The 288,358-nt window shown below is 45.6% G+C and overlaps 3 protein-coding genes across 8 annotated transcripts; 1 reads left to right on the top strand and 2 right to left on the bottom strand.

Annotated features, from left to right (window-relative positions):
* Positions 1 to 22,057: 22,057 nt before the first annotated feature.
* On the bottom strand, positions 22,058 to 74,921 carry LOC143764697 (uncharacterized). Of its 3 annotated transcripts, none has more exons than XM_077250545.1 (7): positions 74,154 to 74,921; positions 72,735 to 72,883; positions 72,423 to 72,602; positions 72,216 to 72,339; positions 72,039 to 72,133; positions 71,750 to 71,840; positions 22,058 to 23,141 (listed from the first exon to the last, which is right to left on the bottom strand). In XM_077250545.1, the coding sequence occupies exons 2-7, from the start codon at positions 72,810 to 72,812 to the stop codon at positions 22,111 to 22,113; spliced, it is 1,599 nt and encodes a 532-aa protein (XP_077106660.1). In that variant the 5' UTR covers positions 72,813 to 72,883; positions 74,154 to 74,921; the 3' UTR covers positions 22,058 to 22,110. The 3 variants fall into 3 exon arrangements, with proteins under 3 accessions (XP_077106660.1, XP_077106661.1, XP_077106662.1); XM_077250546.1 differs by having other exon boundaries at positions 22,059 to 23,141; positions 74,234 to 74,921; XM_077250547.1 differs by having other exon boundaries at positions 22,070 to 23,138; positions 74,154 to 74,920.
* A 19,228-nt stretch (positions 74,922 to 94,149) lies between these two features.
* LOC143764698 (uncharacterized) lies at positions 94,150 to 198,045 on the bottom strand. 2 transcript variants are annotated; one of them, XM_077250549.1, is made up of 6 exons: positions 197,520 to 198,045; positions 102,306 to 102,469; positions 101,791 to 102,172; positions 101,614 to 101,711; positions 101,325 to 101,415; positions 94,150 to 95,782 (listed from the first exon to the last, which is right to left on the bottom strand). In XM_077250549.1, exons 3-6 carry the CDS (start codon positions 101,921 to 101,923, stop codon positions 94,590 to 94,592), a joined length of 1,515 nt encoding a protein of 504 aa, XP_077106664.1. In that variant the 5' UTR covers positions 101,924 to 102,172; positions 102,306 to 102,469; positions 197,520 to 198,045; the 3' UTR covers positions 94,150 to 94,589. The 2 variants fall into 2 exon arrangements, with proteins under 2 accessions (XP_077106664.1, XP_077106663.1); XM_077250548.1 differs by lacking the exon at positions 197,520 to 198,045 and adding an exon at positions 122,430 to 122,522.
* On the top strand, positions 144,896 to 248,488 carry LOC143764694 (uncharacterized). Of its 3 annotated transcripts, XM_077250537.1 has the most exons (8): positions 198,736 to 198,850; positions 229,088 to 229,227; positions 229,734 to 229,913; positions 229,997 to 230,120; positions 230,204 to 230,301; positions 230,500 to 230,590; positions 245,975 to 247,345; positions 248,308 to 248,488. In XM_077250537.1, the coding sequence occupies exons 2-7, from the start codon at positions 229,150 to 229,152 to the stop codon at positions 247,312 to 247,314; spliced, it is 1,911 nt and encodes a 636-aa protein (XP_077106652.1). In that variant the 5' UTR covers positions 198,736 to 198,850; positions 229,088 to 229,149; the 3' UTR covers positions 247,315 to 247,345; positions 248,308 to 248,488. The 3 variants fall into 3 exon arrangements, with proteins under 3 accessions (XP_077106653.1, XP_077106652.1, XP_077106651.1); XM_077250538.1 differs by lacking the exons at positions 198,736 to 198,850; positions 248,308 to 248,488 and adding an exon at positions 144,896 to 144,945 and having other exon boundaries at positions 245,975 to 247,501; XM_077250536.1 differs by lacking the exons at positions 198,736 to 198,850; positions 248,308 to 248,488 and adding an exon at positions 201,415 to 203,438 and having other exon boundaries at positions 245,975 to 247,501.
* Positions 248,489 to 288,358: the final 39,870 nt, after the last annotated feature.

Genomic DNA, 288,358 nt, shown 5'->3' with positions numbered 1-288,358 from the left:
TAGAAACCAAATAATATTAAAAAAAAAAAAAAAAAAAAAAAAAATAGGCTTGCTATAGCCCACTGAATGAGAGATAGCACACACAGCAGTGGCACACAAGCCCTGACTGAGGCCAATATTTTTCTCCCACTGATTGATGTAGTGTTTTTGTGTTGAGGTAGAATTTAGAACACAAATCACGGAAAAAATAAATAGGCTTTCTATGGCCCACTGAATGAAAGGGAGAGAGGTGGCACACCCAGGAGTCAAGACTGGCACACAAGCTGAAAGGGCAATATTACTCTCCCACTGTTTTTTTATGTATTTTTTGTTTTTTCAGGGAGACTTTAGAAACCCAATAATATTTAAAAAAAAAAAATAAATAGGCTTTCTATGGCCCACTGAATGAGAGGGAGAGAGGTGGCACACCCAGGAGTCAAGACTGGCACACAAGCTGAAAGGGCAATATTATTCTCCCACTGTTTTTTTAGGTTTTTTTTTTTTTTTTCAGGGAGAATTAGAAACCAAATAATATTAAAAAAAATAAATAAATAGGCTTTCTATGGCCCACTGAATGAGAGGGAGAGAGGTGGCACACCCAGGAGTCAAGACTGGCACACAAGCTGAAAGGGCAATATTACTCTCCCACTGTTTTTTTAGGTTTTTTTTTTTTTTCAGGGAGACTTTAGAAACCAAATAATATTAAAAAAAAAAAAAAAAAAAAAAAATAGGCTTGCTATAGCCCACTGAATGAGAGATAGCACACACAGCAGTGGCACACAAGCCCTGACTGAGGCCAATATTTTTCTCCCACTGATTGATGTAGTGTTTTTGTGTTGAGGTAGAATTTAGAACACAAATCACGGAAAAAATAAATAGGCTTTCTATGGCCCACTGAATGAAAGGGAGAGAGGTGGCACACCCAGGAGTCAAGACTGGCACACAAGCTGAAAGGGCAATATTACTCTCCCACTGTTTTTTTATGTATTTTTTGTTTTTTCAGGGAGACTTTAGAAACCCAATAATATTTAAAAAAAAAAATAAATAGGCTTTCTATGGCCCACTGAATGAGAGGGAGAGAGGTGGCACACCCAGGAGTCAAGACTGGCACACAAGCTGAAAGGGCAATATTATTCTCCCACTGTTTTTTTAGGTTTTTTTTTTTTTTTCAGGGAGAATTAGAAACCAAATAATATTAAAAAAAATAAATAAATAGGCTTTCTATGGCCCACTGAATGAGAGGGAGAGAGGTGGCACACCCAGGAGTCAAGACTGGCACACAAGCTGAAAGGGCAATATTACTCTCCCACTGTTTTTTTAGGTTTTTTTTTTTTTTTCAGGGAGACTTTAGAAACCAAATAATATTAAAAAAAAAAAAAAAAAATAGGCTTGCTATAGCCCACTGAATGAGAGATAGCACACACAGCAGTGGCACACAAGCCCTGACTGAGGCCAATATTTTTCTCCCACTGATTGATGTAGTGTTTTTGTGTTGAGGTAGAATTTAGAACACAAATCACGGAAAAAATAAATAGGCTTTCTATGGCCCACTGAATGAAAGGGAGAGAGGTGGCACACCCAGGAGTCAAGACTGGCACACAAGCTGAAAGGGCAATATTACTCTCCCACTGTTTTTTTATGTATTTTTTGTTTTTTTCAGGGAGACTTTAGAAACCCAATAATATTTAAAAAAATAAATAAATAGGCTTTCTATGGCCCACTGAATGAGAGGGAGAGAGGTGGCACACCCAGGAGTCAAGACTGGCACACAAGCTGAAAGGGCAATATTATTCTCCCACTGTTTTTTTAGGTTTTTTTTTTTTTTTTCAGGGAGAATTAGAAACCAAATAATATTAAAAAAAAAAAATAAATAGGCTTTCTATGGCCCACTGAATGAGAGGGAGAGAGGTGGCACACCCAGGAGTCAAGACTGGCACACAAGCTGAAAGGGCAATATTACTCTCCCACTGTTTTTTTAGGTTTTTTTTTTTTTTTTCAGGGAGACTTTAGAAACCAAATAATATTAAAAAAAAAAAAAAAAAAAAAAAAAAATAGGCTTGCTATAGCCCACTGAATGAGAGATAGCACACACAGCAGTGGCACACAAGCCCTGACTGAGGCCAATATTTTTCTCCCACTGATTGATGTAGTGTTTTTGTGTTGAGGTAGAATTTAGAACACAAATCACGGAAAAAATAAATAGGCTTTCTATGGCCCACTGAATGAAAGGGAGAGAGGTGGCACACCCAGGAGTCAAGACTGGCACACAAGCTGAAAGGGCAATATTACTCTCCCACTGTTTTTTTATGTATTTTTTGTTTTTTCAGGGAGACTTTAGAAACCCAATAATATTTAAAAAAAAAAATAAATAGGCTTTCTATGGCCCACTGAATGAGAGGGAGAGAGGTGGCACACCCAGGAGTCAAGACTGGCACACAAGCTGAAAGGGCAATATTACTCTCCCACTGTTTTTTTAGGTTTTTTTTTTTTTTCAGGGAGACTTTAGAAACCAAATAATATTAAAAAAAAAAAAAAAAAATAGGCTTGCTATAGCCCACTGAATGAGAGATAGCACACACAGCAGTGGCACACAAGCCCTGACTGAGGCCAATATTTTTCTCCCACTGATTGATGTAGTGTTTTTGTGTTGAGGTAGATTTTAGAACACAAATCACGGAAAAAATAAATAGGCTTTCTATGGCCCACTCAGTGAGAGATGGCACACACAGGGATGGCACTGTAGCAGAAATGCCAATCTTAATCTCCCACAAAAAAAAAAAAAAAAAAAAAAAAAAACTGTCCTACAATTACTATCTCCCTGCTGTAATGTAAGCCAGGTATGGCAGGCAGCAATAGGAGTGGACTGATGCACAAATTAAATAAAAAGTGTGGACAAACAAAAAAGATAGCTGTGCAGAAAGGAAGGAACAAGAGGATATGTGCTTTGAAAAAAGCAGTTGGTTTCCACAGTGGCGTACACACAGCAATACAGCTATCACGGAGCCTTCTAGGGCAGCCCAATGAGCTACAGCGCTGAGGGGAAAAAAAAAAAAAAATAGCTTCCACAGTCCCTGCACACCGAAGGTGGTGTTGGACAGTGGAAATCGCTGCAGCACAAGCGGTTTGGTGGTTAGTGGACCCTGCCTAACGCTCTCCCTGCTTCTGACGAAGCGGCAGCAACCTGTCCCTAAGCTCAGATCAGCAGCAGTAAGATGGCGGTCGGCGGGAACGCCCCTTTATAGCCCCTGTGACGCCGCAGACAGCAAGCCAATCACTGCAATGCCCTTCTCTAAGATGGTGGGGACCAGGATCTATGTCATCACGCTGCCCACACTCTGCGTTCACCTTCATTGGCTGAGAAATGGCGCTTTTCGCGTCATTGAAACGCGACTTTGGCGCGAAAGTCGCGTACCGCATGGCCGACAAGCACAGGGGTCGGATCGGGTTTCATGAGACGCCGACTTAGCCAAAAGTCGGCGACTTTTGAAAATGATCGACCCGTTTCGCTCAACCCTAGTGATGCCTTTTGGTCTTTCTAATGCTCCGTCAGTTTTCCAGTCCTTTATGCATGATATTTTTCGCGATTATTTGGATAAATTTATGATTGTGTATCTGGATGATATTCTGATTTTTTCGGATGACTGGGACTCTCATGTCCAGCAAGTCAGGAGGGTTTTTCAGGTTTTGCGGTCTAATTCTTTGTGTGTGAAGGGTTCTAAGTGTGTTTTTGGGGTACAGAGGATTTCCTTTTTGGGATATATTTTTTCCCCCTCTTCCATTGAAATGGATCCTGTCAAGGTTCAAGCTATTTGTGATTGGACGCAGCCCTCTTCTCTTAAGAGTCTTCAGAAATTTTTGGGCTTTGCTAACTTTTATCGTCGATTTATTGCTGGTTTTTCGGATATTGCTAAGCCATTGACCGATTTGACTAAGAAGGGTGCTGATGTTGCTGATTGGTCCCCTGATGCTGTGGAGGCCTTTCGGGAGCTTAAGCGCCGTTTTTCCTCTGCCCCTGTGTTGCGTCAGCCTGATGTTGCTCTACCTTTTCAGGTTGAGGTCGACGCTTCTGAGATCGGAGCTGGGGCAGTGTTGTCGCAGAAAAGTTCTGACTGCTCCGTTATGAGGCCTTGCGCCTTCTTTTCCCGTAAATTTTCGCCCGCTGAGCGGAATTATGATGTTGGGAATCGGGAGCTTTTGGCCGTGAAGTGGGCTTTTGAGGAGTGGCGCCATTGGCTTGAGGGGGCCAGACATCAGGTGGTGGTATTGACTGACCACAAAAATTTGATTTATCTTGAGACCGCCAGGCGCCTGAATCCTAGACAGGCGCGCTGGTCATTATTTTTCTCTCGGTTTAATTTTGTGGTGTCATACCTACCGGGTTCTAAGAATGTTAAGGCGGATGCCCTTTCTAGGAGTTTTGAGCCTGACTCACCTGGTAACTCTGAGCCCACAGGTATCCTTAAGGATGGAGTGGTATTGTCAGCCGTTTCTCCAGACCTGCGGCGGGCCTTGCAGGAGTTTCAGGCGGATAGACCTGATCGTTGCCCACCTGATAAACTGTTTGTTCCTGATGATTGGACCAGTAGAGTCATCTCTGAGGTTCATTCTTCTGCGTTGGCAGGTCATCCTGGCATTTTTGGTACCAGGGATTTGGTGGCAAGGTCCTTCTGGTGGCCTTCCCTGTCACGAGATGTGCGAGGCTTTGTGCAGTCTTGTGACGTTTGTGCTCGGGCCAAGCCTTGTTGTTCTCGGGCTAGTGGATTGTTGTTGCCCTTGCCTATTCCTAAGAGGCCTTGGACGCACATCTCGATGGATTTTATTTCAGATCTGCCTGTTTCTCAGAAGATGTCTGTCATCTGGGTGGTGTGTGACCGTTTCTCTAAGATGGTCCATTTGGTTCCTCTGCCCAAGTTGCCTTCTTCTTCCGAGTTGGTTCCTCTGTTTTTTCAAAATGTTGTTCGTTTGCATGGTATTCCTGAGAATATCGTTTCTGACAGAGGGACCCAATTCGTGTCTAGATTTTGGCGGGCATTCTGTGCTAGGATGGGCATAGATTTATCTTTTTCGTCCGCTTTCCATCCTCAGACGAATGGCCAGACCGAGCGGATTAATCAGACCCTGGAGACATATCTGAGGTGTTTTGTGTCTGCTGACCAGGATGATTGGGTTGCTTTTTTGCCATTGGCGGAGTTCGCTCTCAATAATCGGGCCAGCTCTGCCAGTTTGGTGTCCCCGTTTTTCTGTAATTCGGGGTTTCATCCTCGATTTTCCTCTGGTCAGGTGGAATCTTCGGATTGTCCTGGAGTGGATGCTGTGGTGGAGAGATTGCATCAGATCTGGGGGCAGGTGGTGGACAATTTGAGGTTGTCCCAGGAGAAGACTCAGCTTTTTGCCAACCGCCACCGTCGTGTTGGTCCTCGGCTTTGTGTTGGAGATTTGGTGTGGTTGTCTTCTCGTTTTGTCCCTATGAGGGTCTCTTCTCCTAAGTTTAAGCCTCGGTTCATTGGCCCGTATAAGATATTGGAGATTCTTAACCCTGTTTCCTTCCGTTTGGACCTCCCTGCATCCTTTTCTATTCATAACGTTTTTCATCGGTCATTATTGCGCAGGTATGAGGTACCGGTTGTGCCTTCCGTTGAGCCTCCTGCTCCGGTGTTGGTTGAGGGTGAGTTGGAGTACGTTGTGGAGAAAATCTTAGACTCTCGTGTTTCCAGACGGAGACTCCAGTATCTGGTCAAGTGGAAGGGATACGGCCAGGAGGATAATTCTTGGGTGAATGCATCTGATGTTCATGCCTCTGATCTGGTTCGTGCCTTTCATAGGGCCCATCCTGATCGCCCTGGTGGTTCTGGTGAGGGTTCGGTGCCCCCTCCTTGAGGGGGGGGTACTGTTGTGAATTTGGATTCTGGGCTCCCCCGGTGGCTACTGGTGGAATTGAACTGGTGTCTTCATCTTCTCTGTTCACCTGTTCCCATCAAGATGTGGGAGTCGCTATATAACCTTGCTGCTCTGTTAGTTGCTTGCCGGTCAACAATGTTATCAGAAGCCTCTCTGTGCTTGTTCCTGCTCCTAGACAACTACTAGATAAGTTGGACTCTTGTCCATGTTTGTTTTTGCATTTTGGTTCCAGTTCACAGCTGTAGTTTCGTTACTGTGTCTGGAAAGCTCTTGTGAACAGGAATTGCCACTCTGGTGTTATGAGTTAATGCCAGAGTTTTAAAGTAATTTCTGGATGGTGTTTTGATTAGGGTTTTTAGCTGACCATGAAAGTGTCCTTTCTGTCTTCTGCTATGTAGTAAGTGGACCTCAAATTTGCTAAACCTATTTTCATACTACGTTTGTTATTTCATCTTATTCACCGCCAATACATGTGGGGGGCCTCTGTCTCCTTTTGGGGTATTTCTCTAGAGGTGAGCTAGGACTAATATTTTCCTCTGCTAGCATTATTTAGTCCTCCGGCTGGTGCTGGGCATCTAGAATCAACGTAGGCATGCTACCCGGCCACTGCTAGTTGTGTGTTAGGTTTAGTTCATGGTCAGCTCAGTTCCCATCTTCCAAGAGCTAGTTTCTATATATGCTTATGCTATGATCTCTTGCCATTGAGATCATGACAGCGCTATGATCTCTTGCCTTTGAGATCATGACAGGTATGGGAGAAAAGGCGGGCATTCTCGGCAAACCACCCATGAGCACAGGCTCTGAATGCAGGCATTGCCAAACTTCTGTCACTGGAAATGCTCTCATTCAGGCTGGTGGAGACTGACAGCTTCCGTAACTTGGCATTGGCAGTCCCACAATACAATGTGCTCAGCCGCTTTTATTTCAGCAGGCAAGCCGTCCCTGCCCTGCAAAAGCATGTGGAGGCAAACATCAAACATGCGCTACTAAAATGCCATTAGTAGCAAGGTCCACCTCACCACCGATGCGTGGACCAGTCACCATGGACAGGGACGATACCTTTCCCTCACTGCCCATTGGGTCAATGTTGTGGAGCCAGGTACAGACATGGCGAGTGGCGCTGTACGTGTACTGCCAATGTCAAGGATTGCAGGAATTCAGTCTGTGCACATTGACTCCGCCTCATACTCCAGTTCCTCAGAATCATCGCTGCAGGAGCCGTCACGGTCTACCTCCACCTTGACCCGTGAACGCTTACCTGTTACAACCGATATGAGCATAGCTGTGGCCAAACGTCAACAGGCCGTACTTAAATTAATTTCTTTGGGGAATCGAAGCCACACAGTGCAGGAGCTCTGGAATGCCATCAATTCTGAGAGCGACAAGTGGTTTGCGCCAGCGAATCTCCAGGCAGGCATGGTAGTGTGTGACAATGGCCGAAATCTGGTGGCAGCTCTGGCCCTTGGCAACCTCACTCACATCCCATGTCTGGCACATGTGCTCAATTTGGTTGTGCAGAGTTTTCTGAGGGACTATCCGGATCTTGATGCACTGCTGCACAAGGTCCGCCTTGAGTGTGCTCACTTGCGGCGTTCGAGCATGGCCAGATCGCACATTGCAAACCTGCAGCGCCGATTCCGTCTTCCGGAACATCGCATCATATGTGACCTCCCCACCAGGTGGAATTCCACGTTATATATGTTGGAGCGGTTGTGTGAGCAGCAGCCAGCAGTAATGGAGTACCAGCTGCATCAGGCGCAAAAAAAGTCGCAGTGCGCGCCGTTCAGACTTCACAACCACTGAGTGGGCCACTATGAAGGACATCTGCCAGGTTTTGCCGGCCTTTGATGAATCCACGCGGTAGCGAGTGCAGATGATGCACTAGTCAGCATGACTGTCCCCCTTATCTGCCTGCTTGAAAGAACCCTGCAAGCGCTAAGGGATGAGGTGGTAGAAGAGGTTGAGGATGAGGAGTCAGAAATGCCATCGGCTTCTGAACAGTCTGCGCGACGTGGTTCCTCACAAAGGAATAGGCAGGGGACCTTTTGTGAGGAGGATGAGGAGGAGTCAATGGAGGAGGAAGACACCTTTCCACAGGAGGGAGTTACACAAATCTCCAGTAGTCAGTATGTAGAGCGAGGGTGGGGTGATGCAGAGCAGGCAGACATCACGCCTCAAGCAGGGGGCAGCGTTTCTTGGCCAGTTGGCAGTCTGCAGCACATGGTTGAGTTCATGCTGCAGTGCCTGAGAAACGACCGCCGCATCGCCCACATTCTTACCACGGCTGATTATTGGGTGTACACCCTCCTCGACCCACGCTAGAGGGACAATTTGCAAACCCTCATACCACCGTTGCAGCGGGAGCATAAAATGCGGCTGTACCAAGACACACTGGTGCAGTCCATCATCTTCTCCAGTCCAATCGAGAGAAGTGCTGCGCCTGCTACTGCTAGTGCTTTGCAAAGCAGCTCTGTGCGTAGAGGCAGTAGAGGAATCTCTGCACAAAGAGGTAGCAGAAGCAGTGGCCCAGCACAAGCCAAGACCAGTCTGATCCAACAGTGGCAAAGTTTTGTGTGCCCGCTGTTGTGAATTCTGTTCTCGAACTCCCTCCTGTGGTTATGAATGGTACTTTGGCGAGTTCTGTCCATGGACTCCCTCTGGTGGCTGTGAGTGGAGCTGCTGGTTCTGAGGTTCCTTTTCCAGCTGATCTCGGTTAGGCCTTGGCTGGCTGCTCTATTTAACTCCAGTCAGATCATTACCTGATGTCAGCTGTCAATGTCCTAGTACTGGTTCAGTTTTCTTGGATCTTTCAGATGACCTGCTAGCTTATTTGTTACCATTGTGTTTTTGTCCAGCTTGCTATTATGATTTTGTCTTGTTAGCTGGAAGCTCTGGGATGCAGAGTGGCACCACCGTGCCGTGAGTCGGTGCGGTGCTCTCTTTTGCACACTCTGCGTGGTTTTTTGTTAGTTTTTTATGCTGACCGCAAAGATACCTTTTCTATCCTCAGTCTATTTAGTTAAGTCTGGCCTCGTTTGCTGAAACCTATTTCATTCCTGTGTTTGTGACTTCCATCTTAACTCACAGTCAATATATGTGGGGGGCTGCCTATTTCTTTGGGGAATTTCTCTGAGGCAAGTTAGGCTGTATTTTCTATCTTTAGGGGTAGTTAGCTCTTAGGCTGTGAAGAGGCGTCTAGGCAGAGTCAGGAACGCTCCACGGCTATTTCTAGTTGTTGTGATAGGATTAGGGGTTGCGGTCAGCAGAGCTCCCACTTCCCAGAGCTCATCCTGTATTACTAGTTTGCTCATCTGGTCATTTCTAGTGCTCCTAACCACCAGTTCAATCATAACAGCCCGCCACAAATGTCTACACCATCACTGACGGTGACGGATCCAGTCAGCAGGAGGCCACGTTTCCGTCAGATGGTGACAGACTACATGTCTTGCACTCTCAGCGTACTCCCAGACGGCTCTTCCCCCTTCAAGTTTTGGGTCTCTAAGCTGGATACATGGCCAGAGCTTAGCCAGTATGCATTGGAGGTGCTGGCTTGCCCTGCTGCCAGTGAACGCGTCTTTAGTGCTGCAGGTGGTGTACTAACAGACCGTCGCATGCGACTATCATCCGATAACGTTGACCCGCTTACTTTTTTGAAAATGAACAAGGCCTGGATCTCTCAGGAATTTGCCACTTCTCTTACCGATTAAATAATTGGTTGCCAACAGTATCCAGGTCTCCAGCTGTGTTCATGTTTCAACCACCTGAACTTTAATCCCTGGGCTCCAACACCGCCAGTTGCTGCCCAGAAGTGCCAGCTGCACAGACAACACATGACCCAGTGTTATTGGGTTTCAGTAACGTCCGCTGATCCCCTGCTGTGTATCCGGCAACGTGTCCAGCGACCGCCATGCTGGCACTACAACAGCAATTAAAGGGAACCTGTCCCCCCCACAGGCGTCTGTAACTGAAAGAGCCACCTTGTGTAGCACAAATGCTGCACAAGGAACAGGTGGCTCCTTTGGTTCTGCTTCTTGCACACGCTGCACTTAACACTTATAAAATATGTGTCCCCTCATACCGTGAAACCGTCCCGTAGGTGGGACTTTCCTTTGCTATGAGACGTAGCACAGCCAGCATTCATACCCCCATGGTGCCGAGCGCCACCTCCTCAGCATTGTTTGCATCTGTCCCGGAGCCTGAGCTGTTATGTTTAACCTTGGGCATGCACAGTTAGCACAGCCCATCTTCTGACATCATTTGATGTCATGCTGACTGTGCCTGTGCAGGCGCGCTGCCAGAGGTCACGCCCCACAGTGTCTTCTGATTTTGTCACACTGTGGGGCTGGGATTCCTGGGCATGCACAGTGCATATCTTCGCCTCTCCCTCTTCTCCCTCCGCCTTCTACAGAGTGTGGCGTCAGCTGAACCCAATTCACATGCCACGGCCGTGACACCGCACACTCTGAAGAAGGCGGATGGAGAGTAGTGAGAGGCGAAGATATGCACTGCGCATGCCTAGGAATCCCAGCCCTGCAGTGGGACTAAATCAGAAGACACTGCAAGGCGGTTTCTCGGGCGTTGCGGCCGCACAGTTACTATGACACCAAATGATGTTAGAAGACGGGCAGCGCTAACTGCGCATGGCCAAGGTTTAACATAACAGCGCGGGCTCCGTGACAGATTCAAGCAACGCTGATGAGGCGGCGCCCGGCGTCATGGGGGTGTGAATGCCGGCTGTGCTGCGTCTCATCACGACGGAAAGTAACACCTGTGGGATGGTATCACGGTATCAGGGGACACATTTTGTAAGTGTTTAGTTCACCGTGTGCAAGGAGCATAATTAAAAGAACCACCTAGTCCTTGTGCACCATTAGTGCTGCACAAGTTGGCTCTTTCAGTTGCTAAAGCATGGGGGGGGTTAAAGGTTCACTTTCAACTTGATCCAATTAGGCCTCGGCCTACACTCAGCTCCTCTTGCTGTCCCTGGGCTCTAACACTGCTAGTTAGTGCCTGGAAGTGCTGGCTGCACAGTTAACACTTGCTACCGTGTTATTGGGTTTCAGTAACGTCAGCTGACTCCCAGCTGTGTATCTGGCAAAACCTATCTGCTATTCCTGCTGTCCGTGGGATCTAACACCGCTAGTTAGTGCCTGGAAGTGCTGGCTGCACAGTTAACACTTGCTGCCGTGTTATTGGGTTTCAGTAACGTCAGCTGATTCCCAGCTGTGTATCTGGCAAAACCTATCTGCTCCTCCTGCTGTCCCTGTGCTCTAACACCGTCAGTTGGTGCCTGGAAGTGCTGTCCGCACAGTCAACAGTCGCTCCTCTGTTATTGGGGTTCAGTAACATCAGCTGTTCCCCAGCTGTGTGTGTGGCAATACCTCAAATCTGCTCCTCCTGCTGTCCCAGGGCTCTAACACCGCTAGTTGGTGTCTGGAAGTGCTGGCTGCACAGTTAACACTTGCTGCCATGTTATTGGGTTTCATGTTATGATCCGGTGACCTTGAAGCCACATGAGAGACTTTCTCAGGAGTAGGTGGTACCTGTACTGACCGCAAACCTAAACTAACACCGCAAATAGAAGTAGCCGTTGGGATGTAACTAATACGTCCTAGACACCTCGACACAGCCGGAGGACTAAATACCCCTAGAGATGGAAATGGGAATTCTATCTTGCCTCAGAGCAGAACCCCAAAGGATAGGCAGCCCCCCACAAATATTGACTGTGAGTATAAGAGGAAAGACAAACGCAGGCAGATAATACAGGATTTAGCAAAAGAGGCACTTCTAGCTAAATAGAAAGGATAGGACAGAATTCTAAGCGGTCAGTATTAAAATCCTAAAAATATCCACAGCAGATGATACAAATATTCTACATCTACCTAAAGACATAGAAGGTATATCAGCATCTCCTGAGAATCCAGCATGACTGAAAAATCCAAACAAAGTCTAAGCTGGACAAAAACACAATGAATTGCACTGAACTGCAAAAGCACACAGCATATGTGCACAGAGACAAAAAACAGACACTTATCTTAGATGAATCGTCAGCAGGGCATAAGGATCCAGAGAGAGATGCAATCCCTCCAAGAACAATGGACAACTGGCCAGGAGTAAAGGATCCTGCACACCCAAATACCTAGCAGAGCTGCAATCAGCAGAAACACCTGCCTGGATTACAACCCCAAGACAACTGCACTACCACCAACAACCACCGGAGGGAGCCCAAGAGCAGAATTCACAACAGTTTCAGTAACGTCAGCTGATTCCCAGCTGTGTATCTGGCAAAACCTATATGCTCCTCCTGCTGTCCCTGGACTCTAACACTGTCAGTTGGTGCCTGGAAGTGCTGTCCGCACAGTCAACAGTCGCTCCTCTGTTATTGGGGTACAGTAACGTCAGCTGTTCTCCTGCTGTGTAGCCGGCAACGTGTCCAGCAAAAGCCACGCTGGCACACTAACAGACATTCAAATGCCTCCAGTGCAGGCTTCGGCCTACACACTGCTCCTCCTGCTGTCCCTGGGCTCCAACACCGCTGGTTGCTGCCCGGAAGTGCTGTTTGCACAGAGCCAAACACCTCGCCAATGTGATAGTGGGGTTCCGTAACGCCTGCTGCTCCCCTGCTGTGTATCCGGCAACATGTCATGCGACCGCCACGCTGGCACACTAACAGAGATTCAAATGCCTCCAGTGCAGGCTTCGGCCTACACTCTGCTCCTCCTGCTGTCCCTGGGCTCCAACACCGCTGGTTGCTGCCCGGAAGTGCTGTTTGCACAGAGCCAAACACCTCGCCAATGTGTTAGTGGGGTTCAGTAACGCCTGCTGCTCCCCTGCTGTGTATCCGGCAACGTGTCATACGACCACCACGCTGGCACAACTACTGAAATTTAAGGGAACCTGTCCCCTCCCAGGCGTTTGTTACTGAAAGAGCCACCTTGTGCAGCAGTAATGCTGCACAAGGAAAAGGTGCCTCTTTTTGTTGTGCTCCTTGCACACGCTGAACCTAACACTTATGAAATGTGTCCCCTCACACCGTTAAACCGTCCCCTAGGTGGTACTTTCCTTTGTAATGTGACGCAGCACAGCCGTCATACCTACCCCCTTTGCGCCGTGCGCCGCCTCCTCAGTGTTGTTTGATTCTGTCATGGAGCCTGCGCTGTTATGTTATCCCTTGGCCATGCGCAGTTAGCGCTGCCCGTCTTCTGACATCATTTGGTGTCAGGCTGGCTGCCCTGTGCGGCCGCGCTGCCCGAGATCACGCCTCGCAGTGTCGTCTAATGTAATCCCACTGCGGGCCTGGGATCCATGGGCATGCGCAGTGCATATCCTCGCCTCTCACTCCCCTCCCTCCGGCTTCTTCAGACTGTGCGGCATCAGCTGATCCCTAATAGAATGCCACAGCCGTGACGCCTTAGTGCTGTACAAGATGGCTTTCAGCAACAAACACCTGGGGGGGGTTAAAGGTTCCCTTTCAACTTGCTCCAGTGCAGTCTTCGGCCTATACTCTGCTCCTCCTGCTGACCCTGGGCTCTAACACCGCCAGTTGGTGCCCGGAAGTGCTGGCTGCACAGAGAAAAACACCCGTCAATGTGTCAGTGGGGTTCAGTAACGCCAGCTGTTCCCCTGCTGTGTAGCTGGCAATGTGTCCTGCAAACGCCGCGCACACACAAAGCTGCCTCCAGTGCAGGCTTCGGCCTACACTCTGCTCCTCTGCTCCTCCTGCTGTCTCTGGGCTCTAACACCGCCAGTTGGTGCCCGGAAGTGCTGGCTGCACAGAGAAAAACACCCGTCAAATGTGTCAGTGGGGTTCAGTAACGCCAGCTGTTCCCCTGCTGTGTAGCCGGCAACGTGTCCTGCAAACGCCACACAGACACAAAGCTGCCTCCAGTGCAGGCTTCGGCCTACACTCTGCTCCTCCTGCTGTCCCTGGGCTTCAATACCACCAGTTGGTGCCTGGAAGTGCTGGCTGCACAGAGAAATACACCCGTCAATGTGGCAGTGGGGTTCAGTAACGCCAGCTGTTCCCCTGCTGTGTAGCCGGCAACGTGTCCTGCAAACGCCACACAGACACAAAGCTGCCTCCAGTGCAGGCTTCGGCCTACACTCTGCTCCTCTGCGCCTCCTGCTGTCCCTGGGCTTCAACACCGCCAGTTGGTGCCCGGGAGTGCTGGCTGCACAGAGAAAAACACCCGCCAATGTGTCAGTGGGGTTCAGTAACGCCAGCTGTGCCCCTGCTGTGTAGCTGGCAACGTGTCCTGCAAACGCCACGCAGACACTACAACTAATATTTAAGGGAACCTGCCCCCCAGGTGTTTGTAACTAAAAGAGCCACCGTGTGCAGCACTAATGCTGCATTTGGACAAGGTGGCTTTTAGTTTTACTCCTTGCACATGCTGAACTAAACACTTATAATATGTTTCCCCTGATACCGTTCAACCGTCCCGGAGATGTGACTTTCCTTCATAATGACACGCAGCAACCCCCTTGCCGCCGTGCGCCACCTCCTTAGCGTTGTTTGAATCTGTCCCGGAGCCTGCGCTGTAATGTTATCCCTTGGCCATCCGCAGTTAGCGCTGCCCGTCTTCTGACATCATTTGTAGTCAGGCTGGCTGCGCCTGTGCGGACACGCTGCCCAAGATCACACGCCTCAGTGTCTTCTTTATTCTCACTGCGGGGCTGGGATTCATGGGAATGCGCTGTGCATATCTTCGCCTCTCACTCATCTCCTTCCGCCTTCTTCAGACTGTGCGGCTTCACGGCCGTGGCATGCGATAAGGGATGAGCTGACGCCGCACAGTCTGAAGCAGGAGTAAGGACATGAGTGACAGGCGCCGATATTTACTGTGCAAGGCCATGAATCCCAGCCCTGCAGTGTAAATAAATCAGAAGACACTGCGGGGCTGGGATTCATGACCTTGCGCAATAACAGCACATGGCCAAGGGATAACACAACAGCGCAGACTCCGGAACACAAAAAAGCAACTCAGGAGGCATCGCCCAGCACCAAGGAGGTATGTTTGACAGCTGTGCTTCGTCTCATTAAGAAGGAAAGTCCCGCCGCCGAGACGCTTTCACGGTATGAGGGGAAAAAATTTATAAGTGTTTCATTCAGCGTGTGCAAGGAACATAACTAAAAGAGCCACCTTTTCCTTGTGCAGCATTACTGCTGCACAAAATGGCCCTTCCAGTTACTAACGCCTGGGGGGTTCAAGGGTTCCCTTTCAACTTGCTCCAGTGCTGTCTTCGGCCTACACGCTGCTCCTCCTGCTGTCCCTGGGCTCTAACACCGCCAGTTGGTGCCCGGAAGTGCTGGCTGCACAGAGAAAAACACCCGTCAATGTGGCAGTGGGGTTCAGTAACGCCAGCTGTTCCCCTGCTGTGTAGCCGGCATCGTGTCCTGCAAACGCCACGCAGACAAAAAGCTGCCTCCAGTGCAGGCTTCGGCCTACACTCTGCTCCTCTGCGCCTCCTGCTGTCCCTGAGCTTCAGCACCGCCAGTTGGTGCCCGGAAGTGCTAGCTGCACAGAGAAAAACACCAATGTGTCAGTGGGGTTCAGTAACTCCAGCTGTTCTCCTGCTGTGTAGCCAGCAACGTGTCCTGCAAACGCCACGCAGACACAACAGACACTAAGCTGCCTCCCGTGCAGGCTTCGGCCTACACTCTGCTCCCCCTGCTGACCGTTTGCTCCAACACCGCTAGTTGGGGCTCTAGGATGACAATCTTGAATAGGTCCCCATCCTGGTTCCAGTACCGTCAGCTGGTTCCGGGCAGAGCCTTTGGATTAAGTGTCTCCTTCTGGGTATCCAAATTCCACCAACGTCAGGTGGTCCTTGGTAGTGCTTTCAGGCACGGGTACCTCCTGCTTAGTAACCGGGTTCCAATAACGTCAGCTGGTCCTCGGTAGTTCCATTGGCTCTTGTACCTTCGGCTACCCGTCTGGGTTCCAGTTCCATCAGCTGGTTCTCGGCAGTGTCTTTTACTCTTGTACCTTCTGCTCCCCATCCTGGTTCCAGTACCATCAGCTGGTTCCGGGCAGAGCCTTTGGCTTAGGTACCTCCTTCTGGGTATCCGAGTTCCACTGTCAGGTGGTCGTTGGTAGTGCTTTCTGGCACGGGTGCCTCCTGCTTAGTAACCGGGTTCCAGTAATGTCAGCTGGTCCTCGGTAGTTCCATTGGCTCTTGTACCTTCGGCTACCCATCCGGGTTCCAGTTCCGTCAGCTGGTTCTCGGCAGTGTCTTTTGCTCTTGTACCTTCTGCTCCCCATCCTGGTTCCAGTACCATCAGCTGGTTCCAGGCAGAGCCTTTGGCTTAGGTGCCTCCTTCTGGGTATCCGAGTTCCACCAACGTCAGGTGGTCCTTGGTAGTGCTTTCTGGCATGGGTACCTCCTGCTTAGTAACCGGGTTCCAGTAACGTCAGCTGGTCCTCGGTAGTTCCATTGGCTCTTGGACCTTCGGGTAGCCATCCGAGTTCCAGTTCCATCAGCTGGTTCTCGGCATTTTCTCAGCCTTCTTGTACCTTCTGCTACATTTCCAAGTTCAAGACCCTAAAGACAACGAACCTGAAGACCAGCCCTAAGATGATGACGACACCAGAGGCGACAACCCCTGAGACGACGACCCTGGAGAAGACAACCATGAAGACAACCCCGATGACGACGACGACCCTGGAGTCGATGACCCTGGAGACGACGACCCGGAAGACCGAGAAGCAGAAGAACAAGAAGCTGCAGAACAAAGAGCAGAAGAACATTAAGCATGAGACTAAAAATCTGAGCAAAAGATATTATCTAAATTATAAGCAGAAGAAGACTAAGCAGTGTATGGGGGTGAGTCCGTTCCTCCTCGTGGTGCCCCTGGATAAAGCCTGCTGCTGCAGGCCAAACTGAACACGGACAAATCCTGTTGTAACTCTTTTGTGACAGGCAGAACGGAAGGTGTAGTCTTCATACTTATATAGATAGCAACTACAGGAATGCCTGTCACAAATAAGAATATGATGAAGTAGAATATGAAGAAGAAGAATATTTTAATAAAAAGAATATGAAGAATGTAACAAAAAAAATAATAGGTAGAAGATGAAGATGAATAAGGTGAAGAAGTTGATGTCAAAGATGCTGCTGCTGAGGATGATGAAGAAGAAAGTGTGAGAGAAGTAAAATAGAAGGTGAAGGGCATTGAAGTAGTGAAACATCAATATCTGACAAAATAAAAAAAAATCTTAACATAGTCAATATCTTTGTAACTCCGAACGTCTTAAAAAAATAATTAAATATTGGATTGGGCTAAACCTCTATGCCTTTAATGTCTCCGCCACCTCCCCCAATACATCCTACATCTTAGTTGTTTTCCTTCATGTAGAATGAACCTACAAGGAAATAAAGGGTTTATTTTAATTCCGATATTTTGCTCCCATTGACTTGCATTGGTATCGGCGAGATCCGATATTTTGCCGATATCGGCCGATCCAATCCGATACCGATACTTTCGAATATCGGAAGGTATCGCTCAACACTAGTTGAGAACAATAAAACCTAAAAATGATCAACGTAAATCACAACTAAAATCCCACGGAGGCCTGGAGTTGGAATGATGTTCAATATCAAAGTGGAAAATTAAGTTTCAGGCTGATCCCACTTAAGTGGAAATGCTTCAAGACAAGGAAATGATGCTCAGTAGTGTGTGGCCTCCACGTGCCTGTATGATCTCCCTACAACACCTGGGCATGCTCCTGATGAGGCTGCAGATGGTCTCCTGAGGGATCTCCTCCCAGACCTGGACTAAAGCATTCGCCAACTCCTGGACAGTCTGTGGTGCCACGTGACAATGGTGGATGGTGCAAGACATGATGTCCCAGATGTGTTCAATCGGATTCAGGTCTTGGGGAGAGGGCGGCCAGTCCATAGCTTGAATGCCTTCATCTTGCAGGAATTGCTGACACACTCCAGCCACACTCCTGCATTAGGAGTAACCCAGAGCCAACCGCACCAGCATATGGTCTCACAAGGGGTCTGAGGATCTCATCTCGGCACCTGATGGCAGTCAGGCTACCTCTGGCGAGCACATGGAGGGCTGTGCGACCCTCCAAAGAAATGCCACCCCACACCATTACTGATCCACTGCTAAACCAGTCATGCTGAAGCATGTTGCAGGCAGCACTCTCCACAGCGTCTCCAGACTGTCAAATGTGTTCAGTGTAAACCTGCTATCATCTGTGAAGAGCACATGGCACCAGTGGTGAATTTGCCAATCCTGGTGTTCTATGGAAAATGCCAAGCATCCTGCACGGTGTTGGGCTGTGAGCACAACCCCCATCTTTGGACATCGGGCATGCAGACCATCCTCATAGAGTCGGTTTCTAACTGTGAAGACACACATACATTTGTGGCCTGCTGGAGGTCATTTTGCAGGGCTCTGACAGTGCACGTCCTGTTCCTTCTTGCACAAAGGCTAAGACTAGGTTCACATTGCGTTAGGGCAATCCATTTAGCGCATACGCTAGCGGATTGCGCTAACGCAATGTCCCAAAAGGGATCGAGTTTGGCGATCCCGCTAGCGCAGATGCCCGATCTGCGCTAGCGAGGAACGGACCTCGGAAGCTGCAAGCAGCGTTCGAGGTCCGTTCGAAAATAACGGGACATCGCTAGTGCATGCCAAAAATGGCATGCGTCAGCGATGCGTTAGCGACCCGTTAGCACATTGCGGTCAATGGGTGCGCTAAGGGACCCATTACATAGCGTTAATTGCGACAATTGCGCCATGTAACGGAGTCCGCTAGCGGACACCCATTAACGCAATGTGAACCTAGCCTTAGGTAGCTGTCCTGATGCTGGTTTGTTGCCCTCGTACGGCCCCCTCCATGTCTCCTGGTTTACTGACCTGTCTCCTGGTAGCACCTCCAGCCTCTGGACACTACGCTGACAGACACAGCAAACCTTCTTGCCACAGCTCGCATTGATGTGCCATCCTGGATGAGCTGCACTACCTGAGCCACTTGTGTGGGTTGTAGAGTCTGTCTCATGCTACCACGAGTGTGAAAGCACAACCAAAATTCAAAAGTGACCAAAACATCAGCCAGAAAGCATTGGTACCGAGATGTGGTCTGTGGTCCCCACCTGCAGAACCACTCCTTTATTGAGTGTATCTTGATGATTGCCAGTAATTTCCATCTGTTGTCTATTCCATTTGCACAACAGCATGTGAAATTGATAGTCAAACAGTGTTGCTTCCTAAGTGGACAGTTTGATTTCACAGACGTTTGATTTACTTGGAGTTATATTCTGTTGTTTAAGTGTTCCCTTTATTTTTTTTGAGCAGTGTGTATATATACACTGCTCAAAAAAGAAAGGAAACACTCAAATAACACATCCTAGATCTGAATGAATTAAATATTCTCATTGAATACTTTGTTGCCTCCAAAGTAGAATGTGCTGACAACAAAATCACACAAAAATCATCAATGGAAAACAAATTTATTTACCAATTGAGGCCTGGATTTGGAGTCACACAAAATTAAAGTGGAAAGTAATGTCCTTAAAACAAGTCAAAATGATGCTCAGTATTGTGTGGCCTCCACAGGCCTGTGTGACCTCCCTTCAATTCCTGGGCATGCGCCAGATGAGGCAGCGGATTCTCTGCTGTGGGATCTTCTCCCAGACCTGGACTAAAGCATCCACCAACTCCTGGACAGTCTATGGTGCCACGTGACATTGGTGGATGGTGCGAGACATGATGTCCCAGATGTGTTCAATCGGATTCAGGTCTGGGGAACGGGAGGCCAGTCCATAGCTTCAATGCCTTCATCTTGCAGGAACTGCTGACATACTCCAGCCACGAGTTCAGGCATTGTCCTGCATTAGGAGGAACCCAGGGACAACCGCACCAGCATATGGTCTCGCAAGGGGTCTGAGGATCTCATCTCGGTACCTAATGGCAGTCAGGCTACCTCTGGCAAGCACATGGAGGGCTGTGCGGCCCTCCAAAGAAATGCCACCCCACACCATTACTGACCCATTGCCAAACCAGTCATGCAGGAGGATGTTGCAGGCAGATCACTCTCCACGGCGTCTCCAGACTCTGTCACATGTGCTCAGTGTGAACCTGCTTCCATCTATGAAGAGCACAGGGTGCCAGTGGCGAATTTGCCAATCCTGGTGTTCTGTGGCAAATGCCAAGCATCCTGCATGGTGTTGGGCTGTGAGCACAACCTCCATCTGTGGACATCAGGCACTCAGACCATCCTCATGGAGTCGGTTTCTGTTTGTGCAGACACATGCACATTTGTGTCCTGCTGGAGGTAATTTTGCAGGGCTCTGGCAGTGCTCCTTCTGTTCCTCCTTGCACAAAGGCTGAGGTACCGGTTCTGCTGCTGGGTTGGTACCCTCTTTCGGCCACCTCCACGTCTCCTGGTGTACTGGCTTGTCTCCTGGTAGTACCTCCAGCCTTTGGAGACTATGCTGGCAGACACAGCAAACCTTCTTTCCACAGCTCGCATTGATGTGCCATCTTGGATGAACTGAACTACCTGAGCCACTTGTGTGGGTAGTAACAACACATGGAGCTGCACTCTCCGCTCCGTTGTGCCAGCGCCAGAGCTTGGTTTTCACATGCGAGACACGGACGTATTTCTCGCAAATGGAAAAGAGACCTTATGCTACCATGAGTGTGAAAGCACAACCAACATTCAAAAGTGACCAAAACATCAGCCAGAAAGCATTAGTACTGAGATGTAGTCTGTGGTCCCCACCTGCAGAACCACTCCTTTATTGAGTGTGTCTTGATAATTGCCAATAATTTCCATCTGTTGTCTATTCCATTTGCACAACAGCATGTGAAATTGATTGTCAAACAGTGTTGCTTCCTATGTGGACAGTTTGATTTCACAGAAGTTTGATTTACTTGGAGTTATATTTTGTTGTTTAAGTGTTACCTTTATTTTTTGAGCAGTGCATATACACCCCGTAATTAGTCCTTAGAAGGTGTTAGGGGTCGAGTTCCCGCCTCTGCACAGGGGGAGTCACGAACCATCTCCGCTGCGGTCTCCCATTCTTCTCCAGCCGCAGTGGAGACATTGGTCTCAGCATCTGGCTTAGCCTGATACTGTGTGGATGGTTACTATTGCCTTTCCAGGATCAGCCATTGTAGCCAGTACTGGTCAGCGGCGAGCAGACGTTTCTGGGACTAAGTCCTGCTTTTCCCCTTCTGAGCATGCCCAAGGTAAGACCTCTCATTGGAGGTCAGGGGTCACATGCTCAGGTACTGCAGCAGCTCCCATTGGTACTCTAGGAAGGTCCTGAAGTTGCTGCAGCTACAAAAGGTTTGCATGGCCGCACGGCCATGCGCTAGGATCAGCTTATGTCATGAGCTTTTGCTATTCAGTGGTCTTGTCTGCTTGTCGTCATGGTCTGGCTGAAATAAGTCACTAGAATACCGGCACCTCCGGTGAGCAGTTTTGTGTGGTGAATTCAGGGCTGGCGTAAAGCCATTAGAATTCCGGCTCCACTGGAGAGGAGGTGTTTGTGTGCTTGCTTCTCCCTGACCTCTGATTGCTTTTGCTCTGTTAGGCTGCTGTGTTCCCCTGTGACGCTACCAGGGCCCAGCGTTTTCCCTTCTGTGCGACTCTGTGAAGTAACAGTTCGCTTATACCGCCATATTGTTCCGCCATTTGCTAGCAGCAGGTTCGTCTCCTGCACGGTGGACCCCGGGCTGCGAACGCACTAATAATTATATCTAAATATAATCGGAGCCCTAACAAGAAGGACTGTTGGTTTAGCTGGATATGTGGATTCAACAATGGTATACACACACTAATAAATGACAAATCTCTCCCTATCTCAGCAGAAACTCTCCATACACTGCCTGAGTCTGGAGCTGACTGTGCCGAGCAGGGTAGCGCCAGGTCTGATAAAAACCTGATGACGCTGTGCGGCCAGCCAATCACTGTAATGCCACAACCAACATGGCTGCGGCATTACGGTGTGTGGCAGACAATCCCTGCATGTTGATTGGCGCTCAAGAGTGCCAATACATGCAGGATGGTGATCCGAACTCCCGCAGAACAATCCCAGAAATGCTCAGTGCTTGCTAAGCAGCTTGAGCCCTGAGCATTACCGAGCATGCTCGCTCATCACTAGTAAAAACATTTCCAACATTCTGTGCATGATAAAAGCCTCTTCCCCTGTGTGAATTCTCTGCTGTTTATTTAAAGTTAATTTCTGTGTAAAACATTTCCTACATTAAGAACATGAAAAAGGCTTCTTCCTTGTGTGAATTCTCTGGTGCTTAACAAAATCTGATTTCTGGTTAAAACATTTCCCACATTCTAAACATGAAAATGGCTTCTCTCCTGTATGAGTTCTCTGGTGCATAACAAAAGATGATTTACGGTTAAAACATTTTCCACAGTCTGAACATGAAAAAGGCTTCTCCCCTGTGTGAATTCTTTGGTGCATAACAAGATTACATTTCTGGCTAAAACATTTCTCACATTCTGAACATAAAAAAGGCTTCTCCCCTGTGTGAGTTCGCAGATGTGTAACAAGAGTGGATTTCTCTGAAAAACATTTCCCACATTCTGAACAGGAAAATGGCTTCTCCTTCTCCCCTGTGTGAGATTTTTGGTGTTTAACAAGATCCCATTTATGTTTAAAATATTTTCTACATTCTGAACATGAAAACGGATTCTCCCCTGTGTGAGTTCTATGGTGTCTAACAAAATCTGATTTCTGTGTAAAACATTTCCCACATTCTGAACAGGAAAAAGGTTTCTCCCCTGTGTGAGTTCTCTGGTGTCTAGCAAAATCTGATTTCTCTGTAAAACATTTCCCACATTCTGAACAGGAAAAAGGCTTCTCCCCTGTGTGAATTCTCTGGTGCCTAACAAAATTTGATTTATGGTTAAAGCATTTTCCACATTCTGAACACGAAAATCTATTCTCTGCTGTGTGAAATTTTTTATGTTTAAGAAAAGACATATTGAGGGGAAAACTATTTTTGTATTCTAAACATGAACATGTCTTCTTTGCTTTAGGAGCAGTTTGTTTTTTAATGCTTATTTTGTGTCCTTGATTTTCCTTAGTAGTCGGTAATGAATCAGAAGACAGGAACTGCTTCAAAGGTTCAGATGACAGATCTTTTCTGTGAAGGAATGATGGTATATCTGGAGTAATGGCATTCACTTCAATTATATCCTGTGGGATCTCAAGATCATCTGATTTAAAAATTGAAGATGTCAGCTGTCCCTCTGATCTCCTGGTACAGTAATCTGCTAAGAATAAAACCAATTATTATTTTTGAAGAAAATATCCTTGAATTTTATATTTTTGAACATTTCTACATAAACTGTCCTTAAAAATGTCAAGTTATGTAAAAATATTGAATTATTAACCAAGACAGTGACACTTAACAGTCTAATTGAAAACTTCATTTGATGAAACAGTAGAGCTGGCGTTAAACTACTTGTTTATTCTGCCTCTCAAATATGGAATAAAAAGCCATCAAATGATGTTATGTAGGTGAAAATAATACCAATAAATACTTCTACTCATCTCACAAAAAACAAGTCCCCATTCAGGTCCATCATCCGTAAGTGGAAAAACAGATTTTTCCACATTATTAAAGGCTCAAACACTCTTGAAATGCATTATGGCTTCCATAAAACAATCCATCAATATCCGTCTCCCAAATTCAAACCTCCAACTCGCTTCTGAGCCTTGTGCAATTTTCACTCTCCAACATCCACTGAGTTCTATTTTGCTGAAAGTGGCTCTGGAGTCAAAATAGCCACTACTCCTACATATTAACCCCTTTACCCCCAAGGGTGGTTTGCAGGTTAATGACCTTGCGCAGGCGTGTACTATGGAGGACAGAATGAACTTCAATCCAATATTGAAGCCAGCATGCAGCCAGCGGGTAAGGAAAGGGTGAATCAAACACCCGAAAACCCCGCCTCTATGGCTGAAAATTGTTCCCTCCAAATTCAGGTGACAGAGTCCCTTTAACAAAAAAGTGTGAAACAATTGAAATTATGTGTTATATTCTAGGTTCTTCAAAGTAACCACCTTTTGCTTTGATTACTGCTTTGCACACTCTTGGCATTCTCTTGATGAGCTTCAAGAGGTAGTCACCGGAAATGGTTTTCACTTCACATGTGTGCCCTGTCAGGTTTATTAAGTGGAATTTCTTGCCTTATAAATGGGGTTGGGACCATCAGTTGTGTTGTGCAGAAGTCTGTTGAATACACAGCTGATAGTCCTACTGAATAGACTGTAAGAATTTGTATTATGGCTAGAAAAAAGCAGCTAAGTGAAGAAAAACGAGTGGCCATCAATACTTTAAGAAATGAAGGTCAGTCAGTCTGAAAAATAGGGCAAGCATGGAAAGTGTCCCCAAGTGCAGTGGCAAAAACCATCAAGTGCTACAAAGAAACTGGCTCACATGAGGACCACACCAGGAAAGGAAGACCAAGAGTCATCTCTGCTTCTGAGGATAGGTTTATCTGAGTCTCCGGCCTCAGAAATCACAGGTTAAAGCAGCTCAGATTAGAGAACAGGTCAATGCCACAGAGTTCTAGCAGCAGACACATCTCTACAACAACTGTTAAGAGGAGACTTTGTCTATAGAAAAAACAGCCGCACACTCAAGACTTGCAGGTTTTTACGTGAAAGTTGTATTTTTTATTTTTAGTACAGGCATCACCAAATGCTTATTAGTGTTCAGAGAAAATGACGGATACATTAAGTTACGGTTAACGTTTCGACCAAGGCTGGTCTTTGTCAAAACCACACTTCTAATGGAGGGTAGAAAAGGTACAGAGGCAGTCCGGAGTGGGCGGAGTCTGCAAGGGTCCTGTAGCACTGAGTCCGTCACCTTGGTGATGCATCACCAAGGTGACGGACTCAGTGCTACAGGACCCTTGCAGACTCCGCCCACTCCGGACTGCCTCTGTACATTTTCTACCCTCCATTAGAAGTGTGGTTTTGACAAAGACCAGCCTTGGTCGAAACGTTAACCGTAACTTAAAGTATCCGTCATTTTCTCTGAACACTAATAAGCATTTGGTGATGCCTGTACTAAAAATAAAAAATACAACTTTCACGTAAAAACCTGCAAGTCTTGAGTGTGCGGCTGTTTTTTCTATAGACATTGTGACTTTGTGTTCAGCCTGCACCTTTTTTTTCCATGCGGAGTGCACCACATCTCTTGTACTAAGAGGAGACTTTGTGCAGCAGGCCTTCATGGTAAACTGGCTGCTAGGAAACCATTGCTAAGGACAGGCAACAAGCAGAAAAGACTTGTTTGGGCTAAAGAACACAAAGAATGGACATTAGACCAGTGGAAATCTGTGCTTTGGGCTGATGAGTCCAAATTTGAGATCTTTGGTTCCAACCACCGTGTCCTTGTGCGACGCAGAAAAGGTGAACGGATGGACTCTACATGCCTGGTTCCCACCGTGAAGCATGGAGGAGGAGGTGTGATGGTGTGGGGGTGCTTTGCTGCTGACACTGTTGTGGATTTATTCAAAATTGAAGGCATACTGAACCAGCATGGCTACCACAGCATCTTGCAGCGGCATGCTATTCCATCCAGTTTGCGTTTAGTTGGACCATCATTTATTTTTCAACAGGACAATGACCCCAAACACACCTCCAGCCTGTGTAAGGGCTATTTGACCAAGAAGGAGAGTGATGGATTCAGTCACCAGACCTGAACCCAATCGAGATGGTTTGGGGTGAGCTGGACCGCAGAGTGAAGGCAAAAGGGCCAACAAGTGCTAACCATCTCTGGGAACTCCTTCAAGATTGTTGGAAGACCATTCCCGGTGACTACCTCTTGAAGCTCATCAAGAGAATGCCTAAAGTATGCAAAGCAGTCATCAAAGCAAAAAGTGGCTACTTTGAAGAACCTAGAATATAAGACATAATTTCAGTTGTTTCACACTTTTTTGTTAAGTATATAATTCCTCAGGTGTTAATTCATAGTTTTGATGCCTTCAGTGTGAATGTACAATTTTTATAGTCATGAAAATACAGAAAAATCTTTAAATGAGAAGGTATGTCCAAACTTTTGGTCTGTACTGTATGTCACGAAAAAATACTTAATAAGTAACATTTGCGACATGTCTACTTTACATCAGCACAATTTTGGAACCAAATTTTTTTTTGTTAGGCAGTTATAAGGGTTAAAAGTTGACCAGAAATTTCTCATTTTTACAGCACCATTTTTTTTTAGGGACCACATCACATTTGAAGTCATTTTGAGGGGTCTATATGATAGAAAATACCCAAGTGTGACACCATTCTAAAAACTGCACCCCTCAAGGTGCTCAAAACCACATTCAAGAAGTTTATTAACCGTTCAGGTGTTTCACAGGAATTTTTGGAATGTTTAAATAAAAATGAACATTTAACTTTTTTTCACACAAAATTTATTTCAGCTCCAATTTGTTTTATTTTACCAAGGGTAACAGGAGAAAATGGACCCCAAAAGTTGTTGTACAATTTGTCCTGAGTACGCTGATACCCCATATGTGGGGGTAAACAACTGTTTGGGCGCATGGCAGAGCTTGGAAGGAAAGGAGCGCCATTTTACTTTTCAATGCAAAATTGACTGAAATTGAGATGGGATGCCATGTTGCGTTTGGAGAGCCCCTGATGTGCCTAAACATTGAAACCCCCACAAGTGACACCATTTTGGAAAGTAGACCCCCTAAGGAACTTATCTAGATGTGTGGTGAGCACTTTGACCCACCAAGTGCTTCACAGAAGTTTCTAATGCAGAGCCGTAAAAATAAAAAATCATATTTTTTCACAAAAATGATCTTTTCGCCCCCAATTTTTTATTTTCCAAGGGTAAGAAGAAATTGGACCCCAAAAATTGTTGTACAATTTGTCCTGAGTACGCTGATACCCCATGTGTGGGTGTAAAGCACTGTTTGGGCGCATGGCAGAGCTTGGAAAAAAAGGAGCGCCATTTGAATTTTCAATGCAAAATTGACTGGAATTGAGATGGGATGCCATGTGGCGTTTGGAGAGCCCCTGATGTGCGTAAACATTGAAACCCCCCACAAGTGACACCATTTTGGAAAGTAGACCCCTTAAGGAACTTATCTGATGTGTGGTGAGCACTTTGACCCAACAAGTGCTTCACAGAAGTTTATAATGCGGAGCCGTAAAAATAAAAAATCATATTTTATCACAAAAATGATCTTTTCGCCCCCAATTTTTTATTTTCCCAAGGGTAAGAGAAGAAATTGGACCCCAAAAATTGTTGTGCAATTTGTCCTGAGTACGCTGATACCCAATATGTGGGGGTAAACGACTGTTTGGGCGCATGGCAGAGCTCGGAAGGGAAGGAGCTCCGTTTGACTTTTCAATGTAAAATTGACTGGAATTGAGATGGGACACCATGTTGCGTTTGGAGAGCCCCTGATGTGCCTAAACATTAAAACCCCCACAAGTGACACCATTTTGGAAAGTAGACCCCCTAAGGAACTTATCTAGATGTGTTTTGAGAGCTTTGAACCCCCAAGTGTTTCACTACAGTTTATAACGCAGAGCCGTGAAAATAAATTTTTTTTTTCACAAAAATGATTTTTTAGCCCCCAGTTTTGTATTTTCACAAGGGTAACAGGATAAATTGGACCCCAATAGTTGTTGTCCAATTTGTCCTGAGTATGCTGATACCCCATATGTGGGGGGGAACCACTGTTTGGGCGCATGGAAGAGCTCGGAAGGGAAGGAGCGCCATTTGGAATGCAGACTTAGATGGATTGGTCTGCAGGCGTCACGTTGCATTTGCAGAGCCCCTGATGTACCCAAACAGTAGAAACCCCCCACAAGTGACCCCATATTGGAAACTAGATCTCACAAGGAACTTATCTAGATGTGTTGTGAAAACTTTGAACCCCCAAGTGTTTCACTACAGTTTACAACGCAGAGCCGTGAAAATAAAAAATCCTTTTTTTCCCACAAAAATGATTTTTAGCCCCCCAAATTTTTATTTTCCCAAGGATAACAAGAGAACTTGGACCCCAAAAGTTGTTGTTCAATTTGTCCTGAGTACGCTGATACCCCATATGTTGGGGTAAACCCCTGTGTGGGCGCACAGGAAAGCTCGGAAGGGAAGGAGCACTGTTTTACTTTTTCAACGCAGAATTGGCTGGAATTGAGATCGGACACCATGCCGCGTTTGGAGAGCCCCTGATTTGCCTGAACAGTGGAAACTCCCCAATTCTACCTGAAACCCTAATCCCAACCGTAACCCTAACCACACCCCTAACCCTGACACACCCCTAACTCTAATCCCAGCCCTAATCCCAACTGTAAATGTAATCAAAACCCTAACCCTAACTTTAGCTCCAACCCTAACTTTAGCCCCAACCCTAACTTTAGCCCCAACCCTAACCCTAATTTTAGCCCCAACCCTAACCCTAACTTTAGCTCCAACCCTAGCCCTAACCCTAATGGGAAAATGGAAATAAATACATTTTTTAAATTTTATTATTTTTGATTTACTTTTATAGCGTTTTTCATAGCGGATTTTTGTGATTGGCAGCTGTCACACACTAAAAGACGCTTTTTATAGCAAAAAAAGTTTTTGCATCTCCACATTTTGAGACCTATAATTTTTCCAGATTTTCGTCCACAGAGTCATGTGAGGTCTTGTTTTTTGCGTGACGAGTTGATGTTTTTATTGGTAACATTTTCGGGCACGTGACATTTTTTGATCGCTTTTTATTCCGATTTTTGTGAGGCAGAATGACCAAAAACCAGCTATTCATGAATTTCTTTTGGGGGGGGGGGTGTTGTGAATTTGCTTTTTGCTCCCTCTAGTGGTTACTAGTTTTTTGACTCTGGTTTTTCTGTCATTCCTTTTATCCGCACCTGGGTCGTTAGTTAGGGGTGTTGCTATATAAGCTCCCTGGACCTTCAGTTCTATGCCTGGCAACGTAGTTATCAGAGCTAGTCTGCTGTGCTCTTGTCTACTGATCCTGGTTCCAGTTATATCAGCTAAGTCTGCCTTTTGCTTTTTGCTATTTGTTTTGGTTTTGCATTTTTGTCCAGCTTGTTCCTAATCTATATCCTGACCTTTGCTGGAAGCTCTAGGGGGGCTGGTGTTCTCCCCCCGGACCGTTAGACGGTTCGGGGGTTCTTGAATTTCCAGTGTGGATTTTGATAGGGTTTTTGTTGACCATATAAGTTACCTTTCTTTATTCTGCTATCAGAAAGCGGGCCTCTCTGTGCTAAACCTGATTCATTTCTGTGTTTGTCATTTCCTCTTACCTCACCGTCATTATTTGTGGGGGGCTTCTATCCAGCTTTGGGGTCCCCTTCTCTGGAGGCAAGAAAGGTCTTTGTTTTCCTCTACTAGGGGTAGCTAGATTCTCCGGCTGGCGCGTGTCATCTAGAATCAACGTAGGAATGATCCCCGGCTACTTCTAGTGTTGGCGTTAGGAGTAGATATATGGTCAACCCAGTTACCACTGCCCTATGAGCTGGTTTTTTGTATTCTGCAGACTTCCACGTTCCTCTGAGACCCTCGCCATTGGGGTCATAACAGTTTGCCAGGCCAGTATTAAATGTTTAATGCATTGCAGAAGAGGGATTATAAGAAAGAAGATTCTGAGTTTTTTTTTTTTTTTTTTTTTCTTCTTCCCCTTTACCTCAGAGTGGCTATGCTTGCTGCAGACATGAATGTCCAGACCTTGATTACAAGTGTGGACCAGCTGGCTACTCGTGTGCAGGGCATACAAGACTATGTTATCAGAAATCCTAGGTCAGAACCTAAAATACCGATTCCTGAACTGTTTTCCGGAGACAGGTTTAAGTTTAGGAATTTCGTGAATAATTGTAAATTGTTTTTGTCCCTGAGACCCTGTTCATCTGGAGATTCTGCTCAGCAAGTAAAAATTGTTATTTCGTTCTTACGGGGCGACCCTCAGGATTGGGCTTTTTCGCTGGCGCCAGGAGATCCGGCATTGGCTGATCTTGATGCGTTTTTTCTGGCGCTCGGTTTACTTTATGAGGAACCCAATCTTGAGATTCAGGCAGAAAAGGCCTTGCTGGCTATGTCTCGGGCAGGACGAGGCTGAAGTGTATTGCCAAAAATTTCGGAAATGGTCCGTGCTGACACATTGGAACGAGTGTGCACTGGCCGCTAATTTTAGAAATGGCCTTTCTGAAGCCATTAAGAATGTTATGGTGGGTTTTCCCATTCCCACAGGTCTGAATGATACTATGGCACTGGCTATTCAAATTGACCGGCGGTTGCGGGAGCGCAAAACCGCAAATTCCCTCATGGTGTTGTCTGAACAGACACCTAATTCGGTGCAATGTGATAGAAAAACCGCAAATTCCCTCATGGTGTTGTCTGAACAGACACCTGATTTAATGCAATGTGATAGAATCCTGACTAGAAATGAGCGGAAGATTCATAGACGCCGGAATGGCTTGTGCTACTACTGTGGTGATTCTACACATGTTATCTCAGCATGCTCTAAACGTATAGCTAAGGTTGTTAGTCCTGTCACCGTTGGTAATTTGCAACCTAAATTTATTCTGTCTGTAACTTTGATTTGCTCACTGTCATCTTATCCTGTCATGGCGTTTGTAGATTCAGGTGCTGCCCTGAGTCTCATGGATCTCTCATTTGCTAAGCGCTGTGGTTTTACTCTTGAACCATTAGAAAATCCTATTCCTCTTAGGGGTATTGATGCTACACCATTGGCAGCAAATAAACCGCAGTATTGGACACAGGTTACCATGTGCATGACTCCTGAACACCGCGAGGTGATACGTTTCCTGGTTTTACATAAAATGCATGATTTGGTTGTTTTAGGGCTGCCATGGTTACAGACCCATAATCCAGTCCTGGACTGGAAGGCTATGTCAGTCTCAAGTTGGGGCTGTCGTGGTATTCATGGGGATTCCCTGCCTGTGTCTATTGCTTCTTCTACGCCTTCGGAAGTTCCGGAGTATTTGTCTGATTATCAGGATGTCTTCAGTGAGTCTGAGTCCAGTGCACTGCCTCCTCATAGGGACTGTGACTGTGCTATAGATTTGATCCCAGGCAGTAAGTTTCCTAAGGGAAGACTGTTTAATCTGTCGGTACCTGAACATACCGCTATGCGTTCATATATCAAGGAGTCTCTGGAGAAAGGACATATTCGTCCGTCTTCTTCCCCTCTTGGTGCGGGATTCTTTTTTGTGGCAAAAAAGGACGGATCTTTGAGACCTTGTATTGATTATCGGCTTTTAAATAAGATCACTGTCAAATTTCAGTATCCTTTACCGCTGTTGTCTGACTTGTTTGCCCGGATTAAGGGTGCCAAGTGGTTCACCAAGATAGACCTTCGTGGTGCGTACAACCTTGTGCGCATTAAGCAAGGTGATGAATGGAAAACCGCATTCAATACGCCCGAAGGTCATTTTGAGTACTTGGTGATGCCTTTTGGGCTCTCCAATGCGCCTTCAGTTTTTCAGTCCTTTATGCATGACATTTTCCGGAAGTATCTGGATACATTTTTGATTGTTTATCTGGATGATATTTTGGTTTTTTCTGATAATTGGGATTCGCATGTGGAGCAGGTCAGGTTGGTCTTTAAAATTTTGCGTGAAAATTCTTTGTTTGTCAAGGGCTCAAAGTGTCTCTTTGGTGTACAGAAGGTTCCCTTTTTGGGGTTCATTTTTTCCCCTTCTGCTGTGGAGACGGACCCAGTCAAGGTCCGAGCTATTCTTGATTGGACTCAGCCCTCGTCAGTTAAGAGTCTTCAGAAGTTCTTGGGCTTCGCTAACTTCTACCGTCGTTTTATTGCTAATTTTTCTAGCATTGTGAAACCTTTGACAGATATGACCAAGAAGGGCTCCGATGTAGCTAACTGGGCTCCTGCTGCCATGGAGGCTTTCCAGGAGTTGAAACGCCGGTTTACTTCGGCGCCTGTTTTGTGCCAGCCTGACGTCTCACTTCCCTTTCAGGTTGAGGTGGATGCTTCGGAGATTGGGGCAGGGGCCGTTTTGTCGCAGAGAGGCCCTGGTTGCTCTGTTATGAAACCTTGTGCCTTTTTCTCTAGGAAGTTTTCGCCTGCCGAGCGAAATTATGATGTGGGCAATCGGGAGTTGTTGGCCATGAAATGGGCATTTGAGGAGTGGCGTCATTGGCTCGAGGGTGCTAAGCATCGTGTGGTGGTCTTGACTGATCACAAAAATCTGATGTATCTCGAGTCTGCTAAACGCCTTAATCCGAGACAGGCCCGCTGGTCATTGTTTTTCTCCCGCTTTGATTTTGTTGTCTCGTATTTACCAGGTTCAAAGAATGTGAAGGCCGATGCTCTTTCTAGGAGCTTTGTGCCTGATGCTCCTGGAGTCGCTGATCCTGTTGGTATTCTTAAAGATGGAGTTATCTTGTCAGCTATTTCTCCGGATCTGCGACGTGTGTTGCAGAGATTTCAGGCTGATAGGCCTGAGTCTTGTCCACCTGACAGACTGTTTGTCCCGGATAAGTGGACCAGCAGAGTCATTTCCGAGGTTCATTCCTCGGTGTTGGCAGGTCACCCGGGAATTTTTGGCACCAGAGATCTGGTGGCCAGGTCCTTTTGGTGGCCTTCCTTGTCAAGGGATGTGCGGTCATTTGTGCAGTCCTGTGGGACTTGTGCTCGAGCTAAGCCTTGCTGTTCTCGTGCCAGCGGTTTGCTCTTGCCCTTGCCTGTCCCGAAGAGACCTTGGACACATATCTCCATGGATTTCATTTCTGATCTTCCGCTATCTCAGGGCATGTCCGTTATCTGGGTGATATGTGATCGCTTCTCCAAGATGGTCCATTTGGTTCCTTTGCCTAAGCTGCCTTCCTCTTCTGATCTGGTTCCTGTGTTTTTCCAGAACGTGGTTCGTTTGCACGGCATCCCTGAGAATATTGTGTCAGACAGAGGATCCCAGTTCGTTTCCAGGTTCTGGCGATCCTTTTGTAGTAGGATGGGCATTGATTTGTCGTTTTCGTCTGCTTTCCATCCTCAGACTAATGGACAGACGGAGCGAACCAATCAGACTTTGGAGGCTTATTTGAGGTGTTTTGTCTCTGCTGATCAGGACGATTGGGTGACATTCTTGCCGTTGGCTGAGTTTGCCCTTAATAATCGGGCTAGTTCCGCCACCTTGGTTTCGCCTTTTTTCTGCAACTCTGGTTTCCATCCTCGCTTTTCTTCGGGTCATGTGGAGCCTTCTGACTGTCCTGGGGTGGATTCTGTGGTGGATAGGTTGCAGCAGATCTGGAATCATGTGGTGGACAACTTGAAGTTGTCACAGGAGAAGGCTCAGCGCTTTGCCAACCGCCGCCGCGGTGTGGGTCCCCGACTACGCGTTGGGGATTTGGTATGGCTTTCTTCCCGCTTTGTTCCTATGAAGGTCTCCTCTCCCAAATTTAAACCTCGTTTTATTGGGCCTTACAAGATATTGGAAATCCTTAATCCTGTATCTTTTCGTCTGGATCTTCCTGTGTCGTTTGCTATTCACAATGTATTTCATAGGTCCTTGTTGCGGCGGTACATTGTGCCTGTAGTTCCTTCTGCTGAGCCTCCTGCTCCGGTGTTGGTTGAGGGCGAGTTGGAGTACGTGGTGGAGAAGATCTTGGATTCTCGCCTCTCCAGGCGGAGGCTTCAGTACCTGGTCAAGTGGAAGGGCTATGGTCAGGAGGATAATTCCTGGGTGGTCGCCTCTGATGTTCATGCGGCCGATTTAGTTCGTGCCTTTCATGCCGCTCATCCTGATCGCCCTGGTGGTCGTGGTGAGGGTTCGGTGACCCCTCACTAAGGGGGGGGTACTGTTGTGAATTTGCTTTTTGCTCCCTCTAGTGGTTACTAGTTTTTTGACTCTGGTTTTTCTGTCATTCCTTTTATCCGCACCTGGGTCGTTAGTTAGGGGTGTTGCTATATAAGCTCCCTGGACCTTCAGTTCTATGCCTGGCAACGTAGTTATCAGAGCTAGTCTGCTGTGCTCTTGTCTACTGATCCTGGTTCCAGTTATATCAGCTAAGTCTGCCTTTTGCTTTTTGCTATTTGTTTTGGTTTTGCATTTTTGTCCAGCTTGTTCCTAATCTATATCCTGACCTTTGCTGGAAGCTCTAGGGGGGCTGGTGTTCTCCCCCCGGACCGTTAGACGGTTCGGGGGTTCTTGAATTTCCAGTGTGGATTTTGATAGGGTTTTTGTTGACCATATAAGTTACCTTTCTTTATTCTGCTATCAGAAAGCGGGCCTCTCTGTGCTAAACCTGATTCATTTCTGTGTTTGTCATTTCCTCTTACCTCACCGTCATTATTTGTGGGGGGCTTCTATCCAGCTTTGGGGTCCCCTTCTCTGGAGGCAAGAAAGGTCTTTGTTTTCCTCTACTAGGGGTAGCTAGATTCTCCGGCTGGCGCGTGTCATCTAGAATCAACGTAGGAATGATCCCCGGCTACTTCTAGTGTTGGCGTTAGGAGTAGATATATGGTCAACCCAGTTACCACTGCCCTATGAGCTGTTTTTTTGTATTCTGCAGACTTCCACGTTCCTCTGAGACCCTCGCCATTGGGGTCATAACAGGGGGGGCATTTATACCGTTCCGCGTTTGGTAAAATGGATAAAGCAGTTTTATTCTTCGGGTCAGTACGATTACAGCGATATCTCATTTATATCATTTTTTTATGTTTTGGCGCTTTTATACGATAAAAGCTATTTTATAGAAAAAATAATTATTTTGGCATCACTTTATTCTGAGGACTATAACTTTTTTATTTTTTTGCTTATGATGCTGTATGGCGGCTTGTTTTTTGCGGGACAAGATGACATTTTCAGCGGTACCATGGTTATTTATATCCGTCTTTTTGATCGCGTGTTATTCCACTTTTTGTTAGGCAGTATGATAATAAAGCGTTGTTTTTTTGCCTCGTTTTTTTTTTTTTTCTTACGGTGTTCACTGAAGGGTTTAACTAGTGGGACAGTTTTATAGGTTGGGTCGTTATGGACGCAGCAATACTAAATACGTGTACTTTTATTGACCAACAAAGAATTGTCACACTGGCGCTAGTGACAAATTGGAAGAAGCTGCTGATACCAGACAGGTGCCTGTTGTGAATTTGCTTTTTGCTCCCTCTAGTGGTTACTAGTTTTTTGACTCTGGTGTTTCTGTCATTCCTTTTATCCGCACCTGGGTCGTTAGTTAGGGGTGTTGCTATATAAGCTCCCTGGACCTTCAGTTCAATGCCTGGCAACGTAGTTATCAGAGCTAGTCTGCTGTGCTCTTGTCTACTGATCCTGGTTCCAGTTATATCAGCTAAGTCTGCCTTTTGCTTTTGCTATTTGTTTTGGTTTTGTATTTTTGTCCAGCTTGTTCCAAATCTATATCCTGACCTTTGCTGGAAGCTCTAGGGGGCTGGTGTTCTCCCCCCGGACCGTTAGACGGTTCGGGGGTTCTTGAATTTCCAGTGTGGATTTTGATAGGGTTTTTGTTGACCATATAAGTTACCTTTCTTTATTCTGCTATCAGTAAGCGGGCCTCTCTGTGCTAAACCTGGTTCATTTCTGTGTTTGTCATTTCCTCTTACCTCACCGTCATTATTTGTGGGGGGCTTCTATCCAGCTTTGGGGTCCCCTTCTCTGGAGGCAAGAAAGGTCTTTGTTTTCCTCTACTAGGGGTAGCTAGATTCTCCGGCTGGCGCGTGTCATCTAGAATCAACGTAGGAATGATCCCCGGCTACTTCTAGTGTTGGCGTTAGGAGTAGATGTATGGTCAACCCAGTTACCACTGCCCTATGAGCTGGATTTTTGTATTTTGCAGACTTCCACGTTCCTCTGAGACCCTCGCCATTGGGGTCATAACAGTTTGCCAGGCCCATATTAAATGTTTAATGCATTGCAGAAGAGGGATTATAAGAAAGAAGATTCTGAGTTTTTTTTTTTTTTTTTTTCTTCTTCCCCTTTACCTCAGAGTGGCTATGCTTGCTGCAGACATGAATGTCCAGACCTTGATTACAAGTGTGGACCAGCTGGCTACTCGTGTGCAGGGCATACAAGACTATGTTATCAGAAATCCTAGGTCAGAACCTAAAATACCGATTCCTGAACTGTTTTCCGGAGACAGGTTTAAGTTTAGGAATTTCGTGAATAATTGTAAATTGTTTTTGTCCCTGAGACCCTGTTCATCTGGAGATTCTGCTCAGCAAGTAAAAATTGTTATTTCGTTCTTACGGGGCGACCCTCAGGATTGGGCTTTTTCGCTGGCGCCAGGAGATCCGGCATTGGCTGATCTTGATGCGTTTTTTCTGGCGCTCGGTTTACTTTATGAGGAACCCAATCTTGAGATTCAGGCAGAAAAGGCCTTGCTGGCTATGTCTCAGGGGCAGGACGAGGCTGAAGTGTATTGCCAAAAATTTCGGAAATGGTCCGTGCTGACACATTGGAACGAGTGTGCACTGGCCGCTAATTTTAGAAATGGCCTTTCTGAAGCCATTAAGAATGTTATGGTGGGTTTTCCCATTCCCACAGGTCTGAATGATACTATGGCACTGGCTATTCAAATTGACCGGCGGCTGCGGGAGCGCAAAACCGCAAATTCCCTAATGGTGTTGTCTGAACAGACACCTGATTTAATGCAATGTGATAGAATCCTGACTAGAAATGAGCGGAAAATTCATAGACGCCGGAATGGCTTGTGCTACTACTGTGGTGATTCTACACATGTTATCTCAGCATGCTCTGTTATGACCCCAATGGCGAGGGTCTCAGAGGAACGTGGAAGTCTGCAGAATACAAAAATCCAGCTCATAGGGTAGTGGTAACTGGGTTGACCATATATCTACTCCTAACGCCAACACTAGAAGTAGCCGGGGATCATTCCTACGTTGATTCTAGATGACACGCGCCAGCCGGAGAATCTAGCTACCCCTAGTAGAGGAAAACAAAGACCTTTCTTGCCTCCAGAGAAGGGGACCCCAAAGCTGGATAGAAGCCCCCCACAAATAATGACGGTTAGGTAAGAGGAAATGACAAACACAGAAATGAACCAGGTTTAGCACAGAGAGGCCCGCTTACTGATAGCAGAATAAAGAAAGGTAACTTATATGGTCAACAAAAACCCTATCAAAATCCACACTGGAAATTCAAGAACCCCCGATCCGTCTAACGGTCCGGGGGGAGAACACCAGCCCCCCTAGAGCTTCCAGCAAAGGTCAGGATATAGATTTGGAACAAGCTGGACAAAAATACAAAACCAAAACAAATGGCAAAAAGCAAAAGGCAGACTTAGCTGATATAACTGGAACCAGGATCAGTAGACAAGAGCACAGCAGACTAGCTCTGATAACTACGTTGCCAGGCATAGAACTGAAGGTCCAGGGAGCTTATATAGCAACACCCCTAACTAACGACCCAGGTGCGGATAAAAGGAATGACAGAAAAACCAGAGTCAAAAAACTAGTAACCACTAGAGGGAGCAAAAAGCAAATTCACAACAGTACCCCCCCCTTAGTGAGGGGTCACCGAACCCTCACCACGACCACCAGGGCGATCAGGATGAGCGGCATGAAAGGCACGAACTAAATCGGCCGCATGAACATCAGAGGCGACCACCCAGGAATTATCCTCCTGACCATAGCCCTTCCACTTGACCAGGTACTGAAGCCTCCGCCTGGAGAGGCGAGAATCCAAGATCTTCTCCACCACGTACTCCAACTCGCCCTCAACCAACACCGGAGCAGGAGGCTCAGCAGAAGGAACTACAGGCACAATGTACCGCCGCAACAAGGACCTATGAAATACATTGTGAATAGCAAACGACACAGGAAGATCCAGACGAAAAGATACAGGATTAAGGATTTCCAATATCTTGTAAGGCCCAATAAAACGAGGTTTAAATTTGGGAGAGGAGACCTTCATAGGAACAAAGCGGGAAGAAAGCCATACCAAATCCCCAACGCGTAGTCGGAGACCCACACCGCGGCGGCGGTTGGCAAAGCGCTGAGCCTTCTCCTGTGACAACTTCAAGTTGTCCACCACATGATTCCAGATCTGCTGCAACCTATCCACCACAGAATCCACCCCAGGACAGTCAGAAGGCTCCACATGACCCGAAGAAAAGCGAGGATGGAAACCAGAGTTGCAGAAAAAAGGCGAAACCAAGGTGGCGGAACTAGCCCGATTATTAAGGGCAAACTCAGCCAACGGCAAGAATGTCACCCAATCGTCCTGATCAGCAGAGACAAAACACCTCAAATAAGCCTCCAAAGTCTGATTGGTTCGCTCCGTCTGTCCATTAGTCTGAGGATGGAAAGCAGACGAAAACGACAAATCAATGCCCATCCTACTACAAAAGGATCGCCAGAACCTGGAAACGAACTGGGATCCTCTGTCTGACACAATATTCTCAGGGATGCCGTGCAAACGAACCACGTTCTGGAAAAACACAGGAACCAGATCGGAAGAGGAAGGCAGCTTAGGCAAAGGAACCAAATGGACCATCTTGGAGAAGCGATCACATATCACCCAGATAACGGACATGCCCTGAGATAGCGGAAGATCAGAAATGAAATCCATGGAGATATGTGTCCAAGGTCTCTTCGGGACAGGCAAGGGCAAGAGGAAACCGCTGGCACGAGAACAGCAAGGCTTAGCTCGAGCACAAGTCCCACAGGACTGCACAAATGACCGCACATCCCTTGACAAGGAAGGCCACCAAAAGGACCTGGCCACCAGATCTCTGGTGCCAAAAATTCCCGGGTGACCTGCCAACACCGAGGAATGAACCTCGGAAATGACTCTGCTGGTCCACTTATCCGGGACAAACAGTCTGTCAGGTGGACAAGACTCAGGCCTATCAGCCTGAAATCTCTGCAACACACGTCGCAGATCCGGAGAAATAGCTGACAAGATAACTCCATCTTTAAGAATACCAACAGGATCAGCGACTCCAGGAGCATCAGGCACAAAGCTCCTAGAAAGAGCATCGGCCTTCACATTCTTTGAACCTGGTAAATACGAGACAACAAAATCAAAGCGGGAGAAAAACAATGACCAGCGGGCCTGTCTCGGATTAAGGCGTTTAGCAGACTCGAGATACATCAGATTTTTGTGATCAGTCAAGACCACCACACGATGCTTAGCACCCTCGAGCCAATGACGCCACTCCTCAAATGCCCATTTCATGGCCAACAACTCCCGATTGCCCACATCATAATTTCGCTCGGCAGGCGAAAACTTCCTAGAGAAAAAGGCACAAGGCTTCATAACAGAGCAACCAGGGCCTCTCTGCGACAAAACGGCCCCTGCCCCAATCTCCGAAGCATCCACCTCAACCTGAAAGGGAAGTGAGACGTCAGGCTGGCACAAAACAGGCGCCGAAGTAAACCGGCGTTTCAACTCCTGGAAAGCCTCCACGGCAGCAGGAGCCCAGTTTGCTACATCGGAGCCCTTCTTGGTCATATCCGTCAAAGGTTTCACAATGCTAGAAAAGTTAGCGATAAAACGACGGTAGAAGTTAGCGAAGCCCAAGAACTTCTGAAGACTCTTAACTGACGAGGGCTGAGTCCAATCAAGAATAGCTCGGACCTTGACTGGGTCCATCTCCACAGCAGAAGGGGAAAAAATGAATCCCAAAAAGGGAACCTTCTGTACACCAAAGAGACACTTTGAGCCCTTGACAAACAAAGAATTTTCACGCAAAATTTTAAAGACCAACCTGACCTGCTCCACATGCGAATCCCAATTATCAGAAAAAACCAAAATATCATCCAGATAAACAATCAAAAATTTATCCAGATACTTCCGGAAAATGTCATGCATAAAGGACTGAAAAACTGAAGGCGCATTGGAGAGCCCAAAAGGCATCACCAAGTACTCAAAATGACCTTCGGGCGTATTGAATGCGGTTTTCCATTCATCACCCTGCTTAATGCGCACAAGGTTGTACGCACCACGAAGGTCTATCTTGGTGAACCACTTGGCACCCTTAATCCGGGCAAACAAGTCAGACAACAGCGGTAAAGGATACTGAAATTTGACAGTGATCTTATTTAAAAGCCGATAATCAATACAAGGTCTCAAAGATCCGTCCTTTTTTGCCACAAAAAAGAATCCCGCACCAAGAGGGGAAGAAGACGGACGAATATGTCCTTTCTCCAGAGACTCCTTGATATATGAACGCATAGCGGTATGTTCAGGTACCGACAGATTAAACAGTCTTCCCTTAGGAAATTTACTGCCTGGGATCAAATCTATAGCACAGTCACAGTCCCTATGAGGAGGCAGTGCACTGGACTCAGACTCACTGAAGACATCCTGATAATCAGACAAATACTCCGGAACTTCCGAAGGCATAGAAGAAGCAATAGACACAGGCAGGGAATCCCCATGAATACCACGACAGCCCCAACTTGAGACTGACATAGCCTTCCAGTCCAGGACTGGATTATGGGTCTGTAACCATGGCAGCCCTAAAACAACCAAATCATGCACTTTATGTAAAACCAGGAAACGTATCACCTCGCGGTGTTCAGGAGTCATGCACATGGTAACCTGTGTCCAATACTGCGGTTTATTTGCTGCCAATGGTGTAGCATCAATACCCCTAAGAGGAATAGGATTTTCTAATGGTTCAAGAGTAAAACCACAGCGCTTAGCAAATGAGAGATCCATGAGACTCAGGGCAGCACCTGAATCTACAAACGCCATGACAGGATAAGATGACAGTGAGCAAATCAAAGTTACAGACAGAATAAATTTAGGTTGCAAATTACCAACGGTGACAGGACTAACAACCTTAGCTATACGTTTAGAGCATGCTGAGATAACATGTGTAGAATCACCACAGTAGTAGCACAAGCCATTCCGGCGTCTATGAATTTTCCGCTCATTTCTAGTCAGGATTCTATCACATTGCATTAAATCAGGTGTCTGTTCAGACAACACCATGAGGGAATTTGCGGTTTTTCTATCACATTGCACCGAATTAGGTGTCTGTTCAGACAACACCATGAGGGAATTTGCGGTTTTGCGCTCCCGCAACCGCCGGTCAATTTGAATAGCCAGTGCCATAGTATCATTCAGACCTGTGGGAATGGGAAAACCCACCATAACATTCTTAATGGCTTCAGAAAGGCCATTTCTAAAATTAGCGGCCAGTGCACACTCGTTCCAATGTGTCAGCACGGACCATTTCCGAAATTTTTGGCAATACACTTCAGCCTCGTCCTGCCCCTGAGACATAGCCAGCAAGGCCTTTTCTGCCTGAATCTCAAGATTGGGTTCCTCATAAAGTAAACCGAGCGCCAGAAAAAACGCATCAAGATCAGCCAATGCCGGATCTCCTGGCGCCAGCGAAAAAGCCCAATCCTGAGGGTCGCCCCGTAAGAACGAAATAACAATTTTTACTTGCTGAGCAGAATCTCCAGATGAACAGGGTCTCAGGGACAAAAACAATTTACAATTATTCACGAAATTCCTAAACTTAAACTTGTCTCCGGAAAACAGTTCAGGAATCGGTATTTTAGGTTCTGACCTAGGATTTCTGATAACATAGTCTTGTATGCCCTGCACACGAGTAGCCAGCTGGTCCACACTTGTAATCAAGGTCTGGACATTCATGTCTGCAGCAAGCATAGCCACTCTGAGGTAAAGGGGAAAAAGAAAAAAAAAAACTCAGAATCTTCTTTCTTATAATCCCTCTTCTGCAATGCATTAAACATTTAATATTGGCCTGGCAAACTGTTATGACCCCAATGGCGAGGGTCTCAGTGGAACGTGGAAGTCTGCAGAATACAAAAATCCAGCTCATAGGGTAGTGGTAACTGGGTTGACCATATATCTACTCCTAACGCCAACACTAGAAGTAGCCGGGGATCATTCCTACGTTGATTCTAGATGACACGCGCCAGCCGGAGAATCTAGCTACCCCTAGTAGAGGAAAACAAAGACCTTTCTTGCCTCCAGAGAAGGGGACCCCAAAGCTGGATAGAAGCCCCCCACAAATAATGACGGTTAGGTAAGAGGAAATGACAAACACAGAAATGAACCAGGTTTAGCACAGAGAGGCCCGCTTACTGATAGCAGAATAAAGAAAGGTAACTTATATGGTCAACAAAAACCCTATCAAAATCCACACTGGAAATTCAAGAACCCCCGAACCGTCTAACGGTCCGGGGGGAGAACATTAGCCCCCCTAGAGCTTCCAGCAAAGGTCAGGATATAGATTTGGAACAAGCTGGACAAAAATACAAAACCAAAACAAATAGCAAAAAGCAAAAGGCAGACTTAGCTGATATAACTGGAACCAGGATCAGTAGACAAGAGCACAGCAGACTAGCTCTGATAACTACGTTGCCAGGCATAGAACTGAAGGTCCAGGGAGCTTATATAGCAACACCCCTAACTAACGACCCAGGTGCGGATAAAAGGAATGACAGAAAAACCAGAGTCAAAAAACTAGTAACCACTAGAGGGAGCAAAAAGCAAATTCACAACAATGCTCTAAACGTATAGCTAAGGTTGTTAGTCCTGTCACCGTTGGTAATTTGCAACCTAAATTTATTCTGTCTGTAACTTTGATTTGCTCACTGTCATCTTATCCTGTCATGGCGTTTGTAGATTCAGGTGCTGCCCTGAGTCTCATGGATCTCTCATTTGCTAAGCGCTGTGGTTTTACTCTTGAACCATTAGAAAATCCTATTCCTCTTAGGGGTATTGATGCTACACCATTGGCAGCAAATAAACCGCAGTATTGGACACAGGTTACCATGTGCATGACTCCTGAACACCGCGAGGTGATACGTTTCCTGGTTTTACATAAAATGCATGATTTGGTTGTTTTAGGGCTGCCATGGTTACAGACCCATAATCCAGTCCTGGACTGGAAGGCTATGTCAGTCTCTAGTTGGGGCTGTCGTGGTATTCATGGGGATTCCCTGCCTGTGTCTATTGCTTCTTCTACGCCTTCGGAAGTTCCGGAGTATTTGTCTGATTATCAGGATGTCTTCAGTGAGTCTGAGTCCAGTGCACTGCCTCCTCATAGGGACTGTGACTGTGCTATAGATTTGATCCCAGGCAGTAAATTTCCTAAGGGAAGACTGTTTAATCTGTCGGTACCTGAACATACCGCTATGCGTTCATATATCAAGGAGTCTCTGGAGAAAGGACATATTCGTCCGTCTTCTTCCCCTCTTGGTGCGGGATTCTTTTTTGTGGCAAAAAAGGACGGATCTTTGAGACCTTGTATTGATTATCGGCTTTTAAATAAGATCACTGTCAAATTTCAGTATCCTTTACCGCTGTTGTCTGACTTGTTTGCCCGGATTAAGGGTGCCAAGTGGTTCACCAAGATAGACCTTCGTGGTGCGTACAACCTTGTGCGCATTAAGCAAGGTGATGAATGGAAAACCGCATTCAATACGCCCGAAGGTCATTTTGAGTACTTGGTGATGCCTTTTGGGCTCTCCAATGCGCCTTCAGTTTTTCAGTCCTTTATGCATGACATTTTCCGGAAGTATCTGGATAAATTTTTGATTGTTTATCTGGATGATATTTTGGTTTTTTCTGATGATTGGGATTCGCATGTGGAGCAGGTCAGGTTGGTCTTTAAAATTTTGCGTGAAAATTCTTTGTTTGTCAAGGGCTCAAAGTGTCTCTTTGGTGTACAGAAGGTTCCCTTTTTGGGGTTCATTTTTTCCCCTTCTGCTGTGGAGATGGACCCAGTCAAGGTCCGAGCTATTCTTGATTGGACTCAGCCCTCGTCAGTTAAGAGTCTTCAGAAGTTCTTGGGCTTCGCTAACTTCTACCGTCGTTTTATCGCTAATTTTTCTAGCATTGTGAAACCTTTGACGGATATGACCAAGAAGGGTTCCGATGTAGCTAACTGGGCTCCTGCTGCCGTGGAGGCTTTCCAGGAGTTGAAACGCCGGTTTACTTTGGCGCCTGTTTTGTGCCACCCTGACGTCTCACTTCCCTTTCAGGTTGAGGTGGATGCTTCGGAGATTGGGGCAGGGGCCGTTTTGTCGCAGAGAGGCCCTGGTTGCTCTGTTATGAAACCTTGTGCCTTTTTCTCTAGGAAGTTTTCGCCTGCCGAGCGAAATTATGATGTGGGCAATCGGGAGTTGTTGGCCATGAAATGGGCATTTGAGGAGTGGCGTCATTGGCTCGAGGGTGCTAAGCATCGTGTGGTGGTCTTGACTGATCACAAAAATCTGATGTATCTCGAGTCTGCTAAACGCCTTAATCCGAGACAGGCCCGCTGGTCATTGTTTTTCTCCCGCTTTGATTTTGTTGTCTCGTATTTACCAGGTTCAAAGAATGTGAAGGCCGATGCTCTTTCTAGGAGCTTTGTGCCTGATGCTCCTGGAGTCGCGGATCCTGTTGGTATTCTTAAAGATGGAGTTATCTTGTCAGCTATTTCTCCGGATCTGCGACGTGTGTTGCAGAGATTTCAGGCTGATAGGCCTGAGTCTTGTCCACCTGACAGACTGTTTGTCCCGGATAAGTGGACCAGCAGAGTCATTTCCGAGGTTCATTCCTCGGTGTTGGCAGGTCACCCGGGAATTTTTGGCACCAGAGATCTGGTGGCCAGGTCCTTTTGGTGGCCTTCCTTGTCAAGGGATGTGCGGTCATTTGTGCAGTCCTGTGGGACTTGTGCTCGAGCTAAGCCTTGCTGTTCTCGTGCCAGCGGTTTGCTCTTGCCCTTGCCTGTCCCGAAGAGACCCTGGACACATATCTCCATGGATTTCATTTCTGATCTTCCGCTATCTCAGGGCATGTCCGTTATCTGGGTGATATGTGATCGCTTCTCCAAGATGGTCCATTTGGTTCCTTTGCCTAAGCTGCCTTCCTCTTCCGATCTGGTTCCTGTGTTTTTCCAGAACGTGGTTCGTTTGCACGGCATCCCTGAGAATATTGTGTCAGACAGAGGATCCCAGTTCGTTTCCAGGTTCTGGCGATCCTTTTGTAGTAGGATGGGCATTGATTTGTCGTTTTCGTCTGCTTTCCATCCTCAGACTAATGGACAGATGGAGCGAACCAATCAGACTTTGGAGGCTTATTTGAGGTGTTTTGTCTCTGCTGATCAGGACGATTGGGTGACATTCTTGCCGTTGGCTGAGTTTGCCCTTAATAATCGGGCTAGTTCCGCCACCTTGGTTTCGCCTTTTTTCTGCAACTCTGGTTTCCATCCTCGCTTTTCTTCGGGTCATGTGGAGCCTTCTGACTGTCCTGGGGTGGATTCTGTGGTGGATAGGTTGCAACAGATCTGGAATCATGTGGTGGACAACTTGAAGTTGTCACAGGAGAAGGCTCAGCGCTTTGCCAACCGCCGCCGCGGTGTGGGTCCCCGACTACGCGTTGGGGATTTGGTATGGCTTTCTTCCCGCTTTGTTCCTATGAAGGTCTCCTCTCCCAAATTTAAACCTCGTTTTATTGGGCCTTACAAGATATTGGAAATCCTTAATCCTGTATCTTTTCGTCTGGATCTTCCTGTGTCGTTTGCTATTCACAATGTATTTCATAGGTCCTTGTTGCGGCGGTACATTGTGCCTGTAGTTCCTTCTGCTGAGCCTCCTGCTCCGGTGTTGGTTGAGGGCGAGTTGGAGTACGTGGTGGAGAAGATCTTGGATTCTCGCCTCTCCAGGCGGAGGCTTCAGTACCTGGTCAAGTGGAAGGGCTATGGTCAGGAGGATAATTCCTGGGTGGTCGCCTCTGATGTTCATGCGGCCGATTTAGTTAGTGCCTTTCATGCCGCTCATCCTGATCGCCCTGGTGGTCGTGGTGAGGGTTCGGTGACCCCTCACTAAGGGGGGGGTACTGTTGTGAATTTGCTTTTTGCTCCCTCTAGTGGTTACTAGTTTTTTGACTCTGGTGTTTCTGTCATTCCTTTTATCCGCACCTGGGTCGTTAGTTAGGGGTGTTGCTATATAAGCTCCCTGGACCTTCAGTTCAATGCCTGGCAACGTAGTTATCAGAGCTAGTCTGCTGTGCTCTTGTCTACTGATCCTGGTTCCAGTTATATCAGCTAAGTCTGCCTTTTGCTTTTGCTATTTGTTTTGGTTTTGTATTTTTGTCCAGCTTGTTCCAAATCTATATCCTGACCTTTGCTGGAAGCTCTAGGGGGCTGGTGTTCTCCCCCCGGACCGTTAGACGGTTCGGGGGTTCTTGAATTTCCAGTGTGGATTTTGATAGGGTTTTTGTTGACCATATAAGTTACCTTTCTTTATTCTGCTATCAGTAAGCGGGCCTCTCTGTGCTAAACCTGGTTCATTTCTGTGTTTGTCATTTCCTCTTACCTCACCGTCATTATTTGTGGGGGGCTTCTATCCAGCTTTGGGGTCCCCTTCTCTGGAGGCAAGAAAGGTCTTTGTTTTCCTCTACTAGGGGTAGCTAGATTCTCCGGCTGGCGCGTGTCATCTAGAATCAACGTAGGAATGATCCCCGGCTACTTCTAGTGTTGGCGTTAGGAGTAGATATATGGTCAACCCAGTTACCACTGCCCTATGAGCTGGATTTTTGTATTCTGCAGACTTCCACGTTCCTCTGAGACCCTCGCCATTGGGGTCATAACAGGTGCCGTGCCTCCCCTGTCACACCTACAGGTGAACCAAAAAAATCAAAAGAAGTGAGGTATTGCGCTAAAACCACTAGAAACAACTTCTACTACGAGTTGTGTGACACCCTATTGTACCCACAGATAACCGCTGATAAGGCTGCCAGAATTGGTGACAAGCACATATAGAGATGAAAATAGAAATAGACACTTAGGGTACTGTCACACAGTCACACTTTTGTCGCTACGACCATACGATCCGTGACATTCCAGCGATATCCATACGATATCGCTGTGTCTGACACGCAGCAGCGATCAGGGATCCTGCTGAGAATCGTACGTCGTAGCAGATCGTATGGAACTTTCTTTCGTCGCTTGATCACCCGCTGACATCGCTGGATCGTTGTGTGTAACAGCGATCCAGCGATGTGTTCGCTTGTAACCAGGGTAAACATCGGGTAACTAAGCGCAGGGCCGCGCTTAGTAACCCGATGTTTACCGTGGTTACCAGCGTAAACGTAAAAAAAACAAACAGTACATACTCACATTCCGGTGTCTGTCCTCCGGCGTCTCAGCTTCTCTGAGCGGCCCTGCGCTTAGTAACCCGATGTTTACCCTGGTTACCCGGGGACTTCGGCATCGCTCCAGCGCCGTGATTGCAAGGTGTGACCGCAGTCTACGACGCTGGAGCGATAATCATACGATCGCTGTGACGTCACGGATCGTGCCGTCGTAGCGATCAAAATGGCACTGTGTGACAGTACCCTTACTGGATCATGGAGAATAGTGCCGCTAGGTGTTATGATCTGCGGATGTGGATGCTGAGGGTTTCGAGCAATCAGATGACAGGAGACCTGTTTTTCTGTGTAGAAAGCCCGCAGAGCCAGAAGCACCCCGGCCGGTGGTGATCCTGGATGCGCGGCTGAAAAAAATGGCCGACGCTGCTCTGCTGTGCAGCGTGTGACGTCACAAAGCTACGGAGCTAGAAAGGGGCCAAAACTAACCAACGCGTTTTGAGGGACTACGTCCCTCTTCGTCAGGGTTGACGAAGAAACGATTAACGAGTATATTCGCTCATCACTAGTAATAGTCCCATCAGCCGCCGCCTGCTGTCTCTTTTATCACTTAAATATAACTCTCATCATTCTCCCCTGGTCGCGCCGATCACCAGCAGAGCATGGGACAATGATTAGAGCCAAGTTCAGCACCCAGCGCCGGGGAACAGCGCTTACTGTAACGCTTCTTCTCTGGCGTCCGTCCGTGTGGTAATAATTCGGCACACAGTTGCCACACATGTGCCACATGTATTGCAAACATGGACACTGATATTTCCGGTATTAAAAATATCAGGATGTGTGAAAGAGACCTTATAGCTGGTTTTTATGTTTGGCTGCTGTCACACACACTAAAAGACGCTTTTTTTTTGCAAAAAAATAGTTTTTGCGTCTCACTCTCCACTTTTTGAGAGCTATAATTTTTCCATATTTTGGCCCACAGAGTAATGTGAGGTCTTGTTTTTTGCGGGACGAGTTGACATTTTATTGGTACCATTTTCGGGCACATGACATTTTTTGATTTTTTTTTGATCAATTCCGATTTTTGGGAGGCAGAATGAACAAAAACCAGCAATTCATGAATTCATGGGGGGAGGGGGTGGGGGGGGGTTCATGCCGTTCTGTGTGTGGTAAAATTGATAAGGCAGTTTTATTCTTCGGGTCAGTACGATTACAGCGATACCTCATTTAGGGTACGTTCACACAGGACTTTTTTGCTGCTTTTTTTTGCTGATTTTTTTTATGCTAATTTTCAGCTGCTTTTTACAGTACCAGTAAAGCCTATGAGATTTCAGAAATCTCATGCACACACGTTGGTTTTTTGTTTGATCAGTATTTTCTGCTTTGCTGCTTTTTTTGGACATAGGGCATGTCACTTTTCAGCGTTTTTGCTGCGTTTTTGCAGCGTTTTTTCACCCATTGACTTGAATGGGTGATGAAAAAAACGCTGCAAAAACGCTGAAAAAAAACGCATGTAGCATTATTTGCTGCGTTTTTTGTGCAGAAAATCATGGCCAGCAGGAAGTGATCTCACAGCCAAGAGCTTAGGGGTGTGGTTAGTGAGGTGTGAAGAGCCATTCTGAGCCATTGTGAGGTGTGAAGAGCCATTGTGAGGTGTGAAGAGCCATTGTGAGGTGTCCTAGCAGCTGAAAATTGGCATAAAAAAAGCAGCAAAAATCTGCAGCAAAAATCTGCAGCAAAAAAGTCCTGTGTGAACGTACCCAAAAAACGCACCAAAAACGCACCAAAATAACGCACCTAAATTAGCATTAAAAAAAGCAGCAAAAAAAAGCAGCAAAAAAGTCCTGTGTGAACGTACCCTTATATAGTTTTTTTAGGTTTTAACGCTTTTATACTATAAAAACTATTTTATAGAAAAAATAATTATTTTTGCATCACTTTAATCTGAGAACTATAACTTTTTTATTTTTCCGCTGATGGAGCTGTATGGCGGCTTGTTTTCCTGGACAAGATTAACTTTTCAGCAGTACCATGTTTATTTACATTTGTCTTTTTGATTGCATGTTACTCAACTGTTTGTTTGACGGTATGATGATAAAGCATTGTTTTTTGCCTTGCTTTTTTATGTTGCTCACTAACTAGTATGACAGTTTTATAGGTCGGGTTGTTGCGGACGCAGCTATACCAAATATGTGTACTTTTATTGTTTTATTTTTTTTTTTTTCATTAAAATATTTATTTAGAGATAGAATATATATTGATTTTTTTAATTATTATTTTTGATTTTTTTTTTAAATATTTTTACAATTATTTAAAAAAAAAATGTTTTACTTTTTCTAACTTTTGTACTTTATCCCACTATGGGACAATCATTTTTAGGCAGGCTGATGCCTTTTTATAGCATGCAGATGAAGCAACATCTGCATGCTATAGAAACTGTCAGCGCTGCACTGGCAGAGAGACTTGCTAATCATGCACTGTGCATGATCACCAAGTCTCCTAGCTTTGGTGACCCGGATGTCATCATGACAACATCAGGTCACCATGGCAACTATCTGGACCCTGCGTCACGCCGCGGGGTCTCCGATCCAAAGGCTGAGGGACTGTCAGCCCTCTGTCAGCATCCTGAATGCTGCGATCGTGTTTGATCGTAGTTTGGGGGTTAAAGTGCCAGGAGCAGTCTGTGACTGTTCCTGGCACCTAGTGCTAGGAGTCGGCTGTCAGAATCAGCTGACACCCGGTGGCGATCGCCCGCGCATCCCCCGTGAGCATGGGCATTGAAGAAATATTCCATCCACGGTCAGAGATGGCCCAGGTCATGTGGACGGAATATTACATCCAATGTCAGAAAGGGGTTAATTCACTGATGGTTATAATTTCCAATATGCAGCCACTTTTCGGGGATTTCTACTGTTCTGGTCTTATGCCATTTTGTCATATTATGGCTTCTGCAAATAGTGTGTCCCATCTCCTCTGGGATCTGCTCCTGTGACGTCTGCTTCTTAGCAGGAGTTGCCTTGTTCATTCTGCAATTGGCGCTGACAATGAAGGAGACATCAGAACCATAAGCTCTGGGTGCCGCAGGCTCTGTCCAGCCACTGTGATTAGGGTGCCTGGGACCTGTAGTACCATCCAGTCTGGCAGTATGGATGTGTGTTCTGTCCAGCTGAAGTAATCAGCTCCCTACTTCAGCCAAATGGAAAGCATCATAACCTACTAAAGCTTGAAGCATATTTCTGGAAGCTTCCAGATACAGCCTTGTTCTCCTCTGGTTCAGTCCTGTGTGCTCAATGTATTTGTTTACTGTTCTGATCCTGGCCCGTTTACGGACTACTCTTTCGTCATCTGATTTTTAATTTTCTCTGCCCTCCTGGTTCTGACCCGGCTGTCTGACTATTCTTCTTCCCATCTCACACCACAGAAAAGCAGGTAACACAATTGTCCAACCCTAGGGATCTCTGTTTAAGTCCAGATCCATGTAAGGGCTGACCCACACGTCCAGATAATTCCGGTACCGGAATAAATCGGTACCGGAGTTATCCGTGTCCGTGTGCCTGGGAACTCACGGAGGCCATACCTGCGGCACACGTGTGCCGCCCGTATGGCGAGTGGGTACCACACGGAGCGTGTGGTACCCACTCTGCATGGTGCTGAAGCTGCGATTCATATCATCCCTGCAGCAACGTTTGCTGCAGGGAAAATATGAAGAATAGTGTTTAAAATAAAGATCCATGTGTCCGCCGCCCCCCCACCCCCTGTGCGCCCCCCCCGCTGGTCAGAAAATACTCACCCGGATCCCCCGTCGGCAGTCGCTCCTTCCTGGTCTGGCCGCGGCTTACTGTATGCGGTCACGTGGGGCCGCTCATTTACACTCATGAATAGGCGGCTCCGCCCCTATTGGAGGTGGAGCCACATATTCATGAGTGTAATCGGCCGCATACAGTAGAGAAGCCGCGGCCAGACCAGGAAGGAGCGACTGCCGACGGGGGATCCGGGTGAGTATTTTCTGACCAGCGGGGGGGGCGCACAGGGGGTGGGGGGGCGGCGGACACATGGATCTTTATTTTAAACACTATCATTCATATTTTCTCTGTAGCAAACGCTGCTACAGGGAACATATGAATGGCGGCTTCAGCACCATGTGGGGGGGGACAGCGCTTACTGTAGCGCTGTCTCCGGCACGCCACACGGACCCCAGACGGAGAATGTCCGTGTGAGGTCCGTGTTTTACACGGACCCATTGACTCTATTGGGTCCGTGTAATCCGTGCGCTCCCACGAACACTGACATGTCTCCGTGTTTGGCACACGGAGACACGGTCCGCACACGGTCCGCACAAAATCAATGACATCTGAACAGATGCATTGATTTTTATGGGTCTACGTGTGTCAGTGTCTCCGGTACGGGAGGAAACTGTCACCTCACGTACCGGAGCCACTGACGTGTGAAACCGGCCTAAAGGGTTTACAGGGTGATGAGCAAGGTAATCCCTACGATGTGGAAAACGGGGTAGATAGCGCTAAGCCTGTTCATGGTAGTCCTCTTTTGAGCTGACAGGTGACCATGAACAGTGACCCCAATACATTGCAGATCTTGCTGGAATAGTTTGCAGACACAATCAAATAGCAAAATGGTGCTCCTTCTCTTCTGAACCCTGCCATGTACCCAACTGTATGCAGTATATTGTCAGATTCAAGAGAAGTTTGAAAATAATTTGTAAGGTCCCTCTGTTTCCTATTATCATATGTGAAGAATTCCAAAGTTATCGCCACATAAAGTGACACAGGTCAGATTTGAAGAATGAGCCCTGATTAGGAACACAGAAAGTGGTTATCAGAGTATTTTGGGAACTACTGTAGTCTAAAACTGTGAGTATAGATAATAACACCTACTGAAATGATCAAACTCAACAGTAAAAAAAACTTCAGTAAAGTAAACTTCAGTAAAAAAATGAGTAACTACTGATGAAACCTCTCTGGGGTAATTAGAGTATGGGGCACGGTGGCTCTTAGCAATCTAAACTGTCGTAAGGGCCAATATTTTCTGTCAGAGGAATTTCAAGAAGATATATAATATACATTTAAAGTGAACATTTTATAGTAGTGCAGAGCTGAGGTGTCTTAAGTTTAGAACTCATGCATTTGTTAGAGGTAATGGAGACCTTTTTTTGTTTTACAGACTGGCATAAGTGAGGAAGGACAATCCCACCACAAACAAACTATATACAGAATGAATTCTTAAAAAAAGACACATAATAAAGAAATATGTTACATCCTCAACACCAACGTATGTAAATTGCTTCTCACTTAGTCTACGTTCACATTTGCGGTCTGCGCCACAGCGTCGGGCGCCGCAGCGTCGCCGCATGCGTCATGCGCCCCTATATTTAACATGGGGGCGCATGGACATGCGTCGCACTTGCGTTTTGCGCCGCATGCGTCCCTGCGGCGCCCGCGTCCGGGCGCAGAGGACGCAGCAAGTTGCATTTTTGCTGCATCCAAAATCAATGAAAAAAAGGACGCATGCGGCGCAAAACGCAGCGTTGTGCATGCGTTTTGCTGCGTTTTTGTTTGCGTTGTGGCGCCGACGCTGCGGCGCACAACGCAAATGTGAACGTAGCCTTATATTACAATATCAAAAAGTTCATTTAAGTTCTTCAATACAAAAAGTGAAACTCATATATTATATGAAGTCATTACAATCAGAGTGATCTATTTCAACTGTTTATTTCTGCTAATGTTGATGATTATAGCTTACAGCCAATGACAACCCAAATGTCATTATCTCACTAAATTAGAATTAACAAAAAGAACCTGCAAAGGCTTACTAAGGCCTCTTTCACACTAGCGTCGTGCACTGCACGTCGCTATGCGTCGTTTTGCAGAAAAAACGCATCCTGCAAAAGTGCTTGCAGGATGCGTTTTTTCTCCATAGACTTTTATTAGCGACGCAGTGCGACGCATTGCCACACGTCGCAACCGTCATGCGACGGTAGCGTCGTGTTGCGCCGGACCGTCGCCACCAAAAAACATTGCTTGTAACGTTTTTTGGTGCGTCGTCTGCACCTCACAATGGGGCAGCGGATGCGTTGGAAAACTGCATCCGCTGCCCCCGTTGTGCGACGCTTTCATAGCTAGCTTCAATGCGCAGCAACGTCGCATAGCGACGTGCAGTGCACAACGCTAGTGTGAAAGTAGCCTAAGCTTTTTAAAAGGTCCTTTAGTCTGTTTCAGCAGTCTCCACAATCATGGGGAAGACTGCTGAGTTGACAGATGTTCAGAAGGCAGTCATTGACACACTCTACAAGGAGGGTAAGCCACAAAAGGTCATTGCTAAAGAATCTGGCTGTTCACAGAGTGCTGGATCCAAGCATATTAATGGAAAGTTGAGCAGAAACAAAAAGTGTGGTGGAAAAAGGTGGAAAAGCAACCGGGATAACCGCAGCCTTGAAAGGATTAAGAAAAGGCCATTTAAAAATTTGGGAGGGATTCACAAGGAGTGGACTGCTGCTGGAGTCATTGCTTCACGAGCCACCACACACAGACGTATCCAGGACATGGGCTACAAGTGTCGCTTTCCTTGTGTCAAGCCATTCATGACCAAAAGACAATGCCAGAAGTGTCTTATCTGGGCCAATGAGAAAAAGACCTGGACTGTTGCTCAGTGATCCAAGGTGTTGTTTTCAGATGAAAGTAAATTGTGCATTTCATTTGGAAATCAAGGTCCCTGAATCTGAAGCAAGAGTGGAGAGGCACACAATCCAAGCTGCTTGTGGAAACTTCACACTAGACCTCAATCAGTGATGGTTTTGGTATCTATGTCATCTGCTGGTCTATATAGATCCACTGTGTTTTATCAAGACAAAAGTCAGAGCAGCCGTCTACCAGGAAATTTTAGAGCAAGTAAAAAAGTATTTTTCAGCTCACCTGTCCACTCTGTGCATGGCTGCCATCCCAGGAAAATCCAATAAGTAGTAAAAAATCCAGCAGCAAGAGGTTGCACTCCCATAAGCTTTATTCCAAAATCTTCATATAAAAGCATAGACAACCAACAATAGAAAAAATGGCACAAATAGTAGGGGTCCCAGACACCGGTTTACGCGTTTCAGGGCCAAATATGCCTCTTAGGCATAACCATGACTTCTATATGAAGATTTTGGAATAAAGCTTATTGGAGTGCAACCTCTTGGTGCTGGATATTTTACTACTTGTTAAATTTTAGAGTACTTATTGCTTCCCTCTGCCAACATGCTTTATGGAGATGGCAATTTACATCTCCGGCAAGACTTGGCACCTGTCCACGCTGCCAAAAGTACCAATACTTCATTTATAAACAACAGTTTCACTGTGCTTGATTGGCCAGCAAACTCACCTGACCTTAACCTCATAGAGAATATATTGGGTATTGTCAAGAGGAAGATGAGAGACACCAGACCCAACAATGCAGATGAGCTGAAGGCTGCTATCAAAGCAACCTGTGCTTCCATAACACCTCAGCAGTGCCACATGCAGTAATTGATGCAAAAGGAGCCCCGACCAAGTATTGAGTGCATTTATTGAACATACATTTCAGTAGGCCAACATTTCGGATTTAAAAATAATTTTTCAAGACGGTGTTATAAAGTATTCTAATTTACTGAGATAATGACTTTTGGGTTTTCACTGTCTGTAAGCCATAATCATAAACATTAACAGAAATAAACACTTGAAATAGATCACTATTTGTAATGACTCTATATAATGAGTTTCACTTTTTTGTATTGAAGAACTGAACTATATTAACTTTTTGATGATATTCTAATTTAGTGAGAAGCATCTGTATGAGGGGAGAACGCTAAACCAGAGTTGCACTCATTTATGGTGGATCATTGGAGCTACTATGAGTTCTGACCACAAGAGTAGAGAAAGTACAACACCTGGCAAAAATTATGGAATCACCGGCCTTGGAGGATGTTCATTCAGTTGTTTAATTTAGTCGGAAAAAAAAGCAGATCACAAACATGGCACAAAATTAAAGTCATTTCAAATGGAAACTTTCTGGCTTTAAAAAACACTAAAAGAAATCATGAACAAAAAATGTGGTAGTCAGTAATGGTTACTTTTTATAACCAAGCAGAGGGGAAAAATTATGGAATCACTCAATTCTGAGGAAAAAATTATGGAATCATGAAAAACAAACAAACAAAAAAACACTCTAAAACATCTCTAGGATTTTGTTGCACCACCTCTGGCTTTTATAACAGCTTGCAGTCTCTGAGGCATGGACTTAATGAGTGTCAAACAGTACTCTTCATCAATCTGGCTCCAACTTTCTCTGATTGCTATTGCCAGATCAGCTTTGCAGGTTGGAGCCTTGTCATGGACCATTTTCTTCAACTTCCACCAAAGATTTTCAATTGGATTGAGATCCGGACTATTTGCAGGCCATGACATTGACCTTATGTGTCTTTATTCAAGGAATGTCTTCACAGTTTTTGGTCTATGGCAGGATGCATTATCATCTTGAAAAATGATTTCATTATCCCCAACCATCCTTTCAATTGATGGGATAAGAAAAGTGTCCAAAATATCAACATAAACTTGTGCATTTATTGAAGATGTAATGACAGCCATCTCCCCAGTGCCTTTACCTGACATGCAGTCCCATATCATCAATGACTGTGGAAATTTGCATGTTCTCTTCAGGCAGTCATCTTTATAAATCTCATTGGAAGGGCACCAAACAAAAGTTCCAGCATCACCACCTTGCCCAATGCAGATTCGTGATTCATCACTGAATATGACTTTCATCCAGTCTTCCACAGTCCACGATTGCTTTTCCTTAGCCCATTGTAACCTTGTTTTTTTCTGTTTAGGTGTTAATGATGGCTTCCGTTTAGCTTTTCTGTATGTAAATCCCATTTCCTTTAGGCGGTTTCTTACTGTTCGGTCACAGACGTTGACTCCAGTTTCCACTCATTCATTCCTCATTTGTTTTGTTGTGTATTACCAGTTTGGGAAACATATTGCTTTAAGTTTCTGGTCTTGACGCTTTGATGTCTTCCTTGGTCTACCAGTATGTTTGCCTTTAACAACCTTTCCATGTTGTTTGTATTTGGTCCAGATTTTAGACACAGCTGACTGTGAACAACCAACATCTTTTGCAAAATTGCGTGATGATTTACCCTCTTTTAAGAGATTGATAATCCTCTCCTTTATTTCAATTGACATCTCTCGTGTTGGAGCCAAGATTCATGTCAGTCCACTTGGTGCAACAGCTCTCCAAGGTGTGATCACTCCTTTTTAGATGCAGACTAATGAGCAGATCTAATTTGATGCAAGTATTATTTTTGGGTATGAAAATTTACAGGGTGATTACATAATTTTTTCCTCAGAATTGAGTGATTCCATAATTTTTCCCCTACGCTTGGTTAAAAAAAGTAACCATTACTGACTACCACATATTTTGTTCTTGATTTCTTTTAGTGTTTCTTAAAGCCAGAAAGTTGCCATTTGAAATGACTTTAGTTTTGTGCCATGTCATTGATCTGCTTTTTTTACAAAATTTAACAACTGAATGAACATTCTCCAAGGCCGGTGATTCCATAATTTTTGCCTGGAGTTGTATTAGTGCTTCCCATTTCAGGAGAGATTGTGCAGTAATCTGAATTCCTTATGATACAAAACATGTTGTAATTTAGGACATGAAGAGAATAAATTAAACCCGGGCTCGAGGCATACCAACACATCTCCTGCAGGAGTGAATAAATGTATATTACAGCCATTCGTAGCTTAGAAATATATCATGGCACAGGTGCAATGTGTTTTATGTGTTTATCACAATCCTTCTTGAAGTTAACGAGTTTTACAAGAAATTGAAACGTAAGGATAAAGGGAAACCCTGTTATTGTACAGAAATTCAATCTTGGCCCTCACTGTACATTTAATGTTGTCAATGATAAATGTGATGTTTGGTCAAAAAGACTGGACCTGGTCTTGTAGGGACCATATGAACACATTCAGCATCACATAAGGGAGATAAGGTAGATTAATCCAATAAGACATCAGGGTTATAGCATGCCAACAGCATCATTACCCTCCGCTTTCTCTTACAGGCCCATCATAATATTTTTCTTCAAGTGATTTTCTAACTTGTCAGTACATTCTATGTACACTGTTATTCGGCTTTCTAATGTACAGATCTGGGCAGGTAAGGATTAGTATCTTCTAATCCCAGGGAGTAGTGTGTAAGCCAAAAACCGTCATATGGACACTCAAGAATAGAAAAACCACAATGAAAAAATATATAAGCCTTTATTGTTTATTATATTTATGGCATAAATGGCACAATAGGTAATAAATAAGAAAAAAATATAATAATATAAAAATATAATAACAATATATAAGGGGATAGACAGGATATAATACAATAAAAATCAAATTTAGTATATATATAATCTCACAAAAAAATTCATAATTGTGTGCATTTCATAAAAAATATGTGTGCTAATATATGTTTCAAATGGCAAACAGAATGTGTACTAAAACTATATATATATACATATAATATATAGCTCAATATGATTTAACCCCGTCCCGACATCTGACGGTATAGTACGTCACATGTCGGGACCCCCGCTTTGATGTGCGCTCCGGCGGTGAGCGCACATCAAAGCCGGGACATGTCAGCTGTTTTGAACAGCTGACATGTGCCCGCAATAGGCGCGAGCAGAATCGCGATCTGCACGCGCCTATTAACTAGTTAAATGCCGCTGTCAAACGCAGACAGCGGCATTTAACTACCGCATCCGGCCGTGCGGCCGGATATGAGCGCATCGCCGACCCCCGTCACATGATCGGGGGTCGGCGATGCTCCTCCATTGTAACCATAGAGGTCCTTGAGACCTCTATGGTTACTGATTGCCGGTGGCTGTGAGCGCCCCCCTGTGGTCGGCGCTCACAGCACACCTGCAAATCTGCTGTGTAGCAGCGATCTTATGATCACTGCTGCATAGCAGAGCCGATCGGGCTGTGCCTGCTTCTAGCCTCCCATGGAGGCTATAGAAGCATGGCAAAAGTTAAAAAAAAAAGTTTTTAAAAATGTGAAAAAAATAAAAAAAATATAAAAGTTTAAATCACCCCCCTTTCGCCCCAATCAAAATAAATCAATTAAAAAAAACCCCAACCTACACATATTTGGTATCGCCGCGTTCAGAATCGCCCGATCTTTCAATTAAAAAAAAGCATTAACCTGATCGCTAAATGGCGTAATGAGAAAAAAATTTGAAACGCCAGATTTACGTTTTTTTGGTCGCCACGACATTGCATTAAAATGCAATAACGGGCGATCAAAAGAAAGTATCTGCACCAAAATGCTATCATTAAAAACGCCAGCTCGGCACGCAAAAAATAAGCCCTCACCTGACCCCAGATCACGAAAAATGGAGACGCTACGAGTATCGGAAAATGGCGCAATTTTGTTTTGTTTTTTGCAAAGTTTGGAATTTTTTTTCACCACTTAGGTGAAAAATAACCTAGTCATGTTAGGTGTCTATGAACTCGTAGTGACCTGGAGAATCATAATGGCAGGTCAGTTTTAGCATTTAGTGAACCTAGCAAAATAGGCAAGCAAAAAACAAGTGTGGGATTGCACTTTTTTTACAATTTCACTGCACTTGGAATTTTTTTCCCGTTTTCTAGTACACGACATGCTAAAACCAATGATGTCGTTCAAAAGTACAACTCGTCCCGCAAAAAATAAGCCCTCACATGGCCAAATTGATGGAAAAATAAAAAAGTTATGGCTCTGGGAAGGAGGGGAGCGAAAAACGAAAACGGAAAAACGGAAAAAGCTCCGGGGGTGAAGGGGTTAAAAAAAATGCGTATGCAAACATATTCATGATATTAAAAAATAAACAATGTGTCACAAAAATTGATGTGCTAAAATATAAAGTAATATATGCAGCAATGTGCAAAGAACTATAACAAATAAAAAAGGAACCAAATCACTATATAGGATATAATACAATAAAAATCAAATTTAGTATATATATAATCTCACAAAAAATTCATAATTGTGTGCATTTCATAAAAAATATATATATGTGTGCTAATATATGTTTCAAATGGCAAACAGAATGTGTACTAAAACTATATATATACATATAATATATAGCTCAATATGATTTAAAAAAAATGCGCATGCAAACATATTCATGATATTAAAAAATAAATAAACAATGTGTCACAAAAATTGATGTGCTAAAATATAAAGTAATATATGCAGCAATGTGCAAAGAACTATAACAAATAAAAAAGGAACCAAATCACTATATATAGGTTCACTTTATGCATAAACAGAAATGATTATAATGCTTATAAAAATGTGCCACAAATAAATAATTGCAAGTGCATGTGCAAAATAAATATGCTGCAAGAATTAATGAAGGTGCATGTGCTGAATTGCAAGATAAACTGTGCTCAAAAAACACGCCAATATACAAAGCCACATATATAATATAGGATGGTATCGTCCCGAAGGAATAACTGAAACGCGCGTCGGGGTGCTCTGTACTTGGGCCCACAGGACGGACAGGTATATATATAAATATCTCCAAATATCTTTCTCTTCACTTCCTAGTGTGCATATACCATCCTATATTATGTATGTGGCTTTGTATATTGGCGTGTTTTTTGAGCACAGTTTATCTTGCAATTCAGCACATGCACCTTCATTAATTCTTGCAGCATATTTATTTTGCACATGCACTTGCAATTATTTATTTGTGGCACATTTTTATATGAATTATAATCATTTTCTGTTTATGCATAAAGTGAACCTATATATAGTGATTTGGTTCCTTTTTTATTTGTTATAGTTCTTTGCACATTGCTGCATATATTACTTTATATTTTAGCACATCAATTTTTGTGACACATTGTTTATTTATTTTTTAATATCATGAATATGTTTGCATACGCATTTTTTTAAAATCATATTGAGCTATATATTATATGTATATATATGGTTTTAGTACACATTCTGTTTGCCATTTGAAACATATATTAGCACACATATATATATTTTTTATGAAATGCACACAATTATGAATTTTTTGTGAGATTATATATATATACTAAATTTGATTTTTATTGTATTATATCCTGTCTATCCCTGTCACGGGGAGACTAGGTGGGCAAGAGCTAATAACCCGGGCCCCTGCAATTTCCCTCAGACTAGGGAAATCCTGACTGACCCTCTACCTGGAGTTTACACTGATGGTGTGCATATCCAGGCCTCGAACCTCACCCTGTCTCCTGTTTCAACCCTAGGCTGAAACCTCCGCCCACCACCCAGTGAAGAGGTGATACACCAATACCCACAGTTAGCACAGACAAGGATAACGGAAAATATACACCACGCCGCAGTCACTCAGGAATACACTATAAATGTGCAGGGCAAAATAAATACAAATATAGGAAGGAGTAAATAAGACAAAGGAAAATACACCACCAGCAACGAATCTCCAACTACCAGCTCTCCACTCCAGACCGAGATAACAACGCACAAGACAGAAGCTATAATCGGCGACGCCCAATGTTCAGGAGAACTATTTAGAGGCAATGGGCATGGCCCAGCTTGCAATCCGAGCATCAGGTAAATTAACCCCGGAACAGCTAGATAAAATCTAGCCGACGCCAATGAGCACATAGTGGTCAAAAGCGGAATTACCGCTGTCTGTCGAACGACCTGGTCTGAACAGCGTCCGACATGACAGTACCCCGCCTTCTACGAGGGACCCCAGGGCCCTCACGGCTTATAGGACCCGGCTTGTCTGGATGGCGACAATGAAAAAACCTGACCAGCCGATCCGCATGAATGTCCGAGGCTGGTACCCAGGACCTCTCCTCAGGCTCATAACCACGCCAGTGTACCAAGTACTGTAAAGTGCGGCGCACTACACGAGAGTCAACCACCTTGGAGACTTCAAATTCCAAATTACCATCCACCAAGACTGCAGGTGGCATAGGCGCCGCGTCCACAGAACCCACCACCTTCTTTAGAAGAGACCTGTGGAACACGTTGTGTATCTTATACACCGTAGGGAGCTCCAATCGGTACGCTACTGGGTTAATGACGGCGGTGACCCTAAATGGACCAATAAACCGTGGACCCAATTTAAGGGACGGTATTTTGAGTCTTATGTTTTTTGTGGATAACCACACCCAGTCATCCACACTCAGGTCCGGACCTGGCACACGCCTACTGTCAGCCACACGTTTGTACCTAGCACCCACACTCAACAGGCGCTGTTTCACTCTCCTCCAGACTGATGACAATTGTGCTCCTAACTGATCTTCCTCCGGAACGCCGGAAGAGCTCCTCTGACTCAAAGTACAAAATTGAGGATGTAGCCCGTAAACACAAAAAAACGGAGACTCCCCAGACGACTCCTGGCGGTGATTATTGATGGCAAACTCAGCCAAAGGAAGAAAGATAGACCACTCCTCCTGGTTATCAGAGACAAAGCAGTGTAGGTACTGTTCCAAATTTTGGTTCATACGCTCAGTCTGACCATTTGACTGAGGATGAAACGCCGAAGAATTAGACAACTTGATCCCCAGCCGTGAGCAAAATGCTTTCCAAAATTTTGCCACAAACTGAGTACCCCTATCAGACACGATGTCAGACGGAACCCCATGAAGTCTGACCACCTCCTGCACAAATACCTGAGCCAGAGTCTTAGCGTTAGGCAACGAAGGCAAAGACACAAAGTGCGACATTTTTGAAAACCGATCAACAATCACCAAGATGACCGTGTTCCCAGCTGATGAGGGCAAATCAGTGATGAAATCCATGGAGATTTCTGTCCATGGCTTACTAGGTACCTCAAGAGGAAGTAGTGTTCCAACAGGACGGGAGCAGGGCGTCTTAGCCCTAGCGCACGTGGTACAAGCTGACACGTATGAGACCACGTCCTGTCGGATCTTGGGCCACCAAAACCGACGTGACAACAACTCCAAGGTACCTCTAACCCCTGGGTGGCCAGCCAGGACAGAATCATGATGCTCCGCCAAAACCTTTAAGCGGAGATGAAGCGGTACAAAAGATTTGTTGATGGGAAGCTCAGATGGTATCTCCTCCTGAGCCTCGGCAATCTCAGCCTCAACCTCGGTAGTGAGAGCCGAAACCACAACACCCTTTTGGAGGATGGGTACTGGATCCTCCCGAGGTTCTCCCCCCGGAAAACACCTGGACAGAGCATCCGCCTTAGTGTTTTTAGACCCCGGTCTGTAAGTGACAACAAAATTGAACCGCGTGAAAAACAATGCTCAGCGAGCCTGCATGGGGGACAGACGCTTGGCTGACTCCGAATACAGCAGATTCGTATGATCGGTAATAACAGTAACCTGATGTACCGACCCCTCCAAGAAGTGTCGCCATTCCTCAAAGGCCAACTTAATTGCCAACAACTCCCTGTTGCCGATATCGTAGTTACGTTCGGCGGACGACAGTTCCTTGGAGAAATATGCGCACGGACGCAAACCACTCAAAGATGAGCCTTGAGATAGTACCGCCCCCACACCAACCTCAGACGCATCGACTTCCACAACAAAAGGTTTTGATACGTCTGGCTGCACAAGAATGGGGGCTGAAACAAAACTGTTCTTAAGAAATTCAAATGCGCGCACAGCAGCCTCAGGCCAAACGGAGAAATTGGTACCCTTTTTAGTCATGTCAGTTAGGGGTTTAGCAATGATGGAAAAATCCTTGATAAATTTCCTATAGTAGTTAGAAAACCCAAGGAACCGCTGAAGTGCTTTCAGGTTATCAGGACGTTCCCAATGCAGCACCGCTTGCACCTTAGCGGTGTCCATTTTAAAACCAGAAGCAGACACAATATAACCCAAGAAAGGCAACTCTTGAACAGAAAATACACATTTCTCAAGTTTAGCATACAGCTTATTCTCTCTGAGAAGCTGTAACACCTGCCTGACATGATCTAAATGAGCATCACGGTCGCAAGAATATATGAGAATGTCATCTAGGTACACGATAACGAATTTCCCCAAAACATGCGAGAACACATCATTAATGAAATGTTGGAACACTGCAGGTGCCTTAGTCAACCCAAATGGCATCACCAAATTTTCAAAATGACCCTCAGGGGTATTGAAAGCCGTCTTCCACTCATCACCTTGACGGACTCTTATGAGGTTGTACGCCCCCCTGAGGTCAAGCTTGGTAAACCACTTAGCACCTGCCACCTGGTTGAACAAATCTGGTATCAGTGGCATAGGGTATGGATCACGAACTGTAATCTGGTTCAACTCCCTGAAATCCAAACACGGGCGTAATCCGCCATCTTTCTTCTTCACGAAGAAGAACCCTGCTGCCACAAGCGAGGATGACGGCCTGATGTGCCCTTTGCTCAAACTTTCAGCAATGTAATCTTTTAATGCTTGTCTCTCCGGACCGGAGATGTTAAACATCCTTGCTTTAGGCAATTTGGCCCCTGTGTTGTGAAATTGGATTTTGGGCTCCCCTGGTGGCCACTGGTGGAATTGAACTGGTGTGCATCATCCTCTCTGTTCACCTGTTTCCATCAGGATGTGGGAGTCGCTATTTAGCCTTGCTCCTCTGTCACTTGCATGCCGGTCAACATTGTAATCAGAAGCCTTTCTGTGCATGTTCCTGCTGCTAGACAACTCCCAGCTAAGTTGGACTTTAGTCCTTGTTTGTTTTTGCATTTTGTTCCAGTTCACAGCTGTAGTTTCGTTTCTGTGTCTGGAAAGCTCTTGTGATCTGAAATTGCCACTCTGATGTTATGAGTTAATACTAGAGTCTTAAAGTAATTTCAGGATGGCGTTTTGATAGTGTTTTCAGCTGACCATGAAAGTGCCCTTTCTGTCTTCCTGCTATCTAGTAAGCGGACCTCAATTTTGCTAAACCTATTTTCATACTACGTTTGTCATTTCATCTAAAATCACCGCCAATATTTGTGGGGGCCTCTGTCTGCCTATCGGGGAAATTTCTCTAGAGGTGAGCCAGGACTATATTTTCCTCTGCCAGGATTAGTTAGTCCTCCGGCCGGCGCTGGGCGTCTAGGGATAAAACGCAGGCTACGCTACCCGGCTACTGTTAGTTGTGCGGCAGGTTTAGTTCATGGTCAGTTTAGTTTCCATCCTTCCAAGAGCTAGTTCTTATGTTTGCTGGGCTATGTTCTCTTGCCATTGAGAACCATAACAGTTTGACCGGCCACAAAGGGTTAAATTAATTGACAGAGAAAAGAGAAGTCTGCTGAAGATTTTTTTTTTTTTTTCCTTCAGTTCTGAGTGTGCTTGTAATTGAATCTCTTGCAAGTCTGCCTATATTGCAGCCTTTCTCTCTCTCTCTCCTTCTAATCCTGGAATGGCTCTGTGTTCACCTGTTTAAAATGGATATTCAGAGTTTAGCTGCAGGTTTGAATAATCTCACCACGAAAGTTCAAAATTTACAAGATTTTGTTGTTCATGTTCCTATATCTGAACCTAGAATTCCTTTGCCTGAATTTTTCTCGGGGAATAGATCTTGCTTTCAAAATTTCAAAAATAATTGCAAGTTGTTTTTGTCCCTGAAATCTCGCTCTGCTGGAGATCCTGCTCAGCAGGTCAGGATTGTGATTTCCTTGCTCCGTGGCGACCCTCAGGATTGGGCTTTTGCATTGGCTCCAGGGGATCCTGCGTTGCTCAATGTGGATGCGTTTTTTCTGGCCTTGGGGTTGCTTTATGAGGAACCTCAGTTAGAACTTCAGGCGGAAAAGGCCTTGATGTCCCTATCTCAGGGGCAAGACGAAGCTGAAATATACTGCCAGAAATTCCGTAAATGGGCTGTGCTTACTCAGTGGAATGAGTGCGCCCTGGCGGCGAATTTCAGAGAGGGTCTCTCTGATGCCATTAAGGATGTTATGGTGGGGTTCCCTGTGCCTGCGGGTCTGAATGAGTCCATGACAATGGCTATCCAGATCGATAGGCGTCTGCGGGAGCGCAAACCTGTGCACCATTTGGCGGTGTCTACTGAGAAGACGCCAGAGAATATGCAATGTGATAGAATTCTGTCCAGAAGTGAACGGCAGAATTTTAGACGAAAAAATGGGTTGTGCTTCTATTGCGGTGATTCAACTCATGTTATATCAGCATGCTCTAAGCGTACTAAGAAGCTTGATAAGTCTGTTTCAATTGGCACTTTACAGTCTAAGTTTATTCTATCTGTGACCCTGATTTGTTCTTTATCATCTATTACCGCGGATGCCTATGTCGACTCTGGCGCCGCTTTGAGTCTTATGGATTGGTCCTTTGCCAAACGCTGTGGGTATGATTTGGAGCCTCTTGAAACTCCTATACCCCTGAAGGGGATTGACTCCACCCCATTGGCTAGCAATAAACCACAATACTGGACACAAGTAACTATGCGGATTAATCCGGATCACCAGGAGATTATTCGCTTTCTTGTGCTGTATAACCTACATGATGTGCTGGTGCTTGGATTGCCATGGCTGCAATCTCATAACCCAGTCCTTGACTGGAAAGCTATGTCTGTGTTAAGCTGGGGATGTAAGGGGACGCATGGGGACGTACCTGTGGTTTCCATTTCATCATCTATTCCCTCTGAGATTCCTGATTTCTTGACTGAATATCGTGACGTTTTTGAAGAACCTAAGCTTGGTTCATTACCTCCGCACCGGGAGTGCGATTGTGCCATAGATTTGATTCCGGGTAGTAAATACCCTAAGGGTCGTTTATTTAATCTGTCTGTGCCTGAACATGCTGCTATGCGAGAATATATAAAGGAGTCCTTGGAAAAGGGACATATTCGTCCTTCGTCATCTCCCTTAGGAGCCGGTTTTTTCTTTGTGGCTAAGAAAGATGGCTCTTTGAGGCCGTGCATTGATTATCGGCTTTTGAATAAGATCACGGTTAAATATCAATATCCGTTGCCACTGCTGACTGATTTGTTTGCTCGCATAAAGGGGGCCAAGTGGTTCTCTAAGATAGATCTCCGTGGGGCGTATAATTTGGTGCGAATTAAGCAGGGGGATGAGTGGAAAACCGCATTTAATACGCCCGAGGGCCACTTTGAGTATTTGGTGATGCCTTTTGGTCTTTCAAATGCCCCTTCAGTCTTTCAGTCCTTTATGCATGACATTTTCCGTGATTATTTGGATAAATTTATGATTGTGTATCTGGATGATATTTTGATTTTTTCGGATGACTGGGACTCTCATGTCCAGCAGGTCAGGAGGGTTTTTCAGGTTTTGCGGTCTAATTCCTTGTGTGTGAAGGGTTCTAAGTGCGTTTTTGGGGTTCAAAAGATTTCCTTTTTGGGATATATTTTTTCCCCCTCTTCCATCGAGATGGATCCTGTCAAGGTTCAGGCTATTTGTGATTGGACGCAACCCTCTTCTCTTAAGAGTCTTCAGAAATTTTTGGGCTTTGCTAACTTTTATTGTCGATTTATTGCTGGTTTTTCTGATGTTGTTAAACCATTGACTGATTTGACTAAGAAGGGTGCTGATGTTGCTGATTGGTCCCCTGCTGCTGTGGAGGCCTTTCGGGAGCTTAAGCGCCGCTTTTCTTCCGCCCCTGTGCAGCCTGATGTTGCTCTTCCTTTTCAGGTTGAGGTCGACGCTTCTGAAATCGGAGCTGGGGCGGTTTTGTCGCAGAGAAGTTCCGATTGCTCCGTGATGAGACCTTGTGCTTTTTTCTCACGTAAATTTTCGCCCGCCGAGCGGAATTATGATGTTGGGAATCGGGAGCTTTTGGCCATGAAGTGGGCTTTTGAGGAGTGGCGTCATTGGCTTGAGGGGGCTAGACATCAGGTGGTGGTATTGACTGACCACAAAAATCTAATTTATCTTGAGTCCGCCAGACGCCTGAATCCTAGACAGGCGCGCTGGTCGTTGTTTTTCTCTCGGTTTAATTTTGTGGTGTCCTACCTGCCGGGTTCTAAGAATGTTAAGGCGGATGCCCTTTCTAGGAGTTTTGAGCCTGACTCCCCTGGTAATTCTGAACCTACAGGTATCCTTAAGGATGGAGTGATATTGTCTGCCGTTTCTCCAGACCTGCGGCGGGCCTTGCAGGAGTTTCAGGCGGATAGACCTGATCGTTGCCCACCTGGTAGACTGTTTGTTCCTGATGATTGGACCAGTAAAGTCATTTCTGAGGTTCATTCTTCTGCGTTGGCAGGTCATCCTGGAATCTTTGGTACCAGGGATTTGGTGGCAAGGTCCTTCTGGTGGCCTTCCCTGTCTCGAGATGTGCGAGGCTTCGTGCAGTCTTGTGACGTTTGTGCTCGGGCCAAGCCTTGTTGTTCTCGGGCTAGTGGATTGTTGTTGCCCTTGCCTATCCCGAAGAGGCCCTGGACGCACATCTCGATGGATTTTATTTCGGATCTTCCTGTTTCTCAGAAGATGTCTGTCATCTGGGTGGTGTGTGATCGTTTCTCTAAGATGGTCCATTTGGTTCCCCTGCCTAAGTTGCCTTCTTCTTCCAAGTTGGTTCCTCTGTTTTTTCAAAATGTGGTCCGTTTGCATGGTATTCCGGAGAATATCGTTTCTGACAGAGGTACCCAATTCGTGTCTAGATTTTGGCGAGCATTCTGTGCTAGGATGGGCATAGATTTGTCTTTCTCGTCTGCTTTCCATCCTCAGACTAATGGCCAGACCGAGCGGACGAATCAGACCTTGGAGACATATTTGAGGTGTTTTGTGTCTGCAGATCAGGATGATTGGGTTGCTTTTTTGCCTTTAGCGGAGTTTGCCCTCAATAATCGGGCCAGCTCTGCCACCTTGGTGTCTCCCTTTTTCTGTAATTCGGGGTTTCATCCTCGATTTTCTTCTGGTCAGGTGGAATCTTCGGATTGTCCTGGAGTGGATGCTGTGGTGGAGAGGTTGCATCAGATTTGGGGGCAGGTAGTGGACAATTTGAAGTTGTCCCAGGAGAGGACTCAGCTTTTTGCCAACCGCCGGCGTCGGGTTGGTCCTCGGCTTTGTGTTGGGGACTTGGTGTGGTTGTCTTCTCGTTTTGTCCCTATGAGGGTTTCTTCTCCCAAGTTTAAGCCTCGGTTCATCGGCCCGTACAAGATATTGGAGATTCTTAACCCTGTGTCCTTCCGTTTGGACCTCCCTGCATCTTTTTCTATTCATAATGTTTTTCATCGGTCATTATTGCGCAGGTATGAGGTACCGGTTGTGCCTTCCGTTGAGCCTCCTGCTCCGGTGTTGGTTGAGGGCGAGTTGGAGTACGTTGTGGAAAAAATCTTGGACTCCCGTGTTTCCAGACGGAAACTCCAGTATCTGGTCAAATGGAAGGGATACGGTCAGGAGGATAATTCTTGGGTGACTGCCTCTGATGTTCATGCCTCCGATTTGGTCCGTGCCTTTCATAGGGCTCATCCTGATCGCCCTGGTGGTTCTGGTGAGGGTTCGGTGCCCCCTCCTTGAGGGGGGGGGTACTGTTGTGAAATTGGATTTTGGGCTCCCCTGGTGGCCACTGGTGGAATTGAACTGGTGTGCATCATCCTCTCTGTTCACCTGTTTCCATCAGGATGTGGGAGTCGCTATTTAGCCTTGCTCCTCTGTCACTTCCATGCCGGTCAACATTGTAATCAGAAGCCTTTCTGTGCATGTTCCTGCTGCTAGACAACTCCCAGCTAAGTTGGACTTTAGTCCTTGTTTGTTTTTGCATTTTGTTCCAGTTCACAGCTGTAGTTTCGTTTCTGTGTCTGGAAAGCTCTTGTGATCTGAAATTGCCACTCTGATGTTATGAGTTAATACTAGAGTCTTAAAGTAATTTCAGGATGGCGTTTTGATAGTGTTTTCAGCTGACCATGAAAGTGCCCTTTCTGTCTTCCTGCTATCTAGTAAGCGGACCTCAATTTTGCTAAACCTATTTTCATACTACGTTTGTCATTTCATCTAAAATCACCGCCAATATTTGTGGGGGCCTCTGTCTGCCTTTCGGGGAAATTTCTCTAGAGGTGAGCCAGGACTATATTTTCCTCTGCCAGGATTAGTTAGTCCTCCGGCCGGCGCTGGGCGTCTAGGGATAAAACGCAGGCTACGCTACCCGGCTACTGTTAGTTGTGCGGCAGGTTTAGTTCATGGTCAGTTTAGTTTCCATCCTTCCAAGAGCTAGTTCTTATGTTTGCTGGGCTATGTTCTCTTGCCATTGAGAACCATAACACCCCTGGTTTAAACCTGATAGAACAGTCATAGGGACGATGTGGCGGCAACTCTGAACAACCCTCCTCAGGGAACACATCCACAAAATCCAGAAGTGACTCCGGAACGCTTGAAGTCACAGCAGCCACACATGTGGCCAGGCAATTCTCCTGGCAGAACTCGCTCCATTGAATTATGTCCTGAGTTTTCCAGTCAATTACCGGGTTGTGCATAGACAACCAAGGAAAACCCAAAACCACCTGAGCAGGAAGATTCCTGAGCACCTTACATGTAACCCGCTTGGAATGTAGAACCCCAATGTGGAGTTCCACCTCAGCCACAAATTCAGTAATCTCCCCCTGAGAGAGAGGAGCAGCATTGATGGTGACGACGCGGATAGGATGAGGCAGTTTTTCAATCCTAAAACCTGCTGTGCGCGCAAACTCTTCATCAATGAGATTTGTGGCTGAACCACTATCCACAAAAACAGTAATTGGCAGCTCACTGCCAGCGATAAAAACCTTAGCAGGGAGCATGCATTGAGAAACCACCATGGAGGATATACATAAGCTCAGATTGGTCTCCTCCACACCCTCTGAGCTTAGAAGTTTTCCGCCGTTGCGTTTTTCTTAGACAGCAGAGGACAGATGTTAATAAAATGACCAGTTTTACCGCAGTAAAAACAGGCTCCCTGCTTCCTGAGCTCAGGGGCTTGACGCTCCACATGTGATACCCCTCCGATTTGCATAGGCTCCGTGGGCTCGCCTGCAGCAACCTCACGTGAACCTAAACCCCCTCCCATAGGCGGTGTCTCATGCTCCCCCTGACGCAAACGGCGAATGCGGACAACCAGACTCATAGCTGAATCTAGAGAAGCAGGAGTCTCGTACATCAGAAGGGCTTTTTTAACCGTTCCAGAAATCCCATGTATAAACGGACTCCGCAATGCTGGATCATTCCATTGTGTATCGATCGCCCAGCGATGAAATTCAGAACAGTAATCCTCTGCAATTCGCTCCCCCTGGCGAATAGAGCGTATCTTAGATTCTGCTAGAGCCATTCTGTCAGGTTCATCGTAAATTTTTCCAAGAGAGGAAAAAAAACTCTCCACAGAGTCAAATGCAGCAGAATCAGATGGCAAAGAAAACGCCCATGCTTGGGGATCCCCGCTTAACAATGACAACACCAGGCCCACACGCTGAGCCTCATTACCCGAGGAGATCAGGCGCATACGGAAATATAGTTTGCAAGCTTCACGAAAAGAAACAAATTTACTGCGTTCCCCAGCAAATTTTTCAGGCAAAGGAAATTTAGGCTCAGCAACTCTACCTGTTGCTCCAGCTTGCACATTAGATACTGCTAGTCCCTGTTGCTGTACTGCCCCCCTCAACTCAGTGACCTGTAGGGACAGCGCCTCCAACTGGCGGGTTATGGAAGTCATGGGATCCATGACAAAACAAAAAAAAAAGAATCCCTTTTTTTTTTTTTTTGTTGGGCCGATTATAATGTCACGGGGAGATTAGGTGAGCAAGAGCTAATAACCCGGGCCCCTGCAATTTCCCTCAGACTAGGGAAATCCTGACTGACCCTCTACCTGGAGTTTACACTGATGGTGTGCATGTCCAGGCCTCGAACCTCACCCTGTCTCCTGTTTCAACCCTAGGCTGAAACCTCCGCCCACCACCCAGTGAAGAGGTGATACACCAATACCCACAGTTAGCACAGACAAGGATAACAGAAAATATACACCACGCCGCAGTCACTCAGGAATACACTATAAATGTGCAGGGCAAAATAAATACAAATATAGGAAGGAGTAAATAAGACAAAGGAAAATACACCACCAGCAACGAATCTCCAACTACCAGCTCTCCACTCCAGACCGAGATAACAACGCACAAGACAGAAGCTATAATCGGCGACGCCCAATGTTCAGGAGAACTATTTAAAGGCAATGGGCATGGCCCAGCTTCCAATCCGAGCATCAGGTAAATTAACCCCGGAACAGCTAGATAAAATCTAGCCAACGCCAATGAGCACATAGTGGTCAAAAGCAGAATTACCGCTGTCTGTCGAACGACCTGGTCTGAACAGCGTCCGACATGACAATCCCCTTATATATTGTTATTATCATTTTTTCTTATTTTTTACCTATTAATTCCCAAGTACTTGCACTATTGTGCCATTTATGCCATAAATATAATAAACAATAAAGGCTTATATATTTTTTCATTGTGGTTTTTTTATTCATGAGTGTCCATATGACGGTTTTTGGCTTACACACTAGTTCCGAGTGGTCTGCCACTTTCTTTCTCTTTTAGCAACAGGTTTTATTTGTTATTGTATATAATATCCCGATATATATATATATATATATATATATATATATATATATATATATATAATAGTTGCTTCTACATATCTTTCCCAGGGTGTAGGTGGATCCTCCAGATTGGGCATTGAATGCCCTTTCCTATAGAATTTACAAAGTAATTTGAACAATTTTGGGTGGTAGAGAGTGTTGTGGTCTAGAGGTAAAATTGTGATCACACGATTGTGATACGGCTGGATTACACTGATAAAGCAGCCACAGCCGGTGACTGAGAAGAATCTGTGACGTCTCTGTATTTAATGGTTACTACTTACCGTGGTAGTCATATGAAGGAATCTCCTCTTTACACCGCTCATCACCCCTCACATATTTCTCTGTAGTATTAATATGGGTCAGATCTTCACTCTGAAACAAATATTGTTAAAGTCACAGACAGATGGAGAAGTCACATCTATGATCAGCTCTAATCCTGCCATCTCCAACATTCTCATTACACAAGTATAAAACATAAAATACTGGTAGATAAAACAAGACTGAGCACAAGACCTTCACAGCCATCTACAGATCATAGGAGAGATCTCATGACACCTTCTCTCCATCTACCTGATGATCCTGAGGAATATTGGGATCTTCTTGTTTACAATCCTGAGGAAGAGGATGGAGACATCTCTCTGGTGTTGTCCTCTTACTGGATAGAACTGGAGGAAACACATACAGGACTGAATTCATTATTTACATACAGATAATAATAGGCCGTGTGTATTTAGTCCTGTCTATTACCTGGAGATGTGAGGGGCTGAGGAACATCCATCATGATGTCCTTGTATACATCTTTGTGTCCTTCTAAATACTCCCACTCCTCCATGGAGTAATAGACAGCGACATCCTGACATCTTATAGGAACCTAAGAAATACAATGATACAGTCATCCCTCTGATCCCTTCATAGCGTTACTGTATAATGTCCCATCATTCCCAGCAGTGTCACCTCTCCAGTCAGCAGCTCAATCATCTTGTAGGTGAGTTCTAGGATCTTCTGATCATTGATGTCCTCATGTTTCTTGGGAAGAAGTGGAGGTCTCGTGATTGGGGTTAGGGGTTTTCCCCATCCCTCAGACACAGGGTCCTGACAGTGCTCACTAGAGGTCTTCTTCACTACTATGTAATCCTGGTTATGGAGAGACACATTAATAAATCTCACTACATGACATTTCTAGTCCTCACCTCTCCAGTTCAGTCCAACTGTTACTTATTGCCATTGATAAGAATGATGTAATGTGACATCATCAGAATCTCTCACCTCTCCAGTAAGCCGGAAGAGGATCTCTAGGGTGAGGTGCAATATCCTCTCCACCATCTTGTCTCTGTCCATATCCATAGTTGATTGGTAAATCAGGAAACTTTTCTTATATATAGATCTTCACTGACAGAATCAGATATTGTAGATACCTGAATGAGAAGAAGATTACCCGATGTAACATCATAAAAATCCTGTGTAATAATACAATTAATGGAGATAATGAGGGGAAATATTTCAGGAGATAGAAATCACTGGCTATGTTACTCACTGCTTCAGCCAATGATTGGCTGAAGGAATCACAAGTTTGTTGGGACTGATGAGGAAATACAGAGACTGGCGGGGACCCAAATAGCAGTGGTTTTTGTACTATTTTACAACTTTCTGCTTTTTTACTATTATACTGTATAGTGTTTGGGGACCAAGAAAGGGGCACTGCACTATGAGAGCAACACATGTTTATTTAGTTCCCGTCTTTCATAGTTCGGTCATTTGTATCTATCAGCGGAAAAGGAACAAAACCATTGTGATTCTTATTAAGGCGGCAACACAAAAACTCCCCAAATATAACATTATTATAACATCCCCACAATTTGTGAGTCTTCAGGGTGAATCGCTATCTAACCATTTAATTAGAGCTGATACTATTAAAGGGAACCTGTCACCCCCAAAATCGAAGATGAGCTAAGCCCACCGTTATCAGGGGCTTATCTACAGCATTCTGTAATGCTATAGATAAGCCCCCCGATGTATCCTGAAAGATGAGAAAAAGAGGTTAGGTTATACTCACCTGGGCGGGCAGTCCAATCCGATGGGCGTCACAGTCTGGTCCGGGGCCTCCCATCTTCTTACGATGATGTCCTCTTCTTGTCTTCACGCTGTGGCTCCGGCACAGGCGTACTTTGTCTGCCCTGTTGAGGGCAGAGCAAAGTACTGCAGTGCGCAGGCGTCGGGAAAGGTCAGAGAGGCCCGGCACCTGTGCACTGCAGTACTTTGCTCTGCCCTCAACAGGACAGACAAAATAAGCCTGCGCCGGAGCTGCAGCCTGAAGACAAGAAGAGGACGTCATCATAAGAAGATGGGAGGCCCCGGACCGGACCGTGACACCCATCGGACCAGAACAGAACCGGGACCGCCCCTGGGTAAGTATAATCTAACTTCTTTTTCTCATCTTTCAGGATACATCGGGGGCTTATCTACAGAATTACAGAATGCTGTAGAAAAGCCTCTGATGCCGGTGGGCTTAGCTCATCTTCGATTTTGGGGGTGACAGGTTCCCTTTAAGCTTAAGTGACTAAACAGACTTTCTGTCTCATATATAAAGGGGCACTTTTCCGTGTTTGTCAGAACTGTCCGAGGATTATTAGAGGTGAGAGTTTCCCCCCAATTAGAAGGGACACCTGTGGATATTGGGGTCTTTACCTGCTACAGTTCTGGTGGGATTTACTCGGTAAAGTGCCTTGTGGTAAAGTGGGCGTTGGACAAATGTCACCATTATTTACCATCAGGCTGAAGGAACATCGCTCCTCTATTCGGCTCTATGGATCTAGGATGAAATTTACTGTGACCCCTGCAAGAAAAGAATAAGAAAGAGCAGAACTTTGGCGAGACCACCATGGCCAGACATTTCTCTGAGATGGTGATAAAAGTTCTGATCTTCGATGGTCGGTGTCAGAAGAGGCGACTGCAGTGGATTCACAATCACAACACAGGAAACGGAGACGAGTTCTGGATATATTCCTTGAAATCACTTTCTCCCAAAGGGTTAACCGCCGTCTGTAACTTCAGTGTCTTTCTATGAAGCTTCTTCTCTGAACTTTCTTCCTGTTTTCTGCCGTATTTCTATTACTCTCCGGAATCAGGAATGTATTAAGTCCTATAGAAACTGCGGAGAAAGAATCATTTCTAATTCTGTGTTTCCAGGATTCTTCTTGTGGGAATTGGCTGCGATATCCCCTGTGCAATATATTACTAGTATTAATGCGCCAGTAATGGGGAATCTCCACATCCCTCCACCTGCAGAGCCGCACACCACATATACGGCTGTTCTGTGCGCACAGGACCTGTGATGAGGTCACAGGAGGGAGGAGTCAGGGGTCACATGATCAGCGGCTCAGTGAATGATATCCGTAGTGGAAACTTCCTTCTCCTCAGTCAGTGACATTTCCGGCATTATTCCCTCCTCACTACTGGCACAATTACGCCGCCTTTTCTACACAGTTTTATGTGTGGAATGTAACGTGTGATTTCTCTGCCTGGAGACAAATAGACCCCACACATGAGGGAATTATCACCAGTTACCGGATGGCTACTATATGGCAGCATACGATTGTGCTATCGCATCTATTGCAGGAGCTAAAATGCCGAAATGTCGTTGGTTTAACCCCTTCCAAGGAGGGCGGCCTTCACAGACTATATTCAGAGTCCGGCTAAGGGCGCGATCACATCAGCGTATGATAAATCGCTCCGATGTTCATCCCGGAGAGTTGGACGAGTGTCGTGTGAGTGTGTGATGTTTTCTCTCCTACCATCCATATAAAATGTGTTTCTATGTAACGTAAAGCTGTTTACAGAACTAAGAAAGCAATCTTATACACTGCATGCAGAATTATTAGGCAAGTTGTATCTTAGAGGATTATTTTTATTATTGATCAACAACTATGTTCTCAATCAACCCAAAAGACTCATAAATATCAAAGCTTAATATTTTTGGAAGTTGGAGTGGGTTTTCTTTTAGATTTGGCTATCTGAGGAGGATATCTGTTTGTGCAGGTAACTATTACTGTGCAGAATTATTAGGCAATGTTACGGAACCCCCCAGCACCCAGAATATGTTGTGCAGTCATATGTATGTATAATAGGTTCCATGTGAAATGCATCAGTCCACAGGTTGCGCCCCTGGGCAGAGGGGACAAGATATTCTCCTTCTGACCTCCCCCCACCTTTGTAATTCCCTGCCGCTTTTCAATTGGCCTGCCCTCTGTATCTGTGTGATATATATTCTGTGTCCTGTGAGTAAAGTGTTTTCACGTAACCAAAGGAATTCCAGCCAGCGTCCTTCATTCAGACTCCAGCCAAAGCAGAGTGGACCTGCTGACCCACGGGGTGGTACTGAAAGAGGTACTCTAACACGGTAGACCCCGTTACACTGGTGGCAGACAGCGGGATGTGATACCCCATCTACAGGAGGAAAGGAATGAATGGAAAACAACTACCAGAAGTTAAAGAGGACAACATTAAAAGATCTGGTGGAAGCCCGGGGGTTAATCGCCAGCAACAAAACAAAAGCGGATTTGATAGCAGCCATCATGGAACACGACAGTGCAAAGAGGGAGGTAAAGAACCGACTGGCATTCTATGGCCCAAACCCCGCAGTAGAGATCATACGAGAGGTGATGGCTGATGTGCCTACTGATCTGAAGGAAAAGATGGCCGAGTGGACCAGGATAGAGCTAGCCAAGATAGAGATAGCAGAGCGGACCAAAGTGGAGCTGGCCAAGATGGAGATGACAGAGCAGAGAGAGGAGAGTCAGCGAGCAGGGGGAGCTCTGACCTCCGCCCAGGTACCTTCAACAGTAAGCCACAAAAAGATCCAGTATAATGCCTTCCGACAGTTGGGGGAGGCAGAGGAAGACATTGATGGCTTTCTGCAGGACTTTGAGCGGCAGTGTGCCCTTCATCAAGTGAAGCCGGAGGAATGGGTTCAGAATCTGGCCAGCAAGCTGACAGGCTGGGCAGCGGACGCCTATCGCACGGTACCTGATGAGGACTGTATGGACTATGAGCGGATCAAAGAAGTGATCTTGGCCCGGTATGCGCTGACACCAGAGGCATACCGCCAAAAGTTCCACGGACTTATAAAACGCGTAACTGATACCCACGCTGAATGGGCCTGTAAATTACGGCGGTCACTGCTACAGTGGGTACAAGGGAGCCAAGCAACCACTAAGGAGGACGTCCTCCAGCTTTTCTTGTTAGAACGATTCTTTAATGGACTAACCCCCGAGACACAGGAATGGCTTTGGGACAGGCGGCCAACGACTCTTGAGGAGGCCGCTCGTCTGGCCGATGAACATCATGATGCCAGGAGGCCTCAGTTGTCCGGATCAAAGATGGTTACTAGGGGTCCGCCCATAGACCTGGAGGGCCCCAAACCACAGAAGATTGTAGGGGGACCAGCTAAAAACCCAGCCTACCACAGTCACCCTGGGGCGCGATGCCACACCTGCCATCAGCTGGGCCACCTGCAGAGACAATGTCTGTTGTGAATTCGCTTTTTGCTCCCTCTAGTGGTTACTAGTTTTTTGGACTCTGGATTTTCTGTCATTCCTTTTATCCGCACCTGGGTCGTTAGTTAGGGGTGTTGCTATTTAAGCTCCCTGGACCTTCAGTTCTATGCCTGGCAACGTAGTTATCAGAGCTAGTCTGCTGTGCTCTTGTCTACTGATCCTGGTTCCAGTAATTTCAGCTAAGTCTGCTTTTTGCTTTTTGCTATTTGTTTTGGTTTTGTATTTTTGTCCAGCTTGTTCCAAATCTATATCCTGACCTTTGCTGGAAGCTCTAGGGGGCTGGTGTTCTCCCCCCGGACCGTTAGACGGTTCGGGGGTTCTTGAATTTCCAGTGTGGATTTTGATAGGGTTTTTGTTGACCATATAAGTTACCTTTCTTTATTCTGCTATCAGTAAGCGGGCCTCTCTGTGCTAAACCTGGTTCATTTCTGTGTTTGTCATTTCCTCTTACCTCACCGTTATTATTTGTGGGGGGCTTCTATCCAGCTTTGGGGTCCCCTTCTCTGGAGGCAAGAAAGGTCTTTTGTTTCTCTACTAGGGGTAGCTAGATTCTCCGGCTGGAGCGTGTCATCTAGAATCAACGTAGGAATGATCCCCGGCTACTTCTAGTGTTGGCGTTAGGAGTAGATATATGGTCAACCCAGTTACCACTGCCCTATGAGCTGGATTTTTGTATTCTGCAGACTTCCACGTTCCTCTGAGACCCTCGCCATTGGGGTCATAACAGTTTGCCAGGCCAGTATTAAATGTTTAATGCATTGCAGAAGAGGGATTATAAGAAAGAAGATTCTGAGTTTTTTTTTTTTTTTCTTCTTCCCCTTTACCTCAGAGTGGCTATGCTTGCTGCAGACATGAATGTCCAGACCTTGATTACAAGTGTGGACCAGCTGGCTACTCGTGTGCAGGGCATACAAGACTATGTTATCAGAAATCCTAGGTCAGAACCTAAAATACCGATTCCTGAACTGTTTTCCGGAGACAGGTTTAAGTTTAGGAATTTCGTGAATAATTGTAAATTGTTTTTGTCCCTGAGACCCTGTTCATCTGGAGACTCTGCTCAGCAAGTAAAAATTGTTATTTCGTTCTTACGGGGCGACCCTCAGGATTGGGCTTTTTCGCTGGCGCCAGGAGATCCGGCATTGGCTGATATTGATGCGTTTTTTCTGGCGCTCGGTTTACTTTATGAGGAACCCAATCTTGAGATTCAGGCAGAAAAGGCCTTGCTGGCTATGTCTCAGGGGCAGGACGAGGCTGAAGTGTATTGCCAAAAATTTCGGAAATGGTCCGTGCTGACACATTGGAACGAGTGTGCACTGGCCGCTAATTTTAGAAATGGCCTTTCTGAAGCCATTAAAAATGTTATGGTGGGTTTTCCCATTCCCACAGGTCTGAATGATACTATGGCACTGGCTATTCAAATTGACCGGCGGTTGCGGGAGCGCAAAACCGCAAATTCCCTCATGGTGTTGTCTGAACAGACACCTAATTCGGTGCAATGTGATAGAAAAACCGCAAATTCCCTCATGGTGTTGTCTGAACAGACACCTGATTTAATGCAATGTGATAGAATCCTGACTAGAAATGAGCGGAAAATTCATAGACGCCGGAATGGCTTGTGCTACTACTGTGGTGATTCTACACATGTTATCTCAGCATGCTCTAAACGTATAGCTAAGGTTGTTAGTCCTGTCACCGTTGGTAATTTGCAACCTAAATTTATTCTGTCTGTAACTTTGATTTGCTCACTGTCATCTTATCCTGTCATGGCGTTTGTAGATTCAGGTGCTGCCCTGAGTCTTATGGATCTCTCATTTGCTAAGCGCTGTGGTTTTACTCTTGAACCATTAGAAAATCCTATTCCTCTTAGAGGTATTGATGCTACGCCATTGGCAGCAAATAAACCGCAGTATTGGACACAGGTTACCATGTGCATGACTCCTGAACACCGCGAGGTGATACGTTTCCTGGTTTTACATAAAATGCATGATTTGGTTGTTTTAGGGCTGCCATGGTTACAGACCCATAATCCAGTCCTAGACTGGAAGGCTATGTCAGTCTCAAGTTGGGGCTGTCGTGGTATTCATGGGGATTCCCTGCCTGTGTCTATTGCTTCTTCTACGCCTTCGGAAGTTCCGGAGTATTTGTCTGATTATCAGGATGTCTTCAGTGAGTCTGAGTCCAGTGCACTGCCTCCTCATAGGGACTGTGACTGTGCTATAGATTTGATCCCAGGCAGTAAATTTCCAAAGGGAAGACTGTTTAATCTGTCGGTACCTGAGCATACCGCTATGCGTTCATATATCAAGGAGTCTCTGGAGAAAGGACATATTCGTCCGTCTTCTTCCCCTCTTGGTGCGGGATTCTTTTTTGTGGCAAAAAAGGACGGATCTTTGAGACCTTGTATTGATTATCGGCTTTTAAATAAGATCACTGTCAAATTTCAGTATCCTTTACCGCTGTTGTCTGACTTGTTTGCCCGGATTAAAGGTGCCAAGTGGTTCACCAAGATAGACCTTCGTGGTGCGTACAACCTTGTGCGCATTAAACAAGGTGATGAATGGAAAACCGCATTCAATACGCCCGAAGGTCATTTTGAGTACTTGGTGATGCCTTTTGGGCTCTCCAATGCGCCTTCAGTTTTTCAGTCCTTTATGCATGACATTTTCCGGAAGTATCTGGATAAATTTTTGATTGTTTATCTGGATGATATTTTGGTTTTTTCTGATAATTGGGATTCGCATGTGGAGCAGGTCAGGTTGGTCTTTAAAATTTTGCGTGAAAATTCTTTGTTTGTCAAGGGCTCAAAGTGTCTCTTTGGTGTACAGAAGGTTCCCTTTTTGGGGTTCATTTTTTCCCCTTCTGCTGTGGAGATGGACCCAGTCAAGGTCCGAGCTATTCTTGATTGGACTCAGCCCTCGTCAGTTAAGAGTCTTCAGAAGTTCTTGGGCTTCGCTAACTTCTACCGTCGTTTTATCGCTAATTTTTCTAGCATTGTGAAACCTTTGACGGATATGACCAAGAAGGGCTCCGATGTAGCTAACTGGGCTCCTGCTGCCGTGGAGGCTTTCCAGGAGTTGAAACGCCGGTTTACTTCGGCGCCTGTTTTGTGCCAGCCCGATGTCTCACTTCCCTTTCAGGTTGAGGTGGATGCTTCAGAGATTGGAGCAGGGGCCGTTTTGTCGCAGAGAGGCCCTGGTTGCTCTGTTATGAAACCTTGTGCCTTTTTCTCTAGGAAGTTTTCGCCTGCCGAGCGAAATTATGATGTGGGCAATCGGGAGTTGTTGGCCATGAAATGGGCATTTGAGGAGTGGCGTCATTGGCTCGAGGGTGCTAAGCATCGTGTGGTGGTCCTGACTGATCACAAAAATCTGATGTATCTCGAGTCTGCTAAACGCCTTAATCCGAGACAGGCCCGCTGGTCATTGTTTTTCTCCCGCTTTGATTTTGTTGTCTCGTATTTACCAGGTTCAAAGAATGTGAAGGCCGATGCTCTTTCTAGGAGCTTTGTGCCTGATGCTCCTGGAGTCGCTGATCCTGTTGGTATTCTTAAAGATGGAGTTATCTTGTCAGCTATTTCTCCGGATCTGCGACGTGTGTTGCAGAGATTTCAGGCTGATAGGCCTGAGTCTTGTCCACCTGACAGACTGTTTGTCCCAGATAAGTGGACCAGCAGAGTCATTTCCGAGGTTCATTCCTCGGTGTTGGCAGGTCACCCGGGAATTTTTGGCACCAGAGATCTGGTGGCCAGGTCCTTTTGGTGGCCTTCCTTGTCAAGGGATGTGCGGTCATTTGTGCAGTCCTGTGGGACTTGTGCTCGAGCTAAGCCTTGCTGTTCTCGTGCCAGCGGTTTGCTCTTGCCCTTGCCTGTCCCGAAGAGACCTTGGACACATATCTCCATGGATTTCATTTCTGATCTTCCGCTATCTCAGGGCATGTCCGTTATCTGGGTGATATGTGATCGCTTCTCCAAGATGGTCCATTTGGTTCCTTTGCCTAAGCTGCCTTCCTCTTCCGATCTGGTTCCTGTGTTTTTCCAGAACGTGGTTCGTTTGCACGGCATCCCTGAGAATATTGTGTCAGACAGAGGATCCCAGTTCGTTTCCAGGTTCTGGCGATCCTTTTGTAGTAGGATGGGCATTGATTTGTCGTTTTCGTCTGCTTTCCATCCTCAGACTAATGGACAGACGGAGCGAACCAATCAGACTTTGGAGGCTTATTTGAGGTGTTTTGTCTCTGCTGATCAGGACGATTGGGTGACATTTTTGCCGTTGGCTGAGTTTGCCCTTAATAATCGGGCTAGTTCCGCCACCTTGGTTTCGCCTTTCTTCTGCAACTCTGGTTTCCATCCTCGCTTTTCTTCGGGTCATGTGGAGCCTTCTGACTGTCCTGGGGTGGATTCCGTGGTGGATAGGTTGCAGCGGATCTGGAATCATGTGGTGGACAACTTGAAGTTGTCACAGGAGAAGGCTCAGCGCTTTGCCAACCGCCGCCGCGGTGTGGGTCCCCGACTACGCGTTGGGGATTTGGTATGGCTTTCTTCCCGCTTTGTTCCTATGAAGGTCTCCTCTCCCAAATTTAAACCTCGTTTTATTGGGCCTTACAAGATATTGGAAATCCTTAATCCTGTATCTTTTCGTCTGGATCTTCCTGTGTCGTTTGCTATTCACAATGTATTTCATAGGTCCTTGTTGCGGCGGTACATTGTGCCTGTAGTTCCTTCTGCTGAGCCTCCTGCTCTGGTGTTGGTTGAGGGCGAGTTGGAGTACGTGGTGGAGAAGATCTTGGATTCTCGCCTCTCCAGGCGGAGGCTTCAGTACCTGGTCAAGTGGAAGGGCTATGGTCAGGAGGATAATTCCTGGGTGGTCGCCTCTGATGTTCATGCGGCCGATTTAGTTCGTGCCTTTCATGCCGCTCATCCTGATCGCCCTGGTGGTCGTGGTGAGGGTTCGGTGACCCCTCACTAAGGGGGGGGTACTGTTGTGAATTCGCTTTTTGCTCCCTCTAGTGGTTACTAGTTTTTTGGACTCTGGATTTTCTGTCATTCCTTTTATCCGCACCTGGGTCGTTAGTTAGGGGTGTTGCTATTTAAGCTCCCTGGACCTTCAGTTCTATGCCTGGCAACGTAGTTATCAGAGCTAGTCTGCTGTGCTCTTGTCTACTGATCCTGGTTCCAGTAATTTCAGCTAAGTCTGCTTTTTGCTTTTTGCTATTTGTTTTGGTTTTGTATTTTTGTCCAGCTTGTTCCAAATCTATATCCTGACCTTTGCTGGAAGCTCTAGGGGGCTGGTGTTCTCCCCCCGGACCGTTAGACGGTTCGGGGGTTCTTGAATTTCCAGTGTGGATTTTGATAGGGTTTTTGTTGACCATATAAGTTACCTTTCTTTATTCTGCTATCAGTAAGCGGGCCTCTCTGTGCTAAACCTGGTTCATTTCTGTGTTTGTCATTTCCTCTTACCTCACCGTTATTATTTGTGGGGGGCTTCTATCCAGCTTTGGGGTCCCCTTCTCTGGAGGCAAGAAAGGTCTTTTGTTTTCCTCTACTAGGGGTAGCTAGATTCTCCGGCTGGAGCGTGTCATCTAGAATCAACGTAGGAATGATCCCCGGCTACTTCTAGTGTTGGCGTTAGGAGTAGATATATGGTCAACCCAGTTACCACTGCCCTATGAGCTGGATTTTTGTATTCTGCAGACTTCCACGTTCCTCTGAGACCCTCGCCATTGGGGTCATAACAAATGTCCCAACCGGACTCAGCATACCCAGTGGCCAAAGGCGGGAACAGCTACCTTCAGCCGGGCCGCTGTACACTGCTACCAAGGCGAAGCTGACCCGGCATTGGGGGCTACGACTAACCAGGGGGTGGAAGAGATGGAGGAAGTGCTACATGAAATAGACCCCTTGCAGGCAGCCCGGGCAGATAATCGACAACAGCATCGACAGGTCGTGTGGGTTAATGGGAAACGTATGCAGGGACTAAGAGATTCTGGGGCAACTTTGACCCTTGTGAAGCCTCATCTCGTCCGGGACCAAGAGAAGATGGACCGGACAGTGGCCATCCGTGTAGCAGGGGGAGCCATACATAGACTGCCCACTGCCAGGATTCCCCTGAACTGGGGAATCGGGGATGGCCTTGTTGAGGTTGGCTTGATGGAGGATTTGCCTGCAGACGTCTTGCTGGGAAATGACTTGGGGCCCATGTTGTCTGCCTTCTCGGTTGCCCCTCTGGCTGAGACATATCCTGTGATCACCCGGAGACAAGCTTGAGCTGCGGAGGCGGAATCACACTCAGAGGAGGCCCAGGTAAGACATCCCAGCCCTACACGTATTCCCATAGCCAGACACATTTCTTGGGCCACCCCAGCTGAATTTAAGAGGGAGTTACTTGAGGATCCTTCATTGGAGGGATGTTGTGGGAAGACACAGGAGGGGAGAGGGGTACTGGAAGGGGAACAGTTTGTATGGAAACAGGGACTCCTCTACCGGATCACGGAGCAGCACCACACAGGGACAAGCCCCACTATAAAACGACAGCTGGTAGTTCCCAAGAAGTATAGGCAGGAGTTACTGCGAATCTCTCATGACATACCCTTGGCCGGGCACTTCGGCGTTAGTCGCACCAGGCATCGTCTGACCTAAAACTTCTTTTGGCCGGGGGTAACCTATGATGTTCGTCAGTACTGCCAGACCTGTGACAGTTGCCAGCGCATTGGCAAGAGGGGAGATCGATGCAAGGCCAATTTACGCCCCCTCCCCATTGTGGAGGAACCGTTTAGCCGAGTAGCGGTCGATCTGATAGGGCCGTTAGCCAAACCCAGTCCATCAGGGAAAAGGTATGTATTAACAGGGGTAGATTATGCCACACGGTATCCAGAGGCGGTTGCTTTACCTAACACTGGCAGAGACGGTGGCGGCTGCCCTGCACCAGGTTTTCTCATGGGTTGGATTTCCGCGGGAGATTATCTCGAACCAGGGTACCCAGTTTACAGCAGAGGTGACCAACCATCTGTGGGAGCTGTGCGGCGTAAAGTCCATTAGAAGCGCCCCGTACCACCCGCAAACCAATGAGTTGTGTGAACGCTTTAACGGGACGTTAAAACAACTCATTGCGACTTTTACCAGGACCTACAGGGACTGGGAGAAATTCTTGCCACACCTCCTGTTTGCCTATCGGGAGGTGCCCCAAGAATCCACGCGGTTCTCCCCATTTGAACTGGTATACGGGAGGCGGGTAAGGGGACCCCTAGACTTAGTGCTAGAACACTGGTAAGGGGAGGGCATCATAGAAGGGGTACCTATTGTACCCTATGTGCTGGAATTCTGGGACCACCTACAGGAGCTGACCCAGGCTGTACGTGGGAACATGCAGGTGGCTCAGCAGCACCAGCGTGTATGGTACGATCGGAGGGCCAGAGAACGCACCTTGGAAATAGGACAGAAGGTCCTGGTGTTAGAGCTCACTAGGCAGAACAAGTTCCAAGCTGCATGGCAGGGGCCCTACCAGGTAGTGGGGAAAATAGCCGACACCACCTATAATGTCGCCGATTGTGTCAACCCCAGGGTTATCCGCATGTTCCATGTGAATATGCTGAAGCCCTACCGGGAGTGCCCTGAAGAGGTAGTGGCCATCTGTGCACCTGAAGCAGAGGATTTAGCCGGACTTCCCTTGCCTGATGTCTTAGGGGAAAGGACTCAGTCCAAAACATGGGACCAGGTACACTTGGGTGAAGACCTAGGTCCCCGGGAGAGACAGCAGGCGGAGGCGTCGTTGAGGCAGCGACAGAGCATGTTTTTGGGGAGACCAGGGTACACTCGCCTGGCACAACACAAGGTTGAGACCCAGGATCAGACCCCCATGCGACAGCCCTCCTTCCGCGTCCCGGAGTCTGTACGAGAAGGGATGCGACAAGAGATGTTGCGTTTAGGGGTCATTGAAGAGTCAGATAGTCCCTAGGCATCCCCCGTAGTGTTAGTGCCCAAGAAGGATGGGACTACACGGTTTTGTGTAGACTATCGTAAGCTCAATGAAAAAACTGTGACGGATGCGTATCCCATGCCGCGTGTGGATGAGTTAGACCGGCTGGCGGGGGCAAAGTATTTGACCACCATCGATCTATGCAAAGACTACTGGCAGATTCCCCTTAGTCCTGACGCTATTCCCAAGTCGGCATTTGTCACCCCGTTCGGCTTATTCCAGTTTCGAGTTATGCCATTCGGGATGAAGAATGCCCCGGCAACCTTCCAGAGGCTGGCTGACCGGCTTCTGGATGGTCTCCAGGACTATGCTTGTGCCTACCTGGACGACATCGCCATCTACAGCGCGACATGGGAAGAGCATCTAAATCACATAGAGACAGTATTGGACAGGATCCACAAGGCCGGAATCACCCTTAACCCAAACAAGTGTCACGTGGGCAAAGCAGAGGTTCAGTATTTAGGGCATTGGGTGGGAAGTGGGAAACAGAGACCAGAACCAGCCAAGATTGAGGCCATAGCCAAATGGCCCACCCCACGCACTAAAACCCAGGTCATGGTGTTTCTAGGGACAGCAGGGTATTACAGGAAATTCGTTCCCAATTACAGCAGCGTAGCCAAGCCCCTCACTGATCTGACCCGTAAGAACCAGCCCCGCTAGGTAACCTGGACCTCAGAGTGTGAGGAAGCCTTCTGCCAGCTAAAGGACGCCCTCACTAATACCCCTGTATTGGCTGCACCCAATCCAACTAAACGTTTCCTTGTTCACACAGACGCTTCTATGTTTGGATTGGGGGCAGTACTGAGCCAAGTCGGGCCAGACGGCCAAGAACACCCAGTAGCTTACTTGAGTCGGAAACTACTGCCCCGTGAAGTAAGCTATGCGGCCATTGAGAAGGAGTGCCTGGCGGTAGTATGGGCACTCAAAAAGTTCCAACCATATTTGTATGGATGACAGTTTTCCCTCCTAACGGACCATAATCCCCTAGTCTGGCTTAATCGGGTCTCCGGAGACAACGCCAGATTACTGTGGTGGAGTTTATCCCTACAACCTCTGGACTTCACCATCCACTACAGACCTGGCAAACAAAACGGTAACGCCGATGGACTAAGTCGACAAACGGAACTTGTACCAACCCCATAAACTTCGGTCATCCCCAAACCGATCCGTTAAGGATCAGACTGTGTATGCCGATCGCGTCGCTGAAAAGGGGAGCCGTGCTACGGAACCACCCAGCACCCAGAATATGTTGTGCAGTCATATGTATGTATAATAGGTTCCATGTGAAATGCATCAGTCCACAGGTTGCGCCCCTGGGCAGAGGGGACAAGATATTCTCCTTCTGACCTCCCCCACCTTTGTAATTCCCACAGTAAATATCGGCAGGCTCCGGCCACCTGCGGCTATTGCAATGTATGTCTGGCCTGCCGCTTTTCAATTGGCCTGTCCTCTGTATCTGTGTGATATATATTCTGTGTCCTGTGAGTAAAGTGTTGTCACACTGGAAATACGTGGAGAAGCAGTGATCTTTTATATGCGCCCACGTAACCAAAGGAATTCCAGCCAGCGTCCTTCATTCAGACTCCAGCCAAAGCAGAGTGGACCTCCTAAACCACGGGGTGGTACTGAAAGAGGTACCCCAGCAATGTAGTCGTCATTACAGGCAACTTAATAAAAACCAAATATATTCCCATCTCACTTGTTTATTTTCACCAGGTAAACCAATATAACTGCACAAAATTTAGAAATAAACATTTCTGACATGCAAAAACAAAACCCCAAAAAATGAGTGACCAATATAGCCACCTTTCTTTATGATGACACTCAACAGCCTTCCATCCATAGATTCTGTCAGCTGCTTGATCTGTTTACGACCAACATTGCATGCAGCAGCCACCACAGCCTCCCAGACACTGTTCCGAGAGGTGGACTGTTTTCCCTCCTGTAGATCTCACATTTTATGAGGGACCACAGGTTCTCTATGGGGTTCAGATCAGGTGAACAAGGGGGCCATGTCATTATTTTTCTTCTTTGGGACCTTTACTGACCAGCCACGCTGTGGAGTAGTTGGAGGCATGTGATGCAGCATTGTCCTGCATGAAAATCATGTTTTCTTGAATGATACCAACTTCTTCCTGTACCACTGCTTGAAGAAGTTGTCTTCCAGAAACTGGCAGTAGGACTGGGAGTTGAGCTTCACTCCATCCTCAACCCGAAAAGGTCACACACGATCATCTTTGATGATACCAGCCCATACCAGAAACCCACCTCCACCTTGCAGGCGTCTGAGTCGGAGTGGAGCTCTCTGCCCTTTACTGATCCAGCCTCTGGCCCATCCATCTGGCCCTTTAAGAGTCACTCATTTCATCAGTCCATAAAACCTTTTGAAAAGTCAGTCTTAAAGTATTTCTTGGCCCAGTCTTGACATTTTATCTTATGGTTCTTGTTCAAAGGTGGTCATTTTTTAGCCTTCCTTACCTTGGCCATGTCCCTGAGTATCGCACACCTTGTGCTTTTTGTTACTCCAGTAATGTTGCAGCTCAGAAATATGGCAAAACTGGTGGCAAATGGCATCTTGGCAGCTTCACGCTTGATTTTCCTCAATTCATGGGCAGTTATTTTGCGCCTTTTTTGCCCAACACGCTTCTTGTGACCCTGTTGGCTATTTGCCATGAAACGCTTGATTGTTCGGTGATCACGCTTCAAAAGTTTGGAAATTTCAAGATTGCTGCATCCATCTGCAAGATATCTCACAATTGTGGACTTTTCAGAGCCCGTCAAATCTCTCTTCTGACCCATTTTGCCAAAGGAAAGGAAGTTTCCTAATAATTAAGCACACCTTATATAGGGTTTTGATGTAATTAGACAACACCCCTCCTCATTACAGAGATGCACATCACCTGATTTACTTAATTGGTAGTTGGCTCTCAAGCCTTAACAGCTTGGAGTAGGACAACATGTATAAAAAGTATCATGTGATCAAAATACAACTTGCCTAATACTAATAATTCTGCACGCAGTGTATACAGGGAGAGATGATGGAAAGATATTACATATATAATTCATAGATAATAGAATAGACAGATGTTCTACAGATATATAATGTCACGCTCCCCTACATACTATAAATTTTCACCCTTTGGTCTTTCATGTGGCATTAAAGGGTGTTTATCCTTCTTTAACCCCTTCATACCGCAGCCGTCTTTTCGGCTCTTTCGTTTCTGTTTTTCGCTCCGCTCCTTCCCAGAGCCATAACATTTTATTTTTCTGTTAATACGGCCATATGAATGAGGGCTTGTTTTTTGCCAGACAAGTTGTACTTTTGAATAACACCATTGGTTTTACCATGTGGTGTAGTTGAAAATGGGAAAAAACTTCCAAGTGCGGTGAAAGTGAATGAATTCCACAACTGTGTTTTAGATTTTTTTTTTTTACTATGTTCACAAAATGCTAAAACGGACCTGGCATTATGATTTTCCAGGTCATTACAAGTTCGGAAATATGAAACATGTATAGGTTGTTTTTTATTTAAAATGGTGAAAAAAATTCCAAAGTTTGTTAAAAAAAAAATTGTGTCATTCTCCAAGACCCAGAGCACCTCCATTTTTCATGACCTGGGATTGGGTGAGGGCTTTTTTTTTGTGTGCCAAGCTGATGTTTTTAATGATTCCATTTTGGTGTGGATATGATCTTTTGATAGCCCGGCAACCCAAAAAAAATTTATTTTGGTGTTCTGCTCTTTTGTCTCGTTATGACGTTTAACCATCGGATTAATTCTTTTTGTAGCTTTATAGATTGTACTAGTACGCTGCATGTCATGAAGGGGTTAATCTGATATATAAATTATTCAAAAATGGTGTGCAAATTGCCTCTTCTGAGAAAAAGAGGACTTAACTCTATAGCGCCACCTGTTGGAAGTAGCGATCCTACAAGTCACAATCAACCCTTTAACGAGTCGTGCAATATGACTTAGGATAAAAGCCAAATCAGTATCTCAATTCGCAGACACGGTGTTTCGGGCTGTTGGCCCTCGTCAGTGCAAAGCATGAGAACTGATTTGGCTAGGGTTGGGTTGATTGTGACTTGTAGGATCGCTACTTCCAACAGGTGGTGCTATAGAGTTAAGTCCTCTTTTTCTCAGAAGAGGCAATTTGCATAATATATTTCCCAGAGGAGCATTGCACGGCGAATAAGCCTCCTTACCTTGACAAGCCAGAGATGGTATGTCACTCTCCATAAGGAGAAACGATACCCCTTAGACCCCAGTCCAGAGCCTCTCACCTAGCCAAATCAGTTCTCATCCTTCGCACTGATGAGGGCCAACAGCCCGAAACACCGTGTCTGCGAATTGAGATAGTGATTTGGCTTTTATCCTAGGTCATATTGCACGACTCGTTAAAGGGTTGATTGTGACTTGTAGGATCGCTACTTCCAACAGGTGGCGCTATAGAGTTAAGTCCTCTTTTTCTCAGAAGAGGCAATTTGCATAATATATTTCCCAGAGGAGCATTGCACGGCGAATAAGCCTCCTTACCTTGACAAGCCAGAGATGGTATGTCACTCTCCATAAGGAGAAACGATACCCCTTAGACCCCAGTCCAGAGCCTCTCACCTAGCCAAATCAGTTCTCATCCTTCGCACTGATGAGGGCCAACAGCCCGAAACACCGTGTCTGCGAATTGAGATAGTGATTTGGCTTTTATCCTAGGTCATATTGCACGACTCGTTAAAGGGTTGATTGTGACTTGTAGGATCGCTACTTCCAACAGGTGGCGCTATAGAGTTAAGTCCTCTTTTTCTCAGAAGAGGCAATTTGCATATTATATTTCCCAGAGGAGCATTGCACGGCGAATAAGCCTCCTTACCTTGACAAGCCAGAGATGGTATGTCACTCTCCATAAGGAGAAACGATACCTCAAAAATGGTGCAAATCCGAATTGGGAGGAAAAAATTAAATGCCATCAAGGTATACAACAATAAACCGTCAAAAACAATCATAAAAGATATTGTTCATACAATTTTTAAATATAACCGATGCACTAGTTAACCCAAAACGCATGATGAGATTTTCAAATAGCCCTCAGATGTTAAAACACCATCTTCCATTGATCTACCTCCCGCATGCACATCACATTATAAGCCCCTGTAAGATCCAGTTTAGAAAACCACTGTCTCCATAAGCTAATTATATAGGCCAGGGATGAGTGGAAGTTGGTAGGTATTTTTAACCGTAATTTTGTTTAATTCACATAAATGGAGGTAAGGACACAGGACACTGTGGAGGCACGAGGGTCAATGGATGCTCTCATCCACTGGTCTAGCTGTCTTTAGATAGACCGATCGGGCCGTGGCTCATCCCACTGAACGCATGTACTCCTTCCTCATGTGCAGAACACTACTCAGACATCACAGTGAGAGGGTACCACACATCGGTAAGAATTTATTGGATCGCCAACAGTTAAAAATATATATTACATTTCCAGCAAGTACACAAGATGATGCACATGACTGAGTCTCACTCTTCCGCTGGCTTGCCGAGGAATAGAATATACGTGACTTCGGGGCATCAAGGACCAAATACCCCTACCAGTAGCACCCCACTTTTGGTGGGCACCCACAGAGAAGTGATAACAGCAGACTTGGAAAGCTGACCGAGCACAGCAAGATATGTGACCAGGTGACCTGATTTTCCCAACTAAGGTTCACTAAATGACTGTGGGTTCAGTGATGGGCAGTGGAGCAGATTTGTGTTCTACCAGCTGGTACTGTGGTTCCAGGGCTGACGTCACACCAGTGACAGGGACAAGCCCCTTTGACATCCCACAGGATTGGTGGAGGTAATCCCTCATTGCTCGATTGTTTAATTAGACTGCATATACAAGTGCTTCTCACTAAATTAGAATACCATAAAAAGTTTATTTATTTCAGTTCTTCAATACAAAAAGTGAAACTCATATTATATAGAGTCATTCCACAAAAGGTCATTGCTAAAGCAGCTGTTTGTTCAGATAGTGCTGTATCCATGCATATTAACGGAAAGTTGAGTGGAAGGCAAAAGAGTGTGCACAAGCAACCGGGATAACCGCAGTCTTGAAAGGATTGTTAAGAAAGGGCCATTCAAAATATGGGAGACTCACAAGGAATGGACTGCTGCTGGAGTCATTGCTTCAAGGGCCACCACACACAGATGCAACTCATGACCAATAGACAGCGCCAGAAGCGTCTTACCTGGGCCAAGGAGAAAAAGAACTGGACTGTTGCTCTGTGGTCCAAGGTGTTGTTTTCAAACGAAAGTAAATTTTGCATTTCATTTGGAAATCAAGGTCCCAGAGTCAAGCTGCTTGGCTTACCCTCCTTGTGGAGTGTGTCAATGACTGCCTTATGGACAGCTGTCAAGTCAGCAGTCTTCCCCATAATTGCGGAGCCTACTGATACAGACTAAGGGACCTTTTTAAGCGCTTAGGAAGCCTTTGCGGGTGTTTTTTGTTAACTATTCTAATTTACTGAGATAATGACTTTGGTGTTTTCATTGGCTGTACTCATAATTATCAACATAAACAGAAATAAACACTTAGATCAGTTTGTAATGACTCTATATAATATGAGTTTCACTTTTTGTATTGAAGAACTGAAATAAATGAACTTTTTGATGATATTCTAATTTAGTGAGAAACACTTGTACGTCCTCCAAGTTGTGCTGACTGGTACACTGCAGGGGGTTGATGCAATAAGTAATCAGCCGGCATTCCACAAATTAACATACAACAAGGGTCAACGGACATTATCACATGAAAAGATGTCTCATGTCCCTTGACCTTGACCTACTGAACAAAGGAACAGTATGTCTGCCATAATTAAGAATAATTCACCCCCGCACCAGTGGCCAGTTTGAGACAGTGTCGTCACAGCCACCATCTTTCTTTTTAACAAAAATAAAAATCCAAAAGCTACTGGCGAGGAGGAAGAACGGATATGACTCTTCCGTAAACTTTCATGTACATATTCTATCATGGCAGTACATTCAGGTCTCGATAAATTATAAAGACATACTTTAGGTAATTTGGCATTAGGGACAAGATCGATAGCACAATCATAAGGAAGATAAGGAGGTAAAATCTATGCCTCTTTTTCTGAGAACACACCTCTGAAGTCCTTCAGATACCCCAGCAGACCTTCCAGACCAGCAGAGCAAATTTTTACAGAACTGAAATATTTCTTATGACAATTGAGGCTCCACTTAACAATATCCTTACAACACCAAACAATAACAGGATTGTGAATACACAGCCATGGAAGCCTCAATTCCAACCCAGTGTCACCGTTTCATATCTGAATGCGGCCTAGGGACACCTTGAGTGACAACTCTGCTGCCCTGTGGGATTTGAAGTGTGCTGGACTATGTTTTGTGACAGTCCAGCCATCTAATCTGATACTATGGCTTGCTGTGTTGTCAGCATTGTGATTGACAGCCCAGTTGCTCAATCTCATCTAGCCTGTGAGCATGTCCGTAGGTGTCTACTGTCTTTCATTATTTTCTATTTACCTGAGTAGCTTCCTGAATTCAGTGCAAGTTGTAGCTTTGCTTAAGTTGGGTGTGCGCTTGCTGTGTCTGATAGCTTGATCTTTTTGATTACCTTGCATTTGTTGTGACTATTCGTGTGGATTATCCCTTCTACTTTTGACACTTTCTGATTTCACGCATCTGTCTGACCCCTTGGACTTGGCCTCCAACTATCCATTGTTGGTCTTGACATGCCCTCCTGGCATTTTACCTCACCTTTGTCTTACTCCTCTGTACTATGAGATCTCTAATCTAACTACCCTGTGTCATGGCTTACCCATGAGTAGTCACTCAGCATCACACCCAGCAGGTTAATTGTCCAACACATAGCAAGAAATGAACTCAGACTGAGGTATTCCCACTCTAAGTGTGAATTTCACTGTTACCTGGTGGACAAGATTCTGGAGTAACGAAGCCTTGTCAATATCAAAAGTTTGAATGGGTCCATCCAATCTAACTGTCCCTAACCCTAATTTCAGAACCAGTCCAGAATCAATGTCATTCACGGCAGACTCATAGCCAATGACGGCTAACGCAGATAACCAAAGTAGTTCCACTTTTAGCAGTATTTTGTCTGAGGAGTAAAATGGTACCTGGGAATCTTGGTGACCTCCTCAATAATCACCAAGACTTAGACATTTCCCGATGGCTTTCTCGCTTGAGGACGTGCCAAGCAGTCCTTAAGGAAATGTCAAAGTGACCACAATAAAGGCAGAGTCTGAGGTCGTGCCAACACCTCTTCTCAGCGATCTGAGTGCTGGCAGCTCTAACCTCCATTGGTTCTACCTCAAGTACATGGATGGACTGATGAATGACCAAAATACAGTCACTCATCACGTCTCTCCTACATTCTTTTATCCATTCAAAAGGCCTGAGTCATAGCCTCCTCCAAGGAACAAGGTAGAGTATGCAGAGCCAGAGCATTCTTGACAGTATCCAAGAGGCCTCCGTGGAACTGGCACATGAGAGCTGCATCATTCCACAATGCTTCAGTGGACCACTGCCGGAACTCAGAACTATAATCCTCAGCAGTGCAGACCCCCTGTGTCAGGTCCAAGATTCTTGCCTCCACTACCTAGATTCTGTGTGTTTTGTCATAGATCATCACTAAGGGGTCAAAAAAATCCGTTAACAGAAGACCGTTCTGGGGCTAGAGGGAACAAAGAAAATGCCCATGTTTGAGGGCCCTTCACAGTAGGGACATGATTATTCCCACCCACTGGATCTCATTCCCAAAAGATCGGGATCTTAAGGTAGAAAATGGTCTACAGCTCTCCCTGAATACCCTAAACTGGTCTTTCTGCCAAGAAGGTTTATCAGGTATTGCCACTACTGGTTTGGAGAGACTAGCTACACACTAGAAGAGCATCAAAGTTAAAGCTACAGTTGGTAGTGGAGAACTTTGGGAAGCACCCATAATACTAGAAAACTGACCCTGCAGCTGGAACTGTGAAGATTCTAGCTTCTGATACTCCATGGCCAGATCCTGGACCATCTCAGTCAAATTTACCAGATGATCACAAAATGTACAAACTGGACCCATTGGTGGGGGAAAAAAGTATATGCCAGATGTAATGTAATGCTAGTGACTACTCATGGACAGGCCATGATGCAGAGTACTCAAACGTTCCAGAGTCAGATACCAAGAGAGCATGTAGTAAACTAAAGAGAAAATACTAAGGTGAAGTTAGGTCACAATCTGATGTCAGAACTCCAGGAAGACAGCGGATCAGAGCAAAGGGGCTAGGCAAAAAGATTGTCAGAACGAGGTCCAAGGTCAGGCAGCAAAACATCAACAAACAGAGCACAGAAATGCAAGACAAACTACTGAGCAGATACTACGTCTGGCAAAGGCGTGGGACTGACAGCTCAGCTATGTAAGTGTGAAATCACCTGTAACATGGAACACCTTAAAGAAGCTCAGCACCAGATTGGATGACTGTGCTGTCTGTCACCGCATTTAAGACACACTGAGTGGAGGAATCGTGACACTTTGATGTTTATTAAAAGTTGATTTCCATAGAAAACATTTCCCACATTAAGAATATGAAAAATGCTTCTTCCCTGTGTGGGTTCTCTGGTGAATATCAAGATGCACTTTCTGGTTAAAACATTTCCCACATTCTGAACATGAAAAAGGTTTCTCCCCTGTGTGATTTCTGTGGTGCTTATCTAAATATGATTTCTGGTTAAAACATTTCCCACATTCTGAACAGGAAAAAGGCTTCTCTCCTGTGTGAATTCGCTGGTGCCTAAGAAAATTTGATTTCTCTGTAAAAAATTTCCCACATTCTGAACAGGCAAAAGGCTTCTCCCCTGTGTGGATTCTCTGGTGCTTATCCAAATATGATTTCTGGCTAAAACATTTCCCACATTCTGAACAGGCAAAAGGCTTCACCCCTGTGTGAGTTCTCTGGTGGCCATCAAGATGCGCTTTCCGGTTAAAATATTTCCCACATTCTGAACAGAAAAAAGGCTTCTCCCCTGTGTGAATTCGCTGATGAGTAACAAGAGTTGATTTCTCTGTAAAATATTTCCCACATTCTGAACAGCAAAAAGACTTCTCCCCTGTGTGAGTTCTACAGTGCTTAACAAAATGTGATTTCTGTGTAAAACATTTCCCACATTCTGAACAGGAAAAAGGCTTCTCCCCTGTGTGAGTTATCTGGTGCTTAATAAAATCAGATTTCGTTGCAAAACATTTCCCACATTCTGAACAGGAAAAAGGCTTCTCTCCTGTGTGAGTTCTCTGGTGACTAACAAGATTTGATTTCTGCGTAAAATATTTCCCACATTCTGAACATGAAAATGGCTTCTCTCCTGTGTGAGTTCTCTGGTGACTAACAAGATTTGATTTCTGGTTAAAACATTTCCCACACTTGGAACAAGAAAATATATTCTCAGCTGTGTGAATAATTTCTTGATGTTTAAGAAAAGACATATCGAGGGGAAAACTGTTTCCATATTCTGAACGTTGAAATAACTTTTTTGCTTTAGGAGTAGTTTGTTTTTTAATTCTTATTTTGTGACTTAGATTTTCTTTAGTAGTCTGCAATGAATCAGAGGTTAGGCCTTGTTTCAAAGGATCAGATGACAGGTCTTTGCTGTGAAGGGATGATGGTATATCTGGAGTAGTGGCATTCACGTCAATTGTATCCTGTGGGATCTCAAGATCATTCGATTTAAAAATTAAAGATGTCAGCTGTCCTGCTAATCTCCTGGTACAGTCATCTGCCAAGAATAAAACAAAATTTTTTTTTTTATAAAATATCCTTGAATATTATATTTTTGAACATTGCTACTTAAACTGTAAGTAAAAATGGCAAGTTATGTAAAATATTTTATTATTCACCAAGACACTGACAGTTCAGTCTAATAGAAAAAAAATCATAGGATGACCGTGTTGTTCAACTGCTTGTTCATACTACCTCACAAATATAAAATAAAAAAACACCAAAAAATGTTATGTAGGCAAAAGGGTTCTGAGCCTTGCAGTGCAACCAAACCACATTTCGTTTCAAAGCATTTGGCATTACTATAATGAGAAGAACTCACTTAATTTACGGTAAGTGTGTCTGCTGGAGCACAATGTGAGTGCTACATGTTGGACAATATAATGGCACATTTGAAATTTTCACTCTCCAACATCCACTGCATGCTCATTTACATATAGATTAATTTAATAAGGCTAATACTTTCCAAAATGGAGCCACTTTATGGGAATTTCTACTGTTCTGATTTTCTGACATTTTGTTATATTAGGGCTTCTGCAAATGGTGTGTCTTTTTCCTCTGGAATCCGCTCCTTCGAAGTCTGCTTCTGTCACCAGGTGCCGCCTTATGCGTTTTGCAGGCAGCGCTAGTGATGAATGAGACGTTAGAACCATAAACTATGTGCGGTGCAGGCTCTGTCAAGCCAGTACGGTGAAGGTGCGTGGGATCACTAGAACTATCCAGTCTGGCATTATAGGCTCCTTCTCACTTGCGTAAAATACGTCCGAGTCTTGTAGGTTAAAACCCTGCTCTGCCGCCGGCACTCCAGTGTGGAGAGTGCGGCCGCACAGCAATACATGGAGCTGCACGAGTGTGTTCTGTGCAGCTCAAGTATTCTGCTCCCTGTCTGATCCTACTAAAGCTCAAAAGCATATTGCCAAAAGCTGCTAGATACAGCCTTGTTCTCTTCCGGGCTCAGCTCCAGGCTCAAGCATTTGTTGACTGTTGTGACCCTGACTCATTTACGGACTACTCGTGTCTTCTGATTTTGTATTTTCTTTGCACTTCTGGTTCTGACCTAACTGACTATTCTTCTTGTCATCTCGCACCACAGAACAGCAGGTAACACCATGGGCCAAGCCTAGGGGTCTCTGTGCCAGATCCATGTAGAGGGGTTCAAGGATGAAGGATAAGGCAATCCCTGAGATTTGGAAAGCAGAGTTGATAGCGCCAAGCTTGTTCATGGTAGCCATCTTTTGAGCTGTCAGGGCTCCCATTAAATTGTGCCTGCAAACTATTCCAAAGAAATCTGCATATAAAGTTATCACCACAAAAAGTGATACATATCAGATTTGAAAAATAGGTCCTGATTAGGAACAAAAAAACAGGCGTTGGGAGGTGGTTATATTAGGGTATTTTGGGAACTAACAACTGTATTCAAAAACTGAGTGTAAAGAATATTGGAGATATAATTTCATGCTAATCGTTTGTATTTATAAAATCCCCTTCAGAGTGCAGCTAGCTCAGCAGGGGGAAGTCAAGCCTCAAAGGGCTATGAGTGACTAATCTCACAACTTGAGTAAACTCAAAGCAGAACAAGAGGCTTGCTACCATGTGGTCTAAACTGCATTGTTGAGTCAGCTATGATTACATAAGGAGTTATGGAGATCTTATACATCCTAGCCGTACATTGTGTATATTTCCAAGATCCCCAGAACATGGTGAGCGCCCGGCTGGGTCTCAATCCATTCTAGCACCCTTAACGTGTAGTAGGGGCCCGGTTGGAACAGATAGTGCCAGAACCGCCGCTCTAGGACCGTCCAGAAAGGAGTTATGATCTTTCATAATTTTGGGCGTTTGAAGCTGCAGAAACAAGGGGAGGGGATTTAGGTTCAGTCCAGAGGGCAGGAAGGGAGTGACCCAAAGGGGATAAAGGCTAGTGTATGGTCATGTGGTCTTACTCTGTGATGCATGTGGTCCACTTAGGAAGTGGGGGGCGCGTCAAGTAACTTGCTGAGAAGGGAACAAGGAGACAGCTGGCAGCCCATGCCCTCTTTGGCTCAGCACATCCATGATCTAACATCACCCGGTAATTGATATATATTCTGCCAATATATCTTTTTATCCTACTACTATTTGTATTTGCATATCTGACCATTGTATATGGGCAATCATCGTGTATATAATGTATAGCCTAGTGTGCTCTTAAGGCAAATTAAATATATTAATAAACTTTGGGCTGCTCTTTTATCTTCATCCATGAATCCACAAGTCTGTTCCTCGGTTTCACTTCCCATGCTACTGGGGCTGGTTTCTGTCACAATATAATACCGTTAACAGACCGGGCTTATATCTAACTAGATGGTGGCCCGATTCTAACGCATCGGGTATTCTAGAATATGCATGTCCACGTAGTATATTGCACAGCCCACGTAGTATATTGCCCAGCCACATAGCATATTGCCCAGCCACATAGCATATTGCCCAGCCACATAGCATATTGCCCAGCCATGTAGTATATTGCCCAGCCACGTAGTATATTGCCCAGCCACGTAGTATATTGCCCATCCACATAGTATATTGCACAGAGCCACGTAGTATACAGCACAGAGCCACGTAGTATACAGCACAGAGCCACGTAGTATACAGCACAGACACGTAGTATACTGCCCAGTCACATAGTATATTGGCCAGTCACGTAGTATGCACCATATCCCTGTTAAAAAAAAGAATTGAAATAAAAAATAGTTACATACTCACCCTCCGTTGGCCCCCGGATCGAAGCGGCCGGTTACCGATGCTCCTCGTGCGCTCCGGTCTGAAGAGTGCATTGCAGTCTCGCGAGATGATGACGTAGCGGTCTCGCTTCAGACCGGAGCACGTGAGGAGCGTCGGTAACCGGCCGCTTCGATCCGGGGGCCAACGGAAGGCGAGTATGTGACTATTTTTTATTTTTTTTATTATTTTTAACATTAGATCTTTTTACTATTCATGCTGCATAGGTAGCATGAATAGTAAAAATTTGGTCACACAGGGTTAATAGCAGCGTTAGCCGAGTGCGTTACACCGCAGTCAACGCTGCCATTAACCCTGTGTGAGCGCTGACTGGAGGGGAGGAAGGAGCCGCCATTTTTCCGCCGGACTGTGCGTGTCGCTGATTGGTCGTGGCTGATCAGCGACTTGGATTTCCATGACAGACAGAGGCCGCAACCAATGAATATACGTGACAGACAGAAAGGCAGACAGAAAGACAGACAGACAGAAGTGACCCTTAGACAATTATATAGTAGATGAGGAGCTGGTGGCAATCCCATTGGGCTGGCAGGGCTCTGGTTCATTGGTGCTAGTGAAAGGAGCCTCTCAGCCTGTCAGGGTTGTGAGCGAGTGTAGTGACACATCAGTGACTGGGTGGGCCACATCCTCACACTGTGTGTATAAAACTGAGCCAAGCGGACCTTATTTGTCCCCAGGGGGTGCAGAACGTCACATTAGTGCCTCTGACTGAGTGCCTCCGGAAAGTGAAAGCAGATCACAGCGGTGACGTCACCGCTGTGCTCTGTACTGCCTTACGGCCGGGAGTCAGTCAGAGCGGGAAGCAGACTGCAAGGGACCTGAAGGACACCGGAATGTGAGTATGTACGGTTTGTTTGTTTTTTACGCTGGTAACCAGGGTAAACATCGGGTTACTAAGCGCGGCCTTGTTTACCCTGGTTACAAGCGAACGCATCGCTGGATCGCTGTCACACACAACGATCCAGTGATGACAGCGGGAGATCCAGCGACGAAAGAAAGTTCCAAACGATCTGCTACGACGTACGATTCTCAGCAGGGTCCCTGATCGCTGCTGCGTGTCAGACACAGCGATATCGTATGGATATCGCTGGAACGTCACAGATCGTACCGTCGTAGCGATCAAAGTGCCACTGTGTGACAGTACCCTTAGTCAATTTTTAAAAAAATTGAAAAGTCAAGATAAAGGGAAACTCTGTCATTGTACAAAAATTGACACTTGACTCTCACTGCACATTTAATGTTGTTGATCATAAAAGTGAGGTTTGGCCAGAAAGACTGGACACTGTCTTGTAGGGACCATATGAACACATTCAGCAGCACAGAATGGAGAGAAGGTAGATTCATCCAATAAAATGTCAGGGTTCTAGGAAGCCAACAGCATCATTACCCTCTGCTTTCTCTCATTATAAAATTTCTAAATTGTCAGCATATTCTAAGTATGCTGTCATTTGGCTTTGTAATTTACAGATCTGGGCAAGTAAGGGTCAATGTCTCCTAATCTCAGGGGGAGTAGATGGGTCTTCCAGATTAAAAGTTCTAGAGAAAAGGGCTTTCACAATTTCAAAAACTAATTTCAACAGTTTGAAGGAGAATGTTGTGGTCGACAGGCAAAATGGTGATTACACGATTTTGATACGGCCGGACTACACCTCTGATAAAGCAGCCACAACTGGTGACTGAGAAGAATCTATGTCTGCTCTGTATTTAGTGAAATATTTAGAATTGAGAGTTCTCAGTGGTTGATACCTTTTAATGGCTAACTGAAAATTACACGCAAATTCTAACCTTTACTACAAAAAGATGCTCGCTTACAATCCATTTTTTCCAGACCCCGCACTACTGTGTTTTAGGCAGCCCTCAAATCTAAGACTCATCATTGTCAGCCAAAAGCTCCCTTTACTCTCCAACAGCTGCAGGAACCTTTCCCTGCAACCAGATAAAAAAGGAAAACCTGTCCATTTATAATGACCACGGACAAGATAAAGATCCCCAATTCACATCAGGACTACAAGATCCCAGATACTTTCAGCTGCATCACATCTAATGTAGTGTACCTAATCATATTGTACTAAATGTCCAACTGAGAGTCTGAATGTAGGGGAGACAGGGCAAAAGCTTAGAACAATGATGAATTCTCACCGCCACACAATAAGAGAAATAAGAATGGATCTACCTGTGGCAAAACATTTTTTGTATCCCAGATCACAGCACCATGGACATGAGATTACTTATATTAAAGGGTAACTTCAAATCTCAGAGAGACAGAAGGGTCTGGGAGTATAAACTCATGACAACCTTTGACAATCCCAGTGCAGGAATGAATGTGTCACATGGATTTATGTCTTTTTACATCAATTAAGGAATTTGCTCCTCAGACCTTGTGGGGGCATCACAACACAGAACCAGACCCCAATCAGAGGACAATAAAACATTCCCACTCTTATCTATGAACTGTTCCAATATTTATGAACACAACTGTTTATCACTCTCCCATAATGGTAGTTCTGCTTCACGTCACCTGTCTTATCTATGGCATTATTTTTATGCTGTGTTGTGCATAAATATGTGATTCTAGAGATTTTGTATCAGTCTATGCCTGATGAAGATACCTGAATAGTCTTGAAAGCTTGCAATTTGTTACCATCTTTTCAGTTAGCCATTAAAAGGTATCAACCACTGAGGACTCTCAATTCTAAATATTTTTCTATCTACTGCCTAACATGGTACAAAGATATATATCTTTCCTGTATTTAGTGGTCACTACTCACCTGGGCAGTTATCTGTAGTAATCTCCTCTTTACAACACTCATCACAACTCACAAATGTCTCTGTACTTTTAATATTGGTCAGATCTTCATTCTGAAAGAGATATTGTAAAAGTCACAGACAGATGGAGACATGACATCTATGATCAGCTCTAATTTTGCCATCTCCACCGTTCTCATTCCACAAGTATGAAACTTATAATACTGGTGGATAATAGACAAGTGATCCCAAGACCTTCACAGCCGTCTACACATCACAAAGGAGATCACACAACACCTTCTGTCCACCTACCTGATGAACCTGAGGAACATTGGGATCTTCTTGTTTACAGTCCTGAGGAAGAAGAGGATAGGGACATTTCTCTGGCGTTGATCTCTTACTGGATAGAACTGGAAGAAACAAATACAGTAACTGAATTTATTCTTTACAGATAATTATAGGCTGTGTGTATTTGGTTCTGTCTATTACCTCGTGATGTGAGCGGCTGGGGAACCCCCATCATGATGTCCTTGTACACATCTTTGTGTCCTTCCAAATACTCCCACTCCTCCATGGAGAAATAGACAGTGACGTCCTGACATCTTATAGGAACCTGACACATACAATGATACAGTCATCCGTCCGATCCCTACATACTGTTCCTGTATAATGTCCAAGCATTCCCAGTCACCTCTCCAGTCAGCAGCTCAATCATCTTGAAGGCGAGTTCTAGGATCTTCTGGTCATTGATGTCCTCATGTATCAGGGGGTGAGATGGACACTCCGTGTTTGGGCTCAGGGGTCTTCCCCATCCCTCAGACACAGTGTCCTGACAAAGTTCTCTAGAGGTCTTCTTCACTACTGTGTAATCCTGGTTATGGAGATTCACATTAATAAATCTTACTTACATACTTCCAGAGTCCTCACCTCCCCAGTTCTGTTCATTTGTTACTCCCATAGATAAGAATAATGTAATGTAATGTGATGTCATCATAATCTCTCACCTCTCCAGTAAGACGGAAGAGGATCTCTAGGGTAAGGTGTAATATCGTCTCCGTTATCTTGTTTCTGTCCATATCCATCATTGATGGACGATTCTGAAAATATATCTTAATATAGAAGATAACAGCTGAGAGGTTCCGATATTGTAGAGACCCGAATGAGAATTCTGTGTAATCATACAATTACTGGAGTCAATAAGGGAAACACATCAAGAGAAAGACTGTGTATATGTTGTATTTTCTAGTTTTGCATGGACTGGAACATAAGTTGAATTGCTGATGAAGACATCTCCTCCGTGTTCCCAGCCGCTGGCTAAGTAGGCCACTGCTTTGGCAACTGACTATCTGTATGAATCAAAAGTTCATTGTTACTGACTAGGAAATACAGAGACTGGCGGGGGACCCAAGCAGCAATGGTATTTTTTTAATTATTTTAGAACATTCTATTTTCTTCCCTGACATCTACTAATAAAACCTATAGATTTTAGGCCACAGACAACAAGCAGTTTCTTCCTCGGAGTCAGTAGCTTAATACATTTTCTCATAGACTCATCTTCCAGAACGCTAATTCTCATCTCATTTACAGACACTGGAACCGACATTAGCAATACTGCAGGAGATATTCATTGCACGTGACATGAGAAATAACTACATCATGAGGATGACAACTTCATCTTCTACTACGGCTCAAGAGACATATTTGGCCAGAGTCCGTCACTGACTCTAACACCACCGCCTGCCTAAGGCCGGCGTCACACTCAGCGTATGTAAATACGGTCCGTTTTTTATGGCCGTAATACGCAGAAAAGTCCCCAAAATAGTGATCCGTATGTCATCCGTAGGCAGGGTGTGTCAGCGTATTTTGCACATGGCATCCTGCGTATGTAATCCGTATGGCATCCGTACTGCGATATTTTCTCGCAGGCTTGCAAAACTGACATCTAATGGATTTATGTGCTCAAATGTTCAGTAAAACATATATACAGTCATGGCCAAAAGTATTGACACCCCTGCAATTCTGTCAGATAATACTCAGTTTCTTCCTGAAAATGATTGCAAACACAAATTCTTTGGTATTATTATCTTCATTTAATTTGTCTTAAATGAAAAAACACAAAAAGAATTGTCCTAAAGCCAAATTGGATATAATTCCACACCAAACATAAATAAGGGGGTGGACAAAAGTATTGGCACTGTTCGAAAAATCATGTGATGCTTCTCTAATTTGTGTAATTAACAGCACCTGTAACTTACCTGTGGCACCTAACAGGTGTTGGCAATAACTAAATCACACTTGCAGCCAGTTAACATGGATTAAAGTTGACTCAACCTCTGTCCTGTGTCCTTGTGTGTACCACATTGAGCATGGAGAAAAGAAAGAAGACCAAAGAACTGTCTGAGGACTTGAGAAACCAAATTGTGAGGAAGCATGAGCAATCTCAAGGCTACAAGTCCATCTCCAAAGACCTGAATGTTCCTGTGTCTACCGTACGCAGTGTCATCAAGAAGTTTAAAGCCCATGGCACTGTGGCTAACCTCCCTAGATGTGGACCGAAAAGAAAAATTGACAAGAGATTTCAACGCAAGATTGTGCGGATGTTGGATAAAGAACCTCGACTAACATCCAAACAAGTTCAAGCTGCCTGCAGTCCGAGGGTACAACAGTGTCAACCCGTACTATCTGTCAGCGTCTGAATGAAAAGGACTGTATGGTAGGAGACCCAAGAAGACCCCACTTCTTACCCTGAGACATAAGAAGCCAGGCTGGAGTTTGCCAAAACTTACCTGAAAAAGCCTAAAACGTTTTGGAAGAATGTTCCCTGGTCAGATGAGACAAAAGTCGAGCTTTTTGGGCAAAGGCATCAACATAGAGTTTACATGAGAAAAAAGAGGCATTCAAAGAAAAGAACACGGTCCCTACAGTCAAACATGGCGGAGGTTCCCTGATGTTTTGGGGTTGCTTTGCTGCCTCTGGCACTGGAATGCTTGACCGTGTGCATGGCATTATGAAGTCTGAAGACTACCAACAAATTTTGCAGCATAATGTAGGGCCCAGTGTGAAAAAGCTGCATCTCCCTCAGAGGTAATGGGTCTTCCAGCAGGACAATGACCCAAAACACACTTCAAAAAGCACTAGAAAATGGTTTGAGAGAAAGCACTGGAGACTTCTAAGGTGACCAGCAATGAGTCCAGACCTGAATCCCATAGAACACCTGTGGAGAGATCTAAAAATGGCAGTTTGGAGAAGGCACCCTTCAAATATCAGGGACCTGGAGCAGTGTGCCAAAGAAGAATGGTCCAAAATTCCAGCAGAGCATTGAAGAAACTCATTGATGGTTACCGGAAGTGGTTGGTCGCAGTTATTTTGGCTAAAGGTTGTGCAACCATGTATTAGGCTGAGGCTGCCAATATTTTTGTCTGGCCCATTTTTGGAGTTTTGTGTGAAATGATCAATGTTTTGCTTTTTGCTTCATTCTCTTTTGTGTTTTTTCATTTAAGACAAATTAAGTGAAGATAATAATAACAAAGAATTTGTGTTTGCAATCATTTTCAGGAAGAATCTGAGTATTATCTGACAGAATTGCAGGGGTGTCAATACTTTTGGCCATGACTGTACAGTATATATATATATATATATATATATATATATATATATATATATATATATGTCATTGAGACACACATATATATATATATATTCTGTATTTATATTTAATTCAGCGCGATATATGTGAAAAGCCGGTAATTCAATTGCCGGCTTTTCATTTCTCCTTCACAAACCCGACAGGATATGAGACATAGTTTACATACAGTAAACCATCTCATATCCCTTTTTTTTGCATATTCCACACTACTAATGTTAGTAGTGTGTATGTGCAAAATTTTGGCGCTGTAGCTGCTAAAATAAAGGGTTAAATGGCGGAAAAAATTGGCGTGGGCTCCCGCGCAATTTTCTCCGCCAGAGTGGTAAAGCCAGTGACTGAGGGCAGATATTAATAGGCTAGAGAGGGTCCATGGTTACTGGCCCCCCCTGGCTACAAACATCTGCCCCCAGCCACCCCAGAAAAGGCACATCTGGAAGATGCGCCTATTCTGGCCCTTGGCCTCTCTCTTCCCACTCCCGTGTAGCGGTGGGATATGTGTTGTGAATTTGGTTTTTGGGCTCCCCCGGTGGTCACTGGTGGTACTGGACTTGTGTGCTTCACTTTCTCTGTTCACCTGTTTCCATCAGGATATGGGTGTATCCTATTTAGCCTTGCTGCTCAGTTATTCTAGTGCCGGCCATCAATGTAACCAGAGCCTTTCTGTTGCATGTTCCTGCTTCTAGACTACTATCAGCTAAGTTGGACTCTTAGTCCTGAGTTTGTTTTGCATTTTTGTTCCAGTTCACAGTTATGTTATTTTTCTGTAGCTGGAAGCTCTTGTGGGCCGAAATTGCCACTCCGGTGTCATGAGTTGACACATGAGTCTTAAAGTAATTTCGGGATGGTATTTTAATAGGGTTTTCAGCTGACCGTGAAGTTCCCTATTGTATCTTCTTGCTATCTAGTAAGCGGACCTCGCTTTGCTGAACCTACCTTCATACTGCGTATGTCTTTTCCTCTGAACTCACCGTCAATATATGTGGGGGGCTTCTGTCTCCTTTTTGGGGGAATTTCCCTAGAGGTAAGCCAGGTCTGTCTTTTCCTCTATTAGGGTTAGTTAGTCCTCCGGCTGGCGCTAGGCGTCTAGGGATAAAACGTAGGTACGCCACCCGGCCACTGTTAGTTGTGTGGTAGGTTTAGCTCACGGTCAGCTCGAGATTCCATCACCCAAGAGCTAGTCTGTTGTTTAAGTTCTCTGACGTTCCCTTGCCATTGGGAACCATGACAGATATGGGGTAATGAAGGGTTAATGTCACCTTGCTATTGTAAGGTGACATTAAGCCAGGTTAATAATGGAGAGGCGTCAATTATGACACCTATCCATTATTAATCCAATAGTACAAATGGTTAATAAAACACGCACATTATTACAAAGTACTTTAATGAAATAAAGACACATGTTGTTGTAATATTTTATCATTCTCTTAATCCAGCTGAAGACCCTCGTTCTGTAACAAAGTAAAAATAACAAATCAACAATATCTCATACCTTCCGATGATCAGTCACGTCCCACGAAGTAAATCCATCTGAAGGGGTTAAATCATTTTACAGCCAGGAGCTGTGCTAAATCACTGCTCGTGGTTGTAAAACCCCGGGAATGAATGGAGTGCAGGGTGACCTGTAGTTACCTTGAGTTGCGGTGAGGCGCCCTCTGCTGGATGTCCTCATATGAACTCGAGCGTGGAAACTTTTCCAAAGCTCCAGTTCATGAGGACATCCAGCAGAGGGCGCATCACCGCAACTAAAGGTAACTACAGATCACCCAGCTTTCCATTCAGTACCCGGGGTTTTACAGGGACGAGCGAGTGCATTAGCACAGCTCCTGGCTGTAAAATGATTTAACCCCTTCAGATGGATTTACATCGTGGGACATAACGACGGAAGGTATGGAATATTGTTGTTTGTTTTTTTAACTTTGTTTCAGGACGATGGTCTTCAGGTGGATTAAGAGTCTAATAAAATATTACAACAACATGTGTCTTTATTTTATTACAATACTTTGTAATCATGTGTGTGTGTGTTTTATTAACCATTTAGTACTATTGGATTAATAATGGATAGGTGTCATAATTGACGCCTCTCCATTATTAACCTGGCTTAATGTCACCTTACAATAGCAAGGTGACATTAACCCTTCATTACCCCATATCCCACCGCTACACGGGAGTGGGAAGAGAGTGGCCAAGTGCCAGAATAGGTGCATCTTCCAGATGTGCCTTTTATGGGGTGGCTGGGGGCAGATGTTTGTAGCCAGGGGGGGCCAATAACCATGGACCCTCTCTAGGCTATTAATATCTGCTCTCAGTCACTGGCTTTACCATTCTGGTGGAGAAAATTGCGCGGGAGCCCACGCCAATTTTTTCCGCTATTTAACCCTTTATTTTACAAGCTACAGAGCCCAAATTTTGCACATACAAACTAATAACATTAGTAGTGTGGAATATGCAAAAAAAAAGGGATATGAGATGGTTTACTGTGTGTAAACCATGTCTCATATCCTGTCGGGTTTGTGAAGGAGAGAGGAAAAGCCGGCAATTGAATTACCGGCTTTTCACTAACACCGCTGCGTATTTCTCGCAAGTCACACTGCTGGTCCGTGTGGAATCCGTATTTGTCTCGCCCCCATAGACTTTCATTGGTGATTTTTTTGCGCAATACGGTGACAAACGCAGCATGCTGCGATTTTCTACAGCCGTACAAGACCGTATATTACGGATGCGTAATATACGGCAGATAGGAGCTGGGCCATAGAGATTCATTGGGCCGTGTGTAATGCGTATTTTACGGACGTAGTTTATGCGCTCATACGTCCGTAAAACTCACTAGTGTTACGCCGGCCTAACATTCACATGTTTCCTGTGTTCCCCGCACTGTGATATTGTATCACGTTAGATCTCATGTCTGATTTACCTAAAGAAGTTTGAACGATTTGTAAAAGCTTGCTTGTAAGAACACACAGACATGAGTTATTTGACGCTAATATCTCCATGTACAGTGAGCTTTTTTTCTCTGGAAATGATTTTTTGCAGCATTTTCCTATAGACTTCCATATATTACACGAAAAACACACAAAAAAATGAGACGTTAAAACATTACAAAATATGATTGAGGAAGGAGGTTCTGTGGGAACTTTACACTGTGTATTGGGGGTGGTAGTACTGTGGGAATGTTATACTGTAGGTTGGGGAATGGTGGGACTGTGGGAACATTATACTGTGGGTGGGGGATGATAGTACTGTGGGAACATTATACTGTGGGTGGGGGATGATAGTACTGTTGGAACGTTATACTGTATGTGGGGAGATGGGACTGAAAACATTATACTGTATGTTGGGGGATGGTGGGACTGTGGGAATATTACACTGTGTGTGGGGGGGATGGCAGTACTGTGGGAATGTTATACTCTATGGGGGGGTGGGTCTGTGCGAACATTATACTGTGGGTGGGGGATGACGGTACTGTGGGAATATTATACTGTGTGTGGGGGGATGACGGTACTGTGGGAACATTATACTGTGTGTGGGGTATGGTGATAATGTGGGAACATTATACTGTGTGTGGTGGGATGGCGGTACTGTGGGAACGTTATACTATATGTGGGGGGATGGTGGGTATGTGGGAACATTATACTGTGTGTGGGAGGGTGGCGGCGGTACTGTGGGAACATTAAAATGTGAGTGGGGGATGGCAGTACTGTGGGGACATTATACAGTGTGCAGGTTTGTGGCGATACTATGGGAACATTATACTGTGTGTGAGGAGATGGCGGTACTGTGGGAAAATTATATTGTATGTTGGCGGATGGTAGTACTGTGCGTACATATAAACCTTAAAATTCAGATTTATTAATTTAAATTAAAAACAAAAATGCCTAGAAAAAACCCTTATTGCACAACAATACTACAGATACACAGGTCTGGGATGTCAGACCAACTTATCAGAGGTCTGACCATACCAATCAGTAGATCCATTAAACGGCCACCTAATATATCTCCTCTTTTGCATGATTCATTATATATAAAAATAATAACAGTCAATTAATTACAATGCCAAGAAGGACATGTGGAATGAATTAGGTTATACCACATGTGGCTTATGAAGCCCCGAGATGTCTGGTATATATTCCCTGCCTAGCAGCGGAGGTTGGCACCCTAGATAATGAGGTTTTGGAGTCCCATCACTTTGCCTATATGGGCTTGACACAGCAAATGATACTAAGGAAACCTAAACTAGACAGTCATCAACTATCTTCTGATTGGAGTTATATAAAACATGATATCATATAAAGCATGAATAACTTATCATTTTGATGCTTATCAATAGGAATTGCTTCTATGCCTCTGCCTCAATGCGTTTTTACTTTGATGGTTCATCAGGAGGCCAACATTTTTTTGTTCATGAGAGGTACAGATGCTAAGCAGTGATCAAGAGCCCATTGTGGCATACCTGGGCTGAGCATGCTGTGCATTTTAGTATGAGTGTACAACTACGTTCACACCCAATGTGAAGCCTGATAGTTTCTCCATCAAAGTCTCCAATATCCACAGTCATAGTCCAGGTATGGAGAGAGTGAGCTTAAGGTATCATCCCGGTGTATCATAGGGTGGCCCAACCCTTCACACCTTTTTCCTTCCCAACACCATTCCCACCTGACAAGTCTGAAGTTGGTTTACTATTTGGCAATTTTTTCTTTTCTGTTTTTTATAGGTTTAACAACAAAAATAAGTATCACAATAATAAAACACAATGCATCGAGGCGCCCTGATGTGAATACACTGTGTTCCAAATTATTATGCACAAAGAGTTTATGAGTGATAAGGTTAGAATTTTTTGTTTGTCATTTAAACTCATTGATGGTGATGTGTGTCAGGGCTCCTTATATCACTGAAAGCAATTGCAGATACCTGTGCAAATTAGTTTGGCAGGTGTGTCCAAAGAAAGGCAAGACTACTTAAGAAGGCTGTTCCACATTATTAAGCAGCCTACATTTTTTGCCAAAATGGGAAAGAAAAAGGATGTGTCGGCTGCTGAGAAGCAACAAATTGTGGAGTATTTAGGTCAAGGCATGACTATAATCAACATTGCCAAGACACTTCATCGCGATCATCGCACAATCAAGATGTATGTAGCTGATTCCCAGCAAACACGTGTGCGTGCTGATAAGGAAAATTTGAAGACTCTTTCCAACAGGCAATTGCGTAAGGTTAAAAGAGCAGCTGCAAAAATGCCTTGTCATAGCAGCAGACAAGTTTTTGAAGCTGCTGGTGCCTCCAACGTCCCCAGAACAACAAGATGCAGGGTCCTTCAGAGGTTTGCAGCTGTGCGTAAGCCATCCTGTCGACCACCTCTATCCACTGCACACAAGCAGAAACGGCTCCAGTGGGCCAAACGATACATGAAGACTGACTTCCAAACTGTTTTGTTCACCGATGAGTGCTGTGCAACGCTCGATGGTCCAGATGGATGGAGTGGAGGATAGCTGGTTGATGGACACCCCATGAAAACACGGCTAAGGCATCAACAAGGAGGAGGTGGAGTAATGTTTTGGGCTGGAATCATGGGGAGAGAGATTGTCGGCCCCTTTATGATCCCTGAAGGGGTAAAGATGAACTCCATAATCTATGTTTCTAAAACAACACTTCCTGCCATGGTTCAAGAGGAAGAACCGTGCTTTCCGCAGCAAGATCATTTTCATGCATGATAATGCACCGTCTCATGCTGCAAAAAACACATCTGCATCTCTGGCTGCTATGGGCATAAAAGAGGACAAACTTATGGTGTGGCCACCATCTTCCCCTGACCTCAACCCCATTGAGAACCTCTGGAGCATCATCAAAAGGAGTGTCTATGATGGCAGGAGGCAGTTCACATCTAAGCATCAGCTCTTGGAGGGTATTCTGTCCACATGCAAAACAATTGAAGCAGACACCATCCAAAAACTGACAAATTCAATGGACGAGAGAGTTCAGAAGCTTCTTTCGAACAAGGGGTCCTATGTGTAAGTGTAACATCACCTAGAATAAAGTTTTCACTTGAAAACTGTTTGATTTCATTTTGTAATAAGCTGATAATGCTTATAACTTCACAATTGACCATTTTTTTGTTCAAAATAAAAAAAAAAAAGGTTGAAAACTCTGCTGTGCATAATAATTTGGAACATGCATTTTGAGTGGGGAAGCACGGTGGCGCAGTGGTTAGCACAGCAGCCTTACAGCACTGGAGCTCTGGGCTCTAATCCCACCTTGGACAACATCTGCAAAGAGTTTGTATTTTCTCTCCGTGTTTGCGTGGGTTTCCTCCGGGCACTCCGGCTTCCTCCCACATTCCAAAGACATACTGATAGTGAATTTAGATTGTGAGCCCCATCGGGGACAGCGATGATAATGTGTGCAAACTGTAAAACCCTGCGTAATATGTTAGCGCTATATAAAAATAAAGATTATTATTATTGAGTGTTTATTTTTTTTTAAAAGATACTGTTTTCATAGGCAGTTTGTTCCAAAACATTGCAATTATACTAGAATAGTAGATGACTGGAAAATAACAATGACTGCAATTCAGATAGGAAATTTAGAGAAAATATGAGGAAATATTATTTACATAATAATTTGGAACACAGTGTACACTTAAAAACAGATACAAAAACAATAAAACTGGCACAAAAATGGGCATCAAAGTGGACACCAAAGAGCGTTGAAGAAAGGGTTAAATGACTTTGGGCCACTGATCTCACACTGCAGAACAGGGCGCCCCACATCAAAACCAGTTATCTCCAGCCTGGCCCAAATGGGTTATAGGTATCAGAACTGGCATCAAAGTGGGCAGATAGTCAACTTTGGAAATTTGAATAAGAAACTGGTGTTTTTAAGGGGTTAAATGACTTTGGACCACTGATCTGACACTCAAAATACACAGATAGTGATGTCTTGCATCAAACCCAGGTCCCTCCAGCCTGGTCCAAATGGGTTCTGGGCTCCAGAATTGGCATCAAAGTGGACAAACAGCCCATTATCACATATTTGAATAAGTGATGTTTTTAAGGGGATAAATTAATAACGGGTCCGGAGCCCACCCAAATTAATAGAATCTTAAACATGCGCCATTTCTGGGGCGGCTGAGAGCTGATGGATTTTGACCCCCTTTGGCTACATACATGGCCCCTTCATAGGCTATGAATATCAGCCCGCAGCTGCCTGCATAGCCTTTTCTGGATATTAATTATAAGGGTACCCCACGTCATTTTTTGGGGGCCACCCTATTTTAATAGCCAGTAAATGCTAAATATACAGCTGCGGGCTCATATTCACAGTCTAGGGAGATCCATGTGTATTAACCCCTTCCTAGGCTTTAAACATCGGCCCCAGGTCGCTGGTTTCCCTCTCTGGATTGGAAAATTACATGGGAGCCCACAACATTTTTTCCCCCAAAAATAATCTTTTATTTTATTAATCTTTTATTACATACATTTCCCCTAATTTTCACACACACTATACTAATTGTATTGATCACCGACACATACATATCTAACCATTCTGCATCTATTTAGTGTATGTAAACCATGTCTTCTATCCTGTCGGCTCCTGCAGTGATTTTACAGAAGCCGACAAATGAATTACCGGCTATTCTTCTATCTCTCTCTGCAATAAAAAGATATATACACACATGTGTGCCACTGATTATATATATATATATATTGTAGCATGGCTAAAGGGTGTATAATCGACAGGAGGTATGTGCCACATAAGTGCCTTGTTGCTGTAATGTAGCTCGGAGTATTTCTTTGTTGTATATAAACATGTATATATATGTCTTACAGGACCTGTGGTGATGTCCACCTAGGGGTGGAAAAAACGCAGGAACGGGTTGTGCAGAGGTTCTATTGGCCTGGGTGTCACCGGGAAATAGTGAACTATTGCAGGTCCTGCCCTACATGTCAGCTAACTGCTCCCACTCCTCATTTCCGGAACCCCCTTGTGCCACTGCCCATTATTGAGGTGCCATTCGAGAGAATTGCCATGGACTTGGTCGGTCCCTTAGTTAAATCAGCCCGGGGCCATCAGTATATATTAGTCATCCTGGACTATGCCACACGCTATCCTGAGGCAATTCCTCTGAGAAATTCTTCCTCGAAGAATATAGTCCGCGAGTTGGTCCATGTCTTTTCCCGGACAGGTCTGCCGAAAGAGATCCTGACTGACCAGGGGACACCTTTCATGAGCAAGGTGATGAGGGAGTTATGCAAAGCCCTGAAAATCTCCCAGTTGAGGACCTCGGTGTACCATCCCCAGTCAGATGGCCTTGTTGAGAGATTTAACAAGACACTGAAGAGCATGCTGAGAAAAGCTATAGAGAAAGACGGAAGAGACTGGGATTGTCTCTTACCCTATCTGATGTTTTCCATTCGTGAAGTTCCACAGGCCTCCACAGGGTTCTCACCGTTTGAGCTTCTATATGGCCGACATCCGCGAGGACTCCTGGATATAGCCAAGGAAACCTGGGAAGCCGAAGTCACGCCCCACAGAAGCATCATTGAGCATGTGGCCCAGATGCAGCAGAGGATTGCAAAGGTGATGCCTATTGTGAAAGAACACCTCCTCCAGGCACAAGAAGCTCAGGCCAGAGTCTACAACCGGTCTGCAAGAGTGAGGCAGTTCAATCCGGGAGACCGAGTTCTTGTGTTAGTTCCGACGGTGGAGAGCAAGTTCCTGGCCAAATGGCAAGGGCCATATGAGGTTGTCGAGAAGCTTGGGGAAGTAAATTATAAAATTCACCAACCAGGAAGAAGGAAACCATTCCAAGTATACCATGTCAACCTCATCAAGCCGTGGCAAGATAGAGTGCCGACAGTAACTCCATCGTTGTTAAGCAACCCAGAAGGTGAGGTTGGAGCGGTTACTATAGCGGAGACGCTATCAAAGACCCAGAAATAGCAGTGCCGGGAGTTACTCCAGAAAAACAGGGACCTGTTTTCAGAGTTGCCAGGACACATGAAGGTCATAGAGCACGAGGTCCTAACAGAGCCACATGTGCGGGTGAACGTGAAGCCCTATCGTATTCCTGAGGCTCGTCGAGAAGTTATCTCCAAGGAAGTGGAGCGTATGTTGAAGCTTGGAGTTATTGAGGAATCCAAGAGCGGTTGGTCGAGCCCAATTGTCCTGGTCCCAAAGCCTGATGGAGAGTGGAGGTTTTGCAACGACTATCGGAAGTTGAATGAGGTCTCCAAGTTTGACGCTTATCCCATGCCCCGCGTTGATGAGCTCATCGAAAGGCTTGGGCACGCCAGATATATATCCACCTTGGATTTGACAAAGGGGTATTGGCAGATCCCCATGGCACAGGAAGCCAAGGAGAAGACGGCCTTTTCGACACCTGATGGATGCTTCCAGTATGTCCGGATGCCATTTGGCCTACAGGGAGCTCCGGCGACCTTCCAGAGGGCTATGGATAGAGTCCTTGCACCCCATAAGGCCTACGCTGCTGCATACCTAGATGATATCGTCATTTTTAGCCCGGACTGGGAGAGTCATCTGGAGAAAGTCCAAGCAGTGTTTGATGCTCTAAGAAAGGCGGGGTTTACAATAAACCTGAAGAAGTGTGCCTTGGGTAAGGAAGAAGCTAAATACGTATGCTATATAGTGGGTCGTGGCGAAATAAAGCCCCAAATCAGGAAAGTGGAGGCAATCCAAACATGGCCGAAACCACTCTCCAAAAAGCAAGTTAAAGCCTTTCTGGGAATTGTGGGATTTACAGGAGGTTCATCCCGAACTTCGCCACAGTGGCTGCGCCTCTGACTGATCTGCTAAAGGGGACAAAATCGGTGATGGTTAAATGGTCCGAAGAGACAGAGTCAGCCTTTCAAGAGTTGAAAGGGGCTCTATGTAAGCAGCCCGTTCTGATGGCCCCAGACTTCAATAAAGAATTTATTCTTCAGACAGATGCCTCAGATGTTGGGGTAGGAGCAGTCCTTTCCCAAGAGCTACATGGGGAGGAGCATCCTGTTCTCTATCTGAGTAGAAAGCTGTCCTCATCTGAGAAGAACTACTCAGTCGTGGAAAAAGAGTGTTTGGCCATAAAGTGGGCGGTGGACACGTTACGGTACTATCTGCTGGGGCGTAAATTCAGACTAATATCTGACCATGCCCCACTTAGATGGATGAGGGAAACAAAGGGTAGAAATGCTAGGGTCACCCGTTGGTTCTTAGCCCTGCAGGACTTCAGTTTCCATGTGGAACATAGGGCCGGAAAGCTGCACGGTAATGCAGATGCCCTATCAAGAATCCCTTGTTTAGTGGGGGAAAGTGCCAAGCCCCACGGCTTTAGGCAGAGGGGGGAGGTATGTAGCATGGCTAAAGGGTGTATAATCGACGGGAGGTATGTGCCACATAAGTGCCTTGTTGCTGTAATGTAGCTCGGAGTATTTCTTTGTTGTATATAAACATGTATATATATGTCTTACAGGACCTGTGGTGATGTCAGACCACATGGCTAATCATGTGATGGGTTGCTGGGTGTGGTTAGCTTTATATAAGACAGGCTAATGCTCAACACAGGTTAGATGTGTGGAGCTGCTAGCCTCCAGTGGATGTTCTTAGAAGCAGACAGGGCAGTTGTCTGCAGAGCTCTCTGTGCGGAGCAGCACAGAGGCTGAGGGAGCCTGAAGGACTGGACACTTTGTTTTTCTTTCCCTGAACTAAAGGCTATTTATTTGCTGTTATCTTTCCATGTGGTTTATGAGGTAATAAACCCTGAGAACTTTTAAAGAAACGTGCCTCCTGAGTGTCAGCCATCGCACCTGAGTGAGTGAAATCCTTACAATATATATATATACATACACACACACACACACACACACACACACACACACACACACTGCTCAAAAAAAAAAAAGGAACACATTTAACAGCAAAATATAACTCCGAGTAAATCAACTTCTGTGAAATCAAACTGTCCACTTAGGAAGCAACACTGTTTGACAATCAATTTCACATGCTGTTGTGCAAATGGAATAGACAACAGATGGAAATTGTTGGCAATTATCAAGACACACTCAATAAAGGAGTGGTTATGCAGGTGGGGATCACAGACCGCATCTCAGTACCAATGCTTTCTGGCTGATGTTGTGGTCACTTTTGAATGTTGGTTGTGCTTTCACACTCATGGTAGCATGAGATGGACTCTACAACCCACACAAGTGGCTTAGGTAGTGCAGCTCATCCAGGATGGCACATCAATGCGAGCTGTGGCAAGAAGGTTTCCTGTGTAGTAGTAGCGTAGTGTCCAGAGTCTGGAGGCGCTACCAGGAGACAGGCCAGTACACCAGGAGACATGGAGGGGGCCATAGGAGGGCAACAACCCAGCAGCAGGACCGCTACCTCACCCTTTGTGCAAGGAAGAACAGGAGGAGCACTGCCAGAGGCCTGCAAAATTACCTCCAGCAGGCAACAAATGTGCAGGTGTCTGCACAAACGGTTAGAAACCTACTCTATGAGGATGGTCTGATTGCCCAACGTCCACAGATGGGGGGTGTGCTCATAGCCCAACACTGTGCAGGACGATAGGCATTTGCCACAGAACACCAGGATTGGCAAATTCGCCACTGGCGCCCTGTGCTCTACACAGATGAAAGCAGGTTCACACTGAGTACATGTGACAGAGTCTGGAGACGCCATGGAGAGCGATCTGCTGCCTGCAACATCCTTAAGCATGACCGGTTTGGCAGTGGGTCAGTATTGGTGTGGGGTGGCATTTCTTTTGACGGCCGCACAGCCCTCCATGTGCTCGCCAGAGGTAGCCTGACGGTCAATAGGCACAGAGATAAGATCCTCAGACCCCTTGTGAGACCATATGCTGGTGCGGTTGGCCCTGGGTTACTCCTAATGCAGGACAATGACAGACCTCATGTGGCTGGAGTGTATCAGCAGTTCCTGCAAGATGAAGACATTGAAGTTATTGACTGGCCTGCCCATTGCCCAGACCTGAATCTGATTGAACACATCTGGGACATCATGTCTTGCACCATCCACCAACGTCACATTGCACAACAGACTGTCCAGGAGTTGGCGGATACTTTAGTCCAGGTCTGGGAGGAGATCCCTCAGGAGACCATCCGCCGCTTCATAAGGAGCATGCCCAGGCATTGTAGGGAGGTCATACAGGCACGTGGTGGCCACACACACTACTGAGCATCATTCTTTTGAGGCATTTCCACTGAAGTTGGATCTGCCTGTAATTTGATTTTCCACTTTGATTTTGATTATCATTACAAATCCAGACCTCCATGGGATATTCATTTTGATTTACATTGATCATTTTTATGTTTTATTATTCTCAACACATTCCACTATGTAATGAATAAAGACTTGCCTCTCTGACTTTTCCCGGCGCCTGCGCACTGCAGTACTTTGCTCTGCCCTCAACAGGGCAGACAAAGTACGCCTGCGCCAGAGCTGCAGCGTGAAGACAAGAAGAGGACGTCATCGTAAGAAGATGGGAGGCTCCGGGCCGGACCGCAGAATGCTGTAGATAAGTCCCTGATGCCGGTGGGCTTAGCTCACCTTCGATTTTGGGGGTGACAGGTTCCCTTTAAAAGCCATTAAGGGTGTGGGGCTCCCCTGAATATTGTGGCAGCCAGGCCGCTCCTGGTATATAGTGCATGGATAGCGGCACAATAGGAGCTGTTACTGTGGCTGGGTCTGGCCTATTTCCAGGAGCTGCAGGCACTGCGGGGCCTGGTGGCATTATGGGACCTGCGGCTGCGTCCACCGCTGGGCCTGGGGGCATCATGGGACCTGCGGCTGCGACAACCAATGGGCCTGGGGGCATCATGGGACTTGCGGCTGCGACCGCCGCTAGTTCTCCTCCCAGGTCCGACATTTCCATTCCCCCGTGCTAACCTTCAGTTTGGCTGGCGTCTCTCCTCCAGAGTCTGTAGCGATTTCTCCTGTGCACGGTTAGTCACTCTTTCCAGTCCCCCATCCAGGTCTTTGCAGCGTCTTCACTTGCGGTTCTCCTGCACGGCGTCCTCCGTTGCGGCTCTCACTTCAGGCTCAGCACACAATGGCACACCCCTCTTTTCCTGCGATCCTCACGGCGCTCTTTCTGGTGGCTGTTTTTTGGCAGTTATTTTGAAAACAAAGTGCGCGCACCGTGTGGCGCAGTATGGAGATGTTTTGATGGCAATGTTTTAAAAGCTCATTAGAAGTCTCTCTAGTTTCTCAATAAATCACAGTCTCTTAGGCGTACAAGACCCGTTTGCTGGATCAGTCCATCCTGTTCGTGATGCCAAAATGTAACGCCCGCCAGGGCCGTGGGATACTTAGTACCGGGTCCGGTACTTAAAGGGATGTGTCACGGCAGCGGCGACCCGGTCCGTGGCCCTGGGTGCCTATGTTAAAGGGAAAGTCTTTGTAAAGGGGTTTTTGAAATAAAGAAAGTTCATGACGCCACCTGTGTTACTCGGTCAGAGGTGACCAACGCTGTTAAAAGGGGTCCTCTGGGGTGATGTTATGGCAGCCAGATGGTATAACTTCCCACAGGTGAAGTAGGTCCCCATGGTTCCCGGTGAATAGATGGAGGATGGTGAGTGGTGCAGTAAAGAACGAAGGACGCAGTTGTGTAGTCTTTTTACCTGGCTTACTGATGGTTGCAGGCAGCCACAGTCCAGGGCACCAGATCACAGGTACAGGCAGGGTCCGGCCGGCTTGGAAGCGACTTCAGAGTTCAGCTTTACCAGGTGGAGTTAAAAGCCTTCCTTCTAGCGCTGTGGTGTAGTTCCTTACTGCCTATGGCTTCCTAGCAAGGTCCTCTCAGTTATCTCTGTCCTTTAGTGAAGTGGGACACAAACCTGTATGACAGGTGACTTGAGCCTTTTTACAGGGTCTCTATCATGACCTGGGCTCTATGTGTCACTGTGTCTCCTGGGCATTAGGGCGGACATGTTATGTGTTGTCTAGCTGTCCTACCGGTTTCTGCTGTGCCTCCTAGAGTATGACACAACCTCGGTCTTCTGGTTACCGGTATCCGCGCTCAATCAGGGAGGTAGCCCTCTCGCAGCTATTCTCCCTTGTTGTCACTCTCCTGTGCTTCACTCTCTGGCACGTTCACTAAAAGCTGTTCTTCCTTCTGTATATCGCTATTCAGGGGCTACAGCACTTCAGGCTGTACAGCCCCTTACTCGTCCTTCTGCCTCAGACTGCTCCAGTTTGCTATCTGGCACCAACTGTCTAACTCTTCCTAACTCCTCCTCCTGACCAGAGACAGCAGCTCCCCTGAAGTTGAGTGTAGAGCTCCCCCTTCAGGCCTGGAGTCAGAACGGTGTTGTATGTGCTAATTACCTGTTAAGAGGAATCTTACATCACTCTCCCCGTGAGGAAAGCAATGCCACTGTGACAACCAGGACCCTGGGGCGTCACACATGCGTTTGATATTTCCAGGAGGGCATGTCTCAATGGGCATGTCTAAATCAGTTCCTGGACATGCGCAGTCTGAAGTACGCAAGCGTATCGAACACATGCGTACGCAAAGACATACGTACGCATGCGTTCCCATAGACAATAATGCGTTTTTTTTAATGCACTCATCCGCATGCTCATGCCTGCGCATATTTGATGGAAATTTGACGCCTCAAAAATTCCAACATGGTGCGTTAGCCGTGCCCAGCTGCACACTGCGAAAAAACGCATGCGTAAGCAAATGCGGGCGAACGCATTCACCTGCGTCTACAATGTTAAAGATAGGAAATCAAGATGCATGCGGATGTATGGGTCAGAAACGCTGCGGACATAACCGCAAATGTGAAACCAGCCTTACTTATTCAAATCATCAAAATCGATGCCAACTTTGATGCCAATTCTCATGGCCACAACCCATTTGGGAAAAGCTAAAGTGACATGAATTTCATGTCAAAATGCATGTAACAATGGTGTCAGGTCAGTGGCCCAAAGGCATTTAACCCCTTAAAAAGATCACTTATTCAAATCTGTGAAAATCAATCGTCTGTTTGCCCACTTTGATGCCAGTTCTGATGCCCAGAACTCATTTGGGCCAGGCTAAAGGGACCTGGGTTTGATGCGGGCCATCACTATCTGTGTATTCTTAGTGTGAAATCAGTGGCCCTAAGTCCTTTAACCCCTTAAAAACATAAGTTACTTATTCAAATATGTGAAAATGGGCTGTATGCCCACTGTGATGCCAATTCTGGTGTCCAGAACACATTTGGGCCAGGCTGAAGAGACATGGTTTTGATGTGGGGCTCCATGTTCTATATGTATGCACTGTGGTATCAGTGGCCCAAAGGCATTTAACCCCTTAAACATCAGTTACTTATTCAAATCTGTGACAATGGGCTGTTTGCCAAAATTTTATGCCAATTCTGGTGCCCAGAACCCATTTGGGCCAGGCTGGAGGGACCTGGGTTTGATGCAGGGCATCACTATCTGTGTATTTTAAGTGTCAGATTGGTGGCCCAAAGTCATTTAACCCCTTAAAAACATCAGTTACTTATTCAAATCTGTGAAAATGGGCTGTTTGCCCACTTTGATGCCAATTCTGGTGCCCAGAACCCATTTGGGCCAGGCTGGAGTGACCTGAGTTTGATGCAGGTCATCACTATCTGTGTATTTTAAGTGTCAGATCAGTGGCCTAAGTTATTTAACCCTTAAAAACACCAGTTACTTATTCAAATGGCCAAAACTGATTGTCTGCCCACTTTGAGGCTAGTTCTGATGCCCAGAACTCATTTGGGCCAGGCTGGAGTGACCCGAGTTTGTTGCAGGGCATCACTATCTGTGTATTTTAAGTGTCAGATCAGTGGCCCAAATTCATTTACCCCCTTAAAAACATCAGTTACTTATTCAAATCTGTGAAAATGGGCTGTTTGCCCACTTTGATGCCAATTCTGGTGCCCAGAACCCATTTGGGCCAGGCTGGAGTGACCTGAGTTTGATGCAGGTCATCACTATCTGTGTATTTTAAGTGTCAGATCAGTGGCCTAAGTTATTTAACCCTTAAAAACACCAGTTACTTATTCAAATGGCCAAAACTGATTGTCTGCCCACTTTGAGGCTAGTTCTGATGCCCAGAACTCATTTGGGCCAGGCTGGAGTGACCCGAGTTTGTTGCAGGGCATCACTATCTGTGTATTTTAAGTGTCAGATCAGTGGCCCAAATTCATTTACCCCCTTAAAAACATCAGTTACTTATTCAAATCTGTGAAAATGGGCTGTTAGTCCACTTTGATGCAAGTTCTGATGCCCAGAACCCATTCGGGCCAGGCTGAAGAAACCTGGTTTTGATGTGGGCTCCCTGTTCTATATGTATGCACTGTGATATCAATGGCCCAAAGGCATTTAACACTTTCTTCAACGCTCTTTGGTTCCCACTTTGATACCCATTTTTGTGCCAGTTTTATTGTTTTTGTAGCTGTTTAAGTGTATTCACACCAGGGAGCCTCGCTGCATTGTGTTTTATTATTTTGATGCTTTTTTTTGTTGTTAAACCTATAAACAGAAAAGATAAAATTGCTGAATAAGAAACCAACTTCAGCTCCGAATAAGAAACCAACTTCAGCCTCATTCCAACCTGCCAGTAGGAATGCTGTTTAGCATTGTGTGTTCAACAGTGGAACACTTCCGCCCTGGTTATGCAGGAGCGGTAAAATACCAATGCCGGAAACCGAAAGTGCCAGCGCCCCACGCTGAAATGCACACATGCCCAATGCGCAGGCGTGTCATGAGGATGCCAGAACCCAGTGTTGCTTGTGGAATTATGTCCCTCGGCTTCACTAAGGGCAACCAAACTGGACATTATTCTGCTGATGTTCAGGGTCCCACATGGGATACACAGACTGGATGGAGGTACTGTGGGAACATTGTACTGTGTGTGGGGGGATGGCAGTACTGTGGGAACTTTATACTGTGTGGGAAAATGGAGGTACTGTAAGAACATTATACTGTGTGGAGGGTGGCAGTACTATGGGGTTATACCTTATGTGGGGGTGATGGCTATACTATGAGAACATTATACTGTATGTGGTGGATGGAGGCACTGTGGGAGAATTATACTTGGGGGCTTAACAATCGTTTCAACAGCCCAGCAAGAGAGGGGCCTGGCAACGTCAGCCCCTACTTCAGCTGGATGTGCATTTTTGGACTAACATTCACCTGAAGTGTATTGCAGTGCAAAGACCCATCAGGTCAGTGCGCTGCAATACACACTGCCGGCAAATCAGTGGCCAGCAGCTGACGTCTGCTTGCATGTGACTAGGGGTGCATGGAAGTGACATCATGCGCCCCTATTGTTTACATCATGCTGAAGTCCGCTGCCAGCTCCAGAAGAAGATGCCGTGCGGCGAAAGGGGAGGGAAGGTGAATACAATGATTTTTTTTACCACTGAGTACACAGAGTCCATGGCCATATTACTACATGTATGGCTGTGGGCTGTGCATCATACTACATGTATGACTGTGGGCTGTGCTTTTTTACCTGCTACATAAAAGATCTGATCTTCGATGGTCGGTGTTAGAAGAGGCGACCGCAGCGGATTCACAATCACAACACAGGAAACAGAGAAGAGTTGTTATAAACTTAGTGCTAAGTGCAGTGGAGATCAGTATCATAGGTCAGAAAAGAGGCCGAGAGACAACAGGTTAAGAGTTAAAGAATATTAATGATGGTATGCAGGTAAACAGCTATGACACAGCAGGTAAGTAGCAGACAGAGCTGGATAAGCAGTAAGCACATGTACAGACCGTGGAAGTCTAGGTATGTCAGGTCCAGAGACCTGGAGACCAGGCCAGGCCTCCTAGCAGGGAACAGTCCAGCAGCAGAGACGAGTGCAGAGCAGATCCAGGGAAACAAGTCTTATGATGAAGAGACGTAGATCCGGAGACAGGTGGGGTATCCCAAGGTAATGAAGAAACCAGCAAGGTAGCAGTTCTTCCAGCTTGATCACAAGTCCAGGAACAAGATACTCAAGCAATGAGAAATATACAGAGCTCCCTTATATACACCACAGACAGGAACAGGGAAAGTCTGACAGGAAACAAGATGGCCCCTGTGAGGCCAGTGACTCCATCTTAGGTAAGGGCAAAAGTAACCGAACTGAGGGCAACGGCAGACAGAAAGATGTACAGTCCAAATAATTACATTACTCCCTTCTTAAAAGACGTCCTCTGGACGATCTTAAGTCTGGCTTATTGGGGTATCTGCTGTGAAACAGTCTGATCAGATGGGGAGCATGGATGTTTTCCAGAGGTTCCCAGGAATTTTCTTCAACCGAGTATCCCTGCCATTTCACCAGATACTGAAGACATATCCTATGAATCCGTGAATCCAAGATTTTCTCCACAACGAATTCCTCTTGCCCGTCAATGAGGACTGAATCAGGAGGAGCAGAGGTGCGTCCGGGAAAAGAATTAGGCACTGCTGGTTTAAGCAGGGAAACATGGAAAACAGGATGAATTTTTAAAGAGTTAGGCAACTTGAGTCGACAGGCTACTGGATTCACAATACCGCTGATCTTATATGGGCCAACATATTTTTGCCCCAGCTTGGAAGTCGGAATTCTGAGTTTTAAGTTTTTTGTTGAGAGCCAGACCATGTCTCCTACCTTGTATGTTGGTGCTGGCTTACGGAATCTGTCTGCTGCCTTCTTGAATCTTTCCTGTGCTGAAACTAAGGTGTTTTTTAGAACATCCAAATTTTGCTGTAAAGATGCAATGCGGTCAGCAACCGCAGGCACAGACATGTCTATGGGGAGTCGAGGGAGAATACTGGGATGATATCCCTTGTTAGCAAAGAACGGAGATAATTTGGTGGAAGCATTCTGAGAGTTGTTATACGTGAACTTGGCCAACGGAAGTAGACTCACCCAATCGTCTTGTAGATGACACACATAGCAACGCAGATACTGCTCCAAGGTTTGATTGGTCCGCTCTATCTGGCCGTTAGACTGTGGATGAAAGGCAGATGATAATTTTACTTTGATGTCCAGAGCAGCACAGAAGCTTTGCCAGAACCGTGAGGTGAATTGAACTCCAGGATCAGATATTACTTCATCCGGAGCTCCGTGTAAACGAAAAACATTTTGCACAACAAGATCCGCTGTTTGCTTAGCTGTTGGGACACCAGCACAGGGAATAAAATGAGCAGCTTTAGTCAACCGGACAACTACTACAAGAATCGTGGTTTTTCCCTGTGACAAAGGCAACTCCACAATAAAATCCATTGAAATAGACCCCCAGGGACGAGATGGAATAGGCAGAGGTTGCAACAGTCCTGTAGGTGAAGAACGAGGGACTTTTGAAATGGCACATACCTCACACGATGACACGTACCGAAGAACATCTTTCCGAAAAGTCGGCCACCAGAAAAAACGAGACAGAAATTCTTGAGTTTTCTGAACTCCCCTATGACCGGCAAACTTAGAGTCATGCATTAATTTCAACACACTCAGTTTTACTGTTTCTGGGATATACAGACGCTGTCCTTGAAACCAAAGTCCATTCTTGAAAGTCAGATTTACCTGAGTGGGTGGTTGACTCAAAAGTGAATCCGCAGCATAAGCCTCCTTAATCTCAGTTAGAAGATCCTGATTATGCAAGACACTTACAAAGTTTTTCTCATAAAGAATGGTCCTTGAAGACGAAGCCGCTTCATCTGAATGAATCCTGGATAGTGCATCAGCCTTCTTATTACGAGAGCCCGGCCTATGGGAAATGACAAAATCAAATTGATTAAGAAAAAGATTCCATCGAGCCTGTCTAGGTTTCAGACATCTTGCCGACCTCATGAATTTGAGATTCCGATGATCCGTGAGTATAACAATCTGTTGGGATGCTCTGTGTAACAGATGTCTCCATTCCTTAAATGCGGTTATGATGGCTAACAGTTCCTTGTTGCCAACGTCGTAATTCCTTTCTGCGGGTGACGATTTCTGCGAGAGAAAGGCACACGGATGCAAGAGATCTTTCTCACCTGTTCTTTGCGAGAGTATGGCCCCTACAGCACAGTCCGAGGCATCCACTTCCAATATGAAGGCTTTGTCTGGATCAGGGTAGACAAGAATGGGAGCTGTCGTAAATTTAGATTTCAACGTAGAAAATGCTGTTTGAGCTTGGGGAGACCAGACAAATGGTGTCTTCTTCTGGGTTAACTGAGTGATGGGTGCAACAATCGCTGAAAAATTTTTAATAAAGCGTCTGTAAAAATTGGCGAATCCAATGAATCGCTGTACTTCCTTCACTGACTTGGGAGTTGGCCACTCCTGAATGGCTTGTGTCTTGCTTGTGTAGCGCCCCCACTGCCGCAGGGTCGAGGGGTACCCGGTACCGGGCCTCTGAGTCTCTGCTCTGGGGTTGTCACGGCGGCTAGGCCCCGGTCCGTGATCCTGCCGTGGGGCACACAGTGAATGATAGGTGTGGATGATGGTAGTGGTGGTGCGGTGCAGTAAATAACGAGGACACCAGGTTGCAGTCTCTTTACCTCTTTACTGAAGATCTCTGAGTCCACAGTCCAGAATACGGTTCCCCAGGCTGCGCAAGTCCGGCCGGTCCGATGGCACCTCCAGAGTTCTCCTCACAGGTGGAAATCGGTGCCTTCCTTCTAGCGCTATGTGTTGTGGTCCTTCCCTGCTGTGCTTACGGAAAGTCCCCACAACTGTTGTGTCTGTTTCTTAAGTTCCCTCACAACTCGATTAAATGATGATGTTCTTCTAATCCTCCGTCCCTCCCTGATGTTCTGGTTGGGACGGCACCCGTTTGACGGGTAGGCTCGGAGCTCTTCCGGGACCCTAGAGTCGCACCTCTCCACAAGTTGCCCCCCAAGACTGCATAGGTGATGTGTTAGACAGCCCGCCTTAAACTGACTGTCCTGCCGCTGTTTGGAGTATTGCTTGAAGCTGAATGTTATTCTTCTCCCTCGGCGTTCCAGCCACCGGTAGTGCTCCTCAGTAGGGTGTTGCTCCGGTCTTACAGCACGACTCCTACTGGTGTTTCTCCTTTGCATGATCTCGTTTCTCACTCAGCACAATCTATCTCTCTTCTAGTCCTTTCTTGGGTACCGCCGCTACCCGGAGCAGGCACGGTCCCGTTACGTTCGTTCTTGTTGCCAAGCCTCTGTCAGGATCCCACCCCTGACAGAGACCCTACTGTATCTTCCCCCACAACACCCTCTGCCACAAGGTGTTGCCTGGTTCCAACCCAGTCAGCTTTCTGATCTAGCTTCCTGCCTGACCCCCAGTTTACCCACTATGGTGGGGAGTGGCCTAATGAATAGCACCCTTAGCTCCCCCCGGAGGCCCAGCTGTGAAATATCTTGGTGTCTGTGATACCTGATCAGATGAACTCCTTCAGTGCCATCAGACGTACCGTAGCTCCCCATAGTGGCGGAGCCACAGTACTGCAACGACCAGGACTCTGGGGCGCTGCACTTGCGTCCATGCTGAGACCCTGGGGAGAAATAACATATCCCAAGAATTGAATCTCTGTTTTGTGAAACTCACATTTCTCCAGTTTGATGTATAAATGATTCTGCCGTAGACGATCCAAAACCATTTTCATGTGTCACTGATGGTCCTCGATATTGCTGGAAAAAATCAAAATGTCATCCAAATAAATCACAACAAAAATATCGAGTATATCCCTGAAAACATCATTCGCCAAGTGCTGGAATGTAGCCGGTGCGTTACGGAGACCGAAAGACATAACGAGGTACTCGAAATGTCCATAACGTGACCGAAAAGCCGTTTTCCACTCATCGCCAGGACGAATCCGTACTAGATTGTACGCTCCACGAAGATCCAATTTTGTGAAGATTTTGGCATGTCGCACTCTCTCAAGTAGTTCGGGAATTAGTGGGAGTGGATAAGAGTTCCTGATTGTAACTTTGTTGAGCTCCCGGTAGTCAATGCATGGTCGGAGTGAGCCATCTTTTTTTTTGACAAAGAAGATTGGAGCACCTGCTGGGGAGGAAGATGGTCATATAAACCCCTTAGCTAGGTTTTCATCTATGTACTCCTTGAGAGCTTTTAATTCTGGCTCAGACATTGGATAAATACTCCCGAAAGGAATCGCGGCACCAGGCAATAATTCCACGGGGCACTCATATGGCCGATGTGGCGGTAATTTATCCGCATTTTTTTGTCACACACATCACTAAAGTCCCGATACTCTACTGGCAATGTCGAGTCGACCGTGACTGCTGTTTTCACTGGAGCCAGCTCTCCAGACAACGCTGATTCATTTGGAAACTGTAATTCCTTTGTTGTCCAATTGATAGTTGGATTTTGCAGCCGCAACCAGGGCAAACCTAAAATAGGAAAATTAGGAGAAGAAATCAACAAAAAGGACATATTTTCAGAATGATCCGCGCCCATACGGATCTTTAGAGGGACTGTTTCGAGTTTCACAGGCCCAGATATTTGTGGAGACCCGTCCACGGTCTCCATAAACACAGGAGAGTCTCTTTTTCGTGAGCGTATGCCATGTTTTTCAGCAAAGGAGATGTCCATGAGATTGCTGCAAGCTCCAGAGTCTATCATGGCGGAGCAGGTGATCCAGCAGGAACACACCCAAATTTTGATGGAAACGCAGCAGAGCGAATCCCTCCTCGCCGTGGTAGAACTTACGGAAAGTAAGGCTATGTCCACAGGTGATGATGTTACCGATGAATCATCAGGAAAATCAAAGTTTTCAGCAGATATTTCCTGTCTGTGTGGAAGAGAACACACTGAACATACATCTGAAAAGTCAAGTCCAGTTACCGCAGCTGCGGACTTGCGATTTTTCCCAGGGCACTCTGAAATATAGTGACCCGATTTACCGCAGTAAAATCACAGATTCTCCTTGAAATGATATTCCTTACGTGCATCGATGGGTTTCCTCCGTACTGCGTCAACCTGCATAGGTTCCAGCTTTGTCTGAGATAAAGTCTTAGTCAGCGCCTCCTTGGTGGGGGATGGAAAAGGCATAAAGTTATTATGATTAGCATCAGCCCATTTTTCTTGACGACGTTCGGTGAGACGAATATCAATCCAAATACAATGATGTATAAAGTCAGCCAAGTTAGTAGGCGATTCACCTCGAGCTAGTTCATCTTTGATGGAAGCAGATAAACCTCTCCTGAACACTGCATATTTTGCTGAATCGCACCATGTAGTATCCAGCACTCATTTCCAAAACTCCATTGCGTATTCCACAACAGGACGCTTCCCTTGACGTAGTGTCAGTAGTGCGGTTTCAGCTGTGATACTCCGATTAGGGTCATCAAACATTTGACACATTGCTGCAGTAAAGTCTTTCAGGGAATTCAAGCACACATCATTAGTCTCAATCAGAGGATTAGCGCAAGCTAACGCTTTGTTTGTTAGCAACATAATTATAGTCAACACTTTATCCCGATCAGTTGCAAACTGGGCCGCACGTGCGGAGAAATACAGCTGACATTGATTCAAAACCCCCCGAAATTTCTCTCTTTCACCACCAAATCTGAACGGTGGGAGTTTAGGAAAAGCCGGACCAGGAGCTGGGATTGGAGCAGATACCATGGTTGCAGCTGTAGTCTCCACATTTGAAAGTCGAGACGCTAAGGCCTGAATAGACGTATTGGCCACATTCGCATTATGATTAGTTTGCGATTCTAATGCCCCAGTTTTGTTTTTATAGCCTGCAGCTCCCCATGAAGTCCAGAGACAAAAGAGCAAAGTTTTTTCAATCGCACCTCCATAGAATCTGACCCAGAGATCTCCATTTTTTTTGGGCTTGAGTATTCTGTTATAAACTTAGTGCTAAGTGCAGTGGAGATCAGTATCATGGGTCAGAAAAGAGGCCGAGAGACAACAGGTTAAGAGTTAAAGAATATTTATGATGGTATGCAGGTAAACAGCTATGACACAGCAGGTAAGTAGCAGACAGAGCTGGATAAGCAGTAAGCACATGTACAGACCGTGGAAGTCTAGGTATGTCAGGTCCAGAGACCTGGAGACCAGGCCAGGCCTCCTAGCAGGGAACAGTCCAGCAGCAGAGACGAGTGCAGAGCAGATCCAGGGAAACAAGTCTTATGATGAAGAGACGTAGATCCGGAGACAGGTGGGGTATCCCAAGGTAATGAAGAAACCAGCAAGGTAGCATGTTGTGAAATTGGATTCTGGGCTCCCCCGGTGGCCACTTGTGGAATTGAACTTGTGTGCATTATCCCCTCTGTTCACCTGCTCCTATCAGGATGTGGGAGTCGCTATATAACCTTGCTCCTCTGTCAGTTTCTTGCCGGTCAACAATGTAATCAGAAGCCTTCTGTGCTTGTTCCTGCTACTAGACTACTCCCAGCTAAGTTGGACTTTTGTCCTTGTGTGTTTTTGCATTTTGTTCCTGTTCACAGCTGCTGTTTCGTTACTGTGTCTGGAAAGCTCTTGTGATCGGAAATTGCCACTCTGGTGTTATGAGTTAATGCTAGAGTCTTAAAGGAATTTCTGGATGGTGTTTTGATAGGGTTTTCTGCTGACCATGAAAGTGTCCTTTCTGTCTTCCTGCTATCTAGAAAGCGGACCTCGATTTTGCTAAACCTATTTTCATACTACGTTTGTCATTTCATCTAAAATCACCGCCAATATATGTGGGGGCCTCTGTCTGCCTTTTGGGAAAATTTCTCTAGAGGTGAGCCAGGACTGTCTTTTCCTCTGCTAGGATTAGGTAGTTCTCCGGCTGGCGCTGGGCATCTAGGGTTAAAAAAACGTAGGCATGCTACCCGGCCACTTCTAGTTGTGCGGCAGGTTTAGTTCATGGTCAGTATAGTTTCCATCTTCCAAGAGCTAGTTCTCATATATGCTGGGCTATGTTCTCTCGCCATTGAGAATCATGACAGTTTGACCGGCCAAAAAAAGGGTTAAATTACTGGCTGAGAAAGGAGAGAAAAAAGAAGTCTGCTACAATTTTTTTTTTTTTCCTCTAGTTCTGAGTGTGCTCTTAATTGAATCACTTGCTAGTCTGCCTATACTGCAGCCTTCCTCTCTTTCTCTCCTTCTAATCCTTGAATGGCTCTGTGTTCACCTGTTTCAAATGGATCTTCAGAGTGTAGCTACAGGTTTGAATAATCTCGCCACAAAGGTACAAAATTTGCAAGATTTTGTTGTTCATGCACCTATGTCTGAGCCTAGAATTCCTTTGCCTGAATTCTTCTCGGGGAATAGATCTCACTTTCAAAATTTTAAAAATAATTGCAAATTGTTTTTGTCCCTGAAGTCTCGCTCTGCCGGAGACCCTGCACAGCAGGTCAGGATTGTAATTTCCTTGCTCCGGGGCGACCCTCAAGACTGGGCTTTTGCATTGGCACCAGGGGATCCTGCGTTGCTCAATGTGGATGCGTTTTTTCTGGCCTTGGGGTTGCTTTATGAGGAACCTCATTTAGAGCTTCAGGCGGAAAAGGCCTTGATGTCCTTGTCTCAGGGGCAAGATGAAGCTGAAATATACTGCCAAAAATTCCGCAAATGGTCTGTGCTTACTCAGTGGAATGAGTGCGCCCTGGCGGCGATTTTCAGAGAAGGTCTCTCTGATGCCATTAAGGATGTTATGGTGGGGTTCCCTGTGCCTGCGAGTCTGAATGAGTCCATGACGATGGCTATTCAGATTGATAGGCGTCTGCGGGAGCGCAAACCTGTGCACCATTTGGCGGTGTCTACTGAGAAAACGCCAGAAAATATGCAATGTGATAGAATTCTGTCCAGAAGCGAGCGGCAGAATTTTAGACGAAAAAATGGGTTGTGCTTCTATTGTGGTGATTCAACTCATGTTATATCAGCATGCTTTAAGCGTACTAAGAAGCCTGACAAGTCTGTTTCAATTAGCACTTTACAGTCTAAGTTTATTCTATCTGTGACCCTGATTTGTTCTTTGTCATCTATTACCGCGGACGCCTATGTCGACTCTGGCGCTGCTTTGAGTCTTATGGATTGGTCCTTTGCCAAACGCTGTGGGTATGATTTGGAGCCACTGGAGGCTCCGATACCTCTGAAAGGGATTGACTCCACCCCATTGGCTAGTAATAAACCACAATACTGGACACAAGTGACTATGCGTGTTAATCCGGATCACCAGGAGGTTATTCGCTTTCTGGTGCTGTATAATCTACATGATGTTTTGGTGCTGGGATTGCCATGGCTGCAATCTCATAACCCAGTCCTCGACTGGAGAGCTATGTCTGTGTTAAGCTGGGGATGTAAAGGAACTCATGGGGACGTACCTTTGGTTTCCATTTCATCATCTATTCCCTCTGAGATTCCTGAATTCTTGTCTGACTTTCGTGACGTTTTTGAAGAACCCAAGGTTGGTTCACTACCTCCGCACCAGGAGTGCGATTGTGCCATAGACTTGATTCCGGGTAGTAAATACCCTAAGGGTCGTTTATTTAATCTGTCTGTGCCTGAACACGCTGCTATGCGAGAATATATAAAGGAGTCCTTGGAAAAGGGACATATTCGTCCTTCGTCATCTCCCTTAGGAGCCGGTTTTTTCTTTGTGTCTAAGAAAGACGGCTCTTTGAGGCCGTGTATTGATTATCGACTTTTGAATAAAATCACGGTTAAATATCAATATCCGTTACCACTGCTTACTGATTTGTTTGCTCGTATAAAGGGGGCCAAGTGGTTCTCTAAGATTGATCTCCGTGGGGCATATAATTTGGTGCGAATCAAGCAGGGGGATGAGTGGAAAACCGCATTTAATACGCCCGAGGGCCATTTTGAGTATTTGGTGATGCCTTTTGGTCTTTCAAATGCCCCTTCAGTCTTCCAGTCCTTTATGCATGACATTTTCCGCGATTATTTGGATAAATTTATGATTGTTTATCTGGATGATATTCTGATTTTTTCGGATGACTGGGACTCTCATGTCCAGCAGGTCAGGAGGGTTTTTCAGGTTTTGTGGTCTAATTCCTTGTGTGTGAAGGGTTCTAAGTGTGTTTTTGGGGTTCAAAAGATTTCTTTTTTGGGATACATTTTTTCCCCCTCTTCCATCGAGATGGATCCTGTCAAGGTTCAGGCTATTGGTGATTGGACGCAACCCTCTTCTCTTAAGAGTCTTCAGAAATTTTTGGGCTTTGCTAACTTTTATCGTCGATTTATTGCTGGTTTTTCTGATGTTGTAAAACCATTGACTGATTTGACTAAGAAGGGTGCTGATGTTGCTGATTGGTCCCCTGATGCTGTGGAGGCCTTTCGGGAGCTCAAGCGCCGCTTTTCTTCCGCCCCAGTGTTGCGTCAGCCTGATGTTGCTCTTCCTTTTCAGGTTGAGGTCGACGCTTCTGAAATCGGAGCTGGGGCGGTGTTGTCGCAGAGAAGTTCCGACTGCTCCGTGATGAGACCTTGTGCTTTTTTTTCCCGTAAATTTTCGCCCGCCGAGCGGAATTATGATATTGGGAATCGGGAGCTTTTGGCCATGAAGTGGGCTTTTGAGGAGTGGCGTCACTGGCTTGAGGGGGCCAGACATCAGGTGGTGGTATTGACTGACCACAAAAATTTAATTTACCTTGAGTCTGCCAGGCGCCTGAATCCTAGACAGGCGCGCTGGTCGTTGTTTTTCTCTCGGTTTAATTTTGTGGTGTCGTACCTACCGGGTTCTAAGAATGTTAAGGCGGATGCCCTTTCTAGGAGTTTTGAGCCTGACTCCCCTGGTAATTCTGAGCCCACAGGTATCCTTAAAGATGGAGTGATATTGTCTGCCGTTTCTCCAGACCTGCGGCGGGCCTTGCAGGAGTTTCAGGCGGATAGACCTGATCGTTGCCCACCTGGTAGACTGTTTGTTCCTGATGATTGGACCAGTAGAGTCATCTCTGAGGTTCATTCTTCTGCGTTGGCAGGTCATCCTGGAATCTTTGGTACCAGGGATTTGGTGGCAAGGTCCTTCTGGTGGCCTTCCCTGTCACGAGATGTGCGAGGCTTTGTGCAGTCTTGTGACGTTTGTGCTCGGGCCAAGCCTTGTTGTTCTCGGGCTAGTGGATTGTTGTTGCCCTTGCCTATCCCGAAGAGGCCTTGGACGCACATCTCGATGGATTTTATTTCGGATCTGCCTGTTTCTCAGAAGATGTCTGTCATCTGGGTGGTGTGTGACCGTTTCTCTAAGATGGTCCATCTGGTTCCCTTGCCTAAGTTGCCTTCTTCTTCCGAGTTGGTTCCTCTGTTTTTTCAAAATGTTGTTCGTTTGCATGGTATTCCTGAGAATATCGTTTCTGACAGAGGGACCCAATTCGTGTCTAGATTTTGGCGGGCATTCTGTGCTAGGATGGGCATAGATTTGTCTTTTTCGTCTGCTTTCCATCCTCAGACTAATGGCCAGACCGAGCGGACTAATCAGACCTTGGAGACATATTTGAGGTGTTTTGTGTCTGCGGATCAGGATGATTGGGTTGCTTTTTTGCCTTTGGCGGAGTTCGCCCTCAATAATCGGGCCAGCTCTGCCACCTTGGTGTCCCCGTTTTTCTGTAATTTGGGGTTTCATCCTCGGTTTTCCTCCGGTCAAGTGGAATCTTCAGATTGTCCTGGAGTGGATGCTGTGGTGGAGAGGTTGCATCAGATTTGGGGGCAGGTGGTGGACAATTTGAAGTTGTCCCAGGAGAAGACTCAGCTTTTTGCCAACCGCCGTCGTCGTGTTGGTCCTCGGCTTTGTGTTGGGGACTTAGTGTGGTTGTCTTCTCGTTTTGTCCCTATGAGGGTTTCTTCTCCTAAGTTTAAGCCTCGGTTCATCGGCCCGTACAAGATATTGGAGATTCTTAACCCTGTGTCCTTCCGTTTGGACCTCCCTGCATCCTTTTCGATTCATAATGTTTTTCATCGGTCATTGTTGCGCAGGTATGAGGTACCGGTTGTGCCTTCCGTTGAGCCTCCTGCTCCGGTGTTGGTTGAGGGTGAGTTGGAGTACGTTGTGGAAAAGATCTTAGACTCTCGTGTTTCCAGACGGAGACTCCAGTATCTGGTCAAATGGAAGGGATACGGTCAGGAGGATAATTCTTGGGTCACTGCCTCTGATGTTCATGCCTCCGATCTTGTCCGTGCCTTTCATAGGGCTCATCCTGATCGCCCTGGTGGTTCTGGTGAGGGTTAGGTGCCCCCTCCTTGAGGGGGGGGTACTGTTGTGAAATTGGATTCTGGGCTCCCCCGGTGGCCACTTGTGGAATTGAACTTGTGTGCATTATCCCCTCTGTTCACCTGCTCCTATCAGGATGTGGGAGTCGCTATATAACCTTGCTCCTCTGTCAGTTTCTTGCCGGTCAACAATGTAATCAGAAGCCTTCTGTGCTTGTTCCTGCTACTAGACTACTCCCAGCTAAGTTGGACTTTTGTCCTTGTGTGTTTTTGCATTTTGTTCCTGTTCACAGCTGCTGTTTCGTTACTGTGTCTGGAAAGCTCTTGTGATCGGAAATTGCCACTCTGGTGTTATGAGTTAATGCTAGAGTCTTAAAGGAATTTCTGGATGGTGTTTTGATAGGGTTTTCTGCTGACCATGAAAGTGTCCTTTCTGTCTTCCTGCTATCTAGAAAGCGGACCTCGATTTTGCTAAACCTATTTTCATACTACGTTTGTCATTTCATCTAAAATCACCGCCAATATATGTGGGGGCCTCTGTCTGCCTTTTGGGAAAATTTCTCTAGAGGTGAGCCAGGACTGTCTTTTCCTCTGCTAGGATTAGGTAGTTCTCCGGCTGGCGCTGGGCATCTAGGGTTAAAAAAACGTAGGCATGCTACCCGGCCACTTCTAGTTGTGCGGCAGGTTTAGTTCATGGTCAGTATAGTTTCCATCTTCCAAGAGCTAGTTCTCATATATGCTGGGCTATGTTCTCTCGCCATTGAGAATCATGACAGTAGCAGTTCTTCCAGCTTGATCACAAGTCCAGGAACAAGATACTCAAGCAATGAGAAATATACAGAGCTCCCTTATGTACACCACAGACAGGAACAGGGAAAGTCTGACAGGAAACAAGATGGCCCCCGTGAGGCCAGTGACTCCATCTTAGGTAAGGGCAAAAGTAACCAAACTGAGGGCAACAGCAGACAGAAAGATGTACAGTCCAAATCCTTACACGAGTTCTGGATATACTCCCTTGGAATCACTTTCTCCCAAAGGGTTAAACGCTGTCTGTATCTTCAGTGTCTTTCTATGAAGCTTCTTCTCTGAACTTTCTTCCTGTTTTCTGCCGTATTTCTATTACTCTCCGGAATCAGGAATGTATTAAGTTCTATAGAAACTGCGGAGAAAGAATCATTTCTAATACTGTGTTTCCAGGATTCTTCTTGTGGGAATTGGCTGCGATATCCCCTGTGCAATATATTACTAGTATTAATGCGCCAGTAATTGGGAATCACCACCTACCTCCACCTGCAGAGCCGCACACCACACACACAGGACCTGTGATGAGGTCACAGGAGGGGAGGAGTCAGGGGTCACATGATCAGGGGCCTTGGTGCAGGACTTTGCTGTGCTGGTTGTCATGGTGCTGGATGAGGAGAAGTTTATGTGTGGGGTCAGGAGGGGTTTACAGTATGGATGTAGCAGAGCAGCGTGTGTACAAGGTGTATGGAGCGGAGCCGCGTGTGTATGTGGTGTATGGAGTGAAGCCCTGTGTGTACTGAGTGTACAGAGCGGAACCATATGTGTACAAGGTGTACGGAGTGGCGCCGCGTGTGTATGAGGTGTACGGAGCGGAGCTGCATGTGTACGAGGTGTATGAAGCAGAGTCGCGTGTGTTCAAGTTATATGGAGCAGAGCCATGTGTGTACAGAGTGGAGCCGCATGTTTACGACGTGTACAGAGCGGAGCCATGTGTGTGTACGAAGTGGAGCCGTGTGTGTACAAGGTATATGGAGCAGAGCCATGTGTGTACAGAGTGGAGCCGCATGTTTACGACATGTACAGAGCGGAGCCGTGTGTGTGTACGAAGTGGAGCCGTGTGTGTACAAGGTATATGGAGCAGAGCCATGTGTGTACAGAGTGGAGCTGCATGTTTACGACATGTACAGAGCGGAGCCGTGTGTGTACGGTCTTCGCTTGGTCACTTAAATCAGGTTTCCAATAACGAATCACCAACAACTGGTCAAAATGACTGTTATCGTGATCAGTTAAGCAAGTTGATGAAATGATCTCTAAAAGGCCCAAATTAAAGATGAAAGTCTGGAAGACCAAGCAACATTTCAGTTAGAGCTGCTCGTAGGATTGCTAGAGAAGTAAATCACAACCCCCACTTGACTACAAAAGAACTACAGAAAGATTTAGCAGTCTCTGGAGTTGTGATACATTGTTCTACTGTTCAGATAGAACTGCACAAATATGGCAAAATGGAAGAGTCATCAGAAGGAAACCTCTCTCTCCTGTGTCCTCACCATAAAATTCAGCAGCAGAAGTATGCAAAAGAACGTTTAAACAAGAATGATACATTTTGGAAAAAAGTCCTGTGAACCGATGAGGTTAAAATAGAACCATGAGGTTAAAATAGAACCCAGTAGGTACTGTATTTGTGGAGAGGAAAAGAACACCTCGCCAACCATTACATTAAGCATTGGGAGTGGATCAATCATGCTTTGGGGTTGTGTTGCAGCCAATGGTGCAGGGAACATTTCATGGGTAGAGGGAAGAATGGATTCAATGACATTTTCACAAATACTAGATGTAAACATAATACCATCTGTAAAAAAAGCTGAAGTTGAAAAGAGGATGGCTTCTACAAATGGATAATGATCCTAAACCCACGCCAAAATCCACAATAGAAGACTTGAAGAGGCGCAAGCTGAAGGTTGTACAATGGACCTCACAGTCCCCTGATCTGAACATCATTGAAAATCTGCGGCTAGGCCTCAAAATAGAAGTGCATGCAAGACGACCCAAGAATCTCACAGAACTGGAAGAAATCTCCAAGGAAGAATGGAGCAAACTGTCATGGTTTACTTTGCTCTCGGGTCAGGTAGTTGCAGGGTTAACTCTGATGGCCTCTTTCTGGGTCCTGGGAGGCTTTTTATAGCCTCACTCTGAGGTCAGTCCTTGTCGTTTATACTCTGACCCTTGGCTGCGTGTGTCTGACCCTGGTGTGCCTCTGCTTTGTGCAAGTACTAGTCTGTCTGTTTGGTTTCTGATCTGGTACTGTCGCTGTTGTGATTCCTGCCTGCTGTTTTTGTACCGTCTATTGCCCGTTCTGGTTTTTCTGATCTATTGCTACGTCTTGACTATTCTTCTGATTGCCCCTGTGTACTGCGAAGCCCTCTCCGTGTATGACCCCCGCCTGTCCGACCTGAGTTCCCCTCTCCTTTACTTCAGTTTCCCTGTAAAGATTTACACTCATCTCCAGCAGCAGGACGCTAAGCCCCGCCCCCTGGTGGTCACATGATCGTAGGTCCTCCTGTTCTCTACCATACTCAGCACGCTGTGCAGGTCCCATCTGTCTGAGTTTTCCTTATGGTATCTGACCCCTGGTCCTCCTGTAGTGTGGGTGAGTCACCCTGTTCAGCCGTGACAGTGCTTCGGTGCTGACAGGATCTTGACATTATAAACGACCGTCACAGTTTTTTTTTTTTCCCCTCTCCCTTTTCTCTCTCTCTCTTTTTTAGAGGGAGGTTTAAGAGTGTTATCTGCATGGATCCTATGCAGGCATTAGCGGATCAGGTGAAACACCTAACGCAAATGTTCCAGAAATTGAATGTGGAGCAGCGCACAATGGCTCAGACCCAGCAGCAGCTGGTAGATACCGTACAGGGGGCTGTCGCTGCAGGGTCTTTTGGTACTGGTAGTAGAGATGTGTCGTTGGTATCTCCTGAATCTCCAGTAAAACTGCCCGACCCCTTCTCAGGGGATAAAAAGGAGTTCAGAGCCTTCAGGGAGGGATGTAAACTTTTTTTTCCCTGAGGCCTCGTTCTTCTGGGGATGAGTTCCAGAGGGTGGGGGTCATTATTTCTTTACTTCGAGGGGCTCCTCAAGCCTGGGCCTTTTCTCTATCTCCTTCTGCTCCTGAGAGGATGACTGTTGATGGCTTTTTTGGTGCCCTAGGCCGCATCTATGATGAGCCTGACAGGTTCGTATGGCTGAGGACATGGTAATGAGTGTTCGGCAGGGCAAACATTCAGCTGAGTGGTTCTGTTCAGAGTTCCGATGGTGGGCTGCAGAGGTGTCCTGGAATGATGCTGCCCTTCAAGGGCTATTCCGCTGAGACCTGTCTGAATGCCTCCAGGACGCTTTGGCCCTTCATCCTCCACCTCACACTCTGGAAGACGCTATAACCCAGGCCGTACGAATGGACCGCAGGTTACGCGCCAGGGGTGTAATGCAGTGTGAAAATTCCCTGTTTGCTGGCAGCAAAGAGATTGGGACTGCTCCTAAGCCCATGGAAATCGGTGTCACCTCGCTAAAAGAGAAGGAGAGAAGACGCCGCCGGGAGAAACAACTCTGTTTCTATTGTGGAGAACCCGGACACTGGAGAAAAGATTGCCCCTCCTGTCCATCATCCTCTAGGATGACGGGAAACGACTAGGTCTGCGTAGCGGTGGAGGAAACTGCCCAGACCTTCAGGTACTGTCTTCCTCGTGTACTAAAGTCTTGTTAAAGGTGGAACTATGGGTAGACAATTATCGTTTTTTCTCTACAGCATTGGTGGACAGTGGTTCATCTCTCAACCTGGTCAGTTCCTGTGTAATCTGCCAACACAAGATAAGGACAGTCAGGCTGGAAACGCCACTTAAAATTGTGGCCATCGACTCTTCCCCTCTTACACATACAGGGATTCTTTATGTTTCCAAAAGGTTTTCTTTACAGATCGGTTCTTCCCACAAGGAAGAGATGGAATGTTTTGTTATGGACAAATTGGCCGCAGGGCTAGTGCTGGGCATGCCATGGCTTCAACGGCACAACCCGGTGATTGACTGGGAAACAGGGGAGATTATTAAATGGGGATCCAAATGTGTTGATTGTTGATAAACCTGTTTGTTGTTTGAAACTTGCAAAACCTGTCTTGGTGTCTTCTGTTAGTCTGGAGGGTATTCCGGAGTACCTAAAAGACTTTGAGGACGTGTTTTCTGAAAGTGAGGCTGAGGCGCTGCCCCGGCATATGCCTTTTGACTTTGCTGTTGATCTTATTCCTAGAGCCAAATTGCCCAAAGCCCGTCTAATTAATTTGTCAGGCCCGGAGCACCTGGCTATGAAGCAGTACTGTCACGACTCCGCACCTCTGCCACCAATTTGTCACGGATTCACACCGTGACCGTCACCCCTACGTCACGGATCTGGGTGACTGTAGGCAAACAGATGGCGATCACATGTGCAGGGGGGCTTATCTTAGTTATCCCTCCACTGCTACAATGTGAGGAAAAAACACACAAAAGGCTATTGACCTCTTAGTTTACAGCAGGGGCTTATTTTAGTTATCCCACTGCTCTTCAATATACCACGAACTGCGGGGATTTATGAGTATCCCGCTTACAGTTCCACTTGAAACCTGCAGCTCTCTGGTGCCCCCTTTACCCTCAGGTCAGATAAGGTACTGCACCTAGGATAATTAGTCGCCAGAAAGGCTGCCTGCTATGTACTGGCTATTGGGGACGCTGCAGCGAGGTGATTTAACTACTCCCGCTCAGGCAGGAACAATAATTATCAATGTCGCCATCGCTACAACGACTCCCAAAGGCACAGTGCACGGTATTGCTGCCACCAGCTTCGATTAAACGGGTCTGAAGCTAACCCAAAACAGTAGCGTAATTCCCATCAGAAGGCTTAAGGTACATTTTAGAGCATGAAGAATGAACTAGTATTAAATATTATACTCCATAAATTTTAAGGCAGTGTTTATATAAAAATATTACAAGGATGTTACAAAATGAGACAATTGAAAATATGTACAAGGTAATTATAACATAAAGGGATTAAATGAGAAAAGGTAAAACTCACATGTTCTCAGTTCATTTCAGGCAACCAGGCTAGTGGAGTTCCCATATGTCCCAATGCATTAGGACTGGCATTCAGGCTTCCCAGGTCAAAACTCACTCTCCTGGGGGCCTGGCAGTGGCAGAAACTTATGAACCGCAGCCCGTGACATCACCAAAAGGGTTGAGTTAAGATCGCCCTCCCCTTTCTTCAGTCTTAGTAAATTCAGCCTAAATTTGTCTAATGCCTATAACTCCGCTACAGAACATGTCATAGTCATAACAAACCCAGCATTCATCTCGTATTAACGTTGGCATTCTAATGAGATCAAATAGATTGTAAGCTTGCGAGCAGGGCCCTCATTCCTCCTGGTATCTGTTTTGAACTGTGATTTCTGTTATGCTGTAATGTCTGTTGTCTGTATAAGTCCCCTCTATAAGTTGTAAAGCGCTGCGGAATATGTTGGCGCTATATAAATAAAATTATTATTATTATTAAATATGTCATATTTGTGATGCATAATTACAGAGAAATCCAAACTCTGTCCCTGTTGGACTTGGAAGCTCCTGCTTACAGTGATGGATAGATGCGCCGATAGACTTTCACAAACTGGACCCATCATTTTCCTAGACAAAACCATTGGCCCAATATCTTACAAAAACAGAACAAAAGACCTCATGTTTTTGGAGACTTCTATACCAGTTATAGCTGGACAGATGGGAGGGGGCGAGTAACTTGCTTTGAGCCTGGAATTTATGGCCAGGGCAATAAAACCCCCTTCTACCATACATTCAGAAACTCACAACGAAGCAAAGAGAGCCAGAGAGAGAAGGGGGTTTTTAGCCCACAGCATGGGCTAACAGGAGAAACTAAACTTATATGATATTTCATAAAATATCGTGACAAATACATTGCTGAAAGTCTTCGTAAAGGGCATATAAGACCTTCTGTGTCCCCAGTAGCTGCGGGGTTTTTCTTTGTTAAAAAAAAGGATGGTGACCTACGTCCCTGCCTCGACTTTCGAGAACTTAATAAAATTACAGTCAGGAACACATACCCCCTGCCTCTGATTCCTGATCTCTGTAACCTGCTCTCTGGGGCCACGTGGTTTTCGAAATTGGACCTTTGATAAGAATACTGGAAGGTGATGAATGGAAAACTGCATTTCTTACATCAGAGGGGTTATTCGAAAATCTGGTGATGCCGTTTGGTCTCACCAATGCCCCAGCTGTGTTTCAAAATTTAATTAATGAGTTTTTTCGGACCTCATTGGTCGCTTTGTTATCTACTTGGATGATATCCTGATATATTCCTCTGACAGACATTCTCATTTATCACATGTTAAAACAGTGTTTCAAAGACTCAGGGAAAATCAATTATTTGTTAAACTAGAGAAATGTTCTTTTTTCGTTCAGGAGCTATCATTTTTGGGTCTCATAATCTCTCCACAGGGGTTTCGTATTGATCCCAAGAAGGTGCAAGCCATTATGGAGTGGGTCCAGCCTCGGGATCTTAGGGGACTCCAGCGCTTTTTGGGATTCGCGAATTACTATCACAGGTTTATCAAAGGTTTTTCTCAGATTGTTAAACCCCTTACTGATCTCACATGTAAAGGGGCAGATGTCAGGATTGGTCCTTGTCAGCCAAACTATTTTTTCTATCTTTTAAAAACTGTTTCACATCTGCTCCTGTTCTAGTGCAACCTGACTCATCCAAGCCGTTTGTAGTCGAAGTTGTCGCTTCGGAGGTAGGGGTGGGGGCAGTGTTGTCACAGGGACCTGCTTCTCTGACTAATCTCAAACCTTGTGCCTATTTCTTGAAAAAAAATTTCTCAGGCTGAGAGGAATTATAACGTTGGTAATAGAGAACTCTTAGCAATTAAGTTGGCGTTCGAGGAATGGAGGCATTTTTTGGAGGGGGCGGCTCACCCCATCATGGTCATCACCGACCACAAAAATCTAGAGTATATCAAATCTGCTAAAAGACTGACTCCCAGGCAGGCCCGTTGGTCACTTTTTTTTTCCCCGATTCCAATTCTCAATAACGTTTCATCCAAGGTCTAAAAATGTGAAAGCTGATGCTTTATCACGTAGTTTTGAGCCGCTATCCGCCCCTGATCCGCCGTCCCCCATTCTTCAACCCAATATCATTATAGCCGAAGTGTCATCGGAATTGGAGCAGGAGATTGTGGGGGCTCAATCTTTAGCTCCAAGGTCCAAACCTGAAAACAAATTGTTTGTTCCTCAGCAATTACGTTCCAAGCTCCTGCGAGAGTTCCATGATTCGAAATTGAGTGCTCACCCGGGCATTTCTGCCACACAAGACTCAGTTGCTAGAGTCTTTTGGTGGCCTTTAATGGCTTCGGATATTAAGAAGTATGTCGCTGCGTGTGGGGTATGCACCCGTTCTAAGAGCTCCCATTGCCGGTCGGCCGGGGAATTGATGCCTTTATCAATTCCAGGAAGACCATGGACTCACTTGTCCATGGACTTCATTACCAACTTTCCGGTGTCCCGGGGGAACATGGTAATCTGGGTAGTCATAGCCAGGTTTTCTAAGTTAGCACATTTTGTACCTATGGCAAGTCTACCTTCAGCAGAGACTCTCGCTAAACATTTCCTTGCACAAATTGTACGGTTACATGGGGTTCTTATGAACATTGTATCGGATAGAGGGGCACAATTTGTGGCTAAGTTTTGGCTGGCTTTTTGCAAAAGGTTGGGGATATCTTTGTCTTCTTCCTCAGCTTACCACCCAGAGAGTAAAAGGCAGACGGAGCACACCAACCAGTCGTTTGAAGAAATTCTTCGATGTTTGACTTCTGCTCTGCAAAGCGACTGGTGTGATGGCCTACCATTAGCAGAGTTTGCTTTCAACAACTGTACCAATCAATCAACCGGTAGGTCACCATTTTTTATTAATTTTGGTCTGAACCCCGATTTTGGTGAATTCTCACGATTAGATTCGGGCTGTCCAGGAGCTGAGGATTGTGTCAACCGAATCAGGGAGTTATGGTCAAAAGTCCGGCTAAATATTTCCAGGGCTCAGGAGAATTATAAGCTTTTTGCGGATAAAAAAAGGAACTCTGCTCAGGTTTTGCAGTGTGGGGACAAGGTGTGGCTCTCTACGTGAAATATAAGTCTCCTTTTGCCCTCCGCCAAACTGGGACCTAAGTTCATAGGTCCCTACGAGATCATTGAGGTTGTAAACCCGGTGGCGTATCGTCTTCGCCTCCCTCCCTCGTTGAAACTTCATAATGTATTCCATAGATCCTTGCTTAAACCCTAAGGGTATGTGTCCACGTACAGGATTGCATCAGGATTTGGTCAGGATTTTTCATCAGTATTTGTAAGCCAAAACCAGGAGTGGAACAATTAGAGGAAAAGTATAATAGAAACATATGCACCACTTTTGCATTTATCACCCACTCCTGGTTTTGGCTTACAAATACTGATGAAAAATCCTGACCAAATCCTGATGCAATCCTGAACGTGGACACATACCCTTAGGATCGGTGGTGGAAGATCCAGGTGCTGTTCCTTCCCCAGTCTTGGTCGAGGGGCATCTGGAATTCGAGTTACAACATATTATAGATTCCCGGCGGGTTCGGGGGTCTTTACAATACCTGGTGCATTGGAGGGGGTACGGGCCGGAGGACCGGTCTTGGGTGCCAGCCAGGTCGGTACATGCTGATCGTCTGGTTCAGGCATTCCATGCTCGGAATCCTGAGAAACCTGGGGGTCCAGAGGCCCCCCATTAAGTAGGGGCTACTGTCATGGTTTACTTTGCTCTCGGGTCAGGTAGTTGCAGGGTTAACTCTGATGGCCTCTTTCTAGGTCCTGGGAGGCTTTTTATAGCCTCACTCTGAGGTCAGTCCTTGTCGTTTATACTCTGACCCTTGGCTGAGTGTGTCTGACCCTGGTGTGCCTCTGCTTTGTGCAAGTACTAGTCTGTCTGTTTGGTTTCTGATCTGGTTCTGTCGCTGTTGTGATTCCTGCCTGCTGTTTTTGTACCGTCTATTGCCCGTTCTGGTTTTTCTGATCTATTGCTACATCCTGACTATTCTTCTGATTGCCCCTGTGTACTGCGAAGCCCTCTCCGTGTATGACCCCCGCCTGTCCGACCTGAGTTCCCCTCTCCTTCACTTCAGTTTCCCTGTAAAGACTTAGGCTATGTGCACACTTTGCAGGGTCCTCTGCGGGTTCTCCCGCAGCGGATTTGATAAATCTGCAGGGAAAATCCGCTGCGGTTATCCCTGCAGATTTATCGCGGTTAGTTTTGCGGTTTCCGCTGCGGGTTTACTCCTATACTATTGATGCTGCATATGCAGCAATATGCAGCATCAATAGTAATGTTAAAAATAATAAAAAATGGTTATACTCACCCTCTGACGTTGCGATCTCCTCGGCGCTGCACGCGGCGGTCCGGTTCCAAAGATGCTGTGCGAGAAGGACCTTCGTGACGTCACGGTCATGTGACCGCGGCGTCATCACGGTCATATGATCGCGACGTCACCGCAGGTCCTGCTCGCACAGCAACCCTGAGACCGTACAGCCGCGTGCAGCGCTGAGAGGTGAGTATATCATTATTTTTTATTTTTATTCTTTTTTTTTACACTAATATGGTTCCCAGGGCCTGGAGGAGAGTCTCCTCTCCTCCACCCCGGGTACCATCTGCACATGATCCGCATACTTCCCGCATCGTGGGCACAGCCCCATGCGGGAAGTTAGCGGATCAATGCATTCCTATGTGTGCAGAATCGCAGCGATTCTGCACAAAGAAGTGACATGCGGCGGAATGTAAACCGCTGCGTTTCTGCGCGGTTTTTCCCGCAGCATGTGCACAGCGGATTGCGGTTTCCATAGGGTTTACATGTAAATGTAAACGCTATGGAAACTGCTGCGGATCCGCAGCATCAAAATCGCCGCGGATCCGCGGTAAACCCCGCAAAGTGTGAACATGGCCATACACTCATCTCCAGCAGCAGCACGCTAAGCCCCGCCCCCTGTGGTCACATGATCGTAGGTCCTCCTGTTCTCTACCATACTCCGCACACTGTGCAGGTCCCGTCTGTCTGAGTTTTCCTTGTGGTATTTGACCCCGGGTCCTCCTGTAGTGTGGGTGAGTCACCCTGTTCAGCCATCACAGTGCTTCGGTGCTGACAGGATCTTGACACAAACTACCTCAAACAAGAATTGAAAGACTCTTGGCTGGCTACAAAAAGCATCTACTATCTGTGATACTTGCAAAAAGGGGTTTGTTATGGTTCTCAATGGCAAGAGAACATAGCCCAGCAAACATAAGTACTAGCTCTTGGAAGGATGGAAACTAAACTGACCATGAACTAAACCTGCCGCACAACTAACAGTAGCCGGGTAGCGTTGCCTACGTTTTTATCCCTAGACGCCCAGCGCCGGCCGGAGGACTAACTAATCCTGGCAGAGGAAAATATAGTCCTGGCTCACCTCTAGAGAAATTTCCCCGATAGGCAGACAGAGGCCCCCACATATATTGCCGGTGATTTTAGATGAAATGACAAACGTAGTATGAAAATAGGTTTAGCAAAATTGAGGTCCGCTTACTAGATAGCAGGAAGACAGAAAGGGCACTTTCATGGTCAGCTGAAAACCCTATCAAAATACCATCCTGAAATTACTTTAAGACTCTAGTATTAACTCATAACATCAGAGTGGCAATTTCAGATCACAAGAGCTTTCCAGACACAGAAACGAAACTACAGCTGTGAACTGGAACAAAATGCAAAAACAAACGAGGACTAAAGTCCAACTTAGCTGGGAGTTGTCTAGCAGCAGGAACATGCACAGAAAGGCTTCTGATTACAATGTTGACCGGCATGGAAGTGACAGAGGAGCAAGGTTAAATAGCGACTCCCACATCCTGATGGAAACAGGTGAACAGAGGGGATGATGCACACCAGTTCAATTCCACCAGTGGCCACCGGGGGAGCCCAAAATCCAATTTCACAACCGTACCCCCCCCTCAAGGAGGGGGCACCGAACCCTCACCAGAACCACCAGGGCGATCAGGATGAGCCCTATGAAAGGCACGGACCAGATCGGAGGCATGAACATCAGAGGCAGTCACCCAAGAATTATCCTCCTGACCGTATCCCTTCCATTTGACCAGATACTGGAGTTTCCGTCTGGAAACACGGGAGTCCAAGATTTTTTCCACAACGTACTCCAACTCGCCCTCAACCAACACCGGAGCAGGAGGCTCAACGGAAGGCACAACCGGTACCTCATACCTGCGCAACAATGACCGATGAAAAACATTATGAATAGAAAAAGATGCAGGGAGGTCCAAACGGAAGGACACAGGGTTAAGAATCTCCAATATCTTGTACGGGCCGATGAACCGAGGCTTAAACTTAGGAGAAGAAACCCTCATAGGGACAAAACGAGAAGACAACCACACCAAGTCCCCAACACAAAGCCGAGGACCAACCCGACGCCGGCGGTTGGCAAAAAGCTGAGTCTTCTCCTGGGACAACTTCAAATTGTCCACTACCTGCCCCCAAATCTGATGCAACCTCTCCACCACAGCATCCACTCCAGGACAATCCGAAGATTCCACCTGACCAGAAGAAAATCGAGGATGAAACCCCGAATTACAGAAAAAAGGAGACACCAAGGTGGCAGAGCTGGCCCGATTATTGAGGGCAAACTCCGCTAAAGGCAAAAAAGCAACCCAATCATCCTGATCTGCAGACACAAAACACCTCAAATATGTCTCCAAGGTCTGATTCGTCCGCTCGGTCTGGCCATTTGTCTGAGGATGGAAAGCAGACGAGAAAGACAAATCTATGCCCATCCTAGCACAGAATGCTCGCCAAAATCTAGACACGAATTGGGTTCCTCTGTCAGAAACGATATTCTCCGGAATACCATGCAAACGGACCACATTTTGAAAAAACAGAGGAACCAACTCGGAAGAAGAAGGCAACTTAGGCAGGGGAACCAAATGGACCATCTTAGAGAAATGGTCACACACCACCCAGATGACAGACATCTTCTGAGAAACAGGAAGATCCGAAATAAAATCCATCGAGATGGAAGAGGGGGAAAAAATATATCCCAAAAAGGAAATCTTTTGAACCCCAAAAACGCACTTAGAACCCTTCACACACAAGGAATTAGACCGCAAAACCTGAAAAACCCTCCTGACCTGCTGGACATGAGAGTCCCAGTCATCCGAAAAAATCAAAATATCATCCAGATACACAATCATAAATTTATCCAAATAATCACGGAAAATGTCATGCATAAAGGACTGAAAGACTGAAGGGGCATTTGAAAGACCAAAAGGCATCACCAAATACTCAAAGTGGCCCTCGGGCGTATTAAATGCGGTCTTCCACTCATCCCCCTGCTTAATTCGCACCAAATTATACGCCCCACGGAGATCTATCTTAGAGAACCACTTGGCCCCCTTTATGCGAGCAAACAAATCAGTCAGCAGTGGCAACGGATATTGATATTTAACCGTGATTTTATTCAAAAGCCGATAATCAATACACGGTCTCAAAGAGCCATCTTTCTTAGCCACAAAGAAAAAACCGGCTCCTAAGGGAGATGACGAAGGACGAATATGTCCCTTTTCCAAGGACTCCTTTATATATTCTCGCATAGCAGCATGTTCAGGCACAGACAGATTAAATAAACGACCCTTAGGGTATTTACTACCCGGAATCAAATCTATGGCACAATCGCACTCCCGGTGCGGAGGTAATGAACCAAGCTTAGGTTCTTCAAAAACGTCACGATATTCAGTCAAGAATTCAGGAATCTCAGAGGGAATAGATGATGAAATGGAAACCACAGGTACGTCCCCATGCGTCCCCTTACATCCCCAGCTTAACACAGACATAGCTTTCCAGTCAAGGAGTGGGTTATGAGATTGCAGCCATGGCAATCCAAGCACCAACACATCATGTAGGTTATACAGCACAAGAAAGCGAATAATCTCCTGATGATCCGGATTAATCCGCATAGTTACTTGTGTCCAGTATTGTGGTTTATTACTAGCCAATGGGGTGGAGTCAATCCCCTTCAGGGGTATAGGAGTTTCAAGAGGCTCCAAATCATACCCACAGCGTTTGGCAAAGGACCAATCCATAAGACTCAAAGCGGCGCCAGAGTCGACATAGGCATCCGCGGTAATAGATGATAAAGAACAAATCAGGGTCACAGATAGAATAAACTTAGACTGTAAAGTGCCAATTGAAACAGACTTATCAAGCTTCTTAGTATGCTTAGAGCATGCTGATATAACATGAGTTGAATCACCGCAATAGAAGCACAACCCATTTTTTCGTCTTAAATTCTGCCGTTCACTTCTGGACAGAATTCTATCACATTGCATATTCTCTGGCGTCTTCTCAGTAGACACCACCAAATGGTGCACAGGTTTGCGCTCCCGCAGATGCCTATCGATCTGGATAGCCATTGTCATGGACTCATTCAGACCCGCAGGCACAGGGAACCCCACCATAACATCCTTAATGGCATCAGAGAGACCCTCTCTGAAATTCGCCGCCAGGGCGCACTCATTCCACTGAGTAAGCACAGCCCATTTACGGAATTTCTGGCAGTATATTTCAGCTTCGTCTTGCCCCTGAGATAGGGACATCAAGGCCTTTTCCGCCTGAAGCTCTAACTGAGGTTCCTCATAAAGCAACCCCAAGGCCAGAAAAAACGCATCCACATTGAGCAACGCAGGATCCCCTGGAGCCAATGCAAAAGCCCAATCCTGAGGGTCGCCCCAGAGCAAGGAAATCACAATCCTGACCTGCTGAGCAGGATCTCCAGCAGAGCGAGATTTCAGGGACAAAAACAACTTGCAATTATTTTTGAAATTTTGAAAGCAAGATCTATTCCCCGAGAAAAATTCAGGCAAAGGAATTCTAGGTTCAGATATAGGAACATGAACAACAAAATCTTGTAAATTTTGAACTTTCGTGGTGAGATTATTCAAACCTGCAGCTAAACTCTGAATATCCATTTTAAACAGGTGAACACAGAGCCATTCCAGGATTAGAAGGAGAGAGAGAGAGAGAAAGGCTGCAATATAGGCAGACTTGCAAGAGATTCAATTACAAGCACACTCAGAACTGAAGGGAAGGGAAAAAAAAAAAAAAATCTTCAGCAGACTTCTCTTTTCTCTCCTTTCTCTGTCAATTAATTTAACCCTTTTTTGCCGGTCAAACTGTTATGGTTCTCAATGGCAAGAGAACATAGCCCAGCAAACATAAGTACTAGCTCTTGGAAGGATGGAAACTAAACTGACCATGAACTAAACCTGCCGCACAACTAACAGTAGCCGGGTAGCGTTGCCTACATTTTTATCCCTAGACGCCCAGCGCCGGCCGGAGGACTAACTAATCCTGGCAGAGGAAAATATAGTCCTGGCTCACCTCTAGAGAAATTTCCCCGATAGGCAGACAGAGGCCCCCACATATATTGCCGGTGATTTTAGATGAAATGACAAACGTAGTATGAAAATAGGTTTAGCAAAATTGAGGTCCGCTTACTAGATAGCAGGAAGACAGAAAGGGCACTTTCATGGTCAGCTGAAAACCCTATCAAAATACCATCCTGAAATTACTTTAAGACTCTAGTATTAACTCATAACATCAGAGTGGCAATTTCAGATCACAAGAGCTTTCCAGACACAGAAACGAAACTACAGCTGTGAACTGGAACAAAATGCAAAAACAAACGAGGACTAAAGTCCAACTTAGCTGGGAGTTGTCTAGCAGCAGGAACATGCATAGAAAGGCTTCTGATTACAATGTTGACCGGCATGGAAGTGACAGAGGAGCAAGGTTAAATAGCGACTCCCACATCCTGATGGAAACAGGTGAACAGAGGGGATGATGCACACCAGTTCAATTCCACCAGTGGCCACCGGGGGAGCCCAAAATCCAATTTCACAACAGGGGTTGCTGCTAGGTACTATGCTTGATGCCCAAACTTTTGCATCAGCCGATTTTCCTTTTAGTAACTTTTAAAATGTAAAATATGAAAATGAAAATGTATATACTGTATATATATTGACTAAGGCTAGGTCCATATTGCTTTAGGGCAATCCGTTTACCGGATCCATTTCTAAGCAGCAGTAACGCAATGTAACAGATCCGTTAACGTACCCATAGACTTCCATTAGCGTAACGAATCCTAACGCATGTCAAAATCAGCATGCGTTAGTGATGGTCTGTTATTTTGTGATGCACCTTCGAACGCTGACTACCGCGTTTTCGGGTCCGTTACGGCTAACTCTAGAACTCTATTGCTAACGCAGGCCGACGCAATGCAACCATGCATTAACGCGATCGCAAAAATACAGACAATTTGGGGCTCATCGTTAGTGCATCTGTTTAACGGATCCATTAAACGGATTGCCCTAGCACAATGTGGACCTAGCCTAAAATACAAAAGAAAAGTGTCATCTTTAACTTTTTAGGCCTTAGAGATCATTTAATCTTCTACTTGCTTAACTTTTCACAATAAGGCCAGCGTCACACTAGCGAGTTTAAGGACGTATGAGAGGTGCAGAAAATACGGATTGCATAAGGTACAATGATTCTCTATGGCCCAGCTCCTATCTGCCGTATTTTACTGATCCGTATTATACGGTCTTGTACGGCCGTAGAAAATCGCAGCATGCTGCGTTGGTCACCGTATTGCGCAAAAAAATCGTCAATGAAAGTCTATGGGGGCGAGAAAAATACGGATTACACACGGACCATGCGTGTGACTTGCGAGAAATACGCACCGGTGTTAGAGAAAAGCCAGCAATTCAGTGAGACATATACAGGTCCTTCTCAAAAAATTAGCATATAGTGTTAAATTTCATTATTTACCATAATGTAATGATTACAATTAAACTTTCATATACTATAGATTCATTATCCACCAACTGAAATTTGTCAGGTCTTTTATTGTTTTAATACTGATGATTTTGGCATACAACTCCTGATAACCCAAAAAACCTGTCTCAATAAATTAGCATATTTCACCCGACCAATCAAATAAAAGTGTTTTTTAATACCAAACAAAAAAACCATCAAATAATAATGTTCAGTTATGCACTCAATACTTGGTCGGGAATCCTTTGGCAGAAATGACTGCTTCAATGCGGCGTGGCATGGAGGCAATCAGCCTGTGACACTGCTGAGATGTTATGGAGGCCCAGGATGCTTCAATAGCGGCCTTAAGCTCATCCAGAGTGTTGGGTCTTGCGTCTCTCAACTTTCTCTTCACAATATCCCACAGATTCTCTATGGGGTTCAGGTCAGGAGAGTTGGCAGGCCAATTGAGCACAGTAATACCATGGTCAGTAAACCATTTACCAGTGGTTTTGGCACTGTGAGCAGGTGCCAGGTCGTGCTGAAAAATGAAATCTTCATCTCCATAAAGCATTTCAGCAGATGGAAGCATGAAGTGCTCCAAAATCTCCTGATAGCTAGCTGCATTGACCCTGCCCTTGATGAAACACAGTGGACCAACACCAGCAGCTGACATGGCACCCCACACCATCACTGACTGTGGGTACTTGACACTGGACTTCAGGCATTTTGGCATTTCCTTCTCCCCAGTCTTCCTCCAGACTCTGGCACCTTGATTTCCGAAAGACATGCAAAATTTGCTTTCATCAGAAAAAAGTACTTGGGACCACTTAGCAACAGTCCAGTGCTGCTTCTCTGTAGCCCAGGTCAGGCGCTTCTGCCGCTGTTTATGGTTCAAAAGTGGCTTTACCTGGGGAATGCGGCACCTGTAGCCCATTTCCTGCACACGCCTGTGCACGGTGGCTCTGGATGTTTCCACACCAGACTCAGTCCACTGCTTCCTCAGGTTCCGGTCACCTCTTCTCGTTGTACAGCGTTTTCTGCCACATTGTTTCCTTCCAACAGACTTACCATTGAGGTGCCTTGATACAGCACTCTGGGAACAGCCTATTTGTTGAGAAATTTCTTTCTGGGTCTTACCCTCTTGCTTGAGGGTGTCAATGATGGCCTTCTTGACATCTGTCAGGTCGCTAGTCTTACCCATGATGGGGGTTTTGAGTAATGAACCAGGCAGGGAGTTTTTAAAAGCCTCAGGTATCTTTTGCATGTGTTTAGAGTTAATTAGTTGATTCAGAAGATTAGGGTAATAGGTCATTTAGAGAACCTTTTCTTGATATGCTAATTTATTGAGACAGGTTTTTTGGGTTATCAGGAGTTGTATGCCAAAATCATCAGTATTAAAACAATAAAAGACCTGACAAATTTCAGTTGGTGGATAATGAATCTATAGTATATGAAAGTTTAATTGTAATCATTACATTATGGTAAATAATGAAATTTAACACTATATGCTAATTTTTTGAGAAGGACCTGTATGTAAATATATATATATTTCATACAGCGCTAGATATCATAAAAGCCGGTAATTCAATTGCCGGCTTTTGCTCTCTCCTTCCCAAACCCGACATGATATGAGACATGGTTTACATACAGTAAACCTTTTTTTTTTGCTTTTTTGCATATTCCACACTACTGTTAGTAGTGTGTATGTGCAAAATTTGGGCCCTCTAGCTATTAAATTAAAGGGTTAAATCGCGGAAACAATTGGCATGGGCTCCCGCGCAATTTTCTCCGCCAGAGTGGTAAAGCCAGTGACTGAGGGCAGAAATTAATAGCCTAGGGAGGTACCATGGTTATTGGCCCCCCTGGCTAAAAACATCTGCCCCCAGCCACTCCAGAAAAAGCACATCTGGAAGATGGGCCTATTCTGGCACTTGGCCACTCTCTTCCCACTCCCGTGTAGCGGTGGGATATGGGGTAATGAAGGGTTAATGTCACCTTGCTATTGTAAGGTGACATTAAGCCAGATTAATAATGGAGAGGCGTCAATTATGACACCTATCCATTATTAATCCAATAGTACGAAATGGTTAAAAAAACACACACACATTATTACAAAGTACTTTAATGAAATAAAGACACAGGGTGTTTTAATATTTTATTAGACTCTTAATCCACCTGAAGACCCTCGTTCTGTAAAAAAGGAAAAATAAAAGAACAACAATATCCCATACCTTCCGTCGTTCTGGTCACGTCCCACGATGTAAATCCATCTGAAGGGGTTAAAGCATTTTACACCCAGGAGCTCTGCTAAAGCAGCTGTGCTCGTGGTTGTAAAAAGACGGGGAATGAATGGAGTGCAGGGGAATATCCTGAAGTTACCTCGAGTCGCGGTGATGCGCCCTCTGCTGGATGTCCTCATATGAACTCTAGCGTGGAAACTTTTCCCAGGCTAGAATTCATACGAGGACATCCAGCAGAAGGCGCATCACCACGACTCAAGGTAACTACAGGACATTCCCCTGCTTTCCATTCATTCCCCTTCTATTTACAACCACGAGCACAGCTGCTTTAGCAGAGCTCCTGGGTGTAAAATGCTTTAACCCCTTCAGATGGATTTACATCGTGGGACGTGACCAGAACGACGGAAGGTATGGGATATTGTTGTTCTTTTATTTTTCCTTTTTTACAGAACGAGAGTCTTCAGGTGGATTAAGAGTCTAATAAAATATTAAAACACCCTGTGTCTTTATTTCATTAAAGTACTTTGTAATAATGTGTGTGTGTTTTTTTAATTTAATAGCTAGAGGGCCCAAATTTTGCACATACACACTACTAACATTAGTAGTGTGGAATATGCAAAAAAAAAGGGATATGAGATGGTTTACTGTATGTAAACCATGTCTCATATCATGTCGGGTTTGGGAAGGAGAGAGCAAAAGCCGGCAATTGAATTGCCGGCTTTTATGATATCTAGCGCTATCTGAAATATATATATATATATATATATATATATATATATATATATATATATATATATATATATATATATATATATATATATATATATATACCGTATTTTCTGGTGTATAAGACGACTGGGCGTATAAGACGACCCCCAACTTTTACATATAAAATATGGAATTTGGGATATGCCCGCCGTATAAGACGGGGGTCATCTTATACGCCCAGTCATCTTATACGGCGTGTGGTTCCCAGGGTCTGGAGGAGAGGAGACTCTCCTTCAGGCCCTGGGATCCGTATTCATGTAAAAAATAAAGAATAAAAATTAAAAATATGGATATACTCACCCCTCCGACGAACCCTGGCTGTCACCGCTGCAAGCGTCTGCCTCCGTTCCTAAGAATGCAGTGAGTGAAGGACCTTCGATGATGTCGCGGTCATGTGAGCGGTCAGGTGACCGGTCACCTGACCGCGACGTCATCGAAGGTCCTTCAAGTGTGACCAACTTTTTACTATAGATGCAGCTTATGCAGCATCTATAGTAAAAGATAGAATGTTTAAAAATAATAAAAAAAATAAAAAAATGCTTATACTCACCCAGACATCTCATAAGCGGCGTCCGTTCGTCTTCCAATAGCTGGTCTGTGCGCACAGGGCCTTCCGTGACGTCACGGTCACGTGAGCGGTCACATGACCGCTCACGACCAATCACAGGACAGTGACGTCATCGGCAAGGTCCTTCGCCGCACACCAGCTACAGGAACCGAACGGCAGCGTGCAGCGGTGAGGCGGGAACACTGCGCGGGACATCGAGGGTGAGTATAGGACTATTTTTTATTTTATTTCTTGTTTTTTGACCAGTTATATGGTGCCCAGTGCGTGGAGGAGAGTATCCTCTCCTCCACCCTGGGTACCAACCGCACATAATCTGCTTACTTCCCGCATGGTGTGCACAGCCCCGTGCGGGAAGTAAGCAGATCAATGGACTCCTAGGTGTGCGGAATCCCTGCAATTCCGCATTTTTAATGAACATGTTGCTTTTTTTTCCGCTATGCGATTTTTTCGCGGAAAAAATCGCAACATTTGCACAAAAAATGCGGAATACCTTGTAAATAATAGGAGGCATATGTTAGCGTTTTTTTCGCGTTTTTATCACGTTTTTATAGCGAAAAAACGCGAAAAAAACGCTAAAAATCCTGAACGTGTGCACATGGCCTAATGCAGTGGCCAGAGATAAGCAGGGAAAAAGAAGGCCACCACAACTCGAGGGCCACTGCCTTGTGACTGCCCCCCAGGCTAAAAAGTGCCAGCTAGCCTGAGTCAATTTTTGGCAAATGTTTTTATGAAAATATTTTTTTTTCCTGATTATAATATCATAAAGTTATGTTTTATTTGATAATTGAAAAATTGGTACACTTTCGGTGAATGGCTACCGAAACCATCATTGATTGTGGATACTTCACACTAGACCTTGGAAATCAAGGTCCCAGAGTCTGGAGGAAGAGTGGACAGACAGACAATCCAAGCTGCTTGAGGTATAGAGTGAAGTTTCCACAATCATTGATGGTTTGGGGAGCCACGTCATCTGCTGGTATAGGTAAACTATGTTTTTATCAAGAACAAAGTCAGCACAGCCATCTACCAGGAAATTGTAGAGCACTTCATGTTTCCTTCTGGAAATGGAAATTTCATTCTCCAGCAGGACTTGGCACCTGTCCACACTGCCAAAAGTACCAATTCCTGGTTTTAAAACAACAGTATCACTGTGCTTGATTGGCCAGCAAACTCGCCTGATCTTAACCCCATAGAGAATCTATGGGGTATTGTCAAGATGAAGATGAGAGACACCAGACCCAACAATGCAGACAAGCTGAATGCTGCTATCAAAGCAACCTGGGCTTCCATAACACCTCAGCAGTGCCACAGGCTGTTCACCTCCATGCCACGCCGCATTGATGCAGTAATTGATGCCAAATGAGCCACGACCAAGTATTAAGTGCATTTACTGAACATACATTTCAGTATGCCAACATTTCAGATTTTAAAAACATTTTTTCAAGCTGATGTTATAAAGTATTCTAATTTATTGAGATAATGACTTTTGAGTTTTCATTGGCTGTAAGCCATAATCAATATTAACAGAAATAAATGCTTTACATAGATCACTCTGTTTGTAATGACTCTATCTAATATATGAGTTTCACTTTTTGTATTGAAGAACTGAAATAAATTAACATGTTGATGATATTCTAATTTTGTGAGATGCACCTGTAGTTCAGTAAACCTGGATAAAGAAAGTGCATGTGCATGGAAATAAATAGTTATTGAATAGTGAAATATTCGGATTTGGGAAAATCGGCACAAATAATTTCTAACATCCGTGTAGTTGAACCAAATAATGAATCCAATGCAAGTCAATGGGAAAGCCGAATATTTTTCTGCTGGACCCAAAAACAGGTCTGAGGGCCTAAGAAAAAAGCTGAAATGGATGGGAAAGAGCTAAAACTAAATGGGAACTGCATAGAGAAGATGCCTGCCTGCCTGCCTTTCTGACTCACATATGGTACCTGGGAATAATGTTGTCACACTATTGCGCGAACAGTGTATATAACGCAAAATAAAAAAGATATATATATATATATGTATATATACCTCCCCTTTAGCATATGTTCACATGGAGTGTTTTGTCTTTAGTTTTTCCTTTGTGAGGGCTATCACTCTGTAACAACCCTGCTGGCATCACTGCATGGCATTCCATTCCCCACACACCTATTTACTCACTGCTCCAGGCCTTGCTGTGACATCTGTCTGCTGCCAGCTCCTGTCTACACTGTACATGCTTCCTGGCTGTGTGCATAGGGAGGTGGCGCCTGAGCTCTCTGGTTCCTATGGAGTCAGCGTGCACCTGTTTGATGTGTCCCTGATCAATTACCAAGAGCCTTCTAGTATTTAGGGCAGCTTCACTTTGTGGATGTTGCCTGTGCATTGTGTTAGTGTCTTGTTACTGAGCTGCCAGGTCTTGCTCTGTTTCACCTTCTCTGGAGGCTTCACTCCTAGCTTTGCCTTGTACTTGTCTGCCCTCCAGGAGGCAGAATATCCTGGTCCCTGTGTCTTTGCTCCTGTAACTTGTCTGAACTCTGTCCTACCTCTGTCTCCCTGTCTCCTTGTCTGTGGCTTCTTTCCCTGCTGTGTCCTCTCTGTCTGCTTGTGCCCCGTACTCTTGCAGCTCTGCTTATGTTCTGCACTCTTGCGGCTCTGCCAGCTCAGTACTCTTGTGACTTTGCCTGTGCTCCGCACTCTTGCAGCTCTGCTTATGCTCCGCCTGCTCAGTACTCTTGTGACTCTGCCTGTGCTCCATACTCTTGCAACCCTGCTTGTGCTCCGCACTCTTGCAGCTCGGCTTGCTCTGTACCCTGGTCTCTCTGCCTGCTCTGTACCATTGCGTTTCTGCCTGCTCTGTACTCTTGCATTTCTGCCTGTGCTCCATTCTCCTGCGGTTCTGGTTCTGCTGCTGCAGAACCTCTTGCTGCTCTACAGCTCTTATCCGCAGCCTTGCGGTTTTCCGCCTGTGTGAACAGGTCCAAACCTGTTTCTTCATTCTCCTTTTCTTACTGCCTGTACTACTACCTGTATTTGCTGTGTGAACAGGTCTCTACCTGTTTCTCCATACACCATTCCTTCCTATCAGTACCATTACCTGCACCCACTGTGTGAACAGGACCCTACCTAACCCGTGTACACCACTCCTGCCCTGTGTCTCAGCCGTGCCTGCCCTGTTTCTCAGCCGTGCCTGCCTGCCCTGTGTCTCAGCCGTGCCTGCCTGCTTGCTCTGTGTCTCAGCCGTGCCTGCCTGCCCTGTGTCTCAGCCGTGCCTGCCTGCCCTGTGTCTCAGCCATGCCTGCCTGCCCTGTGTCTCAGCCGTGCCTGCCTGCCTACTCGTCCGAGTTTCTGCCGTGCTCATCTGCCAGTCCTGCCTGTCACCTGCACCTGTCCTACTGTTCCTGTTTCCCAAGTGGGATCAGCAGCCTCAGCCAGACACCACCCTGGAGTAGCACCTGGCAGCTGCCTGCCGCGCAAGCCTGACCTCACCATCAGAGGCTCCAGTGAAAACCAAGGTAGCTGCTTAGTCACGCCCCTTCCAGGGTAGTCTGGTTTGTGGCACAGTGGGTCCACAATGCCCTGGCTCACGCCCACCAGTCAGGGAGTGAGCGTGACACACTCCCACATTTGGGAGGTCCCTCCTTCACGCCAAATAATTAGCCAGATAGTGGAATACATATTCCCCATCCCTTTGCAATGCCAGCTAAAACATGCAAATTTGGATTTTGGTCTTTGCCCGCCACCACCACGTTCATCACCATGTCATTATGCGGCCCCTGCTTCACATTTTCAGAGGGCCAGCAGGTGCCATGACACCTGAGTTTTGTGAACTCCCCAGTTCATTTTTGCCACTGGATCCCAATAGAGGCACTGTCACAGTGGGTAAAGCCATTGTAAGAAGAATATAATACAGGAGTTGTGGGAGCTGTATGACCAATGTCAGGAAATTGGATTCTACCAGACACCAAAAGCATTAGAATTAAATTCTGAACACAGTGTATGCAAGTGAAGGCCTGTATTGTGGTCAGTCTGTCAGGCCTGAAATCCATGTCAGGAACATGTACAAGCCTCATTTTACTTGGAAGCAGCCTCCTCAAGGGAAAGAGACAGGAGTGCAACTGACCAAACGGCATAAACCTACACACTTCATCTGGAAACTACCCAACCAGGTAGAATGTATCTTTTGCATGGTTTTGAGCAACAACAAAGTAATTACAGCAGAGGCGTAGCTAGGGTTTTGGTTCGGGGGGGGGGGGGGGGGGGGGGGGCGAAGCTTCTGAGTGGGCCCCTAACCAGGTAACCTTGATTACAACTTGGTGACTCGCCCAAATACTGGAGGACCTCAGCAGATGACCGCGCCGTTACTGAAGATAATCTCTATATAAAGACCAATATGGATATTACCGCCATATGGTCAGTGGTAGATACCAGTCCTACAGAACATATAACAGATCACTGCACAGTTACAGATAATGTCTTACCGCTGACGTCCTTTCTGATGGAATCGTTCATTTTTCCCGTCTTTTCCATCTGGCCCAGACCGACATGACAACTTCTTCCAGCTACAACTTGCTTGTAGAGAATACAACAAAGACACATTTAACTTCTCATATTCCAGCCCCATCACCATCTATTCCCAACCTGCACAAACTCCTCATCCTGCTGATACCACAATACTGAGCCACTTTTGCCGTATGTGTCCCTATTACTGCCCCTGATACCCCAATACTGAGCCGCTGCTGCCGTATGTATCCCTATTACTGCCCCTGATACCCCAATACTGAGCCGCTGCTGCCGTATGTGTCCCTATTACTGCCCCTGATACCCCAATACTGAGCCGCTGCTGCTGTATGTGACCCTATTACTGCCCCTGATACCCCAATACTGAGCCGCTGCTGCCGTATGTGTCCTTATTACTGCCCCTGATACCCCAATACTGAGCCGCTGCAGCTGTAGGTGTCCCTATTACTGCACCTGATACCCCAATACTGAGCCGCTGCTGCCGTATGTGTCCCTATTACTGCACCTGCTGTGTGGTTCTCTGTGCCCTCTAAATTCTAAATCAATCCTCTGTAATATAGTAATGCCAGTTGCAAGTGCCCTAGAAAACAGTGCCCATATTATAGCCACAGTAACCAGAGTTCTCCTATAACAATAAGTGCCCACTTTACATTTAATAATGTCCAGTCTCCCCCCTGTACAGCTCCCCTATACACAGCATGATGCTCTCTTATACACAGTATAATGTACCCACACAGTATACTGACCCCTTAGTAGCCCCCAAACTGTTTGATGGCTCCAACAATGTATAATGACCCCCACACTGTAATCTCCATACTATATGATGGCCCCCTAGATAGCCTCCATATACAGTAGCATAATGGACCATAGTCCACAATATAGTATAATGCACTCCCCATAGGCAGACTCTATAGCATATGGCAGCCCCCATAGGCAGACACTGTAATAAGGCAGCACCCCCATATAGGCAGACCCTGTAATAAGGCAGTACCCCCATAGGCAGACTCTGTAGTATAAGGCAGCACCCATATAGGCAGACCCTGTAATATGGCAGCAGACCCTGTAATAAGGCAGCACCCCCATAGTCAGACCCTGTAATAAGGCAGCACCCCCATAGTCAGACTCTGTAATAAGGCAGCACCCCATAGTCAGACCCTGTAATGAGGCAGCACCCCTATAGTCAGATCCTGTAATAATGCAGCCCCCATAGTCAGACCCTGTAATAAGGCAGCACCCCATAGGCAGACCCTGTAACAAGGTGGCAGACCCTGTAATAAGGCAGCACCCCTCTAGTCAGACCCTGTAATAAGGCAGCCCCCATAGTCAGACCCTGTAATAAGGCAGCCCCCTTAGTCAGACCCTGTAATAACGCAGCACCCCCATAGGCAGACCCTGTAATAAGGCAGCACCCCCACAGTCAGACCCTGTAATAAGGCAGCCCCTAAGTCAGACCCTGTAATAAGGCAGCCCCCTATAGGCAGACCCTGTAATAAGGCAGCACCCCTATAGGTAGACCCTGTAATAAGGCACTACCCCCATAGACAGACCCTGTAATAAGGCAGCCCCCCATAGGCAGACCCTGTAATAAGGCACTACCCCCATAGACAGACCCTGTAATAATGCAGCCCCCCATAGTCAGACCCTGTAATAAGGCAGTGCCCCTATAGGCAGACCCTTTAATAAGTATACATAATTAGTCCATATATGTTTGGAATAACACATTCATTAATACTGAATAACACAAAGGCCAATCTGAAGAGTTTATAAAGATAGGCCACAAGAATGTAATTGTTAAAAAATATAAATTTTATTACAACCAAAAAACAAAGGTATCATGATCATATGCACATAAATATACGATTAAAATATGCCTCCAATCTAACAAAGGTCCGGTGTGAAAATCCCTCAAAAGGTCTAAATCACACTAGAATACTATTATATACTTTAGTATGCCACCTAGTGGCTTTTAATTTTTATGCATCAGCATGATTCCCAGGTTTAAAGTGCATGGTGTCTATATATATCTATGGCCGCAACTGATTTTTATATGATGTACTCATAGGTGTGATTGGCCACTGATGTATCACAAGTACTAAAAGGGCCAAAAATAAATATCAGAATTTGTTAGGGTGACTTATACTGTCTCCTTGCCTGTAACAATGCAAGTATAGTATCCGTAAATGTTGCAGAAAAATAACCTGCATACAAAGGTAACAATGCCTTTGTTATATGGCAAGCCGAGGATACATATGCAATTGCACACCACTAGCACTAAAATCTGTAGTATAATTACCAGAGTGGGAGACGCCGGACCTGTATACCCCTACGCGCGTTTCGATATGTTTCTTCTTCCGGGGGCGTGTAGTATTAGAGGGAATGGGAGTGTTTTATATGAACTCCAGCCAATCAGAGTACCTAAATGTTACGAGCCCATTTAAACTGCTATGACGGATGTTGTTACACGTGGGGCAGGAGCTAGAAAAACATTGGTGCAGATCGTAGGTTCTGTAGAAAGGATGTAGATCTGGGGATTTATTATGATGGAATATAGGCTGAACTGGATGGACAAATGTCTTTTTTCGGCCTTACTAACTATGTAACTATGTAACTATGTACCGCTTAGTCAAATTTCGTATGTATAAAGCTGTATCTGTTCAGACTGACGTTCAGTTTGTAATGTGATGAAGTTGCACATGAAATACAATTCTCAATTAAACATGCCGAGTGCCGATCCGGAAGTGACTGGTGTTAGAAAGTAAAACACCCAATATTGATGTTTAAGTGTGTGGGCTAAAGTGCTAATATTTAGAAAGGTAGGTATATTAATATTCTCATAAGAAAAAACTGTGAGCGCCATAATTAGTGAACTATATCATGGGAATAAATCCAGTGTAGTTGACGCATGCGCTGTCGGCGCCGCGAGTTAAAGGACTAATTCCACTGTCGATGGCGGCCGGACCCGCGCACAAACCCGACGAGGTCAGGCAGGTCGCAGATGCGGTCTATATCAGCAGCAGAATAATCCACTCGCGGCGCAAAGGCGCATGCGTACCACTGGTGACCACAATAATTAAAGTGACAGTGCATGTTGTGTACTACGATGTGCAGGGACGGTGATGGTTTGCCAATTATTGTAAAGCAATACAGCATTGATGAATTAAAATACATACATTATTGCCTGCAATACATACAAATATTAACAGTGAGGTAAAAAGGCCTAAGATGTTCAACTGGGGGACTGTGAGAAGGTGTACTAATATCATTGTAAAACAATACAACATTGATGAATTAAAATACATACATTATTGCATGCAATGCATACACATATTAGCAATGGAGTAAAAGACCTACGATGTACGGTAACTTGAAGGTGGCCCAACGTATAAAGTTGATCTTTGTAAAACCATCAGCTGTGTATCCAACGTAAAGCATGAAGGTACATTCCGCCGTAAGTAAGAAAAACAGCCTCTGTTACATAGCAAGTCAGGATGGTGGCCCGACGTATACTATCCGTCTTTATGTATCCTTCAGCTGTGTGTCCAGCATACGATATAGGGATCTGTCATGATCTCCATGGCCAGAGAACTAGCATAAGCCTCTATAGGAACAAGCTCTTGGAAGATGTAACTGTACTGACCATGAACTAAACCTACCGCATCATCTAGAAGTAGCCAGGTAGCATGTCCTACTTTTTATCCCTATATGCCCAGCGCCGGCCGGAGAACTAAATAATGCTAGCAGAGGGAAATATAAGACCTGACTCACCTCTAGAGAAATGCCCAAAAGGAGACAGAAGCCCCCCACATATATTGGCGGTGATATGAGATGAAACAACAAACGCAGCAGGAAAATAGTTTTAGCAAATTTGAGGTCCGCTTTCTAGATAGCAGAAGACAGAAAGCATACTTTCATGGTCAGTAGAAAACCCTAACAAAACACATCCAGAAATTACTTTAGGACTCTGGCATTAACTCATAATACCAGAGTGGCAATTCCTGATCAACAAGAGCTTTCCAGACACAGTAACGAAACTGCAGCTGTGAACTGGAACCAAAATACAAAAACAAAACATGGACGAATGTCCAACTTATCTAGTAGATGTCTGGGAGCAGGAACAAGCACAGAGAGGCTTCTGATAACATTGTTGACCGGCAAGCATCTAACAGAGAAGCCAGGTTATATAGCGACACCCAGATCTAATCAGAACAGGTGAACAGGGAAGATGATGTCACAAGTTCAATTCCACCAGTAGCCACCGGGGGAGCCCAGAATCCAAATTCACAACAGTACCCCCCCCTCAAGGAGGGGGCACCGAACCCTCACCAGAACCACCAGGGCGATCAGGATGGGCCCTATGAAAGGCACGAACCAGATCAGAGGCATGAACATCAGATGCAGTGACCCAAGAATTATCCTCCTGGCCGTATCCCTTCCACTTGACCAGATACTGGAGTCTCCGTCTGGAAACACGGGAGTCTAGGATTTTTTCCACAACGTACTCCAACTCACCCTCAACCAACACCGGAGCAGGAGGCTCAACGGAAGGCACAACCGGTGCCTCATACCTGCGCAATAACGACCGATGAAAAACGTTATGAATAGAAAAGGATGCAGGGAGGTCCAAACGGAAGGAAACAGGGTTAAGAATCTCCAATATTTTATACGGACCGATGAACCGAGGCTTAAACTTAGGAGATGAGACCCTCATAGGGACAAAACGAGAAGACAACCACACCAAATCTCCAACACAAAGCCGAGGACCAACACGACGGTGACGGTTGGCAAAAAGCTGAGTCTTCTCCTGGGACAACTTTAAATTGTCCATCACCTGCCCCCAGATATGATGCAATCTCTCCACCACCGCATCCACTCCAGGACAATCCGAGGATTCCATCTGACCGGAGGAAAATCGAGGATGGAACCCCGAATTACAGAAAAACGGGGAAACCAAGGTGGCAGAGCTGGCCCGATTATTGAGGGCGAACTCCGCCAATGGCAAAAAAGCAACCCAATCATCCTGGTCAGCAGACACAAAACACCTCAGATATGTCTCCAGGGTCTGATTAGTCCGCTCGGTCTGGCCATTAGTCTGAGGGTGAAAAGCAGACGAAAAAGACAAATCTATGCCCATCCTAGCACAAAATGCCCGCCAAAATCTAGACACAAATTGGGTTCCTCTGTCAGAAACGATATTCTCAGGAATACCATGCAAACGAACAACATTTTGAAAAAACAGGGGCACCAACTCGGAAGAAGAAGGCAATTTGGGCAGGGGAACCAAATGAACCATCTTAGAAAAACGGTCACACACCACCCAGATGACAGACATCTTCTGAGAAACAGGCAGATCTGAAATAAAATCCATCGAGATGTGTGTCCAAGGCCTCTTAGGAATAGGCAAGGGCAACAATAATCCACTAGCCCGAGAACAACAAGGCTTGGCCCGAGCACAAACGTCACAAGACTGCACAAAGCCTCGCACATCTCGTGACAGGGAAGGCCACCAGAAGGATCTTGCCACCAAATCCCTGGTACCAAAAATTCCAGGATGACCTGCCAACGCAGAAGAATGCACCTCAGAGATGACTTTACTGGTCCAATCATCAGGAACAAACAGCCTATCAGGCGGACAACGATCCGGTCTATCCGCCTGAAACTCCTGCAAGGCCCGCCGCAGGTCTGGAGAAACAGCTGACAAGATAACTCCCTCCTTAAGAATACCTGTGGGGTCAGAGTTACCAGGTGAATCAGGCTCAAAACTCCTAGAAAGGGCATCCGCCTTAACATTCTTAGAACCTGGTAGGTACGATACCACAAAATTAAACCGAGAAAAAAAATAATGACCAGCGCGCCTGTCTAGGATTCAGGCGCCTGGCGGTCTCAAGATAAATCAAATTTTTGTGGTCAGTCAATACCACCACCTGATGTCTGGCCCCCTCGAGCCAATGGCGCCACTCCTCAAACGCCCACTTCATGGCCAAAAGCTCCCGATTCCCAACATCATAATTCCGCTCAGCGGGCGAAAATTTACGGGAAAAGAAGGCACAAGGCCTCATCACGGCGCAGTCAGAACTTTTCTGCGACAACACTGCCCCAGCTCCGATCTCAGAAGCGTCGACCTCAACCTGAAAAGGAAGAGTCACATCAGGCTGACGCAACACAGGGGCAGAAGAAAAACGGCGCTTAAGCTCCTGAAAGGCCTCCACAGCATCAGGGGACCAATTAGCAACATCAGCACCCTGTCTAGTCAAATCGGTCAATGGCTTAACGACATCCGAAAAACCAGAAATAAATCGACGATAAAAGTTGGCAAAGCCCAAAAATTTCTGAAGACTTTTAAGAGAAGAGGGCTGCGTCCAATCACAAATAGCTTGAACCTTGACAGGATCCATCTCAATGGAAGAGGGAGAAAAAATATATCCCAAAAAGGAAATTCTCTGAACCCCAAAAACGCACTTAGAACCCTTGACACATAGAGAATTAGACCGCAAAACCTGAAAAACCCTCTTAACTTGCCGGACATGAGAGTCCCAGTCATCCGAAAAAATCAGAATATCATCCAGATACACTATCATAAATTTATCCAAAAAATCGCGGAAAATATCATGCATAAAGGACTGGAAGACTGAAGGGGCATTAGAAAGACCAAAAGGCATCACCAAATACTCAAAGTGGCCCTCGGGCGTATTAAATGCGGTTTTCCACTCATCCCCCTGCCTGATCCGCACCAAATTATACGCCCCACGGAGATCAATCTTAGAGAACCACTTGGCCCCCTTTATGCGAGCAAACAAATCAGTCAGCAACGGCAATGGGTATTGATATTTAACCGTGATTTTATTCAAAAGCCGATAATCAATACATGGTCTCAAAGAGCCGTCTTTTTTTGACACAAAGAAAAAACCGGCTCCTAAGGGAGATGACGATGGACGAATATGTCCCTTTTCCAAGGACTCCTTTATATATTCTCGCATAGCAGTATGTTCAGGCACAGACAGATTAAATAAACGACCCTTTGGGTATTTACTACCCGGAATTAAATCTATAGCACAATCGCACTCACGGTGCGGAGGTAGTGAACCCAGCTTGGGTTCTTCAAAGACGTCACGATAATCAGACAGGAACTCAGGGATTTCAGAGGGAATAGATGATGAAATGGACACCAAAGGTACGTCCCCATGAGTCCCCTTACATCCCCAGCTCAACACAGACATAGCTCTCCAGTCAAGGACTGGGTTGTGAGACTGCAGCCATGGCAATCCCAGCACCAAATCCTCATGTAGATTATACAGCACTAGAAAACGAATAGTCTCCTGGTGATCCGGATTAATACACATAGTCACTTGTGTCCAGTATTGTGGTTTATTATTAGCCAATGGGGTGGAGTCAATCCCCTTCAGAGGAATAAGAGTTTCCAAAGGCTCTAAATCATACCCACAACGATTGGCAAAGGACCAATCCATAAGACTCAAAGCGGCGCCAGAGTCGATATAGGCGTCAGTAGTAATAGATGACAAAGAGCAAATCAGGGTCACAGACAAAATAAATTTAGACTGTAAAGTGCCAATGGAAACGGATTTATCAAGCTTTTTAGTACGCTTAGAGCACGCTGATATAACATGAGTAGAATCCCCACAATAGAAACACAACCCATTTTTCCGTCTAAAATTCTGCCGCTCGCTTCTGGACAGAATTCTATCACACTGCATGCTTTCTGGCGTCTTCTCAGTGGATACCGCCAGATGGTGCACAGGTTTGCGCTCCCGCAGACGCCTATCGATCTGAATGGCCATTGTCATGGACTCATTCAGACCTGCAGGCACAGGGAACCCCACCATAACATCCTTAATGGCATCAGAGAGACCCTCTCTGAAAGTAGCCGCCAAGGCACACTCATTCCACTGAGTAAGCACAGACCATTTACGGAATCTTTGGCAGTAAATTTCAGCTTCATCTTGCCCCTGCGATAGGGACATCAAAGTTTTTTCTGCCTGAAGTTCCAAATGAGGTTCCTCATACAGCAAGCCCAAGGCCAAAAAAAACGCATCCACATTGCGCAACGCAGGATCCCCTGGTGCCAATGCAAAAGCCCAGTCTTGAGGGTCGCCGCGGAGCAAGGAAATCACAATCCCAACCTGCTGTGCAGAGTCTCCAGCAGAACGAGATTTCAGGGACAAAAATAGCTTACAATTATTTCTAAAATTCTGAAAGCTAGATCTATTCCCTGAGAAGAATTCCGGCAAAGGAATTCTCGGCTCAGATACCGGAGCATGAATAATAAAATCTTGCAAATTTTGTACTTTCGTGGTGAGATTATTCAAACCTGCAGTTACACTCTGAAGATCCATTATTAACAGGTGAACACAAAGCCATTCAAAGATTATAAGGAGAGAGAAAAAAAAGAAAGACTGCAGCATAGACAGACTGGCAAGTGATCCAATTAAGAGCACAGAGGGAAAAAAAAAAAAAAAAAAAAACTCTCAGCAGACTTCTTATTTCTCTCCTTTCTCAGCCAAGGATTTTAACCCTTTAGTGGGCCGGTCAAACTGTCATGATCTCCATGGCCAGAGAACTAGCATAAGCCTCTATAGGAACAAGCTCTTGGAAGATGTAACTGTACTGACCATGAACTAAACCTACCGCATCATCTAGAAGTAGCCAGGTAGCATGTCCTACTTTTTATCCCTATATGCCCAGCGCCGGCCGGAGAACTAAATAATGCTAGCAGAGGGAAATATAAGACCTGACTCACCTCTAGAGAAATGCCCAAAAGGAGACAGAAGCCCCCCACATATATTGGCGGTGATATGAGATGAAACAACAAACGCAGCAGGAAAATAGTTTTAGCAAATTTGAGGTCCGCTTTCTAGATAGCAGAAGACAGAAAGCATACTTTCATGGTCAGTAGAAAACCCTAACAAAACACATCCAGAAATTACTTTAGGACTCTGGCATTAACTCATAATACCAGAGTGGCAATTCCTGATCAACAAGAGCTTTCCAGACACAGTAACGAAACTGCAGCTGTGAACTGGAACCAAAATACAAAAACAAAACATGGACGAATGTCCAACTTATCTAGTAGATGTCTGGGAGCAGGAACAAGCACAGAGAGGCTTCTGATAACATTGTTGACCGGCAAGCATCTAACAGAGAAGCCAGGTTATATAGCGACACCCAGATCTAATCAGAACAGGTGAACAGGGAAGATGATGTCACAAGTTCAATTCCACCAGTAGCCACCGGGGGAGCCCAGAATCCAAATTCACAACAGGGATCCATTAGCCAATGGGCAGGAACAGGGCAATTAAGCCAAAACAAAAAACTATAGGGCTGGAGGACTATGAAAGACAAACATACAATAAATTAGTAAGTATACAGTTAAGAACATAAGTATTAAAAAACCAAACCCATACCCATAAAACCGTATCTGATAAAGGGCAAACAGGAATATAGAGGAATTTATAAAATATCTTATAAGAAAGATCCAAAGCCTAAATTTTCATTTAAACCCTGTGGGGCCATGGTACCTAATCTGTAAATCCAGCGGCTTTCAATTTGTGCTAAAAGTCGTCCTAGGTCACCACCGCGGATGCCCATAGAGACAGAGTCAATACCCCTTATTATAAGGCCAACAGTACTGCATTTATGGTACAATTTGAAATGACGGGGTAATGTTTTAAGCGTTGTTACATCTTCTATTGTTTTGGCCTTCTCAATGTCTCTACAATGTTCTCTAATCCGAACTTTAAAGGGAACCTGTCACCACGTTTTTGGAAGATGGGATAAAAATAGCGTTAAATAGGGGCAGAGGTGGGCGTTACATTAGTGTGTGTGTTATGCGTTTATTACCCACCTAAGTTGCCGAAATAACTTTGCAAAGTCTCCGTTTTCGCCTGTCAATCAGGCTGGTCAGGTCGCATGGGCGTTGTCTTCCCCCAGATTTGGCGTAGTTTTCCGTTGGTGGCGTAGTGGTGTGCGCATGCCCAAAGTCCGGAATCCTCTTCCAGGGGATTTAAAATAGCGCGGTGTTCGTTATTGCATTGGTGATCGGTGGGCGCGGCCATCTTCCTTTGGCCGCGCGTGCGCAGAAGCGGCGCTCTGCTGGCCGCGGCTTCAGGAAAATGGCCGCCGCGATATCCATCTGCGCACGCGCGGCATCCCGCGGCCATTTTCCTGAAGCCGCGGCCAGCAGAGCGCCGCTTCTGCGCACGCGCGGCCAAAGGAAGATGGCCGCGCCCACCGATCACCAATGCAATAACGAACACCGCGCTATTTTAAATCCCCTGGAAGAGGATTCCGGACTTTGGGCATGCGCACACCACTACGCCACCAACGGAAAACTACGCCAAATCTGGGTGAAGACACCACGCCCATGTGACCTGACCAGCCTGATTGACAGGCGAAAACGGAGACTTTGCAAAGTTATTTCGGCAACTTAGGTGGGTAATAAACGCATAACACACACACTAATGTAACGCCCACCTCTGCCCCTATTTAACGCTATTTTTATCCCATCTTCCAAAAACGTGGTGACAGGTTCCCTTTAAGTTCTCGGGTGGTGAGCCCGATATAAATCTTGCCACAAGGGCAAGTAGCATGGTAGATCACTCCTTTAGTGGAGCAATTGATGTACTTTCTGATATCGTATCTTTTTGAGCCGTCAAAATTAACAAAAGTTGTTGTTTTAATAGTATTGGCACAGGCCTTGCATAGTCCGCAGGGATGAAAACCAGCGTTGGAACTAATTTTAATGTTCTTATCAGGGTTAGTGTTGAGCGATACCGTCCGATACTTGAAAGTATCGGTATCGGAAAGTATCGGCCGATACCGGCAAAGTATCGGATCCAATCCGATACCGATACCCGATACCAATACAAGTCAATGGGACTCAGGTATCGGACGGTATTCCTGATGGTTCCCAGGGTCTGAAGGAGAGGAAACTCTCCTTCAGGCCCTGGGAACCATATTAATGTGTAAAAGAAAGAATTAAAATAAAAAATATCGCTATACTCACCTGTCCGACGCAGCCTGAACCTCAGCGAGGGAACCGGCAGCGTTGTTTGTTTAAAATTCGCGCTTTTACTTGGTTACGTGAGGTCCCGGCTTGTGATTGGTCAGGGCGGCCATGTTGCCGGGACGCGGACCAATCACAGCAAGCCGTGACGAAATTACGTCACGGCTTGCTGTGATTGGTCCGCGTCCCGGCAACATGGCCGCCATTAACCAATCACAAGCCGTGACGTCACGGGAGGCTGGACATGCGCGTATTTTGAAAAGCGCGCGTGTCCAGCCTCCAGTGACGTCCCGGCTTGTGATTGGTTAATGGCGGCCATGTTGCCGGGACGTCACTGGAGGCTGGACACGCGCGCTTTTCAAAATACGCGCATGTCCAGCCTCCCGTGACGTCACGGCTTGTGATTGGTTAATGGCGGCCATGTTGCCGGGACGCGGACCAATCACAGCAAGCCGTGACGTAATTTCGTCACGGCTTGCTGTGATTGGTCAGGGCGGCCATGTTGCCGGGACGCGGACCAATCACAAGCCGTGACGTCACGGGAGGCTGGACACGCGCGCTTTTCAAAATACGCGCATGTCCAGCCTCCCGTGACGTCACGGCTTGTGATTGGTTAATGGCGGCCATGTTGCCGGGACGCGGACCAATCACAGCAAGCCGTGACGTAATTTCGTCACGGCTTGCTGTGATTGGTCCGCGTCCCGGCAACATGGCCGCCCTGACCAATCACAAGCCGGGACTTCACGTAACCAAGTAAAAGCGCGAAATTTAAACAAACAACGCTGCCGGTTCCCTCGCTGAGGTCCCGGCTGCGTCGGACAGGTGAGTATAGCGATATTTTTTATTTTAATTCTCTTTTTTACACATTATTACATTAATGTTGTTGCGATACCCGATACCCGATACCACAAAAGTATCGGATCTCGGTATCGGAAATTCCGATACAGCAAGTATCGGCCGATACCCGATACTTGCAGTATCGGAATGCTCAACACTAATCAGGGTCAATGGGATTATAGGAACTGTGAACCAAGGTATCAGCCAAATTTTTGGATCTTCTAGCTGTTATCAATGGCTTGGTAGGTAAAAATTTCTTTAATATGGGGTCTGTGAACAAAATTTGCCAGTGCTTGTTAATGACATCTTTAAATTGATGCCATTTATTGTGATAAGTTGTAATTAGTCTGGCCTGCATCGAATCATTATTTTTGGTTCTGTTGGTTTGTCCATATAGTAGCTCGTGTCTAGGTTTATTTATAGCTCTTTGGTAGCCTCTTCTAATACTTTTTTTACTGTAGCCCCTTTCCTGAAAACGATCAGCCAGATCTCTGGCTTGGTTATCAAAATCCCTGGGATCAGTACAGATCCTTTTGGCTCGGAGGAACTGGCCGATGGGAATACCTCTGATCGTTGAAGATGGATGGGAAGAGGTTGCATGTAAAAAAGAGTTGGTGGCCGTAGATTTTCTGTACAAATTAGTCAAAAGACGGCCATCTTGATCTGCTTTAATGGAGAGGTCCAAAAACTCAACTTCCCTACTGAATTTATAGGTAAGTTTAATATTTAAGTCATTATCATTAAGTTGAGTCATGCAAGTCTTTAGGGTATTTAAAGGACCATCCCAGATGAACCAGATGTCGTCGATATACCTCATCCAGCCTGAAATCTGGCTGGAATGAGGTATAGGAGAGCATACAAAAATATCACGTTCCCAAGCCCCTAAAAACAAATTGGCATATGAGGGGGCACAACTGGCCCCCATTGCCGTACCTTGGAGTTGTAGGTACGTGTAACCCTTAAATATGAAGATGTTGTGTGTTAGGACATACTCCAGTAGTTGTAATAATAGTTTGGCAACATCATGATCTAAGCTGCTAGAATTCAGGAACATTTGGACAGCCCGAAGCCCGTCCTTATGGCGTATAGAGGTGTAGAGTGTTTCTACATCGGCTGTGACCATAACTGCCGATTCACTCAAATATATGTCTTCGATTCTTCGTAGAGCAGCATTAGTGTCCTGTATATAGGACGGTAATTCGCTGACAAGAGGTTTGAGGTAATGGTCTATTATTTTAGTGACCGTCTCACAGAGACTCCCAAACCCAGAGATAATAGGTCTCCCAGGTGGATCCGAGGGATCCTTATGAATCTTTGGGATTAAGTATAACGTTGGGAGTCTTGGATGCATACTTTTAATCATGTCTAGAAATTTATTTGGGATGATGCCTAGACCAAAGGCATCGTCCAAAATTTCAATCAATTCATCTTGGAAAGACTGCAGTGGACTGATAGTCAACTTACGGTAACACTGTCTGTCATTTAATAATTTCATTGCTTGCTTCTCATACATTGAGCAAGGCCAGATTACAATATTGCCACCCTTATCGGAGGGTTTAAACACCACATCGGTAAGATTAGCCAACGTGTTAATGGCCTCCCTCTCAGCTTTGCTGCAATTTGAGTTACCATATCCGTTGTTACATAATTTTTCAATATCTGTAGAAACCACCTTGGTAAAAATCTCAATCGCAGAACAAAGACTGAGAGAAGGGAATTTTTTGGATTTACCCAATAGGGATATTGGGAATTTATGGCTCACCGATGTGTTGCTGTTTTCCTCCTCAAGGGCCTCTAAATCCGCTAGTGCCTCTTTCTCCTGGGTGGTAGTAAACACGTTATCCGCATCTGATCTGTAATGCATTCTTTGTAAGATCATTTTTCTGGAAAAAAGGTGCAGATCTTTGATGGCTACGAATGAATCTAGATGTTGGGAAGGAGAAAAGGTTAATCCCTTAGATAAGACCCTATGTTCAATGTCAGATAAGCAATAATTAGACAGATTGATTACCTTGAATTTATCATCCCTGGGTTTGGGGGTTCTGGAGAAAATGTCAGCTTGTTTTTTGGATTCATTTTTTCTAGATCCAAATCTAGTAGTCATATTTAGACCCTGATTAGTACTAGAAGTACTGATGTTCACTCAAAGTCAGACCCTGTAATAAGGCAGTCCCCCCATAGGCAGAACCTGTAATAAGGCAGCATCCCCATAGTCAGACCCTGTAATAAGGCAGCACCCCCATAGTCAGACTCTGTAATAAGGCAGCAGCACCCATAAATAAATAAATACTCACCTCTCTTCTTCCTGGTTCCTGCGCTTCTCCCGCTGATCTCCTGACACTGGGCGCCAGGCAGTAATGTTATCGCGCCCGCTGTCAGTGTCTGCAACATCAGACGCCGACACTGACAGGGGGATGATGGGAGAAGGAGCGTAGCGCATAGCAGGGAGATAGATTCTCCCAGCTCTGCCGCAGAATGTAACTGTACAGTTACAGTAGCGTAGCTCTGGGTGGGCCCCCTCAGAGCACCGAGCCCAAGTAAAAAGCAAAAGTGCATTTAAATAACACAGGGCTCTTAGTAATACTGTTTTTTGATCAAAAATAGCATAAAAGCCATCCCACTGTCAACAAAGTGACCCTGATCGGAACGGTCGGGGGTGGGAGACAGGGCAGTTTGACTCCCTACTAAAGGTAAACAAAATTACATGCATCTATTTCTTTTGGTATCATGCTTATTTAAAGGGAACCTGTCACCCCCAAAATCGAAGCCCACAGGCATCAGGGGCTTATCTACAGCATTCTGTAATGCTGTAGATAAGCCCCCGATGTATCCTGAAAGATGAGAAAAAGAGGTTAGATTATACTCACCCAGGGGCGGTCCCGCTGCGGTCCAGTCCGATGGGCATCGCAGTCCAGACCGGGGCCTCCCATCTTCTTACGATGACGTCCTCTTCTTGTATTCAGGCTGCGGCTCCGGCGCAGGCGTACTTTGTCTGCCCTGTTGAGGGCAGAATACCGCAGTGTGCAGACACTGGGAAAGGTCAGAGAGGCCCAGCGCCTGCGCACTGCAGTATTTTGCTCTGCCCTCAACAGGGCAGACAAAGTACGCCTGCGCTGGAGCCGCAGACTGAATACGAGAAGAGGACATCATCGTAAGAAGATGGGAGGCCCCGGACCTGACCGCGATGCCCATCGGACCGGACCTCAGCGGGACCGCCCCTGGGTGAGTATAATCTAACCTCTTTTTCTCATCTTTCAGGATACATCGGGGGCTTATCTACAGCATTACAGAATGCTGTAGATAAGCCCCTGATGCCGGTGGGCTTAGTTCACCTTCGATTTTGGGGGTGACAGGTTCTATTTAAACCTGCAATATTGTTTACATGCATCAAGGCACTTTTTGAGTTGTATCCAGTAGCCAATGTTTACATTTGTATTTTTTCCGTTTGTATACCATTGTTAGCAAGGTATACTTCTGATTTATGTTGTAAATAGTGTTGAGCGACACCTTCCGATATCGGGAAATATCGGATCGGATTGGATTGGACCGATACCCCAAAAATATCGGATATCGACGATTCTGATACCGGAAACCAATGCAAGTCAATGGAACACAAATATTGGAATGAAAATAAACCCTTTCTTTCCTTGTAGGTTAATTCTACATGAAGGAAAACAACTAAGAATAATGTAGAATGTATTGGGGGAGGTGGAGGAGACATTAAAGGCATAGAGGTTTAGCCCAATCAAATGGAATAGCAGGAATAAATTTTTTTTTAAGACGTTTGGAGTTACAAAGATATTGACTATGTTAAGCTTTTTTATATTTTGTCAGATATTTATGTTTCACTACTTCCATGCTCTTCACCTTCTTTTTTACTTCTGCCACACTTTCTCCTTCATCATCCTCAGCAGCAGCAGCATCTTTTTCATCAACTTCTTCTTCACCTTATTCATCTTCTTCTTCACCTTCTTCCTATTATTCTTTTTTTTACATTCTTCATATTCTTCTTATTCAACTATTATTCTTCTTCATATTCTACTTCTTCATCTTCTTCATATTCTTCTTCTTCATCATATTCTTATTTGTGACAGGCATTCCTGTAGTTGTTATCTATTAAAGTTTGAAGATTACACCTTCTGTTCTGCCTGTCACAAAAGATTTACAACAGGATTTGTCCGCGTTCAGTTTTTTCCAGGGGCACCACGAGGAGGAACGGACTCAACCCCATACACTGCTTAGTCTTCTTCTGCTTATAATTTAGATAATATCTTTTGCTCTGATTTTTAGTCTTATGCTTAATGTTCTTCTGCTTTTTGTTCTGCAGCTTCTTGTTCTTCTGCTTCTTGGTCTTCTGTCTCTTGTTCTTCTGTATCTTGGTGGTTGTCTTCTTGTTCTTTGTCCTTTTGGTCATCTTCTTCAGGGTCATCTTCAGGGTCGTCGTCTCCAGGGTCGTCGTCTCCAGGGTCATCATCTCCGGGGTCGTCGTCTTCTTTGGGGTGGTCTTCAGGGTCGTCGTCTTTAGGGTCGTCATCAGGGAGATCCAGAGTGATTAGCAAAAACCATTTCAAAAGGCTTGAACTTGGAAATGTAGCAGAAGGTACAAGAAGGCTGAGGAACTGCCGAGAACCAGCTGACGGTACTGGAACCTAGATGGGTAGCCGAAGGTACAAGAGCCAATGGAACTACTGAGGACCAGCTGATGGTACTGGAACCCGGTTACTAAGCAGGAGGTACCCGTGCCAGAAAGCAGTACCAAGGACCACCAGACGTTGGTGGATCTCGGATACTGAGAAGGAGGCACCTAAGCCAAAGGCTCTGCCTGGAACCAGCTGACGGTACTGGAACCCAGGGGGACCTATTCAAGATTGACTTCCAAAGAACCAGCTAATGGTGCTGGAACTCAGATAGGCAGCAGAAGGTCCACATGAAAAAAAAAGTTGCAAGGCCGTGAGCCGGCCGCAGTTACCGAAACCCACAGTCCTACAGGGGGAGCTTGTGCTATTGGCACTACAGAACCAGCCTTGATTGCCAGATCCCGCAGCCCACATAGGAAGCACCTAAACTGCAGGCACCATAGAGTCAGCTAACCCGACCGCAACCCGAAAGGACAACGTATTGGAGGCAAAGTGACGTTGACACTACACGGAAACAGATGGCGTGCTGGAAATAGGCTGGGCAGGAGGGAGTACCCGTGCCAAAGTCACTGCAGAGAACCAGCTGATGGTACTGGAAACCAGATGGGTAGCCGAAGGTACAAGAGCCAATGGAACTACCGAGGACCAGCTGATAGTACTGGAACCCGGTTACTAAGCAGGAAGTACACGTGCCAGAAAGCACTGCCAAGGACCACCAGACGTTGGTGGAACTCGGATACCGAGAAGGAGGCACCTAAGCCAAAGGCTCTGCCTGGAACCAGCTGACGGTACTGAAACCCAGGGGGACCTATTCAAGATTGACTTCCAAAGAATCAGCTAATAGTGCTGGAACTCAGGCAGCAGAAGGTCCACATGAAAAAAAAAGTTGCAAGGCCGAGAGCCGGCCGCAGTTATCGAAACCCACAGTCCTACAAGGGGAGCTTGTCCTATTGGCACTACGGAACCAGCCTTGATTGCCAGATCCCGCAGCCCACATAGGAAGCAACTAAACTGCAGGTACCATAGAGTCGGCTAACCCGACCGCAACCCGACAGGACAACGTATTGGAGGCAAAGTGACGTTGACACTACCAGGAAACAGCTGGCGTGCTGGAACCAGGCTGGGCAGGAGGGAGTACCGCAACCCGACAGGACAACGTATGGGAGGCAAAGTGATGTTGATACTACCCAGAAACAGCTGGCGTGCTGGAACCAGGCTGGGCAGGAGGGACTACCCGTGCCAAAGACACTGCTGGGAAACAGCTGGCAGTGCTAGAACCCAGGGTAAATACTAAAAACAAAGTGGAGCCAGAGGTGTAATTGGAGCAAGTTTAAAATCTGTAGTAGTGTGAATGTGGACGGAGCAGGAGAATTTGCCGGATACACAGCAGGGGATCAGTTGATGTTACTGAAACCCAATGACACTGGAGCATGTGTTGACTGTGCAGATGGTACTTCTGGGCAGCAACTGGCGGTGTTGGAGCCCAGGGATTACAGGAGAAAGAGTGTAGCCAGAGGCCTAATTGGAGCAAGTTTAATATCTGTAGTAGTGTGAGTGTGGACGGAGCAGGAGAAATTGCCAGACACACAGCAGGGGATCAGCTGACGTTACTGATACCCAATAACACTGGAGCATGTGTTGACTGTGCAGACGGCACTTCTCAGCAGCAACTGGCGGTGTTGGAACCCAGGGATTGCAGTTCAGGTGGTAGAAACATGAACACAACAGGAGACCTGGATACTGTTGCCAACCAATTATTTAATCTGGAAGATGACTGGCAAATTCCTGTGAAATCCAGGCCTTGTTCATTTTCAAAAAAGTAAGCCGGTCAACGTTATCGGAGGATAGTCACATGCGACGGTCTGTTAGTACACCACTTGCGGCACTAAAGACGTGTTCCAATAATACACTAGCAGCAGGGCATGCCAGCACCTTCAATGCATACAGGCTAAGCTCTGGCCATGTATCCAGCTTAGAGACCCAAAACTTGAAGGGGGAGGAGCCGTGTCGGAGAACACTGAGAGGGCAAGACATGTAGTCTGTCATCATCTGACAGAAACGTTGCCTCCTGCTGACTGGAGCCGTCTGTGATGGTATAGGCATTTGTGGCGGGGACACAAAACTTTGCCACATTTGGGCCATGCTGGTCTTGCCTTGTGCTGAGGGGCTGCTTCTGCACCCTCTTTGTGCAGAGCTTCCTCCAGTGCCTCGACGCACTGAGCTGCTTTGTAAAGCACTAGCAGCACTGCTCTTGGGTGGAATGGAGAACATGATGGAATGCACCAGTGTGTCTTGGTACTCCCGCATTTTACACTCCCGGTTCAACGGTGTTATGAGGCTTTGTAAGTTGTCCCGGTAGCGAGGATCTAGGAGGGTGTACACCCAATAATCAGCCTTGTTGAGAATGTGGGCGATGCGGCGGTCATTTCTCAGGCACTGCAGCATGAAATCAACCATGTGCTGCAGACTGCCAACTGGCCAAGAAACACTGTCCCCTGCTAGAGGCATGATCTCTGCCTGCTCTGCATCACCCCACCCTCGCTCTACATACTGACTTCTAGAGCATTGTGTACCTCCCTCCTCTGGACAGATGTCTTCCTCCTTCATTGACTTCTCATCCTCCTCAAAAAGTGTCCCCTGCCTAGGCCTTTGTGAGGAACCACGTTGCGCAGACTGTCCAGAAGCAGATGGCATTTGTGACTCCTCATCCTCCACCTCTTCCACAACCTCCTCCCTTAGTGCTTGCAGTGTTTTTTTCAAGCAGGCAGATAAGGGTGATAGTCTTGCTGACTAGTGCATCATCTGCACTCGCCATCCGCGTGGAATCATCAAAGGCACGCAAAACGTGGCAGATGTCCTTCGTAGAGGCCCACTCAGTGGTGAAGTGTGAACGGTGCGCAGTGCGACAACCTCTCCAACATATGTAATGTTGAATTCCACCTGGTGGGTAGGTCACATATGATGCGATGTTCCGGAAGGCGGAATCGGCGCTGCAGAGCTGTAATGCGCGATCTTGCCATGCTGGAACGCCGCAAGTGAGTGCACTCTAGGCGGACCTTGCGCAGCAGTGCATCAAGATCCGGATAGTCCCTCAAAAAACTCTGCACGACCAAGTTGAGCACATGTGCCAGACATGGGATGTGAGTGAGGTTGCCTAGGCCCAGAGCTGCCACCAGATTTTGGCCATTGTCACACACTACCATGCCTGGCTGGAGATTCGCTGGCACAAACCACACGTCGCTCTCCTGCTTAATGGCATTCCAGAGCTCCTGCGCTGTGTGGCTTCGATTCCCCAAAGAAATTAATTTCAATACGGCCTGTTGACATTTGGCCATGGCTGTGCTCATATCAGTCATAACAGGTAAACGTTCACGGGTAGACTGTGACGGCTCCTGCAGTGCTGATTCAGAGGAACTGGAGTATGAGGAGTCAATGTGTACAGACTGGATTCCTGCAATCCTTGGAAGTTGGCAAAACACGTACAGCGCCACTCTCAAGATCTGTACCCGGCTCCACAACATTTACCCAATGGGCAGTGAGGGAAAGGTATCGTCCCTGTCCATGGTTACTGGTCCACGCATCGGTGGTCAGGTGGACCTTGCTACTGACGGCGTTTAGTAGCGCATGTTTAATTTTTTCCTCCACATGCATTTGCAGGGCAGGGACAGCTTGCCTGCTCAAATAAAAGCGGCTGGGCACATTGTATTATAGGACTGCCAATGCCATGAAGTTACGGAAGGTGTCAGTCTCCACCAGCCTGAATGAGAGCATTTTAAGGGACAGTAGTTTTGCAATGCCAGCAGTCAGAGCCTGTGCTCGGGGGTGGTTTGCCGAGTATGGGCGCCTTTTGTACCATGCCTGTGCTACCGATGGCTGCAGACTGGCCTGGGAGTGTGAGGATGACAGGGAACGTGGTGCTGCAGGTGGAATTACACTGTGTCTCTGTACAACAGTGCCAGAGGTTCTTCCATGGTGATCCTGTGAGGAAGCCGAACCAGCTGTGTGTGAGCTGGAGGAGGAGGCTGCAACACGAGCTGAAGAGGTGGTAGGTGGTGCTGTAGGTTGGCCTAGGTCTTCAGTGTGTCTTTGTAACTCCACCATGTGCTTGGTCCGCACATGTTTTCACATATTTGTGGTATTGAGGTTGCTGACACTTTTCCCTCTTTTCACTTTCTGATTACACAGCTTGCATTTGACAAAGCAAATGTCATCTGCAACTGTGTCAAAAAAGGACCAGGTACTGCAAGTCTTGGGAGCGCCCGTTTTGGGTTTTGGAAGAGGCATACTCCTAATGGGTGCCGAAGTAGAGTGGAGGCTACAGGCAACGCAGTCTGCCCCCTACCTCTCCCTCCTTTTTGGGCCGTTCGGGGAATCTCTTCCTCAGAGCTGCTCCCACCACCTTCCTGTAGCTCATGCCATGATGGGTCAAGGACCTCATCATCTGCACTACCCTCTTCCAACAACTGCTTCTCCTGGGTAGTCTCGGCAGCACAGTACGCTCCAGAAAGTGGCACCTGAGTCTCATCATCAGATACGTACTGAGGTGTACTGACCATAGGCACTGGCCCACCCGCCTCTTCAGATTCAGAGAGACAAAGCAGTTGTGCATCGCTGCATACTGCCTCTTCTTCAATTTCTCGAATGCTGCTTGGCTGGCCCCCTCTTTCCAAGCCAAGAGATTCAGAGAACAGAAGTAGAGATGGCTCCTGTCCACGGCTCTCTGACTGCCTGGGCAATTTGGCAGGTGGTGAAGAGACAGATGGATGCTCTTCAGTGCTCTGGACCTGGGAGGATGTGGCACTAATTGAAGTCAATGCGTTAGCTGCCATCCAACAACGGCTTCAATTTGTTTGTCCCTCAGCAGTGGGGTACAGCGAGCTCCTACAAAGCTGCGCATAAAGAACTGTTCCCTGGTAAAACTGGGGGATGCTGAGTCACTGGTGCCCGCAGCAGACACATAATCTCTCCCTGCAGAAACTCCACGCCCACGACCATGTGCTTTACTCCCTGCCTTCTTCATCTTGGTAGACTGATAAAGATAGGCAGAAAAGTACTAAGGGCTTAGTGTGCTTATTCCTGAACAGCTGCTAACAGGTATAAGAAACACAAATTTTATAAAGTGTGGACTAGACTTTAATATGAGCAAATGGCCTACACAACTGTAAAGTGGAGTGTTTGGTGAACTTTATTAACTTTTTGTTTTTTTCACAAAAAGACACTGGATGTGGCCAAAGATGCAAAACCGATAGTATCACAAACCTTTTGTAGCTATTACAATGCAGGAAGATAACCTACAATGCAATAGATGAGGCTCCAAAAATAGGCTAATACTAATCTGGCTGGGGTTGCAGGGCACAAGCCAGCAGAAAGGATCCTCTATCTACTCCTATATAGTGTTTGCACGCAATCTAGCTGGATACGGATGGAACCACACTAATAGGAGAAATCAGGAAAAATGTGCAGCAGCACTAATGCAAAAAAGGACAATGTAACAGTATAAGGCAGTGACGCACGCTGAGGGGACTACAACCAGATGTGGCTGCAGAACACACTATAGTGTGAGCTGCACTTACACACACAGACCTCGCAGACAGCTGTGAACAGCGCTGCAAGGCTGCAGAAAAGCTCCTCTATGTACTCCTATATAGTGTTTGCACGCAATCTAGCTGGATATGGATGGAAACACACTAATAGGAGAAAATATGTGCAGCAGCACTAATGCAAAAAAGGACGTTGTAACAGTATGAGGCAGTGACGCACGCTGAGCGGACTACAACCAGATGTGGCTGCAGAACAGACTACAGCGTGAGCTGCACTCACACATAGAGACCTTGAAGACAGTGCTGCAAGGCAAAAAAAAGCTTCTCACACAGCGGTTGCTAAAGTAGCCTGGGTAAAGCACAATGAAGCAAATCTCTATCTCAAACTGTCTCAGTCAGAACAGCAGCGTCCTGTCCCTAACTGAATACACAGCAGAGTGAACCCAAAATGGCGGCGGCGGCTTTTATAGTGCATCATGACATCATTTCAGCAGCCAATCACAGCCATGCCATTAGTTACATGCCTAACATGCATAACAGGATGTGACCACACTTCTTAGGATTCCTCATTGGCTGAATTAAATCAAACTGGCTCATTGCATTATGAGAACTTCCGATTCCGGTATTCGATATTGTAAAAGTATCGGAACTCAGTATCGGAACTCCGATACCGCGAATATCATCCGATACCCGATATTGCAGTATCGGAATGCTCAACACTAGTTGTAAACAATTAAGTAAAGGTTTATAATAAAAGCCAGCAAGCTATTTTATCACTTAGTATTGGGCTAATATCAATTAACCAATAGTGGCCAGTGAGATTGCAAGTCTCTAGGACATGAGGCATCCTGTATAATAATTTTTGTTATCTTAGTATTTTTGGAGATTTTTTTTTTTTAAATTGAATAAAAGTAATGATTATTTTATACATTTCTATTCCTTCCGTTATTTTGGAGAGTTGGTTATAAATTGTGATTTTGGAGTGTGATTTTAGAATTTAGTATTATTTAGAATTTCCCTTTATAAAGAGATGTGTGGGTAAGATTTTCAAACAAACTAGTAGCAAATATATAGAGCATGTTTAATTGCTCATATTATTATTCCATGTAAGGCTGAAACCTGAAGAAGTTTGTGGAGCATATTAATACATTGATGTTCCAAAATGTCTAAGCGCAGATTGAAAAATCAACACCAGGCTACCAGATACAAGCTGAAAGAGATTGTGCTGGGGACCGCACAATAAATTTTGCAGTTATTGTTAGGGTTGAGCGAAACGGATCGGACAAATTCAAAAATCGCCGACTTTCGGCAAAGTCGGGTTTCATAACACCCGACCCGATCCTAGTGTCGGATCGGCCATGAGGTCGGCGATCTCCGCGCCAAAGTTGCGTTTCATATGACGCTTTCACCGCCATTTTTCAGCCAATAAAGGAGGACGCAGAGTGTGGGCAGCGTGATGACATAGGTCTCGGTCCCCACCATCTTAGAGAAGGGCATGACAGTGATTGGCTTGCTTTCTGCGGCGTCAGAGGGGGTATAAAGGGGTGTGCACGCCGACCACCATCTTACTTCTGCCGATCTTAGCATAGGGAGAGGTTGCTGCAGCTTCATCAGAAGAAGGGATATAGTTAGGGAGGGAAGATTAACCCCCAAACCGCTTGTGCTGTAGCGATTTCCACTGTCCAACACCACCTTTTTTTTGCAGGGACAGTGGAGGCTATATTTTTGTGCATCAGCTCTGTAGCTTATTAGGCTGCCTTATAAGGCTCCCTGATAGCTGCATTGCTGTTTGCACGCTGCTGTGCAAACCAACTGCTTTTTTAAAAGCAAAAATCCTGTTGCTTCTTTCAGCACAGTTATTTTGTTTATTTGTCCATAGTGCACTTTTGTGTGCAGCAGTCCTTTTTATTGCTGCCATACTTGTCCTGAGATCATTGTAGGGAGATTGAAATTGTACTACAGTCCTTGTATTTTTTCATATATCTTCCAGCCACTTTCTGCCACTTACATTGTGTTGTTTTATACACTGGGCCTGAGTTTTGGTTCAGTCTCCCCCCCAAAAAAAAGTGAGATTCAAATTCTCACAAAGTGGATATACTAAAGTCCTGTTAGTTTGTCGTATATCAGCCAGCCACTTTCTGCCACTTACATTGTGTTGTTTTATGCACAGGGCCTGAGTTTTGGTTCAGTCTCCCCCCAAAAAAAGGGAGATTTAAATTCTCAACAAGTTTATATACACCTTCTACCTTGTTTTATAGTACCATATAACGGTCGTTATTTTGGTTAGATTTTCCAAAAAATGAGGAAGTCTGGTGGAAGAGCCCGTGGGCGGTCGTTGCAAGCTGGTACTGATGGTTGTGGTGGTGGTGGTGCATCTGATGGTAGTGGCAAAAGCACAATAGCACCTAAGGCTGGAGGTGTTAAGCCAGCGTCATCGTCTGGCTACACAAGGCCTCGAAGGCTCCCTTATCTGGGAGTAGGAAAATGGCTTTTAAAGCCGGAGCAGCAGGAAAAAGTTTTGGTTTCCTTGCTGACTCAGCCTCTAGCTCTTTCGCCTCCTCTTCAGAAAGTTCCAAATATAAAAGCAGCGAGTCGTCAGTGGATGCTCCCGGTCAGGAACAAGACGTTTCCTTGTGTCCTTCACCCAAACCAAAAGTGAAGGATGCATCAGGCGACACTACAGGTTACTCCATGGAGCTCTTTACACATACCGTACCTGGATTAGAAAGGGAAATTTGTTAACTGCCCATTACAAGATGAATCGGACATGGAGTGCACTGATGCACGGCCACAGCTAGATTATTATGCTATTCCATTGACTCAGATCACTACATTGCCCTCGCAGTGTACTGAGCCTGAATCTGACCCTGATGAGACTATGGTGCCCCGTCCCGAATGCTATAGCACCTTACACGGTGACACAGAGGAAGGTGCACATGACATTGAAGAGGAGGTGATAGATGACCCAGTTGTTGACCCAGATTGGCAGCCATTGGGGGAAGAGGGTGCCGCTGCCAGTAGCTCAGAAGCGGAGGAGGATGATCCGCAGCAGCCATCTACATTGCAACAGCTGTCATCTGGCAGGCCCGTATCAGGCCGAAAAGTTTGTCAAAAACAAAAACCGTTTTAGAACAGCGTGGCCATCCACTGAAAGTAGCACAGCGTGCAATGCCTGAAAAGGTATTCCATAGTAGGAAGAGTGCAGTGTGGCAATTTTTTAACCAAGATCCGAATGATCAGTGCAAAGTTATCTGTAAGAAATGCTCAAAGACCTTTAGCAGAGGGAAGAATCTTCAAAATTTAAATACAACGTGCATGCTTAGACATTTAACCAGCATGCACTTGCAAGCCTGGACTAACTACCAATCATCCCGCACCGTTCGTGCACCTGCTCAGAATGAAGGTAGTCAGCAATGCTACATTGCTTCCCTCACTGTAAGCCCACCGGTTAGGACACCACAAGCAGCAAATGTGGAGGTATCGTCGCAAGGCCAAAGCAGTCAGGGAATCACAAGGTTTTTGGTAGGAAACACTGTATGTAGGCCAACATCAAGAATATCATCACCAACCCTCTCTCAATCCGTCATGTCCACCACCACCACCACCGCTAGTTCCACCATATGCAGCTTTCCAGTCCAGCTCACCCTACAAGAGACTCTTGTTAGGAAAAAAAAAGTACTCATCCTCTCATCTGCGTACACAGGGTTTGAACGCCCACATTGCTATACTAATCTCGTTAGAAATGATGCCCTACCGGTTGGTTGAAAGCGAAGCTTTCAAAGACCTGATGGCCTACACAGTACCATGCTATGACCTACCCAGTCGGCACTCCTTTGCGAGAAAAGCCATCCCAGCCCTTCACCAGCATGTCAAAGACCGCATTGTCCATGCACTGAGGCAATCAGTCAGTGGAAAGGTGCACCTCACAACAGATGCATGGACCAGTAGGCATGGCCAGGGACGTTACGTGTCCATCACGGTGCACTGGGTTAATATGGTGGATGCAGGGTCCACAGGGGACAGCCATAGTGGGACAGTTCTGCCTAGCCCACGGTCTAGGAAACAGTTGGCTGTAGGCGTTCGCCACCCCTCCACCTCCTCCTCCTCCTCCTCCAGAAGCGAAAGCTTGTCCACAGAGCGCAGTCGCATGACCACTCCATCCGCCGCTGCCAGTGTTGCACACGAGGTGTCCCATTATCGAACAGCTAGTGGTAAGCATCAGCAGGCTGTGTTACAAATGAAGTGTTTGGGCGACAACAGACACACCGCGGAAGTACTGGCCGAGTACTTGCAGCAAGAAACTCAGTCATGGCTGGGCAGTGTACATCTTGAGGCAGGCAAGGTAGTCAGTGATAACGGAAGGAATTTTATGGCTTCCATAGCCCTTTCAGAACTGAAACACATACCTTGCCTGGCTCATACCTTGAACCTGGTGGTGCAGTGCTTCCTGAAAAATTATCCGGGGTTACCAGCCCTGCTCCTGAAGGTGCGAAGACTTTGCTCGCACATCCGCCGTTCGCCCGTACACTCCAGCCGTATGCTAAACTATCAGCGATCGCTGAATCTTCCCCAGCACTGCCTAATAATCAACGTTGCAACAAGGTGGAACTCCACATTGTACATGGTTCAGAGGCTGTGCGATCAGAGGCGTGCTGTAATTTATTTGTGAGAGGATACACATACACGGGCAGGCACTTGGATGGCAGACATGGAGTTGTCTGGTGTGCAGTGGTAGAAGCTACAAGACCTCTTTCAAGTCCTTCAGTGTTTTGAGGAATGCACATGGCTGGTAAGTGCAGACGACGCCATCATAAGCATGAGCATCCCACTAATGCGTCTGCTGATGCAAAGTTTGACGCACATTAAAGGAGCAGGCGTCTGCTGCTGAGGAGGAGGGAAGCCTTGACGACAGTCAGCCATTGTCTGCTCAGGGAACTGTCCTGGATGAGGTGGCGGATGAAGCGGAGGAGGAGGATGATGGGGATGAATATTTATGGGAGGAGGATGCTTCTCAAGGGGCAATAGAAACTGGTGGCGTTGCAAGGTCAGGTACAGTGTTTTTGCGGGACACAAGTGATGTTGATTTGCAAGAAAGTGCTCATCAACCCAGCACAATTGACACCTGGAATATTGGCCCACATGGCTGAGTATGCCTTGCGTATCCTAAAAAGGGACCCCCGCATTATCAAAATGATGACCGATGACGATTACTAGTTGGTCTGCCTCCTGGATCCATGATATAAATGAAAATTACAAAATATCATGCCACATGAGAACCTTGAGCAAATATTGGCTACCAAACAAGCAACTCTTGTAGACCGTTTGGTTCAGGCATTCCCAGCACACAGCGGTGGTGATGGTTCTCACACGAGCCGTAGGGGGCAACATGGCAGAGGTGTTAGAGGTGCACAAATCCGAAGTGGCGTTGGACAGAGGGGATTTATGACCAGGTTGTGGAGTGATTTCGCAATGACTGCAGACACGACAGGTACTGCAGCATCAATTCAAAGCGACAGGAAACTGCATTTGTCCAGTATGGTTACGAACTATTTTTCCTCCCTTATTGATGTTCTCCCTCACAGGTCATTCCCCTTTGATTACTGGGCATCTAAAATAGACACCTGGCCTGAATTGGCAGAATATGCATTACAGGAGCTCGCTTGCCCTGCTGCTAGTGTGCTATCAGAAAGAGTCTTCAGTGCTGCTGGTTCAATACTGACCGAAAAAAGGACACGTCTGGCTACCCGAAATGTTGATGATCTAACCTTCATTAAAATGAACCAATCATGGATTTCAAATTATTTGGCCCCACCTTCCCCTGCTGACACGTAGCTTGACTGAAAAATGTCTTGCTTTTGGCCTCCTCTTACTGACTGCTCCAATTCCTCCATTTGCAGCTGCTGAATGTCCACCATAGGCCATTTTTATACCTCCCTAAATGGGCTGACTCCCCCCACAGGGCCGTGGTCACCACCTGGCGCAAGCACCCGTGCGAGTGCCGTTTGCCTGGACAGGTGGGTGTGCCCACTCTTGGGCGACGGCACTGGCACAGGGTTCCTCATAGTACAATGAAGTGTCTCTGACGGTGGTGGTGCACAACCAACGTCAGACACACCGTCGTAATATGAGGGGCCCTGTGCCAGTACCGCCGCCCACGAGAGAGTGTTCCCCCAGCTCGAACAGCGCTCTACCACTTGCAATACTTACCTGTCATGATCTCCATGGCCAGAGAACTAGCATAAGCCTCAATAGGAACAAGCTCTTGGAAGATGTAACTGTACTGACCATGAACTAAACCTACCGCATCATCTAGAAGTAGCCAGGTAGCATGTCCTACTTTTTATCCCTATATGCCCAGCGCCGGCCGGAGAACTAAATAATGCTAGCAGAGGGAAATATAAGACCTGACTCACCTCTAGAGAAATGCCCAAAAGGAGACAGAAGCCCCCCACATATATTGGCGGTGATATGAGATGAAACAACAAACGCAGCAGGAAAATAGTTTTAGCAAATTTGAGGTCCGCTTTCTAGATAGCAGAAGACAGAAAGCATACTTTCATGGTCAGTAGAAAACCCTAACAAAACACATCCAGAAATTACTTTAGGACTCTGGCATTAACTCATAATACCAGAGTGGCAATTCCTGATCAACAAGAGCTTTCCAGACACAGTAACGAAACTGCAGCTGTGAACTGGAACCAAAATACAAAAACAAAACATGGACGAATGTCCAACTTATCTAGTAGATGTCTGGGAGCAGGAACAAGCACAGAGAGGCTTCTGATAACATTGTTGACCGGCAAGCATCTAACAGAGAAGCCAGGTTATATAGCGACACCCAGATCTAATCAGAACAGGTGAACAGGGAAGATGATGTCACAAGTTCAATTCCACCAGTAGCCACCGGGGGAGACCAGAATCCAAATTCACAACAGTACCCCCCCCTCAAGGAGGGGGCACCGAACCCTCACCAGAACCACCAGGGCGATCAGGATGGGCCCTATGAAAGGCACGAACCAAATCAGAGGCATGAACATCAGATGCAGTGACCCAAGAATTATCCTCCTGGCCGTATCCCTTCCACTTGACCAGATACTGGAGTCTCCGTCTGGAAACACGGGAGTCTAGGATTTTTTCCACAACGTACTCCAACTCACCCTCAACCAACACCGGAGCAGGAGGCTCAACGGAAGGCACAACCGGTACCTCATACCTGCGCAATAATGACCGATGAAAAACGTTATGAATAGAAAAGGATGCAGGGAGGTCCAAACGGAAGGAAACAGGGTTAAGAATCTCCAATATTTTATACGGACCGATGAACCGAGGCTTAAACTTAGGAGATGAGACCCTCATAGGGACAAAACGAGAAGACAACCACACCAAATCTCCAACACAAAGCCGAGGACCAACACGACGGTGACGGTTGGCAAAAAGCTGAGTCTTCTCCTGGGACAACTTTAAATTGTCCATCACCTGCCCCCAGATATGATGCAATCTCTCCACCACCGCATCCACTCCAGGACAATCCGAGGATTCCATCTGACCGGAGGAAAATCGAGGGTGGAACCCCGAATTACAGAAAAACGGGGACACCAAAGTGGCAGAGCTGGCCCGATTATTGAGGGCGAACTCCGCCAATGGCAAAAAAGCAACCCAATCATCCTGGTCAGCAGACACAAAACACCTCAGATATGTCTCCAGGGTCTGATTAGTCCGCTCGGTCTGGCCATTAGTCTGAGGGTGAAAAGCAGACGAAAAAGACAAATCTATGCCCATCCTAGCACAGAATGCCCGCCAAAATCTAGACACAAATTGGGTTCCTCTGTCAGAAACGATATTCTCAGGAATACCATGCAAACGAACAACATTTTGAAAAAACAGGGGCACCAACTCGGAAGAAGAAGGCAATTTGGGCAGGGGAACCAAATGGACCATCTTAGAAAAACGGTCACACACCACCCAGATGACAGACATCTTCTGAGAAACAGGCAGATCTGAAATAAAATCCATCGAGATGTGTGTCCAAGGCCTCTTAGGAATAGGCAAGGGCAACAATAATCCACTAGCCCGAGAACAACAAGGCTTGGCCCGAGCACAAACGTCACAAGACTGCACAAAGCCTCGCACATCTCGTGACAGGGAAGGCCACCAGAAGGATCTTGCCACCAAATCCCTGGTACCAAAAATTCCAGGATGACCTGTCAACGCAGAAGAATGGACCTCCGAGATGACTCTACTGGTCCAATCATCAGGAACAAACAATCTACCAGGCGGGCAACGATCAGGTCTATCCGCCTGAAACTCCTGCAAGACCCGCCGCAGGTCTGGAGAAACGGCTGACAAGATAACTCCCTCCTTAAGAATACCTGTGGGGTCAGAGCTGCCGGGTGAATCAGGCTCAAAACTCCTAGAAAGGGCATCCGCCTTAACATTCTTAGAACCCGGTAGGTACGATACCACAAAATTAAACCGAGAGAAAAATAATGACCAGCGCGCCTGTCTAGGATTCAGGCGCCTGGCGGTCTCAAGATAGATCAAATTTTTGTGGTCAGTCAATACCACCACCTGATGTCTGGCCCCCTCGAGCCAATGGCGCCACTCCTCAAACGCCCACTTCATGGCCAAAAGCTCCCGATTCCCAACATCATAATTCCGCTCAGCGGGCGAAAATTTACGGGAAAAGAAGGCACAAGGCCTCATCACGGCGCAGTCAGAACTTTTCTGCGACAACACTGCCCCAGCCCCGATCTCAGAAGCGTCGACCTCAACCTGAAAAGGAAGAGTCACATCAGGCTGACGCAACACAGGGGCAGAAGAAAAACGGCGCTTAAGCTCCTGAAAGGCCTCCACAGCATCAGGGGACCAATTAGCAACATCAGCACCCTGTCTAGTCAAATCGGTCAATGGCTTAACGACATCCGAAAAACCAGAAATAAATCGACGATAAAAGTTGGCAAAGCCCAAAAATTTCTGAAGACTTTTAAGAGAAGAGGGCTGCGTCCAATCACAAATAGCTTGAACCTTGACAGGATCCATCTCAATGGAAGAGGGAGAAAAAATATATCCCAAAAAGGAAATTCTCTGAACCCCAAAAACGCACTTAGAACCCTTGACACACAGAGAATTAGACCGCAAAACCTGAAAAACCCTCTTAACTTGCCGGACATGAGAGTCCCAATCATCCGAAAAAATCAGAATATCATCCAGATACACTATCATAAATTTATCCAAAAAATCGCGGAAAATATCATGCATAAAGGACTGGAAGACTGAAGGGGCATTAGAAAGACCAAAAGGCATCACCAAATACTCAAAGTGGCCCTCGGGCGTATTAAATGCGGTTTTCCACTCATCCCCCTGCCTGATCCGCACCAAATTATACGCCCCACGGAGATCAATCTTAGAGAACCACTTGGCCCCCTTTATGCGAGCAAACAAATCAGTCAGCAACGGCAACGGATATTGATATTTAACCGTGATTTTATTCAAAAGCCGATAATCAATACATGGTCTCAAAGAGCCGTCTTTTTTTGACACAAAGAAAAAACCGGCTCCTAAGGGAGATGACGATGGACGAATATGTCCCTTTTCCAAGGACTCCTTTATATATTCTCGCATAGCAGTATGTTCAGGCACAGACAGATTAAATAAACGACCCTTTGGGTATTTACTACCCGGAATTAAATCTATAGCACAATCGCACTCACGGTGCGGAGGTAGCGAACCCAGCTTGGGTTCTTCAAAGACGTCACGATAATCAGACAGGAACTCAGGGATTTCAGAGGGAATAGATGATGAAATGGACACCAAAGGTACGTCCCCATGAGTTCCTTTACATCCCCAGCTTAACACAGACATAGCTCTCCAGTCGAGGACTGGGTTATGAGATTGCAGCCATGGCAATCCTAACACCAAATCATCATGTAGATTATACAGCACCAGAAAACGAATAGTCTCCTGGTGATCCGGATTAATACGCATAGTCACTTGTGTCCAGTATTGTGGTTTATTATTAGCCAATGGGGTGGAGTCAATCCCCTTCAGAGGAATAGGAGTCTCCAAAGGCTCTAAATCATACCCACAGCGTTTGGCAAAGGACCAATCCATAAGACTCAAAGCGGCGCCAGAGTCGATATAGGCGTCCGTAGTAATAGATGACAAAGAGCAAATCAGGGTCACAGACAAAATAAATTTAGACTGTAAAGTGCCAATGGGAACGGATTTATCAAGCTTTTTAGTACGCTTAGAGCATGCTGATATAACATGAGTAGAATCCCCACAATAGAAACACAACCCATTTTTCCGTCTAAAATTCTGCCGCTCGCTTCTGGACAGAATTCTATCACACTGCATGTTTTCTGGCGTCTTCTCAGTGGACACCGCCAGATGGTGCACTGGTTTGCGCTCCCGCAAACGCCTATCGATCTGAATAGCCATTGTCATGGACTCATTCAGACTCGCAGGCACAGGGAACCCCACCATAACATCCTTAATGGCATCAGAAAGACCCTCTCTGAAAGTAGCCGCCAAGGCACACTCATTCCACTGAGTAAGCACAGACCATTTACGGAATCTTTGGCAGTAAATTTCAGCTTCATCTTGCCCCTGCGATAGGGACATCAAAGTTTTTTCTGCCTGAAGTTCCAAATGAGGTTCCTCATAAAGCAAGCCCAAGGCCAGAAAAAACGCATCCACATTGCGCAACGCAGGATCCCCTGGTGCCAATGCAAAAGCCCAATCTTGAGGGTCGCCGCGGAGCAAGGAAATCACAATCCCAACCTGCTGTGCAGGGTCTCCAGCAGAACGAGATTTCAGGGACAAAAATAACTTACAATTATTTCTAAAATTCTGAAAGCTAGATCTATTCCCTGAGAAGAATTCCGGCAAAGGAATTCTCGGCTCTGATACCGGAGCATGAACCACAAAATCTTGCAAACTTTGTACTTTCGTGGCGAGATTATTCAAACCTGCAGTTACACTCTGTAGATCCATTATAGACAGGTGAACATAGAGCCATTCAAAGATTAGAAGGAGAGAGAAAAAAAAGAAAGACTGCAGCATAGACAGACTGGCAAGTGATCCAATTAAGAGCACACTAACTACTAGAGAAAAAAAAAAAAAAAAATTTTCAGCAGACTTCTTATTTCTCTCCTTTCTCAGCCAAGGATTTTAACCCTTTAGTGGGCCGGTCAAACTGTCATGATCTCCATGGCCAGAGAACTAGCATAAGCCTCAATAGGAACAAGCTCTTGGAAGATGTAACTGTACTGACCATGAACTAAACCTACCGCATCATCTAGAAGTAGCCAGGTAGCATGTCCTACTTTTTATCCCTATATGCCCAGCGCCGGCCGGAGAACTAAATAATGCTAGCAGAGGGAAATATAAGACCTGACTCACCTCTAGAGAAATGCCCAAAAGGAGACAGAAGCCCCCCACATATATTGGCGGTGATATGAGATGAAACAACAAACGCAGCAGGAAAATAGTTTTAGCAAATTTGAGGTCCGCTTTCTAGATAGCAGAAGACAGAAAGCATACTTTCATGGTCAGTAGAAAACCCTAACAAAACACATCCAGAAATTACTTTAGGACTCTGGCATTAACTCATAATACCAGAGTGGCAATTCCTGATCAACAAGAGCTTTCCAGACACAGTAACGAAACTGCAGCTGTGAACTGGAACCAAAATACAAAAACAAAACATGGACGAATGTCCAACTTATCTAGTAGATGTCTGGGAGCAGGAACAAGCACAGAGAGGCTTCTGATAACATTGTTGACCGGCAAGCATCTAACAGAGAAGCCAGGTTATATAGCGACACCCAGATCTAATCAGAACAGGTGAACAGGGAAGATGATGTCACAAGTTCAATTCCACCAGTAGCCACCGGGGGAGACCAGAATCCAAATTCACAACACTTACCTCTCCCTGCTCCACCACTGTGTAGTCTGGGCTGTTAAATCCTTCAATGGCATTGCCAATACACATTTGTTGAAATGATAGATGATAGTTAAAATATGCAGGGGCCCTGGCCTCCATTTAGACCAGTTAATACTTTGCGCCTACTACCACTGTCAGCAGAGGAGCCCACCCCTGTACCTAGCTATGCCACCTGTTTATTTATGAACAATTTTTTGGCAGACATTTAGCCCACTTTATTATTTGGGCCTACTACCTGTGTCTGCCACTCATTACAGTTGTCCTCCACTGAACAAAGCACTGCCGCCTGTTTAGTCCTGTTACCAATTTTGAACTGCATTTAGCCTACTTTATTATTTGGGCCTACTAACTGTGTCTGCCACTCATTACAGTTGTCCTCCACTGAACAAAGCAATGCCGCCTGTTTAGTCCTGTTACCAATTTTGAACTGCATTTAGCCTACTTTATTATTTGGGCCTACTAACTGTGTCTGCCACTCATTACAGTTGTCCTCCACTGAACAAAGCAATGCCGCCTGTTTAGTCCTGTTAGCACATTTGAACTGCATTTAGCCCACTTTATTATTTGGGCCTATATCTGTGTTTCCTCCTCATCCTGCCCATTGCCCAGCCACTGCTAGATGAGTCTGCTGGTACATTGACCCAGACCACTACATTCCCCTTGCACTCTACACAGCCAGAATCTGACCCTGCTGAAAGTCAGGTTCCTCTTCCCGCATATTACACCACCTTACACGGGGACAAAGAGGAAGGTGCAGATGAAAGTGCAGGTTCCTTCATCAGGTGTGGGGGCATACTCGTTGGCGATGTCATTGGCACACAGGGCCCCTCATAGTACGCAAAAGTGTCTCTGCGGTGGGAGGCGCCACCGGCTGTCAAACACACCGCCGTACTATGAGGGGCCCTGTGTCAGTGCCAATACCAACGAGTGGGCCCCCACTGCTTGCTCAGGATCACAGCACTTGCAAAGTTGGAATACTTACCTCTCCCTGCTCCACCGCCATGATGTATTCCGCGTTTCCTGGGCCCACGAAAATCTTGAGCCAGCCCTACCCCCCCCCCCCACAATAAGTAATAAGAATTGATATTTTTGGCATTAAAATGGCCACTGTAGGTGTTTTCCTGTCCTCCACTCACTGCCAACTTTGATTCCCCATAGACTTGCATTGGGTTTCATGTTTCAGTCGGCCCCCGACTTTTCGCAATAATCGGCCGTTTTCACCCGACCCGACTTTTGACAAAGTCGGGTTTCGCGAAACCCGACTCGATCCGAAAAAAGTAAAAGTCGCTCAACTCTAGTTATTATCATTGCTAGAGATAGGGAGCACAATTTTCACCATTGCACAATGTGAAAAGTTTTTAAAAAGTTACCCAAGGGGTCTGTATCAGACCAGCTGAAAGACGTCGTAATGGGGATATCACAAAACATTTTGCAGTTATTACAAGAGACAGAGATAGGGAGTTTCACCATTGCCCAATGTGCAAAGTTTTCAAAACATGAAAAACATTACCCATGTGGGGTTTACATAGATGACCACTAAGTTGAAAATGTCCCAGTTGGTGGACATTCCCCCCTCCCCCTGAATTGCACCTGGTGTACATGGCCCTCACCTGTAATCTTTATGGGTGAAAAGAGCTAGTACTTCTGCCAGCAGCGATTTCTGAGGGTAAACTTTTTAGCAAGTCTTCCACAACGGCCCTCTGGCATGCATGCACTTAAAATAGCATGTCTGCCTCCGACAGGAGAGAAGGAAATTTCTTGTACCATGGTACAAGAAAGGTGCACAGCCAATATTTCATGTTGGACAAAACGTGTTTTACACGAAGGTCTTGAGAAAGGCATCTGGACATGAACTCTGTCATGTGTGGCAGACTACAAAGAGTCAAACGTTCAGTGTCCTCACCAGGAAGAACACTAACCATCCCCTCCTCTTCACGATGCATAGCCTCCTCCTCCTCTTCAGGCCATCCGGGCTGGACAATTAGGAAAACACGGCACTTCTAGATTTCTGGTGGTGCACAAGTAGGATAACCAAATCCATCAGCTGTGATGTAGAAATACTTGGCACTCGTATAAGAGTGTTCAAGAACTTATTTGAGTGAAGAATTTCTAGAAATAAATTAGACGTTTCGGTCAATACCTGACCTTCATCAGTCATCTGGATAGAGGAGATCTGTGTGGCAGCGTGCTGTGTGGGAGTCTGCAGTGTCCACTGCTAAGTGCGCCGCCACACAGATCTCCTCTATATAGATGACTGATGAAGGTCGGGTATTGACCGAAATGTCTCCTTAATTTCTGGAAATTCTTCACCCAATAAATAAGTTCTTGAACACACCTATATGAGTGCCAAGTATTTCTACTTCCAGGCTGGACAGGTATGAAGCCGGGATTGGGAGTCCCCACTGTAGCGCAGACCAAAATCTCCTTTTCCTCCTCATCCTCCTCTTCCTGTTCCTTGTTATTACCCTTAAAATATTGTGTGAAGCTGGGCTGTGTGGTATCAGCCACTAAAATCTTTCTCCATAGCAACCTGCTCTGCATTCAAATCTTCCTCTGAGACTCTGCAGAGAACGTTTGAATAGACAGAGTAGCGGGATAGTCACGCTGATTATAACTTCATCACTGCTCACCATCATGGTGCAGTACTCAAAGTTTTGAAGAACCTCACATATGTCAGCGATCCACACCACTCGGCAATTGTTATGTATGGGGGCTAAGTGTCACTCTGACAGCATTAAGAAACTGGAATTCAGACACTGCCCTCTGCTGCTCACTAAGCCTTGCTAACATATGAAAGATCGAATTCCAGCATGTTGTCTGGTCACAAATCAGTTGGTGACAAGGCAAATTAAAGCGCTGCTGCAGTGAAGCTAGACCAGCAAAAGCCTGAGATGACTTTCATAAATGTGCATTGACACTGCGTACCTTGGCAAGTAGGTCCGGCAAGTCAGGGTATGTTTTTAAAAACTACAGTACAACCAAGTTCAGAATGTGGGCTATGCATGGAAAGTGTACCAGCTTGCTGTGCTTTAAAGCCGCCACCAAATTACGCCCATTATTGCACACAATCAGACCTGGTTGGAGGTTCAGCGGGGAGAGCCACTGATCGGTCTGTTCTTTTATACTGTTTAACAGCTTTGCTTGGTTGTGAGCTTTATCACCTAAACAGATGAGCTTCAGCAGAGCATGCTGCCGCTTTGCCAAGGCAGTGCTGCAGACTTCCCAGCTAGAGAGTCATGGGGAGGCTAGTTCCGCTGAGGATGAAAGACAGGAACTGGATTACGAGGAGACTGAAACCCTGATGGAAGTTGGGCTCGCTATTCTTGTTATGGGTAAGATGTGTGATGTCCCAGCGTCTGACTCTTTCCCAGACTCCACCAGGTGTAACATGCGCTTATGTAACATGGGGACGGCACACCAGGAAAAATAGTGGCAGCTGGGAATCGAGTACAGTGGGCCTGCTACCACCAAGAGGACGTGGAAAGACTCAGTTTCCACAAGTCGAAACGTCAACATTTCCAGGGCTAGCAATCTGGCAATGGCAATGTGGGTGTTTAGCGTTTGAGATGTGAGTGGGTGGATATTTCTGCATTCTGTTAAACGTCTGGGGCAGGGACAACTGAGCGTTGGGACAATGAACTGGACATGGTTGCTGACTGTTGTGTGTCACTTCAGATTGTGGGCAGGAGGCATCTGTTCCTGCTTTATGGACTGCAGATTAAGGCTACTTTCACACTAGCGTTAACTGCAATTCGTCACAATGCGTCGTTTTGCAGAAAAAACGCATCCTGCAAAAGTGCTTGCAGGATGCGTTTTTTCTCCATTGACTAACATTAGCGACACATTGCGACGGATTGCCACACGTCGCAACCGTCGTGAGACGGTTGCGCCGTGTTGTGGCGGTCCGCCGGGAGCAAAAAACGTTACATGTAACTTTTTTTGCTCCCGACAGTCCGCTTTTTCCGACCGCGCATGCGCGGCTGGAACTCCGCCCCCACCTCCCCGCACCTCACAATGGGGCAGCGGATGCGCTGGAAAAATGCATCCGCTGCCCCCGTTGTGCGGCGGAGACAACGCTAGCGTCTGTGACCTCGGCCCGACGCTAGTGTGAAAGTAGCCTTAGAAGGACGTAACACAGGGGAAGCGGCAGTGGTTTCACCCTCAGACAGATTTTGTACCCAGGGGTTCCACCCACCTACTGGGGTGCTTGGCTGCCATGTGCTTTTGCATGCTGGTGGTGCTCAGGTTGGCAGTGTTCTTGCCTCTTTTTAGCTTGATTTGGCAGATGCTGCAAATTAAAGTTCTTTTATCTGAAGGAATTTCAGAAAAAAAACTGCCATACATGACAACGCACTCTTGGCCCGTTATGTAGCCGAGTGGGGGGGGCTCTGTGGAACAGATGACCGAGTTCGCCTTCTGGTCAAACCACTACCTCTTCTTGCCTGTGAGTCACCCGCCAGGGCCGTGGGGTACTCAGTACCGGTCACAGTTAAAGGGGATGTCACAGTGGCAGCGACCCGGTCCGCGTCCCTGGGCACCCAATTAAAGGGGAAAGGTCTTTAAAGAGTTTAATAGAGTCTATATTCGTGACGCCACCTGTGGTATTTGGTCAGTAGGGACCCACACTGCTTAAAGGGGTCCTCTGGGGTGATGGTGTAACTTCTCACAGGTGAAGTAGGTCCCCAGGGCTCTCAAGGTGTATGGCACAGATGTGTGGTGGATGGTAAAGAAAAGAACCAGGACACAGGTTTGCAGTCTTTACCTGGTTTACTGATGGTAGCAGTCAGCCTCAGTCCAGGGTACCAAGTGCAGGGGTAGCTGTGGTCCGGCCAGTTTGGAGGCAATAGGGGATCTCTCTCCCAGGTAAGCCTTTCCTACTTGCGCTAGTTGGCGAGGTCCCTGCTGCTTGTAGCTTGCTGGCAAAGTCCCCTCTCTACTGTCCTAAAACAGATGTCTGCACGGTAGGCAGTGTGAGCCGTTTTATAGGGTCTCTATCATGACCCGCGCTCTCAGGTTACTGCTTCACCTCAGACTTGGTGTGGGCAATTAACGTACAGTCCTATGCCCTCCGGTTCTGTCACGCGTCCTGGAGAACACAACCTCGGGCTCCCAGTGCCTGTTTTCTGTGCTCTGGCTCTGAGGGTGTCCAGTCGCTGTTCCCCTCTGAGCCCCTTCTCTTCCACTCTGCTCCTTTCCTCTCAAGCTCCACTGCATTCCAACCCTTCAGGTTTACTTCCTTCCCTGGAGCTGCAGCTAAATCCTGGCTGCCAGCTCCACTGTCTGCTCTCTCAGACTTCCTTCTCTCTTCAGTGTCTCTGAACTAACTAGCTCCTCCTCCGTCCCCACTGACAATTAGAGGTGGACATGAAACAGGTCACATGACCTCCTTTTGTCTTTGTAGTGGATTTGGTTAGGAGCATGTCCCGAAAGGTAACTTTAGCTTTGCGGTACCCATTCTTGATACATCTATTGCTGTATCCCCTAAATTTGAACTGCTGCTTCAGATCATTAGATTGCAATTCGAATCAGGTGTTAGTGGAACAGATCCAACGGGTTCTCAGGAATTGGCCAACCGGAATGGCACTGATGACTGGTCGAATATGTGCTGAAGACACGTGTACACTTCATACACACGTGTCCTCTCCGTACGCCTCATACACATGCGGCTCCGCTCAGTACACCTCGTACACACACAGCCCCGCTTCTCACACTTCGTACACTTGCGGCTCCGCTCCATACACCTCGTACCCCCACGGCTCTGCTATGTACACTTCATACACCTGTGGCTCCGCTCCGTACACCTCATACACACATGGCTCCGTTCCGTACACCTCGTACACCTGCGGCTCCACTCCGTACTCCTTGTAGACACGCGGCTCCGCTCCGTACACACACGGCTCTGCTACAGCCACACTGTAAACCCCTCCTGACCCCCATCATCCAGCACCATGACAACTAGCACTGCTTTCCTGCATACCCTGAGGCCCCTGATCATGTGACCCCTGACTCCTCCCATCTTGTGACCTCATCACAGGTTCTGTGTGCACAGAATAGCCGTATACGTGGTGTGTGCCTGTGGCTCAGCAGGTGGAGGTAGGTGGTGGAGGCTCATTATTCTCTATGTGGATTATTTATCCCTCTTCCTTCTATATCGCCTCCATACTCCGCAGCACTGTACACACATTATCATCACACTCACTATAGTCCTTATTCACACCTGTGCTTCCTTTCTGTGTCTGTGCACTGATTGCATTTTCCTTTTTGCCTCCAGACAGTAATGTCCTCCCCTTTGTACTGGCCACTGTAATATTGCTCCCTTCTTCCTCCACATGATAATATTCCTCTATTAACCTGCACGCAGCCATATTTCCATCTATGAGCCCCTAAATAGTATTAACCCTTTTCTGACATCGGGCGTATATTTACGCAGATGTTGGACTCCCTCCCTTTAGCCAACATCTTTCCTGGCACGTCAGCTGTTTTGGACGTTTAACTTCCGCTTCCGGCCATGGGGCCAGAAATCTGACCACCGGTGACCCCCGTCACGTGATCGCGGGTCACCGGTTCATTGGCAGGACAACCAGAATGCTCCTGGAGACCTCTATGGTTGTCACAGCCAGCTTGCTGTGAGCGCCGCCCGGTGGTCGGTGCTCATAACAAGTGAGTAAGGCTACTTTCACACATCAGGTTTTTGTTTTTAGGTACAATCCGGCAAATTTTTGAAAAAACGGATCCGTTGCAAATAGTGAAAAACTAATGCGACGGATCCGTTTTTCTGCTGGATCCGTTTTTGTGTTTTTAACCCGGGGATACAGTGACTTCCTGTTCCGAGAGAGAGATTCACAACTCTATGAGAAAAAAATAGAAAAAAAAGGATCCGTTTTTTGAAAAAATTGCTGGATTGTGCCTGACGCCAAAAACCTGATGTGTGAAAGTAGCCTAATTCTAGTACATAGAGGCGATCTGATCATCGCCTCTATGTAGCTGAGCAGATCGGGTTGTGGCAGCTTCTAGTCTTCCATGGAGGCTATTGAAGCATGCCAAAAGTAAAAAAAAAAAAATGTAAAAAAAATATAAATGTTCAAATGACCCCCCTTTCGCCCCATTCAAAATAAAATAATAATAAAAAAATGAAACCTACACATATTTGGTATCGCCGTGTTCAAAATCGCCCGTTCTATCAATAAAAAAAACAAAACATTAACCTGATCGCTAAATGGCGTAGCGAGAAAAAAGTAAAAATGCCAGAATTAAGTTTTTTTGGCCACTGTGACATTGCATTAAAATGCAATAACGGGCGATCAAAAGAACGTATCTGCACCGAAATGGTATAATTAAAAACATTAAAAAATAAGCCCTCGCCGACCCCAAGATCATGAAAAATGGAAACGCTACGGGTATCGGAAAATGGCACAATTTTTTTTTTCTTTTTAGCAATGTTTGGAATTTTTTTTCACCACTTAGATAAAAAAGAACCTAGACACGTTTGGTGTCTATGAACTCGTAGTGACCTGGAGAATCATAAAGGCAGGTCAGTTTTAGCATTTAAACCCTTACTGACATCGGACGGGATAGTACGTCCGATGTCAGGTCCCCTGCTTTGATGCAGGGCTCCGCGGTGTTTTGAACAGCTGACATGTGCCCGCAATAGCGGCGGGTGAAATCACGATTCACCCGCCGCTATTAACTAGTTAAATGCCGTTGTCAAACGCAGACAGCAGCATTTAACTACCGCATCTGGCCGGCCGGGCGGCCGGAAATGACGGCATCGCCGACCCCCGTCACATGATCGGAGGTCGGCGATGCTTCTCCATTGTAACCATAGAGGTCCTTGAGACTTCTATGGTTACTGATCGCCGGTAGCTGTGAGCGCCACCCTGTGGTCGGTGCTCACAGCACACCTGATTTTCTGCTACATAGCAGCAAACAGCAGATCGCTGCTATGTAGCAGAGGCGATCGTGCTGTGCCTGCTTCTAGCCTGTGTTCTAGCTATTGAAGCATGGCAAAAGTAAAAAAAAAAAAAGTTAAAAAAAATGTGAAAATAATAAAAAAATATAAAAGTTTAAATCACCCCCCTTTCGCCCCAATCAAAATAAATCAATAAAAAAAAATCAAATCTACACATATTTGGTATCGCCACGTTCAGAATCGCCCGATCTATCAATAAAAAAAAAGCATTAACCTGATCGCTAAATGGCGTAACGAGAAAAAAAAATTGAAACGGCAGAATTACGTTTTTTTGGTCGCCGCGACATTGCATTAAAATGCAATAACGGGCGATCAAAAGAACATATCTGCACCGAATTGGAACAATTAAAAACGCCAGCTCGGCATGCAAAAAATAAGCCCTAAACGACCCCAGATCATGAAAAATGGAGACGCTACGAGTATCAGAAAATGGCGCAAATTTTTTTTTTTTTTTTTTTTTTTTAGCAAAGTTTTGAATTTTTTTTCACCACTTAGGTAAAAAATAACCTAGTCATGTTAGGTGTCTATGAACTCGTAATGACCTGTAGAATCATAATAGCAGGTCAGTTTTAGCATTTAGTGAACCTAGCAAAAAAGCCAAGCAAAAAACAAGTGTGGGATTGCACTTTTTTTGCTATTTCACCGCACTTGGAATTTTTTTCCCGTTTTCTAGTACATGCCATGGTAAAACCAATGATGTCGTTCAAAAGTACAACTCGTCCCTCAAAAAATAAGCCCTCACATGGCCAAATTGACGGAAAAATAAAAAAGTTATGGCTCTGGGAAGGAGGGGAGTGAAAAACGAACACGGAAAAACATAAAATCCCACGGTCATGAAGGGGTTAATAAACCTATTAAAAAAGCCAAACAAGTGTGGGATTGCACTTTTTTTAAAAATTTAACTGCACTTGGAATTTTTTACCCATTTTTTAGTACACGACATGGTAAAGCCAATGGTGTCATTCAAAAGTGCATCTCGTGCCATAAAAAAAAGCCCTCACATGGCCATATTGGTGGAAAAGTAAACAAGTTATGGCTCTGGGAAGAAGGGGAGCGAAAAACGAAAATACAAAAACCCCTTCGGGGGTTAAGGGGTTAATGCCACTTTGTGCCCCCATATATCTGTAATGTCCGCTATGTTCCCCCGTATATTAGTAATGCCACCTATGTGCCCCCATATATTAGTAATGTCATCTATGTGCCCCCCATATATTAGTAATGCTAGCTATGTGCCTCCATATATTCGTAATGTCACCTGTGTGTCCCCATGTAATTAGTAATGTCACCTATGTGCTCCCATATACTGGTCATTCCATTTCAAGCAAACCAGTACAATTTTCCTCTGTTTTGTTCTCTGATAATAGTGTGTGACACAATGCAAAATGTGTTGAAAAACAAATTCTCTATACTTTATTTTTTTTATTAATTTACTAAGTTTTGAAAAAATTGTGAATTTCTGTGTTTCCTGATAACTGAGGCCAGAACAAAGATCCACTCAGAACTGTTCAAGCTTCCACCGGATATGTCACAAGAATATCTTTGTTAACGTTTTACACATGCGGACACAAACACAACATTTTAAAAAGCATTTCCAAAAAATCAAAGAGGATATACAATTTTCAAAGAATTATATGTGCTTTATATGCTCCTAGCCACATCTGTACCAAAATTCATGTTGGGATTTCAAAGGGATCATAAATCAAAAAATAACTATATGAACAGCGTCAAATTGAAAATATCGAATTCAGATCTGCTCAGCCTGTGGTCTGAAAGTGTAGAGTCTATAGTTTCCAAATAAAATATAAAGAAAAAAGTTTCATGACTAGTCCTGATCATAAACCAGGAAATCATTAGATAAATCTATAGTGGATACAGTTAAAGATTTTTATAATAGTGATGATGTGAGATGAATTATACCCTTTCAAGGAAGACTGTGTGTCTATGTAAGCAGGTGGACGGATGCAGTATCGCAGGAAATGCAGAACCAGTTCTAACACAGTGTGATTTAATTTATAACAACAGTAAACTCCTTGCATCTCGATAACAGATAATTAACAGTAGAATTATAGTATAACACAACAGTCTTATGATCACTTATCGTGACTTCTCTGCATGCAGTCTGATGGGAGTTGTAATACCGGCAGCGGCCGGCACGGCGTCCTCAGGCGCAACCTGCCAACAAACAGTCCGGCTTCTGGCAGCAACAGGCGGTCACCAGTTTTGCCCGTTGAGCCCTTAGTCCATCAATCTTTAACGCCGAGGTAGGAAGTGCCGTAGAAGTCTCTGCCCGGTGCGTGCTCCGCTGCTCGCCTGCCAAGGATGGGGAACACACCTCACGATTCTGCATCTGGCACTCGCTTCTCATTGCGAGTACCGCACACTGTTTGGCTGAGCGCCCGACACTCTTCGCACTCACTGACTCTCAGAGGCCCTCACATAACCTGTGCCGAGGAGCGGCTGCATACTCTCTCTCGCTGCGGAGCGCGGTACACCACTGCTTCCTCTCCCTGCCAGCGGGAAACTCTGCTCTTTTTCCACACTTCCTTTTCTCCTCTCCGTTTCGCCACACAACCTCTCACCAGGTCATGGAACCTGTCCGGTTCTCCATTCTTTCCCTTTGGCAACACTGGTTGTAGCCTTAACAGTTCCGGCCCTGGCCTTACGCAAGTACCCGCAGCCTGGTCTTCCTACTTGCATCTATGAAAGTAAACGGTAAGAAAACTTATGTCCATATGATGCTTCTTCTTGCTAATTTGACAGAGACCTATAATTTTTTTTTAAATTAAACTTCTGCCAAAATAGGATTTTCACAATGTGCTGAACTGCGACCTAAGAATTGTGTATGGCTGGTGGTAGTAGTGCACACTCAGTGTGCATATGTACTTCAAATTCCAGAGACAAAGAGCAGGGCAAGGTCCTTATCTCAGGCCGGGAGGTCTACTAAAGTTATACAGAACTTTACCCCAGTGGGGGCAGAAGGCCTAATTAAAGGAGATTAAGTTAAGGTTGGATTCCTTATCTTAGATGAACAGAATTTAAGGAAACAATTGTCTATACTAAAGAGGAAGTTGCAGTGTCATCAAACTACCACACAAGTTCTCCTACGGAGATCTGAAGATGCAGTGCCACAGTAAGGAGATTGTGGCCCTCATCGAATGAACATTGAGATTACCAGTGAGGAGTCGTACTGATGCACCTCAGCCAGTGCGGTCCTCACAAATCAACTGGGAGCTGTGAGTAGCTCTGAGGGGCCGTAGTCTTGACACGTATGGTCCCCACAGGGATGGCAGGCCTTCCCATAATGGTTTGCTGGACTGCTGTAGCTTGTAACAAAAGTTTTGTACCGCCAAATGTAACCGGATAGGTCCTGGCTCAGCATAATGCAGAAGAAGCATTAATAAAATGTTGTGCCTGCTATCTGATGTTCCGTATTTTGGGGATTATAAGACACACTTTTTTTCCTCCTGAAATGTGGAAGAAAATGGGGTGTGTGTCTTATAGACTGGATGTACTGGCTCTGGCTTTGATGAGGAGGTGGAGGAGTGACATTGGTGGGGCAATGGGTCACAGAGGCAGGAGCCAGCTGCTGCAGCTAACTCCTGTCCTGTTCTAAAGAGAAATTAATATTCACTGCAATCCACGCCCATGGGCGTGGGGGGACAATTAATAATCATTCCTCTTTAATAGCATCCTAGTATGATTGGCCCCCATCCCCGTCCTGGTATGCGTGGCATCATTCTTATCCTGGTATGATTGGCTCCCATCCCCATCCTGGTATGCATGGCACCATCAGAAAACATTTTAAAAAACAAACCATTACACTTTCCTGCACTCCCTCGCAGTATCTTGTTTCAATGCCAGCAGCTGCTTTATGCTTGTAAGTATCGCATGGCAGGGACGTTATGCGCTGCTTGCAAGCCAAATGGCAGCTGCCGGAATACTCACTGCTCTGCACGCCGGGACTGTGTGCGTGGAGAGCAGTGAGTATTCATCGCTCTTTAATAGCACATGGGAGTGGAATGCAGTGAATATTCATTTCTCTTAAGTAGCTTCACATGTAACTGCCGGCAGCTGCAGGAAGGCTTGTCTTCCTGTTGACAATACCCCATAGATTTTCTAACTTAAGGCGAGTGTGCTGGCCAATCAAGCACAGTGATACTGTTGTTTTTAAAGGAGGTATTGGTACTTTTGGCAGCCCTGGAAGCCGTCCAACTAAACCTCAGAGAACCGAAAACTGTGAATAGTTAACTGTTTGTTTTCCTGTTTTGCTGCTTTAAACCCATTCAGGGTTATGTCTCTTAAAGGGATCCCTTTGTTGACCCGGGATCCCTACTGTTTCCAGTTTGCCAAAGTTTATTTTAAAAGAACTGCAGAATCCTGAACTGCGCATGATCACAAACCGTTGCTGTACATAGTTTGCACCTTCTTAAAGGTGCTCCCTACTGGTTTTACAAAAAAAAGAGCTTTTTGAAGAGACTGTTCCTGATTACAGCGCGGAAGTTCTTGCTTTAAACAGACTTGCAAATTGATAGTTTGCACTACCTCGGAAGAGACTTGGTTTCCTCTTAAAGGGGATGTTCATTTGTTGCACATAGTCGAAACATGATAATGTTGCCTTAAATAGTTAGACAGTGATAATGTTTTACATAGTGATAGTATGTAGCTAGGAATAGAAATGTCTTATAATGTTCTTGAATAAAATCGAAGTTAAAGTAATATTGGAATTGCTGAGAGAAAAGCTAAAAGAAAGATGCAGTAGGCCCGTAGGGGTAGACAGACAGTCCTGCATACGTGAAAGTGAGAGAAATAAAGGAAATGTTGATTTGCACTTTTGAGTTTTATAGCATGCCTTTAGTGGGTACACGCCCTTAAAGGAAAAGTACTGTTTTGTATTTGCACTTAGTAGATAGCATACCTGTATGGGTAATAACAGTTATTTATAGTTAGTTAATTAATAGGTGTTATTTAAAAATTATAAGCACAATGTAAATATGTTTTTGTTTGCAACGTTCAAGTGTTCTCACCTCCCATAAAGGGAAGCATTGTTATATTTACAGCACTCCAAAAATGTTGTATGTCTTTTGCTAACATGTATTGTTGTTCTTCTTTTCCCTGTCTGGGAGAACTGGATTTAACGGGGGGGTGGGGGGGGGGAGCGCAGCGCCCCAGAGTCCTGGTCGTTGCAGTATTGTCGCTCTTCTACCAGGGGGAGTGATGGTACGTCTGATGGTACTAAAGGAATTCACCTGACCAGGTATCACAGTCACACACTACACCTCACACTCCGGCCACCAGGGGGAGCAAAAGGTTCTATCTATTAGGCCACTCCTCACACTCGGGTAAAACTGGGGGTTGGATAGGAAGTTAGTCAGAAAGCTGCCTGGGTGAGACCCAGAGAAGACCTGTCAGGCAGACAGAGAGAGAGGAGGAACATCTGAGCTGCAGACAGAGGTCCCTGTCAGGGGTGGGATCCTGACAGAGACATAGCAAGAGATAGAACATTATGGAGCTGCGCCTGCACCTCATTGCGGCAGCATCCTAAGAAAGGACAAGAAGCGAAGTATATTGTGGAGAAGTGAGAAACGAGATCACAGCACAAGGAGATAATTCCAGGAGGAGTCCTACCTTAAGATCGGCAACATCCTTCTGAGGCGCGTAGCCGGTGGCCAGAACACCGAGGGAGTAATTGGCTCTACGCATTACTTCGAAACACGGCAGGACAGTTAGTTCCAAGTTGGCTGCCCAAACTTTAACCTAATGAAGACAACGGAGGCAAATTGTGGGAGAGGGGTGTCTCTAGGGTCCCTATAAAATAGCTCCAGGCCTACCCCGTCATACGGGTCGTCCTAGCCATACCATCTGGGGGACGGAGAGAGAACATCAGAAATATACACAAGAGTTGTGAGGACTATCCCGTGGTGCTCAGCAGGGAGGTACTACAACACACATGTGCTAGTAGGAAGGCTACTGATTTCCACCTGCAAAGGGAACTCTGGATGTGCCTTCGGACCGGCCGGACTTAGCCTGCCCTGTGAACGGTACTCTGGACTGTGGCGCTGAAGTCTTCAGTAATAGGTAAAGAGACTGCAACCTTTGTGTCCTCGTTATTCATCGCGCCTTACAACATCCACCATTACCACCTACTCTTCAAGGGAAGCCCTGGGGACATACTTCACCTGTGGGAAGGTATAACATCTAGCTGCCATTCCATCACCCCAGCGGACCCCTAGCAGCGTCGGTCACCCTGACCGAACACCACAGGTGGCGTCACGAACACTTGACAAACTACACCTTTAATTGGGCGCCCCTTAGCAGGGCCACGGACCGGGTCGGGCCGCCGTGACATCCCCAGAACCGAGACAGAGGGACCCGGTACCGAGTACCCCACTGCCCTGCGCCTGGGGGCGATCCACTTGTAAGTAGCGCATGGCAGGGATGTCATGCGCTGCTTGCAAGCCAAATGGCAGCTGCCGGAATACTCACTGCTCTGCACGCCGGGACTGTGTGCGCAGAGAGCAGTGAGTATTCATCGCTCTTAATAGCCCATGGGAGTGGAATGCAGTGAATATTCATTTCTCTTAAGCAGCTTCACACGTAACTGCCGGCAGCTGCAGGAAGGCTTGTCTTCCTGTTGACAATACCCCATAGATTTTCTAACTTAAGGCAAGTGTGCTGGCCAATCAAGCACAGTGATACTGATGTTTTTAAAGAAGGTATTGTGTTGTGATTCGGTTCGTGGGCTCCCCCGGTGGTCTCTTGTGGTACTGGTGTCCTGCAAGCTTTGCCTTCTCAGTTCACCTGTTCCTATCAGGATGTGGGAGTATCCTATTTAACCTTGCTCCTCAGTCATTCTAATGCTGGCCATCAATGTATCCAGAATGATTCTGTTGCATGTTCCTGCTCCCAGTTTTCTGCTCAGCTAAGTTGGACACTTTAGTCCTTAAGTCTATTTTTGTATGTTTTGTCCAGTTTGCACTTATGTGAATCTCTGCAGCTGGAAGCTCTTGTTGGGCTGAAATTACCACTCCAGTGGCATGAGTTGTCACATGAGTTAAGGTAATTTCAGGATGGTGTTTTGAAGGGTTTTGCAGCTGACCGCGAAGTCCTCTGTTGTATCTTTCTGCTATTTAGTTAGCGGGCCTCTCTGTGCTAAATCTGCTTTCATACTACGTGTGTCTTTTCATCTGCTCTCACCGTTATTATATGTGGGGGGCTGCTATCTCCTGTGGGGACATTCTCTGGAGGCAAGCCAGGACTGTGTTTTCTTCTACCAGGGGTAGTTAGTTCTCCGGCTGGCGCGCGGCATCTAGAGACAACGCAGGAATGCCCCCTGGCTACTTCTAGTGTGGTGTGTAGGTTTAGCATCGCGGTCAGCTCTAGTTTCCATCACCCGAGAGCTTGTCCGTTTATTCTATGCTTCTGATGTTTCCTTGCCATTGGAAACCATAACAGTATTGGTACTTTAGGCAGTGTAGACAGGTACCAAGTCCTGCTGGAGAATGAAATTTCCATCTCCATAAAGCTTGTTGGCAGAGGAAAGCATGAAGCTAAAATTTCCTGGTACACGGCTGCCCTGAATTTGGTCTTGATAAAACACACTGGACCTACACCAGCAGATGATATGGCTCCCCAAACCATCACTGATTGTGGAAACCTCACACTAGACCTGAGGCAGCTTGGATTGTGTGCCTCACCACTCTTCCTCCAGACTCTGGGACCTTGATTTCCAAATGAAAATGAAAAATGAAATGCAATATTTACTTTCATCTGAAAACACCTTGGACCACTGAACAACAGTCCAGTTTGTTTTCTCCAGGTAAGACGCTTCTGGCATTTTCTATTGCTCATGAGTGGCTTGACACAAGGAATGCGACAGCCCATGTCCTGATATGTCTATATGCAGTGGCTCTTGAAGCAATGACTACAGCAGCAGTCCACTTCTTGTGAATCTCCCCAAATTTTTGAATGGCCTTTTCTTAACAATCCTTTCAAGGCTGCGGTTATCCTAGTTGCTTGTGCACCTTTTTTCTACCACACTTTTTCCTTCCAGTCAACTTTCCATTAATATGCTTGGATACAGCACTCTGTGAACAGCCAGCTTCTTTAGCAATTATCTTTTGTGGCTTACTCTCCTTGTGGAGTGTGAAAATGACTGGCTTCATGACATCTGTCAAGTCAGCAGTCTTCCCCATGATTGTGGAGCCTACTGAAACCGACTTACAGATCTTTTAAAACGCTTAGGAAACCTTTACAGATGTTTTTTGTTAATTATTCTAATTTACTGAGATAATGACTTTTGGTTTTTCATTGGCTGTAAGCCATAATCATCAACATTAACAAAAATAAACACTTGAACTAGATCAATCTGTTTGTAATGACTCTATATAACATATGAGTTCCTCTTTTTGTATTGAGGAACTGAAATAAATTAACTTTTTGATATTCTAATTTTGTGGGAAGCGGCTGTGTGTGTGTATGTATATATGTTATGCACGTGAATTAACTAACATTGTGCAGTGACTCTGTTTTCTCAATATTGGCAGATATTTCTGGTTGTTAAAACTGTGATTTTTTTTTCACTTTAAAGGGCCACTGTCACCCCCTCCAGCCGTTATAAACTAAAAGAGCCACCTTGTGCAGCAGTAATGCTGCATTCTAACAAGGTGGCTCTTTTAGTTTTTGCTTCTGTTATTCCCTCAAAGCGTTTTATAATTTTCCTCAAATACCTGTCTTTGTACCTGGAGGCAGGTCTGAAGCCTCCTCTGTGAAGCGCCCAACTGCCGTCACTCATCTCTTTTGGGGCGATGGTCGCCGCCCCCTGCGCATTGTTCTTCTTAAATCCGGCGCCTGTGCTGTGCGTGCCTGCCTGGGGCAGGCGCAGTGTTCATTGGCCGTCATAGCTCAGATGCCGGGTGCCTGAGTGCGCCTGTGCGGGCAGTGCGGCCACCCTGTTACTGAATCCCCGCCCCGCACTGTGTTATGCATTATGCACAGTGCGGGCTGGTATACCTGTGCAGATTCCTACACAGACCGACGCTGGAAGGCGGGGAACCTGGGGGAGTGTCTGACAAGCGCAGTGCGCATGCCCAGGAATCCTAGCCCCGTCGCGATCGCTGTGATTGACTGTTCAATTCTGAAAAGCCAATCACAACCTTTCTCATTGTTTCAGCCAATCAGATTGGCTGAAACAGTGAGGTTCCAGGCTAGGATCGAGCAACAGAACCCAGATTGATGCGTTCGTCGATTGCATCGATCGCGCCAATCGCAGGTAACAGCAGCAGTATTACCGCGCTGTGCCCTGCCGGTACCAGCCTGGATGTGTGCTGTAATAGCACCGATCCTAGGCCAGAGCCTAGGTCAGGCCCAGAAGGAGCTGATTGGCGTGATCGATCTCATCGTCGATCGTGCCAATTACAGGGCACAGCTGCGGTCACAGTGTGACCGCTCTGTGCCCTGCTGGTGACCTGGTAGTTGCCATGGTCACCAGGGCTAGCAGTCATTGGTGGGATCGATGTGATGATTCGATCCCACCAATGACCGGTCACATCATCGGTGTGACTGCTCTGTGACCTGTCTGTCACTTGCCTGTGACCTGTCTGACTGCTCTGCAGGGGTCCTCACTCTAGCTGAGGATTCCTGCAGAGCAATCACACAGCCAGAGCTCCTCCTGTGCTGGGTACTGTGGTGCCACAACAGCCTGTAACACCACAATCCCTGCTGAAGACAGAAGAAAGAGACTATTACTGTAAGCGTTATCCTTGATCCCTGCCCGATCTCTCTTCATCCACCCCAATTCCCCCCCTTCCCCTGCCCCCTCTTTTTACCCCCCTCCACCCCCCTTTGCGACGCTTCTGTGTGCACTCTTAGCAGCTGCCGTATTTTGATAAATGACGCAGTTCACTTATAAGGGCTCATGCCCTGTTTGTCTTTATTTTTATCACCCCCCTCCTTGTGCCACCCCTGTGCGCACATCCAGCAGCTGCCAAATTTTGATAAGTGACGCAGTTCATTTATCAGAGCCTGTGCCTGCTGTTTTCCTTTTTTTTTCACCCCCCCCCCCCCCCGTGCGCACATCCAGCAGCCGCCGAACTTTGATAAGTGAAACAGTTCACTTACCAGAGCTAGGGCATGCTGTTTTAGACACTTATTTTCGCCATCTCCATGTGCACATCCAGCAGCTGCCAAATTTTTATAAGTGACGCAGTTCACTTATCAGAGCTAGGGCCTGCTGTTTTAGACTTTTCTTTTCACAGGTATTTTTTTCTCCCTATTTGGTCTTTTAGCTTTTTCTTTTCAGAATAGTTTGCACCAATCACTATCCCCCACACACATACAAAAAAAAATGTCCCGCTCGTCACGTTCATCCCAACAGCGCTATTCATTGGAGGAGGCATAGGAGGCTTTCTTTGCCTCCGACACTGATAGCGAGGATGAGGATCCCACTTTACTTTTCCGATTCTTCATCCTCTTCCACCTGCTCATCTTCCTCCTCGGTTCCTGCAGAACCACCACGCAGACACCCCAGGACAGAGGATGAGGCAGCACCCGCCATTCCAGAACAGGAACCAGCGCAGCCCATTGCGGACCCTGTGTGGACCTTGCCCCTGAAAATTACGAGCCACTGATTCCTGATTTTGTGGCAGAATCAGGAAGCAAGTTTGCCACCACTGGCCTCACAGAAATAGACTTCTTCAGTCTTTTTCTCTGAGGATTTTGTTAACCCCATGGTGGAGCAAACTATTTTGTACTCTCGTCAATTTTTGGCGCAAAACCCCGGTTCATCATATTCTAACTGGTCTGCTGTAGACGCAGTTGAAATGATGCAGTTTTGGGGCCTGGTCCTCCACATGGGGATCCTGGAGAAGCCAGAACTTCGGCAATATTTGAGTGTTGATATTTTATATACCCCAGTGTTCCGAATGGTCATGGCCCGGACACGTTTTGAGGCCATCAACTAATTCCTGCATTATAACGATAATGCACAGTGTCCCTCATGAGATGACCCTAATTTTGACCGTCTGTTCAAAGTTCGACCGGTCATCGAACGCTTCAACAAAAAGTTTGCTGATGGGTACGTGCCCCAAAGGGACATCTGTGTGGAGTCCTTAATTCATTTTAAGGGAAGGCTCGGATTCCGTCAGTACCTGCCAGGAAGAGGGCCAGATATGGAATCAAACTCTACAAACTGTGTGAGAGTACCTCAGGGTACACCCACAGCTTCAGAGTTTATGATGGAAAGCACACCAGGATTGAACCCCCTGAGTGTCCTCCTGTCCTGAGAGTGAGTGGGAAAATTGTGTGTGATTTTGTGCACCCACTGCTGGATAAAGGTTATCACCTCTACACTGATAACCTTTACACCTGCATCCCACTCTACAAATCCCTCTCTGCGCAAGGTACCGCAGCCTGCGGTACTGTCCACAAAAATCAGAGAGGCCTCCCGAAGACGCAACTTGGGCAGATGCTCAGAAAAGATGAGAGCAGAGCCCATGTAGCGACCACCTGCTGGTGGTCAAGTACAAGAACAAAAGGAATGTCCTTCTCTTGACCACCATACACAGTGATGGCAGCGCCCTCAGCACTGTACGGGGTACACTCTACACAGGTCAGCAAATCGACCTGTGTACTGGGGTACAACAAAAACATGGGGGGCGTTGATCTCTCCGATTAACTCCTCCAACCGTACAATGCTTTGAGAAAGGCTAGGGTGTGGTACAAAAAGCTGGCCGTGCACATCGTACAAATGGCAATGCTCAACACTTTCCTGCTGTCACGATATGCATGCCACACCGATACGTCGTAACTTCAGTTACAGGAAGTAGTGGTTAAGGCCCTGATATTTGGCACCCCGGAAGGAGCGGACCCCAGTACTTCCGGAACTGAAGGTGCTCGTATCGTACCAGGTCAGCATTTTCCAGGGGTGGTCCTGCCAACTGGAAGAAAAGGTAAGCCGCAAAAAATGTGCCCAGTGTGTTACAAAAGGGGAATACGCAAGGACACCACTTATTAATACGACACCTGCCCCTCAAAACCAGGCCTGTGTATGAAGGATTGCTTCAATTGTATCACACCTCCATGCACTACTAATTTACTTTACAGTAAACAGATTAGTTCCAAAGGGAACTAGATAAGTTCTTTGGGGGTCTAGTTTCCAAAATGATGTCACTTGTGGTTTTTTAACTGTTTAGGCACATCAGGGGCTCTGCAAACGGAGCATGACGCCCTCAGACCAGTCCATCAAAGTCTGCATTCCAAAAGTCACTACTTCCCTTTCGAGCACCAACTTGTGCCCAAATAGTTTTTTGCCACATATGGGGTACCACCATACTCAGGACAAATTGGTCAACAACTTTTGAGGTCCAATTTCTCCTGTTGCCCTTGGGAAAATAAAAAATTGGGGACTAAAAGATCATTTTGTGGGCAAAAAATAGGATTTTTTATTTTCATGCCCGGTAGTGTTGAGCATTCCGATACCGCAAGTATCGGGTATCGGCCGATACTTGCGGTATCGGAATTCCGATACCGGGATTCCGATACTTGCCGCGTATCGGATACCGGAATCGGAAGTTCCCAGATTCAAAATGCACAAATTCAGCCAATGAGAATGATTCCAAGTGTGGGCACATCCTGTTCAGCATGGAGGGCATGAAACTACTGGCATGGCTGTGATTGGCTGCTGAAATGATGCCATGATGCAGTTTAAAAGTCGCTGGCGCCATTTTGCGATCACTCTGCTGTGAATTCAGTTTGTGACAGGACGCTGTTTGCTGACTGAGGGCCAGTTTAGAGATAGCGATTTGCTTCTTTGTGCTTTCCAAAGGCTAATTTAGCAACCGCTGTGTTCACCTACTATTCACCTTGCTTTTGCCTTGTAGCGCTGTTTTCACAGCGATCTGCAAGGTCTGTGTGTGTGTGTGAGTGCAGCCCACTCTCTAGTCTGAGTGCAGCCACATAGGCCATCCATAGCTGGTTGTATTCAGTTCAGGGAGGGTGGTTCATTGCCTCATACTGTTCTTTTTTTTTTCCAAGTAGTGTAGTCTGCTGCTAATTTTTAACAAAAAATCCTATTAGTGTCTTTCCACCCGTCTCCAGCTAATTTGTGGAAAAACACTACATAGGATAACGTAGAGGAGGGTTTTTGGGCCTTGCAGCGCCGTTTACGGCTGTCTGCACGGTCTCAGTGTGACTGCAGCTCGCCCTGTAGTCTGTGAGCAGCCATAGCCTGGTTGTCTCCAGCTCAGGGTTGTTCACTGTGTCATACCGCAAAATCAATTTTCATTTTGTTTTAAGTAGTGCAGGCTGCTGCACATTTTTTCAAAAAATTCCTATTACTGTCTTTCCACCCGTCTCCAGCTAATTTGTGGAAAAACACTAAATAGGATAACATAGAGGAGGGTTTTTGGGCCTTGCAGCGCCGTTTACGGCTGTCTGCACGGTCTCCGTGTGACTGCAGCTCGCCCTGTAGTCTGTGAGCAGCCATAGCCTGGTTGTCTCCAGCTCAGGGTTCTTCACTGCGTCATAACGCAAAATCAATTTTCATTTTGTTTTAAGTAGTGCAGGCTGCTGCACATTTTTTCAAAAAATTCCTATTAGTGTCTTTCCACCCGTCTCCAGCTAACTTGTGGAAAAACACTACATAGGATAACGTAGAGGAGGGTTTTTGGGCCTTGCAGCGCCGTTTACGGCTGTCTGCACGGTCTCCGTGTGACTGCAGCTCTATCTGTTGTCAGTTCAGCCCCCAAAAAATAAATAAATAATAAAGTTCACCAAACACACCAGTGACACCACTTTACATTTGTGTAGGCCACATTAGCTCATATTAAAGTCTAGTCCACACTTTAGAAAATTAGTGTTTCTTATACCTGTTAGGAGGAGTTGTTCAGGAATAAGCACACAAAGCCGTTAGTACTTTTCTGCTTATCTTTATCAGTCAACCAAGATGAAGAAGGCAATGAGTAAGGCACGTGGGCGTGGGCGCGGAGCAGGGAGGGGACGTGGGGATTCTGTGCCTGCTGCGGGCACCGGTGACTCATCAGCACCCACTTTCACAAGGGAACAGTCATTCATGCGCAGCTTTGTGGCAGAGCGCCGTACACCGCTGCTGCGTGAAGAACAAATTGAAGCCGTTGTCGGATGGATGGCAGCTAATGCATCAACTTCAATTAGTGCCACATCCTCTCAGACACAGAGCACTGGAGAGCAGCCATCTGTCTCTTCACCACCTGCCAAATTGCCCAGGCAAACAGAGAGCCCAGGACAGGAGCCGTCTCTACTTCTGTTCTCTGAATCTCTTGGCTTGGAAACAGGGGGCCAGCCAAGCAGCATTGGAGAAATGGAAGAAGAGGCAGGGTGCAGTGATGCCCAACAGCTTTTTCTCTCTTCCTCTGAAGAGGCGGGTGGGCCAGTGGCTCCGTTCACCACATCGCAGGCCGCATCAGCTGATGATGACACTCAGGTGCCACTTACTGGTGCGTGCTCTGCTGCTGAGACTACCCAGGAGGAGCAGTTGGGGGTAGAGGGTAGTGTAGATGATGAGGTCCTTGACCCATCTTGGCGTGAGGGACAGGAAGGTGGTGGGAGCAGCTCTGAGGAAGAGATTCCCCGTACGGCCCAAAGAGGGAGAGGGAGGGGGAAGACTGCGGATCCTGCAGCCTCCGCTTTGGCACCCGTTAGGAGCATGTCTCTTCCAAAAGCCAAAAAGGGCGCTCCCAAGACTTGCAGTGCCTGGTCCTTTTTTGACACAGTTGCAGATGACATTTGCTATGTCAAATGCAAGGTGTGTCATTACAAAGTCAAAATAGGGAAAAATGTCAGCAACCTCAATACCTCCAACATGTGGAAACATGTGCGCACCAGGCACCCGGCGGAGTTAGAAAAACACACTGAAGAGCTAGGCCAACCAACAGCGGCAGCTACCACCTCTTCAGCTCGTGTTGCCTCTTCCTCCAGCTCACACGCAGCTGGTTCGGCTTCCTCCCAGGATCGCCGTGGAAGAACCTCTGGCCCTGTTGTCCAGAGACCCGCTGTAATTCCACCCGCAGCACCACGTTCCCAGTCATCCACACACTCCCAGCCCAGTCTACAGCCATCGGTAGTACAGGCATGGGAGAAAAGGCGGCCTTTCTCGTCAAACCACCCACGAGCACAGGCTCTGACTGCAGGCATTGCCAAACTTATGTCACTGGAAATGCTGTCATTCAGGCTGGTGGAGACTGACAGCTTCCGTGACTTGATGTCATTGGCAGTCCCACAGTACAATGTGCCCAGCCACTTTTACTTCAGCAGGCAAGCCGTCCCTGCCCTGCACAAGCATGTTGAGGGGCACATAAAACACGCGCTACTGAACGCCGTCAGTAGCAAGGTCCACCTCACCACCGATGCGTGGACCAGTCAACATGGACAGGGGCGATACCTTTCCCTCACTGCCCATTGGGTTAATGTCGTTGAGCCGGGTACAGACCGTGCGAGTGGCGCAGGACGTGTCCTGCCCACTCCAAGGATTGCAGGAATCCATTCTGTACGCATTGACTCCTCCTCCTACACCAGTTCCTCAGAATCATCGCTGCAGGAGCCGTCACAGTCCACCTCCACATGGACCCGTGATGAACGTGTACCTGTTACGACCGACATGAGCACAGCCGTGGCTAAACGTCAACAGGCCGTCTTGAAATTAATTTATTTGGGGAATCGAAGCCACACAGCGCAGGAGCTCTGGAATGCCATCAAGCAGGAGAGCGATGTGTGGTTTGTGCCAGCGAATCTCCAGCCAGGCATGGTAGTGTGTGATAATGGCCGAAATCTGGTGGCAGCTCTGGGCCTCGGCAACCTCACTCACATCCCATGTCTGGCACATGTGCTCAATTTGGTCGTGCAGAGTTTTCTGAGGGACTATCCGGATCTTGATGCACTGCTGCACAAGGTCCGCCTAGAGTGTGCTCACTTGCGGCGTTCCAGCACGGCAAAAGCGCGCATTGCGGCTCTGCAGCGCCGACACCGCCTGCCGGAACATCGCATCATATGTGACCTACCTACCAGGTGGAATTCCACGTTACATATGTTGGAGCGGTTGTGTGAGCAGCAGCAAGCTGTAATGGAGTACCAGCTGCTTCAGGCGCAAAGAAGTCGCACTCAGCGCCATACAGATTTCACAACCACAGAGTGGGCCACTATGAATGACGTCTGCCAGGTTTTGCGTCCCTTTGATTATTCCACGCGGATGGCGAGTGCAGATGATGCACTAGTCAGCATGACTGTCCCCCTTATCTGCCTGCTTGAAAAATCACTGCAAGCACTAAGGGATGATGTTGTGGAAGAGGTGGAGGATGAGGATTCAGCATTTCCATCATCTTCTGGACAGTCAGCGCCACGTGGTTCCTCACAAACGTGTAGGCAGGGGACAGTTTGTGAGGAGGATGAGGAGGAGTCAATGGAGGAGGAAGACATCCGTCCAGAGGAGGGAGTTACACAATTGTCCAGTACTCAGTGTGTACAGCGAGGGTGGGGTGATGACGAGCGGGCAGAGATCACGCCTCCAGCAGGGGACAGCGTTTCTTGGGCAGTTGGCAGTCTGCAGCACATGGTGGATTACATGCTGCAGTGCCTGAGAAACGACCGCCGCATCGCCCACATTCTCAACATGTCTGATTATTGGGTGTTCACCCTCCTCGATCCTCGCTACCGGGACAACGTAGAAAGCCTCATCACACCGTTGAACCGGGAGCGAAAAATGCGGGAGTACCAAGACACACTGGTGAATTCCATCATCTTCTCCATTCCAACTGAGAGAAGTGCTGCTAGTGCATTCCAAAGCAGCTCAGTGCGTCCAGGCAGTGGTGGAGGCTCTGCACAAAGAGGGAGCAGAAGCAGTGCCTCTGCCCAAGGCAAGACCAGTATGGCCCAACTGTGGCACAGTTTTCTGTGCCCGCCACAAAAGTCTACACCATCACAGACGGCTCCAGTCAGCAGGAGGCAACGGTTCCGTCAGATGGTGACAGACTACATGTCTTGCCCTCTTGCTGTACTCCCAGACGGCTCTTCCCCTTTCAAGTTTTGGGTCTCAAAGCTGGATACATGGCCAGAGCTAAGCCAGTATGCATTGGAGGTGCTGTCTTGCCCTGCGGCCAGTGTATTATCGGAACGCGTCTTTAGTGCTGCAGGTGGTGTACTAACTGACCGTCGCATGCGACTATCCTCCGATAACGTTGACCGGCTTACTTTCCTGAAAATGAACAAGGCCTGGATCTCGCAGGAATTTGCCACTCCTCTTCCTGATGAAATAATTAGGTGACTGTCTACAGTATCCAGGTCTCCTGTTGTGTTCATCTTTCTACCACCTGAACTTAAATTCCTGGGCTCCAACACCGCCAGTTGAGGCTCAGAAGTGCCGTCTGCACAGTCAAAACATACGACCCAGTGTTATTGGGTTTCAGTAACGTCAGCTGATCCCCAGCTGTGTAGCCGGCAATGTGTCCTGCGACCGCCACGCTGACACAACAACTGAAATGTAAGGGAACCTGTCCCCCCCCCCCCAAGGCGTTTGTTACTGAAAGAGCCACCCTGTACAGCAGTAATGCTGCACAAGGAAAAGGTAGCTATTTTTGTTTAGCTCCTTGCACACGCAGAACTTAACACTTATAAAATGTGTCCACTGATACCGTAAAACCGTCCCGGAGGTGGGACTTTCCTTCGTAATATGATGCAGCACAGCCGTCATTCCTACCTCCTTGGCGCCGTTCCCCGGCTCCTCAGCGTTGTTTGATTCCGTCCCGGAGCCTGCGCTGTTATGTTATCCCTTGGCCAGGCACACTTAGCGCTGCCCGTCTTCTGACATCATTTGGTGTCAGGATGGCTGCGCCTGTGCGGCCGCGCTGGCCGAGAGCCCGCCTCGCAGTGTCTTCTGATTTAATCCCACTGGGGGCCTGAGATCCATGGACATGCGCAGTGCATATCTGAACCTCCACCTCTCACTCATCTCCCTACGGCTTCTTCAAACTGTGCGGTGTCAGCTGGTCCCTAATAGCATGCCACGGCCGTGACACCGCACAGTCTGAAGAAGCCGTAGGGAGGGGAGTGAGAGGCGAGGATATGCACTGCGCATGGCCACAGATCCCAGGCCCGCGGTGGGATTACATTAGACGACACTGCGAGGCGGGCTCTCGTCCAGCGCGGCCGCACAGGCGCAGCCAGCCTGACACCAAATGATGTCAGAAGATGGGCAGCGCTAAGTGTGCCTGGCCAAGGGATAACATAACAGCGCAGGCTCCGGGACGGAATCAAACAACGCTGAGGAGCCGGGGAACGGCGCCAAGGAGGTAGGAATGACGGCTGTGCTGCGTCATATTACGAAGGAAAGTCCCACCTCTGGGACGGTCTCACGGTATCAGGGGACACATTTTATAAGTGTTTAGTTCTGTGCTTGCAAGGAGCATCATGAAAAGAGCCACCTTTTCCTTTTGCATCTTTTTTGCTGCACAAGCTGGCTCTTTCAGCTACAAACGCCCTGGGCTCCAACACCGCTAGTTGTTGCCTGGTAGTGCTGTACGCACAGTCAACAGTCCCTCCTCTGTTATTGGGGTTCAGTAACGTCAGCTGTTCCCCTGCTGTGTGTGTGGCAATCCCTCCTATCTCCTCCACCTCCACCTCCCCCTCCTGTCCCTGGGCTTCAACACCGCTAGTTGTTGCCTGGTAGTGCTGTACGCACAGTCAACAGTCCCTCCTCTGTTATTGGGGTTCAGTAACGTCAGCTGTTCCCCTGCTGTGTGTGTGGCAATCCCTCCTACCTCCTCCTCCTCCACCTGTTCCCTGGGCTCCAACACCGCTAGTTGCCGTCCAGAAGTGCTGTCCGCACAGTCCCAACAGTCCCTCCTCTGTTATTGGGGTTCAGTAACGTCAGCTGTTCCCCTGCTGTGTGTGTGGCAATCCCTCCTACCTCCTCCTACCTCCTCCTCCTCCACCTGTTCCCTGGGCTCCAACACCGCTAGTTGCCATCCAGAAGTGCTGTCAGCACAGTCCCAACAGTCCCTCCTCTGTTATTGGGGTTCAGTAACATCAGCTGTTCCCCTGCTGTGTGTGTGGCAATCCCTCCTACCTCCTCCTACCTCCTCCACCTCCTCCTCCACCTGTTCCCTGGGCTCCAACACCGCTAGTTGCCATCCAGAAGTGCTGTCCGCACAGTCCCAACAGTCCCTCCTCTGTTATTGGGGTTCAGTAACGTCAGCTGTTCCCCTGCTGTGTGTGTGGCAATCCCTCCTATCTCCTCCACCTCCCCCTCCTGTCCCTGGGCTTCAACACCGCTAGTTGTTGCCTGGTAGTGCTGTACGCACAGTCAACAGTCCCTCCTCTGTTATTGGGGTTCAGTAACAGCTGTTCCCCTGCTGTGTGTGTGGCAATCCCTCCTACCTCCTCCTACCACCTCCTCCTCCTCCACCTGTTCCCTGGGCTCCAACACCGCTAGTTGCCGTCCAGAAGTGCTGTTCGCACAGTCCCAACAGTCCCTCCTCTGTTATTGGGGTTCAGTAACGTCAGCTGTTCCCCTGCTGTGTGTGTGGCAATCCCTCCTACCTCCTCCTACCTCCTCCTCCACCTGTTCCCTGGGCTCCAACTCCGCTAGTTGCCGTCCAGAAGTGCTGTCCGCACAGTCCCAACAGTTCCTCCTCTGTTATTGGGGTTCAGTAACGTCAGCTGTTCCCCTGCTGTGTGTGTGGCAATCCCTCCTATCTCCTCCACCTCCCCCTCCTGTCCCTGGGCTCCAACACCGCTAGTTGCCGTCCAGAAGTGCTGTCCGCACAGAGCCAAACACCTCGCCAATGTGTTAGTGGGGTTCAGCACCGCCAGCTGTTCCCCTGCTGTGTATACGGCAACGTGTACTGCGACCGCCACGCAGGCACAACAAGTTAAATTTAAGGGAACCTGTCCCCCCCCCCAGGCGTTTGTTACTGAAGGAGCCACCTTGTGCAGCAGTAATGATGCAAAGGGAAAAAGTGCCTCTTTTCGTGGTACTCCTTGCACATGCTGAACCTAACACTTATGAAAAGTGTCCCCTCCTACCGTGATACCGTCCGATTGGTGGAACTTTCCTTTGTGATGTGACGCAGCACAGCCGTCATTCTTACCCCCTTGGCGCCGTGCGCCGCCTCCTCAGCGTTGTTTGAATCAGTCCCGTAGCCTGCGCTGTTAGGTTAGCCCTTGGCCATGCACACATTTTGTGCTGCCCGTCTTCTGACATCATTTGGTGTCAGGCTGGCTGCGCCTGTGCGGCCGCGCTGGCCGAGATCCCGCCTCGTACTGTCTTCTGATTTAATCCCACTGGGGGCCTGAGATCCATGGACATGCGCAGTGCATATCTGAACCTCCACCTCTCACTCATCTCCCTACGGCTTCTTCAAACTGTGCGGTGTCAGCTGGTCCCTAATAGCATGCCACGGCCGTGACACCGCACAGTCTGAAGAAGCCGTAGGGAGGGGAGTGAGAGGCGAGGATATGCACTGCACATGGCCACGGATCCCAGGCCCGCGGTGGGATTACATTAGATGACACTGCGAGGCGGGATCTCGGCCAGCGCAGCCGCACAGGCGCAGCCAGTCTGACACCAAATGATGTCAGAACACGGGCAGCGCAAAATGTGTGCATGGCCAAGGGCTAACCTAACAGCGCAGGCTACGGGACTGATTCAAACAACGCTGAGGAGGCGGCGCACGGCGCCAAGGGGGTAAGAATGACGGCTATGCTGCGTCACATCACAAAGGAAAGTTCCACCAACCGGACGGTATCACGGTAGGAGGGGACACTTTTCATAAGTGTTAGGTTCAGCATGTGCAAGGACCATAATTAAAAGAGCTAAGTTTACCTTTTCCAGCATTAGTGCTGTACACGATGGCTCTTTCAGCTACAAACGCCTGGGGGGGGGGGTTAAAGTTTCCCTTTCAACTTGCTCCAGTGCAGGCTTCGGCCTACACTCTGCTCCCTCTCCTCCTCCTGCTGACCCTGGGCTCTAACACCGCCAGTTGGGGCCCAGATGTGCTAGCTGCACAGAGCCAAACACCAGCCAATGTGTCAGTGGGGTTCAGCACCGCCAGCTGTTCCCCTGCTGTGTAGCCGGCAACGTGTCCTGCAACAGCCACGCAGGCACAAGAACTGAAATTGAAGGAAACCTGTCCCCCCTCCCCCAGGCGTTTTTACGTTTTACAGCCACCTTGTACGACAGTAATGCTGCATGTGTGCAAGGTGGCTCAGAAACTTATTCTCCTTGCCCATGTTGAAGTGAACACGTCTAAAAATGAGTCCTCTGCGACCATTAAAACGTCCCTCAGGTGTGATTTTCCTTTGTATTGACACGCAACAAGCTCCTTGGTAGCGCTGCCAGTCTTCTGGCATCATTGTTTGGCTGCCTGCGCCTCTGCGGCCGCCTTGCCCCACACAACGCCCCTCGGTGTCTTATTTATTGGGACTGCGAGGGTGTGATTGATGGGCATGAACGGTGCATTTCTTCGCCTGTCCCTCATCTCCTTCCGCCTTCTTCGGACTGTGCGTCTTCATGGCCGTGGCATGCGATAAGGGATCAGCTGACGCCGCACAGTCTGAAGCGGGTGTAAGAACCCAAGCGAGAGGCGAACATATGTACTACACCAGGCCATGAATCCCAGCCCCGCAGTGTTTTAACAATGTTAAGACACTGGGGGGCTGGGATTCATGGTCATCGCAAACCGCAACGGCCGACATAACATGATGTCAGATGATGGGCAGCGCTAACAGCGCAAGGCCAAGGGATAACACAAAAGCGCAGACTCCTGTGCAACAAATAACGATGCTCAGGAGGCCGCGCAAAGCACCAAGGTGGCATTTTTGCCAGCTGTACTGCGTCTCTTTACGAAGGGAACTCACGCCTCCAACACAGTTTGACTGTATAAAGGGCTAAATGTTATACGTGTTCCTTTCAGCGTGTGCAAGGAGCAAAATTAAAAGATCAACCTTTGACTTGTGCAGCACTACTGCTGCTTAAGCTGTGGCTCTTCTAGTTTGTAACCCCTGAGGGGGGGTTAAAGGTTACCTTTGAAATTGGTTCAATTAGGCTTCGGCCTACACTCTGCTCCCCCTGCAGAGCCCGGGCTCCAACACCGCCAGTTGGGGCCCGGTACTGCTAGCTGCACAGAGAAAAACACCAGCCAATGTGTCAGTGGGGTTCAGCACCGCCAGCTGTTCCCCTGCTGTGCAGCCGGCAACGTGTCCTGCAACTGCCACGCAGACACAACAGACCCAAAGCTGCCGCCACTGCAGGCTTCGGCCTACACTCTGCTCCCTCTCCTCCTCCTGCTGACCCCGGGCTCTAACACCGCCAGTTGGGGCCCGGTACTGCTAGCTGCACAGAGAAAAACACCAGCCAATGTGTCAGTGGGGTTCAGCACTGCCAGCTGTTCCCCTGCTGTGCAGCCGGCATCGTGTCCTGCAAAAGCCACGCAGACACAAGAACTGAAATTGAAGGGAACCTGTCCCCCCTCCCCCAGGCGTTTGTACGTTTTACAGCCACCTTGTACAGCGGTAATGCTGCATGTGTGCAAGGTGGCTCATAAACGTATTCTCCTCGCACATGTGGAACTGAAAACACGTCTAAAATGTGTCCTCTGTGTGACCATTTAACCGTCCCGGAGGTGTGACTTTCCTTTGTAATGACACGCTGCAACCCCCTTGGTAGCGCTGCCCGTCTTCTGGCATCATTGTTTAGCTGCCTGCGCCTCTGCGGCCGCCCTGACCCACACAACGCCCCTCGGTGTCTTATTTATTGGGACTGCGAGGGTGTGATTGATGGGCATGAGCAGTGCATCAGTTTGCCTGTCCCTCATCTCCTTCCGCCTTCTTCAGACTGTGCGGCTTCACGGCCGTGGCATGCGATAAGGGATCAGCTGATGCCGCACAGTCTGAAGCGGGTGTAAGGACCCCAGTGTGAGAGGCGAACATATGTGCTGCGCCAGGCCATGAATCCCAGCCCCGCAGTGTTTTAACAATGTTAAGACACTGCGTGGCTGGGATTCATGGTCATCGCGAACCGCACCGGCCGACATTAAATGATGCCAGAAGATGGGCAGCGCTAACAGCGCTAGGCCAGGGGATAACACGACAGCGCAGACTCCTGTACAGCAAATAACAACGCTCAGGAGGCTGCACCCAGCACCAAGGTGGGATTCTTGACATCTGTGCTGCGTCTCATTACAAAGGGAACTCGCGCCTCCAACACAGTTTGACTGTATAAAGGGCTAAATGTTATATGTGTTTCATTCAGCGTGTGCAAGGAGCAAAATTAAAAGAGCAACCTTTGACTTGTGCAGCACTACTGCTGCATAAGCTGTGGCTCTTCTACTTTGTAACCCCTGAGGGGGGGTTAAAGGTTACCTTTGAAATTGGTTCAATTAGGCTTCGGCCTACACTCTGCTCCCCCTGCAGAACCCGGGCTCCAACACCGCCAGTTGGGGCCCGGTACTGCTAGCTGCACAGAGTAAAACACCAGCCAATGTGTCAGTGGGGTTCAGCACCGCCAGCTGTTCCCCTGCTGTGCAGCCGGCAACGTGTCCTGCAACTGCCACGCAGACACAACAGACCCAAAGCTGCCGCCAGTGCAAGCTTCGGCCTACACTCTGCTCCCTCTCCTCCTCCTGCTGACCCCGGGCTCTAACACCGCCAGTTGGGGCCCGGTACTGCTAGCTGCACAGAGAAAAACACCAGCCAATGTGTCAGTGGGGTTCAGCACCGCCAGCTGTTCCCCTGCTGTGCAGCCGGCAACGTGTCCTGCAACTGCCACGCAGACACAACAGACCCAAAGCTGCCGCCAGTGCAGGCTTCGGCCTACACTCTGCTCCCTCTCCTCCTCCTGCTGACCCCGGGCTCTAACACCGCCAGTTGGGGCCCGGTACTGCTAGCTGCACAGAGAAAAACACCAGCCAATGTGTCAGTGGGGTTCAGCACCGCCAGCTGTTCCCCTGCTGTGCAGCCGGCATCGTGTCCTGCAAAAGCCACGCAGACACTTGCTCTTGTACCTTCTGCTCCCCATCCTGGTTCCAGTACCGTCAGCTGGTTCCGGGCAGAGCCTTTGGCTTAGGTGCCTCCCTCTGGGTATCCGAGTTCCACCAACGTCAGGTGGTCCTTGGTAGTGCTTTCAGGCACGGGTACCTCCTGCTTAGTAACCGGGTTCCAGTAACGTCAGCTGGTCCTCGGTAGTTCCATTGGCTCTTGGACCTTCGGCTACCCATCCGGGTTCCAGCACCGTCAGCTGGTTCTCGGCAGTGTCTTTTGCTCTTGTACCTTCTGCTCCCCATCCTGGTTCCAGTACCGTCAGCTGGTTCCGGGCAGAGCCTTTGGCTTAGGTGCCTCCCTCTGGGTATCCGAGTTCCACCAACGTCAGGTGGTCCTTGGTAGTGCTTTCAGGCACGGGTACCTCCTGCTTAGTAACCGGGTTCCAGTAACGTCAGCTGGTCCTCGGTAGTTCCATTGGCTCTTGGACCTTCGGGTAGCCATCCGAGTTCCAGTTCCATCAGCTGGTTCTCGGCATTTTCTCAGCCTTCTTGTACCTTCTGCTACATTTCCAAGTTCAAGAGATTAAACACGATGACCCGGAAGACCACCCCTAAGATGACGACAACACCAGAGACGACAACCACCGTGATGACGACGACCCTGGAGACGATGACCCTGAAGACCACCCCGATGACGACGACCCCGGAGACGACGACCCTGAAGACCACCCCAATGACGACGACCCCGGAGACGACGACCCTGGAGACGACGACGACCTGGAAGACCGAGAAGCAGAAGAACAAGAGGCTGCAGAACAAAGAGCAGAAGAACATTACGCATAACACTAAATATCAGAGCAAAAGATATTATCTAAATTATAAGCAGAAGAAGACTAAGCAGTGTATGGGGGTGAGTCCGTTCCTCCTCGTGGTGCCCCTGGATAAAGCCTGATGCTGCAGGCCAAACTGAACGCGGACAAATGTAACTGTTTTGTGACAGGCAGAACGGAAGGTGTAATCTTCAAACTTTTATAGATAACAACTACGGGAATGCCTGTCACAAATAAGAATATGATGAAGAAGTAGAATATGATGAAGATAATAGTAAAATAAAAAGAATATGAACAATGTAACCAAAAAAATAATAGGTAGAAGATGAAGAAGAAGATGAATAAGGTGAAGAAGTTGATGTCAAAGAAGCTGATGATGAAGATAATGAAGAAGAAAGTGTGGGAGAAGTAAAAAAGGTGAAGGGCGTGGAAGTAGTGAAACATCAATATCTGACAAAATAAAAAAAAAATTAACATAGTCAAAATCTTTCTAACGCCGAACGTCATAAAAAACAAAACAAAATCCTGCTATTCTATTAGATTGGGCTAAACCTCTGTGCCTTTAATATCTCCGCCACGTCCCCCAATACATCCTACATTATTCTTAGTTGTTTTCCTTCATGTAGAATTAACCTACAAGGAAAGAAAGGGTTTATTTTAATTCCGATATTTTCATCCCATTGACTTGCATTGGGATCGGGTATCGGATTAGATCCGATACTTTGACGGTATCGGCCGATACTTTCCGATACCGATACTTTCCGATATCGGAAGGTATCGCTCAACACTAATGCCCGGGCATTATAAACTTTAGTGAAACACTTGGGGTTTAAAGTTCTCACCACAAATCTAGATAAGTTCCTTAGGGGGTCTAGTTTCCAAAATGGGGTCATGTGTGGGGGGTTCTACTGTTTAGGCACATCAGGGGCTCTGCAAACGGAACATGACACCCGCAGAACATTCCATCAAAGTCAGCATTCCAAAACGTCACTACTTCCCTTCCGAGCCCCGACGTGTGCCCAAACAGTAGTTTTCTCCCACATATTGGGTACTAGCATACTCAGGAGAAATTGAACAACAACTTTTGGAGTCCAATTTCTCCTGTTACCCTTGGGAAAATAAAAAATTAGGGACTAAAAAATCATTTTTGTGGAAAAAAACATATATTTTTTTCACGCCTGGGCATTATAAACTTTAGTGAAACACTTGGGGGTTCAACGTGCTCAACACACATCTAGATAAGTTCCTTAGGGGGTCTAGATTCCAAAATGGGGTCACTTGCGGGGGGTTTCTACTGTTTAGGCACATCAGGGGCTCGTCAAACTCGACATTGCGTCCAATCTCCATTCCAGCCAATTTTAAACTGAAAAAGTAAAACGGCCCTCCTTCTCTTCCGAGTCCTGCCGTGCGCCTAAACAGTAGTCCCCCCCCACATATGGGGTATCAGCGTACTCAGGACAAATTGGACAACAACTTTTATAGTACAATTTATTTTGTTGCCCTTGAGAAAATACAATATTGGGGACTAAATGATCATTTTTGTGGAAAAATATGATTTTTTATTTAAATGCCTGCTGTTATAAACTTCTGTGAAGCCCTTGGGGGTTTACACTGTTTAGGCACATCAGGGGCTCGTCAAACGCGACATGGCGTCCGATGTCGATTCCAGCCAATTTTAGGTTGAAAAAGTCAAACGGCGCTCCTTCTCTTCCAAGCCCTGCCGTGCGCCCAAACAGCGGTTCCCCACCAGACATGGGGTATCAGCATACTCAGGACAAATTGTTCAACAACTTTTGGGGTCTAATTTCTCCCCAAAAATTTTTGTTTCCAAAATTGTGCTGTTGTAAAGTAGACATTCGGGAATTGTTATTTATTAACTATTTTTTGTGACATATTTCTCTATTTTAAGGGCATAAAAATTAAAAGTTTGAAAATTGCAAAATTTTCCAAATTTTCACAGAATTTCCATTTTTTACAAAAATAAACTCAAGTTATATCGAAGAAATTTTACCACTAAAGTGAAGTACAATATGTCACGAGAAAACATTCTCAGAATTGCCAAGATCTGTTGAAGCGTTCCAGAGTTATTACCTCATAAAGGGACAGTGGTCAGAATTGTAAAAATTGGCCCAGTCATTAACGTGCAAACCACCCTTGAGGATTAAGGGGTTAAACACCTCTGATTAGTGCAGTCACGCAACATACAAGCCTCTGATTGCTCCGGTGATGCACTGTACTACTGTAGTGCCGTGTATCACCACCTGTCAGTGTAATACTAACGGCCCCATACACATGAGATACTTGTTGGCTGATTGGTCATTTGGCAGATCTCCCCCGACTTCCCCATACACACAAATATTCCCGCTTTCCTGTAGTCTGTATGAGAGTCGCCTCCAGACTCCTCTAGAGGAGGACTATCTACAGGAAGAACAAACAGATTAGCCTCTGAAATTCAGGATGCCAGATCCTTCTCTGCCCTGACATCTGTCGGGAGACCCCCAAATACATTATCGCACGAACCACCTGAAATCAGTGTTTTCATGCAACTTTAGTTTAATGTGTACAGGGGAGTTAACAGGTAACTTATTGGACGCTGCCTCTGGCCCAGTTTAATAGACCTTTGAATATTGCAGGTCCACACACCATTATTAGGCATGTAAGTATCGTAACTAGGCAGCAGCATACTGTTGAGTACTTGGGGGCAGAGGGCATTCAGCCGGACTCTGTCACACCTTCTTAGATGTCATGTTTGCTTTTGACAGCAGCAAGTGGTTAAACTGCCAGGAACTGTGTTGACCCCGCACCTGTGACATCCCTGTGCTGTACATCCATGTTCTGGGACCCAAAAGAGTTAATTGAAAAAAAAAACAAATGTCTAACATAAATAACAAAATGTGTCTCCTGCTTTTTGTATATTTTTTTCTTTTTACAAAAATTGTTAGTGCCAATTTTGTTTTCAAACATTTTAATATCTGCTTTTTTCCATGCAGACTTCGGTATCAAATAATTTTTGTCCTTGTTGTTGGTGCAAGAAAAAAGCCTCAAACTTTTGTGTGTGAATCAGACATGAGATCTAACGTGATAGAAGATAACAGTTCGGGGAAGACGGAGAAACATTCATATACTGTAGACGGCCGGTGGTGATGGAGTCAGTGACTGCCTGGCCAAATATGTGTCTAGAGCCATAGTAGAAGATGAAGATGTCGTCCTCATCATGAAGTAGTTATTTCTCATGTCACGTGTAATGAATGTCTCCTGCAGTATTGCTAATGACAATTCCAGTGTTGGTAAATGAGACGAGAATTTGCGTTATGGAAGATGAGTCTATGAGAAACGTATTCAAATTGCCGACTCCGAGGAAGAAACTGCTTGTTGTCTGTGGCCTAAAATATATAGGTTTTATTAGTAGATGTAAAGAAGAGAACAAAATACTGTAAAATAATAAATCTCCTCATATGTTTCCCTTATCTCCAGTAATTGTATTATTACACAGGATTTTTATGATCTTACATCTGCTCATCTTCTCATTCAGATCTTTACAGTATCGGATCCTCTCAGAGAAGATCTTCTATATAAGAGAATTTTCCATCAAAGATGGTTATGGACAGAGGCAAGATGACAGAGAGGATATTACATCTCACCCTAGAGATCCTCTTCCGCCTTACTGGAGAGGTGAGAGATTCTGATATCGTCACATTTCATCATTCTTATCTTTGGGAATAATAGATGGACAGAACTGGAGAGTAAGGCTTCATGCACACTTTGCGGTTTTTGCTGCGGATCAGCAGCGGATTTGACGCTGCGGATCCGCAGCAGTTTTCAATGCAGGGTACAGTACAATGTTACCCTATGGAAAACAAAAAACGCTGTGCCCACGATGTGGAAAATTCATTGCGGAACCGCTGCGGAAAAAAAGAAGGAGCATGTCACTTCTTTCTGCGGATTCCGCAGCGGTTTTCAACATGCACCAATAGAAAAGTGCAGTTGAAAACCCGCAGAAGAATCCGCAGAAGAAACCGCATGAAAATCCGCAGTGAAAACCGCAGCGGTTTTTCACTGCGGATTTTCAAAAAACGCTGCGTAAAAATCCGCAGAAGAATCCGCAACGTGTGCACATGCCCTAAAGGACTCTGGAAATGTCTGTAGTGAGATTTATTAATGTGTCTTTCCATAACCAGGATTACACAGTAGTGAGGAAGACCTCTAGTTTGCACTGTCAGGACCCTGTGTCTGGGGGATGGGGAAGACCCCTGAGCCCAATCACAGGCCCTCAACCTCAACCCCTGATACAAGAGGACATCAATGACCAGAAGATCCTAGAACTTACATACAAGATGATTGAGCTACTGACTGGAGAGGTGACACTGCTGGGAATGCTGGGACATTATATAGTAAAAATATGAAGAGATTGGGGAGATGACCGTATAATTGTATGTGTCAGGTTCCTATAAAGTGTCAGGATGTCTCCATCTATTTCTCCATGGAGGAGTGGGAGTATTTAGAAGGACACAAAGATGTGTATAAAGACGTCATGATGGAAGTTCCCCATCCCCTCACATCACCAGGTAATAGACAGGACTAAATAGACATGGCCTATATTTATTTGTATGTAAAGAATGATCTCCGTCCCTGTATGTGTTTCCTCCAGATCTATCCAGTAAGAGGACAACACGAGAGAGATGTCCCCGTCCTCTTTTTTCACAAGACTGTAAACAAGAAGATCCCAATGTTCCTCAGGATCTTCAGGTAGATGGAGAGAAGGTGTCATGTGATCTCCCCTATGGTGTGTAGCCGGCTGTGAAGGTCTTGTGCTCAGACTTGTTTTGTCCACCAGAATTATATGCTTTATACTTGTGTAATGAGAACAGTGGAGATGGCAGAATTAGAACTGATCATAGATGTGACTTCTCCATCTGTCTGTGACTTTTACAATATTTGTTTCAGGGTGAAGATCTGACCCATATTAATACTACAGAGACATGTGTGAGGGGTGATGAGCGGTGTAAAGAGGAGATTCCTTCGTATAACTACCCAGGTGAGTAGTAACCACTAAATGCAGAGAAATCACAGATTCTTCTCAGTCACCGGCTGTGGCTATTTTAGACAGGCCATATCACAATCGTGGGATGATCATTTTGCCGCTAGAGCACAACATTCTCCTCCACCCAAACTGTTCAAATTACTTTGTAAAACTGTGAAAGCCCTTTTCTATAGAACTTTCAATCTGGAGATCCACGTAACCACTGGGATTAGGAGATGCTGATCGTTACCTGCCCAGATCTGTAAACTAGAAAGCCAAATGACAGCGTACATAGAATGTGCTGAGAAGTTAGGAAATCACTTAGAGAAAAATATTATGATGGGACTGTATGAGAAATTGGAGTGTAATGATGCTGTTGACTTCCAAGAACCCTGATATCTTATTGAATTAATCTACCTTCTCTCCTTTCTGTACTGCTGAATGTGTTCATATGGTCCCTACAAGACCAGGTTCAGTCTTTCTGGCCAAACTTCACTTTTATGTTCGACAACTTTAACCCCTTGACCCCCAATGGTTTGCATGTTAATGAGCAGGCCAATTTTTACAATTCTGACTACTGTCCCTTTATGAGGTTATAACTCTGGAACGCTTGCATGGATCCCGGTGATACTGACATTGTTTTCTCGTGACATATTGTACTTTATGACAGTGGTAACATTTCCTTGACATTACTTGCGTTTATTTGTGAAAAACGGAAATTTGGCTAACATTTTAAAAATGTTGCAATTTTCCAACTTTGAATTTTCATGCCCTTAAATCACAGAGATATGTCACACAAAATACTTAAAAAGTAACATTTCCCACATGTCTACTTTACATCAGCACAATTTTGGAACCAAATTTTTTTTTTGTTAGGAAGTTATAAGGGTTAAAATTTGACCAGCGATTTCTCATTTTTCCAACACCATTTTTTTTGGGGGGACCACATCACATTCAAAGTCTCTTTGAGGGGTCTATATGATAGAAAACACCCAAAAGTGACACGATTCTAAAAACTGCACCCCTCAAGGTGCTCAAAACCACATTCAAGAAGTTTCTTAACCCTTCAGGTGCTTTAAAAGACATTTTTGAATGTTTAAAAAAAAATGAATAACTTTTTTTCACAAATTTATTTCAGATCCAATATTTGTTTTATTTTACCAAGGGTAACAGGAGAAATTTGACCCCAAAAGTTGTTGTATAATTTGTCCTGAGTATACCCTACATGTGGGGGAACCACTGTTTGGGCTTATTGAGAGCTCGAAAGGGAAGGAGCGCCATTTGACTTTTCAATGTAAAATTGACTGGAATTGAGATTGGACGCCTTGTCGCGTTTGGAGAGCCCCTGATGTGCCTAAACAGTGGAAACCCCCCACAAGTGACCCCATATTCGAAAGTAGACCCCATATTCAAAAGTAGACCCCACAAGGAACTTATCTAAATGTGTTGTGAGAACTTTGAACCCCAAGTGTTTCACTACAGTTTATAACACAGAGCCGTGAAAATAAGAAAATCATTTTTTTTCCACAAAAATGATTTTTTAGTCCCCAGTTTTCTACTTTCTCAATGGTAACAGAAATTTGACCCCAAAAGTTGTTGTACAATTTGTCCTGAGTACGCAGATACCCTATATGTGGGGGGAACTACCGTTTGGGTGCATGGCAGAGCTTGTAAGGGAAGGAGCGCCGTTTGGAATGCAGACTTAGATGGAATGTTTTGCGGGGGTCACGTTGCGTTTGCAGAGCCCCTGATGTACCTAAACAATAGAAACCCCCCATAAGTGACCTCATATTGGAAACTAGGCCCCCCAAGGAACTTATCTAGGTGTCTTATCTAGATGTGTTGTGAGACCTTTGAACCCCCAAGTGTTTCACTACAGTTTATAACGCAGAACCGTGAAAATAAAAAATATTTTTTTTCCCACAAAAATGATTTTTTAGCCCTCAGATTTTTATTTTCCCAAGGGTAACAGGAGAAATTGGACCGCAAAAGTTGTTGTCAATTTGTCCTGAGTACGCTGATACCTCATATGTGGGGGTAAACCACTGTTTGGGTGCACGACAGAGCTCGGAAGGGAAGCAGCACTGTTTTACTTTTTCAACGCAGAATTGGCTGGAATTTAGATCAGACGCCATGTCGTGTTTGGAGAGCCCCTGATGTGCCTAAACAGTGGAAACTGTTGTGAACTCTATTTTTGGGCTCCCTCTAGTGGTCACAAGCGGTACTGTGTAGTGTTGTCTTTCTGCAGGTTGCAGCATCAGCTGGTTCATTATCCTTGGTTGGTTTCCTATTTTAGCTCACCTGGATACTCAGTTCCTTGCCTGCTATCAATGTATTCAGTGCTCTTCAGATTCCTTGTGTCTACCTTGCTCCCAGTCTCTCCAAGACAAGCTAAGTTTTTGTTTGATCATTTTTTGATTATCAGTGTTTATTATGTTTTTAGTCCAGCTCGCTAAAATGTGATTTCCTCGCTTGCTAGTTGCTCTAGGGGACTGAGTTTCTCACCCCACACCGTGAGTTGGTGTGGGGGTTCTTGAAATCTCAGTGTGGATATTTTGTAAGGGTTTTTTTACTGACCGCATAGTTTCCCTTTTCTATTTTCTGCTATCTAGTATTAGTGGGCCTCATTTGCTGAATCTGCTTTTACCCCTGTGTATGTGCCTTCCTCTTACCTCACCGTTATTATCTGTTGGGGGCTTCTATATCTTTGGGGATTATTTCTCTGGAGGCAAGAGAGGTCTTTCATTCTCTCTAGGGGTAGTTAGTTCCTCAGGCTGGCTCGAGACGTCTAGGATTTTTTAGGCACGTTCACCGGCTACTTCTAGTGTGTTTGGATAGGTTCAGATTTGCGGTCAGTCCAGTTTGCCACCTCCCTAGAGCTTGTCCTACGTTTGTTACTTAGCTGGAGTAATTTGTGATCCTCAACCACTAAGGATCATAACAGGAAACTCCCCAATTCTAACTCCAACCCTAACCCCAACACACCCCTAATCCCAACATGCCCCTAACCCTAATTCCAACCCTAACCACACCCCTAACCCCAACACACCCCTAATCCCAACCCTAACCATAACCCTAATCACACCCCTAACCCTGACACACCCCTAACCCTAATCCCTACCGTAAAAGTAATCCAAACCCTAACCCAATCTCTAGCCCCAACCCTAACTCTAACTTGAGACCCATCCTTAAACCTAACTTTAGCCCCAACCCTAACTTTAGCCCTAACCCTAATCCTAACCCTAATGAGAAAACAGAAATAAATACCGTATTTTCCGGCGTATAAGACGACCCCCCAACTTTACCAGTTAAAATATAAAATCTTCTTAAAAGTCGGGGGTCTTCTTATACACCCTATGTCGTCTTATAGGGCCGGTGAATATGTGCCTTTTGGGGGGGGGGGGGGGAGTGATCCTGATGACGAGGGGGCGTCTCACAGGAAAGTGAGTATCCCCCATTACCTTATCGTAGCGGTGCAGCGTGGGGGTCTCAGTGCTGGGAGTGGCGGCGGCGGCTGCTGTGCTCTGGTGCGGCGGCTGCTGTGCTCTGGTGCGGCGGCTCCTCTTCTGTGTGGGGCCTCTGTGCTGTGAGGTGGCGGTGGCATATCTTTATCCAGTTGGGGCTCCTCCGGCATCTCCTTAGCCCTGGAGGCCCCGCCGCAACTCCATCGGTGCAATGCAGCGGCCATTTTCCCGGAGGCAGCTCAATAGGTGCGATGCGGTGGCCTCCGGGAAAATGGCCGCTGCTCAGATTCAGATCTCGTCCCGAAATCTCGGGACACGAGATCTGAATCTGAGCAGCGGCCATTTTCCCGGAGGCCACCACATTGCACCGATGGAGTTGCGGCGGGGCCTCCAGGGCTAAGGAGATGCCGGAGGAGCCCCAACTGGATAAAGATATGCCGCCGCCACCGCCACCTCACAGCACAGAGGCCCCACACAGAAGAGGAGCCGCCGCACCAGAACACAGCAGCCGCCGCCGCTCCCAGCACTGACACCCCCACGCTGCACCGCTAGGATAAGGTAATGGGGATTACTCACTTTCCTGTGAGACGCCCCCTCGTCATCAGGATCACTCCCCCTCCCCACCCACCATATACACCGGCGTACAAGACGATTCCCGGCGTATAAGACGACCCCCGACTTTTAAGAAGATTTTCGGGGGTTAAAAAGTCGTCTTATACGCCGGAAAATACGGTACATTTTTTTATTTTACTATTTTTCCCAACTAAGAGGGTGTTGAAGAGGGGTTTGATTTAGTATTTATAGTGGGTTTATATAGCGGGTTTTTGTTTGGCAGCTGTCACACACTAAAAGATGCTTTTTATTGTAAAGAATAGTTTTTGCATCACCACATTTTGAGAGCTATAATTTTTCCATATTTTGGCCCACAGAGTCATGTGAAGTCTTGTTTGTTGCGGGACGAGTTGATATTTTTATTGGTACCATTTTTGGGCACATGACATTTTTTGATCGCTTTTTATTATGAGGCAGAATGAGCAAAAACCAGCAATTCATGAATTTCTTTTGGGTGGGGCGTTTATACCATTCTGCGTTTGGAAAAATAGATAAAGCAGTTTTATTCTTCGGGTCAATACGATTACAGCGATACCTCATTTATATAATTTTTTTATGTTTTGGCGCTTTTATACAATAAAAACTATTTTATAGAAAAAATAATTATTTTTGCATCGCTTTATTCTGAGGGCTATAACTTATTTTTTTGCTTATGACGCTGTTTGGCAGCTCGTTTTTTGTGGGACAAGATGACGTTTTCAGGGGTACCATGGTTATTTATATCCATCTTTTTAATCACGTTTAATTCCACTTTTTGCATCGCTTTATTCTGAGGGCTATAACTTTTTTATTTTTTTGTCCACAATGAAAGAAAATTGAATGAACGGCACCAGAGAAACGCACACTCCAGGACGTTGGATCCACTTGGAGACCGGCGTGCAGCTCCACGAAATCACGGGTTGCTGGTGCTCAGCATCTATACTGCAATAAGTAGAATATTTGTAATGAGAAGAAATGCGGCACTCACCCTATTGCTGTGAAGTCGTGATCTTTATTGGACCAGAAAAGATTTCAATAACCAAAGTACATGAGGAAGGCAGGCATACAGAGGGGTGTGGGGAGAGGAAGGTGGAAAATATTTTTAATTTTTTTTGCTGATGATGCTGTATAGCGGCTCGTTTTTTGTGGGACAAGATGACGTCTTCAGCGGTACCATGTTTATTTATATCCGTCTTTTTGATCGCGTGTTATTCCACTTTTTGTTCGGCGGTATGATGATAAAGCATTGTTTTTTGCCTCGTTTTTATTTATTTTTTTACAGTGTTCACTGAAGGGGTTAACTAGTGGGACAGTTTTATAGGTCGGGTCGTTACGGAAGTGGCAATACTAAATATGTGTACTTTTATTGTTTTTTGGGGTTTTTTTGCACAAAAAAATTTATTTATTGGAACAATATTTTTTTTTCTTTATTTAGGATTTTTTAAAAAAAATATTTTTATATGTTAACTGTTATTTTTTTTACATTTTTACATTGTCCCAGAGTGGGACATTACTATGTAGTGTCAGATCGCTGATCTGACACTTTGCACAGCACTGTATCAGATCAGCGATCTGACAGGCAGTGCAGGACCCGGATGGACCCCCGCAGCCATCTTGGATCCGGGGCCTGCGGGAAGGAGGACAGAGGAGACCCTCTGAACAGCACGGTCACTTCGCATTGTTCTGAGGGTCTCAGGGAATCACGCAAGGAGTCCCTTCCTTGCGCAATGCTTCCCTATGCTGCCGGAATACTGCGATCTTGTTTGATCGCAGTGTTCCGGGGATTAAAGTGCCGGGAGCGGTCCGTGACTGCTCCTGGTGCATAGTGCCAGATGTCAGCTGTGATAATCAACTGACACCCGGCCCCGATCGGCCGCGCTCCCCCGTGAGCGCGGCTGATCGCATATGACGTACTATCCCATCCATGTGAATTAAGTCCCAGGTCACATGGATGGGATAGTACGACCGATGGCAGAAAGGTGTTAAATGTGCAGTGAGGGACAAGTGTGAATTTTGGTAGAATACCAAAATATTAGAATTTGAGAGTCCTCAGTGGTTGATAGTTTTTAATGGCTAACTGAAAAGATGGTAATAAATAGCAAGGTTTTGAGACTACTCAGATCTGTTCATCAAGCATAAAATAACACAATCTGAAGAGTCACGTATTTATGCACAACAAGACACAGGAATAATGCAATAGATAAGACAAATGACAGTACTATCAGTATGGGAGATGGAGAACTAGTTGTGGCCTTAAATATTGTAACTGTTCATAGATAAGGAGTGTGAAAGTTTTATTTTACTGTGATTTAGTTCTGGTCCATGGTTTTGATGCCTCCAAATTGCATCAGGAGCACATTCCTTAGTTGATATAGAAAGTTGCTATTTGTTATCTATTCAGTTAGTCATTAAAAGGTATTAACCAGTGAGGAGTCTCACATTTTTATATTTTTCTATCTATTGGTTAACATGGTACAAAGATAAATATTTTTTTTCTGTACAATAACAGAGTTTCCCTTTATCCTGACTTTTCAATTTCTGTTAAAAACTACTATTTTCAAACAGGATCACTATAAAGTACATGATACTACATGAAAAACATTACACCTGTGCCATGATATATTTCTGAGCTGTGTGTGGTTGATGGCTGTAATATACCGCATTTTGCAGATTATAAAATGCATCGGTTTATAAGTCGTACCCCAAATTTTGGGGACAAAAATAGGGAGAAAATGTTTTTTTTTAGTAAAATGGTGCTTATAATCCACTTTTGTGGTAGCTTACCTGGGGGCAACGTTGGTGGAGGTGGTTGCCAGGTTGCAAGGTCGCTTCTGGCAGAGGCAGGAGATGCTGCCGGCTCCAGGCTGGTAGAGCTGGGTGTTTGGCAGCTACAGGAGTCGGGCCATGGCTGCGGGCCCCAGGCAAGTAAGTCGAGGTGTTCAGTGGTGCAGGGGCTCCACCAACATTTTATGACAGCTCGAAGCCCTGCACCTTCCATACTTTCTAATGCAGTGGAATCCGGGAAAATAGCCGCCGGAGGTGGCGCATGCGCAATTGACATTTCGGGAGCCAAGATCTCAATTTGCACATGCACTGACTCCGGCGGCCATTTTCCCGGAGTCTGCCGCATAGAAGACTATGAAAAGTGCAGGGCTCCAGGCTGTCATAAAATGTCGGCGGAACCCCCGCACCACCGAACACCTCATCGCACCCGCCTGGGGCTCTCAGTCATCGCCCGACTCCTGCCTCCGCTGCCACAGAAGCTTACAACAGCAGCTACAATTTGGATTATAAGACGCACTACCAATTTTCCCCCAAATTTGGAGGAAAAAGTGCATCTTCTAATCCAAAAATACGGTGCATTTATTCGCAACTTTATCCTTTAACCAATATACATGGATCTGGACTTACACTAGAACCCCGAGTCTTGGGCCACAGTGTTACCTGCTGTTCGGTGGTGTGAGATGGCACGAAGAATAGTCAGGTAGCCAAGTCGTAACCACAAGAGCAGACAAAATGCAAAATCAGAAGGCATGAGAGTAGTTAGTAAACTGGTCGGGATGACAAAAGGAAACAAATACACAAGCAGGGAGCTGAGCACAGAGGACATAACCAGCAGAGAACAAGGCTGTATCTGACAGCTTATGACAATATGCTTCAAGCTTTAGTAGCTACTACTGTACAAAAACACATGGACCACACATCAAAAAAATTCATACTTTGATCTAATGATGCTAGGAAAAAATTTACAAACTGAATGAGATTTTCTGATAAGACTAATTGAAGCCCACAACCACATCATAGTGAACCTCTCATGGGTTCCTAGAATAAAAGATGCGACATTGTGTTCTACCCTCCATCACAGAGACAGAGCACCAGCGGGGTTGCCGAACTGGCGCCCCACAGCACCCATAGTATGAGGCTGTGTATGGCCATCACACAACACCAACAACAAGGGAATACTGTAGATGTAAAAAACTCACCTTCCACAAGCTCTCAGACATAGTAACATATATACAGAGAAATACCCAAATAGTTGTCGGCGCTTCTGTCATAAGATTCTCGAGGTATTGAAATAGAATTGTTTATTTAGGAGTTACAGGATAAAACAACGAGTTTCGACTTCAAACATCCAGGAGTCTTCTTCAGGTTATTTAAAAAATATGTATATCATATATATATAAAAAAAGTATACCACATTCGCTTTATATATACCTTGCTTATACCAAGTATACCTTGGTATACTTTTTTTATATATGATATACATATTTTTTTTAAACCTGAAGAAGACTCCTGGATGTTTGGAGTCGAAACGCGTTGTTTTATCCAGGAACTCCTAAATAAACGATTCTATTTAATTACCACGAGAATCTTGTGACAGAAGCGCCGACAACTATCTGGGTATTTCTCTGTCTATTGATTGCTTTCACCACGGTTGTCTGAAGCCTCCCGTGAGCCCAGCTGGTCGAGATGCAGTCCGCCTTCTCAGGATTCCTGTGGGATCCTGTTTATGCCTCAATTCGCCGGTTTCTGGTGAGTGCAACTATTATTGCGTGCAATTTAGCAACTATTTTTACTACACTTAGATCGTGCGCGGCGTTTGTTCCCCTTTTTGCTCTCCCTATCTCTTAGGGTCAGTTTGATTCAGACATAGTAACATAGTTATTAAGGTTGAAATAAGACTTTAAGTCCATCTAGTTCAACCCATAGCTTAACCCCTTAATCCCATAGGACGTACTATCCCGTCAAGGTGACCTGGGACTTAATTCCCAGTGACGGGATAGTACGTCATATGCGATCGGCCGCGCTCACGGGGGGGAGCGCGGCCGGGTGTCAGCTGACTATCGCAGCTGACATCTGGCACTATGTGCCAGGAGCGGTCACGGACTGCCCCCGGCACATTAACCCCCAGCACACTGCGATCAAACATGATCGTAGTGTTCCGGCGGTATAGGGAAGCATCGCGCAGGGAGGGGGCTCCCTGCAGGCTTCCCTGAGACCCTCGGAGCAACGCGATGTGATCGCGTTGCTCCAAGCGTCTCTTACCTCCACTCCCTGCAGGCCCCGGATCCAAAATGGCCGCGGGGCTGCATCCGGGTCCTGCAGGGAGGTGGCTTACCAAGCGCCTGCTCAGAGCATGCTCTGGTAAGCCTGCAGCGCTGTAAGTCAGATTGCTGATCTGACAGAGTGCTGTGCAAACTGTCAGATCAGCAATCTGTGATGTTTCCCCCGGGACAAAGTAAAAAAAAAAATTCCACGTGTAAAAAAAATATATATATATTATTCCCATAAATACATTTCTTTATATAAATTAAAAAAAAGAATAAAAGTACACATATTTAGTATCGCCGCGTCCGTAATGACCCGACCTATAAAACTGTCCCACTAGTTAACCCCTTCAGTGAACACCGTAAAAAAAAAAGAGGCAAAAAACGCTTTATTATCATACTGCCGAACAAAAAGCGGAATAACACGCGATCAAAAAGACGGATATAAATAACCATGGTACCGCTGAAAACGTCATCTTGTCCTGCAAAAAACGAGCCACGAAACAGCATCATCAGTGAATAAATAAAAAAGTTATAGTCCTCAGAATAAAGCAATGCCAAAATAATTATTTTTTCTATAAAATAGTTTTTATCGTATAAAAGCGTCAAAACATAAAAAAATGATATAAATCAGGTATCGCTGTAATCGTACTGACCCGAAGAATAAAACTGCTTAATCCATTTTACCAAACGAGGAACGGTATAAACACCCCCCCCCCCAAAAGAAATTCATGAATAGCTGGTTTTTGGTCATTCTGCCTCACAAAAATCGGAATAAAAAGTGATAAAAAAGTCACGTGCCCGAAAATGTTACCAATAAAAACGTCAACTCGTCCCGCAAAAAACAAGACTACATATGACTCTGTGGACCAAAATATGGAAAAATTATAGGCCTCAAAATGTGGAGACGCAAAAACTTTTTTTCTATAAAAAGCGTCTTTTAGTGTGTGACAGCTGCCAATCATAAAAATCCGCTATAAAAAACGCTATAAAAGTAAATCAAACCCCCCTTCATCACCCCCTTAGTTAGGGAAAAATAATAAAATTAAAAAAATGTATTTATTTATAGGGTTAGGGCTAGGGTTAGGGTTGGGGATAGGGTTGGGGCTAAAGTTAGGGTTAGGGTTGGGGCTAAAGATAGGGTTAGGGTTTGGATTACATTTACGGTTGGGATTAGGGTTGGGATTAGAGTTAGGGGTGTGTCAGGGTTAGGGGTGTGGTTAGGGTTACCGTTGGGATTAGGGTTAGGGGTGTGTTTGGATTAGGGTTTCAGTTAGAATTGGGGAGTTTCCACTGTTTAGGCACATCAGGGGCTCTCCAAACGCGACATGGCGTCTGATCTCAATTCCAGCCAATTCTGCGTTGAAAAGGTAAAACAGAGCTCCTTCCCTTCCGAGCTCTCCCGTGCACCCAAACAGGGGTTTACCCCAACATATGGGGTATCAGCGTACTCGGGACAAATTGGACAACAACTTTTGGGGTCCAAGTTCTCTTGTTACCCTTGGGAAAATAAAAATTTGGGGGGCTAAAATCATTTTTGTGGGAAAAAAAGATTTTTTATTTTCACGGCTCTGCGTTGTAAACCGTAGTGAAACACTTGGTGGTTCAAAGTTCTCACAACACATCTAGATAAGTTCCTTGGGAGGTCTAGTTTCCAATATGGGGTACTTATGGGGGTTTCTACTGTTTGGGTACATCAGGGGCTCTGCAAACGCAACGTGACACCTGCCGACCAATCCATCTAAGTCTGCATTCCAAATGGCGCTCCTTCCCTTCCGATCTCTGCCATGCACCCAAACGGTGGTTCCCCCCACATTTGGGGTATCAGTGTACTCAGGACAAATTGACAACAACTTTTGGGGTCCAATTTATCCTGTTAACCTTGTGAAAATACAAAACTGGGGGCTAAAAAATCATTCTTCTGAAAAAAAAAAAAAAGAATTTTTATTTTCATGGCTCTGCGTTATAAACTGTAGTGAAACACTTGGGGGTTCAAAGCTCTCAAAACACATCTAGATAAGTTACTGAGGGGGTCTCCTTTCCAAAATGGTGTCACTTGTGGGGGGTTTTAATGTTTAGGCACATCAGGGGCTCTCCAAATGCGACATGGTGTCCCATCTCAATTCCAGTCAATTTTGCATTGAAAAGTCAAACGGCGCTCCTTCCCTTCCCTTCTGAGCTCTGCCATGCGCCCAAACAGTCGTTTACCCCCACATATCGGGTATCAGCATACTCAGGACAAATTGCCCAACAACTTTTGGCATCCAATTTCTTCTCTTACCCTTGAGAAAATAAAAAATTGGGGATGAAAAGATCATTTTTGTGAAAAAATATGATTTTTTTTTTACGGCTCTGCATTATAAACTTCTGTGAAGCACTTGGTGGGTCAAAGTGCTCACTGCACATCTAGATAAGTTCCTTAGGGGGTCTACTTTCCAAAATGGTGTCACTTGTGGGGGGGTTTCAATGTTTAGGCACATCAGGGGCTCTCCAAATGCAACATAGCGTCCCATCTCAATTCCAGTCAATTTTGCATTGAAAAGTCAAACGGCACTCCTTCCCTTCCGAGCTCTGCCATGCACCCAAACAGTGGTTTACCCCCACATATGGGGTATCAGCGTACTCAGGACAAATTGTACAACAACTTTTGGGGTCGATTTTCTCCTGTTACACTTGGTAAAATAAAACAAATTGGAGCTGAAATAAATTTTGTGTGAAAAAAAGTTAAATGTTCATTTTTATTTAAACATTCCAAAAATTACTGTGAAACACCTGAAGGGTTAATAAACTTCTTGAATGTGGTTTTGAGCACCTTGAGGGGCGCCGTTTTTAGAATGGTGTCACACTTCGGTATTTTCTATCATATAGACCCCTCAAAATGACTTCAAATGAGATGTGGTCCCTAAAAATAAAATGGTGTTGTAAAAATGAGAAATTGCTGGTCAACTTTTAACCCTTATAACTCCCGAACAAAAAAAATGTTGGTTCCAAACTTGTGCTGATGTAAAGTAGACATGTGGGAAATGTTACTTATTAAGTATTTTGTGTGACATATCTCTGTGATTTAAGGGCATAAAAATTCAAAGTTGGAAAATTGCAAAATTTTCCAAATTTTCACCAAATTTCCATTTTTTCCACAAACGCAAGTTGTATCGAAGAAATTTTACCACTATCATGAAGTACAATGTGTCACGAGAAAACAGTGTCAGAATCGCCAAGATCCGTTGAAGCGTTCCAGAGTTATAACCTCATAAAGGGACAGAGGTCAGAATTGTAAAATTTGGCCCGGTCATTAACGTGCAAATCACCCTCGGGGCTTAAGGGGAAACCTAACATGCCCTGACATGTTGATCCAGAGGAAGGAAAAAAAACACATGCGGCAAACAGTAAGCTCCATATTGGAGAAAAAAATTCCTTCCTGACTCCACATACGGCAATCAGACTAGTTCCCTGGATCAACGCCCTATCAAGGAATCTAGTATATATAACATGTAACATTATACATTTCAAGAAAGGCATCCAGTCCTCTCTTAAATTTTAGTAGGAATCGCTCATTACAACATTATACGGCAGAGAGTTCCGTAGTCTCACTGCTCTTACAGTAAAGAAACCGCATCTGTGATTATGCTAAAACCTTCTTTCCTCCAGACGTAGAGGATGCCCCCTTGTCCCTGTCTCAGGTCTATGAGTAAAAAGATCATTAGAAGATCATTAGTACTGTCCCCTCATATATTTATACATTGTAATAAGATCACCCCTTAGCCTTTGTTTTTCCAAACTATATAGCCCCAAGTGTAATAACCTGTCTTGGTATTGCAGGCCCCCCAGTCCTATAATAACCTTGGTCCCTCTTCTCTGCACCCGCTCTAGTTCAGCTATGTCTTTCTTATACACCGGAGACCAGAACTGTACTGTTAGGACTTGCAGAAAAAGACCCGAAAGTGGACCCTCTGGGTTATAGCTCTAGAGCCGCCAAGGGCGAGCGAGCCCGATGGAACCAACCCCTACATAGGGAGTGTTAGGTGTAGGCCCAAGGGGGATGTAACCACAACTGCTGGAACCAAAGGGGCGGCTATGGGTTAAAAAAGAGAGGGAAGAGACTGAGGTACCATGGCGACAAATATAGAGAGAGAACCAATGGGTACTTGGTAAACGGGAGGCTGGTAGGACTAGAGGAACCAGAGGCGGAGCAATGGTCCGATGCTGACCTAGGCGGAGAGATTAGAGGGTAAGAACATACTGGGATGAATGGAACAGGTATGAATGAGCGAACGTAGGACTGGTATGAGTGAGTAACTGAACGAGAACAGAGACTCAGAAGACACAGAGCAGAACCGGCAGAGACAAAGAGGAGGCACGGCTAAACACAGGACACATACGGAAGAACCACGGAGCAGGTAAAGCAGGGTTACTGGGCAGACAAGGACAGACCACGGAAAGGACTAAGCTGAGGAACCAGGAAGACACGAGGGAATGATAGAACTAGTAGAAGAACGGAGCCAGGGACCAAAGGATACACCAGCAGAGGCTAGCGTAAGCACAATAGATAACCAGGCGTCTTACCGGTGCAGACGCCAAGAAGAAATAGTGGATGGGCGCCGCCATGATGGGGCGGAGCCAGCGGGTCACGACCTCCCAGGAGGCTTAGCGATGGGAGAAGCGCGACCGCGCATGCACGAAGCACTGATGCGCCGCGACCCCAGGAAGAGAGACGGAGAGCGGCGAGGAAACCCATCGGAGATGCGCCGAGGGCAGGCGACGGACAGGTGAGTATCCACAGACATGACATGTACACAGTATTCTAAGTGTGGTCGAACTAGTGACTTGTATAGAGGTAAAAGTATGTTCTCCTCATGAGCATCTATGCCTCTTTTAGTGCATCCCATTATTTTATTTGTCTTTGTAGCAGCTGCCTGACACTGGCCACTAAATGTGAGTTTGTCGTCCACCCATACACCCAGGTCTTTTTCATTGACGGTTTTGTCCAGTGTTTTATAATTAAGCACAAAATTATATATCTTATTTGCTCTACCCAAGTGCATGACCTTACATTTATGCCCATTAAAGCTCATTTGCTATTTATCAGCCCAAGCTTCCAATTTACATAAATCCTCCTGTAATATAAAATTGTCCTTCTCTGTATTGATTACCCTGCAGAGTTTAGTGTCATCTGCAAATATTGAAATTCTACTCTGTATACCCCCTACAAGGTCATTAATAAATATGTTAAAAAGAAGCGGGCTTAATACTGACGGTGAACTGAGAGCAGAAATAGGCCGAACCCTTCTTCATTTATAACTCCGATCTTTAGTAGGGTATGGTGCTCTCTAATTGGCTGAAGCAGGGAGCAGATTACTTCAGCTGGACAGCAAACACACCCATACCACTAGACTGGATCATACTACTCATCCCAAGCACCCTAATTTAAGTAACTGGACAGAGCCTTTTCCAGTGCCACCTACAGAATTAATAAGGAGGCTCCTGGTGACAGAAGCATACGTCGCGGGAGCTGATCATAGAGAAAATGGGACACACCATTTGCAGAAGCCCTAATATGAAAAAAAATGGCAGAAAACCAGAGCAGTAGAATGCCCCATAATGTGACTCCATTTTGAAAATTATAACCCTCACTGAATTAATCTATAGGAGTAGTGATTATTTTGTCTTCACAGCCACTTTACGGAAATTAGCTGTTGAAAAGTGAAAACTGCAAATATTATCTTTTTTTTCCCAACACATAGTGCCCAGACTGTGCTACAGGAGACACACACACACCGTCAATTATGTGGGTTCTTCTCACAATAGTAATGACAAATACATGGATGCTAAATGTGGTTTGGATACACTGCAAGGCTCAGAAGTGGGAGATTTGACTTTGAGAGAGTGGATATTGCTAGATTAGTTTATGGAAACCATATTGCTTTTCAAGAGGCTTTGAGACACTAATAATGTGGAAACCTTTGTTTTTCTTTTGACAAATGATGGACCCGAGTGGGGACTTTTTGCAGGATGACTAGAAATTTTTATTGGTATTATTTTCGCACACACAACCAGCATTGTTTGGTACCTTTTTATTAGATATTTAGGAGGCAGAAGGAACAAAGAGTTGAACACCACACTCTACTGGTTCATGCTATTAGGTTTTCTATTAGACTGTGATCTGTCATTGTCTTCGTGAATAATTCAATATTTTATATAACTTACAATTTCTACAGACATTTTTAATAGAAATGTTTGAAAATATAAATTTCAAGGATATTTTATTTAAAAGTAATAATTGGTTTTATTCTTGGCAGATGACTGTACCAGGAGATCAGAGGGACAGCTGACATTTTCAATTTTTAAATCAGATGATCTTGAGATCCCACAGGATACAATTGAAGTCAATTTCATTACTTCAGATACACCATCATCATCCCTTCACAGCAAAGATCTGTCCTCTGATCCTTTGAAACAGGTCCTGTCTTCTGATTCATTACTGACTACTAAGGAAAATCAAAGCCACAAAATAAGAATTAAAAACCAAACTGCTCCTAAAGCAAATAAGCGATTTTCACGTTTAGAATATGGAGCTAGTTTTCCCCGCGAAAATTCTTTACTAAAGCATCAAAAAATTCACACATTACAGAAGAGATTTTCTTGTTTCGTGTGTGGGAAATGTTTTAATCAAAAATCAGATCTTGTTGGTCACCATAGAACTCACACAGCGGAGAAGCTATATTCATGTTCAAAATGTGAGAAATGTTTTATACAGAAATCAGATCTTATCACACATCAGAAGACTCACCCAAGGGAGAAACAATATTCCTGTTTAGAATGTGATAGATTCTTTAAATGGAAATCACATCTTGTTAGACACCAGAGAACCCACACAGGGGAGAAGCCTTTTTTCTGTTCTGAATGTGGGAAATATTTTTCAAAGAAATCAAATTTTGTTAAGCACCAGAAAACTCACACAGGGATGAAGCCTTTTTCTTGTTCAGAATGCGGGAAATATTTTAACCAGAAATGGAATCTTGTTATACACCAGAGAACTCACACAGGGGAGAAGCCTTTTTCATGCTCAGAATGTGGGAAATATTTTAACCGGAAAGAGCATCTTGATAGCCACCAGAGAATGCACACAGGGGAGAAGCCTTTTTCATGTTCAGAATGTGGGAAATGTTTTGTGAATAAATCATCTCTTCTTAGTCACCAGAGAACTCACACAGGGGAGAAGGATTTTTTCTGTTCAGAATGTGGGAAATATTTTGCAAAGAAATCAAATTTTGTTAAGCACCAGAGAATTCACACAGGGGAGAAGCCTTTTCCCTGTTCTGAATGTGGAAAATATTTTAACAATAAATGGATTCTTGTTATACACCAAAGAACTCACACAGGGGAGAAGCCTTTTTCATGTTCAGAATGTGAGAAATGTTTTAATCATAAATCAGATTTTGTTAAGCATCAGAGAACTCACACAGGGGAGAAGCCTTTTTCATGCTCAGAATGTGGGAAATGTTTTAACCGGAAAGCGCATCTTGATAGCCACCAGAGAACCCACACAGAGAAAAAGCCTTTTCCCTGCTCAGAATGTGGAAAATGTTTTGTGAAGAAATCATCTTTTCTTAGTCACCAAAAAATTCACACAGGGTAGAAGCCTTTTTCATGTTCTTAATGGGGGAAATGTAGGGTTGAGCGACCTTTACATTTATAGGATCGGGTCGGGTTTCACGAAACGCGACTTTTTCAAAAGTCGGGTTGAGTGAAATCGGCCGATCCTATAAAAAAGTCGGGGTTGGCCGAAACTCGAAACCCAATGCAGTGCATTGGGTTTCCAATGGTTCCCAGGGTCTGAAGGAGCGGAAACTCTCCTTCAGGCCCTGGGATCCATATTTAAGTGTAAAATAAAGAATTAAAATAAAAAATATCGCCATACTTACCCTCTGATGTGCCCTGGTACTAAGCGGGAACCTTCCTTCCTTAGAATCAGCCTTCCAGGACCTTGCGGTGACGTCGCGGCTTGTGATTGGTCGCGCGGCCGCCCATGTGACCGCTCGCGCGACCAATCACAAGCCGCGACGTCACCGTGACGTCACCGAAGGTCCTGGAAGGGCTGATTCTTAGGAAGGAAGGCTGCCGGAAAGAAGCCGAGGGTGAGTATATTCCTATTAGGTATATACTCACCCTCGGAAGCGCCCTGCTTCTTTCCGGCAGCCTTCCTTCCTAAGAATCAGCCCTTCCAGGACCTTCGGTGACGTCACGGTGACGTCGCGGCTTGTGATTGGTTGCGCGAGCGGTCACATGGGCGGCCGCGCGACCAATCACAAGCCGCGACGTCACCGCAAGGTCCTGGAAGGCTGATTCTAAGGAAGGAAGGTTCCCGCTTAGTACCAGGGCGCATCAGAGGGTAAGTATAGCGATATTTTTTATTTTAATTCTTTATTTTACACTTAAATCTGAATTCCGATACCAATTCCCGATATCTTAAACATATCGGGAATCGGTATCGGAATTCCGATTCCAGATTCAGAAGATCGCCGACTTCATGGCCGACCCCACACAGGGGTCGGGTCGGGTTAAATGAAACCCGACTTTGCCAAAAGTCGGCGACTTCTGAAAATTGCCGACCCGTTTCGCTCAACCCTAGGGAAATGTTTTACATGGAAATCAACTCTTTATAAACATCAGAGAAGTCACACAGGGCAAAGCCTTTTTCATGCTCAGAATGTTAGAAATGTTTTAACCAAAAATTGTTTCTTCCACTATTAGGTCAACCCCTTGTTATTCCTCATGTTTGGTCTTGTGAAAATAAAAACACTCATACTTGCCTTCTGTGCCAGCCCCTTTACAGTTGTCTCACGACTCGCGGTCCCGGGGCTCACATAAGGTAGTTACATCACACAAGCCCTACACCCAATCAACGCCTGTTTCACTGTCCCCACTGTTGGACCTATTGAACATCAACAGGAGGGGCATGGCCTAGACATATCACCTAGACATTATCACCAAGAGAACGCACACACTCTCTTCAGACGATGCTCTTGGGGAAATTATAAGCAATTTGCAGCCTCCAAAATGCCATCTATTATGGGAAAAAAAGACAAGAGATCAGAGGTTAATCTGAGGACTTCCACCCCCGTCACTATGTCTGGTATGCAGCATTCATCTCCCCACTCCAGCGCCATTACTGCCTCACCTCAGAATGGAAAAAGAAGGTCTTAAACATCATGATGCTAGACAGCTCAAGCCTGTAAGTTCTACACCATTTTCTCTGAATTTCGGTCTCACAAGAAAACCACAAATCTCCCTGTATACTCACTAAAGACCACACAATGAGCAGTGCTTGTTTCAAAGGGAATTTTGCCCCAGCCACAGGAATTCTGATATGGGGAATTGCATATTTGATTTGAAACATATTGCGTCTATCCCTACTAAACAAGACATAGAGCTATATATACAGAGGTTGGAGACCACATGCAAAAGTGAAATACAGTCCCTCACTTTTAGTCTGTCACAGCTTACTGACAAGGTACAGAGATTAGAGGATAATGTCATACAAGTTGTCAGTCATCAAAGTGCTGAAAAACAAACACTAGATCTTCACAGCCAGCAAATATAATATTTGTTTAATGTTTAATATGATTGATGACCAAGAAAATAAAAATAACCAGATAAGGGGTATACCTGAAAGCATCCAATGCACAAGGGATTACGCCAACACTGTGGACATTATTTAATAATATCATTGATGATCCTATTGATAAGGAGATCAACAGGCTTCACCATGCACTAGGCAATCATGGCCCAGATCTTGAGGGTCCGAGGGACATTATCTGCCGCTTACCATTTTTCAATGTAAATGAGACCATTATAAGGTAAAGGGGGAGTTGGGTCCTGTTTATGTCAAGGGAAAACGCATACTATTGCTCACAGATCTATCCTGAATGACACTAAAAGAAGGGTATTAAAACCACTATTTGATGACCTCCAAGAAAATGGCAGGATGTATCCCTGGGGGGGTGCCCATTCCAGCTGTATATTTTCAAAGATCCAAGCAACATAAGAGCACTCTGTGATGCCCTGGACATTCCCAGAATCCATGTATATGATGGTCCAGCTGCTTCACCATTGCCCTAGAGAGCTCCCACACGTCGCAGAAGGTGTTCAATGGATCAGGAACTTGATGGTGATGCACGCACACGGGAAAGGAACTTGCCAATTATATGAGCTCCTGAAGTGAATCTTGTCTTCCTTGATGAGAGAGACCTTTTGCAGATGATTAATTTTTACTTATTTCTTTAAGCATATAATTAGATACAAGTAAATAGAGTTTTATGTTCCTCTCCCCCACTATATAGAATGTCTAAGTTCACATCTTGGCATAATGGCATATAAGTTGAATTTACATTATATTACTGTAATTCCTTGGTTCCACCTTAGGACTGAAAGTTTTACTTAAGCTTGTACAGACAACCCCTCATTAGGGACTTCTATATATTTATAATCTATACCTCTTAGGCGTTACTATCTAATATCTATACTTACTCTTTGCTCTTAATCTTTCTAGCCTTTTTTCCTTTCCCTCTTCTTTCCATATAATATGGCATAACTTAAAACTTGTTCATTGAATGTCAGAGGACTTGATGTTCCACAGAAAAGAGCTCCAGTGTTTTATCATATGCATAAATAACACGTACATTTTCTCTTTCTTCAGGAGACCCACTTTAGGGGCGATCATATTCCTCAATTTACTAACAGATATTATTCATCTTGGGGTCATTCCATATCAAGTGATCCAAATATGAATATTTTATTTACCTGACGTCTTTAGATTTTTTCTATTTTTTGTTTTTATGAAGTACAACTTTCGTTAATTACAAATTAAAAGTTTAGAATTTTTTTCTTCATCAGTTAATTTTATACAGATTTCTAAAGTTTTAAAAAAGCGCGGATTTTGGCCTGGTATGGCTTTACATTTTTTATCATATCTCGGGCTAGAATTAAGATAAAGAGTTGGGAGAGGCATCATTTTTCTCAGAACGGTAGCGGCTTTCATTTGATATGTCACAAGATATGTTTCTTTATATTTTGTTTTGGAGAAATCAAATTCAAAATTTTGATGCGCAATTGTGAAAAAAACGTATGTTTTAAAATTGTGAAAACATGCATGTGTGTTACTTGTGTCCTTGTTTATATTTGTACAGGGATTCAACTTGGGATCTATCAAATTTTTATTTATTTTTTTAAGCCTTGAATCATCTGATTTTATGTTTGTGTGAGTTTCTTCCTTTTTTCTTTTCAAATTACAACTTATTGCATTCAACATTTACATGCAACAATAAAGAAACACAAAAAACAAATACCGAAGTGCCAGAATAAATATATTTTAATCATCATAAAACAACTTGCTCAATGCATTCAGGTTGAAAATGCCGAGCAAGCCAAAAGATAAAAGGTGATCATATCCTTAGGTGTGATTTTCAAATACAGTCTCGTCCTAATTCTATGTTAAAAACAAGATTAAAAGAACCAATATTTTTACCACCTATTTATACATGTATCATTTTTTTTCGATTATATCACTAAACATGTCATTTATGAAGTGTTTAAGAAGAAAAGTACAGTAGTTAAATCCTCGTTCTATAAAATATGAACCAATCAAACAATTAATAGTAGGTTCTTACACTGGCCTTCTATCATCAATGTGTCCCTTCTAGTGGGTGAAATGTCATCTTGTCCATAAGCGCTCACTATCAATGGCCGTTTCCTTTTGTGTCAGTATGTGCAGCCTGTCATGGTGTTCGGCTCCACCTGAGTTAATATCTGATTTTTGTTCACTTTTACAATGCCTGGCTTTCTTGGATACACAAAGGATGACACTGGACCAGACGGTGCAGAAAAGTCACTTCTACTTCATTTTCACAATCTTTGGAGAGTCCAGTAGCCACCAGCGCCGATCATATTCACAGGTCACATATCCTGTACAGTCATCCATTGCCGATCTTGTGCCGCCTTCTACCCACCTCATGGACATCACTGTCTTTATTTTCCCTACATGGGATGACAGTGTGATCTTGCTGAGTCCCTGTGATAGGTTCTGCTTCCTGTAACCGGTGTTTTCACAAACTCTCCTCTTCGTAGTCCTGGTTTGCACAATACATGAACTGGATGTTAAGAGTATTTTTCTCCCTTCATTTGAGGAGTTGCATCGGTGTAAAGATTTGGTGTGAATACGGTCTGCGGAGGCCAGAGCTGCCGGCCTGTCATCTGCTCTGCAGTCACTGTCTACCCCTGGTCATTCTCAGCCCTAACAAAGCTTTCTCCTCTGTCCTCTCCTGCTTCTAATACTCTGTAACATAATAAAATAATACAGCAATATCTAAAAATCATGGATTATTTGGTAAATATGGACCCCACACTTCTACACCACAGGCTGAATAGATCTGAATTTGAGATTTTGGAACTGACACTAAAAGATTAATTTTTTAAAATATGATCCCATCACGATCCCAACATGTATTTTGGTACAGATGTGGCTAAGAGCATAGCAGGCACATGTGCAGTTTTTGAATTTTTTAAATTAAACGTTTTTTTTCAGAAATGCATTTTTAAAGTTTTGAGTTTGCTTTCGCATGGGTAAATCATTATTAAAGATACTCTTGTGACACATCTGGTGAAAGCCTGTACAGTTCTGAGTAGAACGGGGTTTATTTGGTTTCTCTATCTTTTATCTAGCCTGAGTTATGAGGAGAAATGTAAAGGCAGGCAACACCGAAATTCGCACTTTTTCCGAACTTTAAAAATCAATTAAAAGAAAAAAAAATTTCTAGAATTTTTTTTCTTCACATTTTGCATTCTCTGACACACTATTACCAAATAACAAAAGAATTACAAATATAGAGGTAAAAATCATTGGTTCACTTGACATGGAATGACCCCTTGGAGCAACAGTACAATGGCTGTTTCGAAGTCTAAGGTGCTGAGTATAGACTGACACAAATCACTGCCACATACTATTTTAGAAACACTGTCTGACAGAGGGGAAGTAGGTGTTTGATAGATCTCTATCTACTCCAATGACATGGAGGGGAGGTATGTATTTGATAAGATCTCTATCTATTCCAAAATTTTGACTTTCGTAAACTTCTATCTCCCTAATTGTGACCAAATGCGACATGGCGTCCGATGTCAATTCTAGCCAATATCGTGTTGAAAAAGTCAAACTGCGCTCCTTGTCTTCCGAGCTCTGCCGTGTGCCTAAACAGTGTTTTTTCCCCATATATTGGATATTGGGTATTGGCATGTTCAGGAGAAATTGCATTATACATTTTGGGGTTCATTTTTTCCTGTTACCCTTGTGAAAAAAAAAAATAGTCTAAAGTTACATTTTAGTCAAAAAAAAGTTAAATGTTCATTTTTTCCTTTCATATTCCATTAATTCCTGTGAAATACCTGAAAGGTTAATAAACTTCTTGAATGTGGTTTTGGTCAGCTTGAGGGGTGCAGTTTTTAGAATGGTATCAGTTTTGGGTATTTTCTGCCACATAGACCCCTCCAAGTGACTTCAAATGTGAGGTGGTCAGTAAGAAAAATTTTATCGCAAAAATGAGAAATCGCTGGTCAACTTTTAACCATTATGACTTCCTAACAAAAAAAAAATTTGTTTCCAAAATTGCGCTGATGTAAAGTAGACATGAATTATTTTATGTGACATATTCCTCTGATTTAAGGGCATAAAAGGGCAATAAAATAGCTACATTTCCAAAAAAGTTTCGCCAAATTTCCATTTTTTACACAAATAAAAGCAAGTTACATCATAGACATTTTATCACTAAGGTGAAGTACAGTATGTCACTAAAACAGTCTCAGAATTGCCAAGATATGTTAACCCCTTTCTGCCATTAGACGTACTATCCTGTCGAGGTGACCTGGGACTTAATTCCCAGGGCTGGGATATGTCACGATTCACACCGTGACTGTCAAGATCCCTTAGCCGCGGCCAGCAGTTTGTCACAAAATCCACAGGGATTCCTGACCACTGCCACCAATATGTCACGGATTGGGGTGACTTTAGACCAACAGACGGCTATCACATGTGCAGGGGGGCTTATCTTAGTTATCCCTCCACTGCCACAATGTGATAAAAAAGACACACACAAGGCTATTGACCTCTTAGTTTACAGCAGGGGCTTATTTTAGGTATCCCACTGCTCTTCAATATACCATGAACTGCAGGGATTTGTGTATATTCCGCTTACAGTTCCACTTAACACTTGCAGCTCTCTGGCGCCCCCCTTACCGTCAGGTCAGATTAGGTACTGCACCTAGGGTAATTAGTCGCCAGAAAGGCTGCCTGCTATGTACTGGCTATTGGGCACGCTGCAGCGACGTGATAAACTACTCCCGCTCAGGCAAGAACAATAATTATCAAGCCGCAGTCGCTACAGTGACACCCAAAGGCCTGCACAGTACACAGTATTACTGCCACCAGCTTTGATTCAACGGGTCCAAAGCTAACCCAAAACAGTAGCGTAAATTCCCTTTGAGAAGACTTAGGGTACGTTTTTAAGCATGGAGAAAGAACTGGCATGAAATAATATACCCCACAAAATGTAGGCAGTGCTTTATCAAAATATTTTACAAAGATGTTACAAATGAGACAATTGCAAATATGTACAAGGTAATTATAAAAAAACAGGGAATAACATGAGAAATAACACTTACAGTTGTTCAAAGCATTGCAGGCAACAGGCTAGGGGAACTTTCCATCTATCCCAGTGCATCAGGGCGTGCACTCTGGGCTCTTCAGGTAAAAACTCAAATCTCACTCTCTTGGACGCCGGCCAGCACTTAAAACCTACAGCCTGTGACCTCACAGAAAGGGCTGGCTTTTCCAACCCCTCCTCTCTCTACATTCTGAGTACTTCAACCTTAAATTTATCTACTTTCTATAACTTCGCTACACAACATGTCATAGTCGTAACAAACCCAGCATTCATCTCGGATTATCGTGGGCATTCCAATGAGATCAAATATGCCCTGTCTGGGATACATATTTACAGAGAAATCCCTACTTCACCAGATGGAGTTAGACGCCCGTGTTTAGAGTGATGGGTAGGTCCACCGAGTGGAAGTAAGAATATGTAGTTTCGTGCTCTTAACTTAGATGGTTTGCTTAATATCTTACAAAAACCAAACAAAGAACTTTCATGGATTCTAGAAGTTTCTCATCCAGTTAAAGCTGGTCACTTTCCACTACAGGAAATGCCGGTTGTAAATACCTTGGTGCGGGGGATGCGGGCTTGTGAGCTGAAGTCAGGCATTTGCAGCTAGAAGCAATAAAACTTGTACACTCATTGACAAGACAGGCTGAACACAGAGTGAAGGGGGGGGTCACTGCCCACCCTATGTGTGCTGGCAGAGAAACTAACTTATATGATATTTCATACCATATCGTGACAGGATAGTACATCATAGGCGATCGGCCGTGCTCACGGGGGAAGAGTGGCTGATCGCGGCCGGGTGTCAGCTGATATTTACAGCTGACATCCGGCACTATGTGCCAGGAGTGTTCATGGACCGCTCCCAGCACATTAATTCCCCGAACACTGCAATCAAACATGATCGCAGTGTTCCGGCGGCATAAGGAAGCATCGCGCAGGGAGGGGGCTCCCTGCGTGCTTCCCTGAGACCCTCGGAACAACGCCATGTGATGGCATTGTTCCGAGCATCTCCTCTGTCCTCCCTGCAGGCCCTGGATCCAAGATGGCCGCGGAGGGCCTTCCGGGTCCTGCAGGGAGGTGGTTTGCAAGCGCCTGCTAAGAGCAAGCGCCGGCAAGCCTTCAGCACTGCCTGTCAGATCGCTGATCTGACACAGAGCTGTGCAAAGTGTTAGATCAGCGATCTGACACTATACCATGATGTTCCACCCTGAGACAAAGTAAAAAAAAATATTTACATGTGTGAAAATAAAAAAAAATCCTAAATAAATTAAAAATAAATATATATTATTCCAATAAATACATTTCTTTATGTAAATAATACAAAAAATAAAAGTACACATATTTAGTATCGCCACGTCCGTAACGACCCGACCTATAAAACTGTCCCACTAGTTAACCCCTTCAATGAACACCGTAAAAAAATGAAATAAACGAGGCAAAAAACAATGCTTTATCATCATACCGCCGAACAAAAAGTGGAATAACACGCAATGAAAAAGACTGATATAAATAAACATAGTACTGCTGAAGACGTCATCTTGTCCCGCAAAAAATGAACTGCCAAACAGCATCATCAGCGAAAAAAGAAAAAAGTTATAGCCCTCAGAATAAAGCAATGCAAAAATAATTTTTTTCTATAAAATAGTTTTTATTGTATAAAAGCATGGAAACATAAAAAAATATAAATGAGGTATCACTGTAATTGTACTGACCCGAAGAATAAAACTGCTTTATCAATTTTACCAAACGCGGAACGGTATAAACACCCCCCCAAAAGAAATTCACGAATTGCTGGTTTTTGTTCATTCTGCCTAACAAAAATCAGAATAAAAAGCGATCAAAAAATGTCATGTGCCCGATAATGGTACCAATAAAAACATCAACTCGTCCCGCAAAAAACAAGACCTCACATGACTCTGTGGACCAAAATATGGAAAAATTATAGCTCTCAGAATGTGGTAACGCAAAAAATATTTTTTGCAATAAAAAGCATCTTTTAGTGTGTGATAGCTGCCAAATATAAAAACCCGCTATAAATAATAAATAACCCCCCCCCTTTATGTCCGCCTTAGTTTAGGTAAAACTAATAAAATAAAAAAAGTATTTATTTCCATTTTTCCATTAGGGTTAGGGTTGGGGCTAAAGTTAGGGTTGGGGCTAAAGTTAGGGTTGGGGCTAGAGTTGGGGTTGGGGTTTGGATTATGTTTACGGTTGGGTTAGGGGTGTGTCAGGGTTAGGGGTATGGTTAGGGTTGGGATTAGGGTTGGGATTAGGGTTGGGATTAGGGTTAGGGGTGTGATCTGGTTAGGGTGTGGTTAGGGTAGGGATTAGGGTCAGGAGTGTGTTGGGGTTAGGGTTGGAGTTAGAATTGGGAGGTTTCCACTGTTTAGGCACACCAGGGGCTCTGCAAACGCAACATGATGTCCGATCTCAATTCCATCCAATTCTGCATTGAAAAAGTAAAACGGTGCTCCTTCCCTTCCGAGCTCTGCCGTACGCCCAAACAGTGGCTTACCCCCACATATGGGGTATCGGTGTACTCAGGACAAATTGTACAACTTTTGAGGTCCAATTTCTCCTGTTACCCTTGGTAAAATAAAACAAATTGGATCTGAAGTAAATTTTTTGTGAAAAAAAGTTAAATGTTCATTTCTTTTAAAACATTCCAAAAATGCCTGTGAAACACCTGAAGGGTTAATAAACTTCCTGAATGTGGTTTTGAGCACCCTGAGGGGTGCAGATTTTAGAATGGTGGAACACTTGGGTATGTTCTATCATATAGAACCCTCAAAGTGACTTAAAATGCGATGTGGTCCCTAAAAAAAATGGTGTTGTAAAAATGAGAAATTGCTAGTCAAATTTTAACCCTTACAACTCCCTAACAAAAAAAAATGTTGGTTCCAAAATTGCGCTTATGTAAAGCAGACATGTGGGAAATGTTACTTATTAAGTATTTTGTGTGACATATCTCTGTGATTTAAGGGCATGAAAATTCAAAGTTGGAAAATTGCAACATTTTCAAAATTTTAGCCAAATTTCCGTTTTTCACAAATAAACGCGAGTAATGTCAAGGAAATGTTACCACTGTCATAAAGTACAATATGTCACGAGAAAACAATGTCAGTATCACCGGGATCCATGCAAGCGTTCCAGAGTTATAACCTCACAAAGGGGACAGTGGTCAGAATTGTAAAAATTGGCCCGGTCATTAACGTGCAAACCACCCTTGGGGGTAAATGGGTTAAAGTCAACTCCTTTGAAATAGAAGCAATGTACATAACGCTGAACTGACACAACAACTAATTTCTAACTTTTCCTTTAAGTGGCAGAAAGACGCAATTAACCCCTTCACGCCGCAACCCATTTTCGCTTTTTGTTTCTATTTTTTCCTTCCCTTCCCAGAGCCATAACTCTTATCTTGCAGTCCATATAGACAAATAAGGGCATTTGTTTTTTGCGGGATGAGTTGTACTTTTGAATGACTCCATTAATTTTACCACATAATGTACTCGAAATCGAGGAAAAATTTCCAAGTGCGGTGTAATGATGAAAAAAACAATTCTAACATTGTTTTTTGGGAATTGTCTTTACGGTGTACATTTTGTGGTAAAAATGACCATTTAATATGATTCTCATCATTACAATTACGGCAATACCAAACATGTACAGTATTTTTATTATTTTATGGTGAAAAAAATCTGAAGTTTGTAAGCGAAACATTTTTGGAGTTGTTTTGCCATTTTCTGAGACTTGTAGGAGCTGTAGGATAGCTTATTTTCTGCAGGGTGAGACGTTTTCATTAGTACAATTTTGATCGTTCGTTACAGCATTTTTGTGGAATTGTGTCAGCCAAAAGAACATAATTTTGGCGTTCCTGAATTTTTTCCACTGTGTTTACTGATCGGGTTAATGGTTTTTATGTTTTGATAGATCGGACTTTTCTGAATGCAGCAAAATCAAATATGTGTATTTCTTTATTTTTTTATTACCGTATTTTCCGGCGTATAAGACGACTTTTTAACCCCTAAAAATTGTCCCAAAAGTCGGGGGTCGTCTTATACGCCGGGTACGGGTGCACAGAGCGATCCTGGATGGTTCCCAGGGTCTGAAGGAGAGGAGAGGTGAGTATATCCATATTTTTTATTTTTATTCTTTATTTTTTACATGAATATGGATCCCAGGGCCTGAAGGAGAGTCTCCTCTCCTCCAGACCCTGGGAACCACACGCCATATAAGATGACTGGGCGTATAAGATGACCCCCGTCTTATACGGCGGGTATATCCCAAATTCCATATTTTATATGGAAAAGTAGGGGTCGTCTTATATGCCCAGTCGTCTTATACACCAGAAAATACGGTATCTTTACTTTCACTGCGAGGAGGGTGGGTGATTTGAATGTTATATATACTGTATATAGTAAACCTTTTTTATTGTTTACTGATATTGTTCGTCTAATTGCTTTTGCTATATGCAGCAATGCCGATGGGCAGAAGTAAAAACATGCGCTCGTAGGCGTGAGGTAAATGCTGCTGTCAGAGATTGACAGCTGCATTTAACAGGTTAATAATTGTTGGCAGGTTTTTAAAGGCAGGTCCTGCCTGTCAACACAGGCATTGCTTGCTGAGTATGCGGCATGAGCCCACTCTACACACCCGCATCCTACTTGCACCATATATATACGGCGCATGTCATGAAAGAATTAAGTACCTGTTTACACAAATTCCGGAGAACTTGGATGATCTGTTTCTTTTAAATTATATCCCTATCCTTGAACAAACTCTACAAAATCTAATTAATTATAACTTGAAACCCTTGTCCTGGTTCGGTCATATTAATGTGATCAAAATGAATAATTTTCCAAAATGTCTTTATTTATTGCAGACTGTTCCTGTCTGCGTTCCTCAGACCTTTTTCTCCCGTCTCAACAAGGCTGTTAGCAAGTTTGAATGGGGAACGTTGAGGCCTAGGATACCTTTTAAAATATTGTTTTCCCAAGAATAAAGGGGGTACTAGTCGGCGAGCTCTCAAAAAAAATACCATCAGTCTGGGATTCCTATGAGAGCGGTGGACTGATTCAGGTCTGTGGAACAAAAGCAATGGGTGAAGCTGGAAGGGGACCTCTCTCTCTTTCTGGATACTCACATTTCTACCTTGTCTGGACAAAATACATGTACAAACTAAACAATTACGAATACTCATTCAACGCTTTTTGCAAACATGGGATCCAGTCTTGCGCTCATACCCATCACCTGGATGGCAGGCTGTATAGTTGTATCATGCAGCAATGCAGCCTACCATCTAGATGTTGCAGGGCTAGACACATTGTGGGACAATTGGATTATTATTTTCTCGGCGGACAAGTGAGGAATACGGTTATTATTTTAATTCTTTTGTGTGTTTTTTATGACAATTTGACTATGGGGTTAGTAATGGGGGGCATCTTATATCTGCCTCTCCATTACTAACCTCTGGACTTGATGTCACCTGACATTGCAAAGGTGACCTCAACTTCAATAATACGCACCAGGGCATGTGGGAAGAGCACAGCTAAGTGCCAGATTTGGTGCATCTTATGGATGCGCCATTTCTGGGATGGCTGAGAGCTGATGTTTTTAGCCTGGGAGGGGGGCCAATATCCTTGGCCCCTTACTAAGCTATTAATATCAGCCCACAGCTGTTTGCCCAGCCTTTGCTGGTTATTAATTATAGATGGAGCCTATGTAATTTATTTTTGGGGGTTCTCCCATTTGAATAACCAGTGAAGGCTCAGTATACAGCTATGAGTTGATATTAATAGCCTACAAAGCTCCATAGGTAAAGACATCTACCCCTAGCTGTCCGCTTTCCCTCTCCTGGTTAATAAAATTTGGGGGAACCCCATGCGATTGTTTTCTGAAAATTATTTAGTAATAATATACGTATACAGTAATCTGACGTTGCCGGGGGGATGCTAGCTGTGGGGGGTAATGTTAGGCGTCGGGATTCTCCCGCTGCTTGGGATAGATTATCTGCTTCTGCGGTTTCCCATTCAGGTCGGGTCGCTGTGATTGCTGCTCAGCACAGACATGTCACGGGGATACAAGGAGTGCGAGAGCTAATAACCTGGGCCCCTGCAATTTCCCTCAGACTAGGGTAACCCTGTCTGACCCTCTACCTGAAGTTTACACTGAAGGTGTGCATGTTCAGGCCTCCACCCTCACCCTGATTCCTGATTCAGCCCTAGACTGAACACCACCGCCCACCACCCAGTGAATGCAATAGACCAATACCCACAATTATAACAAACAAGGATAAAGGAAAATATACACCACGCCGCAGTCAATCAGGAATACACTATAAAGGTGCAGGGCAAAATAAATACAAATATAGGAAGGAGTAAATAAGACAAAGGAAAATACACCACCAGCAACGATTCTCCAACAACCAGCTCTCCACTCCGGACAAAGAGAAAACTACGGATAAGACAGAAGCTATAATCGGCGACGCCCAAAGATCAGGAGAACCATTTAAAGGAAATGGGCATGGCCCAGCTTCCAATCCGAGGATCAGATAAATTAACCCCGGAGCAGCCAGACGAAAACTAGCCGACGCCAATGAGCAAACAGTGGTCAAACGCGGAATTGCCGCTGTCTGTCAGACGACCTGGTCTGAACAGTGTCCGACATGACAGTACCCCGCCTTCTACGAGGGACCCCAGGGCCCTCACGGCTTATAGGACCTGGCTTGTCCGGATGGCGACGATGAAAACACCTGACCAGCCGATCCGCATGAATGTCCGAGGGTGGTACCCAGGACCTCTCCTCAGGCCCATAACCACGCCAGTGTACCAAATATTGTAAAGTGCGGCGCACCACACGAGAGTCAACCACCCTGGAGACTTCAAATTCTAGGTTACCATCCACCAAGACTGGAGGTGGCATAGGCGCCGCGTCCACAGAACCCACCACCTTCTTAAGAAGAGACCTGTGGAACACGTGTATTTTATACACCGTACGGAGCTCCAGTCGGTACGCTACTGGGTTAATGACGGCGGTGACCCTAAATGGACCAATAAACCGTGGACCCAATTTAAGGGATGGTATCTTGAGTCTTATGTTTTTTGTGGATAACCACACCCAGTCATCCACACTCAGGTCCGGACCTGGCACACGCCTACTGTCAGCCACACGTTTGTACCTAACACCCACACTCAACAGGCGCTGTTTCACTCTCCTCCAGACTGATGACAATTGTGTTCCTAACTGGTCTTCCTCCGGAACGCCGGAAGAGCCTCTCTGACTCAACGTACAAAACTGAGGATGTAGCCCGTAAACACAAAAAAACGGAGACTCCCCAGTTGACTCCTGGCGGTGATTATTGATGGCAAACTCAGCCAAAGGAAGAAAGGTAGACCACTCCTCCTGGTTATCAGAGACAAAGCAGCGCAAGTACTGCTCCAAATTTTGGTTCATACGCTCGGTCTGACCATTTGACTGGGGATGAAACGCAGACGAATGAGACAACTTGATCCCCAGCCGTGAGCAAAATGCTTTCCAAAATTTTGCTACAAACTGAGTACCCCTATCTGACACGATGTCAGACGGAACTCCATGAAGCCTGACCACCTCCTGCACAAACACCTGAGCAAGAGTCTTAGCGTTAGGTGAAGAAGGCAAAGACACAAAGTGCGACATTTTTGAAAACCGATCCACAATCACCAAAATGACCGTGTTCCCAGCTGAGGGAGGCAAATCCGTGATGAAATCCATGGAGATTTCCGTCCATGGCTTACTAGGTACCTCCAGAGGAAGTAGTGTGCCAACAGGACGGGAGCGGGGCGTCTTCGCCCTAGCGCACGTGGTGCAAGCTGACACATATGAGACCACGTCCTGTCGGATTTGGGCCACCAAAACCGACGTGACACCAACTCCAAAGTACCTCTAACCCCTGGGTGGCCAGCAAGGACAGTATCATGATGCTCCGCCAACACCTTTAGGCGGAGATGAAGCGGTACAAAAGATTTGTTGATGGGAAGCTCAGATGGTACCTCCTCCTGAGCCTCTGCAATCTCAGCCTCAACCTCGGTAGTGAGGGCTGAAACCACAACACCCTTTTGGAGAATGGGTACTGGGTCTTCCCGAGGTTCTCCCCCCGGAAAACACCTGGACAGGGCATCCGCCTTAGTGTTTTTAGACCCTGGTCTGTAAGTGACAACAAAGTTGAACCGCGTGAAAAACAATGCCCAGCGAGCCTGCCTGGGAGACAGACGCTTGGCAGACTCCAAATACAGCAGATTCTTATGGTCGGTAATAACAGTGACCTGATGTACCGACCCCTCCAAGAAGTGTCGCCATTCCTCAAAGGCCAACTTAATAGCCAACAACTCCCTGTTGCCGATATCGTAGTTACGTTCAGCGGACGACAGTTTTTTGGAGAAACAGGCGCACGGACGCAAACCACTCAAGGATGAGCCTTGAGATAGTACCGCCCCCACACCAACCTCAGACGCATTGACTTCCACGACAAAGGGTTTAGATACGTCTGGCTGCACAAGAATGGGGGCTGAAACAAAACTGTTCTTGAGAAATTCAAATGCGCGAACAGCCGCCTCAGGCCAAACGGAGAAATTGGTACCCTTTTTAGTCATGTCAGTTAGCGGTTTAGCAATGATAGAAAAATCCTTGATAAATTTCCTATAGTAGTTAGAAAACCCAAGGAACCGCTGAAGTGCTTTCAAGTTATCAGGACGTTCCCAATGCAGCACCGCTTGCACCTTAGCAGCGTCCATTTTAAAACCAGAAGCAGACACAATATAACCCAAGAACGGCAACTCTTGAGCAAAAAATACACATTTCTCAAGTTTAGCATACAGCTTATTCTCTCTGAGAAGCTGTAACACCTGCCTGACATGATCTAAATGAGCATCACGGTCGCAAGAACATATGAGGATGTCATCTAGGTACACGATAACGAATTTCCCCAAAACATGTGAGAACACATCATTGATGAAATGTTGGAACACTGCAGGTGCGTTAGTTAACCCAAAAGGCATCACCAAATTTTCAAAATGACCCTCAGGGGTATTAAAAGCCGTCTTCCACTCATCACCTTGACGGACTCTTATGAGGTTGTACGCCCCCCTGAGGTCAAGCTTGGTAAACCACTTAGCACCTGCCACCTGGTTGAACAAGTCAGGTATCAGTGGCACAGGGTATGGATCGCGAACCGTAATCTGGTTCAACTCCCTGAAATCCAAACACGGGCGTAATCCGCCATCTTTCTTTTTCACGAAGAAGAACCCTGCTGCCACCGGCGAGGATGACGGCCTGATGTGCCCTTTGCTCAAACTTTCAGAAATGTAATCCTTGAGCGCTTGTCTCTCCGGACCGGAGATGTTGAACATCCTTGCTTTAGGCAACTTAGCCCCTGGTTTAAACCTGATAGAACAGTCATAGGAGCGGTGTGGCGGCAACTCTAAACAACCCTTCTCAGACAACACATCCGCATAATCCTGAAGTGACTCACTGAAGGTGTGCATGTTCAGGCCTCCACCCTCACCCTGATTCCTGATTCAGCCCTAGACTGAACACCACCGCCCACCACCCAGTGAATGCAATAGACCAATACCCACAATTATAACAAACAAGGATAAAGGAAAATATACACCACGCCGCAGTCAATCAGGAATACACTATAAAGGTGCAGGGCAAAATAAATACAAATATAGGAAGGAGTAAATAAGACAAAGGAAAATACACCACCAGCAACGATTCTCCAACAACCAGCTCTCCACTCCGGACCGAGATAACTACGGATAAGACAGAAGCTATAATCGGCGACGCCCAAAGATCAGGAGAACCATTTAAAGGAAATGCGCATGGCCCAGCTTCCAATCCGAGGATCAGATAAATTAACCCCGGAGCAGCCAGACGAAAACTAGCCGATGCCAATGAGCAAACAGTGGTCAAATGTGGAATTACCGCTGTCTGTCAGACGACCTGGTCTGAACAGTGTCCGACATGACAAGACATAGGTCCCAGCGTCTTGCTCAAACTCGTGGTATATGTTTGGTTACTGCTGGCTCTCTAGTCAAGTCTATGGTAACCAATGATATGCGGGTTCAGCCTTGCGCTCTGGAGTCTAAGTCCAGAAATCACCTTACTGAACATGTCCGCGATGTGGCGGCTTCTCATTGGTGGTCGAACGTTAGCTGCTCTGATGATTTGGCAGCTCCAGATTGGCCCGCGGGCGATGTCTTGGCCGACTGGGCGTGAGTGTTTGGGGTGAAACCTAGCATATAAAAGTCTCTCAGCGGCGCACTAGTGTCATTTATGTTTGGTGTGTGTGGGAAGCTACTCTAACACTCTGTCTGCACCTTTGTGTGTGTGTCCTTGCCCAGAGACTGTACACATTGGCAGGCAGGTTGCACACTTATGCAGTTTCATACCCTTGGCTCAAAGCCTGAGTCTCTTGTCTGCTACATGCTTAGGGTGCAGGTCAGGCACAGGTTCAGTAGTGTCAGGAAATGGGGTAACTGTCCGCTTGGCTTAGCATCTGTTTCGTACATGTGCGCGATTGGGACAGTTCAGTTACAGAGCAAGCTCAACCTTTATGCTATACTTCTCAGTGAAGGCAACAGGGTATTGTACCTAGCGTCATATGAGTTCCTTCTCTTGGCTTAGCATCTGCTTCATTCATGAGTGCGGTTAGCACAGTTTAGTTGCAGAGCAAGCTCTCTCCACGTGCTATCATCCCTGTGATGTTTAACAGGGTATAATACTTAGCAAACGTGGAGGTCTACCTCTCTGTGAAGTTAACAGAGCTAGGTATTCTGCGTCCTGTTCATACTGTATGTAGTTAACATAGTGTGTTTAAGGTAACGCTCGCTGTTTTGTTCCATAATTGTTCACACTAGCAGCAGTTATACATCTCTGCATGGTGGGCCCCAGGTTGTGATTGCACTTTAATTAATATTTTATTTAGTGCAATTTGCCAACCCTAACAGTACACTAGAGCCAGGGTCTGGCTAGTAATGGCGGACGAACAGTGACTCCAGCTGTACATCCAGCAGCTTGAGAGCAGGTTGTCCACTCTCAAATGGGCAACTTCACCTGCGGATCTGACCGCAATAGCAGCAGAAGCAGCCAGCAAAGCCGCTACTATGGGTTCTGCTGTGCCTCCTGTCCCACCTTTTTCTCGCTATTTGCGACCCGATAAGTTCTCGGGGGACAGCAAGGCTTGCAGGGGCTTCGTGAACCAGTGCTCAATTCATCTGGAGCTACTGGCCTTCCGATTCCCATCCGAGTGGGCCAAGGTGGGATTTGCGGTGTCCCTTTTGTCTGACAGGGTGTTTGAGTGGGCTACGCCATTATGGGAGTGTAATGATCAGGTGGTCCAGAACGCCTCCCATTTTTTGGATGCTCTGAGACAGGTTTTTTTGGCCATGATGCCGCACTCCAACTCTTGGGGTTAACCCAGGGTTCTTCCATGGCCAGTCAGTTCGCCATATAGTTACGGACTTTGGCTTCCGAGTTGGGAGTGGCCAGATAAGGTCATGATCCCTGTATTTTGGAGGGGTCTTGCTGGCCATGTAAAGGATGCTTTGGCCACTAGGGAGATTCCTACTACTGTGGAAAACTTAATATCTGTGTCCACTCGCATCGATCTTCGACACGCTGAGTGAGGATTAGAGCGAGCCCACTGTAGGCAAAGGATTCGGTTAGCCTCAAACTTCGTTAGTCCTGTGAAATCGCCGGCTCTGATGAGCGATAAGGTGAGGTCCATGGAGGTTTCTCGGGTGAAATCTAACTACTGCCCTGTGCGTTCATAACCGACCTGCTTTGTCTGTAGGCAGGCTGGTCATTACTTCAATAAGTGTCTCAGGCGTCAGGAACAACCGCGTCTAGTGGCTGTCGGAGCAGGTTCACTAGACATGGCAGATTTGTCCTCGAAGTTAGCCTTTAAGGTGTCCCTATCCTATTCTGTAGTTTCATCCAAGGATGGGGATGAGCCACGTCTAATAGTCCCTTTAGAGAGTCTTCGAACGGTGGCTCCAGTGTCTCTAGAGCAGGTACCTCTGGGCAAATCTTATGTTCCACCCAATCTGCAGCCGGAGGTTCTCTTGTGGGCACACACCTCTAAATTGGGTGGTCATTTCAACACCAAGAGGACCACTGAACTGCTAGAGAGGTCTTATTGGTGGCCGTGGATGGCCTGAGATGACAGGGATTACATGCAAGCCTGTGTCTCGTGTGCCAGGAATTGGCTTTCCAGGCAGAGACCCACGGACTTTCTCTATCCCTTGCCTGTGGCAGATAGGCCCTGGGAGATGGTTGGGATGGACTTTATAGTGGACCTGCCTATGTCCAATAATAATAAGGTCATTAGGGTCATCTCCAATCATTTTTCCAAGATGGTACACCTGTTTCCTCTTCCTCGTATACCATCCGCTCGTTTCTGGCTGAACTATTTCTCAAGCGAGTATTCCGCCTTCATGCCTGACAAGATTGTCAGTGACCAGGGTCCCCTATTCGCATCTCGTTTTTGGAGGGTGATTTGTCGCCTGCTCTGTATAGGGCTTCATTTATGGGCAGAGTTTGCTATAAACAATGCTGTCTCTGACTCCAAGGGGCAGACTCCTTTTCTCCTGAAATACGGTCAGCATCCGTGTGTCCCTGTGCCCATGACTGTGTCGTCTTCCGACCCAAGGGTGGTGGACTGGGCAGTGGAGGCTTGTGACATCTGGGACCGCAAGCAGGATGCAAATAAAGTATTTCTGGCTGAACTATTTCTCAAGCATGTATTCCGCCTTCATGCCTGACAAGATTGTCAGTGACCAGGGTCCCCTATTCGCATCTCGTTTTTGGAGGGTGATTTGTCGCCTGCTCTGTATAGAGCTTAATTTATGGGCAGAGTTTGCTATAAACAATGCTGTCTCTGACTCCAAGGGGCAGACTCCTTTTCTCCTGAAATACGGTCAGCATCCGTGTGTCCCTGTGCCCATGACTGTTGTGAATTTGGATTCTGGGCTCCCCCGGTGGCCGCTTGTGGAATTGGACTTGTCATCCTCTTTCCTGTTTCACCTGGTTCCATCAGTAGTGGGTGTCGCTATTTAAGCTCATTTCTCTGGTGGTTTCTTGCCGGTCAACAATGTTATCTGATGCCTCTCAGTGCTTGTTCCTGCTTCTAGACAACTACTAGATAAGTTGGACTTTTGTCCATGTTTTGTTTTGCCTATTTGTTCCAGTTCACAGCTGAAGTTTTGTTACTGTGTCTGGAAAGCTCTCGTTGATCAGGGATTGCTACTCTGGCGTTATGAGTTAATGCCAGAGTTTAAGGTAATCTCTGGATGGTGTTTTGTTAGTGTTTTTCTGCTGACCATGAAAGTATACTATCTGTCTTCTGCTATCTAGTAAGCGGACCTCAAATTTGCTAAGACTATTTTCCTGCTGCGTTTGTTGTTTCATCTGAACTCACCGTCATTATATGTGGGGGGCTACTGTCTTCTTTGGAATATTTCTCTAGAGGTGAGCCAGGTCTTATATTTCCCTCTGCTAGCTATTTAGGTCTTAGGCCAGAGCTGGGCATCTAGCGATAAATAGGAAATGCTACCTGGCTATTTCTAGTTGCGCGGCAGGCTTAGTTCATGGTCAGTATAGTTCCATCTTCCGAGAGCTTGTCCCTCTATAGGCTTGCTATGATCTCTGCCTGCAGAGATCATGACAGTTTGACCGGCCCATAAAGTGTTAAAGACCCAGGTTGAGAAAGGAGAGTTATAAGAAGTCTGCTGGAATTTTTTTTTTTTTTTTTTTTCCTCCAGTCTGCCTTGCTGCAGTCTTTTTTCTCTCTCTCCTCCTAATCTCTGTATGGCTCTGTGTGCACCTGACAATAATGGATCTCCAGAGTGTAACTGCGGGTTTGAATAATCTCATCACGAAAGTACAAAATTTACAAGATTTTGTGGTACATGCTCCGGTATCTGAGCCGAGAATTCCTTTGCCGGAGTTCTTCACAGGGAATAGAGCTAGCTTCCAGAATTTCCGAAATAATTGTAAGCTTTATTTGTCCCTGAAGTCTCGTTCAGCTGGAGACCCTGCTCAGCAGGTTAGGATTGTGATTTCCTTGCTCAGGGGTGACCCTCAAGATTGGGCCTTCTCATTGCCAGCAGGGGATCCTGCGTTACGCGATGTGGATGCGTTTTTTCTGGCCTTGGGCTTGCTTTATGAGGAACCTCATTTGGAACTTCAGGCAGAAAAAACTTTGATGGCACTATCTCAGGGGCAAGACGAAGCTGAAGTTTTCTGCCAAAAATTCCGTAAATGGTCTGTGCTTACTCAGTGGAATGAGTGCGCCTTGGCGGCAACTTTCAGAGAAGGTCTCTCTGATGCCGTTAAGGATGTTATGGTGGGGTTCCCTTTGCCTGCAGGTCTGAATGAGTCCATGACAATGGCTATTCAGATTGATAGGCGTCTGCGGGAGCGCAAACCGGTGCACCATCTGGCGGTGTCTATGGAAAAGACGCCAGAAAGTATGCAGTGTGATAGAATTCTGTCCAGGAGCGAGCGACAGAATTTTAGACGGAAGAATGGATTGTGTTTCTATTGTGGGGATTCTACTCATGTTATATCAGCATGCTCTAGGCGTACAAAGAAGCTTGATAAGTCTGTTTCCATTGGCACCATTCAGTCTAAGTGTATTTTGTCTGTAACCCTGATTTGCTCTTTGTCATCCATTGCCACGGACGCCTATGTTGACTCTGGCGCCGCTCTGAGTCTTATGGATTGGTCCTTTGCCAATCGTTGTGGTTTTGATTTAGAGCCTTTGGAGACTCTTATTCCTCTGAAGGGGATTGACTCCACCCCATTGGCTAATAATAAACCACAATACTGGACACAAGTAACCATGCGTATCAATCCGGATCACCAGGAGATTATTCGTTTCCTGGTGCTGTATAATTTACATGACGATTTGGTACTGGGATTGCCATGGTTGCAGTCTCACAACCCAGTCTTGGACTGGAGAGCAATGTCTGTGTTGAGCTGGGGATGTAAGGGTATTCATGGGGACTTACCTTTGGTTTCTATTTCGTCGTCCATTCCCTCTGAAGTCCCTGAGTTCCTCTCTGATTATCAAGACGTCTTTGACGAACCCAAGCTTGGGTCGTTACCTCCGCACCGTGAGTGCGATTGTGCCATAGATTTGATACCGGGTTGTAAATATCCAAAGGGTCGTTTGTTTAATTTGTCTGTGCCGGAACATGCTGCTATGCGGGAATATATAAAGGAGTCTTTGGAAAAGGGACATATTCGTCCATCTTCTTCTCCCTTGGGAGCTGGGTTTTTCTTTGTCTCAAAAAAAGACGGCTCTTTGAGACCATGTATTGATTATCGGCTTCTGAATAAGATCACTGTTAAGTATCAATACCCATTGCCATTGCTTACTGATTTGTTTGCTCGTATAGAGGGTGCTAAGTGGTTCTCTAAAATTGATCTTCGTGGGGCGTATAATTTGGTGCGGATCAGGCAGGGGGATGAGTGGAAGACCGCATTTAATACGCCCGAGGGCCACTTTGAGTATTTGGTCATGCCTTTTGGTCTTTCTAATGCCCCTTCAGTTTTCCAGTCTTTTATGCATGATATTTTCCGCGATTTTCTGGATAAATTTATGATAATATATCTGGATGATATTCTGATTTTTTCTGATGACTGGGACTCTCATGTCCAGCAGGTCAGGAGAGTTTTTCAGGTTCTGCGGTCTAATTCTTTATGTGTGAAGGGGTCTAAGTGCGTTTTTGGGGTCCAGAAAATTTCCTTTTTGGGGTATATTTTTTCTCCCTCTTCCATTGAGATGGATCCCGTCAAGGTGCAAGCTATTTGTGACTGGACTCAGCCCTCCTCTCTTAAGGGTCTTCAGAGATTTTTGGGCTTTGCCAACTTTTACCGCCGATTTATTGCTGGTTTTTCGGATGTCGTTAAACCACTGACTGATTTGACCAGACAAGGCGCTGATGTTGCTAATTGGTCCCCTCATGCTGTAGAGGCCTTTCAGGAGCTTAAGCGCCGTTTTGCCTCTGCCCCTGTGTTGCGTCAGCCTGATGTGAATCTGCCTTTTCAGGTTGAGGTTGACGCTTCGGAGATCGGAGCTGGGGCAGTGTTGTCGCAGAAAGGTTCCGACTGCTCCGTCATTAGGCCTTGTGCCTTCTTTTCTCGCAAATTTTCGCCCGCAGAGCGGAATTATGATGTTGGGAATCGGGAGCTTTTGGCCATGAAGTGGGCGTTTGAGGAGTGGCGCCATTGGCTCGAGGGGGCTAGGCATCAGGTGGTGGTATTGACTGACCACAAAAATTTGATTTATCTTGAGACTGCCAGACGCCTGAATCCTAGACAGGCGCGCTGGTCTTTATTTTTTTCTCGCTTTAATTTTGTGGTGTCATACCTACCGGGTTCTAAGAATGTTAAGGCAGATGCCCTTTCTAGGAGTTTTGACCCGGACTCTCCTGGTAATTCTGAACCCACAGGTATCCTTAGGGAGGGAGTAATTTTGTCGGCCGTTTCTCCTGATCTGCGGCGGTCCTTGCAAGAGTTTCAGGCGGATAGACCGGATCGTTGTCCGCCTGATAGACTGTTTGTTCCGGATGATTGGACCAGCAGAGTCATCTCTGAGGTACATTCTTCTGCATTGGCAGGTCATCCCGGAATTTTTGGTACCAGGGATTTGGTGGCAAGATCCTTCTGGTGGCCTTCCCTGTCACGAGATGTGCGAGTCTTTGTGCAGTCATGTGACGTTTGTGCTCGGGCCAAGTCTTGTAGTTCTCGGGCTAGCGGACTGCTGTTGCCCTTGCCTATTCCTAAGAGGCCTTGGACACACATCTCGATGGATTTTATTTCAGATCTGCCTGTTTCCCAGAAGATGTCTGTCATCTGGGTGGTCTGTGACCGTTTCTCTAAAATGGTCCATTTGGTTCCTCTGCCCAAGTTGCCTTCTTCTTCTGAGTTGGTTCCTCTGTTTTTTCAGAATGTTGTCCGATTGCACGGTATTCCTGAGAATATTGTTTCTGACAGAGGTACCCAATTTGTGTCTAGATTTTGGCGGGCATTCTGTGCTAGGATGGGCATAGATTTGTCTTTTTCATCTGCTTTTCACCCTCAGACTAATGGCCAGACCGAGCGGACTAATCAGACCCTTGAGACATATCTGAGGTGTTTTGTCTCTGCTGACCAGGATGATTGGGTTGCTTTTTTGCCATTGGCAGAGTTCGCCCTCAATAATCGGGCCAGCTCTTCCACCTTGGTGTCCCCGTTTTTCTGTAATTCGGGGTTTCACCCTCGATTTTCCTCCGGTCAGGTGGAATCCTCGGATTGTCCTGGAGTGGATGCGGTGGTGGAGAGATTGCATCACATCTGGGGGCAGGTTATGGACAATTTGAAGTTGTCCCAGGAGAAGACTCAGCGTTTTGCCAACCGTCATCGTCGTGTTGGTTCTCGGCTTTGTGTTGGAGATTTAGTGTGGTTGTCTTCTCGTTTTGTCCCTATGAGGGTCTCTTCTCCTAAGTTTAAACCTCGGTTCATCGGCCCTTATAGAATATTGGAGATTCTTAATCCTGTTTCTTTCCGTTTGGACCTCCCTGCGTCCTTTTCCATTCATAACGTTTTTCATCGGTCGTTATTGCGCAGGTATGAGGTACCTGTTGTACCTTCAGTTGAGCCTCCTGCTCCGGTGTTGGTTGAGGGTGAGTTGGAGTACGTTGTGGAGAAAATTTTGGACTCTCGTGTTTCCAGACGGAAACTCCAGTATCTGGTCAACTGGAAGGGTTACGGCCAGGAGGATAATTCTTGGGTCAATGCATCTGATGTTCATGCTTCTGATCTTGTTCGTGCCTTCCATAGGGCTCATCCTGGTCGCCCTGGTGGATCTGGTGAGGGTTCGGTGCCCCCTCCTTGAGGGGGGGGTACTGTTGTGAATTTGGATTCTGGGCTCCCCCGGTGGCCGCTTGTGGAATTGGACTTGTCATCCTCTTTCCTGTTTCACCTGGTTCCATCAGTAGTGGGTGTCGCTATTTAAGCTCATTTCTCTGGTGGTTTCTTGCCGGTCAACAATGTTATCTGATGCCTCTCAGTGCTTGTTCCTGCTTCTAGACAACTACTAGATAAGTTGGACTTTTGTCCATGTTTTGTTTTGCCTATTTGTTCCAGTTCACAGCTGAAGTTTTGTTACTGTGTCTGGAAAGCTCTCGTTGATCAGGGATTGCTACTCTGGCGTTATGAGTTAATGCCAGAGTTTAAGGTAATCTCTGGATGGTGTTTTGTTAGTGTTTTTCTGCTGACCATGAAAGTATACTATCTGTCTTCTGCTATCTAGTAAGCGGACCTCAAATTTGCTAAGACTATTTTCCTGCTGCGTTTGTTGTTTCATCTGAACTCACCGTCATTATATGTGGGGGGCTACTGTCTTCTTTGGAATATTTCTCTAGAGGTGAGCCAGGTCTTATATTTCCCTCTGCTAGCTATTTAGGTCTTAGGCCAGAGCTGGGCATCTAGCGATAAATAGGAAATGCTACCTGGCTATTTCTAGTTGCGCGGCAGGCTTAGTTCATGGTCAGTATAGTTCCATCTTCCGAGAGCTTGTCCCTCTATAGGCTTGCTATGATCTCTGCCTGCAGAGATCATGACACATGACTGTGTCGTCTTCCGACCCAAGGGTGGTGGACTGGGCAGTGGAGGCTTGTGACATCTGGGACCGCAAGCAGGATGCAAATAAATTATTAAGGAGAGAATGAGGGCTTCCGCCAATGTGCATCGTCGTCATGCTCCTGTCTTCACCCCGGGGGATGTAGTGGCTGTCAGCTCGTAACATAAAACTACGTGTAGAGTCCACTAAATTTACTCCCTGCTACTTAGGTCCTTTCAAGGTTCTTGAGCAGGTGAATTCTGTAGTTTATCGCCACAGTCTTCCTCCACACTTGAACATCATCGACACTTTTCATGTGTTTCTTTTAAAAGCAGTGTATATGGCTCGGTTAACTGGAACTCCTGCTGGGGATTCGGACACGTCCTCGGACGATTTTAAGGTGAATGCTATTGTCGGGTCCAAGGTGGTGTGTGGCAAAAATTTTTTTTTGGTAGACTGGAAGGGTCATGGATCAGAGGATAGGACCTGGGAGCCTATTGAGCCTTGGCTTATTACGGCCTTCGAGCGTGGTGAACATCGCTGGGGGGTGCTAGCAGGGGGTAATGTTAGGCGTTGGGATTCTCCCGCTGCGTGGGATAGATCCAAAGCATTATCTGCTTCTGCGTGTTTCCCATTCAGGTCTGGCCGCTGCGATTGCTGCTAAGCACAGACGTCGGTCCCAGCATCTTGCTCAGGCTGGTGGTATACGTTTGGTTACTGCTGGCTCTCCAGTCAAGTCTATGGTAACCAATGATATGCGGATGCAGCCTTGCGCTCTGAAGTCTAAGTCCAGAGATCACCTTACTGAGCATGTCCGTGATGTGGCGGCTTCTCACTGGTGGTCAAACGTTAGCTGCTCTGATGATGTGGAACTACTCATGCATATGGATGATGTTACGCTCAAAAATATAGAGAGCGAGATTGAAGAAATACAGAATATCAAAAGAGATATGTCAGCAACTGATTTGGAAGATCTTAGTAAGGACCTTGATTTAAGTTTCCAGAGATGGGAGAAGGAAATTGTTAATTTTAAATCCCGTAAGTTTCAACGGGATAGTCAGGACTTTCAAAATAAATCCGTATATAGATGTAGAAGGACCAATAAGATGGGTGTCACTAATAGATCACGATCTGGGTCTATGTCCTCGTTCACATCCGCTGAGGACTTACGCCCAAGTACAAGTGAGTCTCAGACAGAAGGTGTGTCAGTATTGATGAATATTAAAGATACTAGGAGGAATAAGAATGGGAACAAAAGGAAAATTACACCTCCACATCAATATATAAAGAAAATTCGCAGTAACACCAATAATTTAGAGGTAATTAATCTCTCTACACACACTTTGTCTGATGCACAATATGAGGTTCTGAAACTGGGCTTATCATTTTCACCTACTAACAAGTTTAACTTTTTTTTCAGCGGTGAAGGAACTCCACCTCTTTTGCCACAAGCTCGTCTTAAAAAGGTTGCACTATCGTTCAATGGATGGGATCGATGTCCGCAGTGAGTCAGAGCAAGAGGCTTTGGAGGTATTGGAGGAGCTGCTGAGGGAGCAAGAACTTGACTACTCTGTCAAATTTCCTGTGTCTGTCATGCCCAGATCAACGACCTTTCCTCCCTTGTCAGTCTGCCCACAGGTTGATATCTTTGCACGTTTAGTAACTGAAGATTTTAAAAGAATATCACCTTGAATAAAAAGGGATAATCTCAGTTCTAAACATATAAGTGCTCTTAAGGAACTAAAGTCATTGGACGATGTAGTCATAAAGTCGGCTGACCAGGGAGGCAATGTCGTGATCTGGCCAATTGACAAATATGAGAGGGAGGTGTTCAAACAGTTGAAAGTGAAATAATATTACTCACCCCTCCCCCAAAATCCTATGCAGGCATTTTCTCAGCAGCTCTCTCTAATCCTTAATGAGGCTCATGATAAAGGGTATTATCCCTAAAAAAAATTCTAGATGGTTTGATGGTAAAATATCCCAAAGTCCCTACATTTTATCTCCTTCCGAAAATTCATAAGGATCCCGTCGACCCCCCCCCCCCCCCCCGGGGCGTCCGATAGTCTCTGGCATAGGGGGGAGACTTTGCCCTCTTATGTCAGGGACTCCACGGACGTCCTGGTGAGGGTCGACGGCCTAACTTTGGACTTGGACATGCTTTTGGTCACCGCGGACGTCGAGTCTCTATACGTGTATTGACCATAACGGTGGATTATGGGCGGCACGATTTTTCTTGAGATGGGCAGTCTGGACAGATCCCTTACTGATTTGATATTGGAGTTATTACAATTTGTGTTAAATCATAACTTTTTCACTTTCAGAGACCGGTTTTACTTGCAGAAGTGCGGCACTGCCATGGGGGCGGATTGCGCGCCCACTTACGCAAACCTCTTTCTCGGTTGAGAGAGGGAGGTTTTCTGGGGCGAGGGGGCATGATCCGCCGACCATGTGCAGTGCTGGCTTTGCTACATCGATGACCTGCTGATTATTTGGCAGGGTCCGGTCTCTGGACTTGATGACTTTATGTCCAATCTCAATGAAAATTCTTTCAACATTAGGTTGACGTATAAATGGCATCGACAGAATATTGATTTTTTGGATATTGCTTTATCTGTTGATGGTGAGGGGTCTGTCCAGACTGACATCCATCGCAAGTAAACATCAGTTAATTAGTTACTACATTCTTCTTCAGCACATGCATATTCGACCATCAAAGCCATCCCCATTGGCCAATTTTTAAATTTTTAAGGGCATATGCTCTACACAAGATAAATTTTAACAACAGGCCAAAGACTTAAAGATTCGATTTTCTGAGCGAGGGTGTGGCTCAAGAAATATAAAAAATGGATACCAAATATACCCCACGTGAAAAACGACTCTGTAATTCAGGCACCAAAAAGGAAGGAGACCTACAAACTAAGTTTATCACCACCTTCAATTGCAAGTGGGATACAATTCGTAAAATTCTAAATAGACATTGGTCAGTTCTTCAAACTTATCCCATTTTGAGTAAAGAAATTTCAAAGATGCCCCTTATAACAGCAAGAAGGGGTAAAAATTTAAAGGATCATTTAGTTAAAAGCCACTAGGTGGCCCCGCCTATGGGCCTGTTTGGTGCCAAAAAACAGAGGTGAGGATGTTACCCGTGTGGGAATTGTATGGCGTGCAATCTTAATAACATCCAAAGAGCTAAGACCTTTGGCTGAGCAGATGGTACCCGAGAATATACCATTACCCACTATATTTCTTGTACAACATCTTATGTTATTTATTTTGCCCAATGCCCCTGTTCTAAGATATATATCGGCCTAACCTCCAGAGAGCTGCGGGTCAGAGTAAGGGAACACGTTAGAGACATTCTTGCGGCGAGAGAGGTGGATGATCCTTCACTGCTGAAAACTGTTCCCAAACATTTTAGACAGTTTTATAACTCGGATCCTAACGGCCTCAAAAGTGAGAGGCATTGATAGAGTGTACGGTGGTATAAGGTGTTAAGTCCTTCTCAGTCCCTGGCTTACTAGAGGTAGGGATCCCATAGAAATGACACGCAGCACAAAGGTTGTGTGATCATATACAGGGGAAGCCCAGGAGCACGTCTGACTCACTGGGCTGTACCCCCTCCTTTTATATAGAAAAAAGTTAAACATTTTACAGACATGCGTACAAGCGCTCATATTTCACATCCTTATACAATAACAGTCTATACTAGAGATAAGATTCAATTTCTGGTATGTAGGTAAAAGGTTACAACACAGAAGGAATGCGTCCATAAAAGGAAATGTCAACTTTGCTTAAGTTATCTTGAAATAAGCCAGCTGTTTCAGGAGAAAGACACAATGGATTCTTTCAGTCTGATCTCCACAATTCCCCCCTTTGACATATTCTTTTATTTATTACCACAGGGCTAAAGACAAAGCCTTTATTTTTGGTATTACACATGTACACACTTATATTATTAATAAGAGAATCAAATCTAGTATTAATTCTTCTATCGCAAATTATTTTCTTCTTTAGCAGTATACTAAAATATAAAAACAAAAATTAGTACGGTAATATTAATTTATACTCTTGCATCTATTACACAAAGTTTATCTGTGCATACTGAGATACCCTTGAGCACAATCTGGAATAGTACGTATATGACTACAATAATCATAACTATATGTATTATGCTCTGCATAATCCCAGCAACCCACCCACCGATTCCTCTGAACCAGTTGGCTGGGTTAAGAAAAGAAAAGGTATCTGACCACCAGTTATCCTTATTCTGGTCATTATCTTTGTCATACTGATCTCTGAGTCGTTGTACGTCCTTTAATTTAAATGTCATACTCATCAGATTCATTACAAACCAGGTTCCCCGGTTTGCTTGTACAATCACTTGCATTACCTTGAGGGAACAACTCAGAATGTTCCCAATTTCTATTGTGTATGTATCTTTCCAATACTACAGGTTTGAAGGCATCAGAGGAAGGGACGGTTGTACTGAAACTGAGCTGTAGATTTTCTGTGGGGACCTGTCCTAAATCAGTTAATCCAGTCTTATTCCTAGGTACCCATTTTCCTCCCTTGAATGCTAAATATTGTAGATGTGTATTACTCCCTGAGAGATTACCCTGCCACCAAGGAAATTCTACCCATCCCACAATTGGTATGGCGATTGTAGTATTCCACAGCCTAGCATTACCAGTTTGGTTATTGGCCAGTTTGTCTGAACAATTAGGCCAAGCGAATATTTCTTCTGCTGATACGGGAACTGCTAGAAAAGGTATACTTGTGGCTGATACCGGTGAATGGGTACAGATCCAACAATCTGTCAGGGTTTGTGTATTGTTTAACAAGTCATGCACTAATTTTCTATGATGTTGTACGAATCTATTGTTCAAAGGGGTTAGAGAATTTAGTCTTTCCCATGCCTTTGTCGTGGTTAATACTATTAACATCAATATCATGAGTTTTGTCCTGCTTTTTTGCAATGGCTTGCATGTATCCATGATGCCTTTCCTTCAAGCTTGACTGATGTAGGTGTTGTCAACAGGACTTGGAAGGGTCCGTCAAACCTTGGTTCTAGAGCCTTTCTGGTGTGTCTTTTTACATAGACTTGATCACCTGGTTCCAACTTGTGACTTCCTTCAATGTTGTCAGGATCTGGAAGGGAAGCAAAAACTTGTGCATGCACCTTAGTTAATTGTTTCTGAAGATTTTGCACATAAGAAGTCAATGACTCAATATTTAACACAAGTTGCTGTGGAAAATAACATCCTAAATCGGCAGTCCTACCAAACAAAATTTCATATGGAGACAGTTTAGTCTTACCCCTTGGGGTATTGCGTATTGAGTAAAGGGCCAGTGGAAGGCATTCTGTCCAAGGCTTTCCTGTTTCAGCCATGGCTTTCTGTATTTTTAATTTTAAAGTTCCATTCATGCGTTCCACCTTACCAGAACTTTGAGGATGATACGGAGTGTGTAACTGACTTTCAACACCCAACATTTTCAGTACATTTTGAAATATTTCTCCAGTGAAATGAGTACCCCTATCTGACTCGGTCACTTCAGGGAGACCGTAACGGGGTATCAGTTCGGCAACTAGCTTTACAGCAGTGTTTTTAGCTGAAGCCTTCCGAACTGGATAGGCCTCTGGCCACCCTGAGAACATGTCCACACACACCAACACATACTCATACCCATTACTTTTTGGCAGCTGGATAAAGTCTATTTGTAATCGCTGAAACGGATAGAGAGGTCGGACGTGGTGCTTCATAGGGGTCTTTGTCGTCTGTCCGGGATTATGTGCCAGGCATATAACGCATGCAGCACAATAGTCTCTTGCGTAGTTGCCAAAACCTGGAGCCAACCAGACTTGCTTTGCCAGTAGTGTCATTGCATTTGCAGACACATGAGTAGGGTGGTGTAGTCCACCAACTACAATCGGGTACCAGGCTCTAGGTAGACATATTAGTCCATCTTTCTTCCAAATTCCTGCTTGTTCTTCTGCCCCTTCCTTTTTCCACCTGTCCCTCTCCTCTTCTCCTGCATCTTCCTGTGCTTGTCTCAGTCTATCTTCAGTATTTTCTGTGAGGTTTACAGTATGAACCTGTCGTAAGGGTTTGACTGCCGCTGCTTTGGCTGCTTTGTCAGCCCTATCATTTCCCCTAGATTCCCTAGTGTTGAGTCTCACATGTGCAGCTACCTTAATTACTGCTACTTCTTTTGTTTCTTGTGCAGCCTCTAAGATCTGTTTGATCAAAGAAGCATGTTTTACAGGTTGTCCTGATGCTGTCATGTAACCTCTAGCTCTCCAGATTACTCCAAAATCAAACACAATACCATGTGCATACCTAGAATCAGTGTATATATTAGCTGTCTGATTATCAGCTATTTTTAGCGCTTCAATCAATGCTGTTAGTTCTGCTTCTTGTGCAGACTGTTTTGGTGGAAGTGGTTCTGCTTTGAGAGTTTCAGATTCTGACACAACTGCATACCCTGTATGGAAGTTACCTGTGTCATCTGCAAACCTACTACCATCTATAAACAGCTCTAAATCTGGATTTTGAAGTGGTGTTTCGGATACATTGGGTAAGCCTGCTGTTTCTTGTAAAATGAGCTCTGTACAATCATGTGTGTCTGTAGGGAAAAAATTTGCGTGTGGATCAGTGTCCTTATTCCCCCCTTCAGACTCGAGAGGTAGCAGTGTTGCTAAATTAAGAGTCTGAAGCCTTGCAAATGTGATAGCAGCAAAGAACACTGTAGCCGCAAATGTCTGGCCATGGAAATGTGTTTTGGTTGGACCTGGTTTAATATCCCATAAACATCATGTGTAGTTTGAACTGTGAGTGGATGCTCTAGGACAATTTCTGATGCTTTGTCCAACAATAGTGAGACAGCAACAACTACACGTACACAGGTTGGCGCTGCTCTAGCTACGGGATCTAACCTTGCTGAAAGATATGCAATTGGTCTTTGTTTCCCTGCATGCTTCTGGGTAAGAACTCCTGTAGCATGGGAATCAACTTCTGCAGCCATAAGCTGAAATGGTTTGGTGTAGTCTGGTAGCCCTAACGCTGGAGCTGAAACAAGGGCATCTTTTAATTGTTGGAACGAAATCTGACCTTCTTTTGTCAACAAATAAGGTTCACTTTTTACACAGTCATACAGTGGTTGCATTAGTTGACTGGCATGTATAATCCATTGTCTACAATGAGACACTATTCCTAAAAATGCTCGTAGCTGTTTATGATTTCTAGGCTCATTCATCTGTCTTATTGCTTCAGTTCTTTGAGGTGTAAGATGCTTTTTACCTTGAGAAATGCAATGACCTAGAAAGACCACTTTGATCTGACAAACTTGTAGCTTTTGTCTATTCACTTTACACCCTTCTTTTTCTAGAAAACATAGTAAACTCACAGTGGACCTTTCTGCAGTTTCTAGATCTGGGCAGCAAAGTAGTAGGTCATCCACATACTGCAAAATTACTACCTGTGATTCAGGTTCAAACCTTTGAAGAACTGTTTGTAGGGCATTTGAATAAAGAGTAGGGGAGTGTATCATTCCCTGTGGAAGGCGTGTCCACGCCAACTGTTTGCCCTTAAATGTAAATGCAAACAAATGCCAACTATCTTGGTGTAAAGGAACCGAGAAAAATGCATTTGAAAGATCTATTACAGTAAACACTTGAGAACTGGCTGGTATCTGTGATAGTAACGTATGAGGATTGGGTACAACTGGGGTGATTGGATCTAGAACTTTGTTTATTTCTCTTAGATCATGTACCATACGATATTTGGGCATAGAACCCTTATCAAGAGTTCTCTTCTTGACTGGATACAGAGGAGTGTTAGCAGGTGATTGTATCTCTACCAAAACTCCTTTCTCTCTGTATTCCTCTATCTGTTTTGTAATTGCTAGTTCCTGCTGGGCACTCACAGGGTATTGTCTGAGCTGTGGGAGAACAGTTCCTGGTTGCACAGATAATTTTACAGGAGAGATATGCAATAATCCCACATCAGTGTCACCCTGTGCCCACAGTGTTTCTGGGATCATTGAGAGATCTAGATCTGTAGTGTACTCTTTTTCTTCAGTATAATCCTCAAAAGCCTGAATTCTGACATATTGTTCTAATGATTCTGCATCATCAGGGATAGTCAGCATAACTGTGCCATCTTCCCTAAATTTGATGTTAGCTTCTAATTTCTTTAGTACATCAGTTCCTAACAGACATGTTGGGGCACCTCTGGCATACAAAAATCTGGATGCAAAACATTTAGGTCCTAATGAGACCTCTAGGGGCACAGTATATGGCAGTGTTCGAATTACCCCATCATAACCCTCAGCAAAAGTTGTTTGTTCTGAAATATCTTCCGGATTCGGAAGAAAATCTTGATTCAAAATTGAGGAAGTTGCACCTGTATCTATCAAAAATGGAATCTCTCTCCCCCCCACATTCACCTGTATCATAGGTCTTCTAGCTGGTAGGGAAGTTTGTAACACATCGAGTCTATCTGAATCTGGTATGGAACCATCTATGATGGTAGATTTCTGCTGGTTGTCCATTTGGGGAGGGTTATTTCTGGGAACAAATTTGCCTGACTTTATATCTGCCAACTTCTTCCTGCACTCTCTTTGAAAATGACCTGGCTTTTTACAGTAGTGGCAAGAAAAATTGTGTCTCACTCTTCCTCCTGTATTAGCTTGTGCTATTCTAACAGGCTTACGATTCTCTCTCATATCCATGACTATTCCTAAACATCGTTGTTTCACAATATTTGGTTGTTCAATTGTTCTCCAATCTGGAGTAGAGGATTTAAATTTTTCTCTGATTTTCGGATCTAGCCCCTCTATCAATTGTTTTGTAAAAAGTCTCCTTACTGAAGCATCAGTCAAATCCAATCCTTCATCCCTAAAGCTATTTTCTAGTTCTTGACTATATTCTTCAATACTTTGCCCAAATTTCTGCATAATCACACCTGTAGACCCCCTTTCCCTCTGTTTTCCTCTCATGAAAATTATTAATGCCTCTGTGAACTGGGTACCTGATGCTTCTGTCTGTAAGGCACCCCCTTCTGCCACTGGTCTATTGGGCTGTAGATGTGTCAATAATTCCTGAAAAAGTCCGGGGGACATTTTCATTCTACATAATTCTTCCCTGTCCGCCCAGACCCCAGCATGAGTCTGCATGATTTGTTGTATATACTGCGCAAATCGGATAGGATATTGAGTGGGATCAGGCGCATTATGCAGGAGGGACATACCCTCAGCAGGGGACCAAGGAAAGTATTGTCTGGTCTGATGATATCTGGTGTTCATTACCCCATCAGCACCAGGTTCCCTAAAGGGTCTTGGTACTACCCTAACAGGGGCAAGTACAGCGCCATATCTAGGTGTACCACAGGCTAGGCAATCATTTCTCCAATCTGGATTTTGTTGTCCACAGTGTGAACATTCCCATCCTCCTACCCCACCAAGATTGGGATACAAGGCTGGAAATTGTTTTCCTCCTTCTGCTCTTCCAGATGGTACAAATGATTGGGCTTTTGGATCTAGGTAAGGTGGCGGGATTATGTCACAACTTTTTCCCTTCCCCATGATCCATTTGGAAGTGTCTGGATCGTACTTCCAATTCTCCTCTTTAGCTGTTTTTGAGACCTCTATCATACAATGTATGATTTCTTCCCACCCATTGTCTTTGATAATTCCACCTCGTTCTTTACTCAGTTTTTCCCATTCTGTACTGAACATAAGTGCTTCTGAAATTCCCAATTTTTCTCTTACCCTCCTAATCTGCCTTCTGACTATCTTTCCACATCTTTCCTGTATGATATCTGCTGCTTCCACTTGTCCTAAGACGGTTTTTGTCTGTTTATTTCCCATTTTTCTTTTTCAATATTAGCTATGACTACCCTAGGTGACGTTTGGACAACCACTTCCTCTGTTGGTGGCGTCTCGTTGCCTTCTCTCCTAGGGAGCTAAAATATTGAAAGGCTCGTCTGCTCCATTTCTTCTAATATGCAGGACGTACTTAAGTGCTATTATGCACGCAAACAGACTCAGCAACACCATACAGATCACAAAACTTTCTGTGTCAGTTAGCATACTTGTCCCAGGCTCATGATTCCGCGTCCTGGGCTCATTCTATCAAACCTTATCCAGAAATGAAGGAGGTTTAAGCACTTAATAAGAGTCAAGCATGGGCGGAGAAGAAGAACGCAACCACATGACCCAGTTAGGCTGACTTCCATGTATAAGGCTTATACCCCAACTATTTCGGCTTATTTTTCTACGCACTTTTGCTCTTCTTTCACAACATACCACAACCTTCACACTGTTCACACACTGCCAGGGACAGGACTCATAAGTCTATACAATATGGTAACCCGAGTTTTATAGGTATCTACTCACTACTAGACTAACCCAGCGTGACACGGCTCATAGAGATCTTTCGGATAATACAGGGCAGATAAAAGAGAACTAATAATGTCTCTTACCTGGCCAGGTTTTTCAGTTCATTTGCCGTCCATTATCCCAGATCTCCGTTGTCCGTATCCGCAGGTAAATCTCGAGCAAATACTCTCACCTCAGGTCCCTGTTCGGTGCGCCAGAGTAATGTTAAGTCCTTCTCAGTCCCTGGCTTACTAGAGGTAGGGATCCCATAGAAATGACACGCAGCACAAAGGTTGTGTGATCATATACAGGGGAAGCCCAGGAGCACGTCTGACTCACTGGGCTGTACCCCCTCCTTTTATATAGAAAAAAGTTAAACATTTTACAGACATGCGTACAAGCGCTCATATTTCACATCCTTATACAATAACAGTCTATACTAGAGATAAGATTCAATTTCTGGTATGTAGGTAAAAGGTTACAACACAGAAGGAATGCGTCCATAAAAGGAAATGTCAACTTTGCTTAAGTTATCTTGAAATAAGCCAGCTGTTTCAGGAGAAAGACACAATGGATTCTTTCAGTCTGATCTCCACAAAGGGGTGGTAATTTAAAACAGATTTTGGCACAATCGGAAGTTAGGTGGATTGTTGAGCTGAATACCATGTCCCCATGTGGACTGAACGAAAAACTGAGTTTTGCACCATTTTTATAATTCTCTGCTTTTTAATTTATTCGTCTGTGTTTGTTTAATTTCTTAATCTTCTTACTCTTAGTAATTTGTCCTTATCCATCTTGCTTGCGCTAAAGTGACTCTGTGATATTCATCTCCTATGATGGGAATTTTCTGCCAATATGGGGTACAAGCTGGAATAGAAGAAATCGCTGATACCATTATTGATTCAATTCATATATTTTTGGATAATATGGATGTTGAAATGGTGTTTATTATTATTATTTTTCTTGTTTGACCATATATATGTTAATACGGGTGACGGGATGTTTTATTTATATTGGTGTTTTTGTAGTCTGGACATTTTTTTGCTCCATATGTAATTATTTTGATACATGGATTGCTATGTGGACATGGGATATGTACTTTTCATGCTCATAACAAATTTCCCTGTTTATTATATTGTTGTTATGTTGTAATTGACATTGTTATGGTCATATAAATGCATTATTTTTGATTCTATCACATATGCATACAGCGCAAATATACAAACATACATACCTATCCTCGGTCTTCAAAAAAATGGCGACGCGCATGCGCACTTTGCCCGGGATCCCTGCATTGACCAAAGGCCTCTACTAACTGCCGGTACGCGGAAGTGACGTCAAGGAGGATTTCCTCCCCGCATGCCGGGATTGAGTGCCGATAGTCAATGCACCTGGGACCCGTTGGCGGTGGCGCTATGCGCGGTGTATGATTCGCCGTATATACACTCTAATGGGGGATAAAAGGAGGATGAGGTAGGACATAAATTACACACCTCCCCTTGAGAAAGCATTCCGCGAAACACGCATCGGGGCTTCAGTGGTACGGTGGACAGGTTTCTGACCTTGATATGGGTATGTCTTAGACTTTACATGCGATACTCTGATTTGCACTTTTTGCACTGTGAGCACTTTACTGTCTGCTGTACTCAGCATGAGTAGGACACCGCAATATATAAGATCTCTGTACGGTATGAGATGTGTGTTATTTAAAGTCTCTGTACTATCCCATAACCCGGTATTTTTCCATTTTACCATGTGTGTTTTACTTGAGTACACTCTTTTCCTCTTACTTTATGTCTGTTAATATTTTAATGAATTTTTGGAATATATAATTTTCAATAAAATTTATACTCTTATTATTCTTCTTTTTGAGTGTTGTGTATGGATACTTGTGATCCAACTTTTTGCTATGAATTCTCAACACACCCCTGGTGGTTTAAATTGGGAAATCACTATTATGGTGAAGGTTCCTTTCTAATTAATATGTCTTTGGACATGTATGTAGTTGTGATTTTACTTTGAGCGGCAGATGAAATGTTGAGTTTTTAAGGACACGGGCGTGTAACAATCAGATGACACTCTCATGGTCTGAGTGGTGTCTGGTTTTTTTATCACACCCATTGACTTGCATTGGCGAGTCTCGTCCATGATGAGAGGACAGTAGCAGCATACTACAATTTTTATTCTCAGCCTGATCTGAGCAGGGGCTCATAGATTAAAGCAAAGCTTTTAGAAGGATTGTGCTGAGTAACCTACAGAGACTGTCACGTTGGCGCTGTTATTCTGATTAAAATTATACCTGGGGTGATGAAATCCGTCTTGTGGGTTTTTTTTATTTTGTATTTGCAGTTTTCAGTTAATGAGACTCTCGTGCTCCAGGGCGACCTGTGGGCGGGCTTTATATGGTGCTCTGCTTTCATATGCATCTCTATGGGCTTATGACAGGTGACTGATCCTTCAGTGGCCTTCCCCTATTTTACATAATGCCAGCAAATTTAACTTGCCGATAGATGCAACTGCGCAAGCGCCACCGCAGGCACCATTTTGCTGCAGCCAATTTTTTTTTTTTTTATGGCGCTGCTGTACTTGCGCAGTAGCATCTATCGGAAGCCCCACTTTCTTGGAAGAAAAAAAAATTTGCCTGCAGCAAAATGGTGGTAGCGCTTGTGAAGTAGAATCTATCGGTAAGTGATAGATGCTACTGCGCATGTGCTGGAGCCATTTTGCTGAAGTTTTTTTCAAAGCCAGCAATATTCTAAGTATTATGCAAAATAGGAGACATTAATAAATGCATATATTTAAAGGTTGACCGCACTCCACAAAGGAAGCTGTGACAAAGAATGCCAGAGTAGCTCTCGAAACGCTTTGCATTGCCCTCTACACATACCCCTTCTCTACTCTCCATGTCAGGGATGTATTTAGAAAAAAAAAAAAATCTTCAAATAAACGCATTGGTTTTACCTGGAGCTGGTTCTCCCCTTGGTTTCTGCAATTGTCTGTCCTTGCTGCCTAATTTCCAGCTCAGGTCATTTAGAAATTCTCATATCTCTGGCTAGTATAAAGGATGAACTCATTCTGTTAGAAACCTTAATCACTCAAGTAGCTCCTTGTACTAAACTTCTATCTTGTATACAAAAAGCAACACAAAGGGACACCTGCAGTGACCTCTACGTTTTACTGGGGCTTGGGAGAAGGAGTTGTGTAGTCAAATGTCAGAGTAAGATTGGCAACAAAGCATTCACACTCTCCCACAAATTATCTATCACTTGCCGTGCTCAGAAAAAAAACTATAACATTATATCTAGATAATACCGTTGTCCAACTATGCTACATAGGATCCTCCCCTCTGTGACGGACTTGGGCTGGCAGTGTGGTGGTGCAGCCGGGTCTATGTTACATATATGGTGGGAATGCCCATTATCGTTAGATAAGATGGACTATCTAGGACCTGCTTTGGTGTTTTTTTATGGAGTTTAATAAATTAGTGGACCAGAAAGTGTTGGGAAGTGTTTATTCACAAAGTATTTTTTTGTGTGTATCTTTTATTTTTGATTACTGGGTCAGTAATGGGGGGTGTCTGATAGACCCCTCTCCATTTCTAACACCAGGGCTTGATGCCAGCTGGGATTTTTGACAAATCAAAGATCAGACATGATTACCTGATCAGGCCTCCAAACAAATGCACTGACAGGTGTAGCGGACCCGATTAATGATGGCAGAAACACAGGTGCAGCAATACCGATGAAACAACCATTTTCAATATAGTGTTGGTTGTTTGGTATATTAGTGAACAAAAGATAATAATCTGTATGCGGCGTTATTCACACAGGCAATGCAGAGCTTCTGGCTAACAGCCTATTAGTAGCGCACATACAGGCGGGCCGCCCAGTGCTACAAAATGCACACAGTGTGAACAGAGGCTACAGTTTACAGAGCCATCTGGGTCCAACTGCACCCTGGAAGATAAAGTGCAAAAAAACATATCAATATATGCAAGGTATTGGTTAATATTGGGGCCACAATACGTAAGCTGGCAACCCACGTCAAGGGTCCTTACATTTGCCAGTCCTAACTCTAAAGTCAAGCACTCTTTTTGTATCGGTGAGCTCTGTTTTCATGTTTAGCAGGTAATCATGTCTGCCTTTTTTCTGGGATTTTTGACAAATCACAGCTGATTAGTGTTGAGCATTCCGATACCGCAAGTATCGGGTATCGGCCGATATTCGCGGTATCGGAATTCCGATACTGAGTTCCGATACTTGCAGTATATCGGATACCGGAATCGGAAGTTCCCATAATTCAAAGAGCCAGAATTCAGCCAATGAGGAATAATTAGAAGTGTGGGCACATCCTGTTCTGCATGTTAGGCATGTAACCACTGGCATGGCTGTGATTGGCTGCTGAAATGATGTCATGATGCACTATAAAAGTCACCGCCGCCATTTTGGGTTCACTCTGCTGTGAATTCAGTTAGGGACAGGACGCTGTGTTCTAACTGAGGGCCAGTTTAGAGATAGCGATTTGCTTCATTGTGCTTTACCCAGGCTAATTTAGCAACCGCTGTGTGAGAACCTTGCTTTTGCCTTGCAGCGCTGTTCACAGATGTCTGCAAGGTGTCTGTGTGAGTGCAGCTCACTCTGTAGTCTGGTCTGCAGCCACCGCTGGTTGTAGTCAGCTCAGGGTGCGTCACTGCCTCAAACTGTTCCATTGTCCTTTTTTCAATTAGTGCTGCCTGCTGCACATTTTTTCAAATTTATCCTATTAGTGGCTTTCCATCCGTATCCTGCTAGATTGTGGAAAAACACTATATAGGATAACATAGAGGAGCTTTTTTGGCCTTGTAGCGCCGTTCACGGCTGTCTACACGGTCTCTGTATGCCTTTAATGTCTCCTCCACCTCCCCCAATACATCCTACATTATTCTTAGTTGTTTCCCTTCATGTAGAATT

This window comes from Ranitomeya variabilis, chromosome 4 (assembly GCF_051348905.1).
Source record: "Ranitomeya variabilis isolate aRanVar5 chromosome 4, aRanVar5.hap1, whole genome shotgun sequence".
Lineage (NCBI taxonomy): Eukaryota > Metazoa > Chordata > Amphibia > Anura > Dendrobatidae > Ranitomeya > Ranitomeya variabilis.
The sequence above is the reverse complement of the archived record's forward strand: the minus strand, read 5'-3'. Positions and strand labels throughout refer to the sequence as shown.

Coding starts and splice junctions, on each gene's coding strand:
- LOC143764697 (XM_077250545.1), bottom strand. CDS start 72,812: ATGGATATGGACAGAGACAAGATGGTGGAGAGGATATTGCACCTCACC. Junction 72,603..72,734: donor TCTTCCGGCTTACTGGAGAG/GTGAGAGATTCT, acceptor CTCCATAACCAG/GATTACATAGTAGTGAAGAA. Junction 71,841..72,038: donor ATATTCCTCAGGATCATCAG/GTAGATGGAGAG, acceptor TATTTGTTTCAG/AGTGAAGATCTGACCCATAT.
- LOC143764698 (XM_077250549.1), bottom strand. CDS start 101,923: ATGTGTCAGGTTCCTATAAGATGTCAGGACGTCACTGTCTATTTCTCC. Junction 101,416..101,613: donor ATGTTCCTCAGGTTCATCAG/GTAGGTGGACAG, acceptor TATCTCTTTCAG/AATGAAGATCTGACCAATAT. Junction 95,783..101,324: donor TACTACAGATAACTGCCCAG/GTGAGTAGTGAC, acceptor TATTCTTGGCAG/ATGACTGTACCAGGAGATTA.
- LOC143764694 (XM_077250537.1), top strand. CDS start 229,150: ATGGTTATGGACAGAGGCAAGATGACAGAGAGGATATTACATCTCACC. Junction 230,121..230,203: donor CCATCCCCTCACATCACCAG/GTAATAGACAGG, acceptor TGTTTCCTCCAG/ATCTATCCAGTAAGAGGACA. Junction 230,302..230,499: donor ATGTTCCTCAGGATCTTCAG/GTAGATGGAGAG, acceptor TATTTGTTTCAG/GGTGAAGATCTGACCCATAT.